Genomic DNA, 241,915 nt, shown 5'->3' with positions numbered 1-241,915 from the left:
GTTTTGGGGTGAAATGTCCTATAGATATCAATTAGGTCTAGCTGGTTCATTGTGTCATTTACAGTTTGTGTTTCCTTGTTAATTTTCTGTTTGGTTGATCTATCCATAGATGTGAGTGGGGTATTAAAGTCTCCCACTATTATTGTATTATTGTTAATTTCCCCTTTCATACTTGTTAGCATTTGCCTTACATATTGCGGTGCTCCTATGTTGGGTGCATATATATTTATAATTGTTATGTCTTCTTCTTGGATTGATCCTTTGATCATTATGTAGTGTCCTTGTCTCTTTTCACAGCCTTCATTTCAAAGTCTATTTTATCTGATATGAGTATTGCTACTCCTGCTTTATTTTGGTCTCCATTTATGTGAAATATCTTTTTCCAGCCCTTCACTTTCAGTCTGTATGTGTCCCTTGTTTTGAGGTGGGTCTCTTATAGACAGCATATATAGGGGTCTTGTTTTTGTATCTATTCAGCCAGTCTTTGTCTTTTGGTTGGGGCATTCAATCCATTTACTTTTAAGGTAATTATTGATAAGTATGGTCCCGTTGCCATTTACTTTGTTGTTTTCGGTTTGTGTTTATACCCCCTTTCTGTGTTTCCTGTCTAGAGAAGATCCTTTAGCATTTGTTGCAGAACTGGTTTGGTGGTGCTGAATTCGCTCAGCTTTTGCTTGTCTGTAAAGCTTTTGATTTTCTCCTTCATATTTGAATGAGATCCTCACTGGGTACAGTAATCTGGGCTGTAGGTTATTTTCTTTCATCACTTTAAGAATGTCCTGCCATTTCCTCCTGGCCTGAAGAGTTTCTATTGAAAGATCAGCTGTTATCCTTATGGGAATCCCCTTGTGTGTTATTTGTTGTTTTTCCCTTGCTGCTTTTAATATTTGTTCTTTGTGTTTGATCTTTGTTAATTTGATTAATATGTGTCTTGGGGTGTTTTGCCTTGAGTTGATCCTGTTTGGGACTGTCTGGGTTTCTTAGACTTGTGTCACTATTTCCTTCCCCATTTTAGGGAAGTTTTCAACTGTTATCTCCTCGAGTATTTTCTCATGGCCTTTCTTTTTGTCTTCTTCTTCTGGGACTCCTATGATTCGAATATTGGGGCGTTTCACATTGTCCTAGAGGTCCCTGAGGTTGCCTTCATTTCTTCTAATTCTTTTTTCTTTTTTCCTCTCTGCTTCATTTATTTCTACCATTCTGAGATAGAATATCTTTTTAAATAGTTCCATTGTATTTATATTCTCCTTTACAAAATTCCTTCATTTCTGTATCTTAAGAATGTAATATTTAGTTCAGTTCAGTCTCTCAGTCATGTCTGACTCTTTGTAACTCCATGAACTGCAGCACACCAGGCCTCCCTGTCCATCACCCAGCTCCTGGAGTACACCCAAACCCATGTCCATTAAGTCGGTGATGCCATCCAACTATCTCATCCTCTGTCGTCCCCTTCTCCTCCTGCCCTCAATCTTTCCCAGCATCAGGGTCTTTTCCAACGAGTCAGCTCTTCGTATCAGGTGGCCAAAGTATTGGAGTTTCAGCTTCAACATCACTCCTTCCAATGAACACCCAGGACTGATCTCCTTTAGGATGGACTGGTTGGATCTCCTTGTAATCCAAGGGACTCTCAAGAGTCTTCTCCAACACCACAGTTCAAAAGCATCAATTCTTCGGCGCTCAGCTTTCTTTATAGTCCAACTTTCACATCCATACACGACCACTGGAAAAACCATAGCCTTGACTAGATGGACCTTTGTTGGCAAAGTAATATCTCTGCTTTTGAATATGCTGTCTAGGTTGGTCATAACTTTCCTTCCAAGGAGTAAGCGTCTTTTAATTTCATGGCTGTAATCACCATCTGCAGTGATTTTGGAGCTATAACATAGCTTACAAAATTTGAATATGCCAGAGTTTCTAAAAAAAGTTAGAATAAGTTGCCAAATCAGACAGAAACAAAAATATTGTTATGAAAAATTGTATTCTTCTCACAAATTATTTTCTTAATTAGTCGTGTTCACAAAAGAGAATTTTACTCCACACTGCTTGTGGAGTAGAAGTAGGCATAACCACTTGTGAAGTAACTGGACAATATCTAGTATATTAGTTTTCCATTGCTGTGGAAAAATTACCAGAAATGCAGTGTCTTAAAACACATTTATTATCTAACAGTTTCTGTGAGCTAGGGTTACAGGCACACTTGAACTGTTTCCTCTATTCAAGGTTTCACAAAGTTGCAATCAAGGTGTTAGGTTGTCTTCTCTGGAGGCTTGATTGGGAAAGAATCCACTTCTAAGCTCTCTAAGATTGTTGGCAGAATTCATTTCCTTGTGGTTGTAGTGTTGAGGCTTCTGACTGGTTGCACCCAGGTTCTAGAAACCATCTACACTTCCCTGCCACCAGGCCCTCTCCATAGGCAGTTCTCAACATGAAAGCTTGCTTCTTCAGAGGCCAGTAGCAGTGGGTCTAGCTCCTGTCAGGTAAGATAGAGACATATAATGCAATGTAATCATTTTTACCATATTCTGTCGGCCAGAAGTAAGTCATAGGTCCTGCCCACATTCGAAGGGCAGGGCAAAAGCAAGGGGCAAAGACCATGGGGGCCATCTTAGAATTCTGCCTACCACATCTAGTAAAGTTTACGATGCAGTGTCTTAGGATCTAGCATTTTCCCTGTACTCATGAAGATACATACAAGAACATTCATAACAGCATTGTTTGTAATAGCAAAACCATTGTTCTATAAGGTAAACTTAAAAAAATTTTAAATACAAAAAGATTTAGTCAGAGAGACATTAGCTAACAAAACACTATGTATGGTACAAGAACATTTTTGTAAAAGTAACATATTTATAGGAATTCTGCTTCAGCAATGGACTACTATTATCTTGAACAAGTCTTCCCACCACTGATTACAGCTGGGCAAAATATAATAAACATTAAAGCACTGAGGAGCTTACCACAGCAGTGAGAACTTGTGGGTCCAAGATCTGGAAGAAAGGAAAGGGAACCGATCAGAAGTGAGCATGATGTTTGCCATTATCTTTCCACGTGACGTTATTGCTAATTCTGAAAGCAGTGGCTGAAAACCTGTGTAGAGTTTTTGGCTTTCTCATGGGGTTGAAGAGCCTGAATCAAAAGGAAGAGTGAAGTGAAAGTCACATTTGACTCTTTGTGACCCTGTAATTCTCCTGGCTGGAATACTGGAGTGGGTAGCCTTTCTGTTCTCCAGGGGATCTTCCCAACCCAGGGATTGAACTAAGGTCTCCCACATTGCACGCACATTCTTTACCAGCAGAGCCACCAGGGAAGCCCAGGAAAACTGGAGTGGGTAGCCTATCCCTTCTCCAGCAGATCTTCCTGCCCCAGGAATCAAACAGGGGTCTCCTGCATTGCAGGAGGATTCTTTACCAACTGAGCTATCAGAGAAGCCCTGAAAAGGAAGAGTGGCCCTAGTAAATACTTCAGATTGGTCAGGACCCTCATGGGATACCCCAAAGGGTGAACTGCAAAGAAACTAGTTTTCACAGACCCTAAAGTCCAGCTCTGAATAATATTAATATTAGCTCCTGATTGGAATAAAGTGATCTGTCTTCAGCTCAGCGGTGGTGAGGCATTTGTTATTGTTTAGTGGCTAAGTCATGTCTGACTCTTTTGCAACCCCGTGGCCAAGTCTCCCCCTTAGAACACATTCCCTTTCACCAGGGCCCTTGATCGAACACAACACATCCTAGAAAACACACTTTAGTGGGAAACACTGATGTGACAGAAAGACATCCAGGACAAATGAACACTGCATCGTATGGTCCTCTCTCCTGCTCTAATGTTACAGAGTTATCCCATTTCTTTCACCCTGAGGTTGATTTGATAAACCGTTATATGTGAGACTTTATATTCTGTGACCTCTGCTTGGCTGCCTTCAGTCTTTCTTCAGAAGCCACTGCTAAAAAAGAATCCCCCAAAGAGAATTTCGTCAAATTTAACAGTAACAATTATTTGCCCCAAATTTTCGTTGGAGAACATTTGTTGAGAGTAAAGCCAGCGTTCATGTTTCGTTTAATTCCTTAATGAATTCTGATACTGCTCAGTGCATTACCAGGCAAAGCGGGACGGGACAGAACCAAAAATGATATAGCCCGAAGTTTTCTCAAACGTGCTGCACGTGAACGCCTTAGCCATGAGGCGCTGACTTATAACTCTAGTAAAAATCCCTCAGCCTTCATTCATTCCATTATTTATTCAATAAACGTGTTCTAGTTAACAACCGTGTCAGTGGTTGTTATAGACAAGTGGCTAGCTATAGACAAGAGGTGAGCGAAGATCGACCTGCCGCCCTGGAAGAACTTCGAAGACAAAACATAACTTTGCAATTCAGCCTAACAACTACCGTTTCATTGTCACTCCAGCATGACTCTCCAACCCTTATCATTAGCTGCCCACCTTCTCAATCGGACCTTCTCCCGGACTCCAGACTCTCTCCACTGGTTCCCAGCTAACCGCCAGAGCCTCCAGAGAACGAGTTGAAAGACTACATCTCCCGGCAGCCTCTGCAGCAGAGTGGTGGAGAGGCACGCGCAAGTGCGCGGCCCGGCCCCCGCGCGCAGGCGCACTGCGAACGCCGGCTGAGCTAGGTCTCGCTGTGCTGGGTGCGCGGCGGCGGAGGAGACGAGCGAGGCCTGGTGAGCACCGCGCGGCGAGAGCCGACTCTTTCGAGGTTGTGTGTAGAAGACGGACGGCAGGCGAGCGAGCGAGGCAGAGGCTCACCCCAGAAGTGGCACCGGGATCGGTTGCCTTGAACCTGGTGAGTGCGGGGCTGTGGCGGCCCCCGACCCCTCCCCCTCCCGCCGGCCGATCCGGCAGTCCTCGGCGGGACCCAGGAGAGGCCCCGCGGTGAGGGCGGGCCGCCGCCTGTGCTCGAGCTCGGGTTCCTGGGCCTGGACACTCGCGGCGCGTCCGTGCGTCACGGGCCCGGTTGTCCTAACGGCCGCGCGGCAGGCGGAGGGGACGGTGGGGGTGGGGAGCACTGGTGTGTTCGCCATCGGGAACGCCGGTCGAGGCGAGGCGAGGCGGGGCGGGGCGGGGTGGCGCGGCAGCCGGGCTGTAAGCGGCGCCGGGGACTGCGGGGCGCAGAGGCTGCGGGGCGGCGAGGAGGCAGCGCGGAGCCGAGCAGGCAGCGCGGAGCCAGCGCCGCGGCCCCACGCAGACGGGCGTGGGGGCGGGGGTGGGCTGCGCAGAGTGTGCGTGACTGAGCCAGGTGAGAATAGGGGATGGGGGTGTGTGTAAAAACCCTAACTGAGGCAGTAGGGAACGGTCTGGTCTCGGAAATTGTCAAGTTTCAGCCAGAGCCGGAGGTTCGGGGGAGGGGGCAGGGGAGTGGAGACGGCCGACTGCAGTTTACAGATGTCATAACAACATGGGCCTGAAGCGGCTGACAGGGGTGTGGTAATTATAGGAATGACAGAACTTAGTCTGCACACAGCGTGTGTCAGTGGTGATGCGAGGGAAGCTCAAAATGGGAGGAGAGGACTGAAAGATGACTGGAATCCGGGAAGCCGTCATGAAGGAATGTTTTCGGTTTGAATGGAAGTATTTAATGTTCGGCTTTTAAGCAAACGATGTCAAGATAATTGATTTTTAAGGTTTAAATTCTGAATAAACAGTTTGGAAGTAATTTTTCTAAGCATACTATTAAATAACATTTCTAACTTTTCAGTCCTCTTTTCCTTTAATAAACACTTCCTTAAAAACCTGTTTCTTAACAGTAGATGAGTAAGTGATTTTTCCCTTCATGTTACTTCAAGGCTCATTATTGACATTTTCCCCTTGTTCTTGCGTTTGTAATATTTTGAAAGTAATTCACAAGCTATTCCCCTTCCATTTTAAAGATTGAAGAGATGAAATTTTAACTTCAAAGGAAAGGAAGGATGAACTCTGTTGTACTTTTACTGAAATAATTTATTCTTTGATGGCACTGTTGTGTTTAACACCGGGTTTTCAGTTGGAGAACTTGAGAGAAGTTAAAGGGGTAACGTTTAATGAGCTTTTTTCCAGATACTGTGCTAAATACTTTCTGTAGAGTAAAAGGTTTAACGCTTACAGTAACTCTAAAGTGTGTTATTTTTTTCCTTTTCTACAGATTAAAGCTTTGAGGGTTAGAGAAGTTAAGTAACTTACCTAGGTGTTGCAGCTCTTGTTAGAACAGAATCACTGCCATTTTAGGAATTATTTCTCCTCTCCTTTCATACTTCTTGGTTGTGTTTTCTTTTTTTGGTCCATTCATATGCTCAGAGACTGGGGATGTGGACTTGATCAAGACATTGTTCCTGTCCTCATGGAATTTACAGTGTTGCAGAGAAGACTAATAGATAATGACTATAAATATTGACTACGTAAAATTTTATCGGTCATTATAATTGAGCGGGAGCTGTACTAAAAAGCAAAGGAAGTTCAAATGGAATCAAACAACGTAAGCCTTGGGTGTTTACAGTCTGGTAGAGAAGCAAAACATGCATTTATGAAAACCTAGACTAAGCTAAATGATAGAAATTAACACTTCACCAGTGAACTTGCATTATGTTACTTTAGATCCTTATAGAAATTCCTTCACAGAACTGTGAATTAGTATTTTGTACTTTAACTTTTATCTAGGATTGGGACATGAGAAAAGGAACATGAAAAAACTCTTCCTTGCTACCCAAGACACTGTTTATAATTTATTTACTGATCCTTATAAAGTATAAACCTTCAAGACAGGTTCTTTTAAGCCCTCAGTGACAGGCCTTTTTGGTTTTTTTCTTTGCTTTAAAAAAAAATTTAAACAAATGACTCTTTTTATTAGATCGTTTCTATTCGTTAGCCATCCTGTTTCTCTTTATACTTTGGCTATTAGGAGGCTCAGAGCTGTGATCAGCTTTGGTAATTTTCATAATTTTCCTTTGCTTTAACTGTGTTATAAACTATACCAGATAGTCTGGAATTGCTGCTCTCAGTTGTTTCCTGGACTACTTGTTCTCTGTTGCTCTCAATTTTATTTTTACCTTTTCCCTCTCATTTGAGAGTAGGGTTTATTTATTTTATCTACAGTATGTTAGCATAATGTTTGTTGAATTAATGATAAAGTCTTGATGGTTTATGAATTTGTTTTTAAGTCTGTCAGATTGTTTATAGAAGTATGTGTGCTTTGTATAAAATCAGTTAAGACTTTTGGCCATGCAAGTAAAGGTGACTGACATAAAGATAATTCCCTGTTAGATAAAGATAATTCCCTGTTACTCTCTTTAAGGTTTCTGTATTTTGCAGGGTATTCTGAATTCAGCCATAATAATGGAAGAAAACATTGAAAATGGTAAACAATTCAATTAGCTGATTGGAGCTGATTTCACTCTATTCTTGCTGCAGTAAGCAGGAGGTGGCCCCAAGCCAGCTGGGAGCCAGATAGGACCTTCATTAGAAAATTTTTAAGTCTTTGCAGTGACAGAGCAGGAATGAAGACTGATGGAACATTCAATTTTTTGTTTGTTTGTTTTTGAAGTTGATAATGCTCCTACACAACAGACCTTAGTGATAAAATGGTTCTGATCGAATGTATTAGACTAATTGGAACAGTGTTTGAAAGCAGGCAATAATCCAAAATGTGGATAATGAGGATAATCTCCTTCTCATAATAAGAATAATGCTGCACTTCATATACAAAGATAAGTCTGCTTACTCATCATGATTGATTTTTCGGTGTGAGGAGGGATATGTGCTGAGTTGTCCATGAGTCTTTGTATTCTGTGACCAGCAAGGCAGCTTGGGGTCAAAATGGGGGTTTTTAGCTAGGGAGCAGAAAGACAAGCAAAAGTTGCTCTAACATCTGTTGATGGGTCAAGTACTACATCAGGTGTTTTCACCTGATTATCCTGCAAAACCACATTGAGAAGGTGGTTACATGTATAGGATGGTTAAGTAACTTGTCCTACTTTACAGAGTTAAGTGGTGGAGTTGGGATTCAATCACAGGGCTATTTGTACTATGTTCTCATCAATCGTTAAAGCTTGATTTTGTCTTGGTTTGCGGTTCAGTCTTCTGCTCCTCAAACTAGATATAGTTTGTTTAACACCAAGAAATAATATTGTGAAAATCTAATTTACTAAAAGCTGAAAGGCCATTGGAATTCCTTGCTTTACTGACAGTAAAAAATACAATTTTTAAATTAGAATAGTATCTGTAAAACAACTGTTCCCTGTCCTACCCTTCACACTTTAGAGGCTACTTATTTATTTCTTTTAGCTGTTTCCTCTTTCATATTTATAAATAACTTGCTCCTATTGCTGTTTCTTGATACAGCCGTTTTAGGAATTATCTATTGACTTTCCACATTTACACATATCCTTTAAATATATTTATTTAGATGTTTATTAAGTCGGCGTTTAGTTATAACTATGTAAATAATTATAGCAGGACCATGCAGTATATTATGATAGCATTTATTCTTTTAACCAATTTTTGTTTTTCCAGGAGTAATACCTGTTTTCCCTTTTCCATTTTGAGACAGCTGTCCTAGAACCTTCTATCCTTTTAAAGCAATCTGGACTGATTACTTTCTAGGCTTATTGCACAGCTGTCACCCTGAAACTTCTCTTTATGTCACCTTAAAATTTTCTGTGCCCTCCTCTGATATTGGATCTCCTATTTTCCATGTTTTTTTTTCACTTCCAGAGAAAGGGTACCTGGGAAGCAAAAACTTTGTTTTTAAGATCTTGCATGGCTGGAAAAAAATCTTTATTTTACCTGTACATTTCATCAATCATTTGTCTTGAGTATAAAAATCCAGGCTTAAAAAGTTTGGAAGTCATAGTTCCATTGTTTTCTGCATTCTAATGTTGCCATTGAAATCCATAGCCATTCTTATTCTTCATTTATATGTGACCTTCCCTGCCTTTTTCCCAATCTCCAGAAGCTTTTAGAGTTTTATTTTAAACCCCTGAAATTCCATAATGTGTCTAGATTTTTTTTTTTTCTTTTTTAAGGGCACTCAGTGGGTCCCTACAGGCTGGGGATTTGTGTCCTTTAGTTTTGGGAAATTTATTATTATTAGGGCTTTAGGCTTCCCTGGTGGCTCAGAGGTTAAAGTGTCTGCCTCCAATGTGGGAAACCTGGGTTCAATTCCTGGGTGGGGAAGATCCCCTGGAGAAGGAAATGGCAACCAACTCCAGTATTCTTGCCTGGAGAATCCCATGGACAGAGGAGCTTGGTAGGCTACAGTCCACGGGGTCACAAAGAGTTGGACACGACTGAGTGACTTCACTTTCACTTTAGGTAAAAAAATTTACACTTAACTATGCTTCCCATTTTTGGACACTATCATCAGACTATACAATCCTCTTTCATTTCTGAACCCTACTTCCATTACTTTTTCTAGTAGGTACCCACTGCATTATGGCTGATACATTCCTTGATTATATATGAATCATGAAATATGTAGTGTGTTGTGTGTATGTATATTTAGTTTTTGTATTGTGTTATATACCTTGTTTGGCTTCTTACTATTTTTACTCAGCATTGTTTTGGAGACCTTTCTGTTTTGTGTGTACATATAATTGTGTATAATGTAGAATTCCATAATATGCACATACCACATTTTACTTCTCATTCCCTAGTCACTGACACCTGAGTTGCCTTTCTGGCATCACAAGTACACTGTGGTAAATATACTCTTATTTGTACATCCTTATGGACCTGTGTGAGAAGTTCTCTGGGATATATGGCCGGGAGTGGGATTCTTGGGTTATAGAATAGGAGGACTAGCTTATGTGCCTTCTAGCAGTGAGGAGGCTTCTTGTCTGCCCACATCTTTGCCAGTATTTGATTTTATCCAACTTCTTTATTTTTGCAAATCAGTATAAAATGATGTCTTGTTTTAATTTACATTCTCTGATAATTAATGAATTTGAGCATCTCGTATCCATTCAGGTTTTCCCTTTTGTTGCTTGTATGTTTTGTCCTTTGTCTATCTTTCTTTTGGGTTTTCTTTTTTGAGGGGGGGGGTTTCTTTTATTTTTTTTGGCTGCACCCTTCTATGCAGCTTGCAGAATCTTAGTTCTCCAAACAAGGATTAAACCCAGGCCAGGGAATTGAAAGCCTAGAATCCTAACCATTAGGCCACCAGGGAACTCCCCTTCCTGTCTGTCTTTTTGGTTTGCAGGAGTTTTTTGTGGAGATTTATTGATTATAGGATTGAAAAATACCTTCTCTTGGCCTGCCATCTTTCTGTTGGTTTTGTCCATGGTATCTTATATTGAATGAATATTCTAAATTTGATTCATTGTTTCTTTGATAATCTCTTGCTTATTTGATTTTTTGTCTCTCTTGGGATTTGTTTTATTTGGGTATTAGAATTTTTTGGTCATTTAAAACTTTTTTTCTTTTCCTTCCTCTTATCCATCACTTAGTCTTTTTGTTCTGTTTCTTGAGAGATTTTTAAAAAATGTTATCTTCCAACCCTTCTATTGAATTTTAAATTCGTGTTCATGTTTTAATTTCTTAGAGCTCATTGTTATGATATCTTTCTATTTTTTGATAGACACTATGGGGCTTTCCAGGTGGCTGAGTGGTAAAGAATTCGCCTGCCAGTGCTGGAGATACAGGTTCAATTTCTGGGTTGGGGAGATCCCCTGGAGTAGGAAATGGCAACCCACTCCAGTATTCGTGCCTGGAAAATTTCATGGACACAGGTGTCTGACTAGCTGCAGCCCATGGGAGCGCAAAGAATTGAGTGTGACTAGTGACTGAGCACAGCACCTCATTCTACCTTTAGAAATGCCTGGGGGGCCTCCTGCCTCTGAAACCTCCTGCTTGTGAGCTGTATGAATCAGCTTCTTACAGGTGCTTCAGTTCAGTTCAGTAGCTCAGTCGTGTCCAACTCTTTGTGACTCCATGGACTGCAGCACACCAGGTTTCCCTGTCCATCACCCAACTCCCAGAGCTTGCTCAAACTCGTCCATTGAGTCGGTGATGCCATCCACCCAACTCATCCTGTGTTGTCTCCTTCTCCTCCTGCCTTCAATCTTTCCCAGCATCAGGGTCTTCTCAAAAGAGTCAGTTCTTCACATCAGGTGGCCAAAGTTTTGGAGTTTCAGCTTCAACATCAGTCCTTCCAGTGAATATTCAGGACTGATTTCCTTTAGGATGGACTGGTTGGATCTCCTTGCAGTCCAAGGGACTCTTGCGTCTTCTCCAACACCACAGTTCAAAAGTGTCAATTCATCTGCGTTCAGCTTTCTTTATGGTCCAACTCTCACATCCATACGTGACTACTAGAAAAACCATAGCTTTGACTAGACGGACCTTTGTAGTATGCTGTCTAGGTTGGTCATAGCTTTTCTTCCAAGGAGCAAGCGTCTTTTAGTTTCATGGCTGCAGTCATCATCTGCAGTGATTTTGGAGTCCAAGAAAATCTGTCACTATTTCCATTGTTTCCCCATCTATTTGCCATGAAGTGATGGGACTGGATGCCGTTTTGAATGTTGAGTGTTAAGCCAGCTTTTTCACTCTCCACTTTCACCTTCATCAAGAGGCTCTTTAGTTTCTCTTTGCTTTCTGGTATTAGGGTAGTGTCATCTTCATATCTGAGGTTATTGATACTTCTCCCAGCAGTCTTTTTGATTCCAGGTTGTGCTTCATCCAGCATGGCATTTCGCATGGTGTACTCTGCATATAAGTTAAATAAGCAGAGTGACAGTATACAGGCTTGACATACTCCTTTCCCAATCTGGAACCAGTCCATTGTTCTATGTCTGATTCTAACTGTTGCTTGTTGACCTGCATACAGATTTCTCAGGCAGCAGGTAAGGTGGTCTGGTATTCCCATATCCAAGAACTTTTTTTACAGTTTTCTCAGTAAAAGGCTTTAGCGTAGTCAATAAAGCAGAAGTGGATGTTTTTCTGGAACTCTCTTGCTTTTTCTATGATCCAGTGGACATTGGCAATTTCATCTCTGGTTCCACTGCCCTTTCTGAATCCACCTTGAACATCTGGAAGTTCTTCGTTCATGTGCTGTTGAAGCCTGTCTTGGACTGCAAAAGATCAGTTTTTATCCCCAAGAAAGGCAATGCCAAAGAACGTTCCAGCTACTGCACAGTTGCACTCATCTCACACGCTAGCAAATACAGGTGCTTAGGCTTCAGAATTTGCCACTTAACTAGTAAAATATCATTAGATCATCTGTTTTAAGGATTCTAAAAAGTTTTTGACATCTCATCTGTGACCTTTGATACTCTCTTTTTGTGTTCTATCTTTGTAGTTCATCCTTTTTTTAAAAAAAGTTATAATTTTGGTATGGATTAGTCTACCAAATCCATCATTATATTTCTTAAACTCTTTATCTTCTGGTCTATTCAGTCTCTCCATGGTGTTTGAGTGTTGTATAATCAGTACTTTAGTGTTGAATAAAATTAAATTTCTGAGCATTAAGATGTTAATATGTTTTGGGAGGAAAGCACATACATCCTAAAATGATACGTGTTAATTTAAATTTATGAGAACACTTATAAGTGTATAAGTGAAGTCACTCAGTCATGTCTGACTCTTTGCGACCCCATGGACTGTAGCCTACCAGGCTCCTCTGTCCATGGGATTTTCCAGGCAATAGTACTGGAGTGGATTGCCATTTCCTTCTCCATTTAAGTGTATACATAATAGATATATTAAATTCAGTAATGAATATGAATTGGATAAACACAAGTCCCCCCACTCCCATGAAGGAGTCCTTTATGCCTTTTTTGGGGAAAGGTTTCTGTTAAAAAAAATCTAACTTATAAGGGAGGAGAAAGTTTTCACTGTTGATAAAGACCTGAAGTGTTCAATCAGAGGGCTTCCCTAGTGTCTCAGATGGTAAAGAATTTGATGAAATAACATGTTGATAAAATTCTAAAAGTAAAAGTAAAGAAGTTTACTTTTAAAAAAAGTAAAGAAATTTAATGTTTTAGTTAGGCTGGGAAGCCTCATTGTAGTAAATTATATGTTTCCACCTTTACTTTTTGAAATTTTTCTTATTGTATAGTTAGTGTATTGTCTACTACAGAAAATTTGGAAGATAAAAGAGAATATTAATTTACATTTCAGATTTTTATAAGTTATGAAATATTTTTAAAAATACAGAGAATGGTATAGATTGGGGTTTTGTTCCCACCATCCAGATTTTTCACGTGTTAATGTTCTGTATTTCTTATTTCCCAATATATTATGATTATGTGTCATAGCCAAGCCCTCATTTTGGAATTTTTAGGTTTACAAGTTTTCAAGTATCAGTCATTCTGCTGTCATCATTCTTATATATAATATTGATTTTATTTCCTTTGGGTACATTCCAAAAGTGGAATTACTGAGTCTTGGGGTGTAAATTCCCAAAATCTTTGGTAAATATCTTCCTTTAAATGTTTGGATATTGAGAATGTCTTCGTAAAGCCTTGCACAATGGAAACCCATAGATACTGGAAGGTCGAAGGTTATAGTAAATGTCTCAGTTAAAGAAGGTCTGAAGCTGAGACATGAAAGAAAGGATGGATTTCTGTTAGATTAATAGAGTTGAAGTTGTAAGATGTAATCAAAGATGAACACCTTAGAATCATATTTGTAGCATTGACTTCTCCCAGATGAGGCTTATTGCAGGGTTTTTCAAAACTTGCCCCAATTGAACACAAGAATGTTGTCACTAAAATAAGATACTCTAATGATTTTACAGGGAAGATATGGGTAGGATATTTTAAATTCCATTTTTCTTTCCTAATTTTTATTAAAATATTTTTAAGGGACCTGTTACTACTTGACTCCAGAAGTGAAAATCACTCAGTTGTGTCCGACTCTTTGCAACTCCATGGACTATACAGTCCATGAAATTCTCCAGGCCAGAATACTGGAGTGAGTAGCCTTTCCCTTCTCCAGGGGGTCTTCCCAACCCAGGGATTGAACGCAGGTCTCCAGCATTGCAGGCGGATTCTTTACCAGCTGAGCCACAAGGGAAACCCACTTGACTAGAGGTTGACAACAAATGAATAATAAATATTTACAAATGGGAGAGCATATACTCTGGAATGCAAACTCACACCTCTCCATTCTCTAATGAAAAAATAGATTCCAAAAATATTCACCAATGAACTGAAAATTTTCTATACTTAAGATTCATTTATGGTTAAATTTATAAATCTGTAACTTGCTTATTTTGCAGTCATACTTTCTTATAGTTTTGGTTTTTTAATATTAAGTACATGTCATGTTTTCTTATAAAATTATGCTTTATTTATACAATAGATTAAATATACTAACATTTTATAGTGTTGCACAAAGAATACTGTGAATGTTAAATATTTACAGTGGTTAGCATGTGTTTGGGATTTATTGACTGCTTGGATTGACTCAGCATACTGAATATAGTGTATACCAATATAATAAAAATGTCTCTACACTCATTGTATTTTGGGTATAGACTGGTGATGAAGAGTGGAAAGAGTATTGAATTAATCAAGGCCAAAGGAACTTGTAGGGCAGAGAAGTTCAGATTTGATCTAAGAAATGCTAAAAACTCATTCTAGGTTTTTTAGTTCAGTTGACTTCAGTCGCTCAGTTGTGTCCGACTCTTTGCGACCCCATGAATCACAGCACGCCAGGCCTCACTGTCCATCACCAACTCCCGGAGTTCACTCAGACTCATGTCCATCGAGTCGGTGATGCCATCCAGCCATCTCATCCTCTGTTGTCCCCTTCTCCTCCTGCCCCCAATCCCTCCCAGCATCAGGGTCTTTTTCAGTGAGTCAGCTCTTCACATGAGGTGGCCAAAGTACTGGAATTTCAGCTTTAGCATCAGCCCTTCCAATGAACACCCAGGACTGGTCTCCTTTAGGATGGACTGGTTGGATCCCCTTGCAGTCCAAGGGACTTTAAAGAGTCTTCTCCAACACTACAGTTCAAAAGCATCAATTCTTTGGTGCTCAGCTTTCTTCACAGTCCAACTCTCACATCCATACATGACCACTGGTTCTTAGACATTGAAATTATGCAGTGACAAAGTGTTAAGATTAATTTGAGAGCTGTGTGAAGGATGAATTAAAAACCAGAGTCTGAGGTTAAGGAAGGGTGGTTAGAGCTGTTGCAGTTATCTAGTTGTAAAGAATTGGACATGACTTAGCAACTGAGCAACTACAAGTTATCTATCTGTATGATAGGCACCTAGATCAGACGGGTGACAGTGAGAATAGATAGGAATAGATAAAATCAAACACTTTGGATGGAATAATAGGCAAATTTTGATTATTTTAACTAAATAGACATGAAGGGGAAATTGGGAGATTTCATTTTGGAAGAGTACATTTCTGTTTTACCACCAGTTTTGCATCTTGGTTTTAACTTTATTGCTTTTGGGGCTGTATTTTCCTAGAAAATGAGAAAAATCGGGCATAATGTCTTTAATTTTAAAGGCTTCTGGTTCCTGAGAGAGTGCAAAGTTATTGGCAGTAACTTAAGTTTTTAAGTTAATCACTTAGGTGATAATATCCTAAAGATGTTTGCTTAGTATAAAGATAATTTTCTCATTCTATTACATGTCCATTTGATTATAAATCTCTATAGAAATGATTTCATTTCTTTGTTACCTGAGCTCTCTTCAATCCAACTGCAGCCTACATTTCAGTTGTGTTTTGCATTGAAATGAAAAGAGTGTTAGTCGCTAAGTTGTGTCTGATTCTTTGAGAACCCATGGACTGTAACCCTCCAGGTTCCCCTGTCCGTGGGATTTTCCAGGACAGAGGGTTGCCCTTCCCTTCTCCAGGAGATCTTCCTGACCCAGGGATTGAACCCTGATCTCCTACATTGCAGGCAAATTCTTTACCCCCTGAGCCACAAGGGAGACAAAATTATTTTGCATCCGTTTCCAGTAAAACTTTTGCTTCCACTGTGGAGATTTTCAGTTGCATGCAGATGTGTGTCAGAATACACTTGGTAATGTTTGAAAGAAGAAACAACACTGGAGACCTGGTATGTGTCAGACCTATTACTTCAAATTTTTGAAAGGACAGTTGTGTCTATTTTTCAAAAAACCTCCCACGCAGCAAATATAATCTCCTCATTCCCATGCACAGAGAGAACTCAGTCTCATTTATTTCATTTGCGAAGAAATCCTTGATTTTTTAAAAAATGTTGACTATTAGAGCAATTTTAGGTTCCCAGCAGAACTGAATGGAAACTACTGAGTTCCCATCTACGGCCTACCCCATATACACACAGTGTCCCTCACCACTTCATTTTCACCAGAGTGGTACATTGGTTATAATCCAGTGAACACTGATGCATCATTATCACCCAAAGCCAGTAGGCTACATTTAAGTTCATTCTTGGAGTTGTACACTCTGTGGGTTTTGACAAAAGTAAAATGACATACATCAGCTGTTACAGTATCCAACAGAATAGGTTCACTGCCTCCAAAATCGTCTTGCACTTTGTTATTCATCCCTTAAACCCCGGCAACCGCTGATCTTTTAAATAGTTTTGCCTCTTCAGAATGTCATAAAACTGGAATCATGTGGTGAATACAATATCCACCCAAAGAGGGAGGAGGGTATTTTATTAAATAATCAATCTCATGTATGGATACTGATTTAAACATTATTAAGAAAACTAATAAAGAATAATACACTGTGACCAAATATGTTTATTCCAGGAGTCAGCAATCATTGTTAAGAAATGTATTAATATCTCACATATTTTATGTGTCAGAGGAGATAAACAATAACCATTTTAATAACTGCCAAAAAGACATTTGATCTAATTCAACATACATTTGGTTTTTAACTTTAGTGACATAGATACGGATGGGTGGTACTTACATGTGATTTTTTTAACTATCTCTGCTATGACACACCTGGTGCTATCTAAATTGCTGGTAGAGATGCATGATACTATGGCCCCTGTAGAAAGCAGTTTGACAATTTCTTGTAAAGTTAAACATACACCTACCATGGTGGTGGTTTAGTTGCTAAGTCGTGTCTGACTATTGCAACCCCATGGAGTGTAGCCTGCCAGGCTCCTGTCCATGGGATTTTCCACGCAAGAATACTGGTGTGGGTTGCCATTTCCTTCTCCAGTCGATTTGTATGACCCAGCAGTCTCACTCTTCATTTATCTAAACAGAAGCTATATATGAATGTTTATAGTAGTTTATTCATCATGACCCCAAACTGCGATCTAGATGTCCATCACTGGTGAATAGATAAGCATATTGTGAAATACAATGGAATATAATTCAGCAATAAAATAAATCGGTTACTAATAGAGACAACAATATGAAGGTAGCTCAAATTAGTTAATACTGAGTGAAAGAAGCCACATGCAAAATGCTACGTTTTGTATGGCTCCATTTATTTGACATTCTGGAAAATGAAGATTATAGGGACAGTTTGCTTGGGATTGGGGCAAGTGGATTTATTACTGAGGGACCTGACTGAAGTTTTTGTAGGTGCGAAAAATGCTCTCATCTTCATAGTCATGATGTTTACTTAAATGGCAAGTTTTACTGTATGTAAATTTTGTTGCTGTTGTTCAGCTGCTCAGTTGTGGCTGACTCTGTGACTCCATGGACTGCAGCATGCCAAGCTTCCCTGTCCTTCACTACCTCCAGGAGTTTGCTCAAACTCAGCGTCCATTGAAACTCAAAGAGTCTTCTCCAATACCACAGTTTGAAAACATCAGTTCTTCTATGCTCAGCCTTTATAATCCAACTCTCATATCCATACATGACTACTGGAAAAACCATAGCTTTGACTATATGGACCTTTGTGGGCAAAGTAATGTCTCTGTTTTAATATACTGTCTAGGTTTGTCATAGCTTTCCTTCCAAGGAGAAAGTGTCTTTTAATTTCATGGCTGCAGTCACCATCTGCAGTGATTTTGGAGCCCAAGAAAATAAAGTCTTTCACTGTTTCCATTTTTTTCCCCATCTATGTGCCATGAAGTGAGGGGACCAGATGCCATGATCTTAGTTTTTTGAATGTCAAGTTTTAAGCCAGGTTTTTCACTCTCCTCTTTCACCTTCATCAAGAGGCTCTTTAGTCCTCTTCGCTTCCTACCATTAGGGTGGTGTCATCTGCATATCTGAGGTTATTGATGTTGCTCCAGGCAATCTTGATTTCAGCTTGTGTTTGATCCAGCCCAGCATTTTGCATGATGTTCCCTACATATAAGTTAAATAAATAAAAAATACATCCTTGATGTAGTCCTTTCCCAGTCCTTCGTTCCATGTCCTGTTCTAACTGCTGCTGCTTGACCTGCATACAGGTTTCTCAGGAGGCAGGTAAGGTGGTTTGGTATTCCTATCTCTTTAAGAATTTTCCACAGTTTGAATGTAAATTATACCCCAATAAACATAAGCTTTAAAAAAACCCCCAAAAACGTGTCAGGAATGTCAGCTGAAAGTATCAGAAACAGAATTCAGTAGCTGATTTAATTCAGTGGCTGGCTTTAAAAAATTACCATATAATAGTAATTTTCCTATAAACAATGACCAGTTATAATATAATGGAAGGACACATTACATTTATCATTGTAACAGAAGAGATAAGTGGAAATACATAATTTCTGACCAAACAGATACACTATTGTAAATATGTTTCCTTAATCTATGAATTGAATGCTGTCTGAACATCAAAGGATTGTTTTCCCCCTCTTAAGACAGAGAAGATTATCTGAACCAAAGATTCTCAATATTTTGGTGTCAGATTTACACGGACTAAGGATCCTGAAAAACTTTCATATTATTGTGTATCTGTTAATAGTTATTGTTTTAGAAATAAAGATTACATTTTAAAACATAAGATATACAACAAACATTCCTTTAGGCCCAAGACCGCTGATATCATCTCATTAGCATACCTCTGAAAAACTTATGAGTGAAAGTGAAAAAAGCATATAACTGAGAGTATTATGGAAATAGTGTTCATGAGAAACATTTTTTGTTCACGTGTCATACTGTCAGATGTGGAAAATTTTGAATGAGCCTTTGGTTAGTGATGATGGTGGTGGGGAACTGTTGCACTCACTCACTGGTACATTGGTGCAGTAGTTTAGAGGGAACTTTGACAGTATTAAAATTTTAAATGAACGTATTTTTGACCTTGAGATTCCATTGTTTTTATTTCATTTATGGATATAATTACAAATACATGAGAGAGAATATTGGTTACAGCATTGTTTGTAATAGAAAGTTGAAGTGAAGTGAAAGTTGCTCACAGTTGTGTCCTACTTTTTGCAACCTTATGGACTATACAGTCTATGGAATTCTCCAGGCCGGAATACTGGAGTGGGTAGCTGTTCCCTTCTCCAGGGAATCTTCCCAACCCAGGGATTGAACCCAGATCTCCCACATTGCAGGTGGATTCTTTACCAGCTGTGCCACAAGGGAAGCCCAAGAATACTGGAGTGGGTAGCCTATCCCTTCTCCAGTAGATCTTCCCGACCCAGAAATCTAACTGGAGTCTCCTGCATTGCAGGAGGATTCTTTACCAACTGAGCTATCAGGGAAGCCCCAATAGAAATCCCAGGAATAGGAATCTAACTGTTATTCCTATTTCTAGGAATAGGAATCCAACATAGGAATCCAACTGTTCTCTGTGTCCTTTCTCAGCACCTTTAGTTGTGATTCCTTCAGAATTATTTGCAAATTCTCATCTGCATTGCACCAGTCTTTCAGTCTGTCTAACAAAATACCACTGGGTGTATGTATTAGTCCGCTTGGGCTGCCATTAAAGAGAAAGTTGAAGTCAGGCTTAATTGTGAGTGATGTGTCTGGTCTAGTTATTATGCTATAAAAATTACTATGTTGTTAAAAATGATAAAGCTCTCTAGGAAAGTTGAAAGTTGATGCAGAGTGCAAAACTGGGTATAGAATTGCTCTGTCAGTATACAGTAATAACTGAAAGGATATGTATGTGTTTGTATAACCAATTCTTAAAAAGATATATGGAAAACTTGATAGTGGCTATCTTTAGAAACAGTGAGGGAGATACACTTTCATTTTCTTTTTATACCCTTCCATACAGGGAGGCCTGGCGTGCTGCGATTCATGGGGTTGCAAAGAGTCGGACACGACTGAGCAACTGAACTGATAGTGTCTGTCTGTCTTCTTTTTTAATGTTTTGAAATTCAAAGACACAGGTGCACTGTATGAATGGTAGAAATTATTAGAATGTTGGAGTCATTTGTGAGTTCTTTGATACCAAAATTTAACCAAAGAAGTAATTAAAAAAACCAAGAGGCCTTTGCATTTCTCATGTGTACTTACTTCTTTTAAAGAAGAGTTGCTCTAATCAAACATGACTTACTACTGTTCTTGTCAGTTCTTTCTTTCTTTTTCTTTTTTTAGAGGGAACACATAAACTGTGTATATAAAAATGTAATGTACAGTGAGGTGAATTCAAGCACATGACAGGTGAACAAATGAACCTGCAAAAATGGGTTGGCTTAGTTTCATTTCTCTACGAGATCCTGTCTCTCTCTTTCTTCAGTCTCCAGTATATACTGCTCTACTTGACTGTGTTCTATCATGCTAAGTCGCTTCAGTCGTGTCCGACTCTGTGTGACCCCACAGACGGCAGCCCACCAGGCTCCCCCGTCACTGGGATTCTCGAGGCAAGAACACTGGAGTGGGCTGCCATTTCCTTCTCCATTGTCAGTTCTTTCTAAGGTTGTTCTTTCTAAGGTCTCCGCCTTTGTGGGTCTTTCTCTTTTAGCCCCTGTAGTCCTATCTATGCCTCACAACCTTGCTGAAACACCATCTTCTCTATGAAGCCACCCCTGATCAGTTTAGTCAGATGAGATCTTTTTTTGAACATTTAGAGCTATTTATAGCCATTTCTTCATTACACAAATATCAGGTGTGATCTATATATGGGCCAAACAGTGGAAGTATGCTTTCATATGTTACTTCTCTTCACCTTATGAAGTATGATCTCCATAGTGCTAATAAGGAAACCCAGATTCACAGAATTTTAGTATCTTCCCTACATCTTGGTGCTTAGAAGTAAATTTGAAAATAGGGCTCCAGTGCCAGACCTCTTCTCTGGACTTGCTTCTTATGTCACTTTAATAAAAAGCAAATGAATAATTAAGTTTTGTGTGACCATTTCTTTCCTCTTTAGAGTTTTTCTAGCTTAAAAATTTTTTGAAATATTTAAATCTTATAGACGAAATGTACAAAGCCCACCTGTTTACCTTTCATCCGCCTTCCCCAGTTGTTCAGTTTACCTTCTGCTCCATTTATGTTATCATTTTTTCTCTCTCTGTATGTGTACGCTGTGTTCCCACTTTGCCTTTCCTTAATTGCTTGCCCTTCCAGCTCCATGTTGAATCTAGGCTTCTAGTTATTTAAATCTAATCGATTTTGGTTGTAAACTTTATCTGGATCTTGCCCTGTTTCTATACTACTGTATCTTTAACCTGAAACTTCTGATTCTTCAATTTGGATATCATTGCAGCACTGTTGATAATATGCTGTCCTGTGATATTTCAGAACCAAAATGCTACTTGCCTTAGTAATCCAACTGTTCTCTATGTCCTTTCTCAGCATCACAAGTTATGATTCCTTCAGAATTATTTGCAAATTCTCATCTGCATTGCACCAGTCTTTCAGTCTATCTAACAAAATACCACTGGGTATATGTATTAGTCTGCCTGGGCTGCCATTAAAAAAGTACCACAGATTGGGTGATTTATTAAACAACAGAAATTCATTTTCTCACAGTTCTGGAGGCTACATGTTTAAGATCAAGGTTCCAGCAGGGTTGGCTTCTGGTAAGGCCTCTCTTCCTGACTTGCAGATGGTCACCTTCTGTCTTTTCTCACATAACTTCTCGTCTGAGCACAGGGCAGGGGGTGTAGGTAGAGGTCTCTGGTGTCTCTTGCCCTGGTAAGAACACCCACTCTATTGGATTAAGGCCCCGTCCTTATGACCTTATTTGACCTTAATTATCTGTGAGCCTCCTGAGTCCTTCCCTGTAAAGGATGAAAATAATAATTCTTGCCCTGTACACTTTTTTGTTTTTTAAAGAGATTCAAGTAAAATAGGTGACGTGACATAGGACATTATCAATCAGTGATTCTCAAACCAGGCTTGCATCAAAATCATCTTAAAAATAACTGTTTCTTTGACTTTTAAGTCTGGTAGCATAAGAACTCTGCAGACCTGGTCACTAGTACAACAGAGGAAAACTATTAAAAAGCAACTTCTTAGAGATTTGGAAATAGTTCTAGGGCATACAGTAAATGCGCAACTTCTGCTGGAAGGAATGTTTTCTTCCTAGGAGAAGCAGGACATCAGGATTTCTCATCCTACCCCCAGATGCCTGCTGTTGAGGCTAAGTTCTGGGCCAGTGTGTTGCAAAAGTAGGGGGCTACCTTCTGTCCAGCCCCTACTTGTGGAATAAAGGGTTACCTTGGTAACAGAGCTGCTAGGGAATAGATCACCTTTTCTGTAGGTTGTAAGGTGGTAGCTCTGTGTCAGGAGAGACAATCTCTGTTTGCTACCTGTCCACCACCAAATACTCAGTTCCTAAATGGATGTCACTCCAAAAAATGAGCTGTTGTCCACATCCTCATCTTGAGAGCCTCGATTCAGAGGTTTTGCTTGGGGGTAAGTTGGAGGAGAAGGGGACCACAGACGATGAGATGGTTGAATGGCATTACTAACTCAGTGGACATGAGTTTGAGTAAACTCCGGGAGTTGGTGATGGACAGGGAGGCCTGGTGTGCTGCAGTCCGTGGGTTGCAAGACTGAACTGAACTGAGAGGAGAGAAACAGGTCATAAAACATAGCTCTTAATCTCTGCCTCAAGGAACTGACTTCATTTGCAGTAGAGCTGGAGAAGTTCAAACCTAAGAGTACTTTCACAAACAGTGGAGATTGAATGTGAAAACTACCTCCCAAAGGCAGTTGGAACATTTGTAGATTCAAGAAGATACAAACTAAACTGCAGGCCATTGAGTTTGCCAGCAAGAACCTGGGATAAGAGACAGCTGGAAGGAGCCTTTCTGGGGACAGTGAATGTCAAACTATGACTTGAAACTACTCCTTCAAAGGAGCCTGAATCTGATTGGATTTCTCTGTAGCACAATTTGTGCCTGAAGCTGTTGTTTAAAACAGTAGAGTGATCAGCTGGCAATAAGTGGAGGTTAATATCTGGGAGTAGTTACAGAAAGAGTCCTGACAAATTACTGTTAGGGCAAGATGACTTTGGGCATATCTAGGCTATTTCCCCCTTAGGATCAACGTCAGATGTTTAACACTCCAAGTGGCTGGGTGTGTGTGGTAGGAAAGTGGACTTTAAAATAAAACAGCAGATTGCTAAACAAGTAAGCAAATAAAAATATAAAACCTCAAAGATGGAGGAGTGTACTCAGAGTTGCCACATAGTATTATAAAAGATGGTGAGTTCCCAGTAAAAAGGTAAAAGATGTGCAAACAAAAACAAAACCCAGGAAAATATGGCTGATACACTGGGAAGAACAGACAGTAGAAACTGCCTGTGAGAAAAGATGTTGGAGTTAATAGAAATAGGCTTTGAAGTAATCATTATAAATGTATTCAAAGAATCAAAGGAAACCTTCATCAAAGAAGTCAAATATGATGACAACCCATGTGAAATAGATACTAACAATCAAGGGACAGAAATTCAGAAGAAGAACCAAGTGGAAATTCTGGAATTGAAAAGTACTATAACTATGAAACGGAGAAGGCAATGGCACCCCACTCCAGTACTCTTGCCTGGCAAATCCCATGGGCAGAAGTGCCTGGTAGGCTGCAGTCCTTGGGGTCGCTAGGAGTTGGACACGACTGAGCAACTTCACTTTCACTTTTCACTTTCATGCATTGGAGAGGGAAATGGCACCCCACTCCAGTGTTCTTGCCTGGAGAATCCCAGGGACGGGGGAGCCTGGTGGTGGGCTGCCGTCTCTGGGGTCGCACAGAGTCAGACACGAATGAAGCGATTTAGCAGCAGCAGCATAACTATGAAAAATTAGGGGGCTCAATAGTAAGATTTGAACTGGTGGAAAGAAAGAATTAGTGAACTGGAAATAGATCTGTAGAAATCCAAGGAAAGGAGAGGAAAAAAATGAATAAAATTGAAAAGTGCCTCAGAGGAATGTGGGGCACCATTAACTGCACCACAGTGTACATAATGAGAGTACCAGAAGAAAAGAGGAGAAAAAAGTGGAAAAGTATTCATGGCGATAAAACTGATTTTAAAAGCAGATGTATAAAATAATGTGTGTACAGTAAATCCCCTGCATACAAATGAGCTCTGTTCTGAGAGCACATTCATAAGTCCAATTTGTTCATAAGTCCAACAAAGTTAGTCTAGGTACCTAATTAACACAACCATCTTTATACCAACAGTACTATACTATAATAAGTTTATAATACTTTTCATAAAAATAATACATGAAAAAAACAAAAATGAACATTTTTAATCTTCAGTACAGTACCTTGAAAAGTACAATCATAAAGTACAACAGCTGGTATACAGGGGCTGGCATTGAGGGAACAGGCAAGAAGAGCTGCTGACTAGAGTAGGGAGAGGAGATGGGAAACGGTAGAGCTGAAGGATCGTCAGCAATAGGAGACGGAAAGCATGCTGCAATTTTACTCATGCCTGACATTGATGGCACAGGTTCTGGTTCCTTGCTGGATTCCGTTCAATCTACCTTCTTGAAAAAAGGATCCAGTCATGTCTGGGTAGTAGCTCTGTTCTTGTCGTAGGTGACATGGTATCACTGGATTGCATTCTGAACAGCTGTTGCAACCTTCATGTACTATTCTACATTTGGGTCCTTGCCTCAAAAACTTAACAGTGCTTTCTCAAATAAAGAAAATCCCCTTGCAGTTCCCTGCATTGTGAATCTCTTCAGTTCTTAAGTTACTTCCTCTTCTTACTCTGCTCTCTCAGTTATTTTCACTTTTGTTTCTATCATTATTGCTTGGCACTTAGTATCTTAGCAGTACCAGCTTATGTCACTGCTGCTTTTACATTTGTTTCTGTACATCCTGGGCTTGAAATAAAGATACTAAGAAGAATGAGTGCCAAAGAATTGATGTTTTCGAATTGTGGTGCTAGAGAAGACTCTTGAGAATCTCTGGGACAACAGGGAGATCAGACTAGTAAATCCTTAAGGAAATCAGCCCTTGATGTTCATTGGAAAGACTGACGCTGAAGCTCTAATACTTTGGCCACCTGATGCAAAGAGCCAGCTCTTTGGAAGATAGAATCTTGAGTCTGGTGCCTTAGACCACTCGGCCATCCTGACATGACACTGAGCCAGCTCTTTGGAAAAGACCATCATACTGGGAAAGATTGAGGGCAGGAGGAGAAGGGAATGACAGAGGACGAGATGTTTGGATGGCATCACTGAGTCAGTGGATGTGAGTTTGAGCAAATTCCAGGAGGTAGCAAAGGAAAGGGAAGCTTGGCATGCTGCAGTCGATGAGGTTGCATAGAGTCGGAGATGACTTAGTGACTGAACAACAGCAACATGCAGTACAGTAGAGTGAAGTACACACACAGGAGCACGGCCACTTACCATGGATGCATGCCTGTGACAGCGTGCACCAGAACGGGGACGGCCTTGCGCGATCGGACATGTGAGTGCATGTTCGCAGCGTGAAACTTCATGTGCAGGGGCCTTAGTGTGATATATTCTTGGGCCTGTAGAAATGTAATAGATTTGAAATGTATCTGCTAATAACAGCTCAGGGTTAGGTGAGTGGGAACAAACCTACGTTAAGCTAAGGAAATAACATAGATGATAAAGTAATAATAACTGTTGTTGGGTTTGTAACATTATATAACAACAGTATGATAAAATGAGAAAAGGGATAGAATTATATAACATAATGTTTCTATATGTCCTTGGAATTTAGGGAGTGTTAAGTCTGAAGCTGATTCTGAGAAATGAAAGTGTATGGAAAGCCCTTGAGTAACTCATAGGGGGAAAAAACAAAAAAATACAGTGAAAAATCACTGTAGAAAATTTTAACTGCTTCATTAAAAAATATTTATTACAAAAGAAAGCAGTAATAGAGGAATAAAAGACATGAGACAGAAAATAAAAAATGAAAAAGCAGTCATCATGCCAACTGTATCAGTAATAACACTAAATATGAATTAAGTAAACAGTCTAATTAGAAATGCAGAAATTGTCAGACTATATCCAACTATATACTCTCTATAAGAGACATACGTTATTTACCTTATTTTATTTTTTGGCTGGATCGTGGCACATGGGATCTTAGTTCCTTGACTGGAGATTGAACCCATGCTCCCTGCAATGGAAGTGTGGAGTCCTAACCACTGAACTGCTAGGGAAATCACTGAGACATATTATAAGTTCAAACATACGGATACATCTAACGTATAAGTATGGAAAAAGATGAATAAGTAGCAACTAGGAAGAAGCTGGAGTGGCTATACCAATAACAGAATAGATTTTAAAACAAAGAATGAACACGTGTACACCCGTGGCGGATTCATGTTGATGTATGGCAAAACCAATACAATACTGTAAAGTAATTAGCCTCCAATTAAAATAAATTTATATTAAAAAAACCAAACAATGTTACTAGAGATAAAGAGAGACACTTTATGGTGATAAAAGGGTCAATCCACTAGATAGGTCCAAATTATTATATGTACCTAATAATAGCATCAAAATACATGAAGCAAAAACTGACAGGAAAGAAAAGGAAATAATAGTTCAACAATAATGGTTGGGAGACTTCAATTACTGTACTTTTAATAATGGACAGAACCACTTAGCATAAGGTCAGCAAAGAAACACCGCTATATATGGACATGCGGAGGGTGAGATGTATGGGAAAAGTAACATGGAGACTTACATGACCATATGTACAATAGATGGTCAACGGGAGTTTGCTTTATGGCTCAGGAAACTCAAACAGGGGCTCTGAATCAACCTAGAAGGGTGGGATGGGGAGAGAATATATGTATACCTATGGCTGATTCATGTTGAAGTTTGACAGAAAACAATGAAATTCTGTAAAGCAATGATCCTTTAATAAAAAAATAAAAATGAAACAACACTATAAACCAACTAGACCCAGCAGATATGTATAGAACACATCACCACCTAGCAACAGCAGAACGTGTATATTATTCTCAAATGCATGTGGGACATATTTTAGGACACACCGCGTGCTGGGCCACAAGACAAACCCAACACATTTAAGAGGATTGAAATAGTACAAAGGTTGTTCTCTGACCGCCATGTAGAGAATTAGAAATGAAAGCAGAAAGGAATTTGGGGAACTCATAAACATGTGGAAGTTAAGGAACATATTCCGAAATAGTCTGTGGGTCAAAGAAGAAAAAGAAAGGGAAATCAGGAAATGCTTTTAAGATAAGTGAAAATGAAGTTAGCATCTAAGAAAACTTAGGGACTACAACTAAAGCAGTGCTTAGAGGGAAATTTCTAGCAATAAATGCCTCAAGAAAGAGGAAAGATCTCAAATCAATAACCTAACCTTCTTTAGTAAGTCACTGGAAAAAGAAGAGCAAAATAGAAGGATGGAAGTAGTAAAAATAAGATAAAAATTAATGAACTAGAAAATAGAAGAACAGTAGAGAAAATTAAGTAAGCCAAAAACTGGTTCTTTGAGGAGACCAACAAAATTGAGAAACCTTAGCTAGGTTGAGAAAGAAGACTCAAATTACTAGAGTCAGAGATGGAGAAACCTTAGCTAGGTTGAGAAAGAAAACTCAAATTGCTAGAGTCAGAGATGGAAGAAGGAACATAACTAAAAATAAGAGAATGATAAAGGAATCTTATGACCAGCTGTGTACCAATGTTACATGCATTCGTGCATGCTTAGTGCTGTTTGACTCTTTGTGATCCCAGGAACTGTACCCCATCAGGCTCCTGTGTCCATGGAATTTTCCAGCAAGAATACTGAAGTGGGTTGCCATTTCCTACCCCAGTAAGTTTCATAGCTTAGGTAAAATGGACACATACTTTTGGAAAGGCTAAAACTGGCTGAAACAGATAATTGAATAGACCTGCAACAAGTGAAGAGATTGGATTAATCATAAAAACTCCTGCAAAGAAAAGCCCTAGCCTGCTGAATTCTACCAGACATTTAAAGAATTGACTAATTCTTCACCAACTCTTGCAAAAAACTGAAAGGAATACTCCCCAACATATTTTATAAAGCTAATATTACCCTGATGCTGAGGACATCATAAGGGGAGTACAGACCAATATCTCTTACAAATATGAACACAAAAATTTTCAATAAAATACTAGCAAACTAAAGTTAGCAACACATAAAAAGGTTTATACAGCATGACTAAGTGGCATTTATCCCATAAATGTAAGGTTCACACACCAATTATGTAATACTATATCAGTAAATAAAAAACAAAAGTTTTTGCAACAGATGGAAACATTTTTTGGACAAAATTCTAATACCCTTTACTGATCAAAAGAAAAAGCATGAAAACTATGCATTAAGAAAGAACTTCCTACACATGATTAAAAAGAACATTTATGAAAATTTGGAAGGTGACGTCACAGTTGGTGTTGAAATACTGGATACATTCTTGTAAAATCAGGAATGTAAGACAAGATTGTCAACTCTCCACTTCTGTATGACATTGTATTGGAAGTTCTGATTGTGGCAATTATGCAAGAAGAAGAAAAGGAATTGGAATGAAAGTAGCAAACCTATCTCTGGCAGGTGACATGATCTTGTACGCAAAAAATCCTAAAGAATCCACTAATACATTAACAAGTTCAGTTCTGAAAGGTTGTGGGATACAAAAATCAACATATAAAAATTGATTGTATTTATATAGATTTGTTATGAACAATTCAAAGGTGAAATTAAGAAAATAGTTCCATCTACAGTAGCATAAAAGTACTTAGTAAATTTGACAAATGTACTCTGAAAACTACAAGACTTTGTTGAAAGACATTAAATATCTAAGTAAAAAAAAATTGTCTTCATGGGTTGAAAGATTAACATTAAGGTGGCAGTACTCCCCAAACTGATTTACTGATTCCATGCAGTTCATATTGGAATGCCACCTGACTTGTAGAACTTGACAGACTGATTCTAAAAGTCAAATGGAATTCTAATAGTCACATGGAATACACTCATAGTGTATCCATCCATCTAGGCAAGTCAAAACAGTCTTTAAAAAAAAATGATAAAATACTATTCATACTTTGTGATGTTAAGACTTACTTTAAAAAAATTGGTAATCGAGGCTTTGTGGAATTGGCACAAGGATACACATACAGATCAAGGGAATAGAATTGAAAGGTGAGAAGTAAAACTATCTGTAATCGACTGATTTTCAACAAGAGCATCAAGACTATACAAAAGAGAAAGAATGGTTTTTCATTTTTCAGTAGTGCTGGAACTACTGGTAGCCATATGCGAAATAATGTAGTTGGATCCTTAACGTCAAACCATACCTAACTCAAAATGGATGACAAGTCTAAATTTAAGGGATAAGACGCTAAAACTCTTAGAATGAAGCTGAGGGTTAAGAATTGCTAAGTATGGCACTAAGAATATTAAAAACTTTGTGCTTCAGAGTATAACATTGGGACTTCCCTGGTGGTCCAGTGGTTAAGAACCCACCTTCCATTGCAGGAGACACAGGTTCAATCCCTCATTAGGGAGCTGAGATATCCCGCATGCTGCAGGCAACTAAGTCTGTACTGCCAGTAGAGAGAAGCCTGTGTGCTGCAACTAAGACCTGATGCGGCTAAAAATAAAACATTAAAAATTACAAAGTGTACTATCAAGAAAGTGAAAATTTGACAACCTATAAAATGGAAGAAAATATTAACAAGTCGTATATCTGACAGGGACTTCTATGTAGAATAAAGAACCCTTACAGCTCAGTGGTAAAAATGACAACCCAATTTAAAAATGGGCAAAGAATCTGAGTAGAAATTTTTATGGAGGATGTATATTGGCAAACAAATAGGTTTAAAGACATCTGCCCCACTAGAATGGCTGAAATCAAAAGGTTGTGATACTTTGCTATACACCCGAAACTAACAAAGTATTGTAAATCAACTATCCTTCAGTTTAAAAAAAAGTTGTGATAACAGGTGTTGGTGAGAATGTGGAGAAATTGGCAGCCCTTGTACACTGCTTTTGTAAATGTAAAATGGTGCAGCCACTTTGGAAAAATAGTTTGGCACTTCTTGAAATGATTAAATGGAGTATATAGATATATACCCACGAGAAATGACAACAGATCTGTATAAAAACATGTCCATAAATGTTTATGGAAGCACATTTCAGAGTAGCTAAAAAAAATGGAAAGAACCCGAATGTCCATCATTTGATGAGTAGATCAATATAATGGAGTTTATCTATACAATGGGATATTATTCAGTAAAAAAGGAATAAAGTACTAATATATGCTGCAACTTGGATGAGCTTTGAAAATACCATGCTAAGTGGAAGAAACCAGGCACAGAAGATTACATATATTCAATTCATATAAAATATCCAGACTAGAAGCAATAGCTTTTTGAGGTGGTGAAAATGTTTAAAAATTGACTGGTGTTGATTGCATATAGTTGTGAATATGCTAAAAGACACTGAATTGCAGACTTTAATAAAGCTGTTTAGCCTTTAGACATTCCTATGGGGTAGGTCTGGGCGTTTATATATTTAAAAAAGTGAACTGTTAAAGTAACAGAGCTCTTCCTAGTAAGCTAAGCTCCTCTGTTTCCTCTCATTTTTGTAGAAATCATGACTGCCCCAGGAAAAGAGAACTTTCGCCTGAAAAGTTACAAAAATAAGTCCCTGAATCCTGATGAGATGCGCAGAAGGAGGGAGGAAGAAGGACTACAGTTACGTAAGCAGAAAAGAGAAGAGCAGGTAAGTCCTTTACCCATACTAATTGTTCTTAAAGAACTTAATGTTCTATTTCAGTCCTGGCTGCACCTTCCTGTATCTTAATTTTAATAATGTTTTATATATATATATCCCCCTCCCAACAATAAAATCAACTTATTTTAGGGGTATGGGAGTGGAGGTGATGTCGAATGTAGGAATGAGGTTCTCATGTTCCCAATTACTATTTAATTACTACTTAATATTTTGGCCTATTTGTTTTATTTTTCTAAAGTTACAACTTCTTTTAAGATTCTGTGTGTATATTAATGAATTCTGAAGTGACCAGTTTGAGAATTGGTCCCTTGCTTTTCTTTCTAAAGTTTAATTTGAAAATTTATCAACATGTACAGAAATAAAGAATAGATATTGAATCTTATAAACGCATCCTTTGGGTTCATTGTTTGTCAACAGTTTGCTGTACTTGCTTTGTGTCTATCTTTATATTTCTTTAGTACCTAGTATTTTAAACAAAATTTCAAGAAGTCAATCTTTTCACCCCTAAATTCTGTATTATTCATAATGACATTTAGGACAAGGATTTTGATCATTTTAACCTTAGAACATCTGCAGGAGAATCTGACACTCACCGTCATTTTACCTTTCTCTAAAAATCCTTAGGACAAATGGTCCATCACTTTTGGCCAGGAAATTTTTTAGGTTTTTTTTTTCGCTAAGACTTCAGTTTGGAAGGACCATTTGACCCCTACACTATAAAAAGCTCCATAAAAGGAAGGTGAATAGTCAGTACCCTTCATACCTGAGAAATAGGTAATCTGTTATAAATATTTTACAGTTACAGTGAGTTATTCAACATACACTATTCTTTTGCATAACACTGCACCGGATAATCCAACTATTTGAAGTCCAGGTATAGCAAATTAAGTTCTTAACAGTCTGTTTTACCATCTTTTGAAAGCAACCACTTACTCATAAAAGGATGAGTTTCTCTTGGTTTCTTGTTGCATCTTTATTCATCTGTGTCTTAGTGAAATGGAACATTTTCTTTGGATGAGCTCTTATTTAGCTTCTGTTTTGTGGGTAAATTGCACTATTTGGAGCTAACAGCACTGTTACATCTTTATATTCACATGTAAATACGAATTACATGTGTGTATGCACACAAGAACAAGTATAGATCTGAATATAACCAGTAGACTATGCGTTATATTTAGCATAAAGCCATTTGAAGATGATGTAATGGCAGTCTGCCAATAACAGTATTTATTTTATACTGTTTTCTTCTTGGTGATAGGAACTTCATGTTATTGGACTTCGTTGTAAAATTTATATAAACGAAATAAGTTTTTCATATTCAATTGTCTGAAGGCAGATGCTCTGTCCGTGGCAAGTATGGTCCCATTTACCTGCCTAAAAACCTTTGTAGTTGACCTTCTGTCATCTTCATTGTATGACAGCTGGAACTGTGATAGGGCCTTAATACATTTGTATGATAGGGTTCTGAAATATTGTTCTATTTAAAATTTTAATTTTGTTGTGTCATATATGCCATCTTATGTAGGGAGAACTGGTAAAGCAAATTAGGCTTCTTACTATCACAGCAGTACTTGTTTCATGCCTAGTTTGTAAAATAGTAAACATCAGTAAAAAGCAGATTGATTGAAGGACTGTTTCTCTTTTCACAGTTGCTCAGTCATCTATCTGGAAAAGGCACAGGCTTTGGCCAGCTGTGCAGCTAGATTTGAGGGTAGGACAGGAATTGATGCTGCCAAGTACACAGAAGATAACAGCAGAGCTGTTAGAGCTTTCCTTTCAGTGGACTAGTACTTAATATCTGTTATTTAGGCTGCACTATATAAATGACCTTTGTTTATTTGACGCCAGTAGAACAAAATTTTAAATTTATTAGCTGATGTCATTCTGATTGAGTCAGTTTTATTTTTTTATGTATAAAAAGATGAAATTTATAGTTACTATTAAAATAGTAACTATTTTGAAATAAGCAGAATCTTGCTAACTCAATGTGAGTAGGTAACATAATGCTGCTAAAAAGTTTGTTTGAACTGTAATGATAAAGCATGAAGGTTTGCTTGATGTTTTTAGTTACAAGAAATATCTTGTGAAGTAAGCAAATTGATAAAACTTGTAGACAGCCAACTTTTCCCATTGAATAACTTGTTGACAATTTCATGGTATATAATTTTATATGGTATATACAATTTATATTGTATATAAATCATGATTGTTTTGGTAGTTACTGTCTTTTTTAACTCATTTTTTGAGACAGTAAGGATGGAATTTGAAGGCATTGTGTGGAGTGAGATAAGCCAGAGAAAGACACGTATTTATATGTGGAATCTAAAAACAAAAAACCTGAACTCCTAGAAAAAGAGATCAGACTTGTAGTTACCAGAGGTGGATGATTAGGGAAGGGAGAATTGGAGGAAGGTGGTCCAAAGGTACAAACTTCCAGGTACAAGATACGTAAATGCTGGGGATACAGTGTACATCATGACCGTAGCTAACATTGGTATATGATATATGTAGGAAAGAGAATTTTTTTTCCATCTGTGAGTCTGTTTCTCCTTTGACATTTGTTTTTTGTTTTAAATTCTACATATAAGTGGTAACATAGAGCATCTATTGTCTTTCTTTCTGACTTATTTCACTAAGCATAATCCTCTCTGGGTTCATCCACTTTGTTGCAAATAGCAAAATTTCATTCTTCTTTCATTTTTTGAGGAACTTCTGTAGTGGCTATACCAGAGTCTCTTTTGATACTTTAAATGTGTTTGATCCACACTCAGCGGCTTCCATTGTTTCCAGCAGCAAGTCTTCTGTCGATCTTACCTTTGTTTCCCTGCGTGTGAAATGTCTTTTACCTTTGGCTACTTTGTTTTTTATCTTTTGATTCCTGAATGTAAACAGTTTGATACAATGTTCTATCATATTTTCTTCATATTTCTTCCTGGAGTTCTTAGAGATTTTAGATTTGTGGGTTTGTATTTTTCACAGATTTGGAAAAGTTTTGGCCACTGATTTTCCAAATATATTTCCCTACCCCCACCTTGAGGCTCCAGTTGCATGTACAATAAGTACTTGATGTCACACAGCTGACTTACATTTTGTACATATTTTCTCAGCCTTTTTTTCCATCTCGTTTATTTTGTGATGTCCTTAATTCCCTAATCTTTTCTTCTACAGTATCTGCTCTTAATCACACCCAACATACTTTTCATAAAGTTGTACTTTTTATATCTAGGTGTTTGGTTTGCTTTTTTAAAATATTTTTTAAAAAATCTCTCATCATGTTTATACTTTTTTGTAGTTTTGAACACATGGAATATATTTTTAACTATTTTAACTCCTTGTCCAGTTCTGCCATTTTTTTCATTTCTAGGTGATTTTGATTGATATGATTGCCTTTTCTTTTCCTCATAGGTAGTCTTTTCTTAGCTCTTGTGTGTGCTTGTAGTTATTGATTGAATACAGAGCATTGTAATTTTTACCTCCTGTTGTTTGAGTTTTTGTATTCTTTTAATATGTATAATTCTCTGAATTTGTCATTGCTTATAGTTAAGTTACTTGAAACCAGTTTGCATGTATAATCTAGGACTAATTTACCTTACTGCTGAGGCGGTACCCTTCTGAGTATTCTACTCAGTGCCCCATATATTAGGTCTTCCCAACCCAGGGATGGAACTTGGATCTCCAGCATTGCAGGTGAGCTCTTTACCATCTGAGCCACCAGGGAACTGTACACTTTTCTATTCCAGCCAGGTGAAACATGAATAATTTCTTAACCTGTGTGACCTCTAAAATTATTCTGCATGCTCCTTGAAGGCAATTTCTTTTCCAGCTTTTGACTGTTTCCTCACACCACCTGTTTTTTCAGTACAAAGCTAATTAAGGGGAATCTTTTGCAGGTTTTGGAGTTTGTTCTTTTTGTTGATTTCTTTGTCTTAAATATCCTGCCTTTAGATTCTAGATGTCTTGGCCTCCTTGGTTCTGAATGCCATCTCAGTTGAGGGGGCTGCTTGACCCTGTTAGGTTCACTCTAAGTGTGCTGTAGCCTAGAAACTCCATCCAGGCAATCTGAGGCAATAGGACTAATCTTGTTTCTCTTCTTCTGAAGGATCACTGCCTCTGTTGCCTGCAATCTGGTGTCTGATAATTATTATTTTAGGGATTTTGTCTGCTTTTTTTAGTCATATGGGGCGAGAGGATAAGTTGTTGTTACTCTACCATGGCTTAATGAATAAGTGTACTTCCTAGTATGTAATAGAAGGCACTGTAGTGGGTTTCCTTTAATCAGAACTATTCTCCTTTGCCTCCACAAATTAGTAGGTGCTTTAAAAGTAGCATTCAAGCAGTCATCATTTGTCATCATTGGTTGCTGGACAGATTGGGAAGGTCAGGAAATCTTTATCCACCATCCATTAGGATTAGGAGGGAGGTATTAAGTTATCCCAGCATTTTTATCCTATTTTTCCTGATGTATTGGTATGTCTGTCCTGTCAACTCCTTCAGGAGTGAAATGACCAAGCATGCCCTGCTTCTTTTTCAACTTTACTTTTTTTTATGTCTCACGTAGTGTCCAGGCCTCTATTGGTAAGTTTTACCTCATCAAGTGTTGGTGATAATATCTTTTAGTAGTTAATTGCATTAGATTAAAAGACTGGAGAATTCTGAAATAGTTTCTCATCAGAAAGGTTGAAGGAGGCACAAACGTTAGAATTTTTTAAATGATTTTCAAAAAGCTCCATCTTTATTGCCTTTTAAAAGTGGGATGCCTAGTGTTTGAATGTTGAGCTACCTTTGTTAGTTTAGTAACAATCTTTTATTTTTTAGTTATTCAAGAGAAGAAATGTTGCTACAGCAGAAGAAGAAACAGAAGAAGAAGTTATGTCAGATGGAGGCTTCCATGAGGCTCAGATTAATAACATGGAGATGGCACCAGTAAGTAGGATAATGAAATAAATGCTTTTTCCTTTTTTCTGACGAAGATACGAGGTTTAGATCTTTTTTAGAGTTAAAAAAAAAAAGGTAGGGGAGTTCCCTGGTGGTAGTGATTAGGATTCTGGGCTTTCGTGGCTGTGGCCTACATTCCATGGTTGGGAAACTGAGGTCCTGGAGGCCATGAGGTGTAGCCAAGAAAAGAATAAAAAAAAATAGGTTAGATGGCTCCAAAAAGTACCTGGTGTTTCATTTTTAAAAGGAAACTATGTCTGTAAACTCATGGTTCATTAAGTGTTTATTATATTTTGAACCTACATACAGTTTAACAGAATTAACTAAATTATGAAAATTAATTCAGCTGTTGAAACTTTAAAAGATAGTTATAAAATTATTCCTTAGAAGTTGATAACAAGGGCTTTGCTGTTCGCCTGAAACTGTCATGATATTGTTTGTTAATCAGCCATACCGCAATACAAAATAAAAAGTAAAAGAAGTGCTTGCTTCGGCAGCACATATACTAAAATTGGAACGATACAGAGAAGATTAGCATGTCCTGTGTGCAAGAAGGACATGCAGGTTCATGAAGCAGTCCATATTTTTTGCATTTGAATCAGTTCTAATGAGGTGGATGAAACTGGAGCCTATTATACAGAGTGAAGTAAGTCAGAAAGAAAAGCACCAATACAGTATATTAACGCACATATATGGAATTTAGAAAGATGGTAACAGTGAACCTATATGCGAGACAGCAAGACTCACAGATGTAAAGAACAGACTTTTAGACTCTGTGGGAGAAGGCGAGGGTGGAATGATTTGAGAGAATAGCATTGAAACATGTATATTATCATATGTGAAATAGATCACCAGTCCAGGTTTGATGCATGAGACACGATGCTGGTGCACTGAGATGACCCTGAGGGATGGGATGGGGAGGGAGGGGGGAGGGGGTTCAGGATGGGGGACACATGTACACCCATGGCTGATTCATGTGAATGTATGGCAAAAACCACTACAGTATTGTAAAGTAATTAGCCTCCAATTAAAACAAATAAGTTTTTAAAAAAAAGTTAAAGAAAAAAAATGTTGATAACAAGGCATGCTTAAAAGGAATTTCCAATTTGTTACTCATTCCAAGTACAAAATTGGGCATATTCATAGGTTTTAAAACATTGGTTCTACATCACAACTGTTGAAATTTTCTATTATAACCCATTTTGTAACTTTCTTGAGGGTTACATAAACAGATAAAAATTATGCTTTATTTATATGGATATAACACTTGTCTAGATTTTCAGTTTATTTTGTTCAGTTGTGTGTAATGTTTTAAAAAATCATATATATGCATGATTTTCAAAAAAAGAAAAATCTTTCTCCTCTACCTTACCCAGTTTCTTTTCCCACTGGCAGCCACTGTTACTAAATTCTCAACTTACTCCTTTTGAGAAAAATCCCCCTCTTTTTGACAAATAGTAGTATATTATGCACAGTATTTTACAGATTTTTTTTCTCTTTCAGTTTTTATGGACCAGCTTTCTTTTGGGATTAGAGCAGTTTAAATTGCTTTGAAATCTATGTAAACGTGTTGCCAACACTATTATTTTGTGGTGAATTCTTACAGACTCTTCAGGAAGTTGAGCTGTCTTTTTTTTTTTCAAGTAGATGTTAAATGATTATGATGTATTTTGTGAACAGTATTAGGGTTCTACAGAGTTAATAGAACAAATTTGGGGATTGGGAGAGAGGAAGAGAGAGATTGGTTGATCTATTGATTATTTGAGTTTTCAGTAATTGGCTCATGCAATTGGAGCTGGTAAGTCTGAAATTTGTAGGTAAGGTAGTAGGCTGGAAATTCAGGTAAAAGTTTGAGACTGATTTCCTTCTTTTAAGAAACCTCAATCTTTGCCCTTCAACTGATTGAATAAGGCCCACACACATTTTGGAGGTTAACGTGTATTGATTAAAATGTTAATCACATCTAAAAAATAACCTTCACGGCAACATTTAGACTGGTGTTTTTCCAAACGGCTGGGTACCACAACCTAACCAAGTTCATGCATAAAATTAACTATCCCAATCTACTTCTTATCGTTGTGGCATCCATATGCAGCGCTTTAAACTGAGTCTCAGATAAAGACAATGACAAGATCATACATACTCATAACATGATATAGCTGTCCTTCATGCAGCTGAAGATCTACTAACCTTTTCCTCAGAAGGGGAAAAATCGTTGAGTTATTTCACTTTGATATCCTTTAACTTGCTATGATATAAAGTTAACTGTTTTTAAATACTGTGAATGTAAAGTCAATATATCTTACATGATAAAGAGATAAGAGAGGGAAGAAAAGATATTTGTGAAAGCATAGTCTTAACAGGATCATGTAAGTACTTTTGTTTATTCAGGAATCAGACTTAAAAGTTTCAAAGTTACTTTGAAAAGTTACTTTTCTGACTCTTAAGAGCAGAATGCTTCATTCTGCCATGGGTTATTCTTGTTCAGTCACCCAATTGTGTCTGACTCTGCAACCCCATGGACTGCAGCATGCCGGGCCTCCCTGTCCCTCACCATCTCCCAGAGTTTGCCTGAGTTCATGTTCATTGCATCAGTGATGCTGACCAGCCATCTCATCCTCTGATGTTCTCTTCTGCCCTCAATCTTTCACAGCATCAGGGACTTTTCAAATTAGTCGTCTGTTCGCATCAGATGACCAAAATACTGGAGCTTCAGCTTTAGCGTTAGTCCTTCCAGTGAATATTCAGGATTGATCTCTCTTAAAATTGACTGGTTTGATCTCCTTGCTGTTCAAGGGACTTTCAGAAGACTTCTCCAGCACCACAGTTCGATGGCATTGATTCTTTGGTATTCTGCCTTTTTTATGGTCTAGCTCTCATAGTCGTACATGACCACTGGGAAGACCATAGCCTTGAATATACGGATCTTTTGTCAACAGAGTAATGTCTCTGCTTTTCAACACACTGTCTAGGCTTGTCATCAGTTTCCTGCCAAAACGCAGTCATTTTCTGATATGGCTGTAGTCACCACCTGCAGTGATTTTGGAGTCAAGAAGAGGAAATCAGTCACTATTTCCACCTTTTCCCTTTCTGTTTACTGTGCAGTAATAGGCCGGATGCCATGATACTTGTTTCTTAAATTTTCGGTCTTAAGCCGACTCTTTCACTCCTTCACCCTCAACAAGAGGCTCTTTTGTTCCTCTTCACTTTCTGCCATTAGAGTGGTGTCATCCGCATATCTGAGGTTGTTGATATTTCTCCCACCCATCTTGATTCTAGCTTGTAACTCATCCAGCCTGGCATTTCTCATGAGCATATAGGTTAAGCAAATAGGGTGACAGCAGATAGTCCTGTTGTACTCCTTTCTCAATCTTGAACCAATCAGTTTTTCCATGTAGGGTTCTAACTATTGCTTCTTGGACCGTATACAGGTTTTTTAGGAGACAAGTAAGATGGTCTGGTATTCCCATCTCTCCTAAGAGCTTTCCACAGTTTGTCATGATCTACATAGTCCAAGGCTTTAGCATGGTTGATGAAATATAGATAGATGTTTTTCTGAAGTTCCCTTGCTTTCTCTGTAACCCAGCAAATGTTGGCAATTTGATCTCTAGTTCCTCTTCTTTTCTGAACCCAGCTTGGACATCTGGAAGTTCTTGGTTTGCATAATGCTGATGCCTAGCATGTAAGATTTTAAGCATGACCTTACTGGCATGGGAGATGAGTACAGTGGTTAGTACTCATCTGATTGTTAGCACATTCTTTGGTACTACCCTTCTTGGGAATTGGAATGAGGCTTGACCTTTTCCAGTCCTGTGGCCGCTGCAGGGTCTTCCAGATTTGCTGACATAATGAATGCAAAATCTTGATGGCATCATCCTTGAGGGATTTGAATAGTTCTGCTGGAATTTCATTGCATCCACTAACTTTATTAACAGCAGTGCTTCTTAAGGCCCACTTGACTTTGCACTTCAGAATGTCTGGCTCTGGGTGACTAACCACACCATTGTAGTAATCTGTTTCATTAAGATCTTTTTTATACAGTTCTTCCGTGTATTCTTTCCATCTCTTGATCTCTTCAACATCTGTTATGTCTCTACCATTTTTATCCTTTATTTGTTATTCTTAAGTGTTAGATATTGCTTACCAACCATCTAGCATTTACAACTTAGTGCAGTTTTCCTCTATTTATCTTATTATTACCTTTCATGAAATGATAAGAACTTTATTTCATTGTGAAAAGTGATCCTGAGAAGTAAGTTTACTAATGCTGGGGATGGGTTTTGGGAAAGCACTAAGAAAGCAAGAGACTAGTGGAAAACTGAAAGGTTTTTATAAAGCAAGAAAATAGAAACTTTAAGAGTCAGCTGTTGAATTTGGTAGTGGCTAGAATCTGTGATTTATACAAGACTACTCTGTATTCATTAAGTAAATATTTGTTGAACATCTACAGTATGCCAGCCATCAGGGATAAAGTGGTAAGATAGGGTGTTTGGCTTTCATGAAGCTTATAGAATACTAGGGGACCTAAGCAATAAACAGGTAACTGAGAAGAATGATAGTGAAAAGGGCTGGGCATAGGATTAAAGTAGAATGATGTGGTAGAGAGCGAGGAGCTGCTTTAGATTTGGAGGTCAGGAAAAGCCTTGTTTTAGAACTTAACATTTAATCTGAATGCAAGGAATAGCCAGCCATGTGATGAGCAGGAGAGGAAGAAGAATAAATGCCTTATCTTAGTGTTTACTATTAAGGTTACTTTCTCAACAGTTGTGAGTTTTTTAATGACAGACAAAGATTTTTGGCTTCATCACATTATTTATCATCTCATGCTTTTATACATGCAAAGATTATGCTACCTTTGTGTAACTCAGTAACTTGGCCACTTATCTTTGTTTTCCTTTGAATTTAAGTTAAAATTTTATTATATATGCTTTTTGTTTGTGATTCCAGGGTGGTGTTATTACTTCTGACATGATTGAAATGATATTTTCCAATAGCCCAGAGCAACAGCTTTCAGCAACACAGAAATTCAGAAAACTGCTTTCAAAAGGTGAGTTCTGAATATGTTTTTTTCATTTATGTACAGAATATTACTTTCCCATAATCTATTTTTTCAACATAGATAACTTGCTTTGGAGTATGTCTATCAACAGAATAAAAGGATGCTTATAGACATGTATATTATGAGCCATGGCTAGTTTTTTTATTTCTTTTTTTTATTTGTGTGATCTTACCAGTACCAGAAGGTGGCATTATTTTCATATCTGAGGCATTTTATAAAAGAGCTTAAAGTGATAAGAGTAGCAACATTCCATGTTAATTTAAAATGAGAAACTCTACTCTTTTTTAAGAAAAACTTAAAGTATCACTTGGAAGAGTAGTGATTATTGATTTTAATGTTAGCAGTTTATTGCTGATTTAAGTATGGATTTATTAGTGGAAAGGATAGCTGCCTTTTTTTTTTTTATAATTAGAGTAGGATGAGATGTGATACTTCTTATCTTCTGAGCACATAAGAACTCTGGAACTCTAAGCCACATAGAAATATTGATAGTAAATACTTAAAATAGTTGGCCTTCCTCCCTGCCCCTCAATAGTAGGTTATGGTTATTTGGAATCATTAGTGATAAATTAATATATCTCTTGAGGAAAACTAGAATGAAAACATACCACCATAGAAAAAGATAATTGTTTTGTGCACAGCAACCTGTTAAATATACCTCCCTACCCCCCCACTCCCTTCTAAAATGTCTTACCTCTTTACAGCATGCTGAAATGATTTTCTCAGACAGTGTGGTTTTCTAAGGCCTTTTGCCACTTTGCTACTTCCCTGCCTGTATTCTGGTTTGCCAGCAATTCTTAAAATGTGATAATTAGAATATGATATTTATTATATTCTTATTACTCTGAAGTGTGTGGGAGATTGTCTTCCTTGTTTTGAAACAATGTATTCCAATAATGTACTTCAGGCTAGCATCATTTATTTTGGTGGCCATGGCATAGTAATGTTTTATTGTCTTTTCAACGGTCTATACTCCCTAGTGGAGAAGGCAGTGGCAACCCACTCTAGTACTCTTGCCTGGAAAATCCCATGGATGGAGGAGCCTGGTGGGCTGCAGCCCATGGGGTCGCTAAGAGTCGGACATGACTGAGCAACTTCACTTTCACTTTTCACTTTCATGCATTGGTGAAGGAAATGGCAACCCACTCCAGTGTTCTTGCCTGGAGAATCCCAGGGATGGGTAAGCCTAGTGGGTTGCCGTCTGTGGAGTCGCACAGAGTCAGACATGACTGAAGTGACTTAGCAGCAGCAGCAGCATACTCCCTAGTACTTCCCTTTATGAACTGTTTTCAGGTTTTGTCTATGTAGCCATGTGAATTTTTAAAATTGCTTTAAAAGCTGAATGTTGCTCTACCCCTGTTATTTTATTGCCAGCTTGTTGCTGACTTATTGTTCTTTCTATATATTGTTTCTGTAATCTAGCATATTCATTTTTATTGTAATCATCAAATTTATTTGTTGTGTTTATATGAATGGTTGATAAAAATGTTGAACCAGGCAGAGGATATGTCATTAGAGCTTGCTGCAAATTAACATTGAACCATTAGTCATCTCTTTCCAGTGAGTCCATTGACTTGGCTGAGAGTCCCTAGTAGTGCTGTCATCCAGCTGCCATTTTTCTTCCAGAGCCACATGAATGTCATCAAAAACTTGGTCAGATCTCTTGCTGAAATTACAGTGCTAATTGTTTAGGACATTTCTTATCTATTTATCCAACAAATTTCTATTGACTTTATTTTTAAGATACTCTGTTGTCATAAATGAAAATGAGATTAATTTGGCAAGTCATTCTTATTTTCGCTGGCCCTTACTTATCACTACAGCTGTAAAATTAGATCCTGTAAAATCAGAATCTCCTAATCCAGTTTCTTAAGACAATTTATATTAAAAAAAAAAAAGACTTAACAGTGGTTGTCTTTTGATGTTTTCCCCCTACTTTCTAAGTTTTCTAAAATAATAGAGGCAGTAATTTTTAATTTTTAGGAATTCTGCCCATCATTTCATGTTAAGGCATCCCTTATTTTGAAATCTTTTAAGCTACCCTAGTTTCAAAGTGACCGAACTCAATTTTACATTTTTTTTTTTCTTTTTTAGATTTCCAACATGAAAGAGATGCTTAAATTGAGGGAGGGATATTATGAAGTTAGTTTGAGCTTTATAAAGTCCTTGACTTGAAATTAAAGGATTGTTTTTCTTTTATTTTATGGGGAGACAGAACCTAATCCTCCTATTGATGAAGTCATCAGCACACCAGGAGTAGTGGCCAGGTTTGTGGAGTTCCTCAAACGAAAAGAGAATTGTACACTGCAGGTGCGGACCATTTTCATTTCTTGCCTCATATTTTAATTTCCATTGCAAAGTTATATTTTGTATACAGATTTGTTACTTATTTTAATCTAGTTGAAGGATTAATTTTTTGATAGTGATGTTCTTGATAACCCATTGCAAGCTGCTTTCATTCCTTGTAAACATCCAGGTCCTTGGTTTTACTGTTTAAAATTCTTGTCATTTTTACTCATGTAAAAGATTATATTTTATAATGACTATGGATCATACTTAGCTGGTAGGGAATTCTTTGCAGTAGAGGATGACCCATTAAGGACCTAATGTGGACTCTGTAAAATTTGGTTTTGAAGGATTTTTAGATTATACTTGTTGGCTTTTTCGGGGCTTTGTAAACATGGGCTAGATCAGAGACTCACTGATTCCCAAACCTGGTTCTAATTAATCCTCTCCCCTCCCCACCCCAAAAGAGTTGACAAGGATGTAGCCTTGTTGGGAATCTGGGTGCTTTCTCCTGTGTTAATTTACTCTGTCAGTACTGTTGTATAGGAATTCCAAGAGAAAATTCTGTAACTTTGGTGTTAGATTATTTTTACAGTAAAAGAACCATGAACTAACTCGCATCTTGGAAGTTAGCTAGAAATTTAAAAATACTATATTGTTTCTGAATAGTCCAATCTTAAGTAAACTGGTAATTTTTCAGTAGCTAGGCTTCCTTGTAGTAACCAGCTGAATCAATTTCTGTGTTATTCTTTAACAAACTTATGTGATTCCTAAACTCTCACTTTTAGGATCTTTTCTGAGGGATTCAAGCCTTTTAGAAAGATTCTGCAACTCTAAAGATCAGTTAGGTCCCATGTAGATTACAAAATGGCTTATTTTTCCAAGTAGATACTTGCTAATAACAAGTTAATCAAAAAGATAACTTTCATCCTCTTGTTTAATTACCTTTGCCTTACTCTAAGGCTGCAATAAGGACTGGGGTATTTTTTTAATAAGTAATAGCTCATCTCCCCAGGTTCCTTACTGTCCAGAGCACTATTGATAATTCATAAGCTTGATGCTTTGTCTTGATATTTTCTCTCCTTTCTTCCCATCCCATCTTTGTCTTTCTTTTACCCTTTGTTGCGGTGATGAGTTCCTTCCAGAGGAAAAACAAGAAATCCAGAAAAGGTAGAGTACTTCAGTGTCCCATCAGTTTTCTTCTCCAGTTTGACACTTACTAATTCCCAAGTTCATTTGAATTAAGATTCTGTTTTGCTAGCTGCCTCCTGGATTGTAATTCTGATCCCCATCTAAGGCCAGGATCACCATACACCTGGAAAATAATCAGGTTCACCTAGAGAGCAAAGAAAGAGGACTTTTCTCAGAAAAAAAAGGAAATCCAGACTACCAACACTGCAGAGATCAGAGCCTGAGCCCCTAAGCAACCTGTCAAGAGAACCAGAGGGACCAAATGAAGAGCCTTACTGCAGTTTATCATTTGAAAAGCTTTATAGGAAGAGGGAAGTAGGGAAAATTACCATTTTGTTTATGTGAAAATATGTTTCTGTCCTGTCTCTGACAGCAGGAGTAATTTGGAGATCCTAAATTTACTCTTGGACTTGGTTTTTAGTAGATGGTTGAAGAGGTCCAGTTCCTTAATGGATTCATTAAAGGAAGATGGTATATCTAGTCCTAAGATGAAAAATGTCAGAGAATTGGATCTTTCCCCATTCCTACCCTCTCCAGTCCTCCCTAAAGAGCACAGTATATTCTCTCAGACCGTTCCATCTCCTAGCTAACACTTGTAAATTCTACATCATTTTGATTCTGTAATCCTGGAGTTTGTATCTTAACATATCTGAAGATAAAAGCCTTCAGAAATCTTTAATTTGCTTGTATCAAAATTCTCAGATTCCTCCCTTGTACAGACTGTTAATTAAGCTGAAAGATGAAGAAGTGATTCCTCTGGAAGTGACCACCTCATGATTTTCATCTTAGCAATCTAAAGACTGAGAGAGAAAACAAACCTGTCATCATCCTCAGATTTTCTTCTGTGTACATTTAACATAGTATTCTTTCTCCAGTGTGACTAATGGGTAATCTTGACTACCCCAAAAGCAGGAGGAATAAATATATTCCAAGAGGCTTCATGGTCAAATAATTAGGCATACTCTGGGAAGCTTGGAGGCTACTCCTTCCTCTGTCTCCTTGGAGAGCACTAGGATGTGAGTTGTCACTGATACTCCTACCTGCATGTTAGAAATTTGAATAGTGTGTCTTTTGGAATGAGATGTTTGCCATTTCTCTTCCAGAAAGAGAGTAATAATACATTGTCGTGATAGCTTAACTCACTAATAAATCCTTGGACAAATGTAATCCCCTCATTCCATATACAAAGAACTGTGAATCCTAGTGAAAGGTCTCTTCACTGTCTTTCTGGCTTTCCTCATCCCCAAACCAATGGGGTGTTGCAAACCAAGGTGATAGAAGTGCCTGCTTTGGGCAGTGCTACCTAAATACTCACTTGCCCTCAAATGAGATGATCGTGGATGGAATCTAGGACTTTGGAAGGAGACTATGCCATTTAACTAACAGCGTTCTCAAGCTTGTTAACATGTAGGCCTCAGAATACTTGAGCCCTTGACATGAGATTGGTCTGCCTTATGGTGTATTCCCTGGACCTACTTTGTTGGCATATTTGAGTCCAGGTCCAACATTTTTGTACTATCCTTTGCAATGCTGAGATGTATTCCCAAACCTTCTTAAAGAAACTTACAAAAATAGCTAGAATATAAGTAAATTGCCTCCTAGTTCCAGTCTTGAAACAGATATTCCTCTTAAAGTTGTAAATTTGAGTTAAATTTGTTTAGTTTTCCCATTTCTACCTTTCTTGTTGACACTAAAAGCTTAATGTGATAAACTGCAGTAAGCCTTCATCCTCCTATGTTTTTCGCATCTTCATTGAGCCCTCTACCTATCTTGAAAGGTTGCTCAGATGACTCAGGCACTGTTCTCTCCAGAGTTTGATATCTGGGTTTATTTTTCTGATGTGAGCCTCTCTTTTCACTTGCTCTCCAGGTGAGCCTGGCATTTGCTAGGAACCAGAGTGGAACCGGCAAAGTGGCCAGCAACAGAGTCCTGATCCAAATGGAGAAAGGGAACCAGGCGTACTTCAACCTGGAGTGGGAAACTTGATAGGAGGTCAGAAGTACTTCAGTTTTGGATTCTTATTTTCCTTATTTAAGGAACTGGGCACCAAAAGGTAGAGATTGAGAAGGGAAAGAGAGAACATACCAAATCTTCAGTGTGCCCTTCAGATTTCAGTTGTAGGCTTATTTAGAAATTTCTGGACAGTGAAAAATAAGTGGAATTACAATTTGTAACCAATCACAGCTGCATGACAGGTTGTTTCCTCGCATGATGCCATTCTTAGAACACTAAGAATATAGTAGTTTAGAACAACAAAGAGGAGTAAAGATTATAGTTATTTGGGGTATTACTTCTGATGGTACCATTTCTTGGATTTTTTCGTTTCATCATGTTGCCGAGTTTTTCTTGGAGTTGCATAGTTACTTACTTAGATTACCCTTTCTGGCCATTTCTATATAATTTTATGCAGTTGTTTTTGGTATCAACTCTCGTGTTAGAATCTAGTCTGGGACCTGAGGCTGAAACATTCATCCCACTCAAAAAATAATGACTGTAATACCCAGTGAAAGAGAAACATAGTTCAAAGTTCACCCAGTTTTTTAAAAACATACTTACATATTAAATACATGTAAACACAAGAAGAAAGTTGCTTCTTGCAACACTTTAATAGGAGTTTAACTCATGGGGAATTCTCAGCCTATCCCTCCCTTCCTCTGTCTCTCTGTTTCTGTCTCTCACATACATACATAGATGTCACACATACACTTGGTGTAGAAAATTGCACAAACAGAGCTTGATAAGTTTTTACAAGGTAAACATCATAGTAATCTTCACCATTTGTGTGTGTGTGTGTATATGTATGTATTTTAATGCCTCATTAATCCATGAATATGATTTGGTTTTCTGTGGCTCTCTGGTTATAGTTATTCATCTCCTTCTGTCTCCAGTAATGGCAAAATTACTATCTGATTTCCAGTCTCACCAAGAGAGTCTTTGACTCTTCTTTGGATTCAGGTTATAATCGTTATGCACTTCTTAGTAATAAACATAACTCTGGTACACTCTTTTGTTGAAAAGTCCTAATTTCCAGTTTTCTTCCATTCGTGTTCTGGCTATTATTTACTTATTCTCCATTTTACTAATCATTATCACTCTATTTTGTTTTGTTTCTCCATTTTATTCACTTCGTTGGCATCTAGAATTCTTTCACTGGGAGACTTTTGGTGCTAAACCTCATCAAACAGCAGTTTCAATTCTGGGAGGAGTAGTATTCTGATTTCTTCTCATTGATAACTCTGTGTGTGTGTTGTGTTCAGTCGCTTCAGTCACGTCTAACTCTTCGTGACCCTATGGACTGTAGCCCACCAGGCTCCTCTGTCCATGAAATTTTCCAGCAAGAATATTGAAGTGGGTTGCCATACCCTTCTTCAGGGGATTTTCTCAAGCCGGGGATTGAACCCTCATCTCCTGCATTGCAGGCAGATTCTTTACCACTGAGCCACCAGGGAAGCCCTGATACTCTTTAATATATTGTTTATCTACTCAGGTTGTTGTTACCGTTTCTTTTGCATCAAAATCTCATTGCAGACCTTTTCTCTCTTTGATGTAGATTGCTGTATATGCTGATTTTATTCATTTTTTACAGGTTGCATTTCCTCCAAGTTTTCATTTTTTTGACTTGTTCTCAGATGCTGATGACTCTGTTGAACTTGGAGCCTTCCTTCTTGTAGGAGGGTTTGTTTTTGTATTCACTTCAAATGTCTCTCTTAAACTAGTTAATTTTCCTAGTAAGCAAAAGAAACTACCTTGTAGGTGAACTGTGTTCCTTTTAGCTTTTCCTAAATAATCTGGCATGTCATTAATCAAAATTACTTGCCCTGGATACCAAAACTACAAGCAATTGAAAGGCTCTTGTCATTATTACAGGTGTGTTTCAGAGAGGAAACTGATTTGGTCCATAAGCCTACTAGATTAGGAGACTGTAATCTGTTTTAATAGTTTTGACTTACATTACTCAAATCATTAATGATCATTGGGTATTTTGCTGATAGTTTCCTCATTCATAAACTAGAAAAGCAAGGCATCTCTGTCTGGGTTGTTGTAAGGAACAGCTAAGAGTATGGGAATGATGCTTTTAAAATATAAAGGCCTGTATAAATGTCAAGTTTCAATTCAGACAGATTGAAAAGGGCTTGAACATTGGTTTGGGTAGTAATTTAATTACAGAGGTGATTTAAGATGAGTTTTTATTTTGTTATATTCAATGTTTCAAAGTCTCCTGAACTTCTCAGTTCAGTTCAGTCGCTCAGTCATGTCTGACTCTTTGCAACCCCATGAACCGCAGCACGCCAGGCCTCCCTGTCCACCACCAATTCCCGGAGTCCACCCAGACCCATGTCCATGGAGTCAGTGATGCCATCCAACCATCTCATCCTCTGTCATCCCCTTCTCCTCCTGCCCTCAATCTTTACCAGCATCAGGGTCTTTACCAATGAGTCAGCTCTTCGCTTCAGGTGGCCAGAGTATTGGAGTTTCAGCTTCAACATCAGTCCTACCAAAGAATACCCAGGACTGATCTCCTTTAGGATGGACTGGTTGGATCTCCTTGCAGTCCAGGGGACTCTCAAGAGTCTTCTCCAACACCACAGTTCAAAAGTATCAATTCTTCAGCCCTCAGCTTTCTTCACAGTCCAACTCTCACATCCATACATGACCACTGGAAAAACCACAGCCTTGACTAGACGGACCTTTGTTGGCAAAGTAATGTCTCTGCTTTTGAATATGCTATCTAGGTTGGTCATAAGTTTCCTTCCAAGGAGTAAGCGTCTTTTAATTTCATGGCTACAGTCACCATCTGCAGTGATTTTGGAGCCCCCCAAAATAAAGTCTGACACTGTTTCCACTGTTTCCCCATCTATCTGCCATGAAGTGATGGGACTGGATGCCATGATGTTCGTTTTCTGAATTTTGAGCTTTAAGCCAACTGTTTGACTCTCCTGTTTCACTTTCATCAAGAGGCTTTTTAGTTCTTCTTCACTTTCTGTCATAAGGGTAGTGTCATCTGCATATCTGAGGTTATTGGTATTTTCCCGGCAGTCTTGCTTCCAGCTTGGGCTTCCTCCAGCCCAGCATTTCTCATGATGTACTCTGCATAGAAGTTAAATAAGCAGGGTGACAATATACAGCCTTGACGTACTGCTTTTCCTATTTGGAACCAGTCTGTTGTTCCATGTCCAGTTCTAACTGTTGCTTCCTGACCTGCATATACGTTTCTCAAGAGGCAGGTCAGGTGGTCTGGTATTCCCATCTCTTTCAGAATTTTCCAGGGTATTGTGATCCACACAGTCAAAGGCTTTGGCATAGTCAATAAAGCAGAAATAGATGTTTTTCTGGAACTCTTTTGCCTTTTTGATGATCCAGTGGATGTTGGCAATTTGATCTCTTGTTCTTCTGCCTTTTCTAAAACCAGCTTGAACATCTGGAAGTTCATGGTTCAAGAATTGCTGAAGCCTGGCTTGCAGAATTTTGAGCATTACTTTACTAGCGTGTAAGATTATAGTAAGGAGTTATCATGCAAAAAAAGAAGTCCCTTTAACTGTGGTACTCCTAGTCTGGCCTCCCTGCTGCTTTAATATCAGTGTCCCAACTGGTTTTCAGACCACTTTATTTCACTTCTGTATTTCACATTTATAGGTTTTTTTGAATATCCCCTTCTTTAAGTGAATTTACTGTCATTCATTCATTTATCTTTGGACTGTGCTAATCAGATTGCTTTCTCATTTCTTTCATTTTCCCATACCCCAAGTGATTGATTTATTTTTCTGTATGACAGCTACCTTTCAGTAGGCCCAAAAGCTTAAGAATCACAGCTCCATTTTTTGATGATTTTTAAATTGAGATTCTCATTGAAGTGGCATATCTCTAAATTTTTTTGCCCCCACGTATATACTTCATTAAAGAATATTAAATAGGAGACAGAACAGGAGAAGGAAATAAAGCTGAAGTTTAATTAAGAACTCTAAATAGGATTTTAGAGTTTATTCTTGGATTTCATCTTTTTGGGCTAAAGAGCCAAGGTACCATAGAGATGTGTACAATTAATAATGTGCTGTATTTTCATTGGCCATAATCCTTCATAATTTGCTTCTGTTTACCAGTTTATTAACCTTCAGGAATGCTCTTTTTAAAAAAGTCTTGCCTCTGTGCCTTGGTTTGAAGGCTGCTCATTTATTGGAATCTCTTATGCTCTAAAGCTGCCATTTCTGTTAGTTGTATGCCTGTTAACTCCTTTTGGTCTACTTAATCATTTAAACTGTCTTCCGCCTTTTTCACTCTGCCTCTATTTTATACATTTTACACTATATTCTTTCCCCACTTCACTTTTCCTATTTTATAGAAATTATTTAATTTTTTTATTAGATAATAAACATGGTTTAACGCCAAAAGGTATATAAAGGTTTTACTCTAATAAGTGTTTATCCTTCCTGTACTTATTTCTGATTCACCTAGACCTCTCTATGTAAGTAGCAAATATTTACAGTTTATTATGATTCCTTCAAGAGATATCCTGTGCAATAAGTAAATTAATGCATATACTCTTTCTTAACCCTTTTGAAAAATACAGTATGGTACCAAACACTCCCTCATTCTTCTTGTGGTCTCATGTCAGTCAGCTCTACCTGGATCTGAAATTTTAGATAGCCAATCAGTATTCTTGATGAAGGTTATTTCTTTGGGAATTCTTCTATTAAATTAGTATAGTATTTACCTGATAGATTATATTCAAATAATGATCTCACATTCTTTCTTCATGCATAGAAAACAGTTTTTTTTTTTTAAGAAAACCTTATTGTTGTAAGTAAACAACCTATTAAATTCTACTAAGATAATGAAATTATTTTTATCTTTATAGTTTGAATCAGCTTGGGTACTGACAAATATTGCTTCAGGAAATTCTCTTCAGACCCGGATTGTGATTCAGGCAGGAGCTGTGCCTATCTTCATAGAGTTGCTCAGCTCAGAGTTTGAAGATGTCCAGGAACAGGTAAAAGATGAAACAAGTAAAGAGAAGCAGGTTAAAGAACACAGTTTTTCCTGAGTCTTATATTCAAGAGTCTTAGTGTTACCACTTGGATATGACAGTCCATGGTTCTCACATGGAGTGTTCCAGAAATCTAAATGTAATCTAAATAGGAAGTTTCATAGTGAATATAGGCAGAATTTCTCCTAGAAACATAAAACCGGTTTTCCATTCCAACCCTGAAATTCTTGAAGTCTTATACATATACATTTTAGACCATGTAAGCACTTACTGAGTTTTTTTTTTGTGTGTGTAATACTCTTTAGTGTTGATTGAAGTAGCAAGTCTTTGTTACTTTTGTGCAGAAAATCACTTAGAAAAAAATGCATTTTTCATTATTGCAAACTTTGTCAAACTCATACATACAAATTGTTACTAAATGAGTACGATTTTATTCTACAATTTTATTAAGGTATAATCAAGCTACAGTTAACTGCATATGGTTAAAGTGTATAATTTGTAAGTTCTAACATATGTGTGTACCCATGAAAGATTACAGTCAAGATTGCTAGTATATCCACTTCCCAAAATTGAGTCAAGTTTTCTGCATTTTTATTGCTCTTAATTTCTTGGCTCACTGTTTTCTTTTGTAAGCAAGCTTAAAATACATTTTAAATCAGCTGAGTAAACCATTTGGATCTCTGATATGTTCCAAGGGCTGCACAGAATGTTACTTAAGGATAAGACCCCCTGAGGTAAAGAATATATAAGAACTGGTACCTCTTTTTAATGACTTCACTACCATAAGTATATTCACATGCATACTTTTAATATTACTGATCTTCTACCAGTCACATAACAGTTTCATTTGACTCCCTGATGAGTGAGCTTAGAAGTGTTAGTAGTTAATGTCCATGTACAATATATTGATTAGCTACTGTGTTATTGGCATCTTTTTTGAAAGAACTATGAGAAAATTAAACTCTACAGCCTGTCATTAATGAATAATTCTTTCACAGGCAGTCTGGGCTCTTGGCAACATTGCTGGAGATAGTACCATGTGCAGGGACTATGTCTTAGACTGCAATATTCTTCCCCCTCTTCTGCAGTAAGTTTCTTTCTGTTTTGTGAGTAATAAAAATATGGGACGTTCCTCAGAAACAAGTGCATCTTTGGAAATCATTTTGGATTTCCTAGTGTTGCTTTTCATTACAAATATTTTCTTATTAACTTGTTCAGCTCATTTCCTTGGGCACTGTCTTATTCAGGTGTGTAAAAAGAAGTGCCAGAATTCTGAATTCTTTGTGTTAGAATTAAACTTTATTGTTCTGGAGAAGAGCTATTTGAAGACATCTATCAGTAGCATTAAGTGGTTAAATATTTATCTTATGCCATCAGAGAATTGATGCCCATTATATCATTTACCAATTGCATCATTATACTTCTAGGTTATTTTCAAAGCAGAACCGCCTGACTATGACCCGGAATGCAGTATGGGCTTTGTCTAATCTCTGTAGAGGGAAAAGTCCACCTCCAGAATTTGCAAAGGTAAGGATTATGCTTGTGGGAAATTGGCAGAAAAAGTACAGTTAAAAGAGTGTAGCAACCAATGTTAATGTGAATAGAAAGAGAATGATTTTTGATAAACGAAAATATTAGAATTTTGTTTCTAGAAAACTAGGTATGCCAAGGAATGCTCAAACTACTGCACAGTTGCACTCATCTCACATGCTAGTAAGAGATGAACCATGAACTTTCTGATGTTCAGCCTGGTTTTAGAAAAGGCAGAGGAACCAGAGATCAAATTGCCAACATCCGCTGGATCATGGAAAAGGCAAGAGAGTTCCAGAAAAACATCTATTTCTGCTTTATTGACTATGCCAAAGCCTTTGACTGTGTGGATCACAATAAACTGGGGAAAATTCTGAAAGAGATGGGAATACCAAACCACCTAACCTGCCTCTTGAGAAATCTGTATGCAGGCCAGGAAGCAACAGTTAGAACTGGACATGGAACAACAGACTGGTTCCAAATAGGAAAAGGAGTATGTAAAGGCTGGATATTGTCACCCTGCGTATCTTACTTATATGCAGAGTACATCATGAGAAAAGCTGGACTGGAAGAAACAAGCTGGAATCAAGATTGCCGGGAGAAATATCAATAACCTCAGATATGCAGATGACACCACCCTTATGGCAGAAAGTGAAGAAGAACTAAAGAGCCTCTTGAAGAAAGTGAAAGAGGAGAGTGAAAAAGTTGGCTTAAAGCTCAACATTCAGAAAACGAAGATTGTGGCATCCGGTTCTGTCACTTCATGGGAAATAGATGGAGAAACAGTGGAAACAGTGTCAGACTTTATTTTGGGGGGCTCCAAAATCACTGCAGATGGTGACTGTAGCCATGAAATTAAAAGATGCTTACTCCTTGGAAGAAAAGTTATGAGCAACCTAGATAGCATATTGAAAAGCAGAGACATTGCTTTGCCGACTAAGGTCCGTGTAGTCAAGGCTATTTTCCAGTAGTCACGTATGGATGTGAGAGTTGGACTGTGAAGAAGGCTGAGCGCGAAGAATTGATGCTTTTGAACTGTGGTTTTGGAGAAGACTCTTGAGAGCCCCTTGGACTGCAAGGAGATCCAACCAGTCCATACTGAAGAAGATCAACCCTAGGATTTCTTTGGAAGGAATGATGCTAAAACTGAAACTCCTGTACTTTGGCCACCTCCTGCGAAGAGTTGACTCATTGGAAAAGACCCTGATGCTGGAAGGGATTGGGGGCTGGAGGAGAAGGGGACGACTGAGGATGAGATGGCTGGATGGCATCACTGACTCGATGGATGCGAGTCTGAGTGAATTCCGGGAATTGGTGGTGGACAGGGAGGCCTGGCGTGCTGCAATTCATGGGGTTGCAAAGAGTCGGACACGACTGAGCAACTGAACTGAACTGAGGTCTTTGTTTTTGTTTGAATTTGGAATAAGTCTTCACTGCCAGTAGAAAGCTCTGAACTAACCTTAAATGTGGCATTTTTTGTTCATAACAAAGTATCTAAAATGTAGAATTTCCTGGCTTTAGCACTTAGGAAAATTGCTTTGTCTGTGAACCACAGAGAGTGTTTTGATAAGGAATCCCACCCTGAGAATTGGTATGTATTAAGCTTTGCTCTTTGAAATTGTTTTCCTTGGGCTCTGACTACTTCATCAAAGTAAACTACAAGGTGGAAATGTCATTTGGCCACTTATTACTCCATCTCTAGGAGTATTAATCACCCCAGAAGTCACCAGGTGTGTGCCTGGTTGCTTTCTGGATCCCCGCTCCTCACTTGTTTTTATTTTATTGAATTTCATAATCATGTCACCTTTCCTTTACAGGTTTCCCCTTGTCTGAATGTGCTTTCCTGGTTGCTGTTTGTCAGTGACACTGATGTACTGGCTGATGCCTGCTGGGCCCTCTCATATCTATCAGATGGACCCAATGATAAAATTCAAGCAGTCATTGATGCAGGAGTATGTAGGAGACTTGTGGAGCTGTTGATGTAAGATATCTTTAAGAAAGTGTGTTCTCTTGTCTCTCATACTAGTATTCTAGTTGCTGATACTCAAATATTAATGTATTATACTGATTTGTTGTGCTTTAGGCTACTGTCCTTTGTTACTTTGTTATATTCACATTAAATCTGCTTGTTTTTTTGTTTTGAGGATTATAAAGAGCCTCTCACTCTTTCTCTGTAAGCAGCCCTTCAGCAAAAACATTTGGAAAACTCTGATCTATTTAATTCTAGCTCATATTTAGTATTCTGAGACAAACCACTGGATGGCAAACTTATCTTTTGTCTCATGTGGTCTAGGCTCACTTAGTCTAAGTTCTTTAAAGCTTAACCTAGACTAGTGTCAGACTTTGAATTTTATTTTGCTATATCTCTTTGGATCCCTTTCATTTATGAAGTGGAAGATATGCTGATGGCATAACTAATTTGAGACTGTATTAATCAAATTTTTAGAAAATACTATTGAAGAAAAAATTAGAGTGATAACGTAATGGGGAAGTAGTGTAATTACAAGCCATGTGAAATTTATTGGAGTAAGTACAAAGTAGATGGAAGGAAACATTGTCCCAAAGATGACACATCAAATGGATTAGATGGTATAATATTTAGAGTATAAAACGCTGGGATGATAGCTGGCCCACAGACTGGGTACAGATCCTGTAGTATAGTGCTTTTGTGAATTAAAAGCAGTGTGATGCTGGAGGAGTCAGAGTACAGCATTCAGAATCTGGGAAGTAATCTTTCGTACTCTTTAATCACTTTTACTATATATTTTAACCATTTCTTTTTGGTCATCAGATCTTAAATGTGAAGAAACTGACATAGTTTTGAGAAGAGTGATCAATCTCATTATATGGGAGAGAAAAGATATCTAAGGAAAGTTAAAGAATATTAACTTATTTAGCCTGAAGTCAAAACTTAATATCTGTCCTCAGATATGTAAAAGATTTTGGAGGGGGTTTTCAGACCACTAAGTGAGCTGAAGTTTAGTAGAAAGAGTTTAGTATTTGAAGTATGGAGCCTGACTCATTTTCAAGGTAGTTCAACTGTTGACATGTTTTTATTTCTGTGAAAATGAAATAATTTGTAAAATGTTAAAAAGTGCTATATAAATGTTACTATTGCTCTCTATTATCTCAGCAACCATGGAAACCAAGTAAAGAGGAAATGAAACCTGTTTTAAAGAATGAGAGGGAAAACTTGGACTCTAGGTGATAAAATACTTGAGAAAGGTTTTTAGGACAGATGGTAGCTTTTATCTAAAAATATTAAATAAGGGAAAGACAGTCCTTCTTGGGTACACCAGAAACATTTCCTCATCCTGATAGGGTTCCTTGTACCTTTCTGGTCCAAGATCCTATCACTTATCTCTTGGGTTTTAGCTCTGAGGAAAGGAGATTACAGATGTTACTGTTGGATATAATACATCTTTTCTTTTTATGGTTGCAGGCATAATGATTATAAAGTGGTTTCTCCTGCTTTGCGGGCTGTTGGAAACATTGTCACAGGAGATGATATTCAGACACAGGTATGAATTAATGGTAACTTTTCTTCCTTCCAAAATAGCACATTGAAAACCCCCCCCACCCCCCATGAATATATTTCTATTACAGTATTTAACTCCCTATTATTGGGGAGAATTGATACTTTGTTTCATTAATGTTTGTTAAATGTTAGCTTGGCTGCTACTTTCAATACCTTCACTACTTGTATCTCTGTCTTGATCTACTGCTTGTAGCAATCTTGGGTTCCTGAGGAGCCTGGTGGGCTCCTTGGGGTCACAAAGAATCAGATACAACTGAGCAATTGGCCACACACACAATAGTGCAGCTTATCCTTTTGGTTAGATTTATTTCTCACTACTTCTACTTGAAGGGATTCCTATAAGCATCAGACGTTTCCAGTAGCATCCTTTCTGTCAGCTTCATCTCCTCTTCCCTAGTAGCTTCCTCCATTCTGTAAATGGTAAGTTTCCTAAGTGAGGAGGATCTTCCCTCCCCGTTCTTAATGTGATCCTCTAGTCCACTCAACTTTTATATGAAGATACGTCACTCACTCCTAGCTATTTTTTATTCTTGATCCTTCAGATGCATTGGCATCATCTTTAAAATTATCTTCCTAGGCTTCTGTGATGTTGAAGTATTTCGGGTCTCCTGCTTCACTGACCATTTGTTTTTCTTGAGCAAGCTCCTTTACCTCTTCTTTTCTCTTTATGGGATTATCCTCTGTAGGGGATTAGGTTTCTACTTTAGCTGTTTCTTAACCAGCTCTGACTTTCAGCAAGACATTTAGTGTCTTTACTTTTCTATTCTATAAAATTAAAGAGACTTTGTTGTCAGTTGTCTTCCAGCTCTTAATATTTACTTTAAAATGATTCTGTCCACAGAGGAACTGTTGTTTTTCCTGGTTTATCTGGCCCTGTGCTTATTTACGTTCCTGTTTTGGTGAATGACCCCAGCGGTCACCCAAGCTGAAAACCTGACATTAGTTTGGTTACTGCCTTTCTTCTACCTTTCTTATCAGTCACTAATGATGGTCGTCTCTGCTCATTCCTTGCAGTGCTTAGTTCACACATTTCTTACTGTACTATTCCCATGTCACCAGAAGGATGCTTGTAACATGCAAATTTGATCGTGTCATTCTCTTAAAAGTCTTTTTATAGCCCCTGATTGTTCTTGGATAGTGTTCTAAGATCCTTTAAAGTCTGGCACCTGTATAATGAAATGCTATGCAACAGAATGAAGAACCTATTAAGCATGTTTTAATACATAGAATGTTTTTCAGGTTCTGTTGTTCAAAAAGGAAAACAAGGCACAGAATAGTGTGTAGCAAACATTACTATTTGTGTAAGAGTTGTGGAGAGGAGAGGAGGAAAAAACAATAGATGTGTGTGTTTGTAATTGCATAAAATTTCTCAGGAAGCACACACAGGAAACTAATAACATTGGTTGTCTCTGTGGGTAGCTGGGGTATAGGAATGGAAAGGAAGCTTAAAACTATATAGTCCTTTTTATTTTCTGAATTTTAAAACCATATTAGTGTATTTGCTATTGAAAAAAAGTTTGTCTACCCCTTCGCATGTCATGCTCTATGCTTTTGCCCTGTTTATTCCTATGTGTAATAGCTGGGACACATCTGGGTTCTGAGATTTAACACAGAGCTTGCTTCCCTTGGCATGGAATATATGTCTCCATCCCCCATCCCTGCTCTGACCAGTTCCTTACACAAACTCGCACTCTGCCACTAATGTCTTGTCATTCTTCAAGGCTTGCTGTTAATTTTCTCTGAGAAGCTAACTCTTAAATTAGGTGCTCCCTCCTTTGTTTCATCCGTCATAGCACTTAACACTGTATGATAACTGTCTGCTAGATTATAAGCTTATAGAGGTGGAACTGTGTCAATCTTGTTCACTTTTGTTCTTCTATAATTGTCCCAGGCACAATGTGTAGAGACTCAAAAAATATTTACCTAATAAATGAAGTTCTGAATCTATATATAGTTCTGATCTCTTTCAAGTTCCAGTAACATGTTTCCAGTACCTGTCTCACTTTATCTTCTCACCCGCAAAGTGAGTTCCAAGTTTTGATTTTTCCCACTTCAATTAATGGTATGATTTATTCCCCCACTCTTGAAACTTTGCAGTCATGTTTGGTGTCTTCATCTCTCATACTTTTTTTGATAGCAAGTCAGCAGGTCTTATGGGTTCTTGGCGTTTTTATTGAATTTTGGCTGTGCTGGGTCTTTGTTGCTTGGTGTGGTCTTTCCCTAGTTGCAGCACACAGGGGCTGCTCTTCATTTTGGTGTGAGGGCTTCTCATTGGAGTGGTTTCTCTTGTTGTGGAGCACGGGCTCTAGGTGTGCAGGCTTCAGTAGTTGTGACATATAGGCTCAGTAGGTTGCGGCTCATGGAGCCTAGAACATGCAGGCTTCAGTGATTGCAGCATGCAGGCTCTAGAGCCTGGGCTCAATAGTTGTGCACAGCCTTTGTGGCATATGGAATCTTCCTAACCAGGAATCAAACTCATATCCCCTGCATTATTGGCAGGCAGAATCTTACCCACTGTGCCACCAGGCAAGTCCCTTCATTGTTTCTAGGTCCACACCTGATTACCTTAGTTTGGGCCCTGTTTTCTCACATACAGTGGTTGTTGCTGTACCTACCATATTTATCCTCCTGCTCTCCCCGGCATTTACCCCTCTCGGTGTATTCTTCCTGCTACTGCTGCTGCTAAGTCACTTCAGTCATGTCCGACTCTGTGCGATCCCATAGACGGCAGTCCACCAGGCTCCCCCGTCCCTGGGATTCTCCAGGCAAGAACGCTGGAGTGGGGTGCCATTGCCTTCTCCAGTATTCTTCCTAATAACTGCTTAAACTTTTCTAAAATAACTGTTCACATTTTTTTCCTCCTAGAAACATTGAGCTTTAATGCCTGTGAGATAAAGAACCTTGAAAGACTTAGGAATTTGCACTGCAGTGTTTTAGTTGCATTCTTCTTTCTAGCCTCCTGTTAATTTTTTTGGGTACAGAACCTTTCCTTAAGTTTCACTCAGGTTTTCCTAATTCAGTACTTTGTGGTAGCCTGTCAGCATTTTTTTCATTTCTAATCCTTCCATATGCTGTGTCCTGCCTCTTCTTTATAAAATCCTATCTGTGTTTCAGTGTTTCCTCCCACCCCCTGCCATGAAGTCTTTTTTTTTCTTACTACTCCTTCTCAAGGAATTCTTTAACTTCTGACATGCTTATTTTCCACACGGCATATTCAGCATATAACAGATTGCTTTGTGACTTTTTTATACTGTTATTTGGAATGACTGTACTTGTTAAACTACAAGTTTTGTTACTTTTTGAGTTAATAGGCAAAAATTGGCTTCATTTTAATTTTCATTTCTTTGTGAGGTAATTTGCTATTAAAATTGTAGTTTCTCGTGTCAGTTTACATGCTAAAGACAGCAACCTTTTCTGTTGCAAATGCTTTTTCACATTGCTCTCCATTTTAATTTTCATGAATTTCTTGACATACAAAAGTTTTTGTTTGGTAAAATTTTGATTTTTCCCCTATAATTTCTTCTGCTGTTTTTAATGCTTATAAAGTCCTTCACTGTCCTCCAAACCATCTGTTAACTGGCTAATTTATATTAATATTTTCTTCTGCTTTATGCTTTTTTATATTTACTCTTTAAATAGGTTGCAATTTATTTTAGTAACTGTTTGGGGTTAAGAATTGATTTAAAAATTTTTTTCAACTAGTTACCCCTTATTTTAGTTGTCCTTGTTGTTCAGTCTGTCACTTGAGTCATGTGCAACTCTTTGCGACCCCATGAATTACATACAGCACACCAGGCTTCTCTGTCCTTTACTATCTCCCTGAGTTTGCTCAAACTCACGTCCATTGAGTCAGTGATGCCATCCAACCATCTCATCCTCTTTCACCCTCTTCTCCTCTTGCCCTCAGTCTTTCCCAGCATCAGTGTCTTTTCCAGTGAGTCAGCTCTTCACATCAGGTGGCCAAAGTATTAGAGCTTCACCTTTAGCATCAGACTTTCCAGTGGATATTCAGGACTGATTTCCTTTAGGATTGACTGGTTTCATCTTCTTGCAGTCCAAGGGACTCTCAAGTCTTCTCCAACATCAGTTTCAAAGTGTCAGTTCTTTGGTGCTTAGCCTTCTTTATGGTCCACCTCTCACATCCATACATGACGACTGGAAAAACTGTGGCTTTGACTATATGGACCTTTGTCAGCAAAGTGATATCTCTGGTTTTAAATATGCTGTCTAGGTTTGTCATAGCTATTCGTCCAAGGAGCACATGTCTTTTAATTTTGTGGCTGCAGTCACCGTCCGCATTGATTTTGGAACCCAAGTAAATGAAATCTGACGATTTCCACATTTTCCCCATCTATTTACCGTGAAGTGATAGGACCAGATGTCATAATCTTAGGTTTTTGAATATTGGGTTTTAAGCCAGTTTTTTCACTCTCCTCTTTGATCTTCATCAAGAGCTTCTTTAGTTCTTCTTCACTGGAACCATCTATTAAATAAGACTACTAGTCAGTTAATCCTTTCTTGAAGAAAAAGGTATATATACTTAATTCTTGATAAATACTTGCATTTGTTTCTAGACTAGATATGCTGTTCTATTCTTTAGAGCCTTCCCTTGTGGCTCAACTGGTAAAGAATCCACCTACAGTGTGGGAGATGTGGGTTCGATCCCTGGGTTGGAAAGATCCCTAGAGAAGGGAAAGGCTACCTACTTCAGTATTCTGGCCTAGAGAATTCCATGGACTGTATAGTCCGTGGGGTCGCAAAGAGTTGGACAGGACTGAACAACTTTCACTTTCACTTTTCTCTTCTTTAATGATTGATTCTTGAGCCTGTCACATATTATTTTAATCATTATAACTTTATGATTTTAGTTTCTGGTAGAGTAGATTTCCTTGTTCACTTTATTTGTCTTACTTTCTTCACCTTTGTAAGCTGTTTAATAGCTGGGGGCATGTATTTTCAATCTTTGTATCCTGTAAAGCACCTGGTATTCTTAACTAAGTATATATTGATTTCTGAGACCACTTACTAATTTCTGGTCACTTACTGGAAAGATATTTTAATATGCTATAGGCATAGTAAAGTGAATAAGGCACATTGTTTAGTGGTTGTGAGTATATATAATGAAATTGCTTTGATAATCTTAGAAATGAATTCTTACTAGCAGTGAATACTTTTTTACATATATAAAGTTAAGTCTAAAATTTCAAGGAGAGATTATTATTATTTTTTGCCTGTATTTTCCTAAAATAAAGTATGTGAGTTAGAGATTTACTTCTGTTTGGATCAATACAATAAGTAACCTTTTCAAACTTTACCTTTAGGTAATTTTGAATTGCTCAGCTCTGCAGAGTTTGTTGCATTTGCTGAGTAGCCCAAAGGAGTCTATCAAAAAGGAGGCATGTTGGACAATATCTAATATCACAGCTGGAAATAGGGCACAGATCCAGGTAATCTCATATCACCCATCTTTATTCTGTATTTTTATTATTTGAGGGTTTTTCAGTCAGCATTTAAAGTGTATGTGTGTGTGTGTATATATTTTTTTCCTTATTGCCTTGGACACCACTAATTTCCAGTGCTGTCTTACGTAGTCTACACCTTGGTTTTTTATTGCATTATAGAGGTTAAGTCTTTTGAAATTTACAGTCAGGCTTTGGCTTTTTCTCTTTGCCTTAAATATTTGAAAATTTGCCAAGATCTGAGACGTAGTATCTTGTATTTTCAAAATGTTTTGATGGACTTTATGCTAAGTAGACTGGCTTTTTACTCTTGCCAAGTAAAACATTTATTTATTTTTTAATGGACTTGTGTTAGATTGCTTCAGTTTTTCATGACTCTTTGGGGACCTAGTTTTCTCTAAATGGTTATCTGCCCTTGATTTTTGTTCTTGTATTAGTGGGAGAGTGACCCAACTGAGAGACAGTAGGCCAGATGTTTCAGGATAGACCACAAGAAAGGCTGAAACAACAAGGTAGAACAGATATACCATAGACTTTGAGCTGAGTAGAATTGTAGAGGTCATCTAATCCAACATTCTTGATTAAAGATGAAACTGAGGCTCAGAGAAATAAAATGGTTTGCTCACAGATACCTTCAGTAAATGACAGAACCAAGATGAAGCATCTTTCCACTAAACTTAATTGATTTCCTTCAGTGGTGTAATAGAGTTCTTGACCAGGAAAACATTGTTAGTCATCCCCCAGAAGGCTGTCAGGGGCTGAGATTTATAGCTATAGCAATTTATAGCATGTTTTCAGCTGTAGTTTGTTGTCTGCTACCATCAAGCTCTCGTGTAGAATTCCTCAGATTTTTGATACAGGAAATGATAACCCATTTTAGGTTCTTGAACTGAGGAGAAACATGAAGAAAGCAATTTGAGGAAGACTACTTTAGTATATGAGAGGGACTAAATAAAAGTACTCTGTCTAACTAAGAGCTATTCTGGTAATCTGGGTGGGAGTTTGTGGCGTGGAGTAAAATAGTGGCAGTGCTAAAGGAAAAGATGAATTGAGGATGTTCTGAATTGAGAACGTAAGGGAGACTTGGTGACTGATTGAATTTAGAATGAATAAATAAATACAGAACAGCCTTTGTGAACTAGAGAGGTTTGAAAAAAGACCTGATAGAGCAGATGATATGTTTAAGGTGGATAGCAGATGTAAACTAAGCTCTCAGCCACCTTGGACTGCGATTCCAGTGAGAAATGGGGACTGGAGCTGCAGAACACACATGTGAGAGTGGATGCTGTGAAAGAAAGGAGAATGGCAGAGGAACAGAGAATTGAACCTTTAAAATTTGTTATTGTGAATGGAATAAGAGAGAACAATAAAAGAGAAAAGAACCCATGTAGAATAGAAAAGTAGGAGATTACAGGGTCACAAACTCCAGGGAATATGTTGTGGAACTAAGTGTAGCCAAAAAGTTTGGGATAATGAGGAGTTAACTCCTTCTGGTAATCTTTAACAGGGGAAGGGCGACATTAGTAAAGCTAGCTGAAAAGTTATAAGTAGCATCATGAACATTTTTGTAACTCTTGTAATTTCCTTGTCTGCAATTTTTTTTCTTTAATTTCAGACTGTGATAGATGCCAACATTTTCCCAGCCCTCATTAGTATATTACAGACTGCTGAGTTTCGGACAAGGAAAGAAGCTGCCTGGGCCATCACAAATGCAACTTCTGGAGGATCAGCTGAACAGATCAAGTAAGTACTAGCCAAGTCGTGTCTTATAAAGAAAATCATTCTGTCTCCCAGTTAAGAATGCCCAACTCTGACCTCTTGGAAGATTGTTATTAGTTTCATAATTAGACTCAAGTATATATTTGATTTCTTAATATTTTCCCATTCTTTTTTGCTAAAGATAATTCTGGGATGTGAGAAGGAAGGCATAGTTGAGGTTTGAGGCCATCAAAATACTTAAAGGGGGTGGCTTGAGCCTACTCTGAAAGCTGCATAATCAAAAACATTGTGGGTAGTCTGGTAGGTTACTTGTAGAATTCTTAAGAGTCCAACTTTAATAGCTAACTTGCTATTTCTTATTTAGATGTCTTAATAATAGAAATGCACAGACTTGAAAGAGAAGTATGAAAGTGCCAAATTTAGTAGAGGCAAGTCTCCTAAAGTACTATTATTCAGTAAAGGGAGAGATCTATATTAGATTGAGACTTAAATGGCCCCTAGAGCAGCAACTTACAACCTTAATGGCTACACAGTGCATAAATATGGATAGGAATCAATTCCTCAAAAGAATAACATATAATCAAATGCTTAATTATGGATATATCTTGCCGTAACATACTTTGGGGAATTCAAATGAGGAGAAGATGGTTACCAATGAGTGTTAAACCATTCACCTTTTTTACATATGTAACATGGGGGAAACATAGCTACTTCTGATATTGTTTCTTTGTGAATTAAATGTAGGTGCTCAGCCAGTGCTGACTTTTAGTGCTGAGTTTGGAATTTCAACATGAGAAGGTAAAGTAGTCCTAAGATTTCAGAAATTGATCAGCTACAGAAAATCAGAAGTATATACCTGAAATAATACAGTTTAAATAGATTAACACATGCAGTAGCCATTTCAGTAAAGTTCATCATGTATAGAAGATACTTCAACTGGTCTTCAGAACGTATTTGTATGAGATTGGGTCTGTTTTAATCTTCAAAATTCTGGTTTGGAATACTATGATTTTTAAATGTCACCACCAGATGGCGGTAAAATGAAGTAATATAGAAGTTTATTAGAACAGTTGATGGGGTTTCCCGGGTGGCGCTCATGATAAAGAACCTGGCTGTCAGTGCAGGAGACATAAGAGACACGGGTTCAACGCTGGGTCGGGAAGATCCCCTGAAGGAGGACACAGCAACCCACTCCAGTATTCTTGCCTGGAGAATCCCAGGGACGGAGGAGCCTGGTGGGCTACAGTCATGGGGTCGCACAGAATTGGACATGACTGAAGCAACTTAACATACACACATGCAGAACAGTTGACAGTCAAGTTTTATGTTCAGATTCAGATTTATAATTATTGTCACTATATATTATACCAGTATGTTTTCTTAATTGACATGTATATATTTTAAAGACATTTAAAAAATACTGTGGTATCCATCAGGAAGTATTCAGGGTGTTTTGCTCTGTTAGGAATGGAATGGCTCCTATCCCTTTTAAAAATTCAGCATAGCTATTTGTAATAATGAAGTTAATTATCAATCTCCTAGCCATTTTTTCTTAATTAAAGAGTTATATTGAAAGATTATTTTGAAAATATTAGTCTAAATTATAGAAAATAAACTGACTTTATTACTGATAAAAGACATCTATGTGGCTTTTGCTTATTCTTGTTGAGAAGACAAGATTTAGATGCAAGGACCAGTTATGAATAACTTGGGAAGTTTTCATAATTTTAGGTTAAATATAATCAAATGCTAATACATACTACAGTTCTTAAAACTGAAGGATAAATAATGTTGCCTGGAGTTAAAGTTTCATAAAAGAGATGAAACTTGCCATTTGAGTAGAGGTTTGGTAGTTTTGGAGGAGCGAATATCATGAAGGAATGTGCACAGTAAATGTTATTGGAAGAGGCAAATCAATCTCTCTATAGGGGATGAGGAATTTAATGATAGATAGACTTTGAAAATTGGATGAAGTCATTAATCTTGGCTATTGGGAAGACTTTGCAGTGTCTTTAATATTAAAAGTGATACGAAGAAGACAGTGTTTTGAGGAGAGGAAAGAGAACAGTTAAGGTGCCATTGTAGTATTAATAGTTTAGTACATAGTGATGGCCAAAATTACGGTAATAGCTGTAAGGACCTGGACTTCCCTCGCAGTCAGTGGTTAAGACTCCACTGCTTCCACTGCAGGGCATATAGGTTTGATCCCTAGTGGAAACTAAAGATCCTGCATGCTGTGTGAGCAAAATATATATATAATAGCCATAGCAGTGAGGTATGGGTCTAAATATGGGAAAGAAAGCTATAGGATTTGGTAACAGATCAAAAAGGAAATGAAAGAGCCAAAGACGGAAGAAAAAAGTGCCGCTTTTGATAAAAATGAGGACACAGAAGAAGCAAAATCCTGTCTTATGAGAGATGGTTTAAGACACAGTGAGTTTGTTGCTCATCAGAAATTTTCTTAACGAAAGCCTTTCCTGACACAAAGCCACCTACTAGCATCAGTGATTGCTTTATCCGAGTGTTTGAAATACACCATTCGTTGGAGCGAGTTCCAGACTTGAACCATGCTTTTCTCAAAGTGGTATGACTTTCCATCTCCTAACAGCCCAGTTCCCCTGGTCCTCTGTTTTGATGAAGGTTACTTCGGAGAAACTTGCATCAATAGTGAAACACCACTATGGTCTCCAAAGATGAGTGATTGCAGCAGAAAATAGCACCTTAAATTCCTCTGATCTTGTAAGGAGGTATAATTTAAATGGCTAGAATTGGGAACCCAGAACTCATTGAATGAACTGTGCCAGAATACAAGAAGTACTAGTACCATGTTTTTGCAGATAAAATCTGCTCACATCTTCAAAACTCTGAATTTACTTATTAGCACATTTTTTGGTAGTTTTAAAATAGTTTTAGTCAGTATTTATTCATTTAATTATATACAAGTTCTAGAAGCTTTTTATAACTTAAAATTTGTTTTTAATCCTGAATCAAGTTTTCAGTACACTGCTGCTGCTGCTGCTGCTGCTGCTGCTAAGTCGCTTCAGTTGTGTCTGACTCTGTGCGACCCCATAGATGGCAGCCCACCAGGCTCCCCCGTCCCTGGGATTCTCCAGGCAAGAACACTGGAGTGGGTTGCTATTTTCTTCTCCAATGCATGAAAGTGAAAAGTGAAAGTGAAATCGCTCAGTCCTGACCAACTCTTAGCGACCCCATGGACTGTAGCCCACCAGGCTCGTTGGTCCATGGGGTTTTCCAGGCAAGAGTACTGGAGTGGGGTGCCATTGCCTCCTCCGGTTTTCATAATAAAACATTTTACAACCAGATAGTATTATAAAAGTGATGAGGTTTTAAAAGAAAATATAAGGATTAGAGGTCACCAAACCAAGATTTCTAGTGGGGAGAGGAGATCACATAAAACATAGACCAGGATCAAGCTTGAGGACAATTTGGAGATTCTGAACAAGTCTCTGAAATAGCCAATTGCTGTTGCCTGTATAGGCCAGTGGAGTTTAAGTGCAGATATGTAAGTCATCTGTTTAAGTAACTACTTTTAAAATTTTGCTGGCGTTTATTGACAGACTTAGTGTGGTTCCCAGATTTTTCTACTTGAGAAAACTAAGACACAGATTATATAACTTGTCCAAAGTCATCCTGCTTATATGTAGCACATTTCTGGATACTTCTTATTTTTCTTTATGCTTTTCTATGATTTTCAAATTTGCAGCAACTAATCTAAGGAGGCTTTTTTTTTAAAGAGAAACAATGGGAATTATATAGATATGTTGAAGGAATGGTTAACAGGTTTTAGTGACTAAAAACTGTGCTGTAAAGGAAGGGGAAATGGTCAGAAATGGCTTTTGGCCTATGTAGTCTGTATTTGAGTGACCTAGCCTGTCAAAGGACATATCATCTAAATTATCAGTAAATATTTAAATAAAATTATGCATGATGCTATTAAAGTCATTGCATAGTAAATAATAAAGCTAAATATGATATAAACTTTAAAAAGTTAAGGCTTTTAAAAGAAGAGAAAAATTGAGATGATAGTAAAAGTTCCTGTATACTTTGTAAATTTCTTCTAGTAAAAGCTTGCTTTAGTATGGTTACATTTGTTACAGTAGAACCAGTACTGATACATTATTAGCTTAAATTCATATTTTATATTGAGGATTATTTGTGTTGTACAGTTACAGATTTTGATGAATGTTTCCACCATTGCTGCATCACTCACTGCTCCAGAAGTCCCCTCTTCCTCACTTGTTCATCACTACACCCTTACCCCACCCCTCAAATCCCTGGCAACCACTATTCTTTTTGTTGCTTTTATAAAAGTTTTATATTTTCCAGAATGTCATGTATTTAGAATCATGCAGTATGGAGTCTTTTCAGACTAATTTCTTTCATTTAGCAATATGCATTTAAGGTTCCTTCACATCTTTTCATAGCTTGATAGCTCATTTAATTTTTATCACTGAATCCCTGGTAGCTCAGTGGTAAAAAATCCACCTGCCAATGCAGGAGACATGGGTTTGATCCCTAGGTGGGGAAGATCCCCTGGAGAAGGAAATGGCAACCGACTCTAGTATTCTTGCCTGGGAAATCCCATGGACAGAGGAGCCTGGTGGCCTATAGTCTTTGGAGTTGCAAAAGAGTTGAAGACAACTTTGTGATTATATAAGAACAGTATTCCATTGTCTAGATAATTATAGTTTATTCATTTACCTGAGTTAGGAATGAAACTCCTATAGATATTCTTGTACAGGTTTTTGTGTGGACATAAATTTTCATCGTAATTGGGTAACTATCTGGGGAGTGTGATTGCTGGGTCATATGGAAAGCTTTCTTAAAGAAAAAAACAAACTACCAAGCTGTTTTTCACTGTGGTTATCTTATTTTCTATTCCCACCAGCAAAAAATGACATGTTGTCTCAAACAAACAAAAAAAAAAGGATGTTGTTTCTCCACATTTTTGTCAGCCTTTGATATTATCAGTGTTTTGGATTTTATCCATTTTAACAGATGTGTGGGGTCATCAGTTTTGATTTGCAGCTTCCCAATGACACATGTTGAGTGTCTTTTCATGTTTATTTGCTATCAGTGTCTCTTGGACTCTTTTGGACAAGGTGTAGGTTGTATGGTTGAATGAGTGCCTGCTTTTATTTCTTCAGTGAATTATAGGATTTCCCTCCCACCAAAAGTTTTATGAAATTAAAAGCTTTGTTTGACTAAATTGTTCTATCAATTTAGGTACCTTGTAGAACTGGGCTGTATCAAGCCACTCTGTGATCTCCTCACAGTCATGGACTCTAAGATCGTACAGGTTGCCCTAAATGGCTTGGAAAATATCCTGAGGCTTGGAGAACAAGAAGCCAAAAGGAATGGCACTGGCATTAATCCTTACTGTGCTTTGATTGAAGAAGCTTATGGTAAGCGAGATTAATAGATGTCCTGAAAATATTTTTTTTTCTCCGTGCTTTTCTGGCCTGTTCACACCTGTCATTAGCAAACTCATACAAAAAATTTCTCCTATAAATATTTAGTATGCATCATGGGAAAACAGATGCATTGTAGATGTGAAGAGAAGCAAGTATCCTAAGTTTAGCCCTTTTTACATTGGACTGTTAGGATCTTCTGTTCCCTGATGCTGCCCGCCATTATGATTCTTTTGTATTCTTACTAGTACATCTCAACCTCAAGAGCACCCATATCTACTGTAGACAACGCCCCATTCCACTTCTTTTCTAAGATTTTAGACTTCTGATTTTGCATTGCATTTCCCAGTTCTGTGCTCCTAACTGTAAAGATTTCTAGTTTCATTAGAAACAGTCGAGTCACGATCTGCCTTTTGGTTTCCTCATTCTTCCAATCTCAGTTCTAACTGTACCTTTAATCATTGGTTTACCATTGTACTTGATAACTTTTACATTCCCTAAGTGATTTTCATGTATAGCCACTATTGAAAACCACTACTCTAAGGTGTATTTATTCCTAAGATTGGAATTAGGGGTCATAGGGGACAGGCATCTTCAGATTTATCAGATAATGCAGAATTGTTTTCTAAAATGACTTTAGCAGTTTACCACTTTGTAAAAGGCTTGATTATAAAAACTATATTCCTGCATAGTGTAAGAAGTTTTGAAATGTATAAAAAGACAAATGTTCCTTTATCCAGATATTTTGCTGTAGAAATCTTGTTAATTTTTGCGTGTGTGTGTGTGTGTGTATATATATATATGGTTTTTAATATGTATATTTTTTTTTTTCTGAGCACTGTTAACATTTATTTCCAGTATTGCTGTAGCCATTAGATTGCTTATAAGCTGTAGGTAAAAGAAAGCCTAGCTCAGATGTACTTAAACTTAGTAAAGGGAGTATGTGTTGGCTAGTTGTCCTGGTTGGATTTCTTCCTTAAAGCAATGTAAATTGATTCTGGCTGATTGATTTATGGATGTTACACCTTTGTTGAAATGATACTGGTTAGCTCAGAGCCTGGATAGATAGAACCAGAGCTAAGAATAAACTTAGGCCACAGACACAGTCCAGTGGGAAAACTTCTGCTACTGGCCTTAGGCACAGGATGATGTGACTGTTACAGAAATTGCTGCTTCTGGGGACTGGCTGTTGCTTGCACACACATTTAAGATGTCAGTTTGCAATACTGCTATTCAGTTGTAACTGGAGGAATATTTTCTGTGTTGCAGAATGCTTATGAGAAGTAAGTAGAGAATCTTCCTTTACATCAGAGAAACAAACATGGCAGAATACAGTTTTATTAAAATTTCTAACAGATTTTTAAAAAATTCTTCATTTTAGGCCTGGATAAAATTGAATTCTTACAGAGTCATGAAAACCAAGAGATCTACCAGAAGGCCTTTGATCTTATTGAGCATTACTTTGGGACGGAGGATGAGGACAGCAGCATCGCACCCCAGGTTGACCTCAGCCAGCAGCAGTACATCTTCCAGCAGTGTGAGGCACCTATGGAAGGTTTCCAGCTTTGAAGCAATCTCTGCTTTCATGTCCCTGTGTCAGACCAGGCTACCCAGTCAAGTCCTCTTGTGGAGCCCACAGTCCTCATGGAGCTAACTTCTCAAATGTTTTCCATAATACTGTTTGCGCTCATTTGCTTGCCTTGCGCACCTGCTCTCTTACACACATCTGGAAAACCTTTGGCTCTCTGTGGTGGAATACCCTTCTAATAAAAGGGTAATAACCAGAACGGCCCACTCTGTTATGGAAAACCCTAGGCTTTCGAGATCCGCACTTACATATTATAGAGTCATGGGAATATGCACATGTTAATGTGGCTCCCTTTTTTTTTGTGGGGGAAAAAGAGGACTCCTCATTCCCTTTAATGTGGGAAAAATACTGACATTAAAAGATGAGACTAAATCTTTACCTTGAATTTCACACAACTACTTGCAACAAGGGAGATGTTTAGACCTGTTGTGTACTTCAGAGTACTTTTCATGAGTTCTTCCACAGTGAACCCTTGGAATAACTGGTGGCTTTTTCTAGCCAAATTTGCATTAATCCTTAGTGAGATTGGATGGTTTTCTTTCCTCTATTGACGCCATTCTCCACAGATAGTAAACCATCCGCTCCCTCACCTTCAGCCTTCAGTGAATGTGCTTCTAGTTGTCAGGAATGCTGAAGAATTAACACTTTGACTCTTAAATGTGATACTGGTTTGAAGAGTCCCTTAGAGCAGAAAGGAGAGGGGCACATATTAATTTGTATGGCTGTTGCTTCTCTTTGGTCTTACATGTCTTAGGGTTTGGAAGTGGTACAGTTCTAATACTGGTATGAAGATTTAGAATCCTTAGTGATCAAAACCATATCCTGTAATTCAATAAAAAAGTTAAAAACAGGAAAAAAAAAAAAACCCCTCTGATTTCCCCAAACTTAACCAGTGTGACTAGGGCTGTTTCTGCATTAAAACAAATGTTTCAGGCTTTGTGGTCCTGATCAAGGTCCTCATTAAATTGGAGTTCACCCTAGGTGCTGTTCCCTTCTGTGACTGGCAAATAACATATGCTTCTAAAGGCTACTTAGGGACTTTTTTTTCCTTAGTTAGGTGCAGCTGGATTCTAGTGTATTCATGCTGCGCATAAGTAGCATCCTTATTTTCAATGACCATCTTCTGGACAGACCTGTTTAACCCAAATAAGGGCAGTGATCTTTTTCTTATGACCTCATTGTTCCCTAATCATTTCATCTCCTACTAGTGCTGCCCAGTCAAGTCCCTTCCATAAAATAAAAAGTTTCTACCTTCTGGCTCATTTAATGACTACGACCTCTACCTACAAATGGCGCTTCCAGTACTGTCTTCAGTGATCCACATTTGTGCTCGGACTGGAATGAGAAAAATAAGCTTAATTGCCAAGAGAACTGCAACTGAGTTCAATACGATTTCTTGGTGCTAGTTGGCCATCTTGACTCAATGTTGGGACATTATCAGAGAAGATTTTTTGTTGATGTGCTGTTCAAAATGAATTCTGAAGGAAAGTTGCTCAGTTCTTTTTAAGAGAATATCCTTTTAAACCTAGAATTCATTATAACCCCAAAGTGTAACTATTTGAAAGTTCCCCTGACAAGCCGTTATATCTCTGGTAAATCCTGCTGAACATTAGGGATATTCAGAGCTTTCATACCTCATCATGTTGTTTAAACCACCAACTTATGTGATCTGATTTAAACTTTAATAAGAAATCCACTTCATTCAAAATAGAAAGATACAAAGAACATTTATCAGCCAAGTGTGTGACGCATTCTTCGCATCTAGTCTGTAGCTGTGTCTGTGCTCTGGAATGGATACCGTCTGCTGATGTCTGTTATTGATGGAGCAGCCACTGCAAAACTAGTCAACTCCTTCTATAACTGTTACTTTTTCTAGTGCTGCTTTGTGCTGAAAGAACATTTTAGTTTACTGCACTTGACCTGTAAAAGACTTTCTTTGTAATTTTAGGGACAAATTAGGTGGTTAATTTAAAGAAAAACTTTCAATGTTGCCTTTACGTCACATTAAAATATAACTTCTTTCAGAAGGGTAATAGAAGCACTGAATGATAGTAAAACTCTTGTTTTTAGCTTTGACACTTTTTGTGGCTGAGTTTTTTTTTACTTGTAAATTACTGGTAACATCATTTCTCTAGGATGTTTTAAATCATGTCCCTTCTATTGGATAATTTTAAAAATTTCAGCTTGTTTTGATAAATCAATTTGAATGGAAAAAATATAAAATGAAGTTTCCCCTAATTAGCAAGCAAAGCATACACTGGGAATTTTTGTTAGCAACTGCAGGTGTCTCAATGAATGAAGTAAAACAAAATCCATTTAACTAATATAGTTTATTGTCTGTCTGAAAAAAGGAATTTATCTTGCTCCTGTCCTAGAAGTTCATGAGCCATGAGATAGCTAATTTTTTCTTGCAGTAAGTTTTTAAAATATAAAGGTTGGAATTGATTAAAAGTTAAATCCCATCATAACTGTTGGAACTGATAAAGCAGCCTTTTTAGTTAACAGAAGGACATTTTAGAAGGTAGCTGTTAAAAGTCCTGTTTTTAGTTCTCTACCTGGCAGACTGTTAATTTACTTTCACTGAGATGTTAGTCATTACAAAAGCATGCTAATTTCAACACAGGAAAACTCTTCTGTAGTTTTATATACCGCTCTGGGGGAAAGTGGCTTGATTTTCCTTTCTCCTTTATTATTTCCTCTAAACTTTCAAAGTGTATTCTTTGAAATGAGAACTTTAGTTGGGGGGGGGTGGGATGGGAAGCATTGATAACATTTGGGATGTAAAGACACTTTGTATCTGAAGGATCAGCAGGTAGATATGTGTTAGACTGAAAGACACCTAGAAAGGTAAAGGTGATAGGTATGAAGAATGTGAGATTTAGGAGACACAGTTCTCCATGGAACACTTTATGTTGTCACTAAGTAATTAGAACCTTTTTACACTTTGTCAGCTGTACTGTTGAAAATTCTGTTGCCCTAGGATTGTACCTTCCATCTGCCAGAAAAAGCTGAATGAACTCTGGGTTGTTTTTCATCATTATTGTCACAGATATAAACTTTTGACAGTTACCCCATAATAAATCTGAATTATCCCAGATTGTTGCTGATTTTGCATAAGAAAAAATATGTTGTATATTTTATTAAGCAGACTGTCAGCTATCCTCTGTTGTACATGGCCACCCACGGGCAACTATGAATTTACTTTTCCAGTGCTAAATAAATATTTCAGTTATTTAACCCCCCCAATTTGAGGTTGCATTATGAAAGTTTTCCTCAGCTTAAAGAATTTTTCATTTTGTGAACATTTTAATATCAAGAGGCAAGTCATTATAGCTGTTTAAGGGCTTGGGACTTTCTGCCTATATTGGAAATTGTGATGTCTAAGAGTGATTTTCAGTAAAGAGGGGATCCACTTTTAGGAAGAAGTATTATTTGCTTTTCATACTTACTACGTTCTACCTCTTACATTCCAAAATTTGCTCAGACAGGTGTACCTATTGTGGAAGTCTCATCTGAATTTTTTGCCATCTGAAGCTGTTAGCTCCAGCTGTTAGCTTTTGTTAGCACCATTTTTCTTCTGTTATGAGGTAAGCAGAGTAAATATATATGTCTACCCAGCTGAGAAATATTTGTGGCTACCTTTTTCTATCATCAGAAGTTAAAAACTTTATATATGTGTGTGTATTTTTAAAGTAATGAAGACCAGATGTGGCACTACTAGTCCAGTGAGTCTGCTCTCATTTGGATAGTATTCTGTAACATGCTTTACTGTCAGGAAAAGGTAGTAACAGTGGGTACCAGAGCATCATAAAGGTGTGATAAAACAAATACCTCTGTATGCTGACTTTTAAAATAGCAGATTGCTACCAGACATAAAATTCATCTGGAAGTTTGGAGTAAGGAGAAAGGATTAAGGGTAGATGAAGTTCCATTCTGTTTTCAGCTAGGAGTAGACAAAGGAATCCTAGTCTGTTTTCTTACAGGTCAGATAAAGGGAACTAGTCTTTATTTGAACCACTTTAGTCTTCCAGGTGCCTGGTTAAGGACTTTTCACTTTTTCTCATTTAATCCTCTTAACTACCTCTTTAAGGTGGATAACTTGTCATTATGGTGACAAAATCAGGACTTAAGAGAATTTACTTTGCCTCAAAGTCACAAAGCTTAGACACTGTCCAAAGGTGGGGGAAAGCCCTGCAGTTTGTGTGTCTTGAAGAAAGCAGCAGTCACAAGTGTTCTGTGCCAAGAATTCCCAGAACAGGACATGGCAGCCACAGCTGGGCCAAGTTACTTGTTTTCTTGGGCCATTCTTATTATTATCAGCACCTTGAAATGACTAAATCGGGTATGAACTGCTTTTAGGCTACACAAATCCAGAGTGTAGAGACTCAATCCAAACATCTTTCCTCTTCTATGGTGCTAAAATTTTCTGTGACTTGACAAGTTAAATAACATGATTCATTGAGTTTAGTAGCATAACGGCTAAAACAAAGTACTGACACAGAGGGAGAAGGCTTTGGAATGAAGAATGTTGGCATAGAAAGCAGTGCCATCCATGGATGTGAATTTAACACAGCTGACTTCCTAAAGCATTATCAACCCAAGGAGTGTCCAAAGTTTAAAAAATGACCTTTTAATGTATGTTGTTATGTTCTGCTTACCTCGTCATTTTGACCACTCTATGTCCTTTTTCAAAGTGTTTTTACACTTTGATGTGGAATGGTTCTAATGATTCTTTGTACTTGAATGTGGTTGGTCAGGCCATGGATGAGTGCCTTGCACACAGTAGACATTCAATAAATATTAAATGACTGAAGGAATGTGCATCTATGTGATATTAGTAAAGGGTACTGGGCTTCCTTTATAGCTCAGTTAGTAAAGAATCTGCCAGCAATGCAGGAGACCCTGGTTCGATTCCTGGAAAGATCCCCTAGAGAAGGGATAGGTTACCCACTCCAGTATTATTGGGCTTCCCTTGTGGCTCAGCTGGTAAAGAGTCTGCCTGCAATGTGGGAGACCTGGGTTTGATCCCTGGGTTGGGAAGATCCCCTGGAGAAGGGAAAGGCTACCCACTCCAGTCTTATGGCCTAGAGAGTTCCGTGGACTGTATAGTCCATGGGGTCACAAGGAGTCAGACACGACTGAGTGACTTTCACTTGGTTACAAAAGAAAGCTCAAAGGAATTCTTTTATGCTGCTCTTTGAAACCAGGATAAACAACTCTTAAAAGCTAGTGTCTCAGCATGTGTTTTATATGTAGTTCCCTTTCTGGAGACATAATTTGACCTTAAGTTTACAAAACCAAACACTGTCCTAACACAAGTTTTGTTACATAAAGAAAAACTCAAAAATGCCTCCTGAGAAGAGTTAATGGGTATATTTTATAGGGTAACTAATATTACCAACCCCATGGTTATATATACACCAGAAATAGCTCATCAGTCTCTTTTGGTATACTCTTAAGAAGACAAAAAATTTTGGCCGATTATATCCAACGAATGTGGAAGCTCGCGGTTGCCTTAGACTACTCAATTTTTCATTTTTACACATTGCATATATTGCTGCATGAGAATATTTTCTTTATGCATTCCTCCAATTTAAGTGACAAATCAGTAGAAACAGAAAGATGTATTTATTCATTGTGATTGCTTCTCTACCATTTTTGAGAGATTTCACTGACCAGGTATTTTTCCAAAAACAAAACAGTCTTGGTTCCTGCAGACTACACGATCATCCATAGTACACAACTGTTGGTTTTACAAATTTATGAAAGCTTGCTTAGATGACTGTTGCCCCCATTTCATTCGCCATTTTGGAAAAAAGTATTCTAATTTTAAAATCAGTACGTGGTCATTTCTGTGATCTTCATTCGTTTTCCAAAGAATAAAATTACTCTCTCAATTCCTTTATCTATGCCCACTTAATTGGAGGAAGCCAAAGGAGCCCAGAGGGCGTCAGTATGGACCACTGCCTTATATAGCACACTTGGGCCCAGCATTATTCATGGGTAAACAAACGCAGAAGGCCACAGTGGAGAGGGATCTGGACAGGCCGGAGTGCAGATTAGCATACAGAGTGTAGAATCTTTCAAGATTAACTTCTGATGATGAGAGCCCTCTGGGGAAGTCCACACTGACTGTTCTGGTTTGCTGAGGGCAGTCCTGGTTTTAAAATCACACCTGTTAATTTAGTGCCCTCTTTTACTTTAAAAAAGTTTAGATAAGTTATATGGCCATCCCATATTTAGCCCAAAGAGATTTTCATATATTTCAATTGGTGGTGGTGGTAAGCAACTGGCTATGTTCAGATTTCAATTATGCTTGATTTTTGAGGTCTGGATTTGGCAATTGGACTTACTATGAAGGAAGTTGGTCAAGTTGTTCTGTAGTATAGGAATCACCCCCAGGCCATGTTAACTCATACCTACCCTCCCAATTTTTTTAATATTAAAAAAATGACCCATTTGTGGTGGTATTTCTTTGTGTCTTTTTAATTTAAAAAAATTTTACAATGTCGTGCTGGGTTTTGCCATACAACACTGTTAACAATAGGCACGACATGGCAACCTAGTTGTCCATCAACTGATGAATGGATAAACGTGGGAAATACATACAATGGAATATTAGTCATTAAAAAAGAATAGATTTAGGTCAGTTCCAGTGAGGTGGATGAACCCAGAGCCTACTATACATAGTGAAGTAAGTCAAAAAGAGAAAAACAAATACTGTACATTAACACATATATGTGGCAATATTTCTACTTAGACTAGCTCCACCTTTACTGGATGGCAGGGAGCATAAACCTTTCAACCACAGATGAGGCTTTCAGTTCTAAAATGTTTATGGGAAATTTAAAGAAACTTTAATGGGAGAGAAACTTACAAAATCACTTATCTGGTGAAGAGTAAACATAGCAAAAAGAAATTAAAAACGGGACCAAGTAAACATTTCTTGATTGTTAGTCACTCAGTCACGTTGGACTCTGCGACCCTATGGACTGTAGCCCACCAGGCTTCCCTGTTGATGGGATTCTCCAGGCAAGATACTGGAATGGGTAGCAAGATACTTCTGCACGGTTATCTTCCTAACCCAAGGATCATACCCGAGTCTCCTGCATCGCAGGCAGATTTAATGTCTGAGTCACCAGGGAAGAACTTGAAGAGTCCCAAATACAAATCTCCAGTTATGGCTTCAGTCACTTTGTACTTATATTAGTATTCCCTGTTCCTACACACTCCACAGTTGCTGACGCTCCCCTCTTCCTAAGGAAGTGAAGCTATGATACTCTTTGTTCTAATTCATAATGAGTACAATATCAGGACTATATGTGCTGAACATGACTAATGAATAAAGATTTAACTATATTCATAGCTTTTTCTTTACATGAGTTCTGGATACTATTCATACAACGTTCCAGATACTGAGAAATGAATAATGGAAATTTCTCCACTGAAATTTTAAGAAAATCTGATGAAAAATTATTTCTGGATATTCCTGTCAACACATTCTTAATTGTGTGCCCCCTTACTATCCCTCATGCTTGTGACATTTCTAGTGGGCTAGATATACTCAAGTACCAACACCCATCCTAGCCCTCATACTAGTGTTTACCTTGTTAAATACTCAATGGACATGAATCTAAGCAAATTCCAGGAGATGGTGAAGGAGAGGGAAGCCTGGCATGCTGCAGTTCATGGGGTTGCAAAGACTCAGACGTGACTTAGCAACTAAACAACAATTTCCTTTCTTTACTCTCTGTTGGAAAAATACAGATTTTATATTCTTTGAAACAAAGCCTATGCTTTATTCTGTGAAGCGCTTTTAAATTTTTTCATGAATTTAGAGTGTTTCTAAGCTTCCCAGTAACAATCACATTAATCCTATCAAACAGGAGGAGGAAAGAAGAGGCAGAAGGTGTTTAATCAGTTTAAAATAATGTATAAAAACGATGCTCCAAACCATTTTAAAGATGCTCTTCCCATTCCTGGCACCTCATTGTGTTTATACCATTAATTTGCACTAGCTAAGACAACAACTGTGTAAATTCCAAATTAGAGTAGTAGGGTGTTTAAGTAATGAGGTTTTTACTAGTTTACTATAGGTGTAATTATGCTGTTGTGCCTTACAAAAACAAGACCTTCAGTTATCCCCAATAAGTATAGATAGGGGACTCTTTTGTTTCCAAATGCTTTAATTCTTTACTGACAGAAAAGATCATGAGACATATTTGCCTCTTGACTTCAACCGGCTAGCAGGAAAGCCTTTCAAACAGAACACAAACAGCCTCTCTTGGGCACTCTTTATTGAGCAATTAGGATTGGCCCTCCCTATGTGGGTTACACAGCCTCAGATACAACCAACCACAGATGAAAAATCCTACCCCCTAATATCGGTAAAGTTCCAAAATGCAAAACTTGCTTCACCTTGGCAACTACTTACATAGCATTTATATTGTATTAAGTACTGTAAGTAATACAGAGATGACTTATAGGGAAGGATATAAGTAGGTTACATAAAAACACCACATCATTTAATACAAAAGAGGAGCATCCAGTGGATTTTGGTATGATGTGTGGAGGGAAGGGAAGGTGGGGGCCCTTGAACCAATTAACCTGCAGATACCAAGGTATAGTCTATAAAGGATTGGAGAAACTAGTCAGGTTATCATTTTGGGTACACTATTCTTGAGTAAAGAATAATTTACACCTGGAAAGCACTTCCCTGGTGGCTCAATGGTAAAGAATCCACCTGCCAATGCAGGAGACACAGGTTTGATCCGACCCCAGTCTTCTTGCCTAGAAAACCCCATGGACAGAGGAGCCTGAGGGCTACAGTCTATGGGGTCGCAAGAGTCAGACACGACTTCGCGGCTAAACATCTGAAAAGCACGTATCCTTCACATAATTCACAGCCACTAATCACTTCTTAAAACTAGGGAGGGCTGGCTAAAGCCTAATTGCTGCTGCTGCTGCTGCTGCTAAGTCGCTTCAGTCGTGTCCGACTCTGTGCGACCCCATAGACGGCAGCCCACCAGGCTCCCCCGTCCCTGGGATTCTCCAGGCAAGAGAATCCCACTGGAGTGGGTTGCCATTTCCTTCTCCAATAAAGCCTAATTACGAGTAACTTTATTTATTTATTTTTTGTTTGGACTTCATTGGTGGCTCAGATAGTAAAGCGTCTGTCTGCCTACAATGAGGGAGACCTGGGTTCAATCTCTGGGTCGGGAAGATCCTCTGGAGAAGGAAATGGCAATCCACTCCAGTATTCTTGCCTGGAAAATCCCATGGACGGAAAACCTGGCAGGCTACAGTTCCCGGGGTCGCAAAGAGTCGGACACGACTGAGCGACTTCACTTTCACTTTGCACGTTTTCTACCCCATTCCACCTTTTCTGTTCCAAGCACCTAGGAGATCTGAACTTTGTCTTTGGAAACTTAAGCCATAAGGAAGTGCTAAAACGTTTGCTCATTTCCCCCGGCACTACCATGCCAGGCTACCTAGGCGCTAGCCTTTAAAGGCCTCTAAAACATATTTTTTATCCTTCCCGAACACTTAGGGAACACATTTAAACCTGGGCATAAATTTGGCTACGCTGCCCTCGCCTACTTGCAGGCTTTCGAACCCGCCACCAGGCTCCACATAACAGCTGGAGAAGAGAACGAAAGCCACCTGTGCAGCAGGAGCTTATACGGAGTAACCGGCGCTGAGTGGGCCCAGGAAGGCTCAGAAACGCAGTGTGAACGGCTTACATCCAAATCCATGCCCGCAGGCATCTCAAAATTCAGTTCTTTCTCGTCACACTGTTTCCCAAAAGTAATGGTCTCCGAAATACAGCAGCCCTCGCTATCCAGCGAGGTCTGGAAGAAGCCCTTCCTGCAGAGGCCGGAAGGAAACCCCAGCGTCCGCTTTTGCGCAAGCATTAGCGACTTCTACAAGCCTCCTCGGCTTGGAAGCCGTGGGAGGGGCACCCTCTGCGCATGCGCCCTACGCTCCCTGCGCATGCGCCCAGCTCCCGACTGTCATGCGCATGCGTTATTCCTTAACGCAGCTGTTTGGAGTGTCGGCCGGAGGTGTGGGCGTTAGGAAATCGTGTGTATCCAGGTTTTTGCTTAGCTTCTCAAATCTTGTTTAAAGCGGCGATTATTCATGCTCCAAGTACACTGTCTAAAGTCAGGCAGGTAGGGGTGCTGAGTACTCAGATATTTCAGAGCTGGGGGGGAGAGGCGGTGAAAAATATTTTCTGTAGCTTTTCCCCCCCACACCCCACCGCTTGCAGCTTTGAAGCGCGTTATATAGTCACAAAACACCCAGCATTAATACCTTACTTGCCGACAGCGCACGGGACCGTTTCAATAATATTTCTGAAGTATTTATTTCCAGAAGCAGCGAGGAAAAAGTGAAGCGGTGCAAGCTGTGCTGCTGAACCAGTGTATATCGTCGTTTAAAAACGATCCGGAAATTAGTCACTAAAAGACTTTTTTGTTTGTTTTTGTTTGGAGTCCGATGTTTTTTATGTTCATTTTGCTGTATACAAAGCCAAAATACGGGCTGCTTGGTTCAAGACCGGACATCTAGCCAACCTACAGACTTTGAGCTTCAGAGTCATGACTACAGAGCAGTCAGGAAATGCGAAAGCGGAGCCGGCTCTCCCCTCATCTGCCAATCAGAGCAAGGCAGTGTCTGAAAAACCAAACTACGCTCTGAAATTCACTCTGGAGGGACATACGGAAGCAGTATCATCAGTTAAGTTTAGTCCTAATGGAGAATGGCTAGCAAGTTCTTCTGCTGATAAAGTAATTATAATTTGGGGAGCCTATGATGGAAAATATGAGAAAACGCTTAAAGGACACAATCTTGAAATATCAGATGTTGCCTGGTCATCAGATTCCAGTCGTCTTGTTTCTGCCTCAGATGATAAAACTCTAAAACTTTGGGATGTGAGATCTGGAAAATGTTTGAAAACACTTAAAGGGCACAGTAATTACGTTTTTTGCTGTAATTTCAACCCACCGTCCAACCTCATCATTTCAGGATCTTTTGATGAAAGCGTGAAAATATGGGAGGTGAAAACAGGCAAGTGCCTTAAGACTTTGTCTGCTCATTCTGACCCAGTTTCTGCTGTTCATTTTAATTGTAGTGGGTCCTTGATAGTATCAGGCAGCTATGATGGTGTCTGTCGAATCTGGGATGCTGCATCAGGTCAGTGTTTAAAAGCACTTGTTGATGATGATAACCCTCCTGTCTCTTTTGTAAAATTTTCTCCAAACGGTAAATATATTCTCATTGCAACTTTGGACAATACTCTTAAACTATGGGATTACAGCAGAGGCAGATGCCTGAAGACATATACTGGTCATAAGAATGAGAAATACTGCGTATTTGCCAGTTTTTCAGTTACTGGTGGAAAATGGATTGTCTCTGGTTCAGAGGATAACCTGGTATACATTTGGAACCTTCAAACTAAAGAGATTGTACAGAAATTACAAGGTCATACAGATGTGGTAATCTCAGCAGCTTGTCATCCTACAGAAAACATCATTGCGTCAGCAGCATTAGGAAATGACAAAACAGTTAAATTGTGGATGAGTACTTACTAAACCCTTTAGAAATCAAGTAGTAGAGTCAAACTGGCCAAAAAAAGATTAGGTATTTTAAAAGATGGTGTTCTCTCAATTTTGGCATGTATTTTGTTTTGTTTTTTAACATTGTCTTGCATTATAAGAATTTAAGAACTTTTTCGAGATCCAACCAGTCCATCCTAAAGGAGATCAGTCCTGGGTGTTTTGGAAGGACTGATGCTAAAGCTGAAAGTCCAATACTTTGGCCACCTCATGCAAAGAGTTAACTCATTGGGAAAGATTCTGATGCTGGGAGGGATTGGGGGCAGGAGGAGAAGGGGAGGACAGAGGATGAGATGGCTGGACGGCATCACCAACTCGATGGACATGAGTTTGGGTGAACTCTGGGAGTTGGTGGTGGACAGGGAGGCCTGGTGTGCTGCAATTCATGGGGTCGCAAAGAGTCGGATACGACTGAGCGACTGAACTGAACTGAACTGAACCAAGCCTCAGTTTGCAAAGTAAGACAGTTGGAAATGCAAGTTTACATCCCAGGGTTTCTGACTGGAATCTTGATGTCTGATTAATCTCTTGTGTCTGTCCTTGAACAGATTCTCATTTTCCTTTCAGTGACTATTCTAGAGGGTCATTGTATTTGATAAAATTTAGAAGTAAAGCTCACAAAACAGGATGACTGATTAAATGAGAGGAACAAGGGAGTTTGGAATAACTCCACAGTATTTGGTGTGGGAGATCAGAAGAGAATAAACCTGGGATGGTGGTGGACTGGAGATTTGTCAGACGCTACTCCCACAGTTTAAGTGACAGCCTACATGATGGGATGTGAAATGGTCTGTGGAATCAAGTTTGTAATTTGGGAAAAAAACAAGTAATGGCTGTATCTGTTCTGAATCTTTTTACCAAGATAAAAAGTAAAACCAAATCAAATTAAGGCATTTTACTGTGAGAGGCATTTACCTCACTACCATGTCAGACAGCCCTCTCCTGATTCTCAGGGCAAGCTCAACGTCTGAGTAGTAAAGCCTCTTATTATGCCTGAACTGCCCACTCTGCCCATGCTACAAACTCAGTTCAGAAATCACCGCTTTGTGGAACCATCACTGCCTGCCTGTGCTGTAGTGGTTTCACAGGCCATGCGTCCAGTAAATTATGAGCTCTGTAGACTCTGTATGTTTTATTCATCTTTGTATTCTCAGTTTTTGTACATAAAAGGGACTCAAGTAATGTTTGATTAATGAAATGAATTATACCACCATCACAACTTCACTTGTTGCCTGATTTCAATAAATTTTGGAGTCAATTCCCCATACCATTATTTTTATTAAAACTTAAAAGTACCTAGCCATAGCCTCACATGTTAATTCAAACAGGGTTTATAGGAAATATAAATTGGAAAACATTTTCTGTCCCTTTTACCTGTAGAAACATGATAAACATGGAAAAATAATTCCGAAATTAAGCAAAAAATAGTAATATCACTTAATTGAAAGTGGATACTATAGAATACAAAAGACAGTTTTGTCCTTGTTGCTTATAATCGTGCTCATGAAGTCTGATTTGCTTGAGAAGTTGTAAGCAATATAAGATACTATAATTACTAGTAGGGTGTGTGACAGCTCAAGTTAATACGTGAGGCTACTGGGAGAAGTGGGATCAGATGGGGGAAGGTCTTAAATTCTGGTCATAAAATTTATATTCAACCCCAAAAGAGGCAGTCACTATTATAAGTTACTAAAGAGGACAGCTGACACAAAATGATGATATAAATTCTTGCTGCATGGTAGGGTTTTTGAGCTTTGACTTAAACATTTTACAACAATAGATCTTTAAGAATACAACACTTTAAAAAATTTTTAAATGCTTCTTTGTAAGTTAAAATGGTATTATGAAGAAAAATGACTTACTTAAAAAAAAAACATTAGATTTACCCATATTTAAAATCTACATTTAGACAATATGTAAGTATTCCAAAATATTCATCAAGGAAGACTAATCTGCTAAAATGTATATAAAGTAATGCTTTTTGATGATTAAATTTTCAAGTGATAAAAATCAAAGAGCTTGGTATCTAAAAGCTAAGGTCAAAGTACTCTAGATAGATAGATACAGTTATCAGATGGATTATGAAGCTGTAGAGTAGTACATTAGGTTTTACTATTTTATTAAACTAAGTTCCCAAACAGCTGCATATATTATTTATTCTGATAGAACCCTCTGAATGTTTATAAGGACTTGCCATCCTTTAAAACTTATGAAGCATGTGAGAATAAATGAAATACTTAAATAGAAACCAGCATCCATAGCTAAATATGAGACAACTTGGCATCCCTGTCAGATTAAAGATATATATGAGGTACAAATGCTTATTTTTCAACAATAATAAAATGCATTTGATAGCTTTTGATAATTGAGAAATTTAGTGTAAAAGCAGAAGGAAAGGACCAGTTCGGAATTCTAAGCTACAGCACAGAAGAGGCAACTGTGCTGGCCCCAAGTAACTCCATGGTGCTGGGATTTCAAAATCCTCAGAAACTTGTGGCCAGAATGTCGTCATCACCTTGCCAGGACTTTTTCAAAGACTGTTCTAAAAACCTCTGTTTACCAGCACACCTGACAAAGGCAGAGTGTGGTCTGGCTGCTTCCCGGAGCTCTTGAGAAGCACCAGGGCATTCGGGGAGGTTAGCTCTTCAACGTGCCCCCGGGCAGTGTGCTCAACTGCCCCTCCTTACCCCTCCAGAAATGAGGACACACAAACCATTTGGCTTCTGGGGAGATGTCACTTTGGTAATGGGAATTAAAGAAGGAAATGGGACCTGACTATAAAGAAGAGTTAATAATAAAGTTCAAATAAGTCATCTCATTTTTCATTCTTTCATTTTGAAAAAAACAGGCTACATTTAACCTAGATCAAACTGTAGTGTTGGAGAAGACTCTTGCGAGTCCCTTCGACTGCAAGGAGATCCAACCAGTCCATCCTAAATGAAATCAGTCCTGGTGTTCATTGGAAGGACTGATGTTAAAGCTGAAACTCCAGTATTCTGGCCACCTGATGCGAAGAGCTGACTCATTTGAAAGGACCCTGATGTTGGGAAAGATTGAAGGCAGGAGGAGAAGGGGACGACAGAGGATGAGATGGTTAGATGGCATCACTGACTCAATGGACATGAGTTTGGGTAAACTCCGGGAGTTGGTGATGGACAGGGAGGCCTGGCATGGTGCGGTTCATGGGGTTGCAAAGAGTTGGACATGACTGAGAGACTGAACTGAACTGAAAGTTGTAAAATATAGACAAGTCATTTGTTTAAGAAAATTTATTTTTAGCTCTAGAGTGGAAATAGGGCAGCTCATATACCACATTCTTTTTAGTAAGGCCTATTGCTGCAGCATTATTTCTAGATCTTCAAAATCCAACCAACACCGACATATCTGCTACTCTGTTTTGGCCTTCATAGCAGCTTCTTCTCTCAGACGAGCTTTCTTTTCTAGGTTCAAGCTTGTTAAAGTCTCATTTCTTCTGGCAGCCTAAAGTGAAACGGATGTGAACAGTGATTATCTATGCCGGCTCGGGGAGGGTGTCATTCCCTGACGTGGCAAGTACAGGCATGGAGGAACAGCTCGCTGCTGGTGCGCCAGGCACAGCAGCCCTCTCCATGTGCCTTCTGCCTCCTCTAATGCTCCCAGTGTGGCAGTCCATCCATTCACGCACAAGAGAAAGGCCACACCTCTGCCTCCTCTTCCTTTCTGGCCTCTCTCTGTAAATCTTCTAGCCTCTCTTCTCCCTTTATATTTCCTTGTCTTTCTCTTTTCCTCTCTTTAGTATTAAATACCTTTTTGTTTCCATTTCTACCCCCCTTTTCCCTCCTCTCACTTTTCTTTGTTGCTACCATTTCTCCATCCCCAACTCATGTGTATACTTTCACACCCTTCTAGTTCCTTATTCTTCTTTTATCAAAAAACATTCCACTTTGGGGATCCCAGATTTCACCAAGTACTACCCTTGATGACTCCCAGCAGTGACTGCCTTGCCACTCCATCCTCTGAGAGTGAAGAGCAGTGGAGAAGATGCAACCGTCTTCTTCCCTTACTTCCCTCCCTCTGACTTGTTTCATCTCTGTGAAGCTTACATACACAGTCCAGTTTCAAATTTTCATACCAAATGAGTGAAACCAGCACCCTATAAGGTGGTGTTTTTCTTCAGAATTAAGTATGGAGAGGGGCAGAGAATCAGAATGGTTAGATGATGAAGAGGACAAAACAATGGCTAATTTCTCTCTTCTAAATCACAGTATGTTCAGAAGTTAGTCGTTCCTGTAGCATTTACCAACTTTTCAGAAACGGACAGTTCCATAAAAGAGAAATAATATTTATGGTATAGGACAAGAGAGGAGCTCTTTATACAGTGCATACCCTTTCACGAGGCTGGGGGGATCCCAGGGAGTGATCTGTTTCTGGAGTATTTAAACTCAGCTAGCATCATCAAGTAGACAAAAGCAATGCAGATTTCTCAGAATTCTTAAAATCCCTACATCCTGTTTTATATGCTTCTTTCTGTAGGTTCAGTCTGAGAGTTAAGCATAAAAAGTTAAAGAGGGAGGCAGGAAAAATACTGAAGTGGGGTAGGAACACAGTTGTCAAGAGAACTTCACCCAGGCCTCCACACTTGCCCTTCATGCTGTCATAACATCAGCCTAAATGGTTGGTATTTTCTAGTCTAAGACTCTCAAGCGAGTCAGAAGTTCACTTTTACTCTGGACTCACTGCACATACGGAAGTCAGTTATCACTGGGTTTGCAGAAGAACCCTTGTAAATTCTTGACAAAATATATAAGACATTTCTTTCCATGTGGAAGCTGTGATATATAGAATTAGACATGGGATTTAAATAATGGCTTGGCCAGTACTGCTGCACAGAAAAATATCTGTATTTTAATCACAAGATAGTAGTCGGCAAACTTGGCTCTACCTTTTTGTCTTGCCACTTACTAGCTATGTGACATTGGGAAAAGTAACATCTCTAGGTTTGGGTTCTTCTTTTACAAAACATGGATAAGAGAACTGACCTCTTAGGTTCTCACAATTATTGTGGTGATTAAGTACGTTGAACAATGTGCTGTGCTGTGCTCAGTTGCTTCAGTTGTGTCGGACTCTGTGCAACCCTATGGACTACAGCCTGCCAGGCTCCTCTGTCCATGGGATTCTCCAGGCAAGAATCCTGGAGCGGGTTGCCATTTCCAACTCCAGGGGATCACCCCAAGCCAGGGATCGAACCTGGGTCTCCTTCATTGGCAGGGGCATTCTTAACCACTAAGCCCAAGGTTAACAATACCTGTTATAAAATGAGCACTCAGTAAGTGGGAATACTTTCCCTGTCACCTCAATTAGGTCTAGCTTCAAACTGCGGCTCTGCTATTAGGGAGATGTGTGTGAACTTGGGTAAGTCACTAAGCTTTCTATGCTATGTTTCCTCATTTATAAATGAGGTCCTAATACTAGTATCTACCTTGCAGCGTTGTTGTAAGGTTTAACTGAGATAACAACAAGGTACCTGGAAGACGGTAAGACAGTTATTAACAATGACTGGATCTGTGGACCCGAATGCCTGTGTCCTGCTTAGGCGCTTAGACAGATGGCCCAGTTAGAACATCCAAGTAGAGAACAGTGATAAGAACACTCACCCAAACTAAGGCAGAGTGAGGATCAGTAAGTCCATGTACTGTGAGTGCTTTATAGACATGCAAGGAGGTATCAGTACATATCAGTGTCACACATCTTGTTTCACATTCCTTATCACACCTGTGACAACTAAGAACTTTTCTTACTTAACCAAAACTATTTTAGTTCTTCAGCATGCCAAAGTTAGGATTTTCTGTTTACCTCCAGGCATGATAATCTCAGATTTGGCCCTACCATATTTTATTTTGTTTCTTATCATTTCTTGTATAGGAAGTGACTTCTTCATCACAGAGAATAAAGAGTTAACCCCTGATTTCCTCCAGGTCTTTTGTGGAAAATACATAAAGATAGAGGGGATGTCCACTCTTACCTTCTTGCCCTCAATAATCATCAATACGCATCCTGCCACTGTCAAGGCAATCATTACATAGCTGATCTTCACCCGGACCTTGTTCTTTGCAGCATCGAGCATCTCAAACCTAGCAATACAGTGAGATCACGAGAGGAAGTTAAAGTTTCTGAGTTGCCAGAGGATATAAATCTCTGTGTCCCACAAATCAGGAGTGGAGTGGTGCCCATAAATATAAAAAAAGGAGGTGAGACCCAAAGATCTCGTAGGACTTTGGGGAAGATGGAGCATTTTCACAATTCACTTTATATTTTTATATAAATCACAATAAAGGGGTGGAGATGAAGATAGTGGGACTGAGGACTTCCAGCTACACACTATGCCAATGATGGGAAAGAATTTAGAGGATAAATTTATCCAAAAGTATGTGAAGATCTTCACACTTTAATAAATCTTGCTTGGACATCAGGAACCAGCTGCACTAGCTTTAGCATTGCAGCTAAATATCAGTTGAATCCTACTGCTTCAATTTATGCAAAAGTCAACAACTATAGTTTAATTGGAATAGGCTACACTCAGACTCTGAGGCCCGGTATGAAGCCTCCATTGTCTGCTCTGGTAGATGGGAAGAGTATAATGCTGGAGGTCACAAACCTGGACTTGCTCTGGAGCTGGAGGATGAAAGAAACCTCCAGGAATGGGTATCGGAAGATCTGACTTTAATATATTTGCAGTGTGACCAACAGGAGCCCCATATACCCAAGGTGATCAAAACAAAGGATGATCTAAAAGCTGTATTTAAATATTTAGATAGTTACTTATTAGTCGGTTTCTAGTTGAAAGGGTTATCTATCTAGTTACCAGTGCTGCAGTTGTGCAGTCACCTATACACTGCTGTGCTGCACTAAGTCTCTTCAGTCATGTCCAACTCTTTGTGACCCTATGGACTACAGCCTGCCAGGCTCCTCTGTCTGTGGGATTCTCCAGGGAAGAATATGGAGTAGGTTGCATGCCCTCTTTCAAAGGATCCTTCCAACCCAGGGATTGAACCCATGTCTCTTGCATCTCCCGCACTGGCATATGGATTCTTTACCACCAGCACCACCTGGGAAGCCTACACATTACTTAAATGTATTTAACTGTTAAAGGTGCTATCTGCCAATAATAAAACACACTTTTATGAAAACTGGAAAAAAAAAAAAAAGAAAAATCTCAAACAGTCTAACCAACCACCTAAAAGAACTAGAAAAAGAAGAACAAACAAAACCATAGCAGAAAAAAGTAAAGCTCAGCAAGGAAATAAAATAGAGTTTAAGAAAAAACACTGAAAAAAATCATTAAAACCAGGAGCTCGTTTTTTAAAAGGATAAACAAAATAAAAAAACTTCTGGCTAGGCTAAACAAGAAAAGAGAAAGGATCCAAATAAGAAAAATGAGAAACAAAAGGATAAATAATAACCAATGCCACAGAAATGCAAAAAAACCCAAAAAACCCAACCATTAAGAGTATACTTTGAACAATATATGCCAACAAACTAGACAATCTAGAAGAAATAGACAAGTTCCTAGAAACATACAGCCCAAAAATGAATCAAGCAGAAATAACTAATCTGAACATACTGATCACTGGAATTGAAATAGAGTATGTAGTACTAATAAAACAAAACTCTTTTCAAACAAAAGTCCAGGACCAGATGGCTTCACTGGAGAATTCTACCAAACACAGAACTTACAATGATATCTCTCAAAGTGCTCCAAAACATTAAAGAGGGGGGAACACTCCCAAAGCCATTCCATGAAGCCACCATCACCCTCATACCAAAATCATATAAAGACACTATAAAAAGAAAACTACAGGCCAATATCTTTGATAACTATAGGTGTAAAAACACTCAACAAAATACTAGGAAACTGAATCCAACAACACACAGAAAGGATCATACACCATGATCAAGCTGGGTTCATCCAGGGTCGCAAGGATGGTTCAACATATGCAGATCAATCAATGTGATACACCACATTAGCAAAAGAAAGACAAAGACCGTGTGATCATTTCAACAGAGATAGAAAAAGCATTTGATAAAGTTCAGTATTCATTCATGCTAAAAACTCTCACCAAAGTAGGTACAGAGGAAATTTTTAGAAATAATAAAAATGCTTAATAAAAGCATTTATGACAAATCCATAGTCAACCAAATACTCAACAGTGAACAGCTAAAAGTCTTCCCACTAAGTTCTAGAACATGTCAAGGACATTTGACTCACCACTTCTATTCATCATAGTGCAGTCTTGGATTGGAAGAATTAATACTGTTAAAACGGTCATCCTACCCAAAGCAGTCTACAGATTTAATGTGATTCCTATCAAACTATGCATGATATTTTTCACAGAACTAGAACAAATAATCCTAAAATTTATATAGAGCCACAAAAGACCCAGAATTGCCAAAGCAATCCTGAAGAGAAAGAACAAAGCTAGTGGCATAACACACCCAGACTTCAGACAATACTGCAAAGCTACAGTAATCAAAACAGCATGGTATTGGCACAAAAACAGATATGCAAATCTGGAACAGAACATACAAACCCACACACCTATAATCAATTAATCTTGGACAAAGAAGGCAAGAATACACAATGGAGAAAAGTCTATTCAGTAAGTGGTTTGGGAAAGCTGGACAGCCTTATGTACATCAATGAAGTCAAAACATGCCCTCATACCATACACAAAAATAAACTCAAAATGGCTTAAAGACCTAAATATAAGACATGACACCATAAAACCCTTAGAAGAGAACAAGACAAAACATTCTTTGACATAAATCTTACCAATATCTTCTTAGGTCAGTCTCCCAAGGCAAAAGAAAGAAAAGCAAAAATAAATTGGACTGAATTAAATTTATAAGCTTTTGCACAGTAAAGGAAACCACACACAAAACGAAAAAAAAAAAAAACCAAAACTTACAGAATGGGGAAAATATTCACAACTGATATGATCAACAAAGGCTTAATTTCCCAAATATACAAATAGCACATACAGCTCAATATCTAAAAAAACTACCCAATCAAATATGGGCAGAAGACCTAAGTAGACACTTCTAAAAAGAAACCATCAGGCACATAAAAAGACATCAAGAATCATCAAGAAAACCACAATGATGTATCACTTCAAGCCTGTCAGCATGGCTGACATCAAAAGACCACAAGTAACAAATGTTGGCAAGGATGCAGAGAAAAAGGAAGCCCTCATGCACTGTTGGTAGGAATGAAAACTGATACAGCCACTATGGAGAACCATATAGAGGGTCCTTTAAAAACCAAAAATAAAGTTACTATATGATCTGGCAATCTCACTCCTAAGCATATATCCAGAAAAGACAAAAACTCTAAAAGATACATGCACCCAAGTGTTCAGAGCAGCATTTACAACAGCCAAGACACAGATGACACAGTCACACACACACACCTATACACATAGACACACAGGCACACACATAAAATGGAATATTACACAGCTGAAAAAGATAATGGAAACTGCCATTTGGAGCAACTTGAATGGACCTAGAGATTATCATACTAAGTGAAGTCAGACAGGAAGACAAGTATCATATGATATCACTTAGATGTGGAATATAAAATATGAAATGAACTTATTTACAAAACAGAAATAGATTCACAGACATAGGAAATAATCTTATTTCCTATGAGAATGGAAGAGGGGAGGGATAACGGAGGGAAGAGAATGGAGCGGGAGGGATAAATTCAGTTTGGGATTAACAGATACACACATATATTAGATAAACAACAAGGATCTACTATGTAACACAGGGAACTATATTCAATCTCTTGTAACATAATAGAAAAGAATCTGAAAAAGTATGTATTGTGTATAACTGAATCACTTTGCTGTAAACTAAAACACCACACTTAAATCAACTATACCTGAACTTAAAAAAAAAAAAACAACACAGTAAGATTGTACAAATGTAAAGCAGGAAAAATAAGGGAAAAAAAAAGTATGAAGATGAAAAATGGAGCCTGGAACAAGGCAAAATAAAGAAAAAAAGCCAAAAAAGGGCAAGACATGGTAATCTACACTTGCCATGGTGGGCCCAGTTTTGGCTCTGTAGCAGCCAGTGCTAAAATGAACCAGTATCTATTTCTCCTTGAGGTTCTTAAGAAAGTAGTATATGATATAATGACATTCTGAATAACATCCTGACAATGTGCTGTGCTGTGCTTAGTCACTCAATCATGTCTGACTCTCTAAGACCCCATGGACTGTAGCCCACCAGGCTCCTCTGTCCATGGGGATTCTCCAGGCAAGAATACTGGAGTGGGCTGCCATGCCCTCCTCCAGGGGATCTTCCCAACCCAGGGATCAAACCCAGGTCTCCTGCACTGCAGGTGGATTTTTTTACCATCCGAGCCACACTGCAATGAGCTTCATAAGGTTCAACACAAAGCACAATTCAGAAAGAAAACAAACATGGGAGAGTTAAACAATGTGCTCTTTATATCCAGCTTTTGCTCTCTGCCTTGAACCAGGAAGAGATTTCAGGATACCTGGTATAGCAGAAAGATCCTTTAGGCAATGCTCCCTTAACATTTATCTTTTAACTAATGTTTTGGTAAAACTGAGTGACAATGAACTTGAGATTGTGCTCTTTGTCAAGTGCCTCCTATAACTGGTCTGCTGAATACAGACCTATGCACCTTGATAGAAAGTTTTGGGTTGGATTACCATTCTTACGTGAAAGCTAAATGGCCTATCAGGGAAGAGTCTAAACAGAAGGCGGCTTCATCTTGCCGATTCTGCAGGTAGGCAGTCTGTCCCAGTTCTACTACCTGAGTGTTTGGTGAGCATCAGGGCAGGGTATGTGGAGTCCTAATGGGCTCAGGATAGAGAACTAGCCTACTCAGTAGTATATAGGAAGTGATTATATCTAGGAGAATGAATTTGAGCGCTAACTTTTTTTCCCTCCTTATATTACTTTTCAAACTGGGGGGAGAAAAGTACTTTAAAAATGCATGGAAGGAGGCACAGGGTCCAGGATGTTGCAGACAGTAGGAGAAGAACCCTGAAAGCATATATACACTGATATAAGAGCTTGGATGCAGTGAGGGAGCAATGCGGATGGAGTCCTCTAGGCATTGAAGGTGGGAGGAACCAGGGACAACTGCTCAGAACATTGAATTGCTCTATTAAGAGCACCTGAGATCCCACCAACCACAACTACCCATGATGACAAATGTTTTATGTGAACTGGTATTTCCAACCGAAGTGCTGTAATCCTCAGGAAAAGTGATGTATTTTCCATTTGAGGGAACATAAAAAAGTAAAATGCATTTAAATAAGGCCACAAGGTTGCCCTCCATTCTATAGGGAGCAATAAGAACGGGTATGTTAAGCAGTGCTTGTTCAGAACTACCAGCACAAGGATAAACGGTGGCCAGGCCCAGAGAAGAGGCTGCTAGGGTGACTCGTGAAATCGTGCTTTGGGCTTGATGGTGTCTTGGGACCACCTACAAGTCAGACTATGGCAGGTTTTCCTTAGTAAAGCGTATAAAGCACCTATTAGGGCCATGGGTACATACCAGCCTGATTTCTGCTGGCATATTCACAAAGAAATTACAGTACAGGTAAGAATTTGAAGTCATACTTATTTCCAGCATGCTCTCCCAGAAGCATACAACTGTCACTTGAGCTAAGAAGGACGAAGGCTCTCCTGCTGAAATAATTCTAGGGAATATAATGTATTATTTAATTTGACAGGCAGAAAGAGAAGGGTGCTGTTGAAGCTGTTGTAAACAGAAAGTAAAACCTACTTATCTTCCTAGAAAAAGATACCCTGAATGAACCCAGAACTTCTTCAATCATGACTTGATTCAGAAGCCAGAAGACTCCAGAACAATTGTTTACTGGAAGAGGATGAATGTCCAGGAGCTATGTTCCAAGTCCCTGTCTCTGAAGAGGATGATGTCCCATGGGGAGACTGCATCTATTTCTTAGAATCTCTTTTGGCCAAGATGCAAACCACGAGGCAAGAGCAGCGGTTCTCAACTTGGAATGAGTCCCAGGTCTGAAATGAACTCTGGGGCTCCTGGGTTGTGCAGCCAGACTCCAGGAATCAGCCCTGCCTACCAGTAGTCTGGTACCAATCCCAGGATCTGCTTCACCTGCCACTGGGAGGGCAACAGGCTCAGGCTCATCAGCACCCTGTCTGTGGCCAGCAGTGGCCAGCACTAGTGCCAGGGCTCCCCAGGGACCTGCAATCACGTACATAACAACTGGCGACTCAGATAAAAAGAGGCAGCAGAGGAATATGATCTAGGAGAAGGAATAAGATGAAACCCTAGAAGACGACCTGAGTAAAGTGGAGATAGCCTACCTACATGAGAAAGACCTCAGAGTAATGATCATAAAGATGAGCAAAGAACTTGGAAGAATAATGGGTGCACAGAATGAGCAGTTAGAAGTTTTTGAAAGAGAAAACACAAAGAATAACCAGATGCGAAAAATACAGTAACTGAAATGCCAACTACAGTAGAAGGAATCAACAGTAGACTAAATGATACAGAAAAATGGATCGCTGAGCTGCAAGACAGAATAGTGAAAACCACTGCCACTGAGCAGAAAAAAATGAAAAGAAATAAGGCCAGTCTGAGACCTCTGGGACAACATCAAGCCCATTAATACTCATATTACAGGGGTCCCAGAAGGAGAAGAGCAAGACAGTGCTTCAGAAATAATTGAAGAGATAATAGCTGAAAACTTGCCTATCCTGAGAAATGAAAGTCATCCAAGTCCAGGAAGCACAGAATCTCATACAGGATTAACCCAAAGAGGAACACACCAAGAATACTATAATCAAAAATCAAAATGATAAAAATTAAAGATAAACAGAGAATACTAAGAGCAGCAAGAGAAAAGTAACAAATTACATAGAATGACATTCCACAAGGCTATCAGCTGATTTTCCAGCAGACTCTGCAGGCCAGATGGAAGTGACAGGATATGTTTAAGATAGTCTTATCAGATGAGAATAGAACAAAAGAAGAAAGAAAAAAAGACCTACAAAACAAATCCATACAACACATTAAAAACAAACAACCAAGGCCTATTGTAGAGCACCAGTTCAGTTCAGTTCAGTTCAGTCGCTCAGTCGTGTCCGACTCTTTGCGACCCCATGAATTGCAGCATGCCAGGCCTCCCTGTCCATCACCAACTCCCGGAGTTCACTCAAACTCATGTCACTCGAGTTGGCAATGCCATCCAGCCATCTCATCCTCTGTCGTCCCCTACTCCTCCAGCCCCCAATCCCTCCCAGCATCAGGGTCTTTTCCAATGAGTCAACTCTTCACATGAGGTGGCCAAAGTACTGGAGCTTCAGCTTCAGCTTCAGCATCAGTCCTTCCAATGAACACCCAGGACTGATCTCCTTTAGGATGGACTGGTTAGATCTCCTTGTAGTCCAAGGGACTCTCAAGAGTCTTCTCCAACACCACAGTTCAAAATCATCAATTTTTCAGCGCTCAGCTTTCTTAGCCCAACTCTCACATCCATACATGACCACTGGAAAAACCACAGCCTTGACTAGATGGACCTTTGTTGGCAAAGTAATCTCTCTGCTTTCGAATATGCTATCTAGGTTGGTCGTAACTTTTCTTCCAAGGAGTAAGCATCTTTTAATTTCATGGCTGCAGTCACCATCTGCAGTGATTTTGGAGCCCAAAAAAATAAAGTCTGACACTGTTTCCACATCTATTTCCCATGAAGTGATGGGACCAGATGCCATGATCTTCATTTTCTGAATGTTGAGCTTTAAGCCAACTTTTTCACTCTCCTCTTTCACTTTCTTCAAGAGGCTCTTTAGTTCTTCACTTTCTGCCATAAGGGTGGTGTCATCTGCATATCTGAGGTTATTGATATTTCTCCCGGCAATCTTGATTCCAGCTTGTGCTTCTTCCAGCGCAGTGTTTCTCATGACGTACTCTGCACAGAAGTTAAATAAGCAGGGTGACAATATACAGCCTTGACGTACTCCTTTTCCTATTTGGAACCAATCTGTTGTTCCATGTCCAGTTCTAACTGTTGCTTCCTGACCTGCATATAGGTTTCTCAAGAGGCAGGTTAGGTAGTCTGGTATTCTCATCTCTTTCAGAATTTTCCACAGTTTATTGTGATCCACACAGTCAAAGGCTTTGGCATAGTCAAAGCAGACTAGATAAAGCAGAAAGAGATGTTTTTCTGGAACTCTTGCTTTTTCCATGGTCCAGCGGATATTGGCAATTTGATCTCTGGTTCTTCTGCCTGTTTTAAAACCAGCTTGAACATCTGGAAGTTCACAGTTCACATATTGCTGAAGCCTGGCTTGGAGAATTTTGAGCATTACTTTACTAGCATGTGAGATGAGTGCAACTGTGTGGTAGTTTGAGCATTCTTTGGCATTGCCTTTCTTTGGGATTGGAATGAAAACTGACCTTTTCCAGTCCTGTGGCCACTGCTGAGTTTTCCAAATTTGCTGGCATACTGAGTGCAGCACTTTCACAGTATCATCTTTCAGGATTTGAAATGGCTGCACTGGAATTCCATCACCTCCACTAGCTTTGTTCGTAGTGATGCTTTCTAAGGCCCACTTGACTTCCCATTCCAGGATGTCTGGCTTTAGGTGAGTGATCACACCATCATGATTATTTTGGTTGTGAAGCTCTTTTTTGTACAGTTCTTCTGTGTATTCTTGCCATCTCTTCTTAATATCTTCTGCTTCTGTTAGGTCCATACCATTTCTGTCCTTTATTGAGCCCATCTTTGCATGAAATGTTCCCTTGGTATCTCTAATTTTCTTGAAGAGATTTCTAGTCTTTCCCATTCTGTTGCTTTCCTCTACTTCTCTGCACTGATCGCCAAGGAAGGCTTTCTTATCTCTCCTTGCTATTCTTTGGAACTCTGCATTCAAACGGGAATATCTTTCCTTTTCTCCTTTGCTTTTCGCTTATCTTCTTTTCACAGCTATTTGTAAGGCTGCCCCGGAGAGCCATTTTGCTTTTTTACATTTCTTTTCCATGGGGATGGTCTTGATCCCTGTCTCCTATACAATGTCACGAACCTCTGTCCATAGTTCATCAGGCACTCTGTCTATGGGGAACTATATTCAATACCTTGTAATAACTTATAATGAAAAATTTTATATATATATATATATAACTGAATAACTCTGCTATACACCTGAAACACTGTAAATCAAATATATGTCAATAAAAAATCCAAAGCAATTAACAAAAAGGCAGTGAGTATATACATATACATGATTACCTTAAATGTAAATGAACTAAATGCTCCAACCAAAATATACAGACTGAATGGAAGAAAAACAAGACCCATTTATATGCTGCCTACAAGAGACTCATTTCAGATCTAGGGACACATACAGACTGAAAGTGAGAGGATGAAAAAAGGTATTTCATGCATGTGGAAATCAAAAGAAAGCTAAAGCAGCAATACTCATATCAATCAGACAAAATAGACTTTAAAATACTGTTACAAGAGAAAAAGAGAGACAGTATAATGATCAAGTGATCAACCCAAGAAAGCATAACAATTGTAAATATATCTCCAACAAACATAGGAGCTCCTCAATATGTAAGGTAAAAATTAACCGACATAAAAGGAGAAATTGAGAGTAAGAAAATACTAGTAGGGGCTTTAATACCCCATTTACATCCAGACAGAAAATCAATAAGGAAACACAGACCTTGATAACACATTAGACTAAATGGACTTACTTGATACATTTAGAGTATTCCATATGAAAGCAGCAGAATACATTCTTTTCAAGTGTACATGGCACATTCTCCAGGATAGGTCATATGCTGGGTCACAGAGCCAGTTTCAGTAAATTTAAGAAAACTGAAATCATATCAAGCATCTTTTCCAATCACTGCTGCTGCTGCTGCTAAGTCGCTTCAGTCATGTCAGACTCTGTGCGACCCCACAGACGCCAGCCCACCAGGCTCCTCCGTCCCTGGGATTCTTCAGGCAAGAATACTGGAGTGGGTTGCCATTTCCTTCTCCAATGCATGAAAGTGAAAAGTTAAAGTGAAGTCGCTCAGTCATGTCCCACTCTTCGCGACCCCATGGACTGCAGCCCACCAGGCCCCTCTATCCATGGGATTCTCCAGGCAAGAGTACCGGAGTGGGTTGCCAACCACTATGAGACTCAAAATCAACTGTAAGAATAAGCTGCAAAAAACACAAACATGTGGAGGCTAAGCAACATGTTACTAAACAACCAATGGATCAGTGAAGAAATCAAATAGAAAATAAAAAACCTAGACACAAATGAAAACAAAACCACAACAGTCCAAAACCTCTGGGATGCAGCAAAAACAGTTCTAAGAAGGAAGTTTTTAAGCAATATAAGTTTGCCTCAGGAAATAAGAAAATCTCAAATAAACAAATTAACCTTACACCTAAAGCAACTAGAAAAAGAACAAACAAAACCAAAAGTTAGTAGAAGGAAAGAAATTATAAACATCAGAGTAGAAATAAATTAAACAAAGACAAAAAAATCCAGCAAAGATCAATGAAACTAAAAGCTGGTTTTTTGAAAAGATAAACAAAACTGATAAGCCTTTAGCCAGACTCATTAGGGAAAAAGAAAAAGTGAGAGGGCCGAAATCAATAAAATTAGAAATGAAAAGGGAGAAGTTACAGCCCACACCACAGAAATACAAAGGATCACAAGAGACTATTATGAAAAACCATATGCAAATAAAATGGGAACCTTGAAGAAATGGACAAATACTTAGAAAGGTACAATCTCCCAAGACTGAACCAGGAAGAAATAGAAAATATGAACAGACCAATAACTAGTATTGAAATTGAATAGTATTTTAAAAACTCCCAACAAATAAAAGTTTAGAACCAGATAGCTCCATGGGTGAGTTGTAGCAAACATTTAGAGAAGAGTTAACACCTCTCCTGCTGGAACTATTCCAAAAAATTGCAGAGGAAGGGATACTTCCAACTCATTCTATGGGCTACCATCACCCTGATACCAAAACCAAAGATACCAACAACACCAAAAAAAAAAAACAGACCAGTATCACTGATGAACACAGATGCAAAAATCCTCAACAAAATACTAGAAAACCAAATACAACAATAACTTAAAAGGCCCATACACCATGATCAAACGGGATTTATCCCAGGGATGCAAGGATTTTTCACCACCCACAAATCAATCAATATGATACATCACATTAGCGAACTGAAGAACAAAAACCATATGATGATCTAAATAGATGCAGAAAAAGCTTTTAATAAAATTTAATATTGGTTATGGTAAAAGGACTTCCCTGGTGGCTCAGACGGTAAAGCATATGTCTACAATGCAGGAGACCTGGGTTCCATCCCTCGGTTGGGAAGATCCGCTGGAGAAGGAAATGGCAATCCACTCCAGTACTATTGCCTAGAAAATCCCATGGACAGAGGCTACAGTCCAGGGGCGTCGCAAAGAGTCGGACACAACTGAGCGACTTCACTTTTCACTTTCCTTTATGGTAAAAACTCTCCAAAAAGTGGGCACAGAAAGAACATACCTCAAAACACTGAAGGCCATATATAAAAAAGACCAACATTATACTAAACTAACATCATACTAAACAGTGAAAAGCTGAAAGCATTCCATCTAAGATCAGGAAGAAGACAAGAATGCCCACTCTTGCCACTTTTATTCAACACAGTTTGGAAGTCCTAGCCATGGCAATCAAAGAAGAAAAAGAAATAAAAGGAATCCAAATTCGAAAGGAAGAAGTAAAACTGTCATTGTTTGCAGATGACATGATAACCATACACAGAAAATCCTAAGGATGCCACCAGAAAAACTACTAGAGTTCATCAGTGAACTGGATAAAGCTGTAGGACCAAAATTAACATACAGAAATCTGTTGCATTTCTATGTGCTAACAAAAAATTAAAAAAGAGAAATTAATTTAGTTACTTTCTATAGCTAGGAGAGAAAATCAAACCAGCTGACTTCAGAGTCACAGACAGCTCTTCACTAGGCACTACATAGAGCAGTGATAATGCTCTGATTTTCCAGCACTGTTTTCATTCCAGGTACTTGTCAGGAAGTAAACGTTTAGAAAAGTGGAAACTTTTAAATATGGCTGAAAGGTTTTAAACAGACTCAGAGGTACTGCTTTTCCTTTAAAATAGATTACTGAAAAATAAAAGCTGCTTACAACCCTAAATTCAGCACTCACGAGACAGTCTCTGGAATTTCATCTTCCTTTTTGAAGCGACCTGACCATATTAGAATCTTCTTCTCCCAATCCGTAGGCTTATGCAATGGCACTCTGTGGCTGTAAGTGTCTATGAGAAAAACAAGAGAAGATATCTTATTTATATGAGATTGACTCCCAAATTTAGCAACAGAAAAATGCTATTTGTGCTTTTTAGCTATTCACTAAACAGAATTACTGAGAAATCTCAAGTTAAATAGAGCTTTATTTGAATGGAATTTCTTAGGTTGCTCATTTATTTCTTAAATGAAATTAGAAAATTTTGTAAGGACTGAGGTAAAATAAACGCATTATTTCCCAATATAAGCCCCAGCCATTGGAAGCTGAAAGAACACCATAAACAAAGATATAAAGGTGAGAAGGATGAACTAAGAAGGGAATAGCATGGGAGCCGGTTTGCCTTAGGTAGAATTTTTAAGTCTGTAAAATAAAATCAGATTATAAAAGAACCTGAATGGCAGGCTAAGGGTTCTAGACCTGACTCAAGAACTATTGTACTTAGAAAGTTTAATCTGCACAGTGGCTGGAAGGAGAAAGGATAGGACAGAGTGGACAAGACCAAATAGGAGATTATAATACAAGCTATTACAATACAAGAGTGAGTTGTTATAGTCTCAACTAGAGTTGTAACAGTGGGAAGAGAGACAAAAAAAGTCAATCTGAAAGAATTTGGAGATTAAGATAAAGACGGATTCATGAAGAACCTCAAACTTGGATGATTAAAACAAAAACAGTATTGTTAACCAAAATAAGGCGACTGAAAACAACCAGTCAGGAGAGGAGAAAGTACTAATGCCATTTTAGATCTACTGGGTCTAAATTCCTGCCATTTGGGTAAGTTCCATTAATGAGTTGGGAGTGGAGATAACCCCTGGTGCAAAGAGCGAGCCGGTGAGGATGACAGACGCAGAAGAGCAGGGGCTGCGCTTTAGTGCCTGACCCAGAAAGGACAAAGAGGCAGCAGAGGAAAATGGAGCAGCTGAGACAGGCAGAACCACAGCCTATAAGAGAGTCTTTCAAAGGAAGGGGACGTCACTGAAGACGAGGAGCAGAAAAAGGGGATCACAGAATGTCAGAGTCACCAAGGACCTTGGAGATAATCTCATCTAACTTTCATGTACCACTGACATCTCTCTCGCAGACAGACCATCTCCTTGACTACGTCACCTTTGTTTAAGCTGCACCTTTCACTTAATCAGAAGCCAACAGCAAGAGGAACAGAAAAGTCACTAGGGAAAAAAATCCATAAAGAACCAAAGGCAAAAAAAGACATTTGTAAGTACAGAAATAGTACTGCTGTAATCTTTTAGCACTTGGTACTTTCTCTACAGTTTATTTTTACTTTATGTACTACACACTCACTAAAGGCAATTCAGAAAGTACAGATGTGAAAAAAGAAAAAGATTAAAGCCATGCTTAATTCTCCTCTCACAGTATGAGCACTACGTTTAGTGTGGTATGTTTCCTAAATCTTATCACCATACATAGGTACATATATGTAATTTCTATATGTACTATTCTTGGGCTTACACACAACATAAAATTTTGTATCCTGCCTTGTTCATTAACATTATGACAAAAACTTTCCATGCCAGTATGTTGTATTTATAAGCACCACTTCCAACAGTTGCACAACTCATCAAGTAGATCTAATGTATAATTAATCATTCCCAGATTACTTAACATTTAGACTAATTTCTCATTTTCCTTTATATGTGTGTATAAGTATATATAGATATACATATACATGCTGCTACTGCTAAGTCACTTCAGTAGTGTCCGACTCTGTGCAACCCCATAGATGGCAGCCCACCAGGCTCTGCTGTCCCTGGGATTCTCCAAGCAAGAACACTGGAGTGGGTTGCCATTTCCTTCTCCAATGCATGAAAGTGAAAAGTGAAAGTGAAGTCACTGAGTCGCGTCCAACTCTCAGCGACCCCATGGACTGCAGCCTACCAGGCTCCTCCGTCCATGGGATTTTCCAGGCAAGAATACTGGAGTGGGGTGCCATTGCATACATACATATATATAAACAAATGGGAACAGCTTTACAATCAAAGCTTTTTCCACATAAAGGGATTATTCCTTAGGATAGATCCCCAGAAGTGAAATACCAGGTCAAGGGGTATAAATACTTTTAACTTCTTAATAAATATTCTTTGAAAACAGTTCTTTTCCACCCACCAGTACCTATCTGGCCCTAGTGTAGGGCCCAGAAGAAGCAATTCCCATGAAGAAGCAATGAGCAAGTAGTTCCTGGGGCCATACAGTTTAAAGATTATGCTCCTTCCTTCCACAGTGCTGACAGTGACAGAACGTGGAGTTAGGGATAGGACTAAACATGAAATTAAAAGACACTTACTCCTTGGAAGAAAAGTTATGACCAACCTAGATAGCATATTCAAAAGCAGAGACATTATTTTGCCGACTAAGGTCCGTCTAGTCAAGGCTATGGTTTTTCCTGTGGTCATATATGGATGTGAGAGTTGGACTGTGAAGAAGGCTGAGCGCCGAAGAATTGATGCTTTTGAACTGTGGTGTTGGAGAAGACTCTTGAGAGTCCCTTGGAGTGCAAGGAGATCCAACCAGTCCATTCTGAAGGAGATCAGCCCTGGGTGTTCTTTGGAAGGAATGATGCTAAAGCTGAAACTCCAGTACTTTGGCCACCTCCTGGGAAGAGTTGACTCATTGGAAAAGACCCTGATGCTTGGAGGGATTGGGAGCAGGAGGAGAAGGGGACGACAGAGGATGAGATGGCTGGATGGCATCACCGACTCGATGGACTGAGTTTGAGTGAACTCCAGGAATTGGTGATGGACAGGGAGGCTGGGCATGCTGTGATTCATGGGGTGGCAAAGAGTCGGACACGACTGAGCGACTGAACTGAAACATGGCTGAAGTTAATGTACAAGCCAGTGCATAGCCCTAAGTATATTGTACCCAAATGTCATTTTTTGATTTGGTTCATCTTTGAGGCTGACGAATATTTACTTTGGTACATCTATCATCTACAGAAAGCTCTAGTCAAATCCTTGAGGTAAGAGATGAAAATGACAAATGGGAAAAATGAAGAAATCACTGCCACATGTAAGCACAACTAATATAAGTACAATTTGGGAGGCCTGAACTACACGATAGGGACCCTGTGACCACCTCTCTTTTAGGTCCTTTTGATTCTCGGTTGTTCTAGTCTTTGGGAGCTGCCTAGTCCATAACTGGAAAGACAAAAACTTACGGGTTGGAGGCTTTGGACTTTCCTGGGGTTTGCTGCAAAATCCATTTGTTCTCTTCAAATCAGAGTTTCTGGTAAGCCTTAAAGATGAGAAAGCATCTCTTTCATATGACCTAAAACTTCCTAGAAAAGAGAAAAAAATGTTTCAGATAAAGGAAATCTGATATCTTACAATGAAGAATGCCTGCAAAATACGTATTTCATTTATAAAAATTAACTCACTTAAAAAATGAATATCCTACTCTATGTAAGAGACATGTACTATATTTAAAGTGCTATGCTTAGTGCTAACTTAAAATATGCATGTTTTGCTGTTTAGGAAATTAGGAATTTACAATATGTTTTATTGGCTTTACGTTTTGTAAAAGTACTTCTCACATGTCTTATAACAACAATGATTCTGTTATGAATCATTAGTGTTAGTATAACCTTCAGTGTTAGCATGAACATTTTTAATCAATAATTAACCAGAATTCAAAGCAGAGACAGCCAGAAACAGTTCTGATGAGGGTAAAAGGGGATAATTCTGAGTATGGGGGTGGGGAGTCATACAAGAGACTAGGGCTGATCCTCAGTCAAAGGATCATCATAAAAGCGCCCTACAGCCCTAGGATGTGGAAGAAAGGGAGCACTACAGAAGAACGAAACAGAAAAGAAAGCTGGAAAAGCAGCAATAATAAATCTCATCAAGATCCTGACGCTCCGTGATGCTCTGGGTGACAAAGAATGCGACACCCACCCAAGATTTGCCTTTAATGTGACAAGAATGAGCCCTCACAGCTTGTGCTTAAAACTTCACAGAATTCAAGCAGTTTTAAAAAGCTGTTTGTTAGTGGATAAACAGTCTGTACCTTTGAAGTTCCAGATGCCTAACAGAGTGTCATTGTAGCTTCAGAGTTTGAAGCCAGTAAGGGGAGGAAAGAGAGGGAAGAGCAGTAAAATGTGGTTGCAGCACTGGACCTCCCGAAGTTGGTGAGAACCATAATCACCTTGCTTTTTCTTTCTCCTGCTGTTAAGAAAATCTTTGAACATAGCAATCTTAAAAAAAAAAAAATCACTGTGGACTTCTCATGGACACGTTTTTATTTGTGTAAAGATTTTTAAACGAACACTTTTATTGATACATAATTTCACATTAAAAATTCATCCTTTTAAATGTGTAAAACAAAGAATCACCTTCTGCTTCAATATTCTGCTCGATAGGAATTAATCAGAGAGAGAGGGGGCAAAAGATGGAGAAGGGAGTTAGCTTTGCTGTCCACTAATAACTGGACAGAGACTTCCTTAAATGCCTTTCACCAATAACTTTGCCAGCTTTTGCTGAAGGGCTCTGTGTGCATTTAGGGGGCATGCTCTAGGGTAGGTATGGAAGAAGCTATTTGCATTGAATTAGCTCTGAGTAAGGTTTAAAAAAAAAAAAAAGGCAAGTGAGGATTTCCACGGGACAGACAGACCAACAGTAACAGTCCTCTGTGGGGAGGGGTTTGTGGAGCTCCAAATCTATTCTGCCTTTTTCAGTGTCTGCTATATTTTTCAGAGCTACATGATTTCAAGGTATTCGTTTCAAAGTATTACTGTGAAGCCAAGAGGAGACAGGAATTAACATTCCATGAGCCTTGCTGTTCTTACCATGACTAAGTCATTTTCTTGGACAAATGCTACACAGATTGTCACAAGCCTCTGGTTATTCCCTAGAGTTCTGAAAAAGTTGACTCTAAGACTATGGTCATATTTTCATTGCTTTTATATAGGGGTGAATTTTCAGAGGTCCTATTTTCAGAGTGAATTGTCAGATTCACTAACATACCTTAAGCTGGAACCTCTATTTGTATCAAGATTTGTGGTTGCCTGCAGTCTGATTCTTTCTCAAGAGGCCTCATTTATTTCAGTTTTCCAGGCAGCAGTCTCAGAAAGCTTTGCCTGGGTCTGAGTAACCACACTACCAGTGCCACCTAGTGACAGCACGTGTACACTGTAAGAAAAGTAGATAAATCATAATTGATCTTGGTTTGTTTCCACATTTTAAATGTAGATAATGTAGTATTTACTTCAACAAGGCTGATTTAAAGGCTCAATGGAAAATACACATGAGAGCATTTGGCAAGATGCTTGAAACGTGGCAGGTACTCTAAACATTAAGTTTGTTTCCTTAAACACTAATCTTCAAAACATTTCCAGAACACTTCAATTTTATCCCTAAGATGGTCAGAATTTCTGACCAGGGTAGTTTTAAATTGTTATCAGAGCATGGACAAATTCCATGAATCTCTTCTAAAGTTTCTCATAGCTTTCAAAATTAAAACAAAAATATTAAATGCTGTGATCTCAAACTTCAGCATACATCAGAACCACCTGAATGGCTTGGTAAAATGCCAATCATAGGCACACCTATCTCCAGTTTTAGAAACAGTTTTCGATTGAACCTGCATTTCTAACAAGCTCTTAGGTAAAGCTTCTACTGCTGCTTTAAAACCACACTTTAAGAACTACTGGGTTTTGCTTTTTTTTTTTTTTTTTTTCAGTTCAGTTGCTCAGTCGTGTCCAACTCTTTGCGACCCCATGAACCACAGAACGCCAGGCCTCCCTGTCCATCACCGACTCCCGGAGTTCACTCAAACTCACGTCCATCGAGTCAGTGATGCCATCCAGCCATCTCATCCTCTGTCGTCCCCTTCTCCTCCTGCCCCCAATCCCTCCCAGCATCAGGGTCTTTTCCAATGAGTCAACTTTCGCATGAGGTGGCCAAAGTATTGGAGTTTCAGCCTCAGCATCAGTCCTTCCAATGAGCACCTAGGACTGGTCTCCTTTAGGATGGACTGACTGGATCTCCTTGCAGTCCAAGAGTCTTCTCTCTCAAGAGTCTTCTCCAACACCACAGTTCAAAAGCATCAATTCTTCCCCACTCAGCTTTCTTCATAGTTCAACTCTCACGTCCGTACCACTGGAAAAACCATAGCCTTGACTAGAAGGACTTTTGTTGGCAAAGTAACAACTCTGCTTTTCAATATGCTATCTAGGTTGGTCATAACTTTCCTTCCAAGGAGTAAGCGTCTTTTAATTTCATGGCTGCAATCACCATCTGCAGTGATTTTGGAGCCCCCCAAAATAAAGTCTGACACTGTTTCCACGGTTTCCCCATCTATTTCCCATGAAGTGATGGGACCAGATGCCATGATCTTCGTTTTCTGAATGTTGAGCTTTAGGTCAATTTTTTCACTCTCCTCTTTCACTTTCTTCAAGAGGCTCTTTAGTTCTTCACTTTCTGCCATAAGGGTGGTGTCATCTGCATATCTGAGGTTATTGATATTTCTCCCGGCAATCTTGATTCCAGCTTGTGCTTCTTCCAGCCCAGCATTTCTCATGATGTACTCTGCATACAAGTTAAATAAGCAGGGTGACAATATACAGCCCTGATGTACTCCTTTTCCTCTTTGGAACCAGTCTGTTGTTCCATGTCCAGTTCTAACTGTTGCTTCCTGACCTGCATACAGGTTTCTCAAGAGTCAGGTCAGGTGGCCTGGTATTCCCATCTCTTTCAGAATTTTCCACAGTTTATTGTGATACACACAGTCAAAGGCTTTGGCATAGTCAATAAAGCAGAAAGACGTGTTTTTCCGGAATTCTCTTGCTTTTTCCATGATCCAGCAGATGGTGGCAATTTGATCTCTGGTTCCTCTGCCTTTTCTAAAACCAGCTTGAACATCTGGAAGTTCGCGGTTCACATATCCAAGCCTGGCTTGGATAATTTTGAGCATTACTTTACTAGCATGTGAGATGAGTGCAATTGTGTGGTAGTTTGAGCATTCTTTGGCATTGCCTTTCTTTGGGATTGGAATGAAAACTGACCTTTTCCAGTTCTGTGGCCATTGCTGAGTTTTCCAAATTTGCTGGCAAATTGAGTGCAGCACTTTCACAGCATCATCTTTCAGGGTTTGAAATAGCTCAACTGGAATTCCATCACCTCCACTAGCTTTGTTCCTAGTGATGCTTCCTAAGGCCCACTTGACTTCACATTCCAGGATGTCTGGCTCTAGGTGAGTGATCACACCATCATGATTATCTGGGTCGTGAAGATCTTTTTTGTACAGTTCTTCTGTGTATTCTTGCCACCTCTTCTTAATATGTTCTGCTTCTGTTAGGTCCATACCATTTCTGTCCTTTATCGAGCCCATCTTTGCATGAAATGTTCCCCTGGTATCTCTAATTTTCTTGAAGAGATCTCTAGTCTTTCCCATTCTGTTGTTTTCCTCTATTTTTTTGCATTGATAGCTGAGGAAGGCTTTCTTATCTCTCCTTGCTATTCTTTGGAACTCTGCATTCAGATGCTTATATTGTTCTTTTTCCCCTTTGCTTTTCACTTATCTTCTTTTCACAGCTATTTGTAAGGCCTCCCCAGACAGCCATTTTGCTTTTTTGCATTTCTTTTCCATGGGGATGGTCTTGATCCCTGTCTCCTGTATAATGTCACAAACCTCATTCCATAGTTCATCAGGCACTCTGTCTATCAGATCTAGTCCCTTAAGTTTTTTAAAACCATGGTAAAAACATGTAACACAAGACTTACCACTGTAACCACTTTTAGGGGCACAGTGCTATGGCATAAAGGACATTCATATTGTTTTGCCACCATGATCACCATCCGGGGCTTCCCAGGTGGCTCAGTGGTAAAGAATTTGCCCTCCAGTGCAGGAGACAGGGATTTGATCCCTGGGTCAGGAAGATCCACTGGAGGAGGAAATGGCAACCAACCCCAGTATTCTTGCCTGGGAAATCCCATGGGCAGAAGAGCCTGGCAGCCTGCAATCCATGGGGGTTGCAGAGAGTTGGACATGACTGAGCACGCACACACCACCACCATCAATCTTCAGGACTTTTTCATCTTCCCCGGAGGACCACTAGTTTAATGTGACCCTTCCCACACCATCCTGTCCTATCCCCCTCTGGCAGGTACTGAGACAGAAAAGAACCAGGTTAACTGACAGTGAGCTCTACTATCTAAAGACGAAACAGAAAAAGAACCAATAATTATTTCCTTAGGTACCATCCTTTCCCATCCCTCTTAATTAGAACAGAGGAAGTTTAAAAAACAGAACAGAGGCAGTTTAGAACAATAAAAGACAAGTTGCCTCTTAGCTCAGTGCACTTCAGTTCAGTTCAGTTGCTCAGTCGTGGCCAACTCTTTGCGACCCCATGAACCACAGCACATCAGGCCTCCCTGTCCATCACCAACTCCTGGAGTTCATTCAAACTCACGTCCATCAAGTCGGTGATGCCATCCAACCATCTCATCCTTCGTCGTCCCCTTCTCCTCCCACCCTCAATTTTTCCCAGTTTCAGGGTCTTTTCAAATGAGTCAGCTCTTCATATCAGGTGGCCAAAGTACTGGAGTTTCAGCTTCAACACCAGTCCTTCCAATGAACACCCAGGACTGATCTCCTTTAGGATGGACTGGTTGGATCTCCTTGCAGTCCAAGGGACTCTTAAGACTCTTTTCCAACACCACAGTTCAAAAGCATCATTTCTTCTGTGCTCGGCTTTCTTTATAGTCCAACTCTCACTTCCATATATGACTACTGGAAAAACCATAGCCTTGACTAGACAGATCTTTGCTGACAAAGTAATGTCTCTGCTTTTTAACATGCTGTCTAGGTTGGTTACAATTTTCCTTCCAAGGAGTAAGCATCTTTTACTTTCATGGCTGCAATCACCATCTGCAGTGATTTTGGAGCCCCCCAAAATAAAGTCAGTTCAAGTTAAAGCAAAAATGTTAGCATGTACACCGACTTAGTGTCAGTCACACAATGCACGTTTGGAGATAGTTATTCATTCAAAAAATAGTACTTGTCAGGTATTGTTCTAGGAAATATAAAAAACAGATAAAAATTTATGCCAGATGAGCTTATATTCTACTGGAGGAAGGGGGAAAATATATATATATATATATATATATATATATATATATATAGTTAGATAGTGAATGCCAGAGAGAAAAAGTAAACAAAGGGGAAACAAAATGCTTGTGTGCTTAAAATGTGGTGTGTGTGTGTGTGTGTGAGATTTGAGATAGGGCAGTAAGAGAAGTTCTCTATGAGAATGCCATGAAGGAAGTCAGGGAGCTAGCATGCAGGTATCTAGTGGAAGGATACTCCAAACAGAAACAACAGTAAGTGCAAAGGCCCTAAAGTGGTTCCAGGGGTACAATGAGGCGGCCAGCATGGCCAAAACAGAGGAATAATGAAAAGAGAGCAGGACTTGAGGTTACAGACACACCTGGGATGGAAGAATAGGGACTTAAAGGCATGAGAGGCTTACCTAAATCAGAAAATATCTCCCAACCTTTTTTTACTACAACTTCACACTGGATGCCAGTAATTTTTCTCTCCCTAAGGTATAAATAGTATTAAAGCATAAGTAAACATAATATTATACATATTAGAAAAAACAGACTATTGGAAAAAATAATTTAAAAACCCAGCATCACTTAAAAAGATATATGAAGTCTTGATGTGATTTTGGTACTTATTCTGCAACTACAATAAAATTGAAGCATAAAAGTTTTGCTATAATTATTAAGACTACTCTTCTATCTCAAAGAGATAAGAATTTATTGCCCCAGATATCCAAGCCAAAAATTTTCCATCCTCTGGTGGATCACAATTAAAAACAAACAAAAAACCCAAAAGAAAAACAGCCTTTAACCCTCTGGCTTCACTAGCAGCCTGTCCCTGGCTGACCGAATCTGTGTCCCCAGGGCCTCAGCAGGAAGTCAAGCCTCACTGTGCCTGGAAGGCTCTGACTGGCAAATGGCTTGCTTATCTTAAGAGTAGCTGTCCTTAAGCTTTAGTATGCAACACAATCACCCAGAGGACTTGTAACACATTCTACTGGACCCCGTTTCCAGAGTTTCTGATTCAGTAAGTGTATGTGGTGCCTGAGAATTTGCATTTCCAACAATATCCCAGGTGATGCCAATCCTGTTGGTCTGGGGGCTCACAATTTGTAAATCAGTGCCTTAGAGTTATTACTGCTACCTGGAGGCTTTAGTGGGTCAGTCTCAACGAATCTGATTCAAGTACTGACTTCTATCCTGCTGTCCTTTCCTTTCCATTCTTTTCAACCCCATGATGGACAGTGCAGAGCAGTGGGAATGCTTTTTTCTTCCCCCTCAGAATCATTCAAGACTCTCCCAGAGATAATAGTCAATGATGTTACTGGAATATGACCAATCTCTGAGAACCAGCAATGATAAATGAAGGTTCAATGAATGCTGGTGGAGAAAGAGGCTTTTATAAGATTATCTAATTTAGTGTTTCTTAACCTGTGTGAGGGCTTCCCTGGTGGCTCAGCTGGTAAAGAATCCACCTGCAGTGCGGGAGACCTGGGCTTGATCCCTGGGTTGGGAAGATCCCCTGGAGAAGGGAATTGGCTACCCACTCCAGGATTCTGGCCTGGAGAATTCCATAGACAGTATAGCCCATGGAATTGCAGAGTCAACTGCAGACACAACTGAGCAACTTTCACACACGTTGGAACCTGTGTGAAGATCAGCTGCCAGGTCTCTTGCAAGTATGTTGCTAGGTATGAAGTTTGCCAATGATCTGCTTAAAAATAAAATGTTAAGCATTTTATTGTCAAAATCCCTAAAACTGTACATCACAAACAGCTTTAATATACGCACATTTAAAAATATCAACCAAGAGACTGGGTGATTCCCAGGATGGAATGCACACTCTGACAAATGTATCCAATTCTATTAAAAATGCATGACCTAACCATATAAACTTCAAGGTGGGAAAAAAATGGAGCTGACCTAAGTAATTCTGGAAAACATTGTTTTGACTGGAAACTATTAGACTAAAGGCAAAGAGAAATGTACACTAGTTGGCAAATTTGTTTCTTCCAGGAGTACTGGCAGAAATTCTGAAACTATAAGTATATACCAGAATTGAACAACTAAGCAACTAAATGGTAGATAATGAGAGCCAGGTTTCTCACTGTTAATGAAAGAAGTTCCAAAAGCAAGGGTGGAAGGCTAGAAGAACGTGGTGCTGGATTAGTCAGAAAACTCAGTATGAGCACCCTTAGTTTTATATATATATATACGTATATATACATGTGTACGTATATATAGATAATAGATACAAGAGAGATAGAGACATAAATATGTGTGTACACATGGTTTAGTACACACACATGTATTTCCTAGCTCTACCCACTAAGGCCTGGAATCAACGACACTTAAGTAGCAACAAGCATACTCACAGACTAAATCTTGGTGTCTAAATACCATCATCCAATAAAAGGAACCCAGGCTCCCTGGAGAAAACTGGCTGATTCTATGTTGGGGCAGAGAAAATACAAGATGAGTCTGGAATATCCTGGAATGTCAGAAAGTAGTGTTCAAAAAACAATATGATGGGGGCCTGTAAAGGGACATGGAAGTTCATCTGATAAAGCCTGCTGCTGCTGCTGCTAAGTCACTTCAGTCGTGTCTGACTCTGTGTGACCCAATAGATGGCAGCCCACCAGGTTCCCCCGTCCCTGGGATTCTCCAGGCAAGAACACTGGAGTGGGTTGCCATTTCCTTCTCCAATGCATGAAAGTGAAAAGTGAAAAGCTAACCTGGAATAATTTGAGCAACAAAGTAAATAACATAGTAATGGATTATAGAAGGTATAAAATATATGAGTCCATCCATAAAAAAAAAATGTGTCCAATAATAAATCGTGGATATTAATAAATCACACTGTCTAGTATGATGTGATGAGAAGGGTACTTTACCTCTGTGCTATTTATTCTTCCCCAAAACCCATAATCCTAGTCTTATCATGAGAAAGCATCAAACAAAACCAAACTGAGAGATATCTGACAAGTATCCTCAAAACTGGCCAGACCATGAAAATCAAAGAATGTGAAACCATCACAGATCAGAACCATCACAGACCATATCTATGGAGACATGACAACTAAATGCAATGTGGTATCCTGGATTGGATCCTGGAACAGAAAATGGACATCAGTAGAATAATCGGTGAGAACTGAAGGAAGCCTCTCCTTCAGTGGATAGCAAAGTACCAATGTTAATTTCTTAGTAATGACAAATGTACTGTGGGTTATGTAAAATGATAAAATTAGAGGTAATTGGGTAAGCAATACACAGAACTCTGTACTATCTTTGTGACTTTTCTGTAAATAAAATTACTGTAAATAAAAATATTTTTAAACATGGGCTTAATTATATCTTATCATTTTTACTTTATACAAACCATGGGAAAATGTATATTTACTAAATATTAAGTATTTTAAAAATTAGAGATTTGATGTAATCTCTATAAAAATGTCAGTCTCACTCATTTGCACTCCAGTATGCTTTTGGAATAGGACAGAAAAGGAAAGAAATAGGGTATAATAGGAAATGTGCCCAATTCAGGGTAGACTAAAGATGTGCAGATGAAGGTCATCTGCCTAGGGTACCTTGGTGGAACTGAGATGAGAAAATGACACTTGATGATATATATCTTGTCATACTTTGCTATTTTCAAATGTTGTTGCCATCTCCTGTGAGCTTGCTACAAGTGCAGACTTTCATCTCCCACCCCAGGCCTACAGAATTCGAATCTGTATTTTTAATGAGATATCCAAGTCATTCATATGAACATTCTATTTCAAGAAGCAAATAGCCACATTCATTCAATATTTTGATGCATACATATTTTGTGCTGGATACATGGAAACCAATACCACATACTCTAAAGTCTGTAATAGTGCTATTCAGCCTCAGCTGGGAGCTTCTTGGAAATACTTGTCAGACACCAACCCAAAATTAGAATCTCCTGGGGTGAGGACTAGAAAAATGTTTTCACAAGCCCTTCAAGTGATGTTTATGCACACTAAAATTTGAGAAAGATGGATTTCAAACTCTGTATACTGGAATCAACACAGAAAAATAAACAAACAAAAAACCAACCAACAGGGCCATCCCAGATCAATTAAATCCCAATATCTGTGAACAGGACTCTGGTATTAGTATCGTTAGAAAGATTTTCTAAGTGATTCTAATGCACTGCCATGTTTGAGAATTGCTGCTCTTCAGCACAACTAGCTAGAGTCCCTTCTGAACAAAGAATGACCAAAGTACACCTGCAGAGTTAAATACTTATGTCTCTAGCTGTGTTCAAAATCTCTCTTTTCAATGATATAAAGCCACTTTCAATAACATGGATCAAACTAGAGATTATTATACTAAGTGAATAATAAGACAGAGAAAGACATCACTTCTATGTGGAGTCTTAAAAATGATACAAATGAATATATTTATAAAACAGAAACAGACTCACAGACACAGAAAACAAACTTATGGTTACCAAAGGGGAAAGAGGGATAAATTAGGATTTGGGGATTAACAGATACACATTATTATAAATAAAACAGATAAAAAGCAAGGACCTTCTGTATAGCACAGGGAACTATGTTCGATATCTTGTAATAAACTATAAAAGAAAAGAATCTGAAAAATAACATATATATATGTACAACTGAATCACTTTGCTGTATGTTTGAAACTAACACATTGTAAATCAACCATATATCAAAAAAATAATAAAAAAATAAAGACTCATAAAATGGATGTTATTAAAATTTCATTGTGGAAATCAAAAACATTCTCATTCTCAAATTATTTACGAGGAAACAATGTTCCTTTTTCATGTCCCATGGAAAGATTTTTTTAATCGAAATACTTATCCGGTTCTCAGGCTAGCCCACAAATGCCTGTTTAATCCTTCTTGAACTGAAATGGGATACTGCTTGTCCTGAAATGTTTGCTGTGATAGGAAATGGCAAGTCTGAGGAAGGAACTCTGAAAGTTTGTTTTGTGAATCAGAGTCAATTTTAAGTCTCAAGTGGAAAAAGTTAAATGTATGTTTATCCTGTGCATGGCAAAGTTCCTACATGTAAACTATCTTGCCAGTGCTACATTATATATTATGATAAAGTCATATGTCAAATGTTTGTAGCTGCTCAGTAGACCTACTATAAAGAAGAATAAGGTAATGTAATTATATCACACAGAGAAATTGGAACTCTTATTCCCACCCAGAGCTCATTTAGAATAGAGAAACACTGATTTGCTTTCTACATTGGAAGCAAAGCTGGGCTGCCCGAAAAGCTGACCACAACAAAACAAATGAAAAAGACTGAAACATTAACATGCTCTGAGCTTTCTCAGTGAGCAGACCTTAACAGCTTGATATCTCATGTCGGCAACTATTCTGACAAATGATGGATTTCTTCTGGCTTCAAACACTGATTTGCCCTATTCTTGTATATGACATAGAATTTTGGATCTGGCTGCCAGGCAACTAATGCTCACAAGCCTTGCTGCCGACATGCTGATCTTCTAGTGCTGAGAACTTAAGTGATGATACTGGCCTAATGCACTCTGGTTCAGCACTCTGTGCTTGTCCATGCTCCTCCACAGTGACAGTCCTTTTGTCTGACAAACCCCAGAAAGATTTTGGGGAATAGGCAAAGCAGTTTTGAGTAGGAAACTAAAACTAACCATGGTGACTCTGGCAGATAAATCTGAGTGCAGAATGCAGGACTGGCTAGGAGTGTGGGAGAAGTAGGGCAAAGGGAGCAGAAGTGGGTAGACATAAATGTGGAAACGTTCCTCTTAAGTGGTATCACAAGTTCAAGTGCCTTGTGTAAAGGAAAGAGGATATTTAATAAGTATCAATGGAAAGAAACCAACAGATGTGAAAAATACCAGTAAGGAAAAAATGGACAAGACACAATGACATCATAAGTTTTGTGGGCTGGATAGAACTGTAATTACCATTTGAAATGTTACTTTCATGGAAAAAAATCTTAAAAGTTCAAAAAATAGATTTATAAATAAACCTTTGGAACCTGGCCAGTTTTTAAGCTGAGGAGACGGCAGGGGGTGGGGGTGGGGGTGGGGGGGATGGGGGTTGTTCGGGGTGGGGGGGGGAGGTGTTGCGGGGGGCCGGAGGGGAGAGTGGGCGGGGACTCTATGCAAAAAGTATCCATGTATCTGGCCGGTGGCCAAATATTAGTGATACGGGGCTACTCCTTGGTAATCATTTATCCTCCCATCAACATCCCAGCCCACTCCCAACAGTGGTTATTTGAAATTCTCTCTACCTCAGCTGTAGACCTAAATAGATTTTGTGACAGAACAGATTCCCTATCTCTGTGTCTGTTTCATCCATCCACACAATTCTTCATTCTGAATGGTTCCATCTGTGATCCTTCTTGCTGAGAGATGCTGTACCAAAATTCTCATAACCTCTAGATCTTTCTTTTCCATTGCCTTTTTCTTGCCAAATACTGTCTCCCCACTCTTAAATCAAAAGAATCCGTTATATTATAAAAGTAATGCTTGCTCATAACAGAAAATTTGGGAAACTGAAAATACACATGAAGAAAAACAAAAGCATCCATAATCACACAATCTGGGGGTAACAACTTGGTGTATTTTTTCCCAGACATCTTTTTATACTTATACATAATATATACATTTTCCATTACCAGATAATTCCATATCTTGCTTATGTCACAAACACTTTGCTGCTGCTGCTGCTGCTAAGTCGCTTCAGTCGTGTCTGACTCTGTGTGACCCCATAGACGGCAGCCCACCAGGCTCCCCCATCCCTGGGATTCTCCAGGCAAGAACAGTGGAGTGGGTCGCCATTTCCTTCTCCAATGCATGAAAGTGAAAAGTGAAAGTGAAGTCACTCAGTCGTGTCCGACTCTTAGTGACCCCATGGACTGCAGCCCACCAGGCTCCTCTGTCCATGGGATTCTCCAGGCAAGAGTACTGGAGTGGGGTGCCATTGTCTTCTCCCACAAACACTTTACCAAGACATTAATTAAAAAATACTTCTGATACTGCATAACATCCAATGGATACAAACTGAATTCAATCATTCTCTATAGCTGGATTTATTTCCCACTTTTCACTATTACAAATAATATTCCAATGAATTCAGCTCAGTTCAGACACTCAGTCGTGTCCAACTCTTTGCGACCCCATGAACCACAGCATGCCAGGTCTCCCTGTCCATCACTAACTTCTGGAGTTTACCCAAACTCATGTCCATTGGGTCGGTGATGCCATCCAACCATCTCATTCTCTGTCGTCCCCTGTCGTCCCCTTCTCCTCCTGCCTTCAATCTTTCCCAACATCAGGGTCTTTTCAAATGAGTCAGCTCTTCGCATCAGGTGGCCAAAATATTGGGAGTTTCAGCTTCAACATCAGTCCTTCCAATGAACACCCATGACTGATTTCCTTTAGGATGGACTGGGTGGATCTCCTTGAAGTCCAAGGGACTCTCACAAGTCTTTTCCAACACCACAGTTCAAAAGCATCAATAGTTTTCTACATAACCTTTAATGGCATTTCTGGTTATTTTCTTATATAGAATCCTGGTAGTGGAGGGCTAAAGGATACAATGGTTAAAGGACATGAACCCTTTTAAGATTTTTTTTTAATATTTTAATTTTATTGGAGTATAGTTGATTTATAATGTTGTATTAGTTCCAGGTGTACAGCAAAGTGATTCAGTTCTACGTATACATGTGTGTGTGTATTTTTTTTTAGACCCTTTTCCCATATAGGTTATCACAGAATATTGAGTAGAGTTCCCTGTACTATATAGTAGGTCCTTGTTGGTTACCTATCTTAAATACAGTAGGGTGTGTGTATTCATTCCAAAACTCCTAATTTATCCCTCCCGCCAACATTTCCTTTTCATAACCCTAAGTGTGTTGTTGATACCTATAGGCCTGCTTCTGTTTTGGAAATAACATTTGTACTTTTTAAAAAAATTAGATTCCACATGAGTGATACCATATTTGTCTTTCTCTGACTTACTTCACCTAGTATGATAATCTCTAGGCCCACCCTTAAGATTCTTAATATATGTAACAAAGTGCTTTCCAGAAAGGCTGAATCCATTTACACGTCTGCTGGTAGTTGATGAGAATTCCTGACACATTATACTACAGGGGCACTGAGGGTCCACTGTGTTGAACAAAACATTCACTTGTTCTCAACAGCTCCAATAAATAAAATTTCCTTCCTTTCCTAGTCACTTCCTAGTTCAAGTGACTGAATAAGTGGCATGTATTTACTACCCTGACCCCATCAACACACATTAACTACAATGTTCCTTCCCCCACTCATTTACTAAAGTTGCTGTAAATTAGTGATCTCTTTCTAGTCATATGAATATGTCTTTTCGAATCTTATCACTAGCTTATTATTAGACTCTCCTCTTCCCAGCTTAGATCTCATTCTTCTACAAGGACTCAGTTCTCCTGTGCATTACACTGCCATGTTCCCCCCTTCATCTCTCATCTCTGTGATCTACTTTCTTTAATATCCTCTGCCACTTCCTATTGTTTACACTATGTCAGGCCTCCAAGGTTCAGTCTTTGCCTCTCTTTCACACTACTTATGGAGGGCTCCTCCATTCTGTTTTAAGAATCAGCTCGGAACTGTTGGCGCTCATATATTTCTCTAACTCTACTCTTCCTTTGTCTTCAGGTCTTTAATTGAGAGGTTCCATCCTCACCCCTAACTCAGTGCCATCTCCTACTCAATAGTGCACCATCCTCTCTGCCAAATTCCCAATTTCCCAAATGCCAAATTCCTTCCCAACTCTCTTATTTCTGACAATGGGGCAATCAATACTCCCTCAGTCCTCCAGACTCAAAAACTTTAGTCTCTATGCCCTTCCTTACATTACTCTATGTCTCAAAGTCATATGAATAGTTTCTTCAAAACATTTTCTAGATAAATTCCTTTTTGATCATTTCCATCATTACTTCACCCATGGATTACAGTAATATCTTCACAGGTAGCAGCTACCGTGTTAATTTTCCAAAAATGTTTTTTAATGACTTTTGTTTGAAGGTTTCCTTTTTGTCCAAATTCATCTGGTTAAAATTCTCAAAGGCCATAGTTTATCTCCTATTGCCTCCTGCAATCCAAGATAACCCTTTCTCCCTACCGCTGTTTCTCCTCCAACACCCTTTCCATACTCTTTACTATGCCCGCCTTTGCTCATGTCACTCTTCCATCCCTTTTGTTTCAGTGGAGCCTTCAGTAGACAACCCTAACCTACACTACTTTTCCTGAATGCTCGGGAGGGGGCTGGTGGGGAAAAGCCCTGATTTGCAGCTTTTGCCAAAAACCCTCACCATGGCAGATGTCTAGGTACCAATGTAACAAGGCTAACTGTGAAACTAGAAAGAGATATGTGTAAAGCCAAAAGGAACCCGATCAGGACACCAGAGCAGCATTTAAAATCTGTTCTGCAATCTAGCATTTAATATCTACTATCTTGTATAAGCTCTCCAGATATATTATATACATCTGTTTATTGCAATAAACTCTAGCCCGAGGAAGAATGGCAGTCCACTCATTCTAGAGCTTTCACAGGGAATAGGGCACATAGTGTTTGCTTGATAAAAACCTGTTGGCAAGACCTGGAGGGAGTGATAAGCAAAGCCAAAGCTAGAGGCATAAAATGGTAAAAATGGGCATGTACTCATTTAGGGCTCATTAGCAAGAACAAACAAAAAGTACAATGAAGGAGCAGAATGTACAGTAAGTCTCCAACGTAAGAATCTTCAAGTTGTGAACTTTCAAAGATGCAAACATGGCCCTATATGCCAGCTGTTGTACTGTACCACCGTACTTTTCAAGGTACTGTCCTGTAGTAGTAAAAATGGTTTTTTGTGTTTATTTTTCATATATTGTGTGAAACTATTATAAACCTATTGCAACAGTATTATATAGCCAATTGTGTTAGATGGGTACCTAGGCTAGCTTTGTTGGGCTTACAGGTAAACTGGACTTGGGACGGATCTCATTTATATGCAGGGGACTTACTGTAGCAGAAATAAAATCAGAATAGGAGCTGGGACATATTCCCAGCTTTGTACTTGTGTGACCCTTACCAAGTCAATTTCCTTCTTTGGCCTCATCGGTAAAATTAGGGTACATGACTTCTAAGTTATTTCTTATGCTTTGGCATGAGTTAAACCAACAAGGAGGCTGTCCATGGCCCACTTCATTGGCATAATAAAAATAATAAATTCATTTTAAAATCTCCTATTAAGTCAAACGAGTTTAGGGCAGCAAATACTTTTTGAAGGTGTGAATAAACATTCTTATAAGACCATTTCATTCCTTTGGACTAATAATTATTATATAGAAAGTAAAAACAATTATCTTTAAAAAATAATACAATATTAAAAAATTATTCCAAAAAATATCTATTGCCTATCTACTATAAGCTGGACACTGGTAAGTGGTGAAGACAGAGTAAAAACAGACCCACTTTACCCTCATGGTACCCACAGTAGCATGGGTCACTAGCCACCTATTTACAAATCTTCATAAAAGTGCTTTTTACCTTAGCACAGATTGCTCTAAGTAATGGATGCCAGTGATTATACAGTGAAAGTGACAGATTCAGGGGATTAGCTCTGACAAGACACAGTGCCTGAAGAACTATGGATGAAGTTCGTAACATTGTACAGGAGGCAGTGACCAAAATCACCCCCAAGAAAAAAAAATACAACAAGGCAAAATGGTTGTCTGAGGCCTTACAAATAGCTGAGAAAAGAGAAGCAAAAGGCAAAGGAGAAAACCAAAGACATACCTATCTGAACGCAGAGTTCCAAAGAATAGCAAGGAGAGATAAGAGAGCCTTAGGGAACAATATAAAGAAATAGAGGAAAACAATAGAATGGGAAAGACTAATGATTTCTTTAAGAAAATCAGAGATACTAAGGGAACATTTAATGCAACGATGGACTCAATATTAAGGACAGAAACAGTATGGACCTAACAGAAAGACAGTGAAGTCGCTCAGTCATGTCTGACTCTTTGTGACCCCATGGACACCAGGCTCCTCCGTCCATGGGATATTCTAGGCAAGAGTACTGGAGTGGGTTGCCATTTCCTTCTCCAGGGAACTTTCCGACCCAGGGATGGAACCCAGGTCTCCCACATTGTAGACAGACGCTTTACCGTCTGAGCCACCAGGGAAGTCATGGACCTAACAGCAGCAGATGATATTAAAAACAGGTGGCAAGAATACACAGAAGAATTGTACAAGAAAGGTCTTAATGACCTGGATAATCACGATGGTGTGATCACTCACCTAGATCCAGACATCCTGGAGTGTGAAGTCAAGTGGACCTTAGGCAGCATCACTATGAACAGAGCCAGTGAAGGTGATGGAATTCCAGCTTTTAGGTTTTTCATTTCAGGATATTTCAAATCCTAAAAGATGATTCTGTGAAAGTGCTGCACTCAATATGCCAGCAAATTTGGAAAACCCAGCAGTGGCCACAGGACTGGAAAAGGTCGGTTTTCTTTCCAATCCCAAAGAAGGGCAATGCCAAAGAATGTTCAAACTACAGCACAACTGCACTCATATCACATGCTAGCAAGGTCATGCTCAAAATCCTTCAAGCTAGACTCCAACAGTATGTGAGCCAAGAACTTCCATACGCAAAGAGGGATTTAGAAAAGGCAGAGGAACCAGAGATCAAATTGCCAACATCCACTGAATCACAGAAAAAGGAAGGGAATTCCAGAAAATATCTACTTCTGCTTCACTGACTACACTAAAGCCTTTGACTGTGTGGATCACAACAAACCGTGGAAAATTCTTAAAAAGATGGGACTACCACACCACCTGACCTGCCTCTGGAGAAATCTGTATGCAGGTCAAGAAGCAACAGTTAGAACTGGACATGCAACAATGGACTCGTTCCAAATTGGGAAAGGAGTACCTCAAGGCTGATACGGTCACCCTGCTTATTTAATTTATATGCAGGGTACATCATGTTAAATCCCAGACTGGATGAAGCTCAAGCTGGAGTCAAGACTGCTGGGAGAAATATCAATAGCCTCAGATATGCAGATGACACCACCCTAATGGCAGAAAGTGAAGAGGACCTCAAGAGTTTCTTGAGGGTCAAAGAAGAGTGTGAAAAAGGTGGCTTAAGACTCAACATTCAAAAAACTAAGTAATTTCATGGTATCCAGTCCCATCACTTTATGGCAAATAGGTAAGAAATGGAAACAGTGACAGACTTAATTTTCTTGGGCTCCAAAATCACTGGGGACATGACAGCAGCCATGAAATTAAAAGATGCTTGCTCCCTGGAAGAGAAGCTAGACAGCATATTAAAAAGCAGAGACATCACTTTGCCATCAAAGGTCCCTATAGCCAAAGCTATGGTTTTTCCAGTAGTCATATATAGATGTGAGCGCTGGACCATGAAGAAGGCTGAGTGCCAAAGAACCAATGCTTTCAAACTATGGTGCTAGAGAGACTCTTGAGAGTCCCTTGGACTGCAAGGGGATCAAACCAGTCAATCCTAAAGGAAATCAACCCTCAATATTCACTGAAAGCACTGATGCTGAAGCTGAAGCTCAAATACTTTGGCCGCCTGATGCCAAGAGCCAACTCGTTGGAAAAGACCTTGCTACAGGGAAAGATTGAGAGCAGAAGGGGGAGACATGAAGAGTTGGTTGGATAGCATTATCAACTCAATGGACATGAGTCTGGGCAAACTCCAGGAGATAGTGAAAGACAGGAAGCTTGGTGTACTGCAGTCAATGGGGTCCCAAAGAGTCGGATACAACTGAGTGACTGAACAACAAATGGATGCCAGCTATGGATCCTCTCTTCCCCAGACAGGCATACAACCATAAAAATTCGAATATAATTTCCGAGGTTCATAGGCCCTCTTATCTGTAAGAGGCCCAAGAACCAAAAGTTAACAACACTGACCTATTTCTACAGCTACATCGACAAAACAATAAACAAAACCAAGATCATAAAAGTCTATATTCTTTTTGTTTGTTAAGGAAGTATAGATTTACAACAGAAATGATTAAAAATAAGGGTCCATCATTTAAAGGATTAAGCTCTGGCTTTTTGAAATTTCATTCACCTAAAGTATCTCCTTCCAAACAATATTCTGGATAAGTGAGGTATGCCTAGATTATGTTTCTATCTGATCTACCTTTTTTAGTAAGGCTGCCAGTTAAATCACTCTTCTTACTTGAAAACTATCTGCATATGAATGACTGCTTCAGTTTCACAAGTAAACCTGCATTTCATGACTCTTCCATTTCACACGAAAGAGACCCTGTCAACCATGAGAAATACATGTACATACATATCTGAACAAGCAGTTCGAACAAAGCAAATTTGAGGGCACTGACTCATCTCCTGACTCTAACATTTTATGGTGAAGTAAACTGGGACAAGTCATCTAACCCTCAGACCTTTGTTTATTCATTTGTAAAATAGGGAGGGGATGATAAGAGTTACCTAAGAGGGCTACTATGAATAATCAATCACATAAAACAATGTAGGTGAAAGTATTTAGATATAAAATGGGCAAAAGTGAGTGAAAGAGCAGACTGCTTGGAGTTGCTCACAAAATATCAGACATTCAGAGATCCTTTGGAAAGAATTGCTCATATAACATCCTTAGAGGATCTATCTGGAGCAAAACAAACTGTCCTTAAATTGCTCAAGGAATTTTGTTTTGACTGAGTGCCCAATAGTAAAGTTCTTAAAAGTTTGCAAGAGGTTTTGGAATCCTTATAGTGCATAAATGTATTAATATTCTCAAAGCAAGAACATGAACTAATTAAAAACATTCAGTCTTGGTTCCATAGTCAAAGTCCCTTTTACAAGACATTTTTTAGAGAGCAGAGATTCTTTTGCTTACCTTACTAAAAAGGTTAACTGGATGTATACAAAAGACTTTAAGCAAATTAGTTCATCAAAACTGAACAAGTCAATGAAATCAATCTTCTCTAGTGGAAAGGGTATTTGTCTTAAAGGAAATAATAATATTCAGTCTGAAACAAGTTTTCCTGCCTATTCGCCACTGAAATGCAATATAAGCCATGCAAAGGATAACTTTTTCTACGTTATTTCATTTACATTTACAATGTTCATTTACATTATCTCAATCACTAAGTTTAAGGCGATTCTCTCTTTAAAATGTGAATTAAACAACTTTTTTGGTACTAAGGAATCAATCATTACACATTATCAAAGTTCATGAACAAGACCAAAAGAGTGATTTGCCCTGGTGTTAGAAAACAGACAAAAGGCAAATACTCTTGACTTCTAAGCCCCTAGTAAGCAAAGGCTCTGTTGGTTCCCAAGAAGGCTAATTAAGTTCTGACTCCCAAAAAGTCATTATACGAATGTCTACAAGGAAAACAAAACGCATGTCCTGCGTTTAGGTAACACTTTTCTCTAAGAAATTCAAAGCACTTTATTGTAGAATCATTTAAAAGAAATGTATCCTCCCCCCACTTTAGGAAACCAAATACTACTATTCTGGGAGACCTTAAATCTCTCGCCAAATCAGATACCAAATGGGTAGGAAAACCCAGACTAGAAATTTTCTCGGAGGGAGAAACTCTAGAGATGGTTGGGGGTGGGAGTGAGGAGGACACTAAGACTCATGGAAAGCTGAAGCACAAGTTCTAGGAACGGCAGGTGCATTAAGAACTGACTCATAGGGCCTGGGGGGTGGCGAAACTGATCGTAACAAGGGCTCATTAAATTGGAGGCAGCTGGGTGGATGCAGAGCCTGATGCTAGGGTCACTCCTGTCCAGTCCGCATGTCTGGTTACCAATTGCGCGCTCAGCCCCTGCGCTCTCCCACTATTACTACCCTGTAAGCAGGATCCCGACCTACCTGAGGGGAATGCGTAACAGAACAAAGCAACTACCAGGCCTAACGGGGCTGCAGGCTTCCTTCACCCAAAGCGGCCACGTTGGCTTCCCGCCCACCCTCGGCGCCGCCCGCATCTCACCAGCCACCAGGCGCAGGCCGCGGAGGCTCCCCATGGCCGCCTACTCCGCCGACCAGCACAGTGCCCCAAGGCCGGCGGTGGCGCGGGCGAGCTCAATGTCACCACCGAGCGCCGAGAAAGTGAGGACGAGAGCACCAGTGGTGGGCGGGGCTTGTGGAAGGTGAGGGCAGAGCCGGAGGGACGAGCGTGGCAGGGTGGTGGGCGGGGCGTGCATGACGAGAGAGTGATGGCCGGTCCCTGTGGGCGGGGCCCGAGCGATGCGCGGAACGTGCGGGTCGTGCGTAGCGCTCAGACAGTGCGGGTAGCGGCCTCGCCCCGCCCCGCACGGTCCAGCGTTTTGGCAGAGGGGTTAAGAATGCTCTTTTAGAGTCTTGGTTTCCAGTGCCATTGCAAAGCATTCTCTGCACCTAGGAAAGTACCCGTTTAAAATAGAAAAAAAAAGTAAATGCTTATTGGAGGACTTTCGTGAACTGTAGACCCGAAGTCACACTGCCTAGATAAACCAGTATTTCAGAACATTTTTTGCAGTGTTTTCGGTGAATATGTACATGCCTTTCTCAAAACTACATAATTGGGTTCTTAGTGACCAGTGGCCTTGGTCTCTTGTTGGCTTTGGGAGTATCAGGCCACCTGAGAAATTCACATGAAAGCGAAAGTTGCGCAATCGTGTCCGACTCTGTGATCCCATGCACTGTAGCCCGCCAGGCTCCTCTGTCCTTGGAATTCTCCAGGCAAGAGTACTGGAGTGGGTTGCCATTTCCTTCTCCATTTTCTTCTTCACATACATGTTTCCTATTTTGTTTTCTATTTGCCTATTTTTATAAAACAACATTTTACTATTTCTACACCTAAACATCTTAATCACCTCTTACCCAATACTGCCAGAAGTGTCTTTTCTTGACATTTCTTGCTGGAATCAAATTCTTAAAGAACAAAAGCCCCTCTGCTTTAGGGACGGGATAAGAGAGTTAAGAAAAATCTTACTTCTACGTAAGAGTTCCTCCTCGAATCTGGTCGGTGGGGCCATTAAATTGTTTCCCTTTTGTAAGAAAATGGGATTGGCGTAAAACGATCCCTTCAAGTTCTGACATTCTTCTATCTATGCGCTGGGGCCAGTTCCAGGAGGACAAGTTAAACGCATAAGAATGAAAAGAAGGATAGCAGCGTTACGGGCTTCAGTGTGGATGAGGATAAGCGGAAAACATAAACCTTGAACTCAGCTTTCTTGCTGAGATTTCTCTCTCAATATTTTTTGTTAGGCGGCGCAGCGGACACCTTTGCTCCGCGGTGATTGGCTCGGAGCGGGGACCTCGTGTTTGTCCAATATGGCGGCGCCCAGTGGCGGTGTGAACTGTGAGGAGTTCGCCGAGTTCCAGGTGATGGGGTTTTCCTCACGTGGCATGAGTACCCTTCCTTTTGTCCCCGGACCCTATTCCCTTCTCTGGCCTGGGAGGGATATGCGGACTATTTGTGTCTGAAGCGGGCAGTTCAGGACTCCTTTTTCGAGCCATTGGAGGTCATGGGGGCGCGAGCTTGGCCTTAGGGAAGGAGACTGCCGCGTTGGGATCATGGTTCTCCCTGGTCCTCCCAGCCCTTGAGTAACTGCACCCAGAAACTCTGGTGGTTCTGCGGTGCCAAAGCCGAGCTCGGCCGGGTGGGTAGGGATTGTAACAACCTTCTAGCCATTCTTTGAACTCAGTTCTTAGCTTCTGTCATTCCCCTCCTACTTTAAGCTGAGCATTTGCAAGAAAGTGAAGGAGAGCTTGTTTACTTGATGAAACAAAAAAAACTTGTTTTACTATTTTGATGGAGCAGAACTTTTGGTGTCTTGCAGGAGCGATTGATTTTAGTACCTGCAATGGTGCTCTGCCTTCCTAACCATTAGAGAAAATACATTTAAGAAAAAGGTTGTATCTTTTATATATAAAAACACCAGAGGTCCAGGGCTAATTATTAACCCACGAATTAAAGAACAAAGGGTCTAGATTTTGACCAAGTTGCTATGAAAATTCTACTGTAGTCATAAATTCTATTGTAGTCATAAATCTGCTGCTGTCTCAATAAACGGTTGAATTTTAAGTCATGAAAAGGGTATTTTAAACTGGAGATACCGAAAAATCTGTTCATGTATCATTGACCTCTGTAGTAAGCTTTGTTCTTGGAGCCGTTTTTAGGGAGTAATATTCTTGAAGGTAATCTCAACAGATTGAATTATTTGACAAACATCATTTAATCAAAGAAGTTTGTGTGGGTTCTTTCCACCATTATATACATCCTTTTCACCACTTCAGCTGCACAGATTAGATCAGCACAACAGCAACAGACTGCAAATGTGATCAGAGTGCCCAAGAGATACAAAAGTTGTAAAAATCTTAAATAAGATAGAAAAAAGACTTGGATTCTAACATATATGAAATGTTTAAGATTAACTGGCACATTTGTGGCCTTGGTCTTGTCATATTAGCCCTGTGATCTAACTTAATGAGCTCAAATAATTGAGCAATGCTAGCCTTCAAGTTTGTGAGAAAGAGCCCTGGTTAGGGAATTAAGTGTTCCAGGTTCTAGTACTGCTCCTGCAATTAACAGCTTTGGGACCTTGAGCAAATCGCCTAACCCCTTCCATAATTAACTTTTGAATCTGTAAAATAAGATAATATTAAAAAACGCTTAAAACTGCTTCCACCTCTGTGTTTATTTGAATCTCTGAAACAAAATTTCTGAGGATATCTTTGAGCTGTTGAAACATCCAACCGTGCTTGAAGCGCACTATTGATTTTCCTTTGGACAGTCAGATTATATATTATAAGTGGGGCAGAAGCTTAACTGTCTTGGACAACCATTTTATTCGCAGAGATGATATAAATAAAAACGTCATAAAATGAATCTCATTAATGAAACCTGGAGAAGTTTTTAGATTGTTTTTCTTTTTCAAACGTGTGATTTATAATGGAGAATTTGTTGTTCAGTTGCTAAGTCGTATCCAACTCTTTACAAATAATGGAGAATACCCTTGGTTAAAAGTCAGAAGATCTGGTTTTCCAGATCTGGCCTTGGCGTATCATTTTACCTCATATTAAAAGAATATAAGAACATTTACCCCTGTTGCTTCAGAGTCACAGAAATGTAAATATATATATATTTTAAAATGTAAAAGTTTAGTATAACATTTAGGTTTTAATGGATTTTATAAAGTTATAAACTGTGAATACTGGCACACTAACAAATTATGAATCAAAGTTTACATTTTTAGAACTATGAAACCATTACATTGTGTATGTAAATACCTTATATATGAAAAGCCCTGCGCTGAATACTGTGGAAGAGAAAAAGAAAATCATGTATTTTTATTATGAAGATGTTCAAACACAGTAGAAAAATTGAAAGACTTTTACAATGAATACTCGTGTACCCAGTATCTGGATTCTACAGTGATTCACTGTTATCTACTAAATCACATATCTATCCCTCAATCTATCCATCGATCCACATTTTTAATTTTTTTGGATGTATTTCAAAGTAAGTTGCTAGTTCATCACTATGACCCATTTGTGGCCACAAAGGGAGAGAGGTCTCTGGTGTCTTTTCCTCTTACAGTGCCATCAGTTCTATGGGATTATTGTCCCACGCTTTATGACCTCATTTAACTTTTTATTGCTTCCCTAAAGGCCCTGTTTCCATGCAGCCGCATTGGGTTTTAGGGCTTCAACATATGAAATTGGGGGCAGGTTGGGGGGAGGGCATAGTTCAATCCATAACAGATATCTGCTAGGTACCAGGCACTTGGAAAACTGAGTAAAATATAAAAAGAGCTCAAGTTAGGGTATAAAACATGTAGAAGATGTTTAGAATATGAGGACAGTGTTACAACAGTTCAGAGAGAACTAAGTCAAAGAAATATAATGGAGCTGGGTCTTTGGTGGATAGAACCAGGGTAATTCTCGACAGAAGAAACAGTATATAGACAGAAAGTTTTATGTGTTGTGGGGGAAATAGAAAATCGCTGGAATTCTGAATTTGCACAGGAGTATATTTGGATTACAGAAAAGATTGGAACCAGGTTATGAAAGGCCTTGAATGCCACTTGTGAGGTTTCAGGAGTCAGTGAGCAGAGTGAGGGAGTTGATCAAAGAGATGCTTTTGGAAGATTCATTACTTCTGCCACAGTCTGTCTTTGTGCCCTATCATTTTTGCAGTTAGCTTTGCTGTAGCTCTTCTTATCTTCAGTCATTCTTTTCTCTGCTTAATTTCTCCTCTTCAACCTAATCTCCATAAGGCTATGGCTTCATACTGTTATTAATATCTTCTAAATTTTAAAATACGAACCATGCATCTAATTTCAGAATTGTATGACTAGGTATAAACTACTGAACATAGCATACAAGTCTTTAAAATCCAATCCCAAAGTGATTCTGCTTAGTTAAATCTCTTACCACTGCCCTTATTCGTACATATTCTCTCTCCCCAACCCCTGCCACTTCCAATATACATTTGAACTTTGCTGTCTAGCCATATAGGCCTGCTTTTCCCTGACCACATGATGTTTTGTCATTTGTGCTTTTTTTCCCACTTGACACCCTGAAATACCTTCTTCCTGACCCTATCTGAGACCCAGTGCATGTATTACCTGAGCAAAATCAACTGAGCATTCCTAGGATATGTAAGTTTTCATATTTCTGATAGGAATATTAACTTACAAGATTAATTTTGAGTTGTTTGGTAATTAAATATAGACTGAATAGGCTATTTTCTAGCATCCATGGCGGTTTCTTTTGCAACATGCCTAGCTGCTCTCTGTTCCCATGCCTGGGAGTGCAGAGGACTGCAGACGATTCTGGCAGTTATAGGCAAGTCTGTATTTCTGGCTTGCAGGAAGCACACTGTGAACATTGTTGTAAAAATGGAGTTTGAGGAACCATGTCTTCTAAAAAGAGCACCATGTGAATGGGATCTACTTCTGGGTACCTTCTGGCAAAGTGAGGAGAAGAAAGGTTAAATTCCAGATCATTCTATGGAGCACATTTTAATTTTACTGTCATGTAATAGACCTTTTACCTCTCCCTATATACTTTGAAAGCTTCCTAAAATAATAAAAGGGATTTACCTAAGATTAACCTTAGGAATAGAGTGTAGTATAATTGTAGGGACAACAGGAAGTTTTCGCTACCCCTCCTTGCTACTAGACATGCTAGTCCTTCAGTACTGAAATTGCCTTCCAAGAGGGTGAAATGAATGAAAGATAATGCATGAAATACAATTCCAAGATAAGTGCCAGAATAATTTTAAAGGGTCAGTCTAAAATTAGAGATTCATGATGTATCAATTTCTTGTTTTGAGGAGGGTGAAAGGAGAAGCTAGAGATACTACGAAGTTTGAAGAGTTATCTTTTTGCTGTGCTTTGACACTTAGAAGCTGATTTAGGGTTCCAGCTCCTATACAGAGAGAGCCACTGAGCTGTGTATATTTCTGTATTATCTCTGTGGACTTGTGTTGCAGTTCATTGTATGATGTCTGCTCAAGGGTGTCTTTATATTTTCTTGGCGAATTTGTGAGAAAGAAGGTACATCGTTGGAGCTAGTATCAGGTAGGCAGTCAGTAATTCATTTTGAATGATACACATGGTTTAATGGCAGGATTTATGTGCCTGCATTAACCTTCATCTGCTCTCAGCCTGTGAGGTCTGCTCAAGCTTTTCTCTAGACCTTGGAGCTGCCTGAAGAGCCCTGGCACTTTTTGTGATAAAGAAATTTGTGCCTAGTGAGGTAGTTTGTAGTTCTTTTCCTTTTCTTTTTGCAATTTTGAAAGAAATTCCTCAAGTCTTACTCCCTTTCCCCTCCTTGAGCTTTTCTAGTATCTTTTTTCCTATCTTAAAAATAGCTTATGATTCTCAGCAATTCCCAAACGAGTACATTATCAGTTTAGAGATTGTCATTATATCATCTCGAATTCAGTACTGTCCAGTAGAATTTTCTGTGATGGTAGAAATTTGTCCTGTACAGTATGGTAGCCACTAGCAATATGTGGCTCTTGAGCACTTCTTGAAATGTAGCTCATGCAACTAAAAAACTAAATTCTAAATTTAATTTTAACTAAAATAACCTCATATGGCTAGTTTCTACTATATTAAAAGCCAAGCACTCGATCCTATATTGATGATTCTTTAGCACACAGAGAGAGGACTGATATATTTGAAAATTCACATTTTAGGTTCCATTTGTAAGACTTAAACTGATTCATTACCTAGTTAATGCTGATAAATTCACATTGTTATAAGGAACTTAATAGTTTATCCAGATTGTTTTATCCAGAGGGAAAGTTGGTTGTATTGCTGATGATTGTACTCAAACCTGAAGTTCAAAGTAAGTCATAATTCTGGGAAATATGAAGATATATAATCTTTCACCTGCATTGCTATACCAATCTCCTAACTAACCTCTTTGTATCTACTCTTATTTCTGTCTGATCCATTTTCCACATGTTAATACTTTAACCTAAGCAGTTATTTCAGAATACAAACCCTATCATATAACTCCACTGTATTTAAACACTTCGTTGGTTCTCTGTTTGCTCTCAGGAAAAAGACTAACATCCAGTAAGGTGACCTATAATGGTGGGCCTCATTTTACACCATACTTTGTCTTACCCTCTATGCTTAAGCCATGTTAACTGTTCAGTCCATTAAACATTCTATTTAAATGACTCCTGTAAAGATGACCTATAATTTCCATCATGTTAAATCTAAGAAGTTAATTTCTGTCCACATCTTTATTTACTTCTAGTAACATTCAACAGGCTTCCCCAGTGGCTTAGATGGTAAAGAACCCACCTGCAGTGCAGGAAACCCGGGTTCCATCCTTGGGTCTGGAAGAGCCCCTGGAGAAGGGAACGGCTACCCAACCCCAGTATTCTTGCCTGGAGAATCCTGTGAACAAAGGAGCCTGGTGGACTACAGTCCATGGGGTTCCAAAGAGTCGGACACAACTGAGTGACTGACATTCAACACAATTGACTGTTCCCGCCTTGAAACTGCCCTTCTTCTAAGTTCTGTGACATCACAGTCTTTTTCCTGTTTATTCTTTTAAATTTTATGTCTGTTATTTTGTTGGTTGGGCTGGGTCTTCGTTGCTGCACGTGAGCTTTCTGCAGTTGTGGCAAGTGGAGGCTGCTCTGTAGTTTCAATGCATGGGCTTCCCATTGCCGTAACTTCTCTTGTTGCGGAGCACAGGCGCTAGGTGTGAGGGCTTCAGTAGTTGCAGCATGCGGGCTCAGTAGCTGTGGCTGGCAGGCTCCAGAGCACGGGCTCAGTAGTTGGTTCAGGAGCTTAGTTTGCTCTGTGGGTCTTCCTGGACCAGGGATCGAATCCCTGTCTCCTGCCTTGGCAGGCAGGTTCCTATCTGCTGTACCACCAGGGAAGTCCTCCTCTGTAGTTTCAGATGCTGGAGCTCCTTCTTGATTGTTAACCCCCTTTATTACCTATAGTCTTCTTCAGGGATCTCTTCCAGTTTCCTGGTGTTAGAGAAATTAATTTGGAGAATTCCCTGGCTGTCCAATATTTAGGACTCCAGGCTGTCACTGCTGAGGGCCCAGGTTCACCAAACTCTTAAACTATCTTTATGTCTTGCCTGGACCACCATAGTAGTCTGCTCAATGTTTCCATTCTCAACTTAGCAGCTGAAGTTGTCTTTTAAAATACTGTTATATCATTCCCTTGCCTGAAACCCTGTTTCCTTTAGAACAGAATCCTTAATTGTTTCTGTGGTTTCCCTTGTCCTTCATTTTCTCATCAACTCTGCTCTCACCTAATACCACTTTTTCACTTACTCGCTTCCAGACCACTTGCCTTCTTTTTGTTCTTCAAACATCCCCAAGTTTGTTCTTGCGTCTTAATTTTTGCCTTGTTCCCCAAAATGTCCTTTTAGTTGGCTTATTTGTGTCATTCAGATCTCAGTTCAAATGGTATGTCCTGGAGAGGTCTGTCTTGCTCTCCCTGTATAACGTATTAGCCCCTCAACCCCACTGTTCATCTCATTACTACAGTTTTCTTTTTTGCATACTTTTCTGCACTGAAAGTGTCTTGTTTATTGGGATACTTGTTTATTGTCTGTCTCTCCCATGAGAATTTTGCTCCAAAGAGCAAGGACCTTTTCTGTTTTACTCATCATTGTAGCCCTGGTGTTTAGAATGATGTCTAACATGTACTAGACATTAGTAAATATTTTTTGAAGGAAGAGTGAGTTAATGAACTCTATGCTCTCTAATTGCTTCGTATGTTTGAAGAAGAAAGATCGCTGAGGACTCTCATCCAAGGAAAGCTTTATCTGAAAGGTATAAACTTTGGCTTCAGGATCAGTTTGATTTAGACAGGAGGAATGATGAGAGTTTAAAGGTTTTTTTGTTTTAATAGGCAAGTTGTGGGAGGTAAAGTTTGCCAGGAAGGTCCCTGTCTACTACTTAACTATTTTTTGCCTCTCTAAATAGTGCTGCCACTGTTTGTTTGGAATTTGCCACTTATTGACATTATATATCCTCTACTGTGTATAAGACATTATTTAATGTGATGCTTGCTTAGTTAGTACGTTGAGATTATCCCCTAAGAATTCCAGATTACGGAGTATCTTGATACCATTGACCAAAATAGAAAGATACAAGAAGAGGTGATAAGATAGCAAGGTTGGTTTTAGACCTGACATTTGCCTGTTTTTATTAGTCTAAATAATGGCCTTCTACAAGCTGTTTTACTTCAAAATTGGATTCTGGAAAAGGACATTACTAATTAAAGAATAATAGGCTGGTCAAAGAAGTTGTGATACCCCCACTGAATGGGATATTTATACATGTATTAAATATGTCTTACATTTTTATAAAAATATTTGCAGATATGTATAGAAAAAACTAAATAATGGTTAACAATGGATAATTCTATTTTCTTTAAATTTTTTTCTAATTTTCTAAAATGATTATGTAATTAATACTTTAATCATAATAAAAGCTTATTTTAACAAATGGATAAAGGGAAGGGAATATAGCCAATATTTTATAATAACTTTACACTTAATAAAATCTATAAAAATACTGAATCAATAAATTGTATGTTTGAAATTAATATAATATTAATAATCAACTATAATTTAAGTAAGTTGTCACAATCATATGGTTGAATAATGTATAAAATTCACACTCGTGCCAATTTTCAAATGAAAAACTGTCATTTTTAGTATGCCCAATAAATAAATAAATGGATGGAAGAGATGAAGAAGTTGATTTCAATCCCGGATTTAAGTTTGGCGAAGAAATAGGTTCATATATTGAAAGAGGTTGTTAGATGTTTTCAGTATTGTATTGAATATATATGTATATATATATACCTAGTATTATACACTTCTATTTTCTTGATGATTTTCAGTGATTGTTTTGTGGGGCTGGGGTGAGGTGGGAGTGTATTAAAAGAGAAAGAGAAGAGTATATACTATAAACATTATAGAGTTTATATTATTTGGAGTCAGGAGGTAGCTGATGCTCAGCCTTCTCTAGTGACAAGTGAGAAGAAGTACCCTAATCAGAATGTGGGGAGAAGGGACTATGCTGGGTTGGGGTACTCATCAGAGTCTTTCTAAGTCCCCTGCCCTTTTGGTATTTGTATTTTGATGATTGTTTTTTGAGAGTTGGATCCTTTTTTAGAGGGGAGAGATCCTTGGGAAATGTGAGCCTGGGTAACTGAGAAAAGGTAAGGCTAATTTCTGCTTGTTGTATGAACAAAAAAACACAAAGAGATTTGATTCCTTTGCTAGCAGCATACGTTTTTTGTTACAAAAATAATATATACTCATAGTGAAAAACTGAAAAAACAAAAAGCCTAAAGGCGGGGTTGGGGGGGCCGCCTAAGAGAGTATAGATTAATTTCTGCATGTTAATCACTGCTGATTGTTTCTTACATATCTTTATAGAAGTTTTCTATCTAGCATCACATTTTAGAGAGAGTGACAAAGAAGGACTAGAACAAGCAATTATGTTGGATTGTTTTGGACAAGTTGAAGTAATCAAGTTCAGTAGAATCCTTTTTGGCTGTATGCTAGAGATAGAAAGAACACACAGTATTTGCTAAGCACCATGTGCCAGCAAATGGGGTTTACAAATGAATAAAAAAATCTTTATGCTTAAGACAATCACGTTTGGGCCAAGGAAACAGAGTTGTGCCAAGTATTAGAGTTACTATTACATAAACTACCTGTCAGTCTTTCCATAAAGATTTTTCTGTGGTTGTACTGTATATAGCATGGTTTCCCCACTCCTAATATACAGTGTTGTAACATATCCAAGAGCTTTAATTATTAATTTCTGCTTAACTGTTCTTATCACTTAACTTTCCATTCAAATTATTATTCTTTTATTTTAAATATTATATAGGAATTACTCAAGGTGATGAGGACGATTGATGACAGAATAGTACATGAATTAAACACTACGGTTCCAACAGCTTCCTTTGCAGGGAAAATTGATGCCAGCCAAACCTGTAAACAACTTTACGAGTCAGTAAGTGTATCTTTTGAGTCTTTTGTGCTTCCTTTATGTCTTTCTTTGCAGGCAAAATAAGAAATCAATTGGCATATAATTAAACTGTGGAAAAAGAATGGAGTCTTCACGTTTTCTTGCCCACACCTGAAGGTGTGTAAAAGTTTTGATCTGGTTTCTACAAACTAAAGAAAATGTGTGATCTTAAGCAATAGTCTGGGAAGATATGGTTCTAAGAAATGGGGAGATATAGTTCTAAGAAATGAAAACAGTCTCCCCTTGTGGGCAGACTCTAACTTAAGGAAGCCTTACACATTAAAGAAAACAGGAGAGAATGAAACAGTCAAGTAAAACAGTGAGATAAAAGTGGGGTCTTTGAATGAATCGGTGTTATAAAAGCTAGACAGCTGATACAAGGAAGAGTTAAAACCCTTCACACTTTCTGTATCTCTTCCCTTGCTCATCAGGAAAGGGAAAAGAAACATTTGGCAGGAGAGAAGGAAAAGCCACAGATAAATTGTCCTACCAAGGGTACAGGTTCAGTCCCTGGTCAGGGAACAAAGATCTGGCAAGCTGTGCAGCCAAAAAAAAAAAAAAAAAAACATGAAAAAATGAAAATTTTAGACCGAAAGAAGTTCTCAAAGCTGTGGTAAAATAAAACTGGGAAGTTCTAGGTATACCCACTGTAGACTCTTTTTGAATCATTCGCCTGCCCTACCCCAAATGTCTTCATTTCAAAATTGCTTTCCCCAAATCAAAGGAAATATGGTTATGATATGATTATCCTTCAGGATTTTTCTCCTCTAACCACAGTTCTGCCATACTGAGTTTCTTAATAAATATTATCTCAATTCCTTTGATAAACACTTTATATATCAGAAATAATTCTCATATGACCAAATCCTCAAGCATATGCTACTGATTAGCCAATAAGCCTGGTTTTGTGTTATTTTTTCCTCTGGTAGGTTTATGTCACACCAACTATTACTCTTAGTTGTCCTCATTTCTTTGACATACATGTGCAGAAGTCCATGCGTGTTCCTCTGGCATACACTTAGGTTTGAATCTTATTGAAGGATGATCTTGAAAATAGTTGACAATACTGAGTAAAAGATGATTTACCCAGTCCTTCCTGTTTACATGGCTGTGGGTTCACAGAGGGTCTAATGTGAAGGAAGAGTAAGCAGGTGAGGGTAGAAGCATAGTCAGCATCCAGAAATGTATCCACAGGGAAGGTGCCAGGTTCAGGAGGGGAACAGTGGAGGAAAGCCCAACTGCGGAAGGAAACTGGTGAGAGACCAAAAGAGAATTACTGAATATTTAATAAAATGTATACAATTTGAATTTGATTTTAAGATGTAGATAGAAAAATGAGAATATTGTGTTAGACTTCTAGTTAATGCTAATGCTGTTTGAGCAATTGCTGGCAGAGTTAGACAGAATATCAAAGTAATTAAATAGCATTTAGCATCTGAGTAATATATTGAGTCATGTTGCCTCTAAATTTTAGAGGTGGAAAGGGGTATTAGCAATTATTTACTCATAATTCACAATTTTACAAAAGAGGGAACTGAAGCCTGTAAAGCTAATTATTTAGCCAGTCTTACACAACCTCAGGGAGAGTTTCTTAACTCTGACGGTTATTCTGTTTGGGGGAGAATAGTTCTATACCCTCAATGCCTCCTTTAATTTTCTGTAATTATACCTGAAGGAGTTAATAAGTAACAGACATAGCATACTAGCTAGTAAATATGGGCCTTGAGGCTGTCCTTGTGAATCCTAAATGTTACAATGAAAAGAATTAGCATATTAGAGGAATTTACTATAAGTGGGATTAATGTCTATTAGGCAATTCCTTTTACATGAGTACAATTTATAAGTAATGTACTTTTAGTATTACTCTCTAAAATATAAAGATTTATTTTTTCCTGGTATCTATTAGACCAGTAGTTCTTAATCACAGGGTTCCAATATAATCATTTAAGAGATCTATTTCAAATAACTTAGGAAGAATGCTTATAGAATGGTTGTCAGTCCTGTATTTTATGTATTTGAGATATATAGTGGTTAGGTTATTTCTATTAGCGCTGTCACTAGCATAGCGTTAAGGTATTCTCCCTTTGGACTGAAAAAGGAATGATAAAACGTGATTACATGGAACAAGCCAGCATTTAGATTTTAGTTGGAGGTGAACCACTGTTAGCACAATTGATGGAGTCAACAATCTCTACTTCATTTACAGTTTTTCCTGGTTGATACTTTAAATCTTGACAAGAGTTCTGTCTGACATGGGTAAATGGAGCATTCTTTTGTTTTTCTTTATTGTAACTAAAGACTTTTCTACATCACTTGCTTCATAACTTTTTGCACTTGTTGACAATGTGAGGCTGGAAAAAAAAATCAAAGGACGAAAAAAGAGAAAGAGCAGCAATAGTAAGTGGCTCAGAAAGTGTGTGTGAGTAAGTATAGGGTAGATGAACACACAGATGCAATCATGGGAGAGAAAGGGGTTCAGAGAGGAGACTGAGATGAGAAGCCCAGCAGGAGGAGTGTGGGAAGAGAAGCAGGGAGGCCTGGAACTGTAGTGAGGAAGACGACAACCCAGCCTCTCACTTCCACCCTCACAGCCCCTGCCTTTGATCTAGCTCATTCAGCACAAACTTCTCTTCCATAGACTCAATTTTTAAAAATTATTTTAGAAAGTGTTACATTTCTGTAGTCTAAAATTAAAAAATACTGAAATGTGACAAATTGGTGTGATATTTTTTTTCCTTTTTCTTTCTTTGTTCTTTTAGTTGATGGAGGCCCACGCTAGTAGGGACAGAGTCATAAAAAACTGTATAGCTCAGACCTCATCAGTAGTAAAACAGCTCCGAGAAGAGAGAGAAAAGAATTTGGATGATTTAACGTTATTAAAGCAACTTAGAAAAGAACAGACAAAGGTAAGTTGAATAAAGTTTACATTTCTAAGGCAAGGTTTCCAAACTTAGCCTTCAAAAGAAAAGCAGTTTTTAATATGAAAAATCCAGAGTAAGATATGCTTATTACTTAAAAGGACCAGGAGGTTAGTACTTCATTCTTAATGAGCTTTATTTTATTGCGCTTTAGTGTTAGTTAGTAAATTAATGTGCATTTTATGATTGTATGTAATGTAGCAGCTTTAGCTAAAAAAAAGCATGTAATCATGTTATTTCCATTCCTTTATATAGTCTACAGCTAAAGATATAAGGATTAATACAGATCAACACCATGTTAAAATATTTGTGGAAATCACATCTGTATCTATATTTTGAGTCTTGAATTGAGAAAAAACATTTTTAAAATATATTTACAGTTTAAAAATATTTATCTCTGGTTTCATCTGTAGGAACCTGCTAAATGTAATACAGATGTTTAGCTTCAGGATGTTACCCTCTTCAGCCATAAAAATGTAGTACAGTACTGTTTAGATATAACCAGGTACACTAGAGCCTCCTTACATTTATTTCTTTGCTATGGAAAAGATGGTATGGGTCTTTGACTCTTTTCAGACTCTCCTTTGTTTCTATTTCATTTCCCATCCCTGCCATTTTCCCTTTTAGGAAAATACCAAGCGTCCACTGAGTGATATGTCAGAGGAAGCCTTATTTTCCTAAAGTCAGCTATAATGTAGATGAGTGTAGACTTCAGAGTAGAGTTAATGAGGCATAGCTATTTCTTTACAGCCCTTAAATGTGGCAGGTCAAGAAAACAGTGGAAATGTATACCATATTTTATTTTCCGGACTGCATTACTATCTTTTGGTGAGGGAATAGCTCAAGGGGTAACTTTTTATTCTGGTACACTTTCAAGCTCTCAGAAAAGTTGCACAAATAGTACAAGGAACTCCCATGTACCCTTTACCTATATTCACCTTTTGTTTACATTTTGCTCCACCTGCTTTACAATTCATTCTCTCCACCCTTGCTACCCTTTCCTCCTTGCCTCCCTTTTTCCCTGTCTTCTTCCCCCTCCCTCCATACACATTTTTTTTCTTAGCATTTTGAGAATATCCTGGGCACATTATACTCTTTTACCCCTACATATGTTGGTTATTCCCTAAGAATAGGGGCTTTCTCATATATGCTGTTGCTGCTGCTTAGTCCTTCAGTCATGTCCCAACTCTGTGACCCTATGGACTGTAGCCTGCCAGGCTCCTCTGTCCATGGAATTCTCCAGGCAAGAGTACTAGAGTGGGTTGCCATGCCCTCCTCCAGGGGGTCTTCCCAATCTATAGATCAAACCTGGGTCTCCTGCGTTGCAGGCAGATGCTTTACCACTGAGCCACCAGAGAAGCCCTTCTCTTAACATGACCGCTGTATAATTACCAAAATCCTGTCTGCATTTTAAGATGGCATAATAGGTGACTTACTGGTCCTTGCATGTTGGGTAACTGAAAATCCAGTGTGACATAGAATCATGTTTTCATACTGAACAAGTTGTGAAGTTTGCTGTCTGTTCAGTGGATGTAGCCAAATTTTGCGAAGGGGACCTTGCTGTCTCTCAGGTCTTGTCTTTGGCTGCACACAGGGGAGTGTGTGCACTCTCTTAGTCATCCTACTGATGTGGTATGTCTCACTGGATACAGGATTCATCCACCATCTTCACTGTTCCCTGTGTTCATGATGACTGCTTCAGCCCTGTGCTTCACACCTGCTCAGTCATTAGTCAGCAGTGGGCTCTTCAGTGAACTTGGGCTGTAAAGGTCATCTTAGGAGGCGTTTTGGAAACCAGCCAGTGAGTTATGAAAGGTAGTTTCCTAGCCTGTGACATTGCATGGGACTATAGTAGAAGGTAACCGTGGGTAGTACTTAAGCAAATAAGGAAGCTTGAGTTTTTTCTTCAAGTTTGCTGTGAAGGTTATGGAATCAGAAAGAGGCAGCTCTTAAAGATGTTCCAGCTCTACCTCATCATTTTCTATATGTGGAAACTGACTCAGAGATACTGACCTCCCCAGAGTCACAAACTAGTAAGTAGTGGGACTGGGCTTGAATCCGTCTCTTCTGACTCTGAATTCAGCCAGTGTTTTTACATTAAGTTGTGACTAATAGTCAAATTCTGATTACTTCAGTGAATAGTTTATTTGCATACGATGCCAGTCTGAAAGTTCCCAGTTCTTTACCCTAACCCTTACCTCAAAAAAGCCTTGCTGGAACAATATATCTGCTGTCACCTGTTCATAGCCTTTGAGAGGAATTTTACCCGTGTAAGTCCCAGAGCCTCAAAAACAGCTATCTCAAAGGTAGCATTTTGTTGGTGCCACTGAAATTGTATTAGAAGCTGGCTGTAATGTCTGCCATGTTCAAGAATAGAAGAAATAGTGATTATAAAGGCAGATTGCTCTGAGGAAATCCATCTACCACTTGGAGGTTTTGTAATCTTGTAAACCAATATGAAACTTCTGAATTTCAGTTTGTAAAATGCAGTTGATACTTAATATCTTTTATTTTGGAGGGTAATGATTAAATTGTATAATGCATGTAAGAGGTAACATATTGACTGATATGAAGTAGCAGATTCTTTCCTCTTTGAATCTCTGGGACTCCATATTCGTTCCATTAATGCTCTCTACAATATCCTCCCAACCAGTGGTTTCCACCTTTTGTTTAACCAGTATTAAGAGAATTGAGGGGATGTACAGTCTTACGTGGCAGTGCATTCTCTTTTTGGACAGCTGTAATTTTTCAGATATTTTCTTATTGTGAAAATCTGTCTCCTTGTGACATGTTATTACTGATCCTTAATCATCCCTCTGGATAAGTCTAAACCCATTTCTATAGGACACCCGTTTAAATATTTGAGAGCAGTTATAAACACTATCTTTGGAGAAGGAAATGGCAACCCACTCCAGTGCTCTTGCCTGGAGAATCCTAGGGACAGGGAGCCTGGTGGGCTGCCGTCTATGGGGTCGCACAGAGTCGGACACGACTGAAGTGACTTAGCAGCAGCAGCAAAACACTGTCTTAGTGGCCTGTTGTAACACTGTTCTTTGAAGTTGTTACTTCTTTGGCAGAAAATCTGGGCTTTGACAGAGCTCTGAAGCATTAATGATTTCTGTGTCTATATAGCTGATTAAAATCTGAAGCTGAAGTTGTTTTCATTTAAGCAGGTGGGCTTCCTCAGGCTTGTTACTATTCCGCAGCACAGCAGACATGCTGTCCTTCCTTGTTCATGGTTTCAATCCTATATTCTGGTGCATACTCTTGACACCAAGTTTTGAATCGAAGAAGGGAGTTTACAAGGAGCATTGAATCAGTACCACATCCAGTCTTATTAGTGTTAGATGCACATTTCTCAAACCTGTCTGAGTTGTACTCCTAATTTATGCTTAGGTGCTTTGGTCTGGGTCCCCACCTCTTTGTCGCCCAAATCTTGTCTAACTCTCTGGCATTTTTCTCCCTAAATCTCCTGGCCTGAGGACATCATCCTGCTGTTAACTTCTTGGCTGCCTCAACCTGTGGTTCATACTTTTTTTCTGCTAATTTTCCTGAATACTTCGAGGTTCTCCTCCTGGAACTAGTTAGCTTCCTTTCCTGTCAAGTCTCTCTGAGCAGAGGCGACTAGGAATATGATGGGTCCTGCCATCTGGACCTGGCAGTGGGATTAGCTACTTTTTTGATGGAGTTATTAGGTTGGCAGTTAAAAAGAAAGAAAGACTTTTTTAGCATTTTAGACCTCAGACCTCTGGCCGTATGATTAAGGTATGGAAAATTCATCCCTTTCTCAATTACTTGAGCCTTTTATATCCCCCTTCTCTGTTTTTCTTCCTTTTTCTTTTTTCTTTTATTCAAATCAGGTTGCCACCTTCTTGACCTTTTTTTGTTTTGTTTCTCTGTGCTATCTTTGCAAATCTATACTGTAGGATCAATAAGTCAAACTGGAATTACTGAGTTAAAGGACATGGGAATTAACATTTTTGCTAAGTCTTACCAAATTGCTCTCTATAGAAGTTACAATAGTTTGTACTCCTACAAAAAAATATACGTGAGTGTATCTTTCCCCATACTCTCACTAATACTAGGTTTTATTGGAATTACCAGATTTCTTCTTTAAAAAAATTTTTTTGTCATGTTATGACTCAATTTGCATTTCTTTTTGCATAAGTAAGAGTGTACATTTAAAAATAGGTTTATTGGTCGTTTGTTTTTTCTTCTGTGAACTACCTTAGCTTTTGAGTTTTCTTTTAAAGCTGTCAGTAATATGCAGCAATGCTTGAGAACTATGGCTTTATAAGATTTAACAATTGATTAAATACAAGAATATCACAGAAGGTTTTGAAATCTAGCCTAAGTATTGACAAAACATCGAGGAACAACAGCTGGTTTTGTTAGGAAAACATTATAGAGTTTGGTTTTAGTTCTTTAAATTTTCATAGCTTCATTTTTGTTTTCCTTTTCTTGCAGTTGAAATGGATGCAGTCAGAGCTGAATGTTGAAGAAGTGGTAAATGACAGGAGCTGGAAGGTATAAAATAATGTTGATTCTTGAAGGGAACTAGGAGGGGAAACAGAACTAGCAAAAGGAAACAAACCAAGGGAGGAGAGGGTAAAGAGTGCCTTGGGCTCTTAAGAATAAAGATCCTTCATTTACAAGCAGTTGAAGGTTCTAACTTTTTAGAGGGGTGGGAGTTGCAGTTAGAACCCAGATAGAGCCATCTTATAAACAAAGTAGCCTTACAGTCTCAAGTGGAATTGCATGGTTGTCATGGTAACAGAATTGGAGGCATTCTATATGATTCCTGATATTAATTGTGGGCTATTTGATATTTAGACTTATTAGTTGTTAACTTAGAACCTTCAGTCAGCTTATTTAAGTTAGCCTTTCTGTGATTAGTTATTTCCATAAATTTTCATATCATTAACTACCCTTCACAATTGCTCGTTTTCTAACATATCTGATCGTGAAACTTTCTTTGTATATAGTTTCATATGGTTTCACCGGTATCTGATAATAGGGCTTTTTATGGCTCCTAGATTCACATGCTCCTTATTACCACCTGCTGCTGCTGCTTAGTTGCTTCAGTCGTGCCCAACTCTGTGTGACCCTATGTGTGACCCACCAGGCTCTTCTGTCCGTGGGATTCTCCAGGCAAGAATACTGGAGTGGGGTGCCATGCCCTCCTCCAGGGGATCTTCCAAACCCAGGGATCGAACCCAGGCCACCTGCATTGCAGGCAGATTCTTTACCACTGATCTACTAGGGAAGCCCTATTACCACCTACATGATTCTAATTAGGAGTTAGATTGGGGGACCAGGATCCTAGGACTTTACATGTAGTTAAAAACCACAAAATTCTGACTTTTTAGTTTTCTGGAAAAGTATGTTTACATTCCTCTCTAAAACTTCAAAGATTTCCAAAGGGCAAAATCTATTGAATCTGAAAGAATGAACTGAAAATTGTTTTATCCTTTGAAATTAACTGATGGAATTGGGCTGAATCCAGACGGAGGTCAACAGAACCAAAAACTAGAGTGTACCAACTTGCAGAGCCCTGAATAAAGTGCAAAATACAAATTGACTTTCTTTGCTTTATCACATTTATTTATCCTATCGTTTTTGCTAAAATTTCGTATTTCTGCCCTTTCCACCTATGTGATAAGATGTTTGCTCCTTGAAAGATTTTGGCAAAATTTGTCCATTTTTATTCTCTAGAGAGATAATATTTACTCTTGCGGTGGGATGGGGATGGGTACAATGAACATCTGGTTTGGAAAACCCAGTGCAGGGATTGATGTATGTAAAATGTAGTAGGAAGAATGAGGCATTTTTGGATTTGGTATTACTTTAAAAGAAAATATGCTCCATCCACTCCACATATAATGAGGCTATTTGTTTTCAAGGGAAGAAATTGTAGCCATGGTGCAATAGGCCAGCAAAAATGGTTAAGAAGTTATTTAGGGAAAGGATTTGGAGAGACTCAGCCAGGTTGTGTATATCATCCCAACCAGTGTGTCAAACCACTAATCTGAAGCCTCTGATCCGAGCATTGGGAACTCCAGGGACATGTCAGAGCTAGGAGCTATAAGACAAAAAGGCCAGAAAGAGTCTATATAATTTCCTCGTGTTCTAATTGTGAGATACATATGCCAAAGAGCATGTAACATGTCGAATGTAAAGAATATTAGTAAAATGAACATGTATCTACTACCCAGTTTAAGAAATTGAGTACCAGTACCCTATGTAGATTTTTCTTTTATTTTTATGCTAGTCCATTTTAGCCAACATGGGTTGGTTTTCTTTGTGGGATTTTTGTTTGTTTTTTTACCTAAAAATGGTTAGTTCCTTACATCAGTAAAGTATGAGGGTAAATTCTGAGAAAAAATTGTTTTACATTTTTATAATTTTTTAAATTGGAATACAAAATTCTTTAGACACATGATTAATTTTTTAAAAATATTAAAAGATATACAATAAAAATTCTACTGTCATGCCCCTCTAATTTTAACCACCTCCTTTCCCTTTCCTCTGAAAGGATGTACATGCTTTCAGATATTTGTAACTTTAAAATTTTGTTTGTATGTGTACACACATATACGTATATTTTCTCCTTTATCAGATAAATGGAAGTGTGTTTTTCTTAATATATCTTGGAGATCTTTCCAAATTAGGATGTAAAGAGATTTCTTATTCTTTTTTTATGTTTGCTTTATATTCCATCAAATGGCTATACCAAAATTTTTATTTAACACAGTCCATATAACAAGTAATCTTCGAATGTTTTTAACATTTATATTAGTTTAGTTTTTAGGAAGCAAGGTAAATAGAACAAAACATTACATAAATTTATACAATTTAGCAAAAGACTGGGCTCCCTTTGTAGATTGGACTTCCCTACCTACATGGTAGAGCATCTGGCACTCATTTAGAAAAGCATGACACACACACAAAAAAGAAAAGCATGACAGATATCTAAATAAAATCTACATTATAAAAGAATTTTTAAACAGTTTTATCTTAAAGTTAATTTAGATATTTTGTCAAACTGTCCAAAATATGTGATATGGAATTAAAATATTTGTGAGTTACTAAATACGCTAATGTGATGATTTTTGTCCTTGAATAATTTAAGTTTTATTAAAATAATGAAAATTATTTTTTTTTGAAAATTATTTTATAAATGAATATCAAGGCAGTCTGTGCTCTTCAGTTCAGTTCAGTCGCTCAGTCATATCTGACTCTTTGCAACCCCATGGACTGCAGCACACCAGGCTTCCCTGTCCATCACCAACTCCCAGAGCTTCCTCAAACTCATGTTCATTGAGTCAGTGACGCCATCCATCCATCTCCTCCTGTCATTCCCTTCTCCTCCCACCTTCAATCTTCCCCAGCATCGAGGTCTTTTCTAGACTAGGCACTGTGCTCTTAGTGCCTATAAGTCAGTTTGAATTGGTGAGGAAACACCTCTGTTTCCTAAACCTGTTGACTTGGGGCAAAGAAGGTTGGAAGTGAAGTGAAAGTCACTCAGTTGTGTCTGACTCTTTGCGACGCCATGAACTATACAGTCCATGGACTTCTCCAGGCCTGAATACTGGAGTGGGTAGCCTTTCCCTTCTCCAGGGGATCTTCCCAACCCAGGGATCGAACCCAGGTCTCCCAGATTACAGGCGGATTCTTTATCAGCTGAGCCACAAGGGAAGCCCAAGAATACTGGAGTGGGTAGCCTATCCCTTCTTCAGCAGATCTTCCCCACCAAGGAGTTGAACCAGGGTCTGCTGCATTGCAAGCAGCTTCTTTACCAACTGAACTATTAGGGAAGCCCCAAAGAAGGTTATAGTCACCCGAAATTTCAGGTCTAATATATACAGGATGACTCAGTGACCTTTGTTTCTGTTCACATGTCTTAGGTGTTTAATGAACGCTGCCGAATTCACTTCAAGCCTCCAAAGAATGAATAAAAAGATACTTTTTTTTTTAAGATGGACCGGGTCATCTCATAAAGAGTCAAGCATGACAGACATCAATGTGGTGGGCTTCCCAAGAAGATTTCTGAGCCAACAGTCCAAGACCTTTTGTTGATTTCAGCCCCACTTAACAAAGACCTCACATATAAATAATTCTGATAATTATGGAGAAATCAACTGCTATTTTATACTGATTCTGTAAAAAAAAAAAGTTTTGTAACTATTAAAATAATTTTCTGACTCAATGTACATAATTATTTGATTGTTTTCCCAGTTGAGATAGTAAGTTCTTGGAAGAGTATTTGAATACAATTTCAGTATGTAATTTGACTTATATTGTATCTTTTTGAATTTTACAAATTTATTGACATCAGCGTAGACCTTTTTGGTCATTGATAGTTTTATCTCTTATTTATCTCTTTAGGTTTATTGCTCGTAAGTTAAAGGGAAGTAATATGGCCTGGATACTGTTCAAGGAAACTCTCTTAGTACCTTATTTTTATATGCAAAAACTATTGTTGGGTGGAAACAAATTCCTGGATAATGTTTCTGTGGACATTGGAAAGGAAAGCAAAGTAAAACAAGTTCAGAAAATGGAAAAGTAGGAGATGGCTTGCATGGTGGACTTCTAGTACAGGGTGATTGTATCCATTTTCTGTTGTTGTTTAACAAATTTAACAGCTTAAAATCACTCCTGTTTGTTATCTTACAGTTTTGTAGGTCAGAAGGCTAGGAAAGCTTGACTGAGTTCCCTGCCTGGGGTCTCACCGGCTGCAGTCAATTTGTGACTGGCTCTTGTCTGGAGTCGCCAGGGGAAGAACCTGCATCCAGGCTCATTCAGTTGGTAGAATTCAGATCCTTTCAGTCCTAAGACTGAAGTTCCTGATACCTTGCTGGTTCTCATCAGCCACTCTGAGCTTCTAAAAGCCATCCACATTTCTTGATGCTATGGCCTTCTCCCTTTTCAAGCTAGCAATGGTGCATCGAACCCTCATTCTTGGAATCTGACTTCCTTTTCCGCTATAAGCCAAACAAACTGCTTTTAAAGGGTGTATATTAGTTTTACCATAATAATTTTCCTTTCTTTTAACTTAAAGTCAACTGATTACAACTCTAATTATATCTGCAAATCCCTTTTTCTGGGTAATGTAACATCACAGATGTAGTGTCTCATATTCACAGTCTGAGGAATTAGCGTGGGGCTTCTTGCAGAGCCATTCTAGGAGTCTGCCTACCACAGTTTAAACGCAAGCCTCCTGGCTCTGGCACAGTTGGATCAACCCACCCAGCAGGGTTGTGGATAGGCTTGTGTGTTCAGTGTGGTGACTGTCCGGTTGTACACTAGAGCATTTTGAGCGTTTACCATGGATCAGATACTGCTGTAGTTGCTGAGGATATTATAAGACCTACTTTTGTGAAGATTATATTACAAGAAAAAAATATCCTAGTGCCAGCAATGAAAAGGATTTTCTATAGGACTTGCCTGTTATTGAATGGTACATGACAGAAAAAGTGAAAGTCACTCAGTTGTGTCAGACTCTTAGCGACCCCATGGACTGGAACACTCCAGACTCTGTCCTTGGAATTCTCTAGGCAAGAATACTGGAGTGGGTTGCCATTTACTTCTCCAGGGATTCTTCCTGACCCAGGGATTGAACCTGGGTCTCCTGCATAGATTCCTTACTGTTTGAGCTACTGAAGAACCCACATGACAGCTGATATTTAATAATTATTAGATGTATGAGTGAATTGAATGGATTCATGAAAGAATAAAAATAAGACGCAACAAAGATGTCCAACAGGGAATTCAGAACCAGAATCCTTGGAAAAGATTTATAACAGCCTTTCCAGCATTTCACGTCTGCTCTAAAGTACTGTTTAGTAATCCAATTTTAGCAGGATGCTTGAATCATTCCAATATTATGAAAATGTAATTATGGTATGGATGACTTTTAGTGTAAATGAACATGAGTGTATTTAGTTTGTGATAAATGGCACTTAAAGCCTCAGTTTTTAAGAAATAGGTGGTACATTGCTTTTGAAAGTTGATTTGTGTGCTGAAACAGTGTCTTGCATGTAATTGCTGCCTTACAACAATGTTGTAATGTTGCTTTTGCTGCTTAAAGGATAGGTAAGTGTTAGTCACTCAGTTGTCTGACTGTTTGTGATCCCATGGACTATAGCCCTCCAGGATCCTCTCTGCATGGAATTCTCCAGGCCAGAATACTGGAGTGGGCAGCCATTTCCTTCTCCAGGGGATCTTCCTGACCCAGGGATCAAACCTGGATCTCCTGCACTTCAGGCAGATTCTTCACTATCTGAGCCACCAAGGAAGACCCTGAAGGATAGGTAACATTTAGCCAGAAAGAGAGAAAAAACAGAAGGTACAAAAGTTCAGAGAAGAGTTTGGCCCTTTCACTGCAAAATGGAAGATAACCATGGAGGAAATACCGATGATAATCCATTTGCAAATTCTTTGAGTGCCTTCCACTTCCAAATTCGAGGCACTATTAGCCACTACTAATAGTGCTAATCAGTTTCACTGCTAATCAATGAACAATACAGATTAAAAAATGTTTTCCTCTCAAAGAAACAGTGACAGACTATTTTCTTGGGCTCCAAAATCACTGCAGATGGTGACTGTAGCCATGAAATTAAAAAAACTCTTTCTTCTTGGAAGAAAAGCTATGGCAAGCCTAGACAGTATATTAAAAAGCAGAGACATTACTTTGCTGACAAAGGTTTGTCTAGTCATAGCTATGGTTTTTCCAGTAGTCATGTATGGATATGAGAGTTGGACCATAAAGACAGCTGGGCACCAAAGAACTGATTCTTTACAACTGTGGTGATGGAGAAGACTCAAAAATCCCTAGGACAGCAAGGAGATCCAACCAGTCAATCCTATAGAAGATCAGTCCTGAATATTCATTGAAAGGACTGATGATGAAGCTGAAGCCCCAATACTTTGGCTGCCTGATGCAAAGAGATGACTCAGAAAAGATCCTGATGCTGGGAAAGACTGAAGGCAGGAGGAGAAGGGGATGACAGAGGACGAGATGATTGGATGGCATCACCAAGACAATGGACATGAGTTTGAGCAAGCTCCAGGAGATTGTGAAGGACAGGGAAGCCTGGTATGCTGCAATTCATGGGGTCACAAAGAGTCAGACACAACTGAGTGACTGAGCAACAGCAACAAAGAGCTTACATGTAGTAAGGGGAGACAAACCATAGAAAACAATTATATAGCATGCTAAGAGGTGATAAAGTTCCACTTCCCGCCGAAAAGCAAGTAATCAGAAACGGAGGTTGCAAATGACTGTTTAGCTAAGAGAATATTATAATGCTGTTGATCTTTGAAAAGTCAATTGAATTAGGGAATGAAATGTATCAAATAAGTATAGTAATAAAAAGGAAGTTTTAGGGAATTCCTTGGCATTTCAGTGGTTAAGACTCTGAGCTTCCACCACAGGGGATGCAGGTTCCATCCCTGGTCAGGGAACTACATCCCACATGTGGTGGTGCAGCATGGTTAAAAAAAAAAAGTTTTCTAATAAGTCGATATCTTTCAAGTTATGCTCCAAAGATACTAGTTTGGGAAACGAGCGATAATACACCTAGTGCTACTGCAGTGGACTCTGCTTCCGCGTCACACTACCTAACGGAAGACCATCCAGGAATACCTTGTAAACTGGGAGATAGTCAAAGATGTGGTCTCATTTCAAATTAAGAAAAATGAATGTTCTGCCTAGAGATGGGGGATCTAACCAAATACATTAGAGATCATTTAGGTTACTCATTATTTCTGTGTGCACTTAGACGTCTAGATAAGCCTTGATTGTTTCTTTAAAAAAAAAAAAAACACAAAACATATTTAGTTGAGTATAAACACTGAAGAGTAAAAAAAACCAAAAAGGTCTAAAGTGATCTCTCCTAATAGCGACAGCATTTCCAGAAAAAGCCTAGTTTGCCCACAGCATTATGCTGGGGAGGAAAGTAAAAATGTTAATAAGAGGTTTGAACTCAGCTAGCTCCCAGGTTCTGAGTGCAGTGACCAGTTGAGGGCATCCCTGGATTGAAGTCAGACCTCACTGAAATATTCCACCATGCAAATACAGTTTTCTCTTTGCTCAGTTGTTCAACCCACATTAAGTTTCTCTCTCTTTCCCTAATCAATTGTTCTTTACCTTTCTGAGGACAAAATGTTCCTGTGCCTGTCCGTCCATCCATCTCCTCATCCATATACTTGTCATGTGGATCAGATACCATACCAGAGCCCTTTCCAGGGAGGACTCTGGCCCATAGCTCCCACTTACAGAGCACTCCTTGGTAGCCCACTTTATACCATGCTGATGGGACCAGGGCTGAGCGATTGACCCAAGAACTGGCAAACCTTAAGCTAGCCAGTGTCCTGTAACAAGTCCAAGAACAAAAAGTTGATCAGGACAATCAAATTCTTCAAGGCTCTGAACTGAGAAATACTGAGAATATGATGTACTTAGCAGTGGGAGGTGAAGCTTGAAGGAGAGTGGTGATGAGGTACAACAGGGGCCAGGAAAGCCCACTGTTCTGAAAAAGCAGGGGCCCCTCGTGGCTCAGTGGTAAAGAACCCACCTGCCAATGCAGACGACACAAGAGACACAGGTTTGATCCCTGGGTCAGGAAGATCCCCTGGAGGAGGAAATGGCAACCCACTCCAGTATTCTTGCCTGGAGATTCCCATGGACAGAGGAGCCTGGTAAGCTACAGTCCAGGGGTTTCAAAAAATCGAACATGACTGAGCATGCACGCATATGAGGATGCACACCGTGAAGCAGAGTAAAGTATACAAAATAGAAGAGAGAATATCAGCTGGAGCTGGCAGAAAGGTGGACAGAAACAGAGAAGCAGAGAGCTTGGGGAATAGCTGAGACCCATGAATGATTGGCCCCTAGAGTAAAAACCCACCATCACAGCTTCTCAGTTCCTTAGAGCTGCCTTGAATCCCGGTTCTGGCTGTGAGATCCATTTATATTCGGGTCCCTCTTCTCCATGAGACCTGGTTGATTGGCATTTTCTAGATTTCTCGGCAGATGCATCTTTATGATAAATCCCTACATGACATAAAAAAGTTCTTTTGAACCAAAGGAGTCTATCAAGAACATTTCCAGTCAGTCAGTGGCCAAGCAGTATCTTCTTGTTTAAATAGTCCGTTGACATTAGGATATTTTTTCTTCATCCAATCAATACTTTCTCATATTGTTTTTGAGAGCACCATGGATGTGCTGGATAGCCTCTTGGGAGAAACTTCCCATGGTGTCTGAACTTCAGTTCCAGCAAGGAAAGACTCAGATTAGCTTCCAGGTTGAGTTTTGGCTTTTAAATGAGAAACATGCCAGAAATTGATCAATTCACTCCCTTAAGTAAGTAAAGCAATCCTGTTTCCCAAGAAAACACAGGGTAGGCATTGACTACAACCCTGGGTAGCCTCATGTCCCCTGAATCTTCAGTTGACCCAGTACATCATTTAACCACGTCTATGGCAGAGAAGTCTGGAAGTGCCTGACAGATAGCTGGGGTTGAGGCCCTCACCTTTGAAGGCAAGAGTGCATTCTCTCAGTCTCTTTCTTTGGGGTTAGGGAAAATAATTCTCACCATAAAGAACACATTCTTTCTCCCAGATTGCACTTCAAATTTGGTGGGGCAAATGTTTTAGAAATGTAATTTTTTTCCTTTGCTTGCCGTGGTATTGCTAAAAGAAGACATGTCTTTTGGGGGAAAAACCTGATCCTTTATTTGGATAAGGCCTTTAATTAAATGGCCAACCAACTTCTGAACCCTTTCCATCAACTGTTAATCCAGTTTTAGGTCTATTTTCCTTTTTGTTACTCTGGGAATTGCAACAATTTTGGAGGAATAAATCTACTTGCTCAAGTACCTCCTCCTTAGCCTTTAAATAAGCCACTCCCTTTTCACAAAATCATCTATGTTAAAACTGATTTTAAACTATTCCAGCTGAATACTTTTAAACCAATTTGCAAATTATTAAGATACATTTAAATGTGGAGAAATGTATTTTCCTTTCTTTTATATTAATCTTCAGTGGAGTTTTACAATATTGTGTTAGTTTCTGTGGTACAGCAAAGTGAATCAGCTATACATAAACACATATCCCCTCTTTTTTGGATTTCCTTCCAATTTAGGTCATCACAGATCATTGAGTAGAGTTCCCTATGCTATATAGTATGTTCTCATTAGTTATCTATTTTGTTTGTTTTTGTTGTTCAGTTGCTAAGTCATGTCCAACTCTTTGTGACCCCATGGACTGAAGCATGCCAGGCTTTTCTGTCCTTCACTATCACCCAGAGTTTGCTCAAACTCATGCCCGTTGAGTTGGCAATGCCTTCCAACATTTCATCCTCTGTCATCCCCTTCTCCTCCTGCCCTCAGTCTTTCCCAGCATCAGGTTCTTTTCTAATAAGTCAGCTCTTTGCATCAGGCAGCCAAAGTATTGGAACTTCAACTTCAACATCAGTCCTTCCAATGAATATTCAGTACTGATTTCTTTAGGATGGACTGGTTTGATCTCCTTGCTGTCCAAGGGACTCTCAAGAGTCTTCTCCAACACCACAGTTCAAAAGCATCAATTCTTCTGGGCTCAGCCTTTCTTATGGTCCAATTCTCACATCTGTATGTGACTACTGGAAAAACCATAGCTTTGACCATACGGACCTTTGTCTGCAAAGTGATGTCTCTGCTTTTTAATATGCTGTTTAGGTTCGCCATAGCTTTTTTTCCAAGGACCAAGCATCTTTCAATTTCATGGCTGCAGTCATTGTCCACAGTGATTTTGGAGCCCAAGAAGATAAAGTCTGTCACTGTTTCCATTGTTTCCCCATTTATTGGCTATGAAGTGATGTGACTGGATGCTCTGATCTTAGCTTTTTCAATGTTCAGTTTTAAGCCAGCTTTTTCACTCTCCTCTTTCACCTTCATCAAGAGGCTCTTTAAGGGTGGTTGGGTGGTGTCATCTGCATATCAGAAGTTGCTGATATTTCTCCCTGCAATCTAGAATCTGGGCTGGTGGCTGCGCTGGCTCCACCTCTCTTTCCTTGGCTCAGGAGCTAGCAGCCAGTTGCGACAGTGGTGGGGGCTGGGCCATGGGCTGCACACAACCTCTCATTGCCTCAGAGTGGGCAGCCCAGCCAGTCCCCAGGTGGCGGCTCAAGTATGGCTAAGCCCAAGCAGCCTGCCTGTGGGGCTCCTGCTCTTGGACTATCCACCAATAAAAGGGAATAAACTCTATCTATTTTATACATAGTATCAATAGTGTATACATGTGAATCCCAGTTTCCAAATTCATCCCACCCGGCTTTCCCCAAAATGTACTTTTCAACATTTTGTGAACAAAAAATTATTTTTATACTATTTTTATTTTACCTGGCTTAGACAGATTTGGGTCACACTTCCCCCCACCCTGCCCCACACCACAAGACTTATGGGATCTTAGTTCCCCAACCAAGGGTGGAACTTGTGTCCTTGGCAATGAAAGCACAGAGTCTTAACCACTGGACTGCCAGGGAGTTCCCTGGGTCACACTTTCCGTTTTCAATTCTATTAAGCCAGGTACTTCAGTTAAACCATTTTCTCTTTTCCTTAATAGCATAGAAGTATTCAACCCTAGCTAACATTAAAATCACTTCGACTGTTTTCCAGAGATTCTTATTTAACTGGTCTGCGGTGGGACTCCAACCTAGATTTTTTTTTAAATTTATAAATTAAGTGGTTCTAATATGTAGGCAAGATTGAGAATCACTGAACATAGTACTTGATCTTCTTACCCATTTATTCCTATTTATTATTATGTTCTCTTTAACATAAAGTCTACCTAACCAGCAATATGATATACGTATCCATTTACTCCAGTTTTTAATTTCTGATAGTGAAGTGCAGTCATTGTCTTTGCATAGATTCTGTGCGTCCTTCAATAGACTAATTCTTTTTTATTTTTGTTTTTATTTATTTATTTGGTCAGTTTTGTTTTTGGCTGCACTGGGTCTCCGTGGCCGTGCAGGCTTTTCTCTACTGGTGGCGAGCAGGGGCTGCCCTCTAGTTGCAAAGCTTGGCCTTCTTGTTGCTGAGCACCGGCTCTAGGCGCACAGGCTTCAGTAGCTGTGGGCATGGGCCTAAGGGCCTAATTGCTCCAAGGCATGTGGGCTCTTCCTAGACGAGGGATCCGAACGGTGTCTCCTGCATTGCAAGGAGGATTCATAACCTCTGGACCACCAGGGAAGCCCCTAGGCCAATTCTTAAACCGGTAGTATAGGCTTTCCATACCAAGATCAGGATAAAGTAAAAATAAATCTAATAAATCTGATTATGGAGTTTCAAATATCTTTGATCAGCTCTTCTGTGTATATAGCTATAGATATTTGTGTCCTTGTTTTCACTGTTCGGAAAATGACTCATTATTAGGCCAGTGGAATCATCTGTGGTAACCCTGTTACCTAAGAGCCCTGTGGCATTAATACTAGCCAGGCAGTGGAGATCTTTTAGTTCATTTATTGAACTAAATCTCTATGTGGTAAGAGCTGAAAGCAGATGTATAGGACAGTTTTCTTATCAAGAAGCATTTAGAGTTGTCAGTGTTTACCAAAAAAATCGCTGTATTTCAAGTTTTCTCGAACCTCCTTCAGGGTCAGAAGAGCTGAGCAAATGAATTCTAAGCTTGTCTTAGTGAAGTGTAGGGATTAAGAGTATTGGTCCTGGAGGCAAACAGCCTGGGAGTTTATCCTTACTTTACTAACTAGCCATGAGGCTGTGGGCAAGTAACTTAACCTCTCTATGTTCAGTGTCTGTAAAGGGGAGAAAATAATACTAGTTACCTTATGAGGTTGTCATAAGAATTAAATGAATTATATGTGGAAAGTCTTTAGGACTCTGGCATAAAATAAGCACTTAATATATACTATATTATTATCTGGGGGTGGGGGATTGGCAAGTGGGACTAGCAGAGTGCGGAACACAGTGGGAGACATTATTCAGGGCATCTTTATAACAAATATCCTCTTCTCTTCCCCGCTTCCTTTTTCTCCTTTCTCCCTTCTCATCTCTCTCACTTCTTCCCCTCTCTTTCCTAAACAATTCAGTCCAAAATCCATTAGATAATGCCAAGGAAGGATTACAATGAATAGTTGTATGTCAATAAATTAGAATATATACATGAAATAGAAAATTTTCTAGAAAGACATACTACTAAAACAAACTCAGGAAGAGATAGTCAGTCTAAATAGATCTATAACAAGTAGAGAGATTCTATCAGTAATCAAAAACTTCTCACAGAGGAAAGCCCAGGCCCAGACGACTTCACTGCTGAATTCTACCAATCATTTAAAGAAGAACTGATACTAATTTCACATAAATTCTTCCAAAAAATAAGAGAGGAACACTTTCCAACTCATTCTATGACACCAGTATTATCTAGATACCAAAACTAAAGACGTCAGAAGAAAACAACAGACCGGTATCTTTTAACAATACAGATGCAGAAGTCCCAAACAAAATGCTGGCAAACCAAACGCAGCGTGTAGGAAAGAATTGTACACTATGACCACATGAAATTCACTTCAGAATGCAAAGCTGACTTACCATTCTCAAATCAATTAATGTAACATACTGTATCAATAGGATAAAAAGACAAAACCACATTGTCATCTCTAGATGCAAGGAAAAAAGCATTTGACAAAATCTGATGTCTTTTCATCATAAAAAACACAACATATTAGAGAATATCCTCAACTTGATAAAGTGTGTCTACAAAAACCCCTTAGATAACATCATACTTAATGGTGATAGACTGGATGTTTTCCCCTAAAGGTCAAACAAGACAGGGATATCCATTCTCACCACTTCTACTCAAATTTGTAGATTCTAGCAAGTACAATTAGGTACTTAATTAAAATAAAAGGTATCCAGTTTGGAAAGGAAGAAGTAAAACTATCTTTCTTTGCAGATGACGTGATCTTGAAGTATATGAAAATCCTCAGGAAGCTACCAACAAACAAGTTCAGCAGGTTTGAAGAATTCAAGACCAATACAAAAAAATCAATTGTATTTTTTATACATGTACAACTGAAAACAAAAATGAAATTAAGAGAACAATTCCATTTACAATAGCATCCAAAGAATAAATTTAACAAAAAGAAGTGTAAAACATATACTCCGAAAACTACAAAACATTCTCAAAAGAAATTAAAGAAGGTGTAAATAATTGGAGAAGCATCCTTATTTGTGTATTGGTAAGTTTAACATTGTTAAGATTTCACTACTCCCCAAGTTGATCTACAGATTCAACACAATTACTATCAGAATCCAAGCTGATTTTTTTGTAGAAATTTATAAGCTGATTCTAAAATTCATATGGAAGTTCAAAGGATCCAGGAGAACAAAAACATTCTTGAAAAAGAAGAACAAAGTTGGAGAACTCACCACTTGTTGATTTCAAAACTTACTACAAAGCAAGAATAATCAAGGAAGTGTGGTACTGGCATGAGATATACGTGTAAATTAGTGAAACAGAATTAAGGTCCAGAAATGAACTCATGGGACTGTAATCAGCCAGTTTTCAACAAGGACATCAAGACTAATGTGGGAAAGAATAATCTTTTCAACACGTCATGCTGCAAAAATTAGATAGCCATATGCAAAAGAATGAAATGGAATCCTTACATCATACTATTAATACTTATAAAATTAACTCAAAAGGATCAAAGACTCAAATTAAAAGCTAAAACAACACAACTCTCAGAGGAAAAACAGGAGAAAATCATCACGAACTTGAGTTTGACAAAGGATCCTTAGATTTGACACCAAATGCAAAAGCAACAAAACAAAAAGAGATAATTTGAATTTCATTAAAATTAAAATCTTTTGTGCTTTAAAGAACACTATCAAGAAACGCAAAGATGGGACTTCCCTGGTGGTCCAGTGGCTGAGACTCCATGCTCCCAAGGCAGGGGCCCAGGTTCCGTCTCTGGTCAGGGAACTAAATCCCACATGCTGCAACTAAGGGTTTGCATGCTGCAACTCAGAGATGGTTACCTCAACTAAGACCCAGTGCAGTCAAATAATAAACAAATAAATTTAAAGATTACTTATAAAAAAAAAAAAGGAGTGCAAAGACAACGAGAAAATTGAGAGAAAATATTTGCAAATTATATATCTGGTACGGTACTTTATATCCAGAATATGCAAAAACTCCTAAAACTCAATAATAAAAAGACAAATAGATCAATTTAAAAATAGACAAATGATCAGAATAGACATTTCTCCAAAGAAGATATGCAAATGAATAATAAACTCAAGAAAAGATGTTTGTCATCATGGAAATGCAAGTAAAAACCATGATAAGAAATAATTTCACACCCAGTAGGAAGAATAGACTCAAAAAGTCAGCTAAACAAATGTTAATGAGTATGTTGGAAAAGTCCAAACTCTCATACACCGCTTTTGGGAGGGTAAAATAAGGCAGCTGCTTTGGAAAGCAGTTCGTAAGTTTTTTGAATGTCACTCTTTGAACACAGAGTTGTCTTGAACCAGTAATTTTACTCTTAGGTATATACCCAAGAGAAATAAAAACATTTGTATACACAAAACTATGTAGACGCATGTTTGTTGCTGTCTTAGTCGCTGAGTTGTGTCTGATTTTAGGTCTGCTCTCTTTAAGGAGCAAGCATCTTTTAATTTCATGGCTGTAGTCACTGTCTGTAGTGATTTTAAGGGCCAAGAAAAAATAAAATCTGTCACTGTTTCCATCTTTCTCCTCATCTGGAGAAGGGAACGGCAAACCACTTCAGTATTCTTGCCTTGAGAACCCCATGAACAGTTGCATTAGGCCTCAGTAATTTTTCTAAGATTTCCAATTGAGATCAGTTTGCATGGAATTTCTTATATCTTAAGATATAAATTGATTTTGAGAAAGAAAAGGTAATTATTATTATATAAAACAGACGAGAACTAGTTGAAGAGATTAATTTATTGGAAAAAGAATGCTTCTTTATTGATGGCTACATTTATTATTAGCAGGAACCATTAATCAGGTGCCAGAGGAAAGAATCAACCACCTTAGGAACATGCTGCTAAAAGCCGGTCAGCTCATCATCCTTGGTTTTGTCAACTTGGTAGCCAGTAAGTGTCAAAGACTGATTTTGTTGAGGAAGGCTTTTGAATACTTTAATGTGAATGTAACGATTATCACCTGTTTGTATCTGGAAGTTGAAAAAGAAAAAGGAGATTAATTTATTTGTGTGGACCCATATCAAACGAAAAATCTACAAACCTCTGAAGACTTCGCTGCAATAACCTCTTTTGGAATAGCGTTCCTGGACCATTTTTAGACCCTTGGTTCCATGGTCAGAGGAGCCTGGCAGGCTATAGTCCATGGGGTCGCAAAGAGTCAGACAAAACTGAGTGACTAACACTTACATAAACCTACCACTTTATTTTATGAGAGAAAGGGCAGGCTAAAGACATGGCAAGAGGCATAGGTCCTGTGCACAAATGAAATCCAGAGTTTTAAAATAATTACATTTTATTTTCAAGGATGCACACACGGATCAAGAAAACAGGTGACAGCCTTTTCTGTGATTCTATGTTCTGACTCCCAAATTGGGATACTTTGTCACATGGTTTGAGAAAGAAGAAAATCAGAATTGCCCTAGAAAATTTGGGATGTGTTGTTCCCATATCTGTACTAGAACTTGCTTTATAAATGTCCAGAGGTAAAACTGAGCAGGGCCCAGGGATAAAACTGAGCAGGGCCCAGGGATGGAGAGTCTGGTTTTCCTTCTAAAATAAAGGGATCTTCCTGGGAAATCATTTGTATGAAGACTGAAATGGTAGTTTGGGCATGAATCTGGGACCTAGAAAACTATGATAAGAATTTCCACTTTTGTTTTTGGTTTAGACAATGAACGTTCTAAAATATTTATTTATTTATTTGGCTGCCCTGGGTCTTAGTTGCAGTAGGCAAGATCTTCGATTTTCTTTGGGACATGCAGGCTTTTCAGTTGTGGCTCGCAAACTGTTGGTTGTGGCAGATGGGATCTAGTTCCCTGACCAGGGCTTGAACCTGCACCTCCTGCACTGGGAGCACAGAGTCTTAGTCACTGGACCATCCGGAAGTCCCCATGTATTTAAATTATATTAATCAAAATGCTTACTTAAAAGGCAGAAGTGGTTTAAATAATTTTCTCAGCTACTGATTCAAACCATTCCTTAAATCCATTCACTTCTGGCACATAGAATCACAAAGCTTTGAGACAGAAAGAGCTTCAAGATAGCATCTGGTCCAGCCCCACATCCTGAAGATCCCACATGAAGAAGTCATGGTTATGAGCTAAACACAGTCTGAATTCTGAATCTTTTTCTTTACATCTTCTGGAAATTAAGTTAGGAATCAGTAGAAGAAAGCCTTCTAATTTCACAAGAAATGGGGGGTGTAAATATACCATCAAGTTTGAGAGTTACCACTTGGGAAGTATCATGCTAGGTAGGTGTCCTGATTTAGGACAAGGAGAAGGAACAAATGATAAAGTAAGGGTGACAGGGAACATCACATAAAATGAAAGATACAATATCTTTTAGTGCTAAAGTGAATGTTGAAGTCTAACCTTGATGTAGTAATTTATTCCAGCAACCACTTGAGTTTTATATTCTATAGCTGTAAATTCTTCATATGTCTCATTTGTTTTTCCTTCAAGCTGCGGTTTAACCTTAAGAAAAAGAGTATGAAATAGAAGTCATATTTTTATGGCAAGACAAGAGAAATTTGAACAGCAAAAAATCTTCTCTGCCCGTTGGCCTCCCTGTTTCTGGCCCACACTGTGCATTGCGCGTCTGCATTATGCATCGACCAAACCACCCCGTTAGCAGGAATACCTGCTCAACCATAAAGAGCAACATTCTCTTAGCATCAACAAGACAACTCCTTCAAAGATAACATTCCTCCTTGATCTCATAAGGTGTCGCATGACATACCATATTGGTGCTTAGATCTGGATTAAATAAACTGTCAACTAAACATCGTTTGATGCACAGCCCTTGGTCTCAAAAAACTTATATACCTGTGCCTTGACTTCTAATGGGTGGAACATTAGATGAACTTTCTGAGATGCTTTTCCTGGGTTATAATCCTCAAATTCAGCTCGAATAAAATTTCCACTTCTTTCTTAAATCAGCTGATCAATTTTTTGTCAACAAGAGGGAACAAATTCAAAGCTGTATTGAACTCCATGTATGTGATTTACAAATTTGTTGGTTTTTTTTTTTACAAATTTGTTGAATATGTGTTTGCTGCTGCTGCTAAGTCGCTTCAGTTGTGTCCGACTCTGTGCGACCCCATAGATGGCAGCCCACCAGGCTCCTCCGTCCCTGGGATTCTCCAAGCAAGAACACTGGAGTGGGTTGCCATTTCCTTCTCCAATGCATGAAAATGAAAAGTGAAAGTGAAGTCACTGAGTCGTGTCCGACTCTCAGCAACCCCATGGACTGCAGCCTACCAGGTTCCTCCGTCCATGGAATTTTCCAGGCAAGAGTACTGGAGTGGGGTGTCATTGCCTTCTCTGAAATATGTGTTTACAAATAGTTAAATACATCTTTGATTAATAAAAGTGGGAGACCAGTAATTCCTACTAAGTACAAAATGTTTTATTTTGAAATAACTTCAGGGACTTTCCTGGTGGTCCAGTAGTTAAGACTTTGCCTTCCAGTGAAGAGGATACAAGTTTGATCCCTGGTCGGGGAACTAAGAACCCACATGCTTTGTGACCAAAAAAACCAAAATGTAAAACAGAAACAATGTTGTAACAAATTCAATAATGACTTCAACAAAAATTGTCCACATTAAAAAAAGATCTTAAAAAAAAATTTCAGACTCAAATTTTCAAAAATAGTATAGCATATCTCAAGGTCCTTAATTTAATCACATCTGCAAGTCCCTTTGCCATGGAAAGTTTCAGTGATTAGAGTGTGGCCATCTTTGAAGGCCATCCTTCTGTCTACCAGAAGGGGATACAAGCTTAGATGCCAGCATTCCTGAACCAGCATGAAAAGGCAGCTAACAAATCTCAAATGGAATATGTAAGATTTTACTAAGTCCGTCAGTTTTCAGTACAGGGTACCCCTATACTGAATTCCTGCTCTCAGCTGGGCATCATAGTGCCCACTCTGGTTTCTCTGACTCAGTTTCTGCTAAGAGTAGAGTTCTAATCTTCTGTCTGTGGGGAGGACTGGAAACAGCTTGTCTTTCAGGGTGGAGAATAGTGAGAGGGAAGGACCTAGGCACAGTGTAACTGCTTCTCAGTCTTCCATCAGTTCTCCTGGTTTCAGCTGCATGCCTCACTCTTGTCTTCCCATTTCTGGTGTTGCTAGTGCTTGAGCCGTTTTAGAGTTCTGCACCATGAATCTGCTTGCTTCTGGCTCAGACATTCCCGCATGTGGCTTAGGCTCTGTCTAGATGACTCAAATCATTTTACATTGTTCATGTTTTCCATCTTCCAAAGTTTTGTTGAAAAAAAAATCCACAAACTATTGTTGATATCTCTGAGGTGTTTGCCTGTCTCTCATTGTCTTCATATTTGCAGATATGACTTTCCCTCCAACCCTTTCTTATCACTTAGAGGGAAAGGAAACAAGTGTGTGTGTTTGATATACCTTGTTTATTGGGAAGTTGCCTCCCTGCCCATAACTGAATATTTTATGTGCATATATGGCTTCAATCAGGCCTCCATTGGATCTAGGGTTCTCCCAAGGCCATCTGGTCCTTCTCTTCAGTGGGCAAATGTTTTGAATCCTTTTCTATTGATGCCTCAGTTTGGGTACCAGAACTGTTTTCAAAGACCTAGATATTTGGGGAGTTCCCTGGCAGTACAGTGGTTAGGACTTGGTGTTCTCATGGCCAGGGCCTGGGTTCAATCCCTGGTGGGGCAACGAGAGCCCGCAAGCTGCATGGCACAGCCAAAAAAAAAGACCTAGACATCTGCAAATTCTTTGAGGTCTCAGACCTTTTTTGAAGGGCAAACACTTCATGGGCCACCAGCCACTTCTACTGTATAGACGGGAAATCTCCAGAATAGATGGGAAAAATGTGATTGTTTTTTGGGGATGGAAAGCAGAGAAAGGAAGAAGACAAATAGTGAAGAAAAAAGAGAAAGAAATGGGAAGAGACAGGGCACAGGAGAGAGAAGAGAAAAGCGGCCAATTGTGCAGAGAGAATGAGCTAGGGGAGAGTTCAGTGTCTTATCGCTTCCCCCATCCTCACCCTTCGGAGCCAATACTGGGTACCTGTCACGTTTAGGAGCTGAGTTGGGAAGGGTTAATCTGGACAGTAAACCCTGAATTATCTATTTAAGCTTCACTTTGCAGGTGAGGAACCTGAGACTGTGAGAGAACATGACAGCTAAAGGCTGAAAAATTATTAATTATACTTAAGGTTTTAAATACCTTGAATGGTGAGTATCTGATTTATCTTTTTTTGAACCCGGTATCAGACATTTTCATTTCTTATTGTCCCAGAAACACATCCAAATCTGTAATTTGGGTCTTTCCATCGTATCTATCGGAGAAGGCAATGGCACCCCACTCCAGTACTCTTGCCTGGAAAATCCCATGGACGGAGGAGCCTGGTAGGCTGCAGTCCATGGGGTCGCTAAGAGTCGGACACGACTGAGAGACTTCACTTTCACTTTTCACTTTCATGCATTGGAGAAGGAAATGGCAACCCACTCCAGTGTTCTTGCCTGGAGAATCCCAGGGATGGGGGAGCCTGGTGGGCTGCCGTCTATGGGGTTACACAGAGTTGGATACGATTGAAGTGACTTAGCAGCAGCAGCAGCATTGTATCTATGCAACCCACAAGTCCAGAATTTTCCATCATATAGGTGATTTCAAATGTCCTTGTTCATTTTCATAAGTGCATGGACATTTGACAGACTGTGCACCTTGACTCGGAGAAGACAATGGCACCCCACTCCAGTACTCTTGCCTGGAAGATCCCATGGATGGAGGAGCCTGGTAGGCTGCAGCCCATGGGGTCATGAAGAGTCAGACATGACTGAACAACTTCACTTTCACTTTCATGCATTGGAGAAGGAAATGGCAACCCACTCCAGTGTTCTTGCCTGGAGAATCCCAGGGACAGGGGAGCCTGGTGGGCTGCCATCTTTGGGGTCGCACAGAGTCGGACACGACTGAAGTGACTTAACAGCAGCAGCAGCAGCACCCTGATTGCAGGTTCACTGTACTTACAACCTGTAGCCCTGCTCCTTCTTACCAGCAAAATGGAGTTGTATTGCTATATTGTTGGATGCTTGGAGAAGGCAATGGCACCCCACTCCAGTACTCTTGCCTGGAAAATCCCATGGATGGAGGAGCCTGGTAGGCTGCAGTCATGGGGTCGCTGAGAGTCGGACATGACTGATTGACTTCACTTTCTTTTCACTTTCATGCATTGGAGAAGGAAATGGCAACCCACTCCAGTGTTCTTGCCTGGAGAATCTCAGGGATGGGGGAGCCTAGTGGGCTGCTGTCTATAGGGTCACACAGAGTCGGACATGACTGAAGCGACTTAGTAGCAGCAGCAGCAGCAGCAGCAGCATTGTTGGATGCTATGAACCTGAATAATGGGATATCAGGTAAGGAGGAGGAAAAGGGCAGAGTAGAAAGAAACTGATTACGAAACCTTAAGTTTCAGAAGGTAGGTTGGTGTTGAAAGACCCCCTCTCCCCCAGGATGGGTGCTAGGAGAGTGAAGACCAGCAGGGAATGGTGGTCCAATGTGGTGGCAAATAGACAGGCCTTAAGCTGTGCATAGCTGCCCCTTACTTTCTTCAATCTGCTCTGCATGGTGGTGGTTGAGGTGCTGAAGGGAACAGTATAGGTTGGGGTCCAAACCAGGGGAAGGATGCTATCAGGGAGGAGCAGCTGATAAAGTGCAGTCAGCCCAGAGCTGTTCAAGCTTTTCTTGTTGCTGCAGAGGATGAATCTTGGTGAGCTGTTAATTCTCTGGGATATGAGGATTTCAGCCTTGCTGCACCAAAGATGCAGGAGTTTCTCCTCCCTTCCCCAACCTGTAGTCATCCTGCAGAAACACACTTGGGCTATGCACAATTCAGGAAAAATGAATAGAAAGATTATGGTGGCAGCATGGCTAGGCCATTTTGGGGACGTTTTAGAGCGTAACTAAGGAGAGTTTGGGTAGCAGCGCGAAAGCACAGTGGGGCTGGTGAGAGGTGACTTGTGGACATTTGCTGCCTATGTTTTGAGGGCCGGAGAAGTATGGGGCAAGGCAACCAGCATACATGAAATAATGGCACCTGCCTTAAGAAAGGAGGACAAAGTCTCAGACCAGAGAGAGGCATGCAGTCAGCAAGGAAAAGTAAATCAGAGGGTTCTCACACCAGATGGCTGCAATCTTCTAGGAGAAAGAACTGAAATGCCATCTGGTCAGGCCATGGGGATTGGAAGGACTGAGAACCTGAGGAGAGAGAGGGTCCAGTTCCACCCCTGTAGGGTTTCTAGAAAAGAACCCACAAGATGTGACTGGAAGGCTAGCTGGCAGCCCCAGGGCCCTGCAGCCGTTGTTCACTGGTGTGAATTCGTAGATTTGTAAAGGGTGAGTTTTCTGGGATTCTACATCTTTCTTGGGCAAAGTTCCCTGAAGCTGGAGTAGAGCTGAGGAGGAAGTGGTGGCAGTGGGAGTGACCTCTGACTGAGGACTGGAATGCCGGAGCTCACGGGGTCATGGAAATCAGGGTGGAGGAGGGGAGGAAGCCACCCATGATGGGGTCCAGCTGGGTGAGCGATGGAGTGGGCTGAGGCATGCGCTGATGCAGACGGGAGGAAAGTGCCTGAGGGACTCTGGTGGGGCTGGACCGCAGCTTCTCTGTACGTGGGGGCAATGGAAGAGCTGATTGATGAGGAGGCTGTGGTCAGAGAGGAGAGCACATTTGTGGGTGAGTAAGAGCCACAGCATGCTAAGCTCCCGGGTGTGTCCACAATGGTGTGCAGATGGGGTGTTTGTCTGTTGTTTTTGTTGCAGGTTTTGTGTGGTGTCCTGGCAGACAAAAGTTAGGGTCTGTGGGTATGCCAGGAATGGTATTCAGCAGCCAGGTTTGACTTAGGGGTGTGTGCGCACACGTGTATGTTTTGTGTGTATGCATCTGTGCGTGTGTAATAATAGCTCTTATTATTGCTACAACATTTCTTTCCTGTGTATAAACATACTCAGAATTCTCATCCAGTGATTTTTCACATATGACATAAGATAATGGATCAGCCAAAATGATCCAGAGGCTCTTGCCAGTGGGCCCTTCATTTGATCCTTAATTACATATATTAAGTATTTACATACTAAGTAATTAATCACACATATTAATAATTTACATCTTAAGTAATTAATTACACATATAAACACACACATTCAGGGGTGGGGCCATGTTTGAGTCTTTGTTTCCTTGTGTGTATCCTTTTTCTCCAATTTATTTTACAAATTTCCCTGAGGGTAGGACCAGGTTTATGTCCCTTCTCTTCCTACAGCAATTCAATCAGTACTTTGTACATACTTGATTTTCTCTTTTTTAAAAATTTTAATTTTGGCCACATAATGCAACTTGTGGGATCTTAGTTACCTGACCAGAGATTGAACTCAAGCCCTCAGCACTGGGAATGCTGAGTCCTAACCACTGGATCACCAGGGAATTCCCAAATCAATGTTTTCTGAATGCAGAAACCAGGGTTGTTTTCCCTCATAATAGCTTGTCTCCCCAGATAGGAAAGAAGACAGAAGAGAGACAGAGAGAATATTGAAGGAGGGGCTTTATTCCTCTGTACTCTGGAGAAGGAACTGGCAACCCGCTCCAGTACTATTGCCTGGAAAATTCCATGGATGGAGGAGCCTGGTAGGCTACAGTCCGTGGGGTCACAAAGAGTCAGACACGACTGAGCGACTTTACTTTCTTTCTTTCTACATTTCCTTTTGGAGAAGGAAATGGCAACCCACTCCAGTGTTCTTGCCTGGAGAATCCCATGGACAGAGGAGCCTGGTGGGGCTAAATCTATGGGGTTGCAAAGAGTCAGACACCACTAAGCAACTAACACACACTCTGGACCCAAGTACCATTAACAGCCTTTAATACCTGATACCACCCATTACCATCCAGTCTCTCTCATCTTCAGAACAAAGAAAGTCCTTTCTTCTGCCTTCAAAAATGTTCAAGACTTCTCAATTCCAAGCCCTTTGTTTGGCTTTCTTCTCTTTCTGATCCAATCTCTCTTTCATTCTGATGTCAAATTCCTTGAACCTGTGGTCATCATTTTTCTTTGATGCTTTCCCCTTTACGTGTAACGACCTCCCTCTCCCCTCTTTGCCTCCCCAATGGGTGCTTCCTCCAGCTCAAATTCCACTGAGAAGCTCTCTGATAAAAACAGGGAAAGCTGATAAACTTCATTTCCTCCAAGTCTATCTGATTTTAATAGGTGAATTTTTAAACTAGAAACACATTAAAACATCAAAGGAATAAGACTTCAAGGTAAATGACAAGTAAGTGGAGGTCTTCCCTGGTGGGACCTCATCAAATCACATTAAGTATGTGATTACCTACACATACCCATTTCCCTGGCCCTGCCCAGGAACCTAAATAATTCTATAATCTTGGAGAAGGTGTTGATTAAATTTCCTCACCTAAAAACTGGTTGGAGTAATATCTGCCTCTTGGGGTTTTTTTGTGGGAGAATGAATGATATAATTGAAGTGAAAGTGCCTCCTAAACTCTAAAATGTTTTCTAAGCTGAATATCCCTCAATATTCCAGCCCTTAAATGGGAATTGTCACCTGAGGCTATCTCCTGTGAGCCAGGGAAAGTGAAAGTGAAGTTGCTCGGTCATGCCCGACTCTTTGCGACCCCATGGATAGTAGCCTGCACCAAGCTCCTCCGTCCATGGGATCTTCAAGGCAAGAGTACTGGAGTGGGTTGCCATTTCCTTCTCCAGGGAATCTTCCCAACCCAGGGATCGAACCCAGGTCTCTCACATTGTAGACAGACGCTTTACCTTCTGAGCCACCTGGGAAGTCTGTGAGCCAGGGAAGACAAGTGATTATTGGGAGTTTAGTACTGGAGGAACAGAGCTGTTATGCAGGAATTATTCACCTGAAAGTAAGAACGTTTGACCAGTAATCTCTAAAGTTTTTCCTGGTTCCAAACCTATGATTATGAAAAAGCACTCAACTGGAAAATGTTTTATATTATGCTCTAGATATCTTGACTTCCCTAAATGGGTTGTAAACTTCCTGAGGGCAGGGGCTGTATCTTATAGTCCTTATGGATCTTCTATAACATTTAACACAATGTTGGACACCTAAGAGATATTCAAGAAATGATTCATTGATATTCATGTCTCATATTGATTTAAAGGGAGGCTGGCTGCTTGCACAGGGAAGGCAAGTTTGCAACATTGTCTCCTCCCAGTGTATTCCCCTCACTCCACAAGCTTCATCATGTCGCGGCCATAAATCTGGAGATAGGCTAGCTTCTTGATTAGATGGTTATTAACCTCTTTGAATCTCAGTTTCATCAACTGAAAACTGATGTGATGTCTTCCCTCCTTGCCCCAGGGATTATAAAAATCAAATGAGAGGCTGAATGGAGGACAAGGCTATCAAAACTGCAAAACATCTGTCTGGGCTGATGTAGCTACTTAATAACTAACTCTTATTCTACTTCTCTGACAGAGTTGAAGCCCAAGGTGAGCAGGAAGAAACACACTTTCAACTTAATTTATATATTTAAGGTGTGGCTTACTGATAGATATTACTAATAATGCAAGGCCTTCTTATAAGTTGTTACTTAAAAAAATTATACTTGCAAACCAAGATAGGCTTTATAAAAATCATTATAATTTTCTGCACCTTCTATCTTCTATATTTCAAATATCTGTTATTCCCAACCCCCTTACAGCTCTGGTCCCTGAAGAGTCTCAGGAATTTTCCCAGGACAGTAATGATCTCCAGCAAAAATTGGAAGTAAACAATTGTGATGCCTCACTTATCCACTTTCACTTCCAAGTCATTTCTTTTTTCACCTGTGCTTTGGAGGGATCGAACCCATGACCCCTACATTGGAAGGATGGAGTCTTAACCACTGGACCACCAGGGAATTCCTTCCAAGTCTTTTTTATGAGTTGCAAGGCAAGTGGTGTTATTTTCACTTCACAGGAGATATTGAGAGTCTTTTGCTGCCCTCTGATTTTAGAAAGCCCATCTCCTGTCAATTTCTCAGAATACCCTGTATTTCTAGTCCTGCAGGCAAGTGAGGTCATGGACCACAGTCTGGGCATCACCAGAGTTGACTAGAAATGCAGAACCCCAGGCCTACCCTAGACCTAGTGAGTCAGCATCTGATCTTTTAACAAGACTTCCAGGTGATCTGTGTGCCCATTGAAGTTTAAGAACACTGACAGTATAGGGATTCCAGTGAAGGCATTAATGACTTAATATTATCTTCTTCAAGAAAGGATAAGTGAGAAGATATTTACTATTTTAAAAGAACAGTTGAAAGGAAAATACTTAGCCCCACAGAATGAGTGATAGAATTCCAGGCAAAAGAGACCTTCTCTGTGCTCTAACATACAGAATCCCATCTCTTCCACTTACACATGAAGCTAGTCTTTGCCAGTGTCACAGAATGAAAGGGCAGGAAGGAATGACATAGGAAATAGGGCAATACTTTATAAATCTAAAATAGTAATTTATATATTTCTTATTTTCATAAAAATGCAATACAATTTTTATTTGATAGGTGATGACAAATCAGACAACACTTAGAAAAATATATTAACCTGCTAAACACATTGAGTTCTATTTTCACCATAATCAATTTGAAATCACCGTAGACTATGTCACTTCTCTGTTAGTGTAATCTCCCAAATACTAAAACATTGTCCATTGAAACAAATTTGTAGGAAGTTTGTAAGTGGATCATTTTTATGATTTATTCTACATTTAACTCATAAAAATTTTTTTCCTATAGTGCATTTAAAGTCTAGTTCATCAATAGTTAACAGCCTCAGACTTTAATTACATGTTGGCTACACTTGGTGAGAAAAGACAAATTTCATCAGAAGCTGAATTAGTAATCCTAGAATCATACATTGTAAGAGCTTTAGCGATGATCCCATAAAAATTCTTCTTTTACAAATGGGGAACCTAAGGCTCAGAGAAGGGATGTGACTTGCTCAAGATCACTCTCAGTTAGGATTATCAGAGATTTCATCTGAAAAAATTTTCAGTAGGAAGTCCAAACAAAGCCACTCATTTCCCGGCGTTCCAGTTTTCCTGTTCACCGACACATTTAGCCCAGGGCCAACCTAGGAACCACGATTTGGGATCAAACCTTTCCTTGGGCTGAATTTACTTACCGTGTTAGCAATCTCCTGGATTTCTGGAGTGGCAGGTTTGGCTTCAGTTAAACCTCCAGGGATCATTTTGGCTAATTGCGTCTTTTCTGGGCAGGATGCTGGCGCTGAAGTGGTCAGGTAAGGGTGGAGATTCTGGTTTTTAAAGAGGCTGTTGTTCACAAGCTCCGCCTATAGAATGTTTTGTTTTCCTCAGAGAGAAAGAAGCACAGGGAAAATAAGTGTGCCTTGAAGGGAGTTCTTGCTTCCTCAGTGGAAAACACTAACAGGACTTGGGAAGAACGAGGGGCCAGGAGGAATGAATGGGTGTGTACAAGGTGTGTTGGAACAAGAGTCAAACTTCTTTGTGTTCTCTTTGACAATGGTTTCATCCTGTTGTCTCTGAAGTATGAAATCCGAAACCACAACCAGAGCTTCCCAGTGTTTAAAACCTCTAACAAAACTTTATTTTTTCAAGGAATACTTTTTAAAAATGTCAAGGCCGATTGTTTAAAACGGACTTAACTTTATTAAAAAAAAGAGAAAAGATCTATCTTGAGAACCTTGGCTGGATATTTGTATTTTACTTGTTTTTACATTTCTAGAACTGCTTAAAATACAGAAAAACACAAAGGATAAAACAACAAACACCTTTATTTCTATCATCCAGAATTAAAACTTTTAACATTCAGTCATATTGCTTCCCATCTTTTTTTTTTTTTTTTAAAGTATCACAATTTGCCACTCCCTCATCCCCAGTCTTGCCCTCCGCACAGGTAAACTGCATTGTGAGTTTGGTATCCTTCTAGCCCATTTAAAAAATACTTTCATTTAGTGTGTTTTTAAAAATCTGCTTAAATTTTATACTGAACGTATGCTCTGTATTATCCTTTTTCTATTCAATATGTTTTTTTAGTCATTCCATGTTGATACAGGTGACTCTTACCTGATCTCCCCAGTAGTCAGCCATGGGGAAAGCAGCATATCCTGTTCTCTTTCTAGAGCTTATGCTCTGTTACTCTCAGATTCCCTCTTGATTCTCAATAATTGCTTTTAGAAGCAGAAACTTCCTCAAAGCACACGTTGCTCTTGTCCTACTATCTGTCCTAGCTGTTTTTAAGGTAAAATGAGTGCTTCTTATCGACAGGAGAAGAGTCACATAAGGAAGTGCAGAAAAACACAACAATTAATATCTCACAGTTAAATAAATGCATGTTTATTTAAATTTTATTTACCTTGTTTAATAGGCAGTGATGGTCTCAAAAATCTTTCTCTTCATCAGATGTTTGATCCCCTTGTAATCTTCGGGTTTTTGAGCTTGAACATGGAGCTTTACTCCATCAGTAACATGATTTTCCTGTAGTAGTGTGTTGTGAAGCTCTTCTTCTGAAGCAAATTGAATCCAATCCATACTTCTGTGAAAGCCAATCTCTTTGTCAAAAGGTACAGTGCACTTTCCCACATAGCCAAATTGTACAAAGTGTCCTCTCAGCTCACTCAAGTGGTCTAGGGGATTTTTCTGACAAATGCAATGGACCAGCTGATGCTCGATGTTTGTTGGCAGCTCCATAGCTCCCCTCGCTGCCAGGACACCATTTCAGGTTAATATGCATTTATTTTCAAGTACCTTTAAGAGAGTATTATTGGATTGGGGGAATATCAATTATTCAGGCTATTTTTACAGAACTTGACATACTCATAAGTTCTGTATTTCTTGTCTTCCACAGGAATTATCTTTTATAGGAGATTTCCCTTGGTGGGGGCTGGGTTTTGGGTGGTTGCCTCTACTAGGCCACAGGGGGTATATAGTCCCCAGACAAGGTCTTATTTTACTCTAGGCTTAGGACTCTTAACTCATGAAGATATTGAGAATTTGGGCTTATCTCTGGCTTTTGGTACAGGCCTGGGACTCTGGACTTCCTCAGCTAATTCTGTTCTACCCACGGTTGGGGTGAATGTGTGGATACACCACTTACTATACACCCCATCATTTCCACTCCTAGGTATTGACCTAAAAGGAGTGAAAACAAACATATGCCCACACAAGACTTGTGTACAAATGTTCACAGCTGCATTATTCATAATAGTTCAAAACTGAAATGACTCAAATGTTCACCAACTGGTGAATAGATTTAAGAAATTGTAGAGATTATCCAGCCTCACGGTCGCATGAGACACTCGCTTTGTCTCTCTGCTTCAATTTCCAACCAGTAAAACATCTGTAACTGAACAAGGCTACTTTTTTTCCAGCACAACAGGATGCCAGAGAGTCCCATACATCTGTACATATAAAAGCGGGTGGACTGAAGTAGATAGAGGAGGTAGGGCTGAGGGAACAATGGAAGCAGTGTCTGCCATCCCAGACTCCTGGCTGCAAATGGCTGGGCCCATTGCCCCAGAAAAGCCAGGGGGAGCAGGGGAGGGGCCACAGGTCTGTGGCCTCCCGCCTCCAGCAGTGCTCACACCGCAGGGAGCCGTGAGCCCCCCTGTGAGTTCAGGGGGGCCACATCAGCAGCAGCAGTGGGGCCTCTGACCCTATCCCTCCAGCCACGGAGGCGCCTGCAAGTCCAGATCCCTGCCTGCACTCTGCCGCCCCTGAACTTCAACCCTCAGAGTGCCTGAGACCCTGGCTCCCCCCACCCCCTGTCCCCCCCCCCCCCCCGCAGTGGTGAAACCTACAACCCAGGAAACCCCAGACAAGGTTGAGGCACCAGCCATCCTGGAGCCCCAGGCGGCTCCTCTTGTTGCAGAGCACAGGCTCTAGGGGGCTCGAGGTTTCAGGAGCTGCAGCTCACAGGCTTCAGAGCACAGCCTCAGTATTTGTGCACAGGGGCTTATGCATCCCCGTGGCACATGTGATCTTCCCGGACCAGGGATTGAACTCACATCCCCTGCACTGGCAGGCAGATCCTTAACCACTGGGCCACCAGGGAAGTCCTTAACATTTTTCATTAGGAAAGAATATGCAAACAAGAGAAGCCACTGCAACAAGAAGCCTGTGCACCACAAGCAGAGAGTAGCCCCCACTCACCACACCCAGAGAAAGCCTCTGTACAGCAGTGAAGACCCAGCACAGCCAAAAATTAAATTAATTAATTAAAAATATTTTTCATCTCCTTCTTAAGGTATAACAACTAGCAAATAAAATTGTAAGATATTTAAAGCATACATTGTGATGATTTTGTATATGTGTACCTTGTGTAAGGATTGTAGCGTGGAGTTAATTAATACATTCATCAACTCACATATTTACCTTTTTTGGATGAGGGTAGTGAAAAACTTCAGTCTACTTTCTTAAAAAATTTCAATTATACAATACAGAATTCTCAACAATAGTCACAATATTGCTCATGGATCCTCATGCCTAGTCATCTTGTTACTGACAGTTCATACCCTTTCACCAGCCTCTCCTTGTTTCTCGCATTCCCAGCTTCTGGCAACTACACTCCATTCTCTGTTTCTATGAGTTCAATCTTCTCCCCTCAGATCCCACATATAGATGATATCATGTGGTATTTGTCTTTCTCTGTTTGACTTTATTTCATTTAGTAAAATGGTTTTTACATTCATCCATGTTATCACAAATGGCAGAATTTCCTTCTTTTTAAAGGTTGAATAATGTTCCATTATATATATCTTTATCTATATCATCTATCTCATATTATCTCATGTCATCTATCTATATTATCTCTCATATAGATATATATATCTATAATATATTATAGGTAATATATTATTTATTATCTTTATCTATTCATCTGTTGGTGAACACTTAGATTGTGACAATACCATGGTTGCTGTGAATAATGCTGCAATAAATATGGGAGTATGGATGTCTCATCCAGACAGTGATTTCATTTCCTTTGACTATATACCCTGGAGTAGACTTATGTATGTATATATAATACTGTAATAAGCATGGGGATGTAGGTATCTTTTCAACACAGTGATTTTGTTTTCTTCAGAAAAGCCTAGAAGTGGAATTGCTGGATCATATGAATTGGAATTCAAGAATAAATCTTTTACCAACCTGAAGCTTTTCTCACTTTAAAAGGGATTGCAGCATCACTCATCTTCTCCTTCTCTGCAGGAACTGATTTCACCAACCACAAAGGCTTTTCGGGACTCTAAGAACAATGTAGAAAAGCTCGTCTGACCCTTGCTCAAGTAGCCTGATTTCTGAGTTGCACTGTGTTATTGCTCTTTGAGGGGACAGGGTAGGGAACTCTAGGGGTTTACACACCCTGGTATTCGTCAGTTGACCTGGCAGTATTGGAGTCGGTTCAGTCAATTGTTATGACTAACGATAAAACCCAGGGTGAGGTAATATTATGCAATCAGTGTTATTGCACCTCTCCCTAGGGAGGAAATTCTGTCCTGCCTGACACACTTGGACCATAGGCGTCTTCCAGCGTGGCTTCCCGTCACTATACACCTTGGAGAAAATGGGCACATACATAAACTTAAGGCTGCGCTCAAAGGTTTCTTGATAAATGTTAATTCGTGAGTTTGGCTCTGCATGGATTACTTGTGTTGTGGGTTCAGCTTAGTAGTGACCCTAACATGTAATCTGGGGACCCCTACACCAGAATCCCCTGGGATGCTTGTTCAGTGCAGATTCTGAGCCCTTTCCCCACATTTATTAAATTACACTCTCTAGAGTGAGCCTTAGAATCTGCATTTTAAGAAAGCTCCCCAGACAAGTCTTGTGGGCATTACATTTAGACACCTAGCAAATATCAGTGTTGGTATGCTAAGTTTACAGGTGTGGTGGGGGGTGAAAAGGTGGAAATCTGGATGGCCAGTCATGGCCAGCAATGATAAAACAAATGAAAACAGCCCAAAGCAAGAACTAAGGCAGATGTTGTTGTCATGTGTTGTTCATACTGAGTTAGTTGCAGGTTGATTCAGGTTTCGTGTAGTAGCACATTCAGCTGAGGGCATGTTTTGAGCCAGTCCTTACAAGTGTTTGTTCTTAGACTTCCCTGGTGGTTCAGTGGTTAAGAATCTGCCTGCCAATGCAGTGGACATTGGTTTGATTTCTGGTCCAAGAAGATTCCACATGCCACAGGGCAACTAAGCCTGTGCGCCCACAGCTGCTGAATCTGCGCTCCTAAAGCCTGCGAGCCACAGCTACTGAAGGCCTTGAACCCGAAAGCCTGTGCTATGCAACAGCAGAGGCCACCACGATGGGCAACCCGTGCACAGCAACTAAAGTAGTCCCTGTTCACCGCAAGTAAAGGATGCCCGAACGCAGCAATGAAGACCCAGTGCAGACAAAAATAAAATACATGAATAAAGTTATTAAAAAATTTAAAAAAGCATGTGTCCTAGCTCAAAGGCCATGTCCTCTATCCTAGCTGAGGATTCCATGACTGGGCAGGTGGAGCTATTTAATCAATAGAGGACAGAAGTTGGTCATAGCCCCACCACAGCGTTAATCAAAAGTCAAGCAATATTTTTCTGCAATCTGTAGAATCCCTTTGCCTGCTATGTCATTTCCATTTTACCCTTCCTAGTATTCCTTTTCTCCTGCACTGATCCAACCACCCTAGGAAAGAAGGTAAGGCAGGGTTAAACATTAAATCTTCTCTTATTTTGCATTTATTGTTATTTAGAAATACTATATTTTTATAGAGCACTTTCTAATGACTGAAACAGCATTAAAGAGAATTAATGGGGTTTTGCCATAATATTACTGAAGTCTTGGAAACCTCTAACTTAAAGGCTCATTGCACAGAAACCCAGGGGCAATATTGCTAGGAATTACTCAAATACACTGGCAGTTTATGACTTTACAAGGTCTCTCAAATTCACCCTTCACTATACCTGATTTCACAGAAATGACTCTGTCAAAACTGTCACCACCCACTTACTGGATTATTGCTGATGCTTCCTGGCTGGGTCTTATCCTTCTAGTTCCTCCTGAAAATCAAACTCTTTCTCATTCACTTTAAAAAATGTTGCTCCATAACTTCGGAATTTCCTGTCATCTATCAGTATTAGTTGCCCAGTTGCGTCCGACTATTTGAGACCCCCCCATGGCCAGTGCCTACCAGGCTCCCCTGTCCATGGCATTCTCCAGGCAAGAATATACTGGAGTGGATAGTCATTTCCTTCTCCAGGGGATCTTCCTGACGCAGGTATTGAACCTGGGGCTCTCACAGTGCAGACAGATTCTTTACCATCCAAGCCGCCAGGAAAGCCCATCTACCAGGGAAGTTATCTGTCAAATCCAGTCTAAATTCTTAAGAATTACACTCAGCTACTCAAGGTTCTTCCTGAGCCAGCCTCCTCCTTCAGAACGCCCCTCCAGGTGAGTCCTAGTGTCTCTCACTCCTCTTTCTCATCCTCGCTTTTGCCTCCGTGTTCTTGCTCATACAGTGCCCCTTCGCATGGGTGTTAATCTTCTTTTTCATAAATTTACATTCCCTACTGCTTTTAAAAGGCTTCCCAGGTGGTATTAGTGGTAAAGAACCCGCCCATCAATGCAGGAGACATGAGAGATGAGGGTTCGATCCTTGGGTCAGGAAGATCTCCTGGAGGAGGGCATGGCTAACCCACCCCCGTATTCTTGCCTGGAGAATCCCATGGATGGAGGAGCCTGTGGGCTACAGTCCATAGGTCACAAAGATTCGGATGCAACTGAAGCGACTTAGCATGCACACACTGTTTTCAAAAACCACACCATCCAGAGCTTTCTGGTTCCCCTTAGGTTTGGGTTTGCACTGTATATTCCTGTTATTTCAGGTATTAACACATACTTTGTTTATCTTCTCCACAATCTGATTGTAATCTCTTCTATGGAAGACGCTGTTGTCTTGGCTGCTACCCACTGTATTTCCTAGGTTATCAAACACAGCATCTGCCCAGCAGACATGTGAGAAAATTCATAGGTCTCACCAATTTCCTTTTGGGAGAAGGAGTCAACCATCCAACACAGACCTCTGGAGTCCTTGAACATCATTGACTGAACATGTCTTGGTCAAGTTTTCCATTTTTTAGTTGAAACTGTGGCTCAGTTTGAGTTCGCGGTGCTTGTTAAGCATACAACTGGGACTAGACTTAACTACCAGTTTGTGTGTGTTAGTTGCTCAGTTATGTCCGACTCTGCAACCCCATGGACTGTAGCATGCCAGGCTCCTCTGTCCATGAAATTCTCCAGGCAAGAATACTGGAGTGGGTTACCGTTTTCTTCTCCAGGGGGTCTTTCTGACCCAGGGATCAAACCCAGGTCTCTTGCATTGCAGGCAGATGCTTTACTGTCTGAGCTATGAGGGAAGCCCTTAACTACTAGTTTAAATGATTTTAAAACCCTAAAGAAAGAGAAAATCCAGTCAATCACTTTGCCAGCAGGCTGTAACACCTTCTGGTGTCTGTCTGCTTCTTTGTATCTCCCTAACGATAACACCCTGCTTATTTAACTTATATGCAGAGTACATCATGAGAAACGCTGGGCTGGAAGAAGCACAGGCTGGAATCAAGATTGCCGGGAGAAATATCAATAATCTCAGATATGCAGATGACACCACCCTTATGGCAGAAAGTGAAGAAGAACTAAAGAGCCTCTTGATGAAAGTGAAAGAGGAGAGTGAAAAAAGTTGGCTTAAAGCTCAACATTCAGAAAACGAAGATCATGGCATCTGGTCCCATCACTTCATGGGAAATAGATGGGGAAACAGTGGAAACAGTGTCAGACTTTAATTTGGGGCTCCAAAATCACTGCAGATGGTAACTGCAGCCATGAAATTAAAAGACGCTTACTCCTTGGGAGGAAAGTTATGACCAACCTAGATAGCATATTCAAAAGCAGAGATATTGCTTTGCCAAGAAAAGTCCATCAAGTCAAGGCTATGGTTTTCCCAGTGGTCATTATGGATGTGAGAGTTGGACTGTGAAGAAAGGTGAGCACTGACGAATTGATGCTTTTGAACTGTGGTGTTGGAGAAGACTCTTGAGAGTCCCTTGGACTGCAAGGAGATCCAACCAGTCCATCCTAAAGGAGACCAGTCCTGAGTGTTCATTGGGAGGACTGATGTTCAGGCTGAAACTCCAAGATTTTGGCCACCTCATGCAAAGAGTTGACTGATTGAGAAAGACCCTGATGCTGGGAGGGATTGAGGGCAGGAGGAAAAGGGGACGACAGAGGATGAGATGGCTGGATGGCATCATGGACTCAATGGACGTGAGTTTGAGTGAACTCCAGGAGTTGGTGATGGACAGGGAGGCCTGGCGTGCTGCGATTCATGGGGTCGCGAAGAGTCAGACATGACTGAGTGACTGAACTGAACTGAACTGAACAATATCACATGGTTTCACATGTACAAGAATGGTAAGGGTCACATTCTTCTTCTTTTCTTGTTTTCCTTTTTTTCTTCTCATCATATGGATAAGCTAGGCTTATACTTTCTGGATAAGCTGAAGATATTTTCTGTGTTTTCATACAGAAAATGGTTGGACTCTAGAGAGATTGACAACTTAATGGCAAGAAAAGTAGGGCACCCCTGGCAACCAAGGGTAACCAGAGACTTGGTAATCTCTGTCTCAAGCCACAACTGAGGATGAGCCAGGAAGCAGGTCAGAACTGAAAAACTTGTGGAGCAACTGAAGCATGTTTAGAAATTGCAAATTGAACCCTTGTTTGGACCTGGTTGTCATTCCTTACATATCTGGACTTAAATATAATTCATACAACCCTAACCACAGCCTTCAATTTTCCATCTTGAATTGATTCTCCTGTCCATCCTGCAATATTCTAAAAAGGATTCCAATCAGCCAGGCCAAGTGCTTACAACATATCAATGAGATAAACGTGTACCATTTGTAACTGAAAAGCTAGGGAATAGAGGAGGGAAGAAAAATAAGGGCAAGAAGAAAAAACAATTGAATCAAAAGTGAGGTGTTTACACTAAAAGTTGGCATCTCTAAGGGAGGATTAGTTGCTAGAGACAAAATACAAAATCAGATTGTTTCCTTAATTAAAACCCTTCGATAGTGTTCCATTGTCCTTAGAACACAGTTGTCACAAGGCCTTTCTGATCTGGCTCCTGTTAATTCTCCTCTGCTTGTTGCCTCTTTGCTCGTGCTGAAAGCCTTTTCCTGTGATTCCATTTGGCTGGCTGATACCTCTTTATCCTTCAGGCCTTTTGGGGCCAAAGTGTGTCCTCCTAAATTCATGCGAGGTCCTAGTCCCTAGTACCTCAGAATGCAACTGTCTTTGGGGACAGGGTCCTTAAAGAGGTAATTAAGTTAAAGTGAGGTCATTAGGGTGGTCCTTAATCCAGTATGACTGGTGTCCTTATGTATGTGGCTAGTCACTCAGTCGTGTGTGACTCTTTGTGACCCCACAGACTGTACAGGTTCCTCTGTCCATGGGGATTCTCCAGGCAAGAATACTGGAGTGGGTTGCCATGCCCTCCTCCAGCAGGTCTCCCCAACCCAGGGATCGAACCCAGGTCTTCTGCACTGTAGGCGGATTCTTTACCATCTGGACCACCAGGGAAGCCCACCACCCCTGATAGAGGAGGACCGGTCTTCCGTCAAGGGTATAGGAGTAGCTGCGCTCCCCTGCTAGAACTTCCAACAAGCTCTCAAGGTGTCCTTATAAGAAGAGGAAACTAGGACTCAAACATACAGAGGGAAGACCATGTGAAGAAAAGGAAGGTGGACACCGGCAAGCCAAGGAGAGAAGACGCATTTCTGCTGTTAAGCCGTCTGATCTGTAGTCCTTCGTGTGGCAGCGCTAGAAAACAAACACAAGACCTAAGCCCTTGGGAGGTAGCCTCCTCCAACTCATCCCCCGACTGACTTCCCCTCCTCTCCCCAGCTTCTTCTCTCCCTACTGCCGACTGCATACCTCTGCGAGGTACTCCTATGGCACTTTATGATTGTAACTTCTCCATCAGAGCTCTTAGCACAGTGTATTGGAATTGCTGGGTTTGCTTTTGGCGGGTTGTTGACTTTGCTTTTGGACAAGGAAATGGCAACCCACTCCAGTACTCTTGCCTGGAGATTTTGTTTTTTGGTCTCTGCTTCTAGCTAAACCATAAGCTTCATAAGCACGGACCTGTCTCTTGTTCACCAGATCATCCCAGTGCCTAGCATAGTGTCTTACACATTCCAGGCATTCAATAAATAGTTGAATGAATGAATTGAGGATGGTTAAAGTCCTACACGTTAAATTAACTTAATTAAAAGTCACTTAGAGGTGATGTGTGTGTATGCTCAGTTGTACCCGACTCTTTGTGACGCCATGGACTGTAGCCCACCAGGCTCCTCTGTCCATGTGATTTCCCAGGCAAGAATACTGGAGTGGATTGCCATATCCTTCTCCAGGGGATCTTCCTGACCCAGGGACTGAACCCATGTCTCTTGCATCTCCTACATTGGCAGGGAGATTCTTTACCACTGTGCTACCTGGGAAGCTCAGGGGCTCAGAATGTAATTTTGAGGCTTTCTCTGAAGATTCAGTGTCAGAGATCAGCTAAAAGAACATTAGCCAGTTCTTACACAAGTCATAGAAATCATCCCCCTCTACCACTCTGGTTACACAGCAACCCTGAAACCAAGCAGAAGACATCAGAGGATGGCATCATTGATTGACAGAAACCACCCGATAGCTCCAAATGGATCTAATAAATGATTCAGCTAGAAAAAAAAAAGGTGCTTATAGGTGAAGTCAGGCCCACATTTGGCAAAACAGGTTCTTTTTTCTTTGAACAGTCTTTTCTCATCTTTAATTTTTCCCATCAATTTCCTTTCTCCCTCTTCTCTTATTTCCCTTTTTAAAAAAATTTTTTTTTAATTTTTACTTTATTTTACTTTACAATACTGTATTGGTTTTGCCATACATTGACATGAATCCACCACGGGTGTACATGAGTTCCCAAACATGAACCCCCCTCCCACCTCCCTCCCCATACCATCTCTCTGGGTCATCCCCGTGCACCAGCCCCAAGCATCCTGTATCCTGCATCGAACATAGACTGGCGATTCGTTTCTTACAAGATAGTATACATGTTTCAATGCCATTCTCCCAAATCATCCCACCCTCTCCCTCTCCCACAGAGTCCAAAAGTCCACTCTACACATCTGTGTCTCTTTTGCTGTCTCTCATACAGGGTCATCATTACCATCTTTCTAAATTCCATATATATGTGTTAGTATACTGTATTGGTGTTTTTCTTTCTGGCTTACTTCACTCTGTATAATCGGCTCCAGTTTCATCCACCTCATTAGAACTGATTCAAATGTATTCTTTTTAATGGCTGAGTAATACTCCATTGTGTATATGTACCACAGCTTTCTTATCCATTCATCTGCTGATAGACATCTAGGTTGTTTCCATGTCCTGGCTATTATAAACAGTGCTGTGATGAACATTGGGGTACACGTGTCTCTTTCAATTCTGGTTTCCTCGGTGTGTATGCCCAGCAGTGGGATTGCTGGGTCATAAGGCAGTTCTATTTGCAATTTTTAAAGGAATCTCCACACTGTTCACCATAGTGGCTGTACTAGTTTGCATTCCCACCAACAGTGTAAGAGGGTTCCCTTTTCTCCACACCCTCTCCAGCATTTATTGCTTGCAGACTACAAAGCAGGTTCTTATCCTCCACATCTGTCATTCTTCACCAGACATGTCTCAGCCCAGCACCACTCCTTCTTGGGAACATCGCTGCTCATCCTCTGCTCTGCAAGCCTGAGCAAGAGGGTGGGGCTGTCTGACAGCCCAACCAGAGCTCTGAGGGTAGAGTCGGGAACTAGGAAGTCCAGAACAAGTAGTCAGACCAGATTTTTACCCAACAAGCTCTCGATGACTCACTTAACCTGTGAACCAGGACATCCATAACCTGTATGACATATTTTGATTACTTCCTGGTTCTGCAGTCAATTGTGAAGAGACAGGATGATTTTCTCTTTGAATCAGTAATTAGTGTACTGATCCAGTAATTAGTTTGTCCTGGGTTGGGAAGATCCCCTGGAGAAGGGAAAGGCTACCCACTCCAGTATTCTGGCCTAGAGAATTCCATGGGCTAAGTTCATGGAGTCTCAAAGAGTCGGACAAAACTGAACAACTTTCACTTTGCCAACTTTGCCAGCTATGGTTTGCAAAATATTTTTCTTAAGCACAGTAATATATGAAAATTAAAAAAATAACCAGGAGCATGTTTTCCATGGGACAGCCAAGAAATTTAATTAGTACAAGATTTCTTTGGTGAGAAAGGAAGCCCAAACAAGGCTGAGATGATCTCAGGAACTGTTTCTTTTCTTTCTGATTCTTGTTAAAGATCTCTGTTATTTTTAAAAATCTTTTTATTGAGGTATAGCATATGCTTGGTGCACAAATCATAAGCTCAATAAATGTTTTTAGTTTTTCGAGTAACATTATTTATCTGATTAGGAAAACAACATATGCGAATTGTAGAAATGTTTTAAAATGTGGAAAGAAAATAATTATTGTTAATAATACCATTCACAGTCCCAGAACACAGATCCCTTTTAACTTTCCAGCCTTTTTCCTTAAATAGAGCCTTAAGTGGGCTCTATTTAAGTACATACTTTATAAAATTGTGATTGTACGGTTCATACTGCCTTTATTATTTTGGTGACTATTTCCCTATATTATCACATATTTTTCTACAACTTGAGATTTAATAGCTTCATAGAATTTTATCATGTGATTCCTCTATTTAAACAATTCTCCATTATTGAGCATTTAGGTCATTTCCAATTTCTGCCTATATAATTAATGCTGCATAAACATTGTTCAATATGAACTTCTGCCCAAGTATGTTTATCGATTAGAGGATGCTAGTATTTCAGTTTCCTTAGTGAAGATGATCAGATGCCTTGATTTCTCGGGTTGGGTTTAGTTTATATTTTTAAGTCCCAGGAGTCTTGGTATTAGGGAAATACAGGGCCAAAGAAGAGAGAATACTCAATTGAGAAAAATGGGATTGGAAGTAGAAAGTAAACTTGCGAACTTATTTCAGCAAATGGGATAATGAGAGATACAAAACTTGTGCAAACAAGGCATGTAAGAGCCTATGTAAATACTGAAAAATGAAAGAACGGTCAGATGGTATTTCAGATATTTGTCTGTATTTTTGTTCTTATACATTTCCCCTGCCCAGTCAAACTAATGGCCACCCTGTCCTCATTGTCTTAAGGAAGGGATGTTACATGGCAGAAGGCTAGGCCTGCCAGACTTCCTGGCTTCTGTTTCTAAGAGGTTATGTTCCAGAACAGGCAGAGGTAGACAAGGCATTTCTTTGAAACTTAAGGGGACTTGAAAATGTTGTCCTGGCAGGGGAAGGGAAGTGATCAATGAGCAGAGATCTCAGGGGTCTGGAGTAAAGGAAGGTGGTGCCAAAACCCCAAAGAGGAAGTAACTTCAAGCTGCTTTCAGGCATGCGGGATGCTAGGCAGCCTTGCAGAGATCCCTGTGCCCAAGGGTGGGGTGGGAGCAGAGGGGTAGGCTGACTGGAATGGTGGAAAGCTCTGCTTGAGACTTGGAGCCAGATTATGACCCTTCTTCCGCCACCTTTGGTGTTATATAAGGCTCTAGAACGATGGCACAACCCAAAGTAGGAAAGGGGAGCCCCCAGAGAGCTAAGGCTGTTGCTCTATCAGATGAGACCTCAAAGTAGAAATAGAAATACAGAAACTCAAGTTATATTTCCTTTGATATTTGGGCTTATAGTTCAAAATTTATATCCACTCATTGTTTTTTTACTTTCTGTAAAAATTAATAAAAATTCCCCAAATCCTAACTAATGGGAAACAGTGTCATTCTTAGCCACATTGCTTCAAATCCTGGCATATATTTTAATGGGGCAGAATTGTAGGACATAAGCCACATAAAATCTGATAATATCATGAAGTTATTTTAAAAGTATCTGACAAAAAAAAAAGTATCTGACATTCCTTCACTATTTCAAGGGAATGAATCAGTGATTTGGATACTTAATTAATTTATAATAATCAGAAGCTTTAGAGCTTTAAAATATGCTTTAGTTTTTATTAATTTTCAGTGTGCATTAATGTGTTTTATGATTCAGGGAAGTAAAATAGTGACTTATCAGGGTCTCTATTGTTCTGACTTGAACTATGAGTCAAACCTGGGGTTTTAAGAGCCTGAGCTCCACTCTCTCTGGCTATCTTACAAAAATAACATTTCTCATAACCAGGTTTGTGATAAGGATTGGATAGAGAACATTACAGGTAAGATTATCTGGTAAATTCCCAGGGGAAAACTTCTCTTTGGAGTCTTTTAACCTGGTTTAATTGGCCAAATAACTCCTTAGGGGACTTTAATTATTCAAGCATAAGGACCTAATGCTTTCCAGGGAGAAGATGTTGAGATGAGATAGATACGTACATAGCTAGATGGACAGATGGATATGACAGAGACAAAGAAACTGAATGGATAACTGCTTTTCTAGGCAGGTCTGAATTAGAGTGCTAGCTCCTCTTTGGTACGTATGTGACCTGGGGTAAGTGGGTTAAACCTCAAGGCCTCATGTGTCCCCAGAGTGCTAATGGTCTCATGGACTTCACATCATAAGCAGGCTCACACAAGAGATGATGTCACCCAATGCTGCTGGCTCACATGGCCCTCAGTATTCACATCCCCATCTTTCTGATGAGCCTCCTTGATAGAGAAAGACTTATTTATGGAGATGGGCCATTTTATAATGTCCCATCCTTCCAGCAGAAGTTTTAAGGCTGCTCATTACTAGTTCAGTCACTCAGTCATGTCCGACTTTTGCCACCCCATGAATCGCAGCACGCCAAGCTTCCTTGTCCATCACCAACTCCCGGAGTTCACCCAAACTCATGTCCATCGAGTCGGTGATGCCATCCAGCCATCTCATCCTCTGTCGTCCCCTTCTCTTCCTGCCCCCAATCCCTCCCAGCATCAGGGTCTTTTTCAATCAGTCAACTCTTTGCATGAGGTGGCCAAAGTATTGGAGTTTCAGCCTCAGCATCAGTCCTTCCAATGAACACCCAAGACTGCTCTCCTTTAGGATGGACTGGTTGGATCTCCTTGCAGTCCAAGGGACTCTCAAGAGTCTTCTCCAACACCGCAGTTCAAAAGCATCAATTCTTCGGTGCTCAGCTTTCTTCACAGTCCAACTCTCACATACATACATGACCACTGGAAAAACCATAGCTTTGACTAGATGGACCTTTGTTGGCAAAGTAATATCTCTGCTTTCGAATATGCTATCATGCTAGGTTATGATATGCTAGGTTAGCCATAACTTTCTTTCCAACGAGTAAGCATATTTTAACTTTATGGCTGCAATCACCATCTACAGTGATTTTGGAGCCCCCAAAAATAAAGTCTGACACTGTTTCCACTGTTTCCCCATCTATTTCCCATGAAGTGATGGCACCAGATGCCATGATCTTCGTTTGCTGAATGTTGAGCTTTAAGCCAACTTTTTCACTCTCCTCTTTCACTTTCATCAAGAGGCTCTTTAGTTCTTCACTTTCTGCCATAAGGGTGGTGTCATCTGCATATCTGAGGTGATTGATATTTCTCCCAGCAATCTTGATTCCAGCTTGTGCTTCTTCCAGCCCAGCGTTTCTCATGATGTACTCTGCATAGAAGTTAAATAAGTAGGGTGACAATATATAGCCTTGATGTACTCTTTTTCCTATTTGGAACCAATCTGTTGTTCCATGTCCAGTTCTAACTGTTGCTTCCTGACGTGCATATAGGTTTCTCAAGAGGCAGGTCAGGTGGTCTGATATTCCCATCTCTTTCAGAATTTTCCACAGTTTATTGTGATCCACACAGTCAAAAGCTTTGGCATAGTCAATAAAGCAGAAATAGATGTTTTTCTGGAACTCTCTTTCTTTTTTGATGATCCAGTGGATGTTGGCAATTTGATCTCTGGTTCCTCTGTCTTTTCTAAAACCAGCTTGAACATCTAAAAGCAGCTAACTTTTTCTTTCCTTCTCAACAATTTAAAGACGTTTTATAAAGATGGACCGTCACTGGTACAGTCCCTAAATTTTATTCTTGTATCGATAGCAATTATAACCAGTTACATGGTCATCAAGCTGTTTAGCTCTTGTCTCATGGTCTTAGGGGAATTGAAGAGAGGGACAAATGCAGAAACCATTGCTTTCACTTATGTTGTGGATTCTGACCACAAGGAAGAAAAGACTAAGATGTAGTCAAGTTCATGTCTTACCTGCAACTCTCTGGTTCACAAAGTAAGCTTAAGTTAGCCAACCTCCTTTACTTCGGAGTTCGTGGAAAACTGATGTTCTTTTCCAGCAGAAAAGAGAAGTGAAGCTATTAGGGGGCTTTCCCACTGGGAGTTTTCTAGTCTAAGAGAATGTAAGGCAGTGATTTTCAAATGCACGAGGACAAGCCTGGGAATCTCCATGTGGTGAGTTGAGAGGAAGGACATGCAAAGTTGAAAACCCATATTTGTATCTGTTTGGAGGACCAAAGGTAGCTGCATTTAAAATATCGTGAGCTACACATGGTATGTGCTGTGCTTAGTTGCTCAGTCATGTCCAACTTTTTGTGACACCATGAACTGTAGCCCACAAGGCTCCTCAGTCCATGGGGATTCTCCAGGCGAGAATGCTGGATTGGGTTGACATGCTCTCCTCCAGGGGATCTTCCCAACTCAGGGACTGAACCCAGGCCTCCCACATTGCAGGCAGATTCTTTACCATCTGAGTCAGCAGGGCAGCCCAAGAATACTGGAGTGGGTAGCCAATCCTTTCTCCAGGGGATCTTCCCGACCCAGGGGTCTCCTGCATTGCAGGCAGATTCTTTACCAGCTGGGCTTCCAGGGAAGCCCACATATGATATGGCATATTTCTAATTCTTATCTAATGAGATGTGAGTAAATAAAGCTTGAGAAACTGCTTTAGGTTGCAAAAGAAGGTATAAGAAGGTGTTAAAGAATCAGTTCTGATGAGATGGATGAAACTGGAGCCGATTATACAGAGTGAAGTAAGCAGAAAGAAAAACACAATACAGTATACTAAACATATATAGGAATTAGGAAGATGCAATGACGACCTGTATGCAAGACAGGGAAAGAGACACAGATGTGTATAATGGACTTTTGACTCAGAGGGAGGGGAGAGGGTGGGATGATTGGGAGAATGACATTCTAACATGTACTATCATGTAGATTGAATCGCCAGTCTATGTCTGATGCAGGATACAGCATGCTTGGAGCTGGTGCATGGGATGACCAGAGAGATGTTATGGGGGGAGGTGGGGGGGGTTCATGTTGGGAACGCATGTAAGAATTAAAGATTTAAAATTTAAAATAAAATAAAATAAAACAAAACAAAAAAAAGAAGGTGTTAAAGAGATATAACCCCTGTGTTGGGTAAGTAGGGACTCAAGAGCAGTTGAATCAGCAGAGACACAGGGCAGGAAGGGAGCTCAGGGATCCTCCAGCCCAGGGTCAGCAAACTACAGTTGAAAACAAAAAATCAGAAGAAGAAGATTTCATGACATGTGGAAACTATGCAAAGTCCAAATTTTAGTGTCCATAAATAAAGTTTTATGAGGACACAGCCAGGCTTATTTTTTTGTGTAATGTCTATTGCTGCTTTTGCGCTACAATGACAGAGTTGAGTGATTGTGACGATGAGTGGCCCACAAAGCCTAAAACATGTATTATCTGACACTTTACAGGAAATTTGCTGACTCCTGATCTAGCTCAGTGTTCAGGCACAGAAAATGAGGCCAAGACAGGGGAAGTGGCTTGCTCAGATGGCTAAACCGTAAGTAGGCTCTTAATATTCACGATACTTCTTTTCAGTCTGTCTTTTTAGTTATTATTACTATGTTGACAGTTCTCATCTCCCTTTAAACCTCTTCTAGCTCCAAAGATCTTTCCTAGTAGGATGTTCTAGAATGTATCCATAACTGTTTTTAACAAAGATAGGATATGTTTTCTTTCCTTCTAATGCCCTTTTAAAGGATATTCAGGATTTTGCTAACCTTTCTGACTGAAGCATCTTGTGACCTGCATGAAATGCCTTTATCAATTAGTTTCCAAATCCACCCTTTAAGGACCTTAAGACGATTGGGATCTATTGCCACCAAGTGGCACTTTGATTATGCTTACCCAGCTGAACTATCAGAGAATTATAGTATAACAGGTTTTCATGGTTGGAGCCAATATTAAATTTCAACCCTGCTCCATCTTGCTTTGTTTCTTAGATAAGCATAGTCCTTAGTGCTTCCTTAGTCACTTTTAATGCCAGAGGTAAAGAAATGCAAAATTAAAAATACAAGTGGTTGCTATTTTCAAGACTTCAATTGTCATTAATCATGACCCTGTTGTTAGACTATTTCACAGTTTTCTAACTCATTGTGTTGTTTTCAATTAAGTATCACTCAAAGGTGTTTGTATGGTAAAAGCCCTTGCAGCTTGCTGGTATTTACTGTTTTATTCAAAGAGAAGTTGGTGACTTCTAACTCTGCTTATAAATCATCAGGATAAGAGCCTGCTTGTCTTTACAGCTTTTTCTTTCTCTCACATTTGGGTGAATTGTGTGTTCATATTTTGCTTATTTTTATACTGGGTTTTTGGTCTTTGTTTTCCATGATTTCTAAAGATAATTTATATATTAGAGATACTGCCCATTATCTGTGATAAATGTTGCAAATATTTTCCCCTCAGTTAGTGATTTGTCATTTGATTTTACTTTTGGTGTTCTTTTTGGTGATGTGACAGTTTTCAATTTTTGTATAGTCAACTTTATCAGTTTTTTTTTACTGAATCTAGATTTCAAATCATATATAGAAAGCCTTTCCCACATTTGGGCTATAAAGGAATTCACCGTATATTTCTTCCAGCATTTTTATGATTTTATTTTTTACACTTAGAACTTCTGATCCATTTGGAGATTCTTCTTCTGTATAATCTGAGGTATGATCCATTTGATCTTTTTAAAAATGGTTACCTAGTTGTCCTCAGATCATATATTTGCTCCAGTCATTTTGAGATGCCACCTTTATCACATTCTAAATTTCCACATATACATAGGCTTAATTCTGGAGTCTGTATTCTATCGCATAGTTCTGTCTACTCACGTGCCAGTACGAAACTTTAATTCCATATTTTAATATCAGGTACAGTATAAGCTACGTTTACCTTATAGTTCTTCTCTTTCCAGTTTTTTAAAAAAGGTATTATTGCACGTTTATTTTTCCACGTGAAGTTTAGCTGCTGCTGCTGCTAAGTCGCTTCAGTCGTGTCCGACTCTGTGCGACCCCATAGATGGCAGCCCACCAGGCTCCCCCGTCCCTGGGATTCTCCAGGCAAGAACACCGGAGTGGGCTACCATTGCCTTCTCCAATGCATGAAAGTGAAAAGTGAAAGTGAAGTCGCTCAGTCGTGTCCGACTCTTGGTGACCCCATGGACTGTAGCCCACCAGGCTCCTCCATCCATGGGTTTTTCCAGGCAAGAGTACTGGAGTGGGGTGCCATTGGAGTCTTATTCAATTTATAAATCGGGAACAGCAGACATCTTTTAAATGAGAGTTACTATATTTAAGGGCATGAACTATCTTTCCATTTGTTCAAGTCTATTTTTGGGTGTTTCAGTAGTGTTTTAAAGTTTTTCTCATGTTAATCCTGCACATTTTTGTTAAGTTTATTCCTTAGAGTTTATTTTTTGTTGTTGTTGCTATTGGAAATAGGATTTTTTTCCCTCTATTATATTTTTGAGCTGGATATTGTTAGTGTACCTAATGACTATTGATTTTTATATGTTAGCTTTATATCCTGCTAACTTTAGAATTCTTTCATTGCATGGTTACTTTTGCCATTGATTCTCTTAAGATTTTGTGACTATAATATTATGTAATCTGTAAGCTCTTGCTTTAGAACTGAGGTTATATATTTTATTACATTAAGGAAATATCCATTAATTCCTATATTCTGAGTGCTTTTTTTTATGTCAGGAATGGGTGTTATTTTTGTCAAATATGTTTTCAGCTTTTATAGTGATTTAATCATAGGATTTTTTACTTAGATCTATTAATATGGTGAATTATAGTAATGTATTTTCTAACAACAAAACACCCTTGTATTCCTGAGCTAAATTCCCTGGGCATGGTGTATTATTTTCTTAATGTGGTACTGCATCCTGTTCAATAATATTTTAAGATTTTTACATCAGTGTACATAGACAATATTGCTCTGTCATGTTTTCAGTGTTGCTTCTGTTGGGCTTAGAGATCAACTTGGCGCTTAATTTTTGGAAAGAATTTGAACTTTTTCTTGTATCTAGAATAATGTATTGGGACTCTCTGTATTGGAAGATGTGATGGCATTTCCATTTGAAACTGAGTCTGGTGCATTTTTGTGGATAGCTCTTTGATAAATTTCTTTACTTTTTAATATGGACATCAGTCTGTTTAAACTTTTTACCACAACTAGAGTCAACATTTTTTTTTGGCCATACCACACAGGTTGCACAATCTTAGTTTCTTGGCCCTTACCAGGGATTGAACCAGGGCCCTTGACAATGAAAGCACAGAATCCTAACCACTGGACCATCAGGGAATTCTCATGGAGTCAATTTTGATAGACTGTATTTTAGTAGGAAATTATCCATTTCATAAGACTTTTCAAATATATTTGCATAATGATGTATAGAGATTGTTTAAACTTTTAAAAAATATTTTCTATGTTTCCATGGTTATTTATCTTCGTCATTTATCATTTTGTTTGAGTTTTATTACTTTTTCAGAGAATCAGAATTATTATTTTTTAATGAGTCCTTAATCTTCCCTGATGGCTCCCATGGCAAAGCGTCTGCCTGCAATGCAGGAGACCCGGGTTCGATTCCTGGGTCGGGAAGGTCCCCTGGAGAAGGAAATGGCAATCCACTCCAGCACTCTTGCCTGGAAAATCCCATGGACGGAAGAGCCCGACAGGCTACAGTCCGGGGGTCGCAGAGAGTCGGACACGACTGAGCGACTTCACTTTCACTTAATCAGCACACCTAGGGTTTTTCCTGCAATTCAGTTATTGACCACTAGGTGGTAGCAGATGCCTTGGCTCTACAATTCACAAGCTCAAATCAATTTTCTGCTTAAATTCATTGTATTAATAGATTTTAACTATATATTTTTCAAATAAAAATTAACAATAATTAAGTATTTAAATAAAAACTTTATTAAGTATTTATTTTGGGATTGGAAAGAAAATTGACCTTTTCCAGTCCCGTGGCCAATGCTGAGTTTTCCAAACTGCTGGGATATTGAGTGCAACACTTTCACAACATCATCCTTTAGGATTTGAAACAGCTCAGCTGGAATTCCATCACCTCCACTAGCTTTGTTCCTAGTGATGCTTTCTAAGGTCCACTTGACTTCAAATTCCGGCATGTCTGGCTCTAGGTGAGTGGTCACACCATCATGATTATCTGGGTCGTGAAGATCTCTTTTGTCCAGTTCTGTGTATTCTTGCCACCTCTTCTTAATATCTTCTGCTTCTGTTAGGTTCATACCATTTCTGTCCTTTATTGAGCCCATCTTTGCATGAAATGTTCTCTTGGTATCTCTAATTTTCTTGACGAGATCTCTAGTCTTTCCCATTCTATTATTTTTCTCTATTTCTTTGCACTGATCACTGAGGAAGGCTTTCTTATCTCTTCTTGCTATTCTTTGGAACTCTGCATTCAAATGGGTATATCTTTCCTTTTCTCATTTGCTATTCGCTTCTCTTCTTTTCACAGCTATTTGTAAGGCTCCCCAGACAGCCATTTTGCTTTTTTGCATTTCTTTTTCTTGGGGATGGTTTTGCAGAGCCAAAGAATCCTCAAACTACTGCACAATTGCACTCATCTTGCACATTGGCAAAGTAATGCTCAAAATTCTCCAAGCCAGGCCTCAGCAATACGTGAACCGTGAACTTTCTGAGGTTCAAGCTGGTTTTAGAAAAGGCAGAGGAACCAGAGATCAAATTGCCAACATCCACTGGATCATCGAAAAAGAAAGTTCCAGAAAAACATCTATTTATGCTTGACTGATTATGCCAAAGCCTTTGACTGTGTGGATCACAATAAACTGTGGAAAATCCTGAAAGAGATGGGAATACCAGACCACTTGACCTGCCTCTTGAGAAACCTCTATGCAGGTCAGGAAGCAATAATTAGAACTGGACATGGAACAACAGACTGGTTCCAAATAGGAAAAGCAGTACGTCAAGGCTATATATTGTCACCCTGCTTATTTAACTTCTATGCAGAGTACATCATGAGAAATGCTGGGCTGGAAGAAGCACAAGCTGGAATCAAGATTGCTGGGAGAAATATCAATCACCTCAGATATACAGATGATACCACCCTTATGGCAGAAAGTGAAGAACTAAAGAGCCTCCTGATGAAAGTGAGAGTGAAAAAGTTGGCTTAAAGCTCAACATTCAGAAAACGAAGATCATGGCATCTGGTCCCATCACTTCATGGGAAATAGATGGGGAAACAGTGGAAACAGTGTCAGACTATTTTTGGGGAAGTCACTGTAGATGGTGACTGCAGCTATGAAATTAAAAGATGCTTACTCCTTGGAAGGAAAGTTATGACCAACCTAGATAGCATATTAAAAAGCAGAGACATTACTTTGCCAACAAAAGTTTGTCTAGTCAAGGCTATGGTTTTTCCAGTGGTCATGTGTGGATGTGAGAGTTGGACTGTGAAGAAAGGTGAGCACCGAAGGATTGATGCTTTTGAACTGTGGTGTTGGAGAAGACTCTTGCGAGTCCCTTGGACTGCAAGGAGATCCAACCAGTCCACCCTAAAGGAGATCAGTCCTGGATGTTCATTGGAAGGACTGATGTTGAAGCTGAAACTCCAATATTTTGGCCACCTGATGCGAAGAGCTGACTCATTTGAAAAGACCCTGATGCTGGGAAAGATTGAGGGCGGGAGGAGAAGGGAACGGCCGAGGATGAGATGGATGGATGGCATCACCGAGTCAATGGACATGAGTTTGGGTGATCTCCAGGAGTTGGTGATGGACAGGGAGGCCTGGTGTGCTGCAGACCATGAGGTTGCAAAGAGTCAGACACGACTGAGCGACTGAAGTGAACTGAACTAAGTTATTTCTTTATTAGAAATCATATTGACTGTTCATACATATATATGTTTTAAAGTCTAAAAGGCAAGCTATACAGAAGTGTTTTTCATTCTACCGTTAGCTAATTCTATTCTTATCTATGGACAGGCTAGAATGCTATTTTTACATTCTTTCTGATGTTATTTTGTTTTTCCTATCTATCCGCAGAAAACTGGGTAACACACGTTTCTTGCAATTTCCTTCTGCTATTGGTTCCAGAATTGTTCTGGTTCTGGATGTGGGGCCTCCAGGAACAGTTTTCTTGCCCACTTTCTTGTCCATAATTTCCATTTCTTATTTTCAGAGTTTCACTTTTATTCCTTCTATTGACAAAATCAAGAAATGAAAATTTCTGACCTGCTGAGACCAAAATCCCCATCCCACCAGGTTACTTTCTTCAGTTAGACAGCAGTAACTTTCCACTGATTCATAGGATGACATCAGTTTTTTTCCCATCAGCTTTCTAACTGGAAACTCATTTAAACTATTTTACATATGATGATAATTATCTTGCCACATTCTAACCACAAATCTGAATTGCTACAATTAATTTTAGAAAGAAAGTTCTATGCAGAGAGAGCATTTTCAGCTAAAATGTAAAGTTTCTGTGCAATAGCTCAACAAACATTTATAAAGTTAAAAAAAATAAATTATTGGGCTTTCCTGGTGGTCTGGTGGTTAAGAATCCGTCTGCCAATGCAGGGGACATGTGTTTGATCCCTGGTCTAGGAAGATGCCACATACTGAGATGAAACTAAGCCCATGTGTTGCAATTACTAAGCTCACATGCCCAGAGCCTACGCTCTGCAACAAGAGAAGCCACCACAATGAGAAACCTGTGCACTGCAACAATGAGAGTGTAGCTCCTGCTCCCTGCAGCTAGAGAAAGCCTGCGTGCAGCAATGGAAACCCAGCCCAGCTAAAAATAAAGAAAGTCATTAAAAAATCCTTTTATTGGAAAATTTCTACATACTCCGAAAAATAGTGCAATAAACACCCCACATCACCACTCAGATCAAGCACTTATTATTATTTTGCTGAGCATTTCAGTATATATCTGTATTTTTAAGAAACATTTAAAAGTAGTTGCAAACACTGTGTTATTTACCCTTAAACAGTTCAGCCAGCATCCCCTAAAAATAAGGACATTTTCCTACCTAACTATATTATCACCCCTAAGAAAATTAACAATACTTCCTTACTTTCATCTAATAACCAGTCCATATTCTCATTTCCCAAATTTCACTCAAATTCAAATTTTACACACTTACTTTTGGTTTCTTTTTAGAAATTTATAATCTAGAAAGCCCTTTACAAATGATACTGACTTTTCAAAAGGACAAGAAAATTTGTCTTACTTTTCCTTGTAGTATCATTTAATTCTAAAAGCAGATTGTCAGTTCTATGATACCAAATTCCCATTACCATGTGAAAGTTTTCAGAAGTTGCAGTGGTTTGAAGCCACAAAATCTTTTTGGTCTGCTGATTCTTCCATGGTTGCTGAAGGTTTGCAGCTGTAGACTGTTGGAGCCAGAAAGCCCACTCGCCACTGACACGGTAGCAAAGGTAAGTGTAACAGTCCCCTCCTGCTGCTGCAGAAAGTTACTCCAAGTGCAGCGGCTTCAAACATCACAAATTTGTTGTTTTCTAAATCTGGATGTCAGGAGTCCAGAAAGGTCTCGGCAGGGCTGTATCCCTTTTCTGGAGACTCTGGGGGAAAACCTGTTCCTGCTGCTTCTGGCTTACTAGCAGCCACCTACATTCATTGACTTGTGGTCTCTTCCTCCATCTTCAAAACCAGCAGCAGAACATCTTCGAATCTCTCTTTAAAAAAATTATATAGAGTTAAAAAAAATTGGAGCATATAGTTGATTTACAATATTATATTAGTTGTAGGTGTACAACATAGTGATTCAATACCTTTAAAGTTTATACTCCATTTAAAGTTATTATAAAATAATGTCTTTATTCCCTGTACTGAACAATGAATCCTTATACCTTACTTATTTTATATATAGTAGGATTTTCAAGAGCTTCCCAGGTGGTGTTGGTGGTAAAGAACCCGCGTGCCAGTTCAGGAGACGTGGGAGATGTGGTTCTATCCCTGGATCGGGAAGATCCCCTAGAGAAGGAAATGGCAACCCACTCCAGTATTCTTGCCTGGATTATCTCATGGACAGAGGAGCCTGGCAGGCTATAGTCCGTGGGGTCATAAAAAGTTGGATACAACTAAAGCAACTTAAGCACAGCACAGCATTTTTAAATTTCTGCCTCTGATCCTAACTTTCTTGCTTCTCTCTTCCATTTATAAGCACTCTTGTGATTACATTGGGCCTACCTGAATAATCCAGAACTCTCCTTATATCAAGATCAACTGATTAACAATTTTAATTGCATATGCAACTGAATTCTCCCTTGCCATGTAACATAACACATTCACAAGTTCTGAGGGTTAGGTCCCAGATAAAATTGGGGGCCATTATTCTGACTTGATGAAAGTGAAAGAGGAGAGTTAAAAAGTTAGCTTAAAGCACAACATTCAGAAAACGAAGATCATGGCATCCGGTCCCATCACTTCATGGGAAATAGATGGGGCAACAGTGGAAACAGTGTCAGACTTTATTTTGGGGGGCTCCAAAATCACTGCAGATGGTGACAGCAGCCATGAAATTAAAAGACGCTTACTCCTTGGAAGAAAAGTTATGAGCAACCTAGATAGCATATTCAAAAGCAGAGATATTACTTCGCTGACTAAGGTCCGTCTAGTCAAGGCTATGGTTTTTCTGTGGTCATGTATGGATGTGAGAGTTGGACTGTGAAGAAGGCTGAACACCGAAGAATTGATGGTTTTGAACTGCGGTGTTGGAGAAGACTCTTGAGAGTCCCTTGAACTACAAGGAGATCCAACCAGTCCATTCTGAAGGAGATCAGCCCTGGGATTTCTTTGGAAGGAATGCTGCTAAAGCTGAAACTCCAGTACTTTGGCCACCTCATGCGAAGAGTTGACTCATTGGAAAAGACTCTGATGCTGGGAGGGTTTGGGGGCAGGAGAAGGGGACGACAGAGGATGAGATGGCTGGATGGCATCATGGACTCGATGGACGTGAATCTGAGTGAACTTCGGGAGTTGGTGATGGACAGGGAGGCCTGGCGTGCTGTGATTCCTGGGGTCGCAAAGAGTCGGACACGACTGAGCGACTGAACTGAACTGATTCTGCCTGTGACAAGAAGTGGCTAGGCAAAGATTCACTAGTTACTCACATGAGTCCCACTGCAACCTTATGTATCTGTTTGTTCTGCATTGGAAGTTTTGGGGCTTCCCAGGTGGTGCTAGTCCTAAAAAATCCGCCTGCCATTGCAGAAGACAGAAGAGACGCGGGTTCAGTCCCTGGGTTGGGAAGATCCCCTGGAGGAAGAAATGACAACCCATTCCAGTATTCTTGCTTGGAGAATCCCATGGACAGAGGAGCCTGGCGGGCTACAGTCCATAGGGTCGTGAAGAGTCGGACACGACTGAAGCGACATGTAAGCTCACACTCCATTGGACCCTGGCTTTACTAGTCCTTAAATCATAGCTAACCTACTTCAGGTAAGGGTGCGTTTGTTCCTGTTTCCTCTCCCTGCCTCTCTCATTTCAATGAAGTTGCGTAACTTTACAAAAGAAAGAAGCAAACAATAAATTATTTTCCTTCCCTGTATTCCCTTCTCTCCAGTGAAACTTGATCCATGTTATTCTGTGTGGACATACGAGTCTATGTTCTGCTCTCTTCCTTACTGTTATCTCTAAGTTTGATTACTACTTTGCCCTCATGCACATGCTGTCGTATCTGACGTGTGTGGGCGGGCTCTTCTGCAATGGATCATAGTGTAATTTCCTCTGCCATCCCCCCGGTGATGGGTGTCTGGACGCTTTCCTGTCTGCATCTGCAGTGTGTCTGTGCTCGCCTGGTTGTAGGCCTCCCTGCACATGACCAGGGGCATGGAGGTCATGTATCCAGAACACATAGGTACTAATTAATTTTGCTGCCTGTTGGCTTCTTTCCCTGGGAGTATATTCATAAAAGAACATTTACTGGTGCATAAGTTAAGAGGGATCTGTTAAACCAATTGCCTGAGGATAATTCAGACAACTTGAGCAGCCCACAGTTGGTTCAACTAAGGATAAGATCATGATAGATCACATCAAGATCCGGGAAGACTTGTCTCATCAAGCTCCAAGAAGGCCTTTCTGATATGCTCCGAAGAGTTGCTCTTTGAAGTTCATTGTGAAGGTCTTACATTAAATTTTTCTTGGTTTGTTTTTCAACTAAAATTTTAGTTGCTTGGCAGACTTTCAGGTTCTTTTTGTTTGTGTGTTTGATGTATTAGCTTCTCTTGTGATAAAAAACAGCCAAAGGATAAAGAAGAATCCACCAGTCAAAAAACTGTGAGGAATAGGGCCACTCAAGTTATGGAAATCTTTGGTGTGATTTTTTTTTTTTGACTGGTGGATTCTTTTTTATACTTTGGCTGTTTTTTAACTTAAATTTTTTATTATGGAAATTTAGAAACATATAAAAAAATAGGAGTAGAAAACTGAAGCTTCAACAGCCATTGACTTTCTGCTGTTCTTTCTTATCTTTCTCCCTACATGTTTTCTTCCCCATTGTGGTTTTTAAAGTAAACTCCAGGCATCTTATGATCTCACCCATAAACACTTCAGAGTGCATCATGTTTTGTTAAATGACCACAATGCTGGCAATAAATGAGGTAAAATGTTAATAATAAGTGAATCTAGGTAGAAGGGGTACAGATGTCTTTTGGACTGCTTATTTTTGCAAAACTGATATAAGCTTGAAATGATTTATAAATAAAAAGTTAAAAAAAGTGCAAACAAAAAATATGACTGTAATATGATCACACTTGATAATCCAAGAAACAGATTTTTTTTTCTTTTACTGTAAGTCATGTTCCTAGAAAAAAATTCAGAAAAATATTAAGGAAATAAGTTTGAATTCATAATTCTAGCACCCAGACGTAATCACTGTTAAACAATTGGGCATTATGTATCCAGGCTATTAAACGAACCCAGACACACAAACTTTTCCATATCATTTAAAAAGTCCAACAGTGCTAATGAGTTTATAATCAAATTCCCGTCCTCCCACCCCTCTGCAGTCCCACCCCCTGAGTACTTGCCCCTGCTTGCTCTCTCTTTTATCTGTTAGCAGCCTCCCTTCCATGGAAAAATGCCATCTGCAGTTCTGTCTTCACAGTATCTTTCTGATTTACCACAGCTGTTAAGATGAAAGGGGATCAAATTTTGCTTATTTTTTCTCAGCAGGGTGTGTTTTTCATTTTGTGTTTGATCTTAAAAAATGCTTTGTTTGTGGGCAGAGGATACTGCAGACTGGCTCATTCATCACCCACCTTCCTCCAGTACGTCGTCCTGTACCCCAGAGGCTGGAGAGCAAAGGCCACTTTCCCACACTTCCTTTGGAAGAGTTCTGCATGTGACTGATGGGAATCTTGGAAAGGTGATATGCATGGGGCCAAGCACAGTGGCAGAGAACTTTGGTTCCTCCAGCTGCAATGAAAGTTCCTGTGTCTGGATCCCTGTCGTGGGTGCTGAGTGCGTGCCAAGTAGGAAGTGTTTTTTTTGCCAAACAACCCTGTGGAGGAATTAGGAATTTCTTTGGCAGTGGAGGGCAAGGAGAGAAGAGCCTGAGACCTGCCTGGTAATTCCCAGGCCCCAGTGGTTTCTCATGAGAGATCTGGCAGGCCTGGGAGGGGCCTCGTGGTTGGGACAAAGTGATGCAGCCACAAAAATCACTGTGGACTGTATGCCCTGGGGATGTCTCAGAGGATGTCAGAATGGAGGCATGACAATTACTGAGGGCTAGATAAGAGTGTTCTCAGAGGGACTTTCTTGGTGGTCCAGTGGTTAAGACTTCACATTCCAATGCAACGGGTACAGGCGCAATCCCTGGTCAGAGAGTTAAGATCCCACATTCCTTGAGGCCAAAAACTCAGAACATAAAACAGAAGCACTGTTGTAACAAATTCAATAAAGACTTTAAAAATGGTCCACATCTAAAAAAGATAAAAGAAAAAAAAATGTTCTCATAGATGTCAACAGGAGCTGTGCATGTTTGGGGAACCCTACCTCCTCACACTATAGAAAGCTTCCTGGAAGAGGGAAGGGAGAAACCTCTGAACAGACCCCTAAAAATCTAAATTGATTCAGAACATTCTGAAATTCAAGAGAAAACCCCCGTTTGACTAAAATGAAGTTTCTGTCATTAGGCTGAATGGGAATTTGAGAAGGAAACTAGGTTGTGACAGAAAAAAAATGCAGATTCACAACTGACACCCTGGTTGTGTGTGAGAGTCGTGCCTGCTACAGTCGACAGAGGACAGTGATGGTCAGCCTCCTCTTCTGAGGCCACTTTATCTGCAAGCACACGGTGAAGTGGAGCTCACTGTGAATGGTGTGTGTTTTCCCTGAGAAACCTCTCCCTCCAGCTTAGCCGTGAGGGTGAGCCACTTGTCAAAGCAAACTTAGGTAGGATGAGTGTAAGGCATTTTGCATTGCAAAGTAGCTGTTGCCACTTGGCTGCTTTGACCAGCAAAATAAAATGAGATAAAAACTTGTATTTAAAACAAGCAAATAGAAAAATAAAAACTGAGGCCATCAAACGTTCAGTTCAGTTCATTTCAGTCGCTCAGCTGTGTCCGACTCTCCCCGACCTCATGAATTGCAGCACGCCAGGCCTCTCTGTCCATTACCAACTCCCGGAGTTCACCCAAACTCAACGTGCATCGAGTCAGTGATGCCATCCAGCCATCTCATCCTCTGTCGTCCCCTTCTCCTCCTGCCCCCAATCCCTCCCAGCACCAGAGTCTTTTCCAGTGAGTCAACTCTTTGCATGAGGTGGCCAAAGAACTGGAGTTTCAGCTTGAGCATCATTCCTTCCAAAGAAATCCCAGGGTTGATCTCATTTAGAATGGACTGGTTGGATCTCTTTGCAGTCCAAGGGACTCTCAGGAGTCTTCTCCAACACCACAGTTCAAAAGCATCAATTCTTCAGTGCTCACCTTTCTTCACAGTCCAACTCTCACATCCATACATGACCACTGGGAAAGCCATAGCCTTGACTAGACAGACCTTTATTGGAAAAGTAATGTCTCTGCTTTTGAATATGCTATCTAGTTTGGTCATAACTTTCCTTCCAAGGAGTAAGCGTCTTTTAATTCCATGGCTGCAGTCACCATCTGCAGTCACCATCTGATTTTGGAGCCCCCAAAAATAAAGTCTGCCATTGTTTCCACTGTTTCCCCATCTATTTCCCATGAAGTGATGGGACCACATGCCACAATCTTCGTTTTCTGAATGTTGAGCTTTAAGCCAACTTTTTCACTCTCCTCTTTCACTTTCATCAAGAGGCTTTTTAGTTCCTCTTCACTTTCTGCCATAAGGGTGGTGTCATCTGCATATCTGAGGTTATTGATATTTCTCCCAGCAATCTTGATTCCAGCTTGTGCTTCTTCCAGCCCAGCATTTCTCATGATGTACTCTGCATAGAAGTTAAATAAGCAGGGTGACAATATACAGCCTTGACGAACTCCTTTTCCTATTTGAACCAATCTGTTGTTCCATGTACAGTTATAATTGTTGCTTCCTGACCTGCATAGAGGTTTCTCAAGAGGCAGGTCAAGTGGTCTGGTATTCCCATCTCTTTCAGGATTTTCCACAGTTTATTGTGATCCACACAGTCAAAGGCTTTGGCATAATCAATCAAGCAGAAAGAGATGTTTTTCTGGAACTCTCTTGCTATTTCCATGATCCAGCAGATGTTGGCAATTTGATCTCTGGTTCCTCTGCCTTTTCTAAAACCAGCTTGAACATCAGGAAGTTCATGGTTCACGTATTGCTGAAGCCTGGCTTGGAGAATTTTGAGCATTACTTTACTAGCGTGTGAGATGAGTGCAATTGTGTGGTAGTTTGAGCATTCTTTGGCATTGCCTTTCTTTGGGATTGGAATGAAAACTGACCTTTTCCAGTCCTGTGGCCACTGCTGAGTTTTCCAAATTTGCTGGCATATTGAGTGCAGCACTTTCACAGCATCATCTTTCAGGATTTGAAATAGTTCAACTGGAATTCCATCACCTCCACTAGCTTTGTTTATAGTGATGCTCTCTAAGGCCCCCTTGACTTCACATTCCAGGATGTCTGGCTCTAGGTGAGTGATCACACCATTGTGATTATCTGGGTCGTGAAGATCTTTTTTGTACAGTTCTTCTGTGTATTCTTGTCTCCTCTTCTTAATATCTTCTGCTTCTGTTAGGTCCATACCACTTCTGTCCTTTATAGAGCCCATCTTTGCATGAAATGTTCCCTTGGTATCTCTGATTTTCTTGAAGTGATCTCTAGTCTTTCCCATTCTGTTCTTTTCCTCTATTTCTTTGCATTGATCACTGAGGAAGGCTTTCTTATCTCTCCTTGCTATTCTTTGGAACTCTGCATTCAGATGCTTATATTGTTCCTTTTCTCCTTTGCTTTTCGCCTCTCTTCTTTTCACAGCTATTTGTAAGGCCTTCCCAGACAGCCATTTTGCTTTTTTGCAGTTCTTTTCCATGGGGATGGTCTTGAACCCTGTCTCCTGTACAGTATCACGAACCTCAGTCCATAGTTCATCAGGCACTCTATCTATCAAACCTAGGGCCTTAAATCTATTTCTCACTTTCACTGTATAATCATAAGGGATTTGATTTAGGTCATACCTGAATGGTTGAGTGGTTTTGCCAAGTAAAATGTTAAATATAAGTCTTCATTCTGCTCTGGGCCTTGCTCCGAGGTGTGACCAGGGTGGGAGTGGCAGGCTGGGTCTGGTTTGGGGAAGCAGATCCCTCAGGTCCTCCTGTGTGAGACCTTCTCTGTGTCTCCTACATGACGCCCTCTAGTGTCTTTTCATCTAGATTGACAATTGTAATTTCCACAAGTCTTTTTTTTTTTTTTTAATTTTAATTTTTACTTTATTTTGCTTTACAATACTGTATTGGTTTTGCCATACATTGACATGAACCAGCCACGGGTGTACATGAGTTCCCAATCCTGAACCCCCCTCCCGCCTCCCACCCCATATCATCTCTCTGGATCATCCCCATGCACCAGCCCCAAGCATCCTGTATCCTGTATCGAACATAGACTGGCAATTCGTTTCTTACCTGATAGTATACATGTTTCAATGCCATTCTCCCAAATCATCCCACCCTCTCCCTCTCCCACAGAGTCTAAAAGTCCGTTCTATACATCTGTGTCTCTTTTGCTGTCTCGCATAGAGGGTTATCATTACCATCTTTCTAAATTCCATATATATGTGTTAGTATATGGTATTGGTGTTTTTCTTTCTGGCTTACTTCACTCTGTATAATCGGCTCCAGTTTCATCCACCTCATTAGAACTGATTCAAATGTATTCTTTTTAATGGCTGAGTAATACTCCATTGTGTATATGTACCACAGCTTTCTTATCCATTCATCTGCTTATGGACATCTAGGTTGTTTCCATGTCCTGGCTATTATAAACAGTGCTGTGATGAACATTGGGGTACACATGTCTCTTTCAATTCTGGTTTCCTCGGTGTGTATGCCCAGAAGTGGGATTGCTGGGTCATAAGGCAGTTCTATTTCCAGTTTTTAAAGGAATCTCCACACTGTTCACCATAGTGGCTGTACTAATTTGCATTGCAACCAACAGTGTAAGAGGGTTCCCTTTTCTCCACTCCCTCGCCAGCATTTATTGCTTGTAGACTTTTGGATTGCTGCCATTCTGACTGGTGTGAAATGGTACCTCATTGTGGTTTTGATTTGCATTTCTCTGATAATGAGTGATGTTGAGCATCTTCTCATGTGTTTGTTAGCCATCCGTATGTCTTCTTTGGAGAAATGTCTATTTAGTTCTTTGGCCCATTTTTTGATTGAGTAATTTATTTTTCTGAAATTGAGCTGCATAAGTTGCTTGTATATTTTTGAGATTAGTTGTTTGTCAGTTGCTTCATTTGCTATTATTTTCTCCCATTCCGAAGGCTGTCTTTTCACCTTGCTTATAGTTTCCTTTGTTGTGCAGAAGCTTTTAATTTTAATTAGATCCCATTTGTTTATTTTTGCTTTTATTTCCAGTATTCTAGGGGGTGGATCATAGAGGATCCTGCTGTGATGTATGTCGTAGAGTGTTTTGCCTACAAGTCTTTTTTTTAACTTTCAACTTTAATTTTTTTAATCTTTTGGCCTCATTGTGTGGCATGTGGGATCTTAGTACCTTGACCAGGTATCAAACCTGCATCCCCTGCACTGGCAGCATGGAGTCTTTACCATCGGCTTACCAGGGAAGTCCCTTCCACAATTCATTTTCATTTTAAAATTCAAGGAAAGGTGGCCCTTTTGGAAGAAAATGGTCAGAAAGCCATCAAGAACTGTAGACTTGTGGTGTCACACAGGTTTGACTGGCTTAAAAGCAGCATTTAGAGAGATCTGAGAGTCGGCTGCCAGACTGGGATGGCCTTCCCTTGGTACTGGACATCTTGGTTCTGACACCACAGAGGTGGGGGGAGCATGGGACCCTTGGGGGACTGACGTTTGGCTTTACCATGAGCTATGGTGTTCAGGACCCCTCGGACTGGGCCGTAGATTTCTTGGGCTTACTATGGAGAAAGTTATGTGATCATTGGTTTGTTGTTAGAGTGTGAATGGTTAAATGTGTTGTTTCTATTTTAAACAAGTGAAAAAAATTACAATATCAGTAATAATATTAACTAATATTTATTGCGTGTTTACTATGGGCTAGGCACCATGCTAAAATACTTTACATACATTTATTTCATTTAACCCACATAAGAGCTCTGAGGGAAAAGAATGATTATTACCTCCATTTTAGACACAAAGAAGCTGGGGCTGAGTGAGGTCAAGGTTCCCTGCCTATGGTCACCCAACTTGTGAGTGACAAGCCCAGCATTTGACCCCAGGCCTCTCTAGCTCCGGAACCTGACTGTTCAGCAGTATGCGGTTCAACATTCAATCTTGTAAACAAAACAAAACAAAACAAAACAAAACAAAACAAAACAAACATTCAATCTTGTAACTACCCTTGAGCAGACTCCTACTGCTGGAGGGAATCTAAGTACGGCATTGGGGGGTGCCAAGAGTAATATCCCACGAGAGCTCTCTTGGAACCACATGTTCTTACCCCAGAAATTGGTAGGAGGTCAGAGACTGGGAGCTTATCCTTCACAGGGGAAGGCATGGATCTGACTTCAGGAACCATTGGGGGTGGAGAAAGAGGGAGCTTCTGGATCCCTGGGCCCTGAAAAGGTTCATTTAGGGCTTAGCTCATTGCGGTGTGGGTGGTGGGGCAGGCAAAGAAAACGAAACTCAATAATACTGCCTTATATCAACCAGACTGGGACATTTTTTCCAGTTTATATGGTCCATGGACTATTAAAACAAAAGCATTTTCTTAAGGATAAAGCTACATATGACAATATTAATTACAGATACAGCTCATTGGATTCATGCAGTCTCTTCCCAGCAGTCTGAGGTGATTCCTGAGATCTTGGAATCTAAACACGGCATCACCATCGCACTCTGGACAAAATGAGACGTACTGTTAGAGGATGGATGCTAACCTTCTCCACATCACACGACAGCAGCAGCAAGTAGGAAACCACATATTTAACAGTTTTCATAAATAGGAGGGGACAAATTCATCTTACAGCTCTGGACATTTCGAGTTCTTCCCACTGTCAAGGTGTTGGGCAGCACTGGCGACATTCTATCTTTCACACTCAACCCTAGTGGTGGCCAGTATGAGGTCCTGTCACTCTGCACAGGTTTGTCTCTGGACTAGGCTGTCTGCAAAGTTCAGGGCAGATGTTTCAACATTAAAAACAAAAATCAAACCAAAACAACAGCAACAAAAACAACAAATAAGACCCTAGGGGGAATAGGTGGGTATCTTAAAGCTGTGGTTTTATCTCTGGACTGTTGGATGGGATAGAACAGAAGAGGAGAATGGAAGCAGGGATAGGAAAGGCGAACCTGACTATAGGGATCTCAGCACTGTGATACACCTAACCACAGAAGCACACCGCTCTCCTCTTTTTACTTTTAAGGGGGACATTATTTCATTCACTGTCGTTTATAGCAGTGCAACTAAGTTCCAAGCATTTGGTGGGTCTTATCCCTCCTTCCTGGAGGAAGAGAGGCAGGGGGCAGTTCCTCATCCCTGTGGAGAAGGTCATCCCGGGAAAACTGCCTGGATTCTCCCTGAGCTGGCTTTCTCCTTCCCTTTTAAGAACGCAGCATGTTTTCTGTAACAGTGCTGCCTCCACCGCTGATGACAAAGCTCCGGGAATTAGACACTACAAGTGCTGGGGACATCTCTTCGGGGTCCTCCATCTCTAGCTGGTGGTCCTCACTCACAGGGCCCTGCAGGCCTGTCTCCTGGGCGGTCAGTTCCGAGTCCGTCTCCCCGCACTGCAGCGGGAGCAACGCCTGGTGTTTGGTCAGGGCGTCATTGTTTTTCTGGGCCTCCAGGGAGGTCTGGTGCGTGGAATTCCTGTGAGCCACGGCGCTCTTCTGAGGCTCGTCAAAGCTCAGCGAGAAGGTGACGGTGCCGCTGCCGAAGATGACCTTCTGCTTGCATCGGGGCGGCTGCTGCGACTGTGGCTGCGGCTGTGGGGTCGAGGGTGGCCGCGGCTGCGGCTGCTGCGCGTTGTGCGGGCTCAGGGCCAGCGGCTGTGGCTGCTTCTGCCTCTCCGGCTGCTGCTGCGGGAAGGGGTCCTCGCTGTTGCTCTTGCTGCTGATGGAGGAGGAGGGGGTGGATCCCGTGGAGCCCCCCAGGCTGCTGGACCGCTGGCGGGAGACGTTGCTGCGGCGCAGCGTGGCTCGGGCGGCCACCTTGAAGGCGTGTGCCGCGGTGCTGCAGCGCACCTCCTCGATGGTGTTCCGGGACGGCTTGAAGAGGATGATATAGACCTTGTTGAAGAAGATGCAGGCCAGCAAGCCAAAGCTGGCCGCCAGGATGGCGATCACCTCCACCGCAGAGACGAACTTGCCGTAAGTGCTGGCGTAGGCGGGGATGAAGGAGATCCAGACGATGAAGAAGATGAGCATGCTGAAGGTGATGAACTTGGCTTCGTTGAAGTTCTCTGGCAGCTTCCGGGACTTGAAGGCGAAGAAGAAGCAGATGGCGGCCAGCAAGCAGGTGTAGCCGATGAGGAAGCCCAGCGCCATGAGCGAGCCCTCGTGGCAGGTGATGAAGATGATCTCGTCCTCCAGCTCGTGGTTGCGGTAGCTGGAGGGGGGCGCCGTGTTGAGCCAAATGGCACAGATGACAATCTGCATGAAGGTGCAGAGGAAGACCAGCAGGAACTGCAGGTTGAGCCCCCACCACTTGCGGTGGAAGCTGGTGGGAATCTTGGCCTCAAACACGAGGAGGACCCGATTGGTTTTCACCAGGATGCACGAGATGCAGAGCACGAAGCTGATGCCAAAGGCTGGCTGGCGCAGGCGGCAGGTCCAGTCCTGGGGCTCCCCGATGAAGAACAGGGAGCTGGAGAAGCAGCAGAGCAGGGAGAAGAGGAGGAGGTAGGAGAGCTCCCGGTTGGTGGCCTTGACGATGGGCGTGTTGCGGAACTTGATGAAGACGCCCAGCACGAAGGCTGTGAGGAAAATGCCCAGCACAGCAAAGAGCGTGAGTGCGATCCCGAAGGGCTCGGTCCAGGACAGAAACTCGATCTCCTTGGCGATGCAGGAAGTGTGGTTCTCATTGGACCAGAAGTCATCAGGGCACTTATCACAGGCACTTGCGTCTGTAAAATGTCGCAATGAAGGGGTCAGTACTGCATGGCAGAGACTGAAATTCGTGAGTGTGAATGTGGTGATGAGGGAACTTTAAATTTGCTTTATTGATGAAATGTGATTTTTACATTATCAGATAATGTACTGAACCCTGACTTATGCTTAATAATATACTTAATTTCATGTTTCTTTGATGGTTCTATTGTTTTTTTCTTTTGTGCTGTACTCAGTCACGTGTGCTGTGATCAGTCATATGTGCTGTGTGTTCAGTCATATGTGTGTTCTGTCATACGTGCTGTGCTCAGGTCCCTTCAGTTGTGTCCAACTCTTTCCGACCCTATGGACTGTAGCCCACCAGGCTCATCTATCCATGGGATTCTCTAGGCAAGAAAACTGGAGTGGGTTGCCATGCCCTCCTCCAGTTTGTATATATGGGGGCTACTTTTTGAAAAACTTTTAAATTTTATGTTGCAGTATAGCTGATTAACAACGTTGTGATAGTTTCAGGTGTATAGCGAAGGGATTCAGTTTATACACATACATGTATCTATTCTTTTTCAAATTCTTTTCCCATTTAGGTTGTGGCATAATATTGAACTGACTTCCCTATGTTATACAGTAGATCGTTGCGCATCCATTTTACATATAGCAGTGTGTACATGTCAATCCCAAACTCTAGGAGGGCTACTTGCTTCCTTTAATACTACTTGCTGATGTACAAACAATCTTTCAGCAAGCACAGAATGATCAGTCTTGCCAGGCAGGTGGCTGCCCTGCACACTGGGGGTCTGGCGCTGTCCACCAATTTTCACAGTGATTCACACTCAGTCTGACTTATTTTGGACATAAGGATGGGCTTTGTAGACACGCCAGAGCAGCCTCTTAGATCACGGCAAAGTACTCCACGATTCTGACCTGTGCCTTCCTCATTCCAAATCAATGGCTTTCTAGTGAGAGGGGCTGCAGACTCATTTGACCAACAAGTGTTCATTAAGCGTCTGCTGTGTCTCAGTCAGCGTGCAGTTTTGGGGAGTGAAAGGAGCATGGGCTTTGCAGTCAGAGATCTGGATAGGAATCTTGGCCCTGCCATTTATTAGCTGTGTGACTTTGGTCAGGCTCCTTAACCATTCTGAGCCTCAGTTTCCTCATCGGTGAAATGGAAGCAATAACTCCATCATGGTAGTGAGGATGAAATGAGTTAATAATAATGAGAACAAAATTGTATTTAGTATTTATAGAGTGCTTCCAATATGCCAATCAAATATTTCTCTATAACTTATCATGTGTTTTACCAGTTTTATCTAATTTAATCCCCCAAACTCTGTAAGATAGGTTTATTATTATTCTTACTTTATAGATGAAGAAACTGAGGCATAAGAGAAACATAAATAAGATAGTAAGTCCAGTGCCAGGCACTCTGTAGACAATCTATCTTGACCTATTAACTCTGGAGCCTGGGACACACATCTCTGGTTCCTAAGAGATCATTCTGTTGTTTAGCTCTATTAGCCCAGCTTTGAATTTGATGTTACACTATTGCCTACAGCATCTTCTTGCTGCTGCCATCCAGTCTCTCATTTTAGATGGTGATTCCCTGATATGCTCTCTGGCACTGCTGCTGCCTTAATCAGGGAACATACACAACTTTGTCTATTCAGGATCACTGAGCTCTAAGAAAAGAAAAACAATATTGGAGTGCAGCATGGAAGTAAGAGAAAGATGTGCAACAGATGTGTTTGTAAACTTTTATGGTATTACAGAGATATCTAATATTCCGACTCTATCCCCCTCAGTGTGCAGCCCAGTGGGATGCTCAGACGCACCTTGTTAAATGAGAAACCGTGCTAAGCACCCCCGTCTCAGCCCAGCCCTTCCAGGGACTTTGCTGAGCCCAGGGCCCCACAGTGAAGGGAGCTCTGCATGTCCACCAGGGGTTGCTCCTTTACCTGTCTCGTCGCTGTACTCCCCATCAGGACATTCCACACACTCAAAACAGCAGGTGGGCTCCCCCTCAATGATTCCTTTCCTGGTCCCTGCCAGGCAGTCTCGGCTGCAGTTGGAGAAAGGCACCTGAGGGCGGAGATCACAACAGAGGGGCTGCAGCTGGGGGATCAGTCTTCCAGCTCCTCTGACATGTGTCAGAGGGAGGAGCTGGGCACTAGCACCAGCTAGTGGCAGACTCAGGCCCAATCCAGGCGGAGGAAGGACCAGCCGTCTGTGTTCCTATTATCTCTGAGGGGACAAATGCCTATGGGAAAGTGCATGCACACACAGACACACACACACACAAACACAAACACATCTCAGTGGAATTTAAGGAAGATTAATCATTATGAGTCTACGCAGTAACAAAATCCTCCTTAAATAGCCTTCCCTTCCATCCTCTACAAGTCCCAGAATAATATACTCCTCTTTCCACTTACTTTCTCCCCACCACATAGTCATACCTGAGATGACCATCATCCTTGTTCACCACAAGCAAGTAATACTAAACTTTCAAGGAACAGAGCAATCTTATCTTATACAAACTCTAGCAGAGATCAGGAAAATATATATATTCTTAAAGGAGTACCTTCCAACTAATTCTTGTAAGCCCAGTATAATAACCTTGATTCTAAAACAAGACAAGGACAGTATGAAGGCCCATTTCACTTATTAAGTTGTCTTCAGAAGTAGAGCTGAGTTGAGGATTTGTGTCCAAGTAATTTATAAGGAAAGTTCTCCCAAGGGAATCAGGAAGAGCTTGGAGGAAGTAGGACATAGGAGGGAGAAGAAGGAGCAAGGCTATGATCCTGAGCAAAGGCCCTCCGACTTCTGCCTGATTCCCCGGGGGAGCTCTGGATTGCAGGTTAGGCCCCAACGCTGTCCTGACCTGAAAAAAAAGGGCTAGAGCTTTCATACTTGCACAGCACTCAGAGCAGAAGGGAAATGTAAATTCCTAGGCTCTTCTGAGCTTCTCCTTTGCCTCTCTGAGCCTGTAGGCAAAATGGGCTCCATTAGCCTGCAGGCAGTCTCTGAAAAAGAATATGAAGTTCTGATTATTGGAAGTAAAAATGTATAGAAGTTATTGGAAAGAAAGATGTATAGAATTCCTGGAGATACATGCAAAGGGTAAGGACTCTGAAAGGATCTGGAAAGAGTACAACAACTTTCTACTACCTGGAAACAGATGAAAGTACTAAAATAGCAGACAAACTCAAAGGGCATGAAAAACAAAATACACCATGATCATGCTGAGTTCCTGCCAGGAATGTAAGCAAATTTAATATTAGAAATTCTGTGTCACTCACTGTAATAATAAATTAACACAGAAAACATGATCATCAATGGATGAAAAAATATTTGATGAAATTTAACACAAACTAGTGATAAAAAACTTAATGATGTTTGACAGAAAACAAAATTCTGTAAAGCAATGATCCTTCAATTACAAAATAAATAAATTTTTTTAAAAATTAGAAAAAACTTAATGAGAGTAGGAAGAAATATCTTTACCTTGAAAAACATCCCCAAATTGTTAGCATAAACATCAATCCATATGACACAATATTATTTAATTTAAAATAAATGAGGGTGCTTATTTAAAACAAGGGTGCTCAGTATCACCACTATTATTATATATTATACCAGGGTTCCTAGTTAGTGGAACAAGGAAAATATGGGCATACATATTGGAAAGGGGTAAAAAAAAACTGTTACTTTTAATAATAATGCAGATAACATGCTTGTCCACATTAGAAATAATTGGAGAGTAGCCCCAGGCCAAAATGCCACAGACTGCAACTGTTAGCTGAGTTTCATTAGTTTGTCTTAAAAAACAAAAAAACAAAACAAAACAAAACTTCACCTTTTGATGTATGCTATTGGTTGATTTCCAGCTTCTTAAACGATTGTTTTTGACAATTTTGCCCAATCTACCATTGCTTTACCATTCAGAAATCCTGCTTCCATCTCAATCTTTGATCACGCCAGGTAACTGAGTACTTAATAGGTATTTACTACCTAACAGTCTATGTGTATCAGAGATAATAAATACATCACAAGAACGCAAAAAGCATACATTTCTTGAATTAGGGAGCAAGTCTTCATTTTTGTAGCCCCAGTTACAAAGCCTTGAATAACCCTTGATACATGGTAGGGTTCATATTATTTTCAAAACATCTCTTTAAGATTATCCCCCTTCCTCCACTACTTGCTTGAACTGGAAACATCTTACAAAGTTAAACACATGGAAAGCAGTAAAAATAATTATCATTGTTTCCAGCAAAAAAGAAATAACTGGCTTGACAAGGAATTTTAAAACACTTGAACAGATGATCAGCAATATTTTCTAATGAAAGAGGAATAGAAGTGGCAACACCAGGTCTGATGATCCCTGAGACTCTCAGGACCCTGGTTTGAAGGAAGGAAAGGATAAGCTACATCTATGGACACTAATGTTTGCTATTATTATGTGCTTGTAAATTCACTGCAGACTCTACTGGATCACGATATGTATTTCATCCATTGCTGGTCCAACTTTGTCGACATTTTATTTAGGATGTGACCACATCTGTGTTTATAGATTGGCCTATAATTGCTTTTTCTTGTACTGTTATTGCCTGTTTTTGAAATTAAGATTATATTAGCCTTTTAAAATGAGTTTAGTAGCTTTCCTTCTTGGCTTCTGTTAGGCTGTGAGTGGCAAAACCCTCAAAATAACAAAATAACAATGGTTCAATCTACACCAATTAGAGACAACTGCGTGCATCAATGGAGGTCCAATATAACCTGGATGAGTCCACAACAGCAGGGAACAGATAATAAATAACATAGCTGATCAATTTAGACTGTAGTCAATTGATACTTGTGATAATTTAGACAAGAGTATAATTAGTGGACAGAGGAACATACCCTCTGGAATCCCCAAAGCTCTATTTGAAAAAGGGTCATGACATGTTTATAAGTGAGAATGAGGTAGAAAACTAAACTAAACTCATGTTTATGAGTTTCTCTGAGGTAGAAACTAAAAAGACTTGCATACTGTGGATGAGATTTACTATCTATAGGAGAACTTCTTAAAGGTAACTTATCCTTTAAATTGAGAAACCCATCAACCTAAGAAGCATTTGGTAAAAAGATGAAGTTGAATTTTTGTTCATGTCATAAAAAGTGGTCCAAGATACTCAAAGGTGATAATAGAAAGTGTTAGTCCCTCAGTTGTGTCTGAATCTTTGTGACCCCATATGCTGTAGCTCACCAGCCTCCTCTGTCCATCCATGGGATTTTCCAGGCAAGAATACTGGAGTAGGCTGCCATTTCCTATGCCAATAATAGAAAGGCAAATGCAAAGAGAAATGTAGCAGTTCTCACCCAGGCTTTTTGGAAGAGTTTGAGAGGATGCCTCATCCAGGGTTTGTTCCTACGGAGGATTTGGGTCCTTGGAACATATATATTCTAGGACACAACTATCATAGAATGGTGATTTTTTCAGCCTATCATGTATCTTTTCCTTAAGTGCATATTCACTGGGAGTAATGTGCCTCTGGTTATTAATCAGGCTTCTAGATGAAGTGATACCTCATGGAAGGAGGCCGTGATCGCAGTCACAAGCATCCTCCTATTTGCTACAGGTCTCCCATCGGAGGAGAATAAATTGTCCTTTTGATTTATAGGCCAGTCCTAAGCTATTTTGGATAACAGGGAGCTACCTCTGTGTGAATTGTCCACACCCTGTCTTGAGTGATGCTTGTATTTGCTTAAATATTTTGCTCTGGTTGGGGAAAGTTTTAGCCAAAGAAACTATTATTAGCCATGGAGTCAGATTTGTAAAGAATAAAATTGTTTCAATACAGTAAGCATGGGGCTCTGGTTCTGAGAATTCTCTTTTGGACACTAAACACTCGTGGATTTCACAGGGAATCCTGACAATGCAGTTAGTGAATTGATGGAAGTGGACTCGTGATTCTGGAAGTCCAGTGGCAAAGCCCAAGGCCCTCCCAAAGCCCAGCACAGTTTCTTCCCGTGGTGGAGGCATCTAGTATCCTGATGGACAGCACATACCTCCCTTGAGAATCCACTCCACAGAATTTTCTCATCATTGATGAAGAGTCTCTCTCCTTTCTTGGCATAGACATTGTAATATCCAACTTCCTTAAACACTATGGAGCCGTCCTCTGGGGAGAGGTGCCAGTTGATGATGGAATAGTTCCCTGCCAGGTCTCCACATTCATCGAAAGTTACTTGCTCCCCCATATTGCTGGTAAAATTTAGGTGCCGCAGATGTTTTAGGACCTAAAGAACAGAGATGAATATTCTTAACACAAGCCACAGGGCTGCCGCACATGGTTATGTAGGTTGCACACTGCACAAGGACAGTAAGCTATCTTGTTCAAACAAAGTGGAAGGGCCATGACTTGAGGAAGAGGGACCTTTTTAAAATTTATACTAAGGTGCTTATATGTGTTAACGGCAGCCTTGGTAAGCCATGAGCTTTATTTGGTATGCGAATTGTGTCAGATGGTTCAAAAAGTCGTTTGGGTTTTTTCATAAGATGTAACGGAAAAACCCCAATGAATTTTTTGGTCAACCCAACAACTGGGGTAAGAAACATTTTCTAGAAGTCAGAAAAGGAAAAGGAATACCATTGAACTGGCCAAGTCAAGGCTTTTACAGGCGCACCATCATCTGGTGATGCCCAGGAGGGAATGGGTTGTAAGCCACAGCCATCCCTGGTGTCTTCTGAGATGGCCTTTGGAAAGAATAAGTACTCTTACACTCTGCACCATGTTTCTCTCAGCTACTGCTTCTGTGGAAGTGCCCTGCTGCCAGAGTTCACAGAAAGAAGGTGGAAGGAAGAAAGAAAGAAGGCTATGATTGGAGCCTTGGCCATCACTGTTGTAATCATGGCCAGTCCTTTACTTTTTACAGGGTGTTATGAGTCACAAAGCCCTTGTACAAAAAAGTAATGATAATAATCACCAAACCTTACTAGTCCTTTTATTACCTTTGAGGCACAATACGGAATGCTTTATATTTGTTATCTAATCTTCACAACAAATAGTACTATTAACCCTCATTTGGGGACTTCCCCAGTGGCTCAGCGGTAAAGAATCTGCCTGCAATGGAGGAGAAACTGGTTCGATCCCTGGGTGGGGAATATCCCCTGGAGGAGGAAATGGCAACCCATGCCAGTATTCTTGCCTGGGAAATCCCAGGGACAGAGGAGCCTGGGGGGCCGGGGGGGAGGGCTACAGTCCATAGGGTTGCAATGAGTCAGACATGACTGAGCATGCATGCAGTCCCATTTTATTGATGGAGAAACCGAGGAAACAGGAAGTAGCTAGACCCGAGTACACAGCTAGGAAGTGCCAGGCCTGCACTTGTATTGGCTCTGCTCCACCGCAGCATGGTTAGGCTCCTGCCTCTGCTTCTTGTGCACCCCTGACTTGGGTCAAGAGGAAGGAGTGGGCACTCAGCAGCTTGTCTTTCACGTGGGAACTGCCCAGGGCCAGGAGGTCACTGAGGCACCGAGAGAGAGTGAAACACACACACAGTCCAGACGGTGAGAGTAGGGGTGCTCACTTACACTGTACCTCGTGACTACAGGGCTTTCTCACTCTCTGGCTCTGGTGAGTGCGTTTCCTCACCAGCAGGATGAGAGGGCTGGGCCCTAGAGACTGCAGGAATCTCCAAGTTCTAGTTTGAACATCTCTCTGTTCTATGCTGTGGTGGCCCTAGGAATACATTTAGAAGTACCTCTCCCCTTTAGCATAACTTTTAAGGTACCTGAAAAATCAGCATCTAATCTGACACCAAGAAAAGTTTGGGCCCTATTATCCACGTGTGTGACGAGGGAAGGGCAGCTTTCATCTCCTACTCCACTCTAGAGATGACACAGCTTTAAAAAAAAAACAACAAACATTTATATCTGTATTTGACTGTATTTTAAAGCCAACATTTATTGTAAGGAAAATTAAATAAAGAAAAGGAGCCACCTGAACTTGCTCATAAACAGCCCTGGGGTGAGTGTGGGGACAGAGAATGTGGCTGGCCACATGTGCACAGAGACACAGCACCTGGGCGCCTCAGTCACCTGCTGTGCGTGTGGCGACCCCTTTAGTGCTCTCATTGCTGCCCTGGCGGAAGTTGGCTGCTCTGATTTTTGTCCCAGGCTTGTGGGGGATGGGGGTCCCTCACTCCCTACTGCCTGTTCATTTGCTCTGCAACCAGAGATGCTGAGTTATCCTCAAACAATAAATAAATAAATAAAGATGGAGAATGAATCCTACTAAGGATGTTCTCCCAAACCTTCCTCAATGATCACGAATCTTACCTTTTCCCTTCATTTTTACTGAGCCCTTAAAGCAGTCCTCAGAGAGGTGGTGCCTCAGACGTGCTCCTTTCCTATATTAGATATCTCCAACTCTCCTCCCTTGGCCCCCCTTGCTCTCAGGATGACTTGTACACAGTGAGGGTACATCCTTTTGTTTCTGCCCAGATGTCCCGACACAGCTCCTTCTCTCCAAGGAACACGCATTCCTTCCGCTCTATAAGACCGACCCCTCATGCAACACTCAGAACCTCATTCTTCCCACCTACTCTGGAACTTTTCTGACATGACCAGCCCACCCTTCTCCATTCTATAACCATGCCTCTCCTACTTCCTAGTGGGGATCATCCATGGTTTAGATAAAACATGCTTCAAACTTCTCTAGGTACCTTCCAAAGCCTTCCATACTTTCGTTCCATGTATCTACCACTACCTGTCAGTGCAAATGTTTTATCCTCGTCATATCCTTTCCGCATGTCATGCTAACTCTGTCTTTGCCCTGATCTGCATAAAAGGTAAGAAGAGTGAAGAGAGAGAGGACTACTTCTTATTTACACTTCCTTTCTGCCAGGCATTGTACTAATGCTTTGTACACATCGTCTCATCTGACCCTCATAACACATCTATGGATAGGGACTATTACTATCTTCATTTTATAGATGAGGAAAGTGAGGCATGGAGAGGTCAAGAAACTCATTGAAGTCATAAGCTAAAAAGTTCTCCAGCTGTGATTTAAACTTGTGCTTTTCTGCCACACCCTCTTGACACCAATATGAATTGTTGAGAGCATCAATGGCAAGTATTTGTCAGAAATGTTTCCTCATTACATGTATTTTTAAAAAACATCATTCTCGTTTGAAGAATACTTTAAAAGGCATATGCAACAGTAAAGATGGATTATTTAGCATACATTTTCTTTCGCCTATGCAAGTTTCAATTCCTTGGTTCTTATTCTCCAGACAATAAGCTCCTCCTCTACTTTTCTCAGTCTACAGCTCCTCTGCAAGAAACTCTCTGGGCAACAGTGGGTGAATTGGAAGGGGAGCAGGAATAAGATCATTTCACAATTAAATGGTCATCTTCCACATTAATCAGACTGGACAGAAAAGTGACTCAAAGATCATCACTGTCTATAATTATTCTGTATTGCTGTTGGCATAGGCTAGTGATTTCTAGCATATCCTACCTTAAAAGAAAAGGGAACCAATCACTATCATTTAAAAAATTTTGATTAAAAAACTCATTGTAAGGGCTTCCCTGGTGGTCCAATGGCTAAGACTCTGTGCTCCCAATGCAGAGGGCCTGGGTTCGGTCCCTGGTCAGGGAACTAGATCCCATACGCTGCAACTAGAGAGTCTGCATGCCACGACTAAAAGATCCCACATGCTGCAACTAAGACCTGGTGCAGCCACATAAATAAACAATAAATAAAATAAATATTAAAAACTAAGTTATATGTCAATTAAAAACCCATTGTAAATTCAAGGTTATATTTTTATACTGTCAGAATCAATCAACAAACAAATATTTATAGAATATCTACTGTGTGATTTGAATTGGGCTGTGGTAGTACAGGATGTAGTAATAAAGTCCTCAAGGAGTTTACATACAGATTAGAGTGATAAGATATAAGACATATTGGATGACAGAGCCAATGGTGCAAGATAAAATACAGTTAATGCCTAACTTATGGGAATCAACTCTGAGCACAGAGGAATTCAGGGGAGATGGACATTAAAAGGGGCTTAATGCAGGCTTGCGGCACGGTAGAAATCTGGAGTGGTAAAGAACAAAGGAAAGGAAGGTGTTAAAGACAAGGGCACAACGTGGGCAAACAAAGCATTATGGGGGCAGTGAAGGGACCAACTTCTCAAAATTTGTAGAAGTGTTAGACAACAAGAGGAAATAAAGTTGACAGGCAAAGAGCAGTCAAGGCAAAGAAACTAGATTTCATATCAAGAGGCATAGGATCAGGTAATAACAAGTGCTGATGTGAATGAAGAGAAATTAGAATCTTCCATACACTACTGGTGGGGATGTAAAACGAAGCAGCTACTTTTGAAAATAGTCTGGCACTTTCTCAAAAAGTTAAGCATAGAGTTTCCATACAACCCAGCAATTCCACTCTGATGTATATACCCAAGAAAAATGAAAACATAAGTCCACACAATAACCATACATGAATGTTCATAACAGCAACATTCATAATAATTAAAAAGTGGAAATGGCCTAATGCCGATCAATTAGATGAATGGATAAATAAAATACAAGTGGATACTATTCAGCCATAAAAATAAAGTACTGATAGATGCTACAACATGGATGAATCTTGAAAACATGCTAAGTGAAAGAAGCCAGTTGCAAAAGACCACATATTTTGTGACTTCATTTATATGAATGTCCAGAAATGTCCAAATATACAGATACAGAAAGCACATTTGTGGTAATTTAAGGATGGGGGGAATGAGGTAAGAGGGAGTGATAGCTAAAAGGTATGCTGCTGGTGCTGCTGCTAAGTCGCTTCAGTCGTGTCCAACTCTGTGCGACGGCAGCCCACCAGGCTCCCCCGCCCCTGGGATTCTCTAGGCAAGAACACTGGAGTGGGTTGCCATTTCCTTCTCCAATGCATGAAAGGAAAAGTGAAAGTGAAGTCGCTCAGTCATGTCCGACTCCTAGCGACCCCATGGACTGCAGCCTACCAGGCTCCTCCGTCCATGGGATTTTCCAGGCAAGAGTACTGGGGTGGGGTACCATTGCCTTCTCCAACAGGTATGAGGTTTATTTTTTTTTAACTTTTTATTTTATATCGGAATATAGTTGATTAACAACATTGTGATAGTTTAAGGTGTACAGCAGTGATTCAGTTATACAAAGGGAATGGAATATGAGATTTCTTTTTGATACAGTGAAATGTTATAAAATTGATTGCAGTTATGTCTGCACAACTCAGTGAATATACTAAAAACTGCTGACTCGTACATTTTAATATGTGAACTGTATAGTGTATGAATTATATCTCAATAAACGCTGTTTCAAAAAAGAAAGCAAGGGAAGAGATTTAAAATATACAAATATGACTTCGCTGGTGGAGCTGACATTCAGCAGCAGGTCTAGAGACCTTCATACCAAGATGACCTCCAGGATACTTGGTGCTGAGAGTTTACTAAGGAGACCTGGTAACTCTAGCCTCAGACGGGACAAGAGATAAAGATAGGCAGAGGTAAGAATTAGCAGCGCAAACATCTTATCCAGAAAAGAAAGCACCCTGGGACCTTTGTGGCTAGAAATTTATTTTGTTGTTGTCATTGTTTGGTTGCTAAGTTGTATTCGGCTCTTTGCAACCCCATGGACTATAGCCTGCCAGGTTCCTTTGTCCATGGAATTTTCCAGGCAAGAATACTAGAGTGGGTGGCCATTTCCTACTCCAAGGAATCTTCCCGACCCCAGCATAATAGAATAGATATTAAATCAATACTGGTAGGTCTGTCAAATGGTGCCCCAAATGAGGTTTTCACTGACCTGAGGATAGATGAGAAAAATGAGGCCATTGTGATATTAAAGAGTAAATAGGCAGGAGGACCATAAAAGTTAGTTTTTTTATGAGACTTTTACGGTTGGAACTTAAACCTATATATTAAAAAGCAAAATATTTAAAATTATACTGTGGGATTAAGGGCCAACACAATTTCTCCTTTTGAGGTATAAATGTAACCTAAGTTCTTGTTTCTGATTTAAAAAGATAAACAAACCTTCTGAAAGTGAAAACGAGCTCGCTCAGTCATGTCCAATTCTTTTCGACCCCATGGACTGTAGCCTACCACACTCCTCTTTTGTGGTCTTTTTAGAAAGTTGCAGTTAAATATTATATTTTGCATGTTATGTTCTTGGTTATAGGCAAATTTAATTCTCAGTAACCGTTAAAAAATGGAGTAAACTGACTATAAAACCCCTACCACTTTCTTGAGGAAAAAGAAAGTTGGAATCACCATAGTGTAACAATGTTGGAGTGATAGCTGGGAGTTGCCTGAAGAGAAGGGTAAGTCCCAAACCACAGCTGTTCCATATAAGAATGATGAAGGGAGCAATCAACACCTAAAATGCAGGACGGAAGTCTCTTAATATAGTGAGTGCCAGAATTATTCACTTAGCTGCAATAAAGTAATTCAAAGTAATTACACAATGTATGACCCTTTCTTTTTTAATAAAAGGCCAAATATATTAAAAAATCGTTCATTATGCATAGGCAGTGTCTTAAGCACTGCATGCATATTGACTAATGTCATCTCATAACAAACTCATGTTTCAGACAGAGGCTTCTATTTCTCAGGTGAGGAAAATGAGGCACAGGCACATTAAGTGACTACTCAAGGCCATAAAGCTGTTAGGTAGCAAATGGGATTTAAATCCAGTTAGTCTGGTGCTATGGGATTGCACAGAGTCGGACACAACTGAAGCGACTTAGCAGCAGCAGCAGCAGCAGCAGCAGTCTGGTGCTTGCACAGAGTCAGACACGACTGAAGCGACTCAGCATGCATGCCTGCATTGGAGAAAGAAATGGCAACCCACTCCAGTATTCTTACCTGGAGAATCCCAGGGACAGAGGAGCCCGGTGGGCTGTTGTCTATGGGGTCACACAGAGTCAGACATGACTGAAGTGACTTAGCAGCAGCAGCAGTCTGGTGCTAGAGTCCGAACTCTCCAACATTACAATATATACTACCTATATAAGTGTGCTGTGTGCTGTGCTAAGTCGCTCAGTTGTGTCTGACTCTTTGTGACACCATGGACTGTAGCTCACCAGGCTCCTCTGTCCATGGAATTCTCCAGGCAAGATTACTGGAGTAGGTTGCCATGCCCTCCCCACCTAAAGAGGTATAGGAGTCAGATTTATCGCCTAGCTATTAGGTTGTCTATCTCTAGCTACAATACTTTGACTAATGTGAAATTTAGGTTGAGAAGATGGACGTATTTTAAAATGGGATGGTAGAGACATGTATAATGCTTGTGGCAACACAAGAGGCAGTAACTGGAAGTGTTCCAAACTGAACGGCATTCAAATCTCCGTGCATGACCTGCCCTCCCTTGGAGACTTTCTGTTGTTGTCCCCTATTTAATCAGCTTTACTGACATATAGTTTACATAGGATAAAATGTACCCATTGTAAGTGTAGAGTTCTGAGTCTTGGTGAATATGTATGCCTGTGTAACTACCACTACTGTCACCACAAAAGGCTTCCCTGATGTTCTTTTCAAGTCAGTCCTCACCCCATTTGCAGCCCCGTGTCACTGCTGATTTTTTTTTCTATCATTAGAGATAGAATATCATATAAATTGCACAATACAGTTTGTACCCCCTTTTTTTCAATATGGATTTTTTTCATGATATTTTTGTTATTCATCTGTGTTGTTATATTTGCCTTTGCATTTGACATTTCCTTCAAGGAATAGATCTTTTCCATACATCATACTGTGTTGTGCTTAGTTGCTCAGTCGTGTCTGACTCTTTGTGACACTATGGATGGTAGCCTGCCAGGCTCCCCTGTCCATGAGGATTCTCCAGGCAAGAATACTGGAGTGGGTTGCCATGCCCTCCTCCAGGGGATCTTCCCAACCCAGGGATTGAAACAGGGTCTTCTGCATTGCAGGCGTATTCTTTACCGTCTCAGCCACCAGGGAAGCCCCCCATACATCTTATCCATCCTAAAAGGTCCATTCAGATGATATCGTTTACTTTCTCCTCACTTCAGATATCCTGACCTGCACAGTACTGTAGTGTTTCATCCTCATAGCAGGTATATAAGTAAGATAACATAAGTGTTGCATTTTTTGTAGTCAAAATTTGCACCTTGTCCATTAATAATCAATTATCAGTTTACTAAGTCATGTCTTCAAGTCATCTCTTTAGCCATCTTAGTATTTCTTCTGGTATATTGACTTGCAAGTTAGGTACTCAAGCACCTGATTTTCTGGATCATATTAGCAGAGGCGCAGATGGAAAACATTTCACCCTTAAAAGCAATGATAGCGAATCTTTAAAGTGATAATCACTGACCCACAAAAAGGCGACATAAGTTAAAAAATAATTTAGATATTTCCCCCAGAGAAAACACTCTTCTTTTAGAATTTTATTTCATTTTTTAGTTTTTATTTTCTTTTTGGCCAAGCCACGCAGCTGGTGGGATTTTAGTTCTCTGACCAAGGACTGAACCCTAGCCCTCAGCAGTGAAAGTGTGGAGTCCTGACCACGGAACTCTTGGGGAATCCCCACACTGACACACTTATTTTTTGAGAATTTTAAAAGAAGGAACTAATAGTTTCCTTAAAAAACAAAATACAAATTTTACTTGAGATTATAATTCTGTGTGATATGCTTCTAAATTATTTCATCTGGGGAGAAATATGAGAAAGAGGGCTTCCCTGATGGCTTAGCAGGTAAAGAATCTGCCTGCAATGCTGGAGACACAGGAGATATACGTTCAATCCTTGGATTGGAAGAAAAAGAAAAAAAAAAACCTGAAAGAAAGACTTAAACATAGAAGATAATATACAGACAGAGACTGACAGAGTCAAAAAGAAAAGTAAACACCAAGAAAGGCATTCTAGAAGAGGGACCATGCATCACTTATTATGTATTATTATGTATCATCTATTGTGTGTATTATCATGTATTATCTAGCATGTGGTAATATTTCCATCTTGTGGCCTTTTGGGGTATTTCCTCTAAAGGATTTTAAAGTCAAATTATTGCTCATTACAAGCATAAATGGGAATCACCTCTTGGTATGTACTCTAAGGGTCAATTGAATTAAGCCAAAGACTAGAAACTAGAATTTCCAGCATGAACATAACTTCTTAGCACAGAGGGAAAATGGGATGGACTGCATGAAGCACTCCGTTCACAAAAACGAGGGACAGCTCACACAGAGTCTACTGCTTCATGGCCACTTTCTGTGCTGAGTGTAAGGAAATCCAGGACCAACTCCTTTCTCTAACCTCAGTCATGTTTTCTTATTTCCCCTCTACTGCCTCTGGCTCTCACCTCAATTCATCCCCTCCCTCCCAGACCCCAATGGTACTGGCAATTCCTAGAAAGATTAATTCCATTTGACTTCTGTTATCACCACCGTTCTTTCATCACACATACTTTTTTTGGGGGCTGTGTTACTCGGCTTATGGGATCTTATTTTCCCAACCAGGAATTGAATCTGGGCCCCCGCAGCAAAAGCATCCACTCCTAACCACTGGACCACCAGGGAATTCCCATGCATGCCTATTTTTTGACAAGTAAGTGGCTGGTATAAGGTGGGAGAAAGCAGGAAGCATGCCTTGTGCACAATCATCCTGAAAGGAAGCAGGTGGATCCTTCACTATTTATTTACATGATGTTCCATTCAAATTTGATTATTAAATCAAATTTAATATGCTCATTCAATCAGAGTTTAGATTGTCCTGGGCATGTGACCCAAGCTCATCCAATCAGAGTCTAGAATAGCCTGGCCAGAGTCATTGATTCAAGGCTGGGTTGTTGGGTTGAATAATTGTCTACAAAGGACTCTCTCTATGTTGTGTTGTCAGGTCAAATCAACTAGATTGCTATTCATTCATTCATTTTTTCTACACATATTCAGGTGTCAGAGGTTCTGGACCCAGTGCTGAACAATATAGACATAATTCCTGCTTTTATGAAGCTCAGAGAACAGCAGAGGAGTCAGAGGGAAGAGAAAGTTGAGGAGTGGTGAGAGGAGGCCTTGAGGGTGTCTGTGGGGGTCAGGAGGGAACTGTATGCTGTGTGCTCTTAAGTTACCTGTTAGTGTTACTTTAAAGGCATACGACTTGACTGATAAATTTTATGGGGAGAAAAGATCAACAAAAGAAGAAAATCGTGATTGACTTTATTTAACCAGAAGCTTTGTTGATAAGAATTATTTTGGTCAACTGAGGAGCTGTAGAAGATTAAATTGGGTCTATATAAGTGGCAAAAGTGAAGAAAAAAGAATGGTCAGAAAGTGTGTGTGTGTGTGGTGGTGAGGGGTATAATTAGAAAAGACTTCCAGAAGAAAGAGAATTTTGAAAAAAGGTTAAAAGTTCATGGTGGACAATGACAGACGAGACAAAAATTGACAGCTCTTCAGGTATAAGTACTACGCCAAAAACGAGTTAACTACTTTGTGGGGAGGTACAAGGCAGATTGGCTTAGAAGAGAATTGAGAGAAGGTGGGGGTGGAATTTTGGGATTAGACTGTATGGATTGTACAGGTGATAAGTTTCCATGTAGGTGTTAATAATGAGAGTGAATAATTGTTGGTCCATCTCCTGATAGACCGAGACATGGCGAAGATCTTAAATTGCAGAACGCCCACCCAACCACCTGGGTTCCTGAGGCTTAAAGGAGACTTTACAGCAAGCACACAGGACACTCTGGCCAATGCCCACATGTTGCTCCTCCCCAGAGCGCTAACCCTATTTTCCTGTCTCCTCTCCTGGATGAATTGTACCAGACCTTGTGTGAGCCAGGAGGACATACGCTTATCTGTCCTAGGGTCAGCTGAGGCGTCTGTATAGTGGCTGCTCTTTATTTTGGCCACTTAGCTTTTCTTTCCTCCTCCTTTTGCTAACAGCATTCTGATTGCCCTTGGGGATCCAACTCCATTCCTAACTTCATGGATGGACTTGTGATCTCATGCTATCTAATCAATGTGGTTTCTGGGACTTTTCCAAGAAATCCTGGGAAGGAAGGATAACCTAGCAGTAAGGATTTTATGATCCTGAACCTGCTGCAGAGGTGGAAAACTGCTAACCCCAAGGGATAAGGAACAAAGAGATGAAGAGAGAGTCTAGTTTTACTTGGAGTCTTTCTGAGATTTTCAGTATTGTGAGATATTAATAATGTTTATGCTTTTGTTTAAGCCAATTGGTCTGAATTTTCCCCTTCATGAAAATGAAAGTCCTACTCTTGACTATAGCTTAATTCTTTTTTTTCCCCCCTCATATGTCTGTTTCAGCCTGGAACATCCAGATTTGATTCCTTGTCTGGGAAAAGCGTCATTTAAGAGCAGACCTGTTGAACTACCTGCTGGAAGCCTCTTTCCCCTTCAATCCCACCCTGGGATTTTTCTTTAGTTTTTTTTTTTTTTTTTTTACCCATAGGCTTCTCAGGAAGGAAAGGAAGAAGGAGAGGGAGACATGAAAGGGAAGAGAGAAAGATACTGCTGCTGCTGCTGCTGCTAAGTCGCTTCAGTCATGTCCGACTCTGTGCAACCCCATAGACGGCAGCCCACCAGGCTCCTCCGTCCCTGGGATTCTCCAGGCAAGAACACTGGAGTGGGTTGCCATTTCCTTCTCCAATGCATGAAAATGAAAAGTGAAAGTGAAGTCGCTCAGTCGTGTCCGACTCTTAGCGACACCATGGACTGCAGCGCACCAGGCTCCTCTGTCCATGGGATTCTCCAGGCAAAAGCACTGGAGTGGGTTGCCATTGCCTTCTCCAGAGAAAGACGCTAGTACTTACTAAAAGACTGTCTATTCTTCTTTCTTGAAACTCTACTCCTTAGTATCATGGTTTCTGAAGTCTTTTTGATCTTTGACCTTCATTAGAGCTCCTTTTTCTTTGTTAGGCAGTGTGTAGGGTGCAGTGTGAGGAAGGAAACTTTCAGTCCCTCATAACATTTAGCCAACAATGATGTCTGAGTGAGACTTTTCATACACAAGAAGGGCTGAGAACCTGTAGGTCCTCCTGGCTCATTCTACCAGCCTAGACAGTCACTCCTTATTCTATGAGAATTGCTAAAGTGACTAACATAGGATGTACACCCTTTGTTACTTGGCAACTTTTCCCAAGGGTTTGAGGTGGTTGGGTTCTGTATGTAAAGCTATTTTCATTATCAATTTTTACCCAGTTTATTGATTAATTTGAGGCATGTTGGAAATCCTACTTAAAACAATCACCACCTGTTCAGAGTTTGAAAATTTACTAGTTGCTTTCACATAGATCATCTCATTTCCTTTTCCAAAAAACTTGGGTGGAAAGTAGGCTGGGTATTACGGTCATTTTACACATGGAGAGACTGACTTAGAGCGGTATCTTTCCTGAGATGATGCAGAGAGTAAAAGGGGGAACCATAGCTGAAGCTGGATGCTGAGTCATTCAACCCATATTCAGGGGTACCACACTCTCCCCTCACTACCCTCTCATCATGAACTCTGATAGTTCAGCCCATCAGAGGAAAATACAAAGAGAGCGTAAAACACGGTCTGACTGAAAAATCAAAGTACGTATGCAAGACATGAATGGCTTCACGGGATATGTCAGGGCAGACTTTGATCTTCAGAAGCTCTTGGTTATGTCTCTCCTGTGTATAATTCAAAAATACAAAACAAGTCTAAACAGTAGGGGTTCCACTGAAGTTTGGATTATTTTTTATGAGAACTACTTCAGGGCTTCTTTTTGAAATATCCAGCATCTTTTTAAGAAGAGGTTTTTTTTTTTCTGTGCCCTTGATTTACTTGGGTCCTAAGCTTAGCTGACTTTCTTGGGGTCCAACACATTATATTGTGAGTAATACAAAGGCAAAAGAGCTGGCTAAACATAGTGACACTAATTTTATGGTTTTATGCCCCTTAGCATATGGGATATAATAAGTACTCAAGAAATATTTGTTGCCTACAAGGGAACAATATCTTTAATTTAAGCACTATGAAGACACTCTACCCAGTACTAAATCTGTCCTGGGATATTTAAAGATATTTATGGACCATATTTCAGGTATTTTGAACCATTACCCTAACAAATAGCTGAGCTCAAGGCTTGAAACAGAGAATCAAATTAAATTACTATCAATTTTGCAGAAGTCAGTTGCCCAGATGTTTGAAAAGGCAATTTGACTCCAAGGCTACATCTAGTGACCTCATTTAGGTATTGACTTTTTGAGGTAACCACTTTAATCTGTCTTGCTTGGATCAGTCCAGCTCTGCTTATTACACAGTAAACTGCTATCTAAGAGAAGGAGGTACCTGCCAAGCTTCAACCTTCTTGATATCTGCGCAGGAACCATTGGTGAAGAGCCCTCTCCCAGGTATGCAGGTGTATATATCTTGTAGGGCATGGGCAATAGAGTAGACGGCTAAGTAGACATTGTAGGATATCCGTAAATGTGTATAATCCATGTAAGGCGTCTCGACACTGCTGATGTTCTCCTCCCCTGTACACAGAGGTCGGAAGGCAGTGGAACTATTGCTTATCCTGGCACCTCCTTCTTCGTGACCTCTCAGGAAGGTGTCCACTGGTAAGGGTCCTTTAGCACCTTCTTGCAGGTGGCAGTTAAATGTTTCTTCCCAAAACTCCTTGGCAAAACCGTTGTGGACAGACTTCCTGGGGTGGACTTTCTGCAGGAATTCCCGGAAGCCTGGGATCTGCCCAGCCTTCAGACCAAACCCAATGGTGCCTCCGACCACATGGAAATACTCGGGCATAGCAATCAGGGAAGAGCTGGCCCAGGCCTCGCTGGCCAGCCAGATCCTGCCTGTGATGTTGCGCCGGACGATCTCTTTGATGAGGGGTTCCAGGTCCGGGCCGCTGGAGAAGACGACGATGACTTTGGCGGTGGAATTCTGGATCACCCCCACCACCTGCTGGATCTCCTCCTCATCAGAGTACTGGGAGATGAGCTCGCTGAAGTCGATACAGATGTCCCTCTCCTCAGCTTCCTCTCGAAACTTCTCAATCCCTGGCCGGCCATAGTCATCGTCAGCTGCAATTGTGCCCACCCAGTTCCAGCGGAAGTACTCGATGATGTCAGCCATGGCCGTGGCTTGGTGTTCATCATTGGGTATGGTGCGGAGGAAGGACTTGAACTGATTCTTGTTGCTGAGGAGTCTGCTGGAGGAGGCATAGCTGACCTGGAGAGAATACAGATTGAATGAGTGAGGGAAGTGCCAGGTGGATCTCAAGGCTGTGTGGAGGAGAATCTTTGAGCATTCATTGATCTAATACATCAGACATGCTGGCCATGCTGGCCACTGCAGACAGGATAAAAGCGTGAGGACACCCAGAATCTGCTCCTCTCCAGTGTGAGCACTCAAGCACCTGCCAGTCTATCAAAGAGCATTCCAATTCCTAGTAGGTGATCCTTCACATTGCTCCCTTCAAAATGGGTCTGGGACTTCCCAGGTAGTCTAGTGATTGGGAATCCACCTGCCAATGCAGGGGACATGGGTTCGATGCTCGGCTAGAGAAGATTCCACGTGCCCTGCCTGGGGCAACTAAGCCCCTGAGCCACAACTACTGAACCCGGGCTCTAGATTTCTTGAAGATGCAACTACTGAAGCCTGTGCACCCAAGAGCAAGTGTTCTGCAACAAGAGAGGCCACCATAATGAGAAAACCACACACCACAACTAGAGAGCCTGTGTGGAGGAACAAAAACCCACCATAGACAAAAAAAAAAAAAAAAAGGATCTGGCTATAAAGTCAACTCAACCATAGGATCTGCTTCTCCTGTATGCACTGTTCCATAATTTCTCCTAACTTTCTCTGTGCTTCTTCATTGGTTACAATAGCTCCATGCACATATCTTCTGCCTGTGGGGTCCGCACTCTCATTTGAATATTTTAGCTTCCCCTTTACTATAATGAACACTTTGTCCGTGACTCACTTCTGGAAGGAGTCAGGTTCCCTTTGGATTATGAACCTAAGGCTCTTTAGAGGAGCTCCAGGGGTTCCCCTTTCTTATTCTGCCTAGTTTCTCTCTGCTAGTCTCCAGGTATTCCCTCTCTTTCTTCGCCTATCTTCCCACCTACTCTATCCCCACAGTACTTTAGACAGAAGTACCCACAATTGCAGTCATTTCTAAGAACTGCTTATCATTTAGGCTCAATTAGCCATTTAGGTTTATTAGGCTCAATTCCCCTTCATCACAGTACCAATGAGGCGCATGATCAAATATAGTCAGAAAAACATCCTTTCCTGTCCTGGCTTCTCAGTGAGCTCAGCCACCACTGAGAGCCCTTTCCTCTGCAGTTTTGGGTGGTGGTCGAGGCTGCTTGACAGACTTAAAATTTAATTTATTTATCTGGCTGTAGTGGCACACAGGATCTTCAATCTTTAGTTTTGGCATGTGGGATCTAGTTCCTTGATCAGGGATCAAACCCAAGCCCCCTGCATTGGGAGCTTGGACTCTTAGCCACTGGACCACCAGGGAGGTCCCTTGACAGGCTTTTGATGTGGGTCTCCAAAACTTGGAGAGGCTGAAAAACACCCTGGAGAAGCTGTCTTGATGTATTTCCACTTTCCAGGACATGGCCAGTTCTATATTTGAGCATGGGACTGGGTCACCAATAATTGAAAGCCAAGATCTTTGGTGGTAAAAGATCTTTGCCTAAAGGGGTATCCAAATATCATGTAAAGCATTCATTAGTGCAGAGCTTCCGATTTCTTTTCACCTTATGGCGAACACAGAAGGTGGGGTGAATGGAGGAGACTGACTAGTTCTGACCACCCTAGACCCCACCCACCATCCCAGACCCAGAGACGATTAGTGTCTTAGCTCATCTGCAGCACCCTTGGGTGTTCTGGCTCACCAGTTAGGAAGTTCCAAGTTACTGGACCATTTTTTCTGAAGGACAAAGCATTTTTACACTAAATGGAACTTCTCAGAAATGAGGGAATGGTAAGGGCTTTGATTTTGGGAATTATAATGTGAAAGTGACACCTTTTTCTTTCATTGAAACAACCTCCTTCTTGTTCTATTATGAGATCTCATCAGGCAGGTAGTTAGATTAATTGTTGAGATGTTATTGTTTTTAGAGAGTTCCATTTGCAGACTCAAGTGACAGAAAAGTCTGTTCAGGCCTTTTGTAAATTTATTCCTTATTGTTCACTTCTTGATCTTTTGAAAAATGGGCCAAAAGGGTTTCAAAGATTTGAAAATTACAAACAAACATATCCTTCATGGATATGTTTCTTTTAAAGAATGCATTTATAGTATTTGTCTACTTTTAGAAAGGCAAACTATAAAAGTGGGATAAATACCACTTCATTACCCACTCCTCCCCCAAAAAAGCCCCTTAAAAACACACAAAACTTTTTTGTTGTAAGAGGGAAGAGTTTCATGAATGATTCAGAAAACTTCTAACCACAACTTTTTCCAGCCAGCTCACTTGTTCCAGCCACTTGGTGGCGTGAGTGGCATAAGAAATACAATTGGGGCCTCTGTTATGGCACCCCACTCCAGTACAGTTGCCTGGAAAATCCCATGGATGGAGGAGCCTGGTAGGCTGCAGTCCATGGGGTTGCTAAGAGTCAGGCACGACTGAGCGACTTCGCTTTCACTTTTCACTTTCATGCATTGGAGAAGGAAATGGCAACCCACTCCAGTGTTCTTGCCTGGAGAATCCCAGGGACAGAGGAGCCTAGTGGGCTGCTGTCTACGGGGTCACACAGAGTCGGACACGACTGAAGCGACTTAGCAGCGGCAGAAGTCCTCACCTTGCAGGGCAGTGGTTCCCAGCTCTGCTGTGCATTAAACTCCTCTAGAGAGCTTTCAGAACTTCTGATGCCCAGGCTGCATCTCACATTAATTAAACAAGGATCTCTGGTGGGTGAGTCCTAGTCATCAGTATGTTTAAACCTCTTGAAGTGATTCCAACATGCAGCCATGATGGAGAACTGGGGCCACAGATATACTTACATTGGTTTGACTGATAATCATTATGGTTTCCTCAACACTTTTAAAATTCAAGTTCAACTTAACTTGATCTTTCATCCAAACCACAATGAATTAAAACCCTCCCCTTCATGTTCTTTATTTACTTGATGGCAGTTACATCTTACATCTGTTGACCATGACAATTTGCTTTAATTGTGTTTTAAAATAGCACTGCACAATATGCTAAATATAAAGATGCATATTTGCATCTTGTCCAACACATTTACTGTTGCGAGCTTTGTTAGATCATTTTGGCACAAAGATTACAGAGCCAGGGCTTCCCCATGGGAAACACCTTTAATTCCCTGAAGTAAGGATTCGGGAAATGATGACAAGACTTTCTCAGTTGCCACATATATAAAAAGGGATAATGGCTATCACCAAGGAAATGGAAACCTTCCAGCCTAGAAATGTGAATTAGCAAAGTTACTCTTGCAAATTTTAAATACTAGATGTTGAAGAAAATAATTTAAAGTGTGATTTATAATTACATTTAAAAATTGATATCAGAGATGCAACACAGTTGGGCTGATTCTCCCATCCACGGACATTTAGGTTGTTTCCAATTTTTCACTATTATAAAATGATGTCACAGACCTATAAATATTAACATGAAAAAAGGTTTGCTCTATAGACTTAATGGGAAAAAAATCAGTCACAAAATGGCATTTAGAGTTTGCTGTCTTTTTTTGGTGAAAAAAAACATGCAACTTTGAACGAATATTTATTAAAGCACTTATTTCAGTGAATTGTTAGTATTTGAAAATGCAGACATCTATTTCCCTATCTAGGCTGAGCTCTTGCACAGTAGACACTGCTCATTCAACAAGTACTTGTAGAATGAAACAGGATATTTTCCAGTTCTAGAATGTGCAAGATAATGATTAAGTTCTGGTGAGAAAATAGGCTCTACTTTCCTCTGAGCTAAACTTTCAACCAGAGGAGAGACAGAGACTTTTCAGGGAATAGGATTTATGGCGGATATTTTGGGTTTGAAAGGTGGAATTTACAGCATTTGGTCTTACATCCTTTTAGGAAGGGCAGAAGAATGGCCATAAGCACTAAAGTTAAAGAAAAAAGTTTTATGTTTGAAAGAATTTTGGAAGAATTGTGAAGGTCTAGTAGACGTTGATGGCTTTGGGGTCTCAGAAATCCCCAATGGTCATAATACAGATAATTAAAAGATCTTTGGTGCCAAAGTAAAGCCAGAGAAAGGAAAATATAACAGCAAACTGTATCAACACTGGGTGTGGCATCCTCCAAGCCTGCTGCTCCTGATTCCTGCCCTCATTGCCCCATCTAAGGCAGCATGGGTACCTGGGGGATGTAGAAGAGCCCCAGCAGGTTGGCCACTGCTGTGGAGATGCCCGAGCCAGTAGCTCCCACCACTGCGATGGTAGAGGGGATGTGCTCTGAGCAGTTGCAGAACTCATCAAGGTTCAAAGAGTCGATTTTATTCTGCGCCACAAAACTCAGGGTGGCCTCCAAGGCTTTAGAGACGGTGTTACAAGTGTCGAATATCCTGTATCCCAGGGTCATGTTGGGAAGAAGGGCTGGACTGCTGTTTATTTCCTCTATGGCAAATATCATAGCTTGTAACCAGCGAAATCCTCGGAAATTATACCTGGAAGAAAGAAGAAATGGAAGAAAGCAAGAGGCTTTCTGGTCAACTTTTTTAGAGTACAGACCGGGCAAAGCTGGGTTTGAGCCTGGCTCTGTAACTCTAATTTCATGACATTGCCTTTTCTGAGACTCAAAGTCCTCTCTGTAAAACAGGGATAACACCTACCTCAGAGGGAGGCTGTGAATATGAGATAACTACACAAAATTCTCAGTGTGGTGCCTCACACAAAGTTAGAGATCAATAACAACAAGGATTGTGGTAATAGAATGAATCACTTTTTATGCATCATCCAGTAAAGAATCTGAAGTAGCTGATATGAAGTATTTCAATAACAGTACTACAGAGATTAAAAAAAAAGGATCAGGGAAAATATAAATAGATTAGGATTTTAACACATAGGAACCTAAAACTAGTTTCAGATTTGCAGTCACAAATTTAAACTATGACATTTCTGGAGGCTGAAGGGGAAAGAGAAATGAGTGATCTCATCTTCATAAACAAACAAGCAAACAAACAAATATTATGTGTAGGAAGCTGTTCACAAACAGTGGTCACTTCTGGGCGGTAGAATGATGAGTTTTAACATTGTGTGCTTTTTCTGGTCTCTTTCATACTTTGTATTTTTAAAAATGAGCATGCACTGCTTTTCAAAGAACATTATTTTAAATAAAAATCAGGCAAATGAACAAAGAGAAATAGGGTCCGTGACATAGCTTTTGCCCTCCCAGGACACAGCACATAGTGAGAACTTGGTAAGTGTTCTAGATCTGTATCAGTGCCCAGAGAAGAAAACCTAACAATTTTGCAGGTTCTCTCTTTGTATTGTGGGTTTCATGACTTGAACTCAGTGGCAGGGGGAAAGAAATATAAGTTGTTATACTTCACTGTATCAGTTAGCTTCCCAAAGTTCCTGGTCTAACTTTTAATGTGACATTTTCTCTTAGTGATATTTGTTCATATTTCCTTCATTTGTTTATTTTTAAACCTGAAAAGTCATGAAGACATATTATAGAATTTTTCATTACACAAAACATCTATACTGCTAAACTGATTTTCCTATCTTTGTGTGTGAGTGTGTGTGTGTCTGTGCACGTGTGTGCTCTGTTGCTCAGTAATGTGTGATTCTTTGCTGCCCCATGGACGATAGCCTGCCATGCTCCTCTGTCCATGGAATTTTCCAGGCAAGAATACTGGTGTGGGTTGCCATTTCCTTCTCCAATCTTTCTTTAATACAATTAATATATACATATTACTTCAGGGCAAGCTCTTATGTGATCTCAGCTATGTATGTGGTGCCTGCACAACTCTGTCCTGTAGGGTACAACAAAGAGGATATATGTCCTCATGGATTATGTGAAGGTTATAAGCAGCATCGTCAAAACTCTGTACTTAGCTTTTCTGCACTCATTAAAAAATGTGAGAATGTTATCTAATTTGTGAACCCTCCTTAGAACATGAGCAGAAAACCAGTTTTGCTGGAACAATTATATTTTTCGTTTTAATTTTCTATCTATCAGAAAGACAAAGGAGAAGTGCTGGATCCCATCTGGAAGTTGTAAGTTTCAAGAGAAAGTGCTCTTCTCTCTCAGAAGACCGGTCAAGGCTTGAGGTGCAGTAACGGTCTCTGATGTTCAGATTAAGGGTGGTGATATACAGCCTACTGTCCTCTGGAGAAGTCAGACACTATTTGAAGCAATTGTGCCCAGTGTTAGATGCCAGAAGAGGAGTCATGATAAATTAGGGAACATTAGACAGAGGGCATCCAGAGTGGTGAGGGTCTGAAAATCATGCCATGAAATAATTATTTAGAAAACTGAGACTATTAGGTCTGGAAAAGAAATGATTCAAGAGGGCATGTTAGCTGTCTTAAGTGGCTGCAGATAGAGTCCATGCGGGAGTTAGATGGATTCTGTGTCAGCAGGAGGATTTCAGCTTTCTATAAGACTTTCTGATAGGAGTGGTTCCAAATGCTATGGGCTGCATTTTGAAGATGCCTGGGTCATGCCAGTCACTAAAGCTTCTTTCAACTTTAAAATCCTTAAAAAAATCAGAGTGAGGCAGCCAACACTCAATTATGACCACTGGGGGCACTTAAGGTCAATGGGAGGTTTTACTACTCAGGTTTGCAAAAACCTACAATAAAATTTCTTTCTAGGTACTTAATCTTCCATTAAGCAACACTGCCTCCAGGTGAACAATGATGACTCAGTTACCCAGTGACCGAGCACAGGCTCCAACAGCCAATGGGTTTTTCTATTTAATATCTTTGACATTTGATTTTTAGAAAAATTTCTTTTAAAAAAATGAGGGGAGGGGATAATAAGCATCAGCATGACGACTAATCACCATTTTTGAAAAGAGAACCAACTTTGAAAAAATTATTTTGGGTTTGGTACAGCTTTTCTCTAACCACCCAGAGGAGAAGCAACTTCTGACTTTACCTGATACACTCCACGGACTCCGGCCTCGACTTTAGATCCTGATCTTTTGCTGCAACCCCAAAATGAATAGGAAAGAGCCCCCCGAGGATAATGTCCCCTTTCTTCTGGGCTCGCTGGTCAGGCCCATAGGCGGAAGTGCACCAGGTAGAAAAAGCCAAGAGGATCCAACAGCAGCTATTAAGTGCCATAGTTCTGCTTTCTCTCCAGGGAGAGGGACACGAGCGCTGGTGGTCTGGGGCCCCCTGAGGACTTTTCCCCTTGGTGTGACTCACTCCCTGCAGTGGGGGCACATGTCTACAGAATTAATAGAATGGAACCGTGGTGTTTGAATTTCCATTTCTGCCTTCTCCACTGCAGACTAGTGAGGTGGGTGGCTCTTGAGTCTTCAGAAGTCACATCATGCAGAGACCGTGTGTAGTACTTTCTAAAAAAAAGAGAGGAAAAATGAATTCAACTAAGCCTCAATCCCATGTTAGGATGACTGCAACAGAAATGGCTCAGTATTTCCATTTAGAGAGGCAGGTGGGGAGGGCATGGCTTAGAGGCTCATGTTTATGGCAATTCTTGTAAGATACAGAAAACTTTACTTGCCCATATTCAGAGCAGAACCATGTTTAAAGAGGCCGCTGATAAACTAAAGCTCCACTGATGTTGCCACTGAATTTTAATCTATTCATTCTTCCCTATGAATAATGCTTAGAACTGGCCTAGTGGTAGCTATTCCTTGTATCATAATACTGTTAATGCTTTTTTATTCAGAATACATGTTTTTATGGAAAATACAGATTGGGTCACATTTAAGTTTAAATCTGACTGTAAGTCAAACAAAAATGTCAGAGAAGGCCACTTATTTTTATTTACTATGGTAGCCTCCCATTTTGGGGCCTCTTCATTCCAGATCTATGGTTTCAGTTTGTAAAATGATACTCTATAAACCTTCGAAGAGCAGTTCTTGTAAAGGATGCAGATAAATCAAGGGTCTGATTATGTTCTACCAGACTCTACAGCTGGATCTAGGGAATGGTCCTTCTGCCTTAGCACCATTATCCTAGGAGGAGCTCTCTGCTTCTTACTTTACACTCTGTCTCACCCTTTCTGTGGGTCAACTCCCAATCACCAACTACATGTTGATTGCACAGCCTCTCCTGAGGCTCAGGCCAGGCTCAGGCCCAAGCACTGCAACTGTCAACTGGGCATCTCCACCCCAATGTCCCACAGGTGCTTCCAACTTGACAGACTCTAAACTCACCTTCATCTCAACCTTGTTCCTCCATTTTCTGGCTCAACAAATGACATGTTATCCACAAAGACACTACCTCTTCCCTCCTCTCATGACTGTCCTTCACATTCAAATAGTTACTAAGTTCTATAGACTCTACTTCTTAAATGTCATTGGAATGCACCCACCGTTTCCCATTCCCAAGGCCATCTTAAGTCCACCAGCATTTCTTATCTGGATTTGTGCAGTTATTTCCTAACTGGTCTTCCTGTCTCTGGTTTTGTCCCTTTGCAATCCACCTTTGCAAGTCTTTGGATGCTATGGAACAAGTGGTTTGGAGCACAGGCTGTGGAGTTTGAACCATAGTTCTAACCATCTGACTTTGGAAAAGTTACTTAACCTCTGAACTCAATAAAATAATGCATGGAGAGCCATTAGCACAGTGTAACTAGTAAACTCACAGGAAACGCCAGCTGTAATGAATACCTTTCCAGTCTCACTCTTGCTAGTCTTCCCTTTGAACTTCACACTGCAGCCTCACTGAACTTCCGTTACATCCTCAAGTACAGGCCTTTTAAAAAATCCTTAGACCTCACATATGCCATTCCCCTACCATGATCCCTCTGGCCTAAACTATGCCTGGAAAATATCTCCTTGTCTTTCAGCTTTCAGACATCCATAACTGAACTCCTGTGGGCCAGACACAGCCTTGTACCAAGATGTTCGTCCAGCTTGGGAGTGGAGCACAGGTTGGATTTCTAGCCACACTAACCCCTCAGTTGTGCAGTGAGCAACTTAGAGGACTCTTCAAGGACTCTCAGATTAGTTAGGTCCACCTGTTAGAGTTTTTTATATCTTGTATCTTGGAGTTCCAGTCTTGGAAGACTGATCACACTTTATTATAATTAGATGCATAACTGATTTTATACTCCAAGCTCTTAACCATGGTCATATGCATCCCTAGCCCCTTAGGAGCCCATCTGCTTCTCCAGTAGTCACACTAGCAGAGGGTGCTGAGCCCTCATTGGAAGGAGCACCCCAGCAGATACTCAACATTCACAGAATTGTCTCCAATAATGTCTGAACATCCATGACCATCCTAGTTCTATGTCTCCAGTCCTGCTCTCAGACTTTGGGCTTCATTTCTTGTCCTTGGTCATATATGCATTCATACATTTAATCAGTACATGTGCTAAGGACTGGAAATATAAAGGTGCCACACACAAGGATGTTCTCTACCCTCAGCAGCTCCCCAACCAGTGGGCAGAATCTACCTCAACATTCAGAGGTAAACTACACACACACACACACACACACACACACACACACACACACACATAATAGTAACTTTGTTTCCAGTGATTGCATTCAACTTTGCTCACCAGCAGTTAGCACAACGTCTGAAATAGGAATTGCTGAGTATTTGTTTGTTGAATGAATGCATATACAGGATAGTACTTTGGAGGAAGATAGAAACTAGCATCATGTCAGGTCCTTTAAACATCCAGTGTATTTTGAACCTTACAGTGGTAAAGAGGGCAATACCAATTCCACTTTCTAGATGGGGAAATGGATTACTCATGTGAGAAATTCTGGTGCTTGAATTAAGAATGACTCAAGAACTCAGAATTTTAAGAAATCCTGTGTGGTGTACTTAATGAGGAAAGGGGACATTATAACTTGCTAGGGGAAGTCTCTGAGACCTGTTAGATTTTTCCTGTGAAAGATTAACTACCTGGAGAAGTTTATTAACTTCATTAGTACATTCAACAGAAAATTTATGGCAAGTAATAGATAAAGTAGAGATTTGGGGTCAATTTGCAGCAGTTAATTCCACAAGTCTAATGTGGTTTCCAAACTACCCTTTTTAGTCTAATTACCGGGGTCTAATTGCTTTCAAAGCTGAGAATCATTTTATATCCTTCTTCCCCCTTACCTCCCACATCCAAATATATTGTTCCATTGACTCTACCATCTCTTTCCACTCCATTTTTCCTTCTCGATTCTTGTTGCCACTGCTTTAGCCAGACTACCATTGCCCCACCACCCCCAACTTCTTTGTTGCAAAAGTTTTCTTATCTTTCCACCTCATTCCTCCTAACCCCTACATATTGACGATCACAGAAGTATCAAGTGTGATCCTAGCACAGTGGATTAACTATTGGGTTCATCATTGTGACTTTAGCTTGTAATAATTAGCAGGCAAAAGTTCTGAATAATCACTAACATTTCAGTTGTAGGATCTATGGTAGGGACTTTGAATTGTATCCCTCATATTATAGTCCATTTATGGCACAGACATTACTTTGCCAACAAAGGTCCGTCTAGTCAAGGCTATGGTTTTTCCAGTGGTTGTGTACGGATGTGAGAGTTGAACTGTGAAGAAAGCTGAGTGCCGAAGAATTGATGCTTTTGAACTGTGGTGTTGGAGAAGACTCTTGAGAGTCCCTTGGACTGCCAGGAGATCCAACCAGTCCATCCTAAAGGAGATCAGACCTGGGTGTTCTTTGGAAGGATTGATGCTAAAGCTGAAACTCCAATACTTTGGCCACTTCATGCGAAGAGTTGACGCATTGGAAAAGACTCTGATGCTGGGAGGGATTGGGGGCAGGAGAAGGGGATGACAGAGGATGAGATGGCTGGATGGCATCACTGACTTGATGGACATGAGTTTGAGTGAACTCGGTGAGTTGGTGATGGACAGGGAGGCCTGGCGTGCTGCAATTCATGGGGTCGCAAAGAATCGGACATGACTGAGTGACTGAACTGAACTGAAAATAGTTTTTACCTGATAAGGTTGTTCAGAATAAAGACTACTTTCTCCATAATTATGTGTGGTCATATGACTACATTATAATTATGTGTGGCCATATGACTACGCTTTAGCCAATGGGATGTAAGCTGAAGTACCCTATGGCAGCTTCTAGGAAACTATGCTTAAGAAAGAGTTGGTGTTTGTTCTTTGTTATTTCATCTCCCCCTTCCTCTGTTCTGCTGCATGGAGGTGGCTGTGACAGCTGGAGCCTATCTTGAACCCTGAACCATATCCCAGGGAATGATGGTGCCATGACCTGAGGATTTCATGGAGCAGAATCTCAGGCTGTTCCTGAACTTCTACATGACAGAAAAAGAAACCTTCTAGCTGGTTAAGCCACTGTCATATATATATATATATACACACACACACATTATATATATACACACATATATATTACATATACATATATATATATACACATATATATATGCAGCTATGTTAACAGTTGGTTTCCCTTGGTGGCTCAGTAGTAAAAGAATCTGCCTGCCAATGCAAGAGATACAGGACAGCCCAGTTTGATCCCTTGGTTGGGAAGATCCCCTGGAGGAGGAAATGGCAACCCACTCCAGTATTCTGGCCTGGAAAATCCCATGGACAAGGAACCTGGTGGGCTACAGCCCACAGAGTTGCCAAGAGTTGGACATGACTGAGCGACTAAGCAGCACATGCATGATGTTAACAGTATCTTATCCAAGAGTCACAAATAAACTCATTTGTTCTCCTCACTATAAGTTCATTTCACTTAAATCCTATATAATCATGTTTACCTCCTGCAAAAAGTATCTCAAACATAAGCTGAAGCTAGTATTTCTTCTTTATCTCAATGGCAGATAGAAGAAGAAGAAATGACTCAGACTAGTTGGTTTTAATTTAGAAGGTCCTTGAAGTCATGAGTGTTTCAGTACTGACAGGTGATTGATTGATCATTGAGCTCCTCATCCAAGAGACTTGGGATGGGAGATCAGAGCAGACTGGTCTATGGTTCCACAAGTTCATGAGCTTCTAAATTCATGCAATTACTTATTCACTCAAAAAACATTGATTGAGCTCCTCTATTTGCTAGACACTAGGGAGTGCAAGGTATTGAGGCAAGAAAGTTGAGACTGTTGTCTTCAAGGCGCTCATGGTTTAAAAGGAGACAGGATGGTGTATTATAATTACAGTGATACAAATGCTAAGAAGAAGAATGAATTAAGCATTGAGAAACTACAAAGGGAGGAGTGACATTCTTTCTGGTGACTGCCAGACAAAATTAATTCATAGTGGGACCTGGAAGCTTCAAGGGGGTGGGGCCTGTCTCTCTTCCCCATTGTAAACTGGCACCAAGCACAGTGCCTAGAACTTAGTAGATGCTCCACAGATATTTGCCAAATGAATAAATGAAGTATAAGCGGTTAAAACTAGGGACTGGTTGGGCATCGCACGGAGTCGGACACGACTGAAGTGACTTAGCAGCAGCAGCAGCAACAGCAGGGCAATTCTAGGATGGAACAGGGAAGAGGTCAACCCACAAGACTGAAAGTTCCCAAGGGAAGGGGCTTCATGATCACAGTTGCATCCCCAGCATGGAACTAGGAACCTGGTACTGAATGGGTGCCCAAAAAATACCTGTTGAACTTGCATTTGTCCAAAAAGATGGATGGCTCATCCAAATTCCAGAGTCAAGGACAAATTAACACAGGACAGCGAGGCAAGGTTAGGGGGTCAGCACAGAAACATTTCAAGTTTCATAAAAGAAATCTTGGCTCTTGCCCCATGGCTTTAACATTTTGAGAAATTTGGTACCCTAGAGGAGAACGGTTTTGCCCACCTTTCAATGAGAGAAAACAGAGGCACTGACCTTCTGAACATAAAATCACTTAGTAAATGAGAAGCACAACAAACTCAGAAACTACAATTTCTCAACTCCCAGCCTGCAGAAATAAGAATTCTAGGTTGCCTAGAAGAAAGGTGTTTATGAAACCCAATTGATTTCCAATAGAGATCACTTATCATTTTTCTTCCTAGGGCAAGTACATGGATTTGTCTCTGGTTTATTGTGCTGTTATCTTTGCCCTCTTTTGTCATTCTGATTTTGAAGAATACTAACAGTAAGCTGTGAAGCCACCACTGCAGAAAGATGAAACGTGTATGTTTTAATGAGGGTGAACAGGAGGGGAAAACCTGAGAAAATTCAACTGTTAATCACAAAACCCCGTGGAGCTGGTTCTGGTTACAGGCTTTTTACCTCTTGCCGAGGACACATCCGCAATGGGGGTTATCATAAGCACCTGACACACATTTGCCAAAGCATTAGAGACCTCTTATCTGTGATCACCAATGTGACTGACCTCAGTTCTGTGTTAGACTTCACTCTTTCTATATGAAAGCAGGGGACACCTTGTTTTACCATGAGGGCCCTCTTTCAGCACCGCGGGAGCACAGACTGCCGGGTCACACTCGGCTGCCTCTCTCCAGCTCTGCTCGCCACCTCCCACCAGCTGCACAGGTTCTTACCCTCCATCTCCCTGACGACAGGTGTGACTTTTGAAGAGTCCATGCCTCATTTAGCTCTGGTAATGGCTTAATTGAGTCGGAAAATGCAAGGACAGGAGCGTGATAAAAAACCAGCTGAGTTGGGTTCCTGTTAGTCATTGGAAAAAGCTACAAGGGAAGGGACGAGAAAGGAAGGATGGACTTGAGTGGGGAGGAGCAGCATGGGGTGCTGAGCAAAGTCTGGGAGAGAGCTCAGACAAAGCAAATAAAGAAGATGAATAGGAGAGGAAATGGCCATTCATTAATGTTGTACTATGAGCTCCTTGACAGAGGGTCTGGAACCTGGAGGGGTTCCGTGAATGACTAAAGGACTATGTGTGTGGAGGGCCCAGGGCATGATACACTGTCTTAGAAGTTTACAAAACTATTGCAAAAAGAGACAGAAGAAGAAAAAATGGAATGAGAGTTGGGGGTGGGGGTGAAAATTCCAAGTTAAAAAATGACAAGAAATGCTCATTTCTCTGGTTGAGAATCTTGTGAGTTGAAAATAAGTGGACACTGGCTTTGGGCTTTGATTTTGCCTGTTCTGTTCCATGGCAGAACTGAATGGGTTCCTGGGGGTGGGAGACACAAGTTACGAAATTCCTTGTCCTGAAATGTTTCCTTTAAGAAAGCTCTGCTGATACATGTGTGGACACCCTCAGACTTAATAAAATGGTTCAGGTGAAAAGTAAAGACATACAAGTCATGTTTTTATAGAGAAAAATGCCAGAGCTTCAAGTCCTATGTGAAAGAACTATTTCTGTTGAGTAATGTCTCAGTATTGCCTTTCAAAATCTCAGGGAACCCTGACAACCCAGGGTGGCATTTTTCAGCTTCATTCCCCAAGATGACCTGCCACTCCAAGGTATTCTGCAGGTAAAATAAGGTTGTGTACTTTATGCCACAAGCGCACATTCACCTCCCCAAAGCCCTGATAAGTCTTGCAGTAAAGAAAGCTGCTTCACTTTAACCCACTCATTCCCAGATTTATTTCAGCCTGGGACACTTTTCTCCCTTCAGGACACTTGTTACAATGCTGTGAAGTACAGGCTAGGAAGTGCTGATGCAGGTGAAAGCATACAACCCTTTACCTGAGATTTCCCAGTCTCTCTGGATGCGTTTTGGGGAGGTATGTCTGCCTCTCCCTGGACCTAGCATTTTTTGTAACCCCAGCTATGAGATTCCAAAAGGTAATACCGGGGAGAGGGAAGGATTGAAGTGGGAGAGGTTAGCACTGACGCATATGAGAGTAATTTTCAAGTTTTGAGCATATATGCCTTCTCTCTCCTCCGGAGTATTTCTGCTGAACTCAATAAACTTGCACACCAAGCCCTTCTCTCTCCTACTTGCAGCTCTTTTGGCCTCAAAACTGTGTCCCCCTACAAGGACCATGGGAACATGCAGTGGTGTGCTGGCAAACCAGCTCTTTGAAGGCCAAGTGAAAAACAAAAACAAACCCCCAAATGCCCTGATTGGTAGTGTTTACTGAACATTCCCACCATGGCTGAATCCAAGCTACCAATGGCTCAACAAACAACTTGCAGAAATCCTGGTTATTTAACCACGGGCTCTGTGAAGCACTAGAATCTACTGCAGCATACCCCTGGAACACATCTCTAAGTAAATGGAATCCTAGTCTTTGGCAAAACTGCCCAAATTACTTTATAGACATTATGAATCTTTTATCTCCTGTTTCCCTCTCTGCTCCAATTGTTAGGAAGCTGCAAGCCAAATCTGTGGCCCCATTCTAGAAACTAGAAGCGTGCAT

General features: G+C 39.9%; 6 protein-coding genes and 1 long non-coding RNA gene across 9 annotated transcripts; 3 read left to right on the top strand and 4 right to left on the bottom strand.

Moving 5' to 3' along the window:
- LOC108635509 lies at positions 2,151 to 4,524 on the bottom strand. The gene is made up of 3 exons (XR_001917812.1): positions 4,438 to 4,524; positions 2,958 to 2,987; positions 2,151 to 2,470 (listed from the first exon to the last, which is right to left on the bottom strand). It is a non-coding gene; the product is annotated as an uncharacterized LOC108635509 (long non-coding RNA).
- On the top strand, positions 4,614 to 73,914 carry KPNA1 (karyopherin subunit alpha 1). Its single transcript, XM_018045578.1, has 14 exons — positions 4,614 to 4,798; positions 30,804 to 30,937; positions 35,765 to 35,872; positions 40,832 to 40,931; positions 43,159 to 43,253; positions 51,274 to 51,405; positions 52,401 to 52,489; positions 52,830 to 52,929; positions 54,750 to 54,913; positions 56,375 to 56,453; positions 61,792 to 61,917; positions 63,545 to 63,672; positions 68,896 to 69,074; positions 70,462 to 73,914. Exons 2-14 carry the CDS (start codon positions 30,809 to 30,811, stop codon positions 70,647 to 70,649), a joined length of 1,617 nt encoding a protein of 538 aa, XP_017901067.1. The 5' UTR covers positions 4,614 to 4,798; positions 30,804 to 30,808; the 3' UTR covers positions 70,650 to 73,914.
- Positions 80,709 to 85,096, top strand: WDR5B (WD repeat domain 5B). Its single transcript, XM_018045533.1, has one exon. The coding sequence runs from the start codon at positions 81,267 to 81,269 to the stop codon at positions 82,257 to 82,259; it is 993 nt and encodes a 330-aa protein (XP_017901022.1). The 5' UTR covers positions 80,709 to 81,266; the 3' UTR covers positions 82,260 to 85,096.
- On the bottom strand, positions 85,538 to 124,852 carry FAM162A (family with sequence similarity 162 member A). 2 transcript variants are annotated; one of them, XM_018045468.1, is made up of 6 exons: positions 121,006 to 121,048; positions 110,117 to 110,187; positions 103,808 to 103,927; positions 100,534 to 100,642; positions 88,285 to 88,393; positions 85,538 to 85,763 (listed from the first exon to the last, which is right to left on the bottom strand). In XM_018045468.1, exons 1-6 carry the CDS (start codon positions 121,017 to 121,019, stop codon positions 85,671 to 85,673), a joined length of 516 nt encoding a protein of 171 aa, XP_017900957.1. In that variant the 5' UTR covers positions 121,020 to 121,048; the 3' UTR covers positions 85,538 to 85,670. The 2 variants fall into 2 exon arrangements, with proteins under 2 accessions (XP_017900957.1, XP_017900987.1); XM_018045498.1 differs by lacking the exons at positions 110,117 to 110,187; positions 121,006 to 121,048 and adding an exon at positions 124,707 to 124,852.
- CCDC58 (coiled-coil domain containing 58) lies at positions 125,962 to 146,455 on the top strand. The gene is made up of 5 exons (XM_005675023.2): positions 125,962 to 126,082; positions 135,108 to 135,233; positions 138,008 to 138,154; positions 142,634 to 142,693; positions 146,074 to 146,455. The coding sequence occupies exons 1-5, from the start codon at positions 126,032 to 126,034 to the stop codon at positions 146,122 to 146,124; spliced, it is 435 nt and encodes a 144-aa protein (XP_005675080.1). The 5' UTR covers positions 125,962 to 126,031; the 3' UTR covers positions 146,125 to 146,455.
- Positions 158,126 to 169,706, bottom strand: CSTA (cystatin A). Its single transcript, XM_005675022.3, has 3 exons — positions 169,578 to 169,706; positions 159,780 to 159,881; positions 158,126 to 158,375 (listed from the first exon to the last, which is right to left on the bottom strand). Exons 1-3 carry the CDS (start codon positions 169,641 to 169,643, stop codon positions 158,247 to 158,249), a joined length of 297 nt encoding a protein of 98 aa, XP_005675079.1. The 5' UTR covers positions 169,644 to 169,706; the 3' UTR covers positions 158,126 to 158,246.
- On the bottom strand, positions 203,463 to 234,024 carry CASR (calcium sensing receptor). Of its 2 annotated transcripts, none has more exons than XM_018059989.1 (6): positions 233,594 to 234,024; positions 230,846 to 231,152; positions 225,838 to 226,722; positions 212,560 to 212,790; positions 208,464 to 208,614; positions 203,463 to 206,528 (listed from the first exon to the last, which is right to left on the bottom strand). In XM_018059989.1, the coding sequence occupies exons 1-6, from the start codon at positions 233,779 to 233,781 to the stop codon at positions 205,006 to 205,008; spliced, it is 3,285 nt and encodes a 1,094-aa protein (XP_017915478.1). In that variant the 5' UTR covers positions 233,782 to 234,024; the 3' UTR covers positions 203,463 to 205,005.

The sequence above is a fragment of the Capra hircus genome, chromosome 1, assembly GCF_001704415.2.
Source record: "Capra hircus breed San Clemente chromosome 1, ASM170441v1, whole genome shotgun sequence".
In the NCBI taxonomy this organism is placed as follows: Eukaryota; Metazoa; Chordata; class Mammalia; order Artiodactyla; family Bovidae; genus Capra; species Capra hircus.
This window is presented reverse-complemented; position numbering and strand designations above follow the sequence as displayed.

Excerpts from the sequence above, each read along its gene's own strand:
- KPNA1 (XM_018045578.1), top strand. The coding sequence starts at position 30,809 with ATGACTGCCCCAGGAAAAGAGAACTTTCGCCTGAAAAGTTACAAAAAT. Across the intron at positions 35,873-40,831 it reads ATAACATGGAGATGGCACCA|GGTGGTGTTATTACTTCTGA; the intron begins GTAAGTAGGATA and ends TTGTGATTCCAG. Across the intron at positions 52,930-54,749 it reads CACCTCCAGAATTTGCAAAG|GTTTCCCCTTGTCTGAATGT; the intron begins GTAAGGATTATG and ends TTTCCTTTACAG.
- WDR5B (XM_018045533.1), top strand. The coding sequence starts at position 81,267 with ATGACTACAGAGCAGTCAGGAAATGCGAAAGCGGAGCCGGCTCTCCCC.
- FAM162A (XM_018045468.1), bottom strand. Across the intron at positions 100,643-103,807 it reads AAGTCCAAAGCCTCCAACCC|ACACTTACAGCCACAGAGTG; the intron begins GTAAGTTTTTGT and ends TTTTTCTCATAG. Across the intron at positions 85,764-88,284 it reads TGATTATTGAGGGCAAGAAG|GCTGCCAGAAGAAATGAGAC; the intron begins GTAAGAGTGGAC and ends GTTTCACTTTAG.
- CCDC58 (XM_005675023.2), top strand. The coding sequence starts at position 126,032 with ATGGCGGCGCCCAGTGGCGGTGTGAACTGTGAGGAGTTCGCCGAGTTC. Across the intron at positions 126,083-135,107 it reads AGGAGTTCGCCGAGTTCCAG|GAATTACTCAAGGTGATGAG; the intron begins GTGATGGGGTTT and ends AATATTATATAG. Across the intron at positions 138,155-142,633 it reads TTAGAAAAGAACAGACAAAG|TTGAAATGGATGCAGTCAGA; the intron begins GTAAGTTGAATA and ends CTTTTCTTGCAG.
- CSTA (XM_005675022.3), bottom strand. The coding sequence starts at position 169,643 with ATGATCCCTGGAGGTTTAACTGAAGCCAAACCTGCCACTCCAGAAATC. Across the intron at positions 159,882-169,577 it reads TCCAGGAGATTGCTAACACG|GTTAAACCGCAGCTTGAAGG; the intron begins GTAAGTAAATTC and ends CTTTTTCTTAAG. Across the intron at positions 158,376-159,779 it reads GAATAAATTACTACATCAAG|ATACAAACAGGTGATAATCG; the intron begins GTTAGACTTCAA and ends TTCAACTTCCAG.
- CASR (XM_018059989.1), bottom strand. The coding sequence starts at position 233,781 with ATGGCACTTAATAGCTGCTGTTGGATCCTCTTGGCTTTTTCTACCTGG. Across the intron at positions 212,791-225,837 it reads AGAAGGTTGAAGCTTGGCAG|GTCCTAAAACATCTGCGGCA; the intron begins GTACCTCCTTCT and ends TCTGTTCTTTAG. Across the intron at positions 206,529-208,463 it reads GGAGTACAGCGACGAGACAG|ACGCAAGTGCCTGTGATAAG; the intron begins GTAAAGGAGCAA and ends GACATTTTACAG.